Here is a 243793-nt window from a genome sequence, read left to right as displayed (position 1 = left end):
AGAAACCTTTTTATTATATATAAAGAAAGCAACGTTAGTACAAATGTGTGTAATTTGTGAGCAGATAACCTTTTTTTATCAGCAAAGGCTAGCTCACCATTCAAATTAAAATTACAATTTTGTATCTCACTTAATAAACAAAATTATATAGGGTTTACGTAATGGCATAGTATCTAAAATAGCAACTTGCAAACTTAGTCCTCGATCCCTGCAAACCTTCCCTTTCTTTCTCTTCAGAGTTTATTACCATATAATAACTTAGCACATGTTTTACCCGTGTGCATCTGTTCTGTCCTCCTCTGGCCCCTACCCAAATAAGGACAGGGGTTTTTATCTGTTTGGTTCACTCTTGTCTTCATAGTGTCTTGCAGGATCTTTGGCAAATAGTAGGTACCCAATAACTGTTGAGTATTCATTCAACAAATCATTATGACTAATTTAACTGGAACAACTTGAGTGTCTCAAGTGACAAAATTCTTAAACATGGAGAAATTGATTAAGAACTTACCACGTGACAGGTATTAGAATTTTGAGATTGAATTGGTTATCTGCCTCTTCAGACGAGGACACTGAGATAGGCAGAACAGCAGGACCTCCCAAGGTCACTTAGCTCACAGGTGGAGGCAGGATTGGACGTCGGGATAGCTGGGAGTACGTGTTCTAGCTACTTGACTATTTCCCGAAGACAGAGGGTGGGGGCTTTGGCTTTAGTGACGTGTTGTGGGGGGAAGAGAAATAAAGTGTGCTGGAACCTATTACTATGGCTACCACCTCATAAACTCTCCATGCGCATTAAGGGTCAAGACCCATTTCCTGCTGCACCAAGAACCTCTCTTTACCACTGCAATAATTTTTGAAGCAAAGAAATTTTAAAGATTCCCATTCTTCTCTTTCCTCCGTGAGCTCTGATATATTGGGAGGACATTTTTAAGTCTGAAGTTGGTCTTCAAAGCTAACTGGTTTTGTGCTCAGACTACTTAGTCATAAACGGTCAATAATATAAGTGATGTAATTAGCGTTTCTTTTTTCTTCCTCTGTTTATTGTTTTCTCAGTATCTGGAATAAGGTCAATGTTGGAGTTTTTCTCATGTCACTCAGTAATTACAACTATGATCATACATTTCTTAAAATGTGTGACTTCATTAGAAGAAGAAAGTCATAGGACTCGGCTCTCTTGGGTCAGAGTCCCTGCTTCCCACCTCTGCCCCCCTCCCCTGCCCCCATCTCCCATCCATTCCCTGCATCAGTGCCTTCCCTGACCTCTGCCCACCCTCTGTCCTTGGGCAGTTGCTTTCTTTTCTCTGTCCCAAATTTCCTGCCTGGGGTAAGGGTTTGAAACAGCAGCAATTCTAGCCCCAGAGGGTGGTGGGGATGGTGGAGTGTGGGGGGCAATCTGCAGGGTCATTGGTGATGCCTGTGATAAGGGACTCCTGGGCCTCGGTGCCCCAGGGGGTGGAGAAACTGCAGTTAAGACAAAGGTTGCAGAGCTCCTGAGGGAGGAACTGTGAAACCGCTCTATAGACTCTGGCTCCTCTACATCTGGAGGCTGGGAGAAGAGGGACATTTTAGGAGGCTGACTTTGCGTTTGAAAACCTCTGCTCTCTATTACTAAAGCAGTTTCACTCCAGGCCCGGCTTTCGGTAAAATGTCTAAGCGGTCATCCAATATCCGGTCTCAATCACTGAAAATATTGTCCAGGAAGCCCCAATGTCTTTTAACCTACGATCAGATTAAAAGTCTCAAAAATGCAAACATTTGAGAGAATTAAATAAAAAGCAATGCTTTTATTAAGAACAAGGGTTAAGGCCCTGGGTGCCTGGAAGGAGTGGTGGTGGGCTGTCCTTAATCTATATAGACACCAGGGTCAGAACAAACCTGAGGGGTGTCAGCACTCTGAACACAAATGTGAGCCTTGGAGCCTGGTGGCTGGGACGGGAGGACGTTCAGCCAGCAGCGAGTGCATCTTGGGAACCAGGAGTCCAGGAGCACATTCTTTGTGAAGATACAAACCTAGAGATGTCTATCGGAAGTTTATGGAACCCCAGACTCTGGGCAGAAGCTCAGAAGTGGGAAGTGAGTCATAAATTGACGGAGAAATCCAGCAAAAGTTAACTCCATGCAGTCCTCATCTTTGGAATGAGGGTGCCCTAAATTCTAGCCAATGGTAGGACTGAGAGCTCAACTAGGCGACACAGGTGAGTCAGCTATTGAGTGTCACCTGGGAGAAGGTGGGGACCATGGACACAGGGAGGGAGGGGAGCAGATAAGAGAGGATGATGTGAAAGGCATATGAAGAAACGTCTGAAGATCGCGGTGGAAGTAACACACCCGTATTGTAGTGGAAGACTTGCAGGCAATATGCGAAACAGAGCAAGTGTCAAGAAACAGAAGATTTTCTTAAAAAAACAAACAAACAAAAAACCAGAACACCACTCAGAGAAAAATACTTTGGTATTTCTATCCATTTTTGTTTTGTTTTGTTTTTCATAGTTGAGCCAGTCTCCAAATACATAATACAGTTTTATGTACTTCTTTCTGCCTAATATTATGGCGTAAAGTCCCTCAAGCCATTAAAAACTCTTTATTGGGCTGATTTTTAAAATGTTCTTTTCTCTAGGTTACTTTATAGTAAGAATACAATATATAATACCTATAACATGCAAAACATGTGCTAATCAACTGGGTATGTTATTAGTAAGGCTTCTGGTTAACAGTAGGCTATCGGGAATTAAATTTTTGTAGAGTTAAAAGTTATATGCAGATTTTGACTGCAGAGGGCTTGGGGTGCCCCTAACTCTCACGCTGTTCAAGGGCCAACTCTTCTTGCAGAAATCTAGGCTGATTTTGTATTTATTTATTTGAAAGAGAGCACGAGTGAGCACAAGCAGGGGGATCGGCAGGCAGAGGGAGAAGCAGGTCCCCACTGGGCAGGGAGCATGACATGGGGCTCGATCTCAGGACCCTGAGATCATGACCTGAGCAGAAGGCAGACACTCAATGGACTGAGCCTCCCCACTGCCCCTGGGCTGATTTTTAACGACTATAAATAACTCATACAAAGAAAAAGCAACCACTTAACACCGGCCTTCTAGAATTTACGGCTTCTGAAAAAGCTCTAGACAGGCCAGTACCAGGGGAAAGATTGTGAACCAGGATAGTAACAGTAACAACAACAGTAATGAAATCTCCTAAACACTTAGAGGTAAATAAATATTTGAGAAGAGTCAAAAAAAGACCCCAAATTATACCTTAATATTGTGATTTTTTATAATAATTTTTATTATGTTATGTTAATCACCATACAGTATATCCTTAGTTTTTGATGTAGTGTTCCATGATTCATTATTTGCGTATAACACCCAGTGCTCCATGCAATACGTGCCCTCCTTAATCCCCATCACCGGCCTATCCCAATCCCCCACCCCCCTCCCCTCTGAAGTCCTCAGTTTGTTTCCCAGAACATGAGAGACTGTGGACTCTGGGATACATTGTGATTTTTATCTTTCATTATACCAAGCGGGAGGCACACACTGGTGGATCCCATTTCCATCTCAAGCCTCAGGGAAGGAACGCAGAGAACCAGAATGTTACATAGCCCACTTTTGCATTTCAACCACCAAGGTCCCAGGCTAAAATAAAATTTTAATTTCATAATAATGTAGTGAAACCAAATTGCAGACCAGAAACTGAACTTTGCGTGTTTAGCTTCCATTCCTCTAGGCTGGAACCTTGGCCCTTGAAACTCAAAAGCTAATTATTTAATATTTTCCTTCTTTGACTCTGTAGCATCATCCCTTCCCTGAGACATAAAGATGAGAAGCGCTGAGTGCAAGAGACAGAGACAAATGAACGACAATGAGAGAGAGACAAATGCCACCAAATATCCCACCAGAGAAATAATTATGGCCATGGTGATGACCAGTATATATCTTGTGGCCAACTTCAAGGTTCAGCTATGTGCTGTGCTCGACCACGATCAGGTTCCAGTGGGCCCGAGAAGCAGGAAGGGATGATGGGAAAGGTATGTGCATGAGGCAGAATTTGCTTGTATAGCAAATTCTTCAGGCCTCGAAGGTTGCCACAGCCCCTCTCCAGTCTGATAGTATAAAAGGCCATTATTGAAGGCTCCTTTCGATGACTGTACAGTTTCATTTCCCTGGAGTTCTATGATACTGATGGAATACAACTGGGTCTGAGGATGTACATTCTATATTTTCAATAACTATAATTTTAGAACTCAGATATATGTGATCATATCAAATCTAGACTGTTGCTAATGAATTATAAAACTCATTTGAATGAAGAAATAGCAGAGAAGTTCGTTCTTAATGAAATTCCTCACAGTTGAAATATTGTGGTAACTGAAGTTTAGGTGGTTTGAGGACCAGTGTTACTGAACTAAACTGTGGTAACTAAGATTTCTGCCTTTCAGGGGTGCCTGACTGGCTTAGTGGGTAGGGCATGTGACTCTTGATCTTGGGGTCATGAGTTCCAGCCCCATATTAGAGGTAGAGGTTACTTAAAAAAAATAATAATACAATTTCTGCCTCTGAGAACCAGGCGAATGCTAACTGCCTCTTTGCTGGCAGATTGTATTTTCCAAAGGTAGTGCAACAATCTTCCATCCTACCTGTTCCTCTCAAAGCTTGCTGTTTTCACACCAAGAGGTGGGGCCTATTTCCCTCTCCTCTAATCCGGGCAGTTCTGTGACTCTCTGGCAACCCATAAAAATGCAGCAAAAGTAACTACGATTTCTCAAGCTGAATCATAAAAGACAATGCAGCTTAACCCTGAACACTTCCACCAAAGCTCTAAGCCACCACGTAAGCTCTCCAGTTGCCTGTAGACCGTCATGCTGGGAGGAAGTCCAAACAAGCCCATGTGAAGAAATCACCTGGATGAGATACGTGAATTGATTGATCCAGTATTATATTATTGGACTATTAGGTTGTTTCCAATCTTTTGATATAAGTTATTCCATAACAAATATCTTTGAACACAGGCCATTTTCCACGAGTGCAACTATGTGCCAGTTAAATTCCAGAAAACAGAAGAAGCACAAAATCTTGAAATTGGAAGGATATTTCTTTTTCACATTCCACCAATAAAGCTACATCAAGAAAGTATTTAGTGGTCTATTTTGTTAGCGAAGTAAAAGTCATAAACATTATTTGTGCTCATAAGGCAAAAGATATTGATAGCACAGTGAAGGAGAGAAATTTCATTGGAATGAGGAAATTCCTTAGGCAAGGTCATTTGTTTTCTGATTTAAATGTATATTTTGTAGAAAAATGGCCATATTCCTCTGACCAAGAAATCGGACAGTTGTATATTCTTTAATCTACGATCTTAAAAATATAGAAAATGAAAAAGATCTGGTGGACAATGGGGAAGTTTTCCATGAAACCAAGTTTTAGGAGTCAATTCTAGAGTCAGTACCATTTGTCTTTATGTTGTACGCCAGTTTTGTCAACATTTGCTCAAAGATGTTCAGCTTGAAAAAACAAACAGAAAAAACCCTATGCCTGTATTGCTCACAATGAGAACCTCATGCCAATAAGAAAAGCTGAAGTTACATTAGTATAATTTATTTAAGAAGACATGAAGTTTCTTTAATGCTTAAATCATAAAAAAGGACACCAACACAAAACTATCTGGCCTGAAAGAGTTAATCCTCAGCCATCTAAAAAGTAGCTCTCCAGAATGACTCACTTCTGTACCTTGCAGATTTCAAATTCTTAACTTAATCTTGATGCAAGGCTAACTGAAATTTGTACAATATTTCCTTTTCAAGACAGCTACACTTGTACATATCTGAGGTCCGCGGTGGCTAGTTTCAGCTCTGTCTCAATAGACTTGATAAGGCAGTATTTTGGTTAATATGTAGTGAAGTTCTCCAAGTACTCTAACAAACTTCCTTGTCTTTAACTCACCCTCAGAGTATTTGTCTATTAATTTCAGCTTTGTTTGCTTTTTAATTTTGAAATATGTACTGGGTCTCAAAGGGTTCTGTTTTTCCCTTCTGCAGCATCGTTTGACTCTGATTTTCTGATAGTTCTTCATTTTAATGGTGCCACTGTTTGCTGAAGCAGAGATGGTCAAAAACCCAGTTTCCCGCCCAGCTGAACCAAGCTCAGAGGAGTGAAGCGGTGGATGATCCGAAAGGCTCCAGCTCCAGACGGTGCAAGTGTCACATGCTGGCTGAAATGCAGTTTGCATCTTCTACGTTGTTTCCTTCCCATGCGAAGTGCACTGCTAAGATCTAACCTTTGGACAGGGGGTGCCTTTCTTTATGAGAGTAAAAGGAAACTCAATTATGAAATAGCTCTTAGGGGACTATTACATGCTATCTAGGATTCGAAGGTCTCTACTAAATGGTCTAAATATTATTTTAAAAAGGCAAAGAATCTCTAACATGTCAAATCCCCCTCCCAACTCCACCAGCCACTCTTTCAACAGAAACTTAAAGAATTGATATAGTGGGATGGAGAAAATGAGAACAGTCATCTAAAAATCGCTGTCGGTGAAGGGATGAAGAACATTTGCTGGCTGATTCTGAAACTCGTCCGTGTTGCGACTCTTGGCTGCACATGGATTTCTGTGGTACAGTGCACAGTTTTAAACGGCTGCCTAAAGTCATGTGTAACTAACCTGGTAAGTTTGCTGGTCTCGTATTTGTCTTTGTCGGAACTGGAACATGTAGAATTCAGCTTGTTATAAATGAGGGAATGATTTTCTCATGAGGAGTGGTAGCAAGGCAAGAAAGATTTTTTTTTTTTCCAAAAAATGTTAGGAACGTTTTTAATTACAGAAGGTAGGGGAGGGCTGTTTTATTTCTTTATCTGTTCATTGATTGTGTGTGTGTGTGTGTGTGTGTGTGTGTGTGAGGGGGCATAAGAATTGCATTAAAGAAGCTTACATGGGGTAAATTTTACATGCTTTAAAAATGTTTATTTAAACTCATTTATTTCAAAACCATTTATATTTGTCTTGAAGCAAGAAATAGGTTCGGCCACAGGGCAATGCCTACCAGTTGCAGACAGCAGTAGAATTTATATTGTGGATGGATGGTTGTATCGGGAGGTGGATACCCAAGGAAGCAGGTACAGATGCCATATAGAACAGCCATCTATCTGGAAAGCGAGAATTGTTTTTAAGTTCCTTTACTTCTGCCTGTGCATTGGTAATTTTTTCAGTAGTGAGATTTTTTTTTGGATATCCTTCCCATAAAAATTGTTTCATATCTTTCAGTTACTGTGACTTGATTGTGCCTCAAACAGCCACTGAATCAACTGTAAAAACCAAATACATTCTAGCCAGGGAAAGATGCACTCTTCTTATCTAGAGACAAAGGGAATAGCATGATAGCTTACATGTTCCACTACTTACAGTCCTACTTTTTAGAATAATAGAAGTACCAAATACAGTACTCATTGTTACGCTTAAGCATTGGAGGCGGAAGTCTATGGTAGATAAAAAAGATAATTATCTGTGTTACACTCTTCTGGCTTTATTTAAACCAAAGATTAACACACTACCTAAGGTTTCTACAGGTAAAGTGCTTTTCAAAAAAGTTTGGTATTTTCTGTAAATCCCCATTGAAGACCTCATTGCTCTTAATGTGGAATTGTAGGCGTGAGGATTCTACAGTCGTCATCCAAACTTAAACATGGAAAAATAAGACTATTAAATGTATTCCTTATTGAATAATTTAAAAGTTTTCCCTGATTATAGTAAGAACATATATTCACTGTAAAAGATTTATAAGGTAGAGAAGTAGAGAAAAATAAAGAAAAAAGCACTTTCTCTTCAAATATGTATATAATTTTACATACAGTTGTGCACCCGTCTTTTTCACTTAACATGACGTTGTAAGTTTTTCCTCTGCCCTGACGTTTTTATGGAAACAGGATCTTCAGTATATTTAGAATATTTCCATCCTATAAACGCACCACCATAATTTGTTAATTTCCCCCTACTGTCAAAACTGATGTTGGTTGTTTCCTTTACTGTAGTCTCCATTTTATTTGTTTTACTTTGTTTCATTTTTTAGTTGGGTTTAGTCTCCTGTTATCTGTGTGCGGGCTCCCGCGTTTCAGGCAGTAGGAGTACACGGTTTGTTCCTTCGTTGCACCGCCTTCCGCTCGCCACCTACAGATGCGGGCACAGCCGAGGCGGTGGTCACGGCCAGAGACGTGGCCCAGTGCCTGTAATCACTGTTCTCCATCTGGGCCTCCCACGCGGGGTCTGGAGGGACGAGAGCTAGGTGAAGGAACAGTGAACACAGCTGTGGATCAAGGGAAAGGATGCGTAAAGTGCTTAAGTTTATGATGCTGTTTGCATTTTTTGTGTGTGCCGTTCTTTGTAGCCTGGACGTTCGCTGTGAAGGTCATCTTTGATTTCACGGGGTGGTTCTTGATGCTGGGCCATCTTTGCTTTTTAAAAAGAAATACACAGAGTCTGACACAAAGGAATGTTCAGAATTGTTGTCCCAATGTGCACAAATCACGGTTCTCTGCTGAGCACAAGTAGTTTACATCAGTTGAGGGATCTGTAGGTATTAGTTGAAGGCACTAACTGACTTGGTATTTTTGAGTTATATGTGCCGGTGTTGCGGAGAACAAACAATAACGAATGTTCTTCGGGACACTAGTATTGTGGCATCTTTCATGAAAAAGAAACAAAAGCGATTCATGGTCAAATAGTTTATAGAAATGCTTCTTTTTTCTTCCTTTTATGGAACTGCTTCTTGCCAGCTTTGTGTGGAGTCACAGGGCACAACAGCATATTCATGGCTTTGCTTAATCATAATTTTCTGATCTGTTTGGCAACAAAACCTTTTTTTTTTTCGAGTAAGTCCCAACAACTGAGAAACTAGCATTGAGAAATGCTCTGTTAGAAGTATCAATTCAATTCAATGCAAGACTATTAGAAACAAGAGTTCCAGAGGTTATCCTGTTAAGAAAAAGTACAAACCTCAATACCTTTCTTGTATATCAATATATAAGTTTATAGCAAGATGATAGAACAAAACCAGAACCCAAAAATGTCATAAAATATCCGGAAATTAGCACAGTTTGTAGTAGTATAGGAATGGGCACATGAGGGGCGCCCGGCTGGCTCAGTTGGTTAAGCGTCTGCCTTTGGCTCAGGTCATGATCCCTGGGTCCTGGGATGGAGCCCCCGCCAGGCTCCTTGCTCAGCGGGGAGCCTGTTTCTTCCTCTCCTCCCCGCTCATGCTCCCTCTTACTATCTCTGTCTCTCTCTTTCAAATAAATAAATAAATAAAATATTAAAAGAAAAGGAATGGGCACACAGTATAACAGAATGCAGTCTGGGAGTTAAACCATGCACGTAAGGGAATATGGAGTATGATAAAGACGGCAGTTCAAACCGAAGGGGGGCTCTTCATTTAGAATGAAAAGACAACGCCTTCCTTTAGTAGGTGAATGGATAAGTGAATTGTGGCACATCCAGACAATGAAATAGTCAGAGCTGCAAAGAAATGAGCTTTCAGGCTATGAAAAGACATGGCGTGAACCTTAAAGGCATATGCTAAGTGAACGAAGCCAATCTGAAAAGACTGCATACTGGATGATTCCAACCATATGACATTTTAGGAAAGGCAAAACTATGGAGAAAACGAAAAGATCAGTGTTTGCCAGGAGTGGGTTTGTATGTGGTGGGGAGATGAATAGAGAGAGCACAGAGGATTGGTAGAAACAGTGAAAATACTCTGTATGATATCATGATGGGTACATTTGTCCAAACCCATTTGTCCAAACGTACAACTCCGAGAGTGAGCCCTAAGGTAAACTACAGACTTTGGGGATTATTATCGTGTCCATGTTGATTTATCCTTTGTAACAACTACTATTCTGGTGAGTGATGCGGATAATGAGAGAGGCTATGGGTATGTGGGAGACAGAGGTATTTGGGAAATCTCTGTACCTTAATCTCAATTACACTGTAAATCTAAAACTTCTCTAAGAAAATGAAGTCTTTTTTTGTTTTTTTTTTAAAGATTTTATTTATTTATTTGAGAGAGAGAGAGAGAGAGAGCTGAGCATGGAGCCCAGTGCAGAGCTCAATCTCATGACCCTCAGATCATGACCTGAGCCAAAACCAAGACACTTAACCAACTGAGCCACCCAGGCACCCCAAAAATAAAGTCTTTAAAAAAAGTTTAGGCAAATTTTTAAAAACCTATCTCCTTATAATACTACCAGATTCAAATAGATTCCAGGAGTTATTAAAAAATACTGTGATTTAAATAAAAACAGATAACAGAAACAAAACGAAACAAGACTTCACCCCATAAATATATTAGAATAAATTATGGGTGAATATTTCTTTTCTTTTTTAGTTAACATATAATGTATTTTTTTTGTTTCAGGGGTATAAGTCTGTGATTCATCAGTCTTACATAACACACAGAGCTCACCACAACACATACCCTCCCCAATGTTCCTCACCCAACCACCCCATCTCCCCACCCCCCTCCCTCCAGCAACCCTCAGTTTGTTTCCTAAGATTAAGAGTCTCTTATGGTTTGTCTCCCTCTCTGGTTTCATCTTATTTCATTTTTCCCTCTCTTCCCCTAAGATCCTCTGTCTTGTTTCTTAAATTCTGCATATCACGAGATCATATGATAACTGTTTTTCTCTGACTGACTTATTTCGCTTAGCATAATACCTGCTAGTTCTATCCATGTCATTGCAAATGGCAAGATTTCATTTTTTTGATGGCTGTGTAATATTCCATTGTATGTATACACCACATCTTCTTTATGCATTCATCTGTCGATGGTCATTTGGGCTCTTTCCATAGTTTGGCTAATGTGGACATTGCTGCTATAAATATTGGGATGCAGGTGCACCTTCAAATCACTATGTTTGTATCCTTTGGGTAAATACCTAGTAGTGCAATTGCTGGGTCATAGGGTAGCTCTATTTTTAACTTTTTGAGGAAACTCCATGCTTCCAAAATGGCTGCATCAGCTTGCACTCCTACCACCAGTGTAAGAGGATTCCCCTTTCTCTGCATCCTCGCCAACATCTGTCGTTTCCTGACTTGTTAATTTTAGCCATTCTGACCGGTGTGAGGTGGTATCTCATTGTGGTTTTGGTTTGTATTTTCCTGGTGCCGAGTGATGTTGAGCACATTTTCATGTGTCTGTTGGCCATTTGGATGTCTTCTTTGGAGAAATGTCTGTTCATGTCTTCTGCCCATTTCTTGATTGGATTATTTGTTCTTTGGCTGTTGAGTTTGATAAGTTCTTTATAGATTTTGGATACTAGCCCTTAATCTGATAAGACATTTGAAAATATCTTTTTCCATTCTGCCCATTGTCTTTTGGTTTTGTTTCCTTTGCTGTGCAAAAGCTTTTTATCTTGCTGAAGTCCCAATAGTTCATTTTGCAAATTAGGGGTGACTCTTTCTACAGTCTTGGAGTGGCAATGCCTTATGAAGCCTGCTTCAAAATACAGAATCCCTACAAGAAATTACTAATAATTTAACTACTTAGAAGCTTAAACTATTTGACAATAAGCAGAGTACAAGAAAAACAAAGCCAAAAAATGGAAAAAGTATTACATATGATGAACAGAATTTTACCAACACTTATATATAAAAAAATGATTTAAAATAAGTTTAGAACATGAAGACCTACTTCAAAAAAGAAGAAACAGAAATGGCTAACGTGCGTGACCAGGGCACAGCCTCACAGCAAGCACAGGATTGCAGAATGACCCAACTTTTCTCTCATCAAATTGGCAAAGATAAAAACATTCATAGTTGGCAAAGACGGGATAAACCAGCACTCTCATGCACATCAAGAAATGTATCTGAAGAGATTCTTGCATAACTCACCAGAGATATGCCTGGAAAATCTATTTACACATAATATTACTAATAGATTTCCCAGTGCCTGGCACTGCACTATAATAATACATTATTTAACTGAATCCTCACAGAACTTTATGCACTAAATATTATCTTACTTATGTGTCAGATGAGAATACTTAGACAGCACAGCTAACTTGGGAAATGTCACATCAGGAGCAAGTGTCCTAAATGGGACTAACAGGCAGACCATTCTGCTCTATTTCATTTATCAGGGTAGGAAGTAAAGGAATGAAATTCGTTGTGGCTGAGGGGGGCGGGAGAGACAAGCTTGTGCCAAGAGGTAGGTATGGGTTAAGAAGATGTAAGATCCAGGGTTGGGATTGTGTGTTTTCAGCAGATCATTGGAGGAGGCAGAGCTAAGGTAAACTGGCGGGGATCCTAACTGCAAACTGAGGACTGGGGATTTGGTGCAGATTACAGGAGGCATCGTGCTTTGGGTAAGAGCACAGGCTCTGGAGGCAACTCTCAGCCTCCTTTACATTTGAACTTTTGAACAATTCACTAAACCTCCCCGTGCCTCGGCTGTGCAGTCGAGTTAGTAATAATACACACCTACGAGGGCTGTTGAGAGGTTGAATGAGATTTAGAGTAAAACACCTTGTAATGTGGCTGGAACATAGGAACTATTCAATGAACAGTAGCTGTGATAATGATGAGGACAGGGGTTGACAAAATCTGCTTCATCAGAACCCCGTAGACCATGAGGCTGCCTTGCCCAAGGCCACGTGGTGGCTCTCCCTTCAGCCTGTTCAATGTAATCTTGAGAGCTGCCAATGAAAGGACTCAATACTGTTACAATGTGACCTTATGGTCACCAAGGACCATCTCTGCTGGCCTACTGTTTAAAATGGAATGCAGAAACTACCCAGCAACCACCCTTTTGTTTTTATGAGCTAACAGGTTTTTGAAGGGACCTGAAAAAATTTAATTGCAAATTCACTCTTAGACTTGATTATATATGATTGTGGGTCAATCACATAAAGGGGAATCAAAAGCTTCTTTTTGAACGAAATCATGGAAACAAAGCACAGTTATGCCCATGGCTGCAAAATTAATCTAAAAGATAGTTCTTACTCTCTAAGTGCTTATTATCTAAAGACAAAATATATTAAGCATCCTTCTCCTTTCTCTACAAATATAAGTGGGTAGGGAATGGAGGTCGGAGGAATCTTCATTCACACATCAAATGGGAGGGGAAAAGGCAACTCTGATTACTTCTTAAGTGAACCCCCACAATGCCAGGCTACTGGATGAGGCTTCCAAGAGATGAGACTTCTGGACCATTCCTATATAATAGGCCATCTTGAGTTCATGGGTTTATTCTTTCCGTATGTATTTACTGAAGACCTCTTATCCCCTCCGGACTGTTCTAGATACTAAGGATAGAGTGAAGGGCAAAATGAATGGTGCTTACCTGGAAGGGGAGAGAATGCTCAGTGAACTTAGTGATAAACCGATCTTCTCTTCCCTCTGAAAAGCGCGGGCTATTCAGAAGTCCACAAGAGATGCTTAAACCACCTGCGGTGGGGGGTGCCTGGATGTCTCAGTCTGTTGAGAGTCCGGCCCTTGGTTTCGGCTCAGGTCCTGATATTAAGTGTCATGATCTCATGTGTCATGGGATCCAGCCATACGCCCTGTGCTAGGCTCCCCTCTGGGAGGGGAGTGTGTTTCAAGATTCTTTCCCTCTGCCCCTTGCCCCCCTCCCCCCCCCCGCTTGCATGTGCACGCACCCTCTCTCTCAAATAAATAAATAAATCTCAACAAAACAAAACAAAACAAAACAAAACAAAACCAAAAAACACCTCCAGTGTTCCTTTGGATTTTCTATCATCTCCTGGAACACATCTTGCTTATAGCGCTGGGTCAGCCAAGGTCAGATGGCATGCTTCTTGCTGGATTAATCTTCTCTTCAATTCAGTGGTTCAAATCCATCAACTTTTCAGGGGAGATTCTGAGCAGTACCAATTGGAGGTATAGGAGTATTCACTTAGTTATCCACTGCTCATAATTCTAAGTCAAGTGAGGCAGGCTGACGATTAGATCATATCCATGTAACACTATTCAGGCACATGGCTGATCATTGTAGGCCCAATATTGTCATCCTTTATTAGCTTTTCTGTTTATCAAGGACTCTACTCACGTAATGACCAGGGAGAGGATGAACAATTTGTAGATTCCACCCCCCCCCCCCGCCTCCGTCCCGAGCTCCTATTTCTTTTATTTTCTCCCAGCACAAAAAGTTCTTAAAATTTGTGAAAATATGAGAAAGAAACCCAGAGTAATCTGATGTTTTACTATATGTAAAATTCTGAATTTGTATTTTTTTCACTATTCTTAGTAAGACTGCTTAAAAAAAAAACCTGACCATAATTCATCTTTAACCCCCGAGTCCTTTGACTTGATGAATTGACTAAAGTCACAGGCTTATTTCATACTGTGTGAGAATCTGTCTGTTGCCCTTAACCACTCCTTACAGCCCCCCTCTTGCCTTGATCGTTTCTGCAGAATTCTTAGGCATTCCATCTTATAATTTGCATTGGCATTTTACCAGATTTCATGACTGATTTAATGACTTTAAAACATCGTACTACATAGTTAGAAAACACGGAAGAGGCGACACTATTCCAGGAAGCTTTTTTAGAAAAGGTGTGGTAGTCTCTCTGACTGTGGTATCGATAGCTGGCGTTTACGATCTCCTTCTTCACTTCAGGGCCGGCAGCTTGACATTGGCGCGCCATATAACCTGAGTGAACCGGTGAGTAATCACTTCCATTGTCAGGAAGTTTATAGTGTTTGTATTGATAAAAATGGGACAATGGTCAGGTTTTATTACAGTAAGAATAATTCCCAAGTAAAGTCTCATTTATTTGTCCTTGATGGAGGAAGTTCAATGGAAAATAGGGAGAAGTTTGAATTACAGAATATTCAAAAATGAACTCAGGCACCTTGTGCTGAAGTGGAAAGAACACAGGACTAATCCAGCTCCATGATTTTGATTCTACTTGGGGCAAATTACTTAATATTTCTGAGACTTAGTTTTATTACGTGTTATCTGAGAGGGCTGGATAAGATGGTTTCCAGTGTTTCTTCTAACAATGGCGTTTATGGTTTTATTACTTTTCTGCACCTATATCCATTTATTCAACAGGAGTGTAGTGACTCCAAATATAAACATGAACGCACTTCCCAGACTGGGGACCCATTTAGGGTTTGGTACGCTGCCTTCGGTTGAGTCCCCAGGTTTGAGTTTTGCTTGTTGTGTAAGGACATGGCCAGGACCCACGACATGCTCGATGCCACGGTGTGCGGGACCTTACCTGCTGCCAGCCACCTAGGGGATGGGGTGCTCCCCGAAGGTTGGGTGATCTCCTGGTTCTAGGCCTGCCCACCCCGCCTCCACTCAGCAACCCGCTGCCCTGCAGTGAGTCACGCCAAGCCCCGCTCCCTCTGGAGACAGCAGAGCTCTATAGAATTCCCCGGGTCCTGATCCTGCTGGGCCACAGATTCCTGCATAGATACATTTTGGTACTAGGTTGCACTACTCAGGTGGCAAGAAAAATCACCCTTCTCCTGTCACCATTGTCTCTTAATGTCTCTCTTGCAGTGCATCCAAGGATGTCATTTTTGGAACTCTGTAGATCAGGAAAACTGTGCTTTAAAGTGTGTAAGTATTAATTATGTTTCTGTTTTGATACTAATATTTCCTTCAAGAGAAAAGTTATCTAAGAGGATTCCCATTGGAATTTGCACTGACTTTCAAGGAGTTTGCGTGACTCTAAAGGAAAAGTGTGATAGCCTGAGTGGTACATAATAATGCAGAAAAATTGAGATAAATTAATGCAACCGGAGACCCAGGGAGGTTAACGCAAACTGTGGAACCCAGGGGTGCTCAATTGCTCCATCTATAATGGCCTTTGAGTAGAAAGTCAGGTGCTTGTCAAATCTCTGAGTCTTGTACATCTCAAATGTGAAAGTACAATTATCTAAGGATCTTGTTAAAATGCAGATTCTGATTCTGAAAGCCTAGGGCAGGACATGAGATTCTGTACTTGTAACAAGCTCCCAGGTGATGTGATGCTTGTAGTCCCTGGGGACACTTTGGATAGCAAGGCCCTAGATCACGTTCGAAGTGTCTGTGCAGGGAACATGGCAGCAATCTAATCCAGAGGTCACAAACCACTATGTTTACTCCACTCTGTGTAGAAAATACATCCCCAAATACTTCATTTTTAATTTTTAATTAAATGCCACTTAGTGTGTAACTGGTTAAGGTACTTAACTTCTTGGTACTTTACTTTCCTCCCCAATAAATTAGGATAATAATAGAATTTCCCTCTTCAGGATAATGCCTGATACACTGTAATTATCCTGATCTAATGAACAAGAATTTCGTCATCTAAACATGGGTTCCTTTGTTCAGGTTGTTCAGGACCCAGGTTGAATCATGGTGATTTGGGGTAATCCTAATATTGTTTTCTATTAATGAGTGAAACTATATCAGTAAGATTGAAATAAGGACATTAACTTCTCCTTCCAAATGGTGCTCAGAGCTTTGCTTACATGGTCTGTGCTCTGGCCTCTCTGACAGGCTTAGGCTTACTCTTACGTTTGTGGTTATGTGCCCCAGAGACAGAAAACAGTGGAGCAGGAGCTGTCTGCATTTGGGAACCATTACACATTTTTTAAAAATACTTTTCCCTTTCTTTGGTGCCACTTTTTACAAAGTTCAGTGGCAATCATCATTTGTCTAGCCTGTGTTTGCTGTCTTTTGCTCCGATCTGTAAGCCCATCAGCGCGGGTCTCTCTCCCTGTTCACACTGCGTCTATGTCACACAACAGGGGAGAGGCACATAGCAGGTGCTGAGACAGCACTTGCCAAGTGAATGGATGGGAGGTACCGTGTGTTGCCGGCGACAGTTCAGGCCATAGAGTGGGTACCAGAGCAGCCGGTCTGCGCAGGGGAACCTACGGGCCTTTGCTAGCAGAGCTATTGGTGGTTGTCACGTCAGGTTCTGTCTGCACGGGGCACTTGCCCACGCCTCTTCATTCTCTAACCCGGTCCACAGATTACCTCTTAGTTGCCTGGGATTTTCTAGCAGGCATCAAACTGCACCATTTTTCCAGTGAGGCAAACGTAATTTCTTTCTCTCTTTCTTTTTTTTTTTTTTTTTTTTGAGGGAGAGAGAGAGATAGAGAGAGCGAGCACGTGAATGGGGAGGGAGAGAGGGAGAAGTCGAGAGGGAATATTTATGCAGTCTCCAGCTCAGTGCAGAGCCCGACGTGGGGCTCCATCTCACGACCCTGTGATCACGACCTGAGCCGAAATCAAGAGTCTGTGGCTTAACCAATGGAGCCACCCAGGCGCCCTGCAAACATTATTTTTATAGCTGTTCATACAGTGGCGTGCCTGGGCAGAAGGCCCAGCTCTGGGCTCTTTGATTTTGATTGTTTTTATTGGTTATTTGTCAATGGTGGGGCAAGAAGTTAATTTGAAAGAAATATATAACGAAGTGCCATTACAATTATTTACAGCCTTAAGGATTTTAAGTAATTTCACTTTTCTTTTTTCGTATGCAGAACGATACCTATGCCACTGGTTGTGAGGTGAGTTGACAATCACAAACAAGATGTCATCAAACCCCATGTCTTTATCTCTCATATTTAAAAAAACTATTAAAATAAGAATGAAGAAGGCTGACTAATTCTCAGTGTACAAAAATCTTCCTTGTGGGGGTGCTATTAATTCGGGTACAAGAATGACCGTAAGATTCCACTTTTGACACAAATACTTGCTGTTTTATATACCTGTGTGCGTATATATGTGTATATGTATACACACTTATTCATACAGATACGTATAAACCACTCTAATCTGATTGGACAGGTTCTAATTCTGGAAGCCAGGTGGGGAGAGGGTGGGGGGGGAGAGAGGAGGGAACCCATCTAGGGATACACTTACCTCTGCTGACTTCATCTTCTTCCCCATAAATCACAGTGGTCTATCATTAAATATGTATATTAAAAAGAACACTGTAGTTGCAATTTTCTTCCTTATTCAACAAACTTCTTTGACAACATTTTAAAGCACAGCTTTCAAGATATTTTATTTTTTTTCCCCCTGCTATGATAATTAGTGTCTTCACGCTGACTCTGGCTGCTCAGGTCTCTTTTCTCAGCTCCCCATCCCTATACTGGCCCCTCCCTTGCTCTGAATTTTCTCTTCTTTTTCAGAAAGACCTTAAGGATTTTGATTTTTTCCAACTTGTTCTTCTTCAACTGTTCTGGATTCTGTAGCCCTCAGAATTAGTTTTAGGTTGACCATAGAGGTTTATGAAGAAAATTTAAAACCTATGTTGTATTCTCTTTAAGTGTCCTTGAAACCAAAGAACAGAATAATTTTACTCTGCCTGGGAAAGGAATATAACTTACCATCCATTAGTAAAACAGAAAAATTTCTTTTTACTAGAGAGTAAAAATAAACAACAAAAATGTTACATTGGAACATTTTCTGAATAGTCTGTGCTTACTCTGCCCCTGAGTGATTTTCCCTGGGAATAGATGGAGAGGTCAGGGCTGGCTAAGAAGACGTAAAATGGGGTGTTGGGGGGGGGCAGGAAGGATTCACTCCATACGTAAAAAAACAATTACAGGTCTTTCCTGATTGACATTTAAAAAAACAAAAAGTGCCTGAGAAACTTTTTATGTGATTAAAGTAACATCACCCTCTCCTCGTCCCCCACAAAACCATCCCTGGGAAGATTGTGTTAAGAAAGTCAGGGATGGTTCAAGCCTCTTAAGCACCGAGGCAGCCGGAGATTGGATTTCCAATGTGTAGCTCCCTAGCGATCAGAGCGCTGCCCCGAGTCTGTGTCTGTATGACGTGCAGCTTTTCTCTCGGTGTTATAACTTACATAATTATTCTGTTCTTTTCGTTGTATACTTGGCTATTTCACACTTTAAGTAAAGTAGAACTGAACAGCAATGCATGCTACATAGGTGTAGAGACTGCGATAGATACATGGATACATAGCCGTTTGAGCTCAGCTACCCACACCAGCAGGAAATCAAACTCTTCAACCATGAATGCTTCAGCCTAGGAAGCTGGGCACTTCTGCACCTGTTCCTTGGAGGAAAGAGTGTTGGAAGAGGTAGTTTAGCAAACTGTAACTTGGAAAATGATGTTAGCCAGTGAGATGACTCATCCCTGATAATTAAAAATGTAAATTAGAGCATATTGTTCCTAAAACCCTTTCTAGGGCTTTGCGTTGCCATTTGAGAAAGCGTACGAACTACCTTTCGCTGGCTCCCCTGCCTCACCTTACACCCCTTCTCCCTCGTTCTCTGTGCCCGCCACACCTGCCTTGGCCTTTCCCTCTTCGGAGTATAGGAGGCAGGAGTATAGGAGGCACATTCCTGCCTCCTAGCTTTTGTCCTTCATGACCCCAGATTCTCGCAACCGCTCAGGTCCTGCTCCAGGCTCCTCTCTGCATGGTTTTCCTGAGCACTCTGATGAGACGAAGTCTCCTGCCTGCCTGGTCATGCCCTATGCCTTTAACTTGTTTTATTTTCTTCATAGCACTTCTCATCATCTGAATGTACTTTGTTTAATTTTTTTTTTAACTCAGTTGTTGTCTGTCCTCTTCTAAGAGAATGTAAATTCCATGAAGGTGAGGAACTTCACAGTCTTGCTCGCTGCTGGATCCTTAAAGCCGACACCAGGGCTTGGCACACACACAAAATATGTACTCAGTAATTTTCGAATGAATGAATGAGTAGTTTTTGAGGAAAGGAAGCCACAATTCGTATGGAGAGGCTGTACTAGGGGCACCCCAGGAGGGTGGTGGGTACGTCCTCCTTGTGTTACAGGAGTAAGGAAAGGCATTGCTAGCACGTGTGCCCATCTGATAAACACAGGGACGGAGCCAGAGGGATGATGAGAAAGGTGGTTTCACTACTAGGGGAGAAACGGGAGTGTGGACTAAAATGGAGACAGTAGATTGATGTAGTCCTGGGAAGCACGAACTTGGCTTCTGCGTGGGAATGGTAGTTCAGGAGCCTGGCGTACACGGTCTACATGCCTCATTGCGGGGGTCTGGGCTCGGATTCTGTGAATTCCTTAAATCTGACCTCCTTTTGATTCTCTCTAGGCAATTCGAGCACTGGATAATGTCACTCTAAGTCCAATGTTAGATGAGAGAGAGAGAATCTAATTTATCGTGTTGTCTCCACTTGATAGAACATTTAAACTCCTTAGAATACGAACTTCCATTTTAACGTGAAGAAGTTCTGGTGATCTAATGTACAGCATGGTGATTATAGCTAATAATAACTGCATTCTATACCTGAATGTTGCCAAGAAAGCAGATCTTAAATGTCCTTACCACAAAAAAGAAATGGTCATTATGTGACGGGATGGTGACATTAGCTAATGCTATAGTGGTAATCATTTTGCAATATAAAAATGTATCAAGGGGCACCTGGGTGGCTCAGTCAGCTAAGTGTCTGCCTTTGGCTCAGGTCATGATCCCAGGGTCCTGGCATCGAGTCTCCCATAGGGTTCCCTGCTCAGCAGAGAGCCTGCTTCTCCCTCTCCCACTTCCCCTGCTTGTGTGCATTCTCTCTCTCCTCTCTCTCTCTCTGTCAAATAAATAAAATCTTAAAAAAAATATATATCAAATCAACATGTTGTATACCTTAAACTTATACATTTTATATGTCAATTATATCTCAATAAAGCTGAAAAAAATACAAGCTTCACAAAGTAACAAAATATTTAAACTCCTAGATAGATTGGAATTTTATTATCTATTTTCCTCTGAAAAGATTCAGGTAAAATAAACCCACAATGTACTGGTTAGTCAGGACTAACAATATTTCCAAATAAACACTGTTCTATTTCCTTTCTTCTTCCTTGGTTTTAATTCTTGGGAAAAAATTCCGTGTTACATGATAATTTTGTTGCCATTTGGTATATTTATTCTCTGTAGTTAATGAACAGGTTGAATGTATTTTACTGAAACCTGCAAAAAGAATGTGAAAAGCATACTAAGCACTTAAGTTAAATAATCCTGAGCCCAGACTGAGGTATTTAAATTAATCCTTAACTAAGCAAACCGGAGCTTATCAGTCTGCACTTCCCTTGAGTGAATAGGTCAAACATTGTGCAGCTAGTATTTGCAAATTACCTGCAATGTTCAGGGCAAATGTATTGTGTCATGGTTTCCACTATCACCAGGAGAAACAATAGCATGTTGTCCTGGGTATTATAAATGCAAATTGAATGAAAGCAGGAAGATGGATCATGATTGTGTTATAGTCTTAGAATTTGTGCCTTTTTTCTGAAAGTTTTTTTCTTTTTTCTTTTCTTTTTTCTTTTCTTTTCTTTTCTTTTCTTTTCTTTTCTTTTCTTTTCTTTTCTTTTCTTTCTTTTCTTTTCTTTTCTTTCTTTCCTTCCTTCCTTCCTTCCTTCCTTCCTTCCTTCCTTCCTTCCTCCCTTCCTCCCTCCCTCCCTCCCTCCCCTCTCCCCCTCCTTCTTTCTTTCTTTGTAAGGAATGCTAATGCATCTGTTAAGAGTTGCAGTTGTGTCTGGGTCACGAAAATGTTTACCGTTTTAAGTTAATGAAGGAAAATGCTAATCATTGTTAGGTTTTTGTAGAACCTTAAAATTTAATGTTAGTATTAAGATATTCATAAAACGTTCAAGTTACTATAAAATTTAGTCAGGTTTTAATTTCTGAAGGAAAGCATGGATATACAAAATAAATAGGCACCATTTTAGGCTAGAGTTTTAGGTTATTAACTCACTAAAACTTTGACCAAGACGGCAAACATACAATTGCATTGTTGAGCTCAGTGCTTTCTCACACTGTGGGATGTCACTCATTAGAGGATCATGAAATCAACTTAGTGAATAAAGAGTCACAACAAACAAAATGAAAGAATAGACTAGAACAGAACATGTATGATTGCATCACAGGTGTGGGATTTCTTAATGGGACGAACTTGTTCTAAAATTAGATTGTACTGATGACTGCACAATTCCATGAATATATTAAAGACCATTGAATCGTGTAGTTTAAATGGGTGCATTTTATGGCATATGAAATATACCTCAATAAAAAAGGAAACAAAAGTAAGTACTGTTTCAGGATTTCTTTTCCCCAACATGTATGTGTGTACTAGGTTGTTTGGTTAGATGTGTTTTGAAATTTGGGACATGGTAAAAAAGTTTGAAAGGTGCTCGTCTAATCCCACTAGCAAATGGAAACTTAGAGTATTGCAGTTGAAATAATTGATATACAGGAACACTTACATACCAGGCACTTGAAAGTGACAATGTAGTTGAAATGTATCAGCAACAGCAGGAGCGAGGCTGCACTGACTGGGACGCCACCTGTCTCCACAGCGAGAATCCTGTGAGGTCGGCTGCAGCAGCGCGGAAGTTGCCTTCGAGGAGGAAGTGCTAGGTAAGCAGACTTACGTGACGATTATTAAAAATACTCGACATCCACTCTAGGAACCCGTGCTTATGTAAGGAGAATGAGCCATCTCTTAAAATATTTAGACTTCTGTATCTCAGCATTATAAAAATATATATACGTATACAGAAAAAATAATTTCAAATGTGAAAGCCATTGTGATAGAAACTCAGCAAGACTCTTCTTTCAGAGCAAAACAGGGGAAACGCAGCACCTGACTGAGGTTTAGAATTTGAGGTTTTGCCCACGGTTCAGTAAGTGAAATCACTTCTATCTTAATGAAAGAGATGACTATGAATAGCTAAGCAGACTTGATGTCAGGAAATGCCACTATTTTAATGAACCGAAAGCACAGGAATATTTTATTTAATGTGCATTTAATTATTCAGCTGCTAGCTAGCCAATAGAGTACCTATGATGTGCATGGCTCCCTACAAGGCTCTGGGAAATTTACTGAGGGTATAGAAGCTATACGCTTCTTGCTCTTAGATTTTGAGTAAGTGGGGAACTTAGCTGTATGTCTCCAGCTCCCTCTGTCTGATTTCAGAGCAGGTTAGGTATGTCTAAGTGGCTTTGTCCTAGTGCGTTAATTCTCTAGTGGTTTCTGAAGGACCAACTGTTTGATAAGTCACATCCTGGATGTTAGTAGCTTGCTTTTCCAGAATTTCCAGGGTCTTTCTCCCACTAAGAGATGGATAGTTCCTTCCAGACTGGGAATTGGTTGATTCTTCCATAAGTTGTAGTCTTTGTTTCAATGGCTTGCTCCTTGCTCTCAGTGGCTGATGGAAATTGGGAGGATCTTCCCTTGCTGTCCTGATTTGCTTCTGTCCTTTAGACAGAACCCCCTTGACATTTCTGGGGAGAGACAGTGATATTACATTCTTTTCCTACTGCATAGTGGGAGTTAGCTGTGGATAAAATTTATATTCTGTGCACCGAGGTACCCCAGTGCATTATATCGACCTCATAGGAAGGCACGGGGCATTTTGAACATTCAAGGGAAACACAGGATAGCTGACATCTTCCGGACATCATTGGAAGTGCTAGTTGGAGATAGTTCATGGTATAAACAATGAAATGCACTACATTTCTTTCTATAGTATATCTGTGCAATGCTGAGTTTTTTGGTGATTGCTGCGATATAAAGCAAGAAACTCAGTGTGGAATAGGATATGGGGATGGTGGTGCCCAGTGTGATTACAATATTGGAGAAATTGTGCTGTCCCCAGTAGGCACACAGATCCCATTAGTGTGCAATTATTTTTATTTGAGGATTGAATACATATATTGTCTTTTAATTTATGTGTGTTATTTCTTTCAAACATCTACTAAGTTGAAAGGTCGTGCATACTTAAGTTATAATACAATAAATGGTGTTGTTAGGCAAGTCTTTTGGTCCAAGGAGTTATGAAATAATTACTGAGAAACTGAAGATGCCAGAACTGAGAAAGTTTGGAAAACTTTGATTTACATTCTTTTCTTGTATTCCAAAGTTACACTACCAACTTAATTATATATTCTGTTAGAATACAAGTTAATCAATGCTTTATTTAAAATTTCTCATTGACTATGGGTCATTGTCTATAGACTATTAACAAATGAGATGTACCGAGTCTAAATAAAGGCAATTGTGCTTATAGACCATATCTTTAGTTTGTTAGAATGAATCTTTTTGGCCAAACACCTAAGATCATGTTTGTCTCTAACACATTTAGTCCTGGTCCATTTATCTGTGAGTCTGCTACATTATTCTATTTTAGATACCATCCATATCTCTTTTCCACAGTGGAAAAGGTATTGTTAAAAATATATTAAAATAAAAAGAACTATTATTTATTAGACATTAATGAGTCAGGCACTGGTAAAAGTAATTTATAGGTATTAGTCTTTTTCAGCTCAGAGGGATAAATGCTATTATTATCCCCATTTTACAGATGAGAAAAAGGAGGCACAAAGTATATATATTTGCTTGGGGCCACACAGAAGGGGATGAACTTGAAGATGAACTAGAAGGGGAGTAACCTGATTTTAACCTTCTGAGTTGATTTGAGAGCCTTTTCTCGCCCATTCAGCAATGTGTTGAAAGTAGTATACAGCTCAGTTCAGCTTCTCTTTCTCATGTAGTTACTTCTTGTCCTGATATTTTAGAACAAACCTACTTAACCTCTGATTTTCCATACACATCGCCATGGCTTTGAAACACATGTCTCCAGTGAGCTGTGAGGTTTACATTCACTGGCACTTACTCATAGAGCACTGGTCCCTTTTGCCAAGTTCTCAACTTACGTTCTTTCTGATTCTTTTGATCTTCTTCCTTACTCTGCTGACAACTCCACACTGGACCCTTATTTATTTATTTATTTATTTATTTATTTATTTATTTATTATTTTATTTATTTACTTGAAAGAGACAGACAGAGCATAAGCAAGGGGGAAGAGGCAGAGGGAGAAGGAGAAGCAGACTCCCCTCTGAACAGGGAGCCCAATGTCGGACTCAGTCTCAGGACCCTGAGATCATACCTGAGCGGAAGGCAGAAGCTTAACCGACTGAGCTGCCCAGGCGCCCCTGGACCCCTCTTTAAAGTGTCAACCTTCAAAATAAAATAGCCAGTTATCTTACTAGCAAAATGAGTTTATTTGGGAATAGTAAAGGAATTGCAATTCAGGACAAGCAAACTACGGCAAACCATAGGTAAGTCTGGAGAACATAGGGAAGTTCAGCTTTTATAGAGGAAAGGAGGAAACTGGGGAGGGTTGTTCTGAACAAAAGTTCACTGGAGAAAAACAAAAGCTCAAGGTTGTGGCGGTTTCTCATTGGCTGCGAGCGGTGGTTAGTGCATTGTTGCTGGAGCTTGGAGAGATCTTCCTTCTTTTTCTTAAAAAGAAAAGATGAAATTCCCATGTGAAAAATGTCATTCTTGGCAAAATAATTCTTTGCGCTGGTTCTGCAGGCTGCAACGAGTGGTGTGTGTGTGAGAGCTCCCTTTTCAGGGCTTCCTGACTCCATTTTAAACCAGGAGTCCTTTATTTTTTGACAAAGGTTTCCCACAGAATATTCCGATCTCTGCTATTAAGTGTCTCACACCATTAAACGGGGGGAAAATGGAACTGTGCTCTGCTTGTATAGTTATAATGGCTAAAAATGAACCATAAATAGAAGAATCAGGCTGTCTGTGGGCTAGATGACCATGGCTTTCTTTTTTCTGGGTCACAGAGTATTCTGGTGGTGTGGACTACAATTAGTCCAGATTCAGTATCTATAGTGATCCCAGTGGTGTTAGCTTTTAACCAGAAAGAGAGAGGTCATGGAAGTTTGTATTTAGCCATTTTAAGCTTTTTACAAAAACTTATTATGTTTTCTCGACCAGAGTAGTCGTTGTTTTAAAAAAGAAAGCTTATCCTGTAAGGTCCGGAACAAGGCAGGGATGTCTGCTTTTGTCACTTGTATTCATCATAGTACAGGAAGTCCTAGCCAGAGCAATGAGGCAGGAAAAAGAAATAAGCCATTCAAATTGGAAAGGAGGAAGGAAGATTATCCTTGTTTGCAGATAGTATGATTTTATAAGTAAAAAATGCTAAAGACAGCACAAAAAACTGTTGGGACTAATACATTCAGCAAAGTAGCAGTATACGAAGTCAACACGTGAAAATCAGTTGCATTTGTTTGCTAATAATGAACAATCTGTAAAAGAAATTAAGAAAGCAATTCCATTTACAATAGCATCAAAAAGCATAACATACTTAGGAACCAACTTAACCAAGCAGGTGAAGAACTTGTAAAATAAAAACCATAAAACACTTATGAAACAAATTAAAGAAGACATAAGTAGACATCCCATATTCATGGATTGAAAAACAATACAGTTAAGATGTCAATGCTAACCCAAAGCAACCCACAGATCTAATGTAATCCCTATCAAAATCCCAGTATCTTTTGCAGAAATAGAAAGATCCATTTGAAAATTCATATAGAATCTCAAGAGACTCCAAATCTTAAAAAGAAGAACAAAGGTGGACGACCCACACTTCGGATTTTAAACTTATTACAGTAATAAAGACAGACATACAGACAAATGGACCAGAATAAAGAGTCCAGAAATAAATCCTGTATAGATGGTCAAATGATTTCTGACAAGGATGGCAAGACTATTCAATAGGGAAAAGACAATCTTTTCAAGAAATGGTGATGGAAAAACTGGATATCCACATGCAGAAGAATGAAGTTGGACCCTTACATAATATCATGAAAAAATTAACTCAAAATGGATTCATGACCTAAATGTAAGACCTAAAACTATAAAACTCCTGGGAGAAAAAATAGAGCAAAAGCTTTGCGACATTGGATTTGTCAATGACTTCTTAGATATGACACCAAAGGCACAGGCGATGAAAGAAAAAATAGACGAATTGGACTTCATGAAAATTAAAAAAATATATACAACATCAGACACTATCAACAGCGCAAAAAGGCAACAATAGAATGGAAGAAAATATTTGCAAATCATATATCTGCTAAGGGATTAATATCTGGAATATACAGAAACTCGTAAAACTGAACAACCAAACAAACCAAACAATCCAAGACAAAAATGAGCAAAGGACCTGAATAGATATTTCTCCAGAGAATATATACGAATGGTCATAAGCACATGAAGTGATATTCAACATCACTAACTGATTAGGGAAATGCAAATCCAAACTACAGCTAAATACCACCTCGCACTCATTAGAACTGCTACCCTGAAAAAACCCAGAAAAATAAAAGTTCTGATGAGGATGTGAAGCAGTTGGAATGCTTGTGCACTGTTAGTGGGAATGTAAAATGATACAGCCTCTGTAGTAAACAGCAAGATGGTTCCTCAAAAAATTAAAGACAGGATTACCATAGAATCTAGCAATTACGCTTGTGTGTATAGACTCAAAGTAAAGTGGGGTCTTTTTTTTTTTAAAGATTTTATTTATTTATTTGACAGAGATAGAGACAGCCAGCGAGGGAGGGAACACAAGCAGGGGGAGTGGGAGAGGAAGAAGCAGGCTCATAGCAGAGGAGCCTGATGTGGGGCTTGATCCCATAATGCCAGGATCACGCCCTGAGCCAAAGGCAGACGCTTAACCGCTGTGCCACCCAGGCGCCCCTAAAGTGGGGTCTTGGAGTGATATTTATACACCGATGTAACACACTTCTTGTTGAATTCACAATAGCTAACACATGAAAGCCATCCGAGTGTCCATTGACAGATGAATGCGTAAGCAAAATTGATATATACATACGATGGAATGTTATTCAGCCTCAAAAAGGAAGAAAATTGATACATGCTGCCACATGGATGAACCTTGAGGACGTTATGTGAGGTGAAATCAGCCAGTCACAAGAAGACAAATATTGTTTGGTGCCACTTACATGATATATTAGAGTCGTCAAAGTCGTAGAGACAGAAAGTAGAATGGTATTCGCCAGGGGCCGGGGGCGGGGGGAGGCAGAATGGGGAGTTAATGTTTAGTGGGTAGAGTTTCAGTTTTGCAAGTTGAGGAGAGTTCTGGAGATGAATGGTGGTGATGGCTGCACAACTATATGAATGTACTTAATACCCCTGAACACACTTAAAAATGGTTAAGATAGTAAATTTTATGTCATGTGTATTTTACCACAATAAAAAATTGGGGGTGGGGGTGGGGAAAGCAAGCTGAAGCATATCGGTCACAATTTTGGAAGACAGGAAAAGCAAAGTAAACTAACCTCATCCCAGTGGAACATACCAGTCCAAATTCTAGCCCCTTGTACAGGGCCTGAAAGTAGCAACAGTAAATGTGTGTTGCCAGTCGTAATGTTGAGGTAGGAAGAACGTCAGGGTTTGAAGCTGATGGCCAAGAAAGAACTCTTAGGACATCTTTGGTGCGAAAAGGTAGTTTTATTAAAGCATGGGGACAGGACCCATGGGCAGAAAGAGCTGCATTGGGGTTGCGAGGGGTGGCAATTTACATACTTTCAAGGGGGAGGGGGCTAGGGTTAGCGTAAGTCTCTATGGAATTTTGCAAGCAAGGTTTCCAAGACCTTGAGGAGGTTAACTATTGTTGGGAAAAGGTCATTTATTGCTGTCCAATAAAACCTTAGTCATGAGACCCTTCAGATGTATATCAATGGGTCATATGCTTGGGGGATGATTGCCAACATGTATCTTGGGGAATAGAGATAAAGGAAATTTCCAAAGGAATTTTTATATGTTAAAGAAGACTTACAGGATCCTGGGGGTCGGGCTAAGATTGCCTTTTGCCCTTAGCAAAGTATCATCATCAAGGCAATTGAGTCCCTAGAAGAATGTCACTCCGCTTGTTTCCAGGACTTGTCAATGGGCTGTAAGTATTAAGGAAATTTAATAATTTTTCTTCTGCCTTTGTTTCCCACATCAATGTTACTAATATTTAGAAGTCACAAAAATTTTACAGTATAGAACAACTGAATATAGAATCCTTTGGAGTAGAATTACTCGTACGTATAAAACTAATGTATTGACAAGAAAAGCAATAGCAACAGGTTGTAGTGTAAAATTTAAAAAATGTCTTGCGATACATGTTCTGGGAGAGTGGATGGTTCTGTTATGTACCATACATGCTCCCGGCACCCAGCCCCCTCACCTTTAAGGAAGTGGTATGGTAAGAGAAAACTATACAATACTCCACGTTGCTTGCCTGTAAAAAAAAGATAATAGTGAATTCTATGGGGAAAAAAGATGCCAGACTGTCCAGCTGATTTTTAAAAAATAAACTAGTTGAATATGTGCATCATTTATTATTCGGGTAAGTTATCGTGGCAAGATGTAGCTGTAACCAGAGACTCCAGAGAGCCGGTGATGAAACAGACGCCCTTTCTCCTGACTTGACGGACAGAGGTGCAGGGTGAATGAAGTCCTGTTTCCTCCCCCAGAAAATGCAGATTTCCCCACCGCACCCTTTGCTTCTTCCATTGGAAGCCATGCTGTGACCTTACGATGGAAACCTGCCAACATCTCTGGAGTAAAATACATCATTCAGTGGAAATACGCACAACTTCCTGGAAGCTGGACTTATACTGAGGTATGAAAAGCTGCATATGTATGTACACACAGATTTTTTCCAGATTTTAGAAGTGCCAAATTACTAAGTATTATAATTGGTATAAAGACATTCTAGAGAAGATTGAAGTGTAAGGTGAGGGTTGGATTAGCTGAACTTCAATCTCTGCTACTAAGTAACATGTTGATGCTAAATCCTTTATTTTTGAGCAAAACATATTGTTAGACATCTATTTTGTTCCTTCAGCACAGTGTCACCTAACCTACGACTCGTATCATTGGTCATTTTCTGCCCATCCCACCTACCATGATTCCAGCTAGAATGGAGGGCAAGAAAGTCATCTAGGACTGTCTCTTTTAAGAATGCATGAGTAAGCTCAGAGAAAAATAGCCCCAAGACACTAAATATATTAACACAGAAAAATTAAAGCCTTAAGGTAAATGCCAAATAACCGAATCCATAATTTTGCAAATTTGAAGAAGAGACTTTCGGTGTGAATTATGCAGACTGACATCTGGACGGCTCAGCTTCGAGCTCCGTCTCGTTTCGTCTGGTCTGGCGGGCCCTGGGTCACCCCATATCCAAAAAGTCCTGCACCTGTTACAAACTCCTCTGTGCTCTGGAGCCGCACTGTGCGGTGGTGGGTCTGTAAATGCTGATGAATCATCTCTCCCGACGTAGGCCGTGTCCAAGCTCTCCTACGCCGTAGAGCACCTGCACCCCTTCACGGAGTATATCTTCCGAGTGGTCTGGATCTTCACAGCCCAGCTGCAGCTGCGCTCTCTGTCAAGTCCCAGTTACAGGACTCATCCTGATGGAGGTACAGGGTGTCCCTGTTGCTCATGAAATAAGGAGATTATTCCAAAGCTTTAGTTTAGTTTGTTTCTATTTAAAATAATGAAATAAATTACTCCTTTGTTAATTGATCCATTCAGTAACTGGGTACCTAACCACCTGCCACGTAGCCTTCTAGGTACGCAGCACTCTTCTGTGATCAGTACCAAACTCCCTGTTCTCGTGCACCCACCTTTTGGTGGAAGACACATACTCTAAGCAGTAAGCCTAATAAATAAGGAAAGTACATCGTAAGTGGGAAAGTGCTGCGCAGGATGGTAAGAGGGCCATTTTGAACAGGCTTCGTCCGTTAGGGGCTTGCAAATGGCGCGCGGGGGTAAAGGACAGGCAGGTTGCAGTATTAAATAAGGCAGCAGACAAGCCTCAACAAGCAGTTAGCAGTTAAGGACAGTTCTATTTTATTTTTTTTTTAATTTTTAAAAAAGATTTTATTTATTTATTAGACAGCCGGCGAGAGAGGGAACACAAGCAGGGGGAGTGGGAGAGGAAGAAGCAGGCTCCCAGCGGAGGAGCCTGATGTGGGACTCGATCCTAGAACGCCGGGATCACGCCCTGAGCCAAACGCAGATGCTTAACGACTGCGCCACCCAGGCGCCCCCTTCAGGACAATTTTAAAGCAGAGAAGTAATGGTTTCAAGTGCTTCTGAAAAAGATAGTTTTGGCAACGACGCTTAGAAAGAATTGAGGGAATGAGGGAATCAGCTTGGGAAGCACGGAGTGAGAGCAGCTAGCCCGGAGGTTACCGTCATACTTGAGCATTTTATCAGACATGATTTAAAAAAAAAATTGCACCTACTTTGGAGTGTTTTCTGATTTCTTCTTTTGAAGATGTGACTTCCATACCGGGAGGAGGGGCCAGACCTAGAGCATTTTAGGGGCGTGCCTGTCCGGGCAGACACTGAAGGAGAGTTGTCTGGTGCCCTGGCCCTCAGGCTTGGCTGAACGGACCTGCGAGCATGGGCACCAGGCCGGTGTTAAATGTCCCGCCCCTCAGCTCTGCAGTGTGGCCGTGTGCACGAGCCTCACGCTGCACTAGGCTGTGGACCCAAGCAGAGCTGCACGGCTGATGATGCCGCCGACGGCATTTTCCCCTTTCCCTGATTCGTGCTCTCTCACTGCTTGTCAGATTTGAGGCTGTGTGTGGGCCACCTGTGCTGATTACTCCCTGACCACCCTCCGAAGCTCGGGTCAGACACTGGCTAGGGCAATATTTGAAATGTTCCAGACCAGAGTGGAATACATGGATCCTTCTTTGTTCAAAGCAATGCCTCATGTATTCCAACGGTGCTGGGACATTTTCCCATGCTGGAGAGATAATATGATCCAGGGCCCGTGGTTACTCAAATCAAAATAAGAAGGCAAATGTTGCTTTCCAGTTCTGGGCCTTTCTCCTGGATTTGCAAGCCCTCATGCCCACCAGGTATTCCAGACCTACACTGGGTATCCTTTCCACGGATAGCCCCTCATTCCTCAATTCCTTCTCACTTTTCTAGCCACATTGAAGCTTAGAGTTTCCTGCTTTGTGTCCCACGCCTCATGGCCCTCTTCTCCTTTCGTGATGGGAAATGTATGACTTCGGAGGGATTATTACCTTTTAATCGGGGCCCTTATGAAGATCATTTCTTAACCAAGTGGAATGGTTAGTAGGCAAGGAATATCTTGCCCACCCTGACTGGCCTTACAGGGAGGATTTTCGTGGGAGAGGTTTGGGCAATAATCACAGCTCACCGTGTGGGTGGCATCCAACTTGCTTGAAGTGGGGCAGATCATGTCTGCGCCTTGACCCTGATGAATTAGGTTTTTCAACATTCTGATTCTAATCAGTGAAAGATGATTCATGTCCCTCCGTTCACCAAGGTGACTGAGTGCAGGGAACAGAGGAGTCGACACAGTGATGTTTGTGTTTGGCAAAGATGGGTCTGAGAGTAGAGGAGGGATCATATCGGAGAAAGGCTGAGAGATCAATAAACAGGCCTTTAAAAAACTCACCCAAGGCGAAGGCTGCCCTGTCTTATTTCTACCAACTCTCCTGAGTCAGGACTGATGCAGAGCGTGTGCCAAGTGTTCAGAGGGAGGGAAGTCTACCCAAGAACGAAGTGACATCACAGTGTATCTTTCTACAGGAAGAGGAAATGAAAGAGTGTGGCTTCAGGGGGTGGGAGGTCTGAAAAGTAGGTGGAGGCAGGAATGGCAGACTGGCTGTCAGATCATTTGTTTCTCTTTCTGCTCTTTGCCACTCAGGTAGCTTCTCCAGTCTGAGTGAACACGTAATTAATCCATGCGTGTTCCTTTAAGCCTTCGCAAGAGAGAGGGTGGGGCTAAAGCACGGTGAACTTGGATTCCAAGGGACGTTGGGGGCGGTGGGAAGGGACACACAGTCGGGGTCAGCAGAGCTGATGCCAGCAAGAGGGAAGCACGCTCTTCTATTTCAAGCTTATCGGAACCCCTATCTTCAGCTGGAACTGCTCAGGCTGTCGCAAGCACTCGAGTGAGGGAAAAGGCCCAAGATTTACTTCTTTCAACTCCTGTTAATCATTGACTCCTGTTTTGTCACAGATTCTCTTCTTCCTAACCCGGTTCCACCCCACAGTTCCAACGCATTCAGATCTCTGGAGACTTTTGATAACTTCTTGCTAGAACATTTATCCTATTTGCATACCTCCACGTTCATAAATTAGATGCAAGGAAACTAACATTTGGTAGAGCCCCTTAGGAAAGTAGCCAACTGGTCTCATTTAAGGGTCAGGAGTTATGGCTCCTAGATATCTTACCACCTTCTCTCTATCACTCATTTTGAATATTAATAAAAATATCTAATTTACGCCTCAAAAAACAAGGACTTTTCTCCCCATGCTATTTACACGTTTTGCTTGTGCATCTTCCTGCTCACCATGTCACCGTTACCTCTTCTAGTTCCTGAGACTGCTCCTTCCATTAGAAATATCGAGAGCTCCAGTCCCGACACCGTGGAAGTCAGTTGGGCTCCGCCCCAATTCCCAGGAGGACCTATTTTGGGTTACAACTTAAGGCTGATCAGCAAAAATCAACAATTAGATGCAGGAACACAGAGAACCAGTTTCCAGTTTTACTCCACTCTACCAAATACCACCTACAGGTAAGAATTAAGGGGTGCGAGCAAGACACAGCCCGCAAGGCTGCAGAAACAGCTTTACTTCAGAAACATGGCCCCAGAGACGTTTCCAGATATATTTGGAAAACTCCCATTGACTTTGTGTTGTTGGGTTGAAGTTACTGTAGTGTTTCTCAAGTTTGTATGTTTGTTAGACTACAGTGTTCTAAGCAAAAACATTCTCAAGTATTTCTATTATATTCAGAGGATCCTTATAAAGGGCACCAATAAAGACAGCATAAACACCATAAATACCATTTCTTCATTTAACCCAACATGAAAAAAGTAAGAAGGTGAAATTTTGTTAGTGATGCTTTCTTATTAACCATTAGGGGGATTATTTTATTATTGTTAGCTTTTCCAGCATTTACTAAGGCCTCTTTAAATTAGGGGTAGGAATGGGGGTCATGCAGATAGCAGAGTTCAGTTTTTGACCCCTGTGACCCTGAACTGTTCTATGCGGAATGCAAACAAGGATGTGATTGATGGTCATCTCGGTGCCGAGCGGTGGGACTGAGTAACTAGATACATGCATTGCCACATTGTTCTTTAAATAGAAATATTATTGCTCCTTCCCTTTTTGTCTCATGTTCACACCATGCCATGTGAAACACATCTCTCTAAATTGTTTTTGGACTAGGTTTTCCGTTGCAGCAGTAAATGAAGTTGGTGAGGGGCCGGAAGCAGAATCTAGTATTACCACTTTATCCTCAACAGGTACAACCTGGGAATGCCCCTTCTGTTACTCGGGAACTGAGGGGGTGGCCAGGGTGGGTTCAGATCTCAGAGCGCGGGCTCATCTGGTGGACCCAAGAACCCCACCTCTTCTGCCCAAATCAACACTGTCTTTTGGTACTTGGTCAACTCCAGTTTTAGATGAATCCCATCCAGTATTTGACAAATAGAAGTTACTGGACCTGAAGGTTTTAAATTAGAATTTAGGAATTTCAAAATTAGAATGAAAAATTTAGGGATGAGAAAAAAGTGGCCTCATACAAATCCTTAGTTTCAGATGACATCATTAGTGATTGTGACTCACGTGCATACGCTTAGGAAGACGTAATCGTCTTGCCCTCACCCCAGGATATTTTGCTTCTAATATGTTTTATCAGCATAAATAAGTTTAAACAAGTAACACAGAACTGTAAGCTTTTGCTTTGCAACTTGATACATCGCATTTGCTGTTCCCCAAAGAATTTCCTTCCTAATTATGTTTTTGTTCTAGATAACATTAAAGTTCATTGACATTCCCATTTTATATTCTGTATCATCATTTAATACGTATCGGATATCTTTTTCTTCCATTCTCCTTCAGATTTTTAAATATATCTGGACTTAATAATTTACATTTTACCATTTCAAATATTCAATCTACCAAGTTAGCTTTTGTTATTATTTTGCAAGTACTATTTTTTTTTTCACTTTGGCATTTAATGATTGCCTAGGAGATTGAATACTTACTGTATGATGCCTGTGTGGAAAAAATAATAAATGAAAATGCTTTCAAAGAAGCACAGGAAATATTCTGGGGACCCCAGTAGGAGTCTTGAACAACACAGAAAGATTCAGAATTCTAGGAGTCTGCTTTCTATTTTCGCCCCAATCCCATTTGCCGAATGGACTGGCCCTTCCCCTAATCTGCACGCGTCTACACGTATGGAGTGTCGCCGATCCCCAGCCTTTGGTTTTTTGGCTGTTACTGGACTCTAGGAAAGGAGAGGCATTTTTGTTATGCAAGAAGCATCCGAAGGATGAGTTAAATATAGAGCAGGTTTAAGGTTGTTGTGACTGCAATTATTGCATAACTTTTATTAATTGCCCTTCATCGGCGCACCCTGCATCAGTCTCCAGCCGAGTGGGACGTCAAGCAGAGTTCTGCAGTCCTCAGATTTCATTGCTCTAAGGGCTTTTCTCTGGCCTCAAACGGAGAGAAAGTTGAAGACAAAACAGAGACAACCAATGTCTGTCTGGTGTTATGCAACAACCCCGTCTGGCCCGGGCTGGACCCCCTCCCCCGAGCGGTCACATTCTCAGGGCTGCGGATAATGAGCCGAGCTCCTGCTGGCGCAAGGCTGTGGAGAATGGCGATCCCTTCCGTGGTGTTATTTTGGGGGCACTTAGGGGCACATACATATACACCCTACTTGATTGACACCGTACTTCCCACCCCCAATCACGGAATAGTGCAATTTATGCTGCCTTTGAAATGCCCCCGGTGGCTTCAGAGAAAAATCTGACCAGCCTCTTTTGAGCGTTAGTTGCCTTGCTTCGAAGGATGGTAATGATTTTTGTGTGTGTCGATGTGCATGTGGTTGGTCTGCCTATAAATCGTGTTATTGTTTTAGTTCAAGAAGAGGAACAGTGGCTCTTTTTATCCAGGAAAGCTTCTCTAAGAAAGAGATCTTTAAAACATTTAGTAGATGAAGCACGTTGCCTCCAGTCAGACGCTCTGCACCATAACATCACAGGTCAGTACGATCGGAAGAAACGTTTCCTCCGCGTGAAAAAAAAGACCCAGACTGACTTCTATGTTAATCTCCTTATTAAAAATTAAAGAAATAAATTTCCTATCATGTAAGGTTCTTTTTGGTTATGATATCATAACACACATGTATTTGCATGGCTCTTCTAGGAATATCAGTTAATGTCCACGAGCAAGTCGTTTATTTCTCGGAAGGGTCTCTCATATGGATGAAACAGGCTGCCAACGTGTCTGATGTGTCTGACCTGAGAATTTTTTACAGAGGTTCAGGATTCATTTCTTCCATCTCCGTCGACTGGCTTTATCAGAGAATGTATTTCATCATGGATGACCTGGTTAGTCTGAGGACTTAAAGTGAATAATTAGGTATCGACACTCTCATGCATGTCTTGATGTATCTACAAGTAAACGTAATTAGTTCCCTCCATAAGTACTCAGTGAGTATTTACTAAGTTTCAGACATTGGGTTAGCACTGAATCATAGATCTGGTCTGTAGGAAGGTCCAGACTTTACCTAAGACTAGTCCTGACCTACGGTTAAATCATCTTTATTGGTGATTTTTCAAAGCCATGGGTTTATTGTATTAATGGTAATTCATTTTTCATAAGAGAGTGGTGGTGCCTGTGCTATCACTGGGTAAGACTACCAATCATGATTAAAATCAGCTATAAGCGTTTTAAATTATGTAATAACCAAGGGTAACTTCAGTGGTCTCTAAAAATACAGTATTATTGAAATCTTTGAGAAGACGGTCCTGATGTGTTTCAACTTTCCTTCTTTCAAAGGGACAGGCTTATTACAATCACCATGGCTGGAGGCCCATAAACTTGGATACAGCTTAAATTTTAAAAATAGTTGAGGGGTGCCTGGCCAACTCAGTCAGTGGAGCATGTGACTCTTGATCTCAGGGTTTTAAGTTTGGGCCCCATGTTGGGTGTAGAGATTACTTAAAAGAAAAAAAAAGAAAAAAAAGAAAAAAGAAAAAATATCTTAAATTGATTGGTTCCACAAGCCAGGAAAATAGGTATTTGTATTTCATTGATATAAACAGGATGTACATTCATTAGGATATAGGATATAAAACTGACTTTTATTACGAGTTGGTTTTTTTTTTTTTTTTTTTGCAATACTTTGAAAAGTGGTCAGGGACTAGCACAATTCTTTTTTTTTTTTTTAAAGATTTTATTTATTTATTCGACAGGATAGAGACAGCCAGCGAGAGAGGGAACACAAGCAGGGGGAGTGGGAGAGGAAGAAGCAGGCTCATAGCAGAGGAGCCTGATGTGGGGCTCGATCCCATAACGCCGGGATCACGCCCTGAGCCGGAGGCAGACGCTTAACCGCTGTGCCACCCAGGCGGCCCCAGGGACTAGCACAATTCTATGCATAGAACAGATGTTCAGGAAATACTTATTATTAGAAAGGGGTGGGAGGTGGGGGACGCCTTAAAAAATGAAAAAAGAAATAGTTGTTGGCCAAACTGAATACAGACAGACACTGACTACAGATGCATGCTTGATTCTCTAGGTGTATGTCTGTGATTTAGGAAACTGCTCGAACGTTGAGGAAATTACTCCTCCCTCAATTACTGCACCTCAGAAAATTGTGGCTGATTCGTACAATGGGTAAGTGTTAGCCTTATACCTATGAGTTCTCTTCCTTGGCAAGAATCTTTGGGAAACTTGCTAGATAGTGAAACATCATAGAACCAGAGGAGCCAATCTATGTATCTTATTTCAAATGTAATTAAATCTAGGCGAAGTTCGCATTCTATAGAGCCACAAGGAAATTTCTTGCAAACTCGATCCACAACTTCTCAAGTTGAGTGGATTTTTCTCTCCTTTACAGTAAAATATGGATAGATGGGAAAGATCTCTTCTCTGGGTCTGAGGGACCCAGGTTCCAGTCCTGGAGTTGTCATTTTATGGCATGACTCCAGGTCTCATATCCCCCTCAACACTCCCTAGGGGAAGTCTTTCCTGGCTGTGATTCCTCCTTTCATTGTACTGTTTCTTTTGCTGAGCAATTCCGCACCGGTTCGTTTCCCTGGTCCTGTTCTCAGACTTAGCAGAGGCTGGCGTAGCGGCCTCCGGATTAGCATCTTTGGACACAGGTGTTGATGGTTAATAATAAGTAAAAATTTCCCATTTTAAATAACTATCCCCCCCCCCAAATAAAGTGGACACATTTTAGCTCAGCTGTTCTGCTTAAATTGCACTCTGACTTGGAATACGTAACTTTGTACCTGTGACTTTTTTGTCTGTATGTGGAACATACCAATGCTCGCCCATTCGTGTTAGTTTGAGGATGAAATGAGGTATTCCTTGTGAATATATTTTGCGAGACTAACAGGTTAATAGGTAATAAGCAATGCCAAGTTTATAAGATTTGAACTTTTCATTTTGAATGAAAAAAATATATAGCCCATGACACTTTATTTTTCATGAATTGATCTTCTCTTTTTTTTTTAAGATTTTATTTATTTGACAGAGAGAGATACAGCGAGAGAGGGAGAAGCAGGCTTCGCGCTGAGCAAGGAGCCCGATGTGGGGCTCGATCCCGGGACCCTGGGGTCATGACCTGAGTGAAAGGCAGACGCTTAACCAAATGAGCCACCCAGGCGTCCCCTTTTTTTCTTTTTTTAAAGATTTTATTTATTGATTTGAGAGAGAGAGCAAGCGCACAAGCAGGGGCAGGGGCAGAGAGAGAGGGAGAAGCACACTCTCCCTGAGCAGGCAGCCCAAAGCAGGGCTCGATCCCAAGACCTTGGGATCATGACCTGAGCTGAAGGCAGATGCTTAATTGACTGAGCCACCCAGGACCCCCGATGAATTGATCTTCTTAAAAAAAAAAAAGGTTGCTCATTATTGATCTGAAATCAAGTTTTCTATTCACATTCATTCATAATTTACTAGGTACTTATTTTGTCTTGATACTTAAGTTTGAATGAATCACTGATTCAAGAATATGTTTTACAAACACTGTGTTGTAGGGTGAGTCCTTTGGGTCCCTGGATCTTATTTTTCTCATTTGTAAAAGTGTAAGATCCTATGTGATGGAACTTTGCTCCTGGCATTTACCCCAAATGACGCATTTTATGAATAAACTTCACCCACTAAATAAATAATAATAAATATATTTATAATATTATGTATAATAAATATAAGAAGGAAAATAAACCACCCACTAAATCAGTCACTCAAAATCCATCTCAGTGAGGTCTCCGCTGGCTTTTTTTCCCATTAGATAAAATTGATTTGTGCTTAGATTTTGAAATGAGACTAGAAATGATAATGATAATATTAATTGGGCACTTAATATGTGCTTGTAAGTGTATTGCTTCCAAAAATTAATGTAATTCTTGTTCAACCCTATGAAGTACTTGTATTACCTCGGTTTTATGGATAGGAAAGTAAAGCACAGCTTAGTAATTGCCCAAGAGCACACAGCTCTTCTGCAGTGGGGCTAGGACTTGACTTCCGGGGCCTGTCTTCTAATCATCTCCTTACACACTAATAGAGTTTCTGTAAAAATTAGCATGTAATTTTTAGCAACACTTTGTATTATATAGTGTTCCTAAGGAATTGCAGGTGGGTGAAATCATTTATTCTCCATTAGAAGTGGTTTCCTCTTTGCTCTTATTTTGCACCATTGAATTATTCACTCATTAAGTTTGTACTTACTCTAAACCTCCTACCTTCTTCCCCCCCCCCACTGCTTCTTCTCCTTCTCACCTCTGCCCTCTCTGCGCAACACCTCAGCTCCACACACCTTCCCTCTCTTTTCTTTCCCTTCCAAAGTGGCAATGAGGGTTAAAGTCCTGCCCTCTCTCTGCTTCAGTACAAGGATTGTAATCTTCACCCCAAATCTTCTTCCTCTTGTCTGCTCTGAAGTCTATGTTCTCTTAATAGCTTTGAACTTGGGAAACTAAAGCAGGCAGTTAGGAGCCAAGTTGTTTCCGCTTTTTGCCTGCTGCAAACGTCTCTTAAGAAGAACATAAGTTCACATCTCAACATGGAGTTTATACTTCAGGATATTATTTTAGCACAGGGGTCGAGCATATTGATAAAGATTTGGAATAGTCATCAAGGAGAACAAGGGAGGGACTGAATAGGACAAGGAAAATAATTTGACAGTTGTGGTGAGAGGTTAGAATCCCGTCAATCCATGAGGTTGTGATGAGAAAGATTTACTAAGCAGAAGTATACTTTTTTTTTCTTTCTTTCTTTCTTTCTTTCTTTCTTTCTTTCTTTCTTTCTTTCTTTCTGAGAGAGAGTGAGAGGCGTGGGGTGTGGCAAAGGGAGAGGGAGAGAGAGAATCTTAAGCAGTCTTCACGCCCAGTGCAGAGCCCAACTTGGGGCTTGATCTCATGACCTGAGCCAAAATTAAGAGTCAGGTGCTTAACCCACTGAGCCACCCAGGGCCCCAGCAGAAGTGTACATGTGTTAGCATCAGTCTCCATGATCACAAATTCTAAACTAGCTTCATTCAAGTTAATCGTTTTGTGTTTTAGTTAAAATTGTATCTACAGGTTTGGTTTATCAATGAAATATTTTAGTGGTGTTTTCTGTTTCATTATTAAAAATTCATGTGTACTGTTACCATGAGGTTTGGCTCCAAATCAGGTGTTTCTTTTCCCAAAATTCTTCCACTGGCTTCTTCTAAGTGCTAGGAGGTCCATCCTAGCTGTTTTGCTCTCTTGTGGGTATTTCTTCATGAATTGTAAAATGGTGGCTCTATTGCCCCACTCAATGGTAAATATTAAAAAAAAAAAATAACAAAACACTTAGTCCACTGCAAAATGCAAAGTAGTTTTGCTAGATATTTACAGCGTTACAATAACTGGTTTTAGAAAATGGGTTAAAAGTTTTTGCCTTCTTCTATTTTATCCTCCACCATGCATGGGAAAATGTATGGAAAGAATTGGATTTAAAAATACGTGCATTTTGGAGAAAAGTATTTTACAATAAATAACATGTTTAGCCATGTCATTTTTATATACTATGCATTCCTTTAAAAGTAGGCTTCGGTAGAAAATCTTAAAGACCCTTTCTGCTCTTAAATTCTGATTCCTTATAAATTCACATATATAATTGGAAGACAAAGCATTGAAAGCGAGGCTGAAATTTTCCAATGTTCCAGCTTCTAACTTAAATGAATAGTGCATATCTTTAGTAAGTACCTTTACCCTGTGCACCTTGGGACACCCTGTACTTAGGGACTGGTGAGATACATGGTTCTGATTGCAACCCAGGATGAAGCAGGGGGCGGAGGTCACTCACCCCCGCTTGCACTGGGTCACACCAGGCTTCTTTTGATCCCATGTCAGGTATGTCTTTTATCTCCTGAAAGACGGCATCTATAGAGTGGATCTCCCCGTGCCATCTGGTCGGGACTCGGAAGCCCTGCATATTGTGGAGAGTTGCGCGTTAAAGGACTTTGCAGTGAAACCACAGTCCAAACGAATCATTTACTTCAATGACACCGCTCATGTCTTCATGTCAATGTTTCTGGACGGTTCTGCTTCCCATCTTATCCTAGCTCATGTCTCCTTTGCTGATGTGAAGAGCTTTGCTTGTGAAAACAGTGACTTCCTTGTCACAGATGGCAAGGCTGTTTTCCAGCAGGACTCTCTGTCTTTTAATGAGTTCATCGTGGGATGTGACCTGAGTCACATAGAAGAGTTTGGATTTGGTAACCTGGTCATCTTCGGCTCCAACGCCCAGCCGCACCCGCTGCCGGGCCGCCCGCAGCAGCTCTCCGTGCTCTTTGGCTCCCACCAGGCCCTGGCTCAGTGGAAGCCCCCCGCCCTTGCCATAGGAGCCAGTGAGTGCCCCCCACCCCCCGTGTTGCTGGAAGGAGGAAAGTTTGAATTGCTTGACATCACGACTCAATTTTGAGACCCTGTATGTGATTATTCAGTCATCAACCAGAAGTGCTATTTAGCTCCAGAAAAAGTGCTTATACATTTGTTCTGCATTAATTGTTTTACGCTAGAAGGATCTCTATATTTCTCGTGAATATGCTAACACTAGTTGGAACGTTTATTGAATGTCTACCAGGAGCCAGGCACTGACATTTTGGTCTGAGTGAATATGTTAGCCAGAGGGATAGAGCAGGCGGGTTGAGATTTGGGTCCATCCAGACCTTGCATGAATTGGAGCAACTTCCTAAAACTCTTTGAACTTGCACTTTCATCTCCAGACAGGCAGTGTATGTGGAGGGTAAGCAGACAGGCTCTGGAACCAGCCTGCATGGGGTCAAAGGCTGGTCTTGTCCTTTATTGGCAGAATGATTCTGGGCAGATTACTGAACTGCTCCATGCATTGGGTTTCACTACTAGAAAATGGGAGCGTTAATGACATCTTTCACTGGGATTGTCATACAGACAGAACTAAGGTGTGTCAGTAGAACACTTAGCACAGGATCTAGCTTTTTCTGTAAAGGAAGGACTAGATAGTATACATATGTTCAGCTCTGTGGGCCATCTGGTCTCTGTGTAAGTCCTCAAGTCTGTCGTTGCGGTGTGTAAACAGCCCTAGATAATATGTAAATGAGGAACTGTGGCTGTTCCAGTACAATTTTATATACAAAAACAGGCAGTGGGCCAGATTTGGCCTGTGGGCTGTAGTTTGCCAACTCCTGGTCCTAGAGTATTGAGCAAACATGGGCTATTTTTGACTTGAAGGCAAAGCTAATTATGCCAGTCTGCTGTATATTTCAACCACTCGAGAGGCAGTTTTTGTTGTTGTTGTTGTTTGGTTTTGTATAGTTTGGGCTTCTGGGACGAACAAGCTGTACAAACACTGAGCGTTACATTAGAGATTCATCATTAAACATTTCTTTCTTAGGAGCCTGGGTACACCTGGGGGTGTTACTTGACACACCTCTGATAATTTTATGCAGCCACATGTGTAGCTTTGACTGAGCTTTGACTCTGATGTGTTGGAAATGATGTCCCCTTCGAGGGAGCATGGACTATGGCGTGGCTGGAATGGACAGTGTCCTAGTCCTATCGTCAGGGTAACCCTGGCGACTAGCAGGTAGCATGTTTACTGCCCAATTACCCTTCCACTCAAGATGAAGCTGTAGATGAATTCATGGACAGCCTTTTGTTTGCCCTTGGCTCGCTCATCCTGGTGAGTAATATGGTTTAACTCTTCTGATTAGGCCCCTCTGCCTGGCAGAACTGGATTTATGAGGTGAAAGTATCAATGCAAGACTTTCCTGAAACCACTCATGTTTTCTCGAACATCAGTGGGACCATGCTTCATGTGCCCGAGCTGCAGAGTGCTACGAAATACAAAGTTTCCGTGAGAGCCAGTTCTCCCAAGGGGCCGGGCCCTTGGTCAGAGCCGTCGGTGGGTACTACCCTGGTGCCAGGTGAGAACATGCTCTTGATTTAGGAGTAATTTTGACAAAATGGGTTTATTCCCTGTGTCCTTAACTCCGATGTGGTAAAGAAACTGGAATGAGGATGCGTGGATCTGTTGAGTATGTGTTTATTATCTGCATGAGGAAAGCAAATAAAGCATTGTGTGATATTTAATTTATGTTTCTAAATTATTATCTTAACTTTTTCAAGAGATCTTTGAGGAAACAATATAATTTTCTTCTTCTTTATGGTTTTCTTCTTTCTCATGGTTTATGAAGCAATTAATACCCTTTGAACTCTGAAGGTCATGGTGAGAGACGTTGAGGGCTGTAAATTATGCTGAACTCCACCCTCTTGGCTGAAAGAATGTGGAAAGAGAACTATAACACTTATATTGCTGTTGTTATCACCATGACTTCTGGGGGCTCTGCATGGAGCCATGGCAACCAATAGCCAAAGGGGGAGGGGAAATGGTGCCATGACCATGGCATTGCTATGGAGGCAGTATCACCACACATTTCTCTTCACATTCAATTTCAATTATTTATGTAAAAATCAGAAAATTATCTCTTAATACAATATCTATTAATACAATAGATAATTCTGTTAAGCAGATGTAATCACTCATATCCTTCCATAGTATTTTTCAAATGTCAATAGTCTTCTACCTTATAAAGGAAATCTTGGGTATAAGATGTGTACCTTAAAACATGTGCTTTCTGTGATATTTCTTTTAATTTCTTTTTCACCAAACAGCTTCAGAACCACCATTTATCATGGCTGTGAAAGAAGATGGTCTTTGGAGTAAGCCATTGAATAGCTTTGGCCCAGGAGAATTCTTATCCTCTGATATAGGAAATGTGTCAGGTAACCACCAAATCCTTGTCCACTTGGATGTCAGGTTTCCACATATAAGACCTCCTAAGCTCTTCGATACATCCAAAGAATTGAGTGTTTTGGTATAAGGTCAATAACGAAAGGAAAAAACATTGACTGAACTACACTACCAGTGATGCCATTAAGAAAATGCCAGTTCTCCTGTATGGGTGTTATTTATTATTTCAAATGTGAGGCTATTTATTGATTTATGTCCATTTTAGTAAGGCTTTGATATAGTTCTCCTGTATTTGAACCTCTCAATGTTATCTCGAGGTAACAACCTCTCTGGTTCCACGAAAACAGCTACACTTAAGTAATTTACTATAGTCGCTATAAGACTGAAGCAAGGAATGGTTGCGTGAAGTTCTAAGTAAAGTGGAAGAATAATTTCTTGACAAAGACGATTATTAAGTAATAAGTATGCGATTTTGCCTTGAAGACCTTAGGATGAAGGAAAGTCTTCATTGTGGGATGGTGTACCGGTGAGCTTGCCTGCAGACATTTTCTCTAATTACGTGAATTATTTGTTCTATTTGCTGGGCCACTAAAAGTACGGCATTTCTGAGCAATAGAGGGAGGACTTGGACTTAGGAAGCAGTGTGGTCACAGTAGAAAGAATGATGCTTTGGAGTTGTCTTGAATCTGGGCTTCTACTGTTTGAATCTGTGAGGCCTAGGGCAGAGATAATCTCACTGAGTCTCAGGTTTACCAAGTCAAAAATGGGGATAATTCCTTTTTTTTTTTTAAAGATTTTATTTATTTATTCGACAGAGATAGAGACAGCCAGCGAGAGAGGGAACACAAGCAGGGGGAGTGGGAGAGGAAGAAGCAGGCTCATAGAGGAGGAGCCTGATGTGGGGCTCGATCCCATAATGCCAGGATCACGCCCTGAGCCGAAGGCAGACGCTTAACCGCTGTGCCATCCAGGCGCCCCGAAAACGGGGATAATTCCTAACTCATACCTTTGTTTTCAGATGTAAGTGAGGTGTGTTAAGTGTCCAGGACAATGTCTGGCAAAGACGTGGGGCTCAGTGAATATTAATCCCTCTCCGTAGTCCCAGGGGTTGAGATTTTGCAAGAACATTATTGAAACATTCTTGACAGATCCCTGAAGTTCTAATGAATATCATGTTCGTATGCGCTTTACAATTATATGGAGATGCATGTGTGATGGGTGGACTCACCACACTTATGCTGGCGTGCCTGAGAAATAACTGCTACCAATTCACTTTGTTTTGAGACATGGATTGGTATAACAACAGCCTCTACTACAGCGACATGAAAGGGGATGTTTACGTGTGGCTGCTGAACGGGACGGATGTCTCAGAAAACTATCCCATATCCAACATCACAGGAGCAGGGGCTTTAGCCTTTGATTGGCTGGGTCAGTTTCTCTACTGGGCTGGAAAGACATACGTGGTAAGTTAAAGCTCAGCATTCTGGATGCTTTAGAACAATACCCACTTCGGTGACTTCCATGTCATTTTCATGATTTCTTTTTCATCCTTGGATACCACCTATGCTATTATTTATTTAATATTGTCTCCAAACCTACTCACTTTTTAATTAAGAGATATTTATATGGAAAGGAAGCTTTATATCACTATTTGGTATACTAGTTCTCTATTTTCAGTAATATCTTAAATATATGAAAACGTTCACCTGTGGGTCAGTGTCCTGGAGGAAGATGACACACCCCAAGGCATGATTAAAGGAAACCCAGAGAAGCGACTATTTTCAAAGGTGTGGAGAAGGCTAAGGGAAATGAGCAAAGGATGTGGAAGCACGCCCGGGGCTAGGAAGTGGGGGAAGATACAACCACCTTCAGGCAGATGGGGGCCGGGGGGCTGAGGGGAAGAAGCTGGTGAGGGCTGTAGTTATAGGAGCTGCTGACGTGAAACCCAGCCACTGTCAGATCTGAGTGACTAAGGCCACCTGGCCTTCTTTCCTTCTCCCCTCTGATCTTCTGTCAGTGCGTCCATTGGCTGCGGGTCCCTGGAAGCCAGAGGAGTCCAGCTGATGCAGTCTATAGCCCCAGCCTCCGGGGGCGCAGAGTAGGGCGGAGAGGCTGGAAAGTGTAGCTGGATGCAAAAGGAAGCCATCCTGCGCAGCTGCGTAGTGGTAGACTTCGAAGAGAAGGATGGCTAATGATGAGAATAGTGGTCTGACCGGTCAAGAAATATTATCCTGGAGTCATTTTCTAATCAGGAGGGCACTAATTGTCCATTTATTCACTCAACAATCGTGTATCTACTACCAATGTGTTGAAAGCCATGAGGATAGGCGTAGTAGGGAATATAAAGTAAGTAGTAGACATGTATATGCTTTAAAAAATTCAACTTTATGAGATACAATTCACATACAATAAATTTCACCCTTTTATTGTATAAAACACAGTGTTTTTTAGTATGTTCACTGTTGTGCAAACCATCGCTACTCGTCCTTGTACTTTTGACGAGATAAAAAACATATATAAAATAATAGAAGAAGCATGCAAAGCAATGTATTTAGAGACAAAGCAATGTGGTATAGTCTGAATTCATAAGTGCCAACGATATGCAGGTGGAATGGAGTTGAATGGGGTAAATCTGAGAATACTCCCTGAAATGGATTAGTTTAAAAATAGTTTTGAAGGAGGAAGTGGAAGAGTAGATGTAAAAACTGCTTTCAAGTGTTTGCTCTATCTCTTACAAAATTGTTTAACCCCAGGGAAAATTACTTAACTTCTTTGAACCTGGTTAACTTGAGATAGAAATCCTTTATAATGTTAGGGTTACAGAAGCTAATATTTTAAAGATGAAAATATACACTGCCTGACACATAATAGGTATGCAGTAATGGCAGTAATTAATATTAGGGAAATATACCGATAGAGAAGAGAAAGGAGAGACATCATCATTTATCAGGATGTATACATCTTCTCAAGAGTCCAATCAAATGCATTCTTATCTAGCAGTTTTTCAATTGTCTGGTTGTATGATTAGGAAAAGTAAACATTTTAAGTCAAAATCAATTTGCCTCCCTTTTTTCTAGAGTCATGAAAAGAGATGAGCTCCACGAGGGTGTTCCCCGTGACTATTATGTCCCCAAGGGTTTGCGCACTACTGAGCACATAGTGCTAATAAATATTCGGGATTGGGTGAATGGAGCAGTTTACTAATGATTGCAATAAGCTACTCAGAAATAACCATGTCATGTGAAAATTATTAACCCACCGTACACTTATGTTTTCTAGATACAAAGGCAGTCTCTGTTGACAGGGCACACAGACATTGTGACTCATGTGAAGTTGTTGGTGAATGACATGGTGGTGGATGCAGTTGGAGGTTTTCTCTATTGGACCACATTATACTCAGTGGAAAGTACCAGGCTAAATGGAGAAAGTTCCCTTATACTACAGGCACAGCCTTGGATTTCTGGGAAAAAGGTGACGAATTAAAAATAAGATTTGATCACTTAGTAATATTAAATAGTGCTATTATACAGTTATGACTACTGTTTCTGCTTATTGTGAATAGTTCAGGTAGAATCTGAAAGGAAATACTGTCCAGATGTTGGTATAACCAAAATTTCTCTAAGTCTCATTTAATTGTCATAATGATTAAATAAATAAAAATACGATATGGAGAATTTTGTAATTTGCTTTATCTTGAATGGACCCATACTTAAAAGCATCTTAATTTCTGTTTTTATAGTTCTCAGGAATTATATTGGATATTTTAGAGCTTCTTGTTGGGTAATGATTAGATGTTTTCTTATATTCCATCAATTTTGGGTACTGACTGCTCTAAAAACTGCATCACTCCTAGGCAAATTATTTGACTTTTCTTTGTCTGTTTCCTTATCCGAAAAATGGGAATATTAGCAATTGTCCTTCTTCTTAGGGTTGTTGCAAAGATTAAATGAGATAATTAATGGGAAGTACTGAGAATAGTTCCAGGCACATGGTAACCACTTAATAGTTAAGTTCTTATTACCGTAACTAAATCTGAAAAACACACCTGATATAGGAATGCTTCTAAGCACATGTTACTTGCTCAACTTCTAGGAGCAGTACCTATTTTCTTAAAACCCTGTAGCTATTCATCTTAATTTCTAAATTTTGTGTTTCCTGATCATAGCAGTAACATATGTTTGCTGTAGGAATTTAGAAAAGCATGAAAAAGAAAAGTATTCATCCTATTTCAACCTAGAATATTCCTTAAAGTTTTTCTTATTTTTTAATCATTTTTTTCAGCCAATAGAGATAAAATACACATAATATAGATATACCAGATCATTTATAAACAAACGAATTGTGAGTTACATGATCTCCAATTCCAGGATACGTGGACTGTAATTCCTAGGGTATTTCAAAGACCTTATTTGCATATACAGATTATAGCACAGACATTTAAAAGAAATGAAAATTTACACACATATTCAGAGATTAATCATTCCTGTCAGATCATGAAAACATCCCTTAATTCTATTTTGGGGCCACTTCAGTCTGAATACAGGAGAGTATATTTTTTATGCCTCAATAATAAGTGTTGGGGCAAAGCACTTTTATTTTCATAAAAGCTTATTAAAGATAATATTATCTCAGGAGTAACTTTTTATCTATTCCTGGGGCTTTGTCAGTAATTTCCCCTACTGGTCCAATCTGGTCATTTGAGACATGTTCACTCAGGAAAGTTCTACAGTGGCCCTGGGGACTTTTCTGTGAATGAGTGAGAAATTAAATTTCTCAGCATGTTTGGGGAAGCACACCCTTGCTTAAACCCCCAATCCAAGTCCTCTCACTGGCTGGCGAGCCTTGCTGCTTATACAAATCTGTGTTCTGGGTCCATGGTTTGATGTCTTACCCATCTGCTTCCGTTAATGCTAGTGGGTGTTTTGAAGGTAACACATTTTGCACTGAGCAAAACTCTCCATTTCACTGTCATTCCTTCATACGTTACTCATAGACTTATCACGGAGTCAGGAGACACTTTGCTGTCAGCAGGTATAATAAAGTAGTCAGCGATTACTTAGAGGAAGACTTGATATTTGTGTGATTCAAAGGGAGAATGCGACGAGATTCTCATCTAAAGTGAACAGATACCCTTTGCCACATCTGATGGATCGGGCGGGCTCCTAGTACATAGTACATTTTACCACAGGATTAAACCTCAAGCTTTTAGTTTCGATCAAAAGGATCCTTTCCAAGGCATGGGCATTATTAAACATAACAACGGTTACCGAAGATTTATGGAACATCCTCTGGCTCTGTTTAAATATGGGCCCAAACCACAGATGCAAAGGAATGAGGTAATGACTCAACACCTGAATTTTGCTTAGAGCTCGAGTTGCTTGCTGTATTCTAGAACAGGGAGTTGTAGAGTATTCTTTTTTTAAGAGATAAAAGAGACTTTGTAATTCGGAAAACTCGAGTGCATCTCATTATAAATAACCAAACCAGATGAACCCGATTTTACTTTAACTGAGACAATAGTCAGTACATTTCTTTTAGCCTGAGGCAAGGACATGATGCAACTTCCCAAGGGCTGGGGATTGCTAGAATAGGGTTTTTGTTGTTGTTGTTTAATCTTGTGGGAAAGGAGGAGGTTGAGTTTCCTTGAAGACAGAGGCTGTGATATATATGACCCCTGGAGTTTCTCGCAGTGATGGGCCTTTGGAGCAGGCCTTGGGGAACCTGTCAGCAAGAATTTTCAGTTCTTGGATACCTTGCTGTATTCTTTTTTACATTTCTCACTGGCTCATCATTTTTGTTTTTATGCTGCGGTGTCTTGTTAAAGACATAGTCATCAACTTTAATCCTTGATTCCTCTTAGCCTCTAGGTCTGCTCTAGAAACAGTCAACCACTCTGAGGTCAGGCACCTGGCAATCTCAGCTTATTTGAAAAATACCTGTAAAGCCAAAGAAAGCAAATAGTTCCCTTGTGTTGTAACTTCTATCCATGCGGTCTGTTTCATAAGAGAAGCAGTCGTTCCTCAGGCCTTACCTAGACAACTGGACATAAAATTAAGACAGGCACCATTTCAAGAAGACGAGGAAAGATTAGTAAGGAGTGGTTTTCAGATGTTAGCTGGAAATAGAACTTTATATATACCTGACTCTATTTAATTATAACACATAAAAACCCTGTGTGTATTATATTTTTTAAACGTGTCAGGATGTTTTGGTTTAATTAACAGAAAATATAATTTAAAATGGCTTAAGACCTTGGTTCTCAAGCTTGGTGACATATTGGAATTATCTGGAGAATTTGAAAACACACTGGAAACTGGGTTCCAACTCCAGAGATTATAACTTAATAGGAGGCACTCTGGGAATTGAAGGGGTTTAAAGAACTCAGCAGATGATTCTAATGTGCATCCATGTTTGGGAACAACAGATTAAAACAACAATGAAATTCATTGGCTGATGTGGCCAGAGTCCAAATTTCTGGCCAGCTTTAGGCAAGGCTTAACACTGTGGTTCAAAGTTCCTGATTCAGTAGGACCTGAAATGTGTTGAGAATTTGTGATAAGTTTCTAGGTGATGCTGATGCTGTGGGTCCGAGAATCATACTTTGAGAACCACCAGAGCTAAATTTATAGAAGTCCCTGCCTTTTGAGGATTTTTAGAAAACCAGTGTCTACATTCAAATTTCATAACAATAGGCACACTCACATAATTTTGTATTCAGTGGAAGGTAAAAATCACTGAGTTTTTTATTCCAAAGAAGATATTAAAGTCTATTGTGTAGGTGTGACTTATTCACAAAGGTATCCTCCAGACATGTATTTGATTCATTTTCTTACCTTATTTTCTATTTAGGTAGTTGCTCTAACTTTAGACCTTAGCGATGGGCTCCTGTATTGGTTGGTTCAAGACAGTCAATGCATTCATCTGTACGCAGCTGTTCTTCGGGGGCAGAGGTAAGTAATCGCCCTTGAAAACAACTGGTTGAGAATGAGAATGACTTATGGCCTTAGTTATGTGATAATGCATGGGAATTCATTTATTCTTCTAATAAACGTTTACTAATTATCCACTGTTTCTGCAGGCATTGTGCTTGTGGGGAAAGATAGGTTTGTGAACAGCTACTTACAGTGGAATCTGGTGAATCCTGTGATGGGTAGAGAGAAGGTCCAGTGGAGACACTGAGAAGAATGCTTCTCGAGAGCCCAGGAAATGGATGGATATGTTTTTCCCTTTCCTTAACAAAGCAGAGCATACATGATGGAGTTAGGCAGAAATCATCCTGTATGGCACACATAAAAACCAGAGTGGAAAGAAGCACATGCGTTATTCTCTTGATCTGTGTTCTCAAACTTAGCCCCAGTTCTCGTTGGCATCACCACATCTTCTGTAATAGCACTGTCTGTCAGGTTTTATTTTCCCTATTTTTTTTCCTATACTTTTTTTTTTTACATTTTTGCTTTTTAAAAATTTTTATTTCTTTATTTTTTATTTTTGCTTTCATGGATTTCTTTTTTTTTTAAATAATTTTTATTTTGTTATATTAGTCACCATAGAGTACATTCCCAGTTTTTGATGCAGTGTTCCATGATTCCTTATTTGCATATAACACCCAGTGCACCATGCAATATGTGCTCTCCTTAATACCCATCACCGGCTTATCCCAATCTCCCACCCATTTCCCTCTGAAGCCCTCAGTTTGTTTCCCAGAGTCCACAGTCTCTCATGGTTCATTCCCCCTTCTGTTTACCCCCCTCTTCATTCTTCTCTTCCTTCTCCTACCGATCTTCCTATTTCTTATGTTCCATAAATGAGTGAAACCATATGATAATTGTCTTTCTCTGCTTGACTTATTTCACTTAGCATTATCTCCTCCAGTCCCATCCATGTTGCTGCAAATGTTGTGAAATCGTTCTTTCTGATGGCTGACTAATATTCCATTGTGTATCTGGACCAAATCTTCTTAATCCAGTCATCTGTTGAAGGGCATCTCGGCTCCTTCCACAATTTAGCTATTGTGGACAATGCTGCTATGAATATTGGGGTGCATATGGCCTTTCTCTTCACTACGTCTGTATCTTTGGGTTAAATACCCAGTAGTGCAATGACTGGGTAATAGGGTAGCTCAATTTTTAACTTTTTAAGGGACCTCCACACTGTTTTCCAGAGTGGCTGTACCAACTTGCATTCCCACCAACAATGTAGGAGGGATCCCCTTTCTCCACATCCTCTCCAGCAATTGTTGTTTCTTGCCTTATCAATTTTTGCCATTCTAACTGGCGTAAGGTGGTATCTTTGTGTGGTTTTGATTTGAATTTCCCTGATGGCTAATGATTTTGAACATTTTTTCATGTGTCTGTTAGCCATTTGTATGTCATCATTGGAAAAGTGTCTGTTCATATCTTCTGCCCATTTTATGATTTGTTTATTTGTTTCTCGCGTATTGAGTTTGAGAAGTTCTTTGTAGATCTTGGATACCAGTCCTTTATCTGTAGTGTCATTTGCAAATATATTCTCCCATTCCGTGGGCTGCCTCTTAGTTTTTTTTGACTGTTTTCTTGGCTGTGCAGAAGCTTTTTATCTTGATGAAGTCCCATAAATTCATTTTATCTTTTGTTTCTCTTGCCTTTGGAGATGTGTCACGAAAAAGGTTGCTTTGGCCGATGTTGTACAGGTTGCTGCTTATGTTCTCTTCTAGGATTTTGATGGATTCCTGTCTCACATCTAGGTCTTTCATCCATTTGGAGTTTATCTTTGTGTATGGTGTGAGAGAGTGGTCAAGTTTCATTCTTTTGCATGTAGCTGTCCAATTTTCCCAGCACCATTTATTGAAGAGACTGTCTTTTTTCCACCGGATGTTTTTTCCTGCTTTATCAAAGATTAGTTGCTCAAAGAGCTGAGGGTCCATTTCTGTGTTCTCTGTTCTGTTCCATTGGTCTATGTGTCTGTTTTTGTGCCAGTACCATGTTATCTTTGTGATCACAGCTTTGTAGTACAGCTCGAAATCCGGCATTGTGATGCCCCCAATTTTGTTTTTCCTTTTCAACAGTTCCTTGGCGATTCAGGGCCTTTTCTGGTTCCATACAAATTTAAGGACTATTTGTTCCAGTTCTTTGAAAAATGTCATTGGTATTTTGATTGGGATGGCATTGAAAGTGTAGATTGCTCTGGGTAGCATGGACATTTTAACTATGTTAATTCTTCCAATCCATGAGCATGGAATATTTTTCCATCTTTTTGTGTCTTCTTCAATGTCTTTCAAGAGTGATTTATAGTTTCTAGAATATAGATCTTTTAAGTCTCTAGTTAAGTTAATTCCAAAGTAACGTATGGTTTTTGGTGCTATTGTAAATGGGATGGATTCCCTAATTTCTCTTTCTTCAGTCTCATTATTCATGTATAGAAATGCAACTGATTTCTGAGCATTGATTTTGTATCCCGCCACATTACTGAATTGCTCTATAACTTCTAATAGTTTGGGAGTGGATTCTTTTGGGTTTTCCATATAGAGTATCATGTCATCTGCGAAGAGAGACATTTTGACTTCTTCTTTGCTGATTTGGATACCTTTTATCCCTTTTTGTTGTCTGATTGCTGTTGCAAGGACTTCTAGTACTATGTTGAATAATAATGGCGAGAGTGGGCATCCTTGTCGTGTTCCTGATCTTAAGGGAAAGGCTTCCAGCTTTTCCCCATTGAGAATGATATTTGCTGTAGGCTTTTCATAGATGATTTTTATGAGATTGAGGAATGTACCCTCTATCCCTACACTCTGAAGGGTTTTAATCAGGAAAGGATGCTGTATTTTGTCAAATGCTTTTTCTGCATCTATTGAGAGAATCATATGATTTTTGAATTTTTCCTTCTGGATAAAATCTAAGACACTGATCGATTTGTGAATGTTGAACCACCCTTGCATCCCAGGGATGAATCCCACTTGGTCATGTTGGATAATCTTTTAATGTACTGTTGGATTCTATTAGCCAGGATCTTGTTGAGGATTTTGGCGTCCATATTCATTAGGGAAATCGGTCTGTAATTCTCCTTTTTGATGGGGTTTCTGCCTGGTTTGGGGATCAAGGTAATATTGGCCTCATAGAATGAGTTTGGTAGCTTTCCTTCTGTTTCTATTTTTTGAAATAGCTTTAGGAGAATAGGTATTATTTCTTCTTTGAATGTTTGGTAGAATTCCCCAGGAAAACCATCCGGGCCTGGAGTTTTGTTATTTGGAAGGTTGTTTATCACTGACTCAATCTCTTCATAATTAATTGGCCTGTTTAAAAAATCAATTTCTTCCTGTTTCAGTCTTGGTAGTTTATAGGTTTCCAGGAAGGCCTCCATCTCTTCCAGATTGCCTAATTTATTGGCATATAGCTGTTGATAAAAGTTTCTAATAATCCTTCCAATTTCATTGGTATTGGTTGTGACCTCTCCTTTTTCACTCATAATTTTATTAATTTGGGTCCTTTCTCTATTCTTTTGGATAAGTCTTGCCAGTGGTCTGTCAATTTTATTGATTCTCTCGAAGAACCAGCTTCTAGTTCGGTTGATCTGCTCTACTGTACTCCTGGTTTCTAATTCATTGATTTCCCCTCTAATCTTGGTCAACTGCTTCCTCGTGGATGGATTAGGCCTGTCCCTCTGTTGCTGTTCCAGCTTCTTGAGGTGAGAATATAAAAACTACATTTTAGATTTTTCTATTCTTTTGAGTGAGGCTTGGATGGCTATGTATTTCCCCCTTAGGACTGCCTTTGCAGTATCCCATAGGTTTTGGACCGATATGTTTTCATTCTCGTTGGTCTCCATAAATTGTTTAAATTGATTTTTGATTTCCTGGTTTATTGAGTCATTCCTGAGCAGGATGGTTCTTAGTCTCCAAGTGTTTGAGTTTCTTCCAAATTTTTCCTTGTGGTTGAGTTCCAATTTCAGAGTGTTGTGGTCTGAGAATATGCAGGGAATAATTTCAGTCTTTTGGTATTGGTTGAGACCTGTTTTGTGACCCAGAACACGGTCTATTCTTGAGAATGTTCCATGGGCATTAGAATAGAATGAGTATTCTTTGGTTCTGGGGTGTAGTGTTCTATATATATCTATGAGGTCCAACTCATCGAGTATGGCATTCAAAGCTCTTGTTTCTTTGCTGATTTCTTGCTTAGGTGATCTGTCTATTGCTGATAGTGGAGTGCTGAGGTCTCCTACTATTAGTGTATTTTTATCTATATGTCTCTTTATTCTGGTTAAGAGTTGGCTTGTGTATCTTGCTGCTCCCCTGTTGGGGGCATATATATTTATAATTGTGAAATCCACTTCTTGAATACATCCTTTAAGAATAATATAGTGCCCTTCTGTGTCTCTAATTATAGTCTTTAGTTTAAAATCCAATCTGTCTGATATGAGCATTGCTACCCCAACTTTCTTTTGAGGTCCATTGGCATGAACGATGGTTTTCCATCCCTTCACTTTCAGTCTGGATGTATCTTTAGGTTCAAAATGAGTCTCTTGTAGACAGCAAATGGATGGGTCATGTCTTTTTATCCAATCTGCAACCCTGTTTGCGTTTATGGGAGCATTTAGGCCATTCACATTGAGAGTGATTATTGAGAGATATGATTTTAATGATGTCATGTTTCCTATGAAGTCTTTGTTTCTATAGATTGTAAATTTCTGTTCCATATCACTCTTGGGGCCTTTTTACTTTTATAGAACCCCCCCTTAATATCTCATGTAGGGCTGTTTTGGTGGTTATGAATTCCTTCAGTTTCTGCCGATCCTGGAAGGTCCTTATCTCTCCATCAATTCTGAATGACAGCCTTGCTGGATAAAGGATCCTTGGCTGCATGTTCTTCTCAGATAGAGCTTTGAAAATACCCTGCCAACCCTTCCTGGCCTGCCAGGTCTCTGTAGACAGGTCTGATGTTATTCTGATATTTTTCCCTCTGTATGTAAGGATTTTCTTCCCCCTGGCCACTATCAGTACTGTATCCTTGGATCTAATATTTGTGAATTGCACTCTGACGTGATGTGGTGTAGGTCTGTTCTCATTGACCTTGGGAGGGGTCCTCGCTGCCTCTAGGACACGAATGCTTGTTTCCTTTGCCAAATTAGGGAAGTTCTCAGCTACAATTTGTTCAAATATCTCTTTTAGACGTCTCTCTTTCTCCATCCCCTCAGGGATGCCAATAATTCTGACACTGGAACGTTTGATTGAGTCAGTAATCTCCCGTAATCTACATTCTTGAGATCAGATTTTTTTGAGCCAAGTTTCTGTTTTAACTTTCTCTTCTACCATCCCATCCTCCAATTCACTAATTAGTTCTTCTGCCTCATTTACCCTCGCCATCAGAGTGCCTAGTTTAGGCTGCATTTGATTCATAGCATTTTTAATTTCTGCCAGATTTGCTCTCATTTCTGCCCTTAGAGATTCTATATTCTCATTAATATTTTCATTAATATTTTTTTCAAGCCTACACATCATCTTGACCATTGTTACTCTGAACTCCATTTCTGACAATTTGGTTATATCCATATCCATTAGTTCTGTGGCAGAGGCCACAGACTCATTATCTTTTCTTTGCTGGGGGGGATTTCCCCTCATCATTCTGATGAGGAGAGGTTGCGGGGATGCCCAGAGCCCAAATTATTGACCAGGACCCAGGCAGTGTGCACTTGTTTTATAGGGACCTTAGGGATGTGGGCTTCTTGATTTTTCAGCCTGCCTTCTGGGGGAGGGGCCTGCTGTGCTGATACTCAGGCAACCCTATCTGGGTAGAGTCTCCCTGTCACCTGCAAGGGGGGATGGGGATGGGCACAATGTGAGCTTGTATTTCCGGGCTTTTGTTCTCTGGCGGCTTTCTGTGACTCTTCTGAGAATCAGAGCAGCAGTGGCTGTATCCTAGCCTCTGTCTCAGAACAGAGAGATTGCAGTCTGCTCTCTACTGAGCTCTCCTGGCCACTTTAACTCTGTTTCTGTCGGTGCTGCTAAAAACCCTGCAGCATCCCGGGTTGTGCTTCCTGCAGCCGCTCTCCCAGCCCTTCCTTCCAGGGCCCGCACCTCTCTGTCCTTTGTGCTTCTAACACCGCCAGCCAACCCCGGTTCCGACACGCGCTCCCGAGATCCCTGTTTCAGTGAGGTTTGTGCGAGCTCCAGAGCTCCGGTTTTCAGTTTGGATGCGCATGCACTCCTGAGCTCCTGGTTTCAGTCCAGTTCCAGTGAACGCTCCGGAGCTCGGTTTTCAGTCTGGTCGTGCGTGTTCCTGGGCTCACGGTCTCAGTCGCTCTCTCGCAGGTGCTGGTCCACGAGTCTGGCCCGCTCCCCCGTGCAGGTGGCTACCGCTTCCCGGTGCCTGAGCGTGTTGGCTCCCTTCCCTTTCCGGTTATCTTCCAATGTCTGTGCGCAGATTCATGGCTCCCCACTTCGTACCTCACTACTCAGCACTGGAGATGTTCGTTTGTAGAGATCCAGATGTATCTTCCTGCGTCTCAGGCTGATTCCGTGGGTGTTCAGGATGGTCTGGTAGATATCCAGCTCGACTCAGGGGACCAGCTGAGAAAGGGATCCCCTACTCCTCCGCCATCTTTTCTCCTCCTTGCAGAAAGTGGTTGCCTTTCTGTTCATAGAGTTTCTGCTACTCTTTTCTTCATTCTGCAGTTGTGTTCATAGGTATTCAGAATGGTTTCGTAGTTCTCTAGCTGAATTCCTGGGACCAGATGAACTTTAGGTCTCCTGCTCCTTTGCCATCTTGGAACTGGAATCCCATTTTTGCTTTTGAAAATTAGGTGTAATATACATGACATCAAATGCTCAGATCTTCAGTATTCCAGTACATCAGTTTTGGCAAATACATTTTAAGACACAGACATTTCCATCATCACAGAAATTTTTCTGCTCCCCTCCCAATCAATCCCTAACCCTACCCCCTGCCCCTGAAATATGCACTTTTAGTTCCTGCCTTCTTTTACTTGGCATAATATCTTTATGATTCATCCATGTTGTTATGTGTCTTAATCTTCCCTTTTTATGGCTGAGTAGAATTCCATTGCACGAACATATCATAGTTTGCATATCCTTCATGTGCATTTAGATTGCTCCCCAATTTTGGTGATAATGGATAAAACTGTATAAATATTTATAGACAAGGCTTTTTGTGGACATATTCTTGGATAAATACCTATGACTAGAATTGCTGGGTGATAGGGGAGATATATGCTTAACTTTTTAAGTAATTTCCTCATTTTCAAAGGGTTCTTACTACTTTGCATTCCCCCGAGAGTTGTATGAGAGTTCTGGTTCTGCCACATCCTCTCAACAGTTGGCTTTGGCTTTCTTTTTAATTTCACCATTCACTGTTGTGTGTAGCAGTGTATCATTGTGCTTTTAATTTACACTTGACAATGACTAACAGTTTTGACCACTTTTTAATTTGTTATTGACTATTTATATATCCTCTTTTTTGATGTGGCCGTTCAAATATTTTTCTCACTAATTGACTGTATATCTTTCATTTTTGAGATGCAGGAGATCTTTAAGTATTCTGTATATAAGTCCTTTGTTAAATATAGTCATTGTGAATATTTTCTCCCAGTATTTGACTTACCTATATATTTGTTGGTGGTATGTTTTAGTGAGCAGAAGTTTTTAACTTTGACTTATCCAATTTATCAATTATTTTCTTTATGGTTTGTGTTTTCCGTGTCTTCTATAAGAAATCTTCATCTATCCTAGGGTTATGAAGATTTTATATAATGGTTTTTTAATTGTTTTAACTTCTATATTTAAATATATGATCCATCCAAAATTGCTTTTTAGATATGACTTTTAGATACCGGTTTTTAGATGTTTTTTTTTGATATGAATTTCCAATTGTTCTAGTACAATTTGTTTTTCTTTGTTGGAGAGAGGGGGAGCAAGAGTGGGGGAGCGGCAGAGGAAGCGGGAGAAGCAGACTCTCACAGGGAGCTTGACTCAGGGCTCTATCCCAGGACCCTGAGGTACTCTATCATGACCTGAGCCAAAGGCAGATGCTTGACCGTCTGAGCCACCCAGGTGCCCCAGAGAGAGAGAATCTTAAGCAAGCTCCATGCCCAGTGTGGAGCCTGATGCAGGGATCCATCTCACAACCCTAAGGTCATGACCTGAGCCAAAATCAAGTTAGATGTTTAACCAACTGAGCTACCCAGGTGCCCCTGGAGTACCATTTGTTAAAAGGATTTGCCTTTCATTATTTAATTGCTTTGGTGCCCTTGTTCAAAATTATTTGACTGAGCATTTTTGGGTCAATTTTTGGCCTTTGATAATTTGTCTAGTCTCATGCAGATAGTACATTTTCTTGATTACTATAAATTTAAAAAAAGACTTAAAGATAGGTAACATTAAGTCCTCAATTTGTTTTTCTTTTTTAATATTTTTGTTTTGGCTATTCTTCATCCTTTGCCTTTCTAAACAAATTAAAAAATCATCTTACTAATTTCTGGAATAAAGCCTGTAGGGACTTTTTAAAAAGGTTTCATTTATTTATTTATTTATTTAGAACTCATGCAAGAAGGATGAGGGGCAGGAGGAGAGGGAAGGAATCTTAAGCAGACTCTGGGCTGAGTGCAGAGCCTGACGTGGGGCTTGATCTCAAACCCTGAGATCATGACCTGAGCCCAAACCAAGAGTCCATCACTTAACCAACTGAGCCACCCAGATGGCCCTAGCCTGTTGGAATTTTAAATCTCTTATAAGTTTAGGGAGAATGGACATCATAAAATATTGAGTCTTCAAATCAATGAAAATGGTATCATTCACCATTTATTTAGGTTTTCTTTAATTTCTTTTAGCAGTGTTTTATAGTTTTCAGTGTAGAAATGTAGAAGTTTTGCACATCTTTCACTAATTAATCCTTAAGTATCTGATTTTTTTGATGCTTTATAGGTGACGTTTTCAAAAATTCCGTTTTCTAAGTGCTTATTACTAGGATGGAGAAATTCAATTGATTTTTGTATATTGACTTTGTATCTTGATTCATTGCTAAATTCACTGTTCTGGTTTCATGCAGAATGGTTTAGTGAGGGTTATAGTAGTCTTTTAAAATGATCCCTCCTCCTCAATTTTCTGAGTGTTTTTCTAGCATTGATATTAATTCTTCCTTAAGTTTTGATAGCATCCCCCAGTGAATCCATCTGGGCCTGGAGTTTTCTTTGTGGAAAATTGTTTGATTATAAATTTAATATATTTTAAGGATCTAGGGTTATTTAAATTTTTATTTCCTCTTAAATCAATTTTGGTAATTTATGTCTATTAAGGAATTTATCCATTTTGAATGAGCTATCAAATTAAATTTAATGGTAGTCCCACGTTATCACTTTAATGTCTAGAAGGTCTGTAGTGATGTCCTCTTATATCTCTGATATTGGTACTTTTTTCCTTGATCACTCCTGTTAAGGGTTTATCAAATTTATCAATCTTTTTAAAGAACTATCTTCTAGTTTTGTTGATTTTTCTCTGTTTTTCCATTTTTTATTTCACTCCTTTCCAGTATTATTTTTATTATTTCTTCTTTTACTTATTTTAGGTATAACTTCCTCTTCTACTTGTAGCTTTTTAAGATGAAGGGAGAAGTCATCGTGTTCAAATAATTCCACTAATATTTTTATAATATTGACATTTAAAGCTGTAAGTTTCTTTTAAAGACCATGTTAGTTGTATTTCACAAATTTTAGTATGTTGTGTTTCATTATCATTGATTTAAAAATATTTTCCAATTTCCCTTATTAGTTTTCTCTGATCCATATATTTTTAAAATGTATGTTGCTTAGTTTTGAAGTATTTTGGGATTGTTTAGGTATTATTTCTATTAATTTCTAATTTAGTATCATTGTGGTGAAAGAACATACTCCATATAATTTCAATCTTTTGACATTTATTTAGGCTTATTTTATGGCCCTTTGGGTATGTCATGGTCAATGTTCCATGTGCCACTAGAGAAGAATATTTATTCTGCTTTTCTTTCATATAATAGCCTATAACTGTCAAGTACATAAATTGGTTGATAGTGTAGTTAAAATACTTGTGTCTACTTGTATTATCTATCACTAAGAAAGAGGTGTTAGAGTCTTCGACTATGTAGATTTGCCTATAGTTCTCTTTAGTTGATGTGTCTGGGTGCTTTGTATTTATATTGTTATTTATATACTTTATTATATTGCCTTTTATTGCTATAAAATACCCTCATTAGTCTATGGTACTACTCTTCATCTTAGGGATCACTGTCTGATATCAGTATAGCCACAGCAGCTTTCTTAAGCTTAGTGTTTGCATGGTACACCTCAATCCATCCCTTTACTTTCAATCAGTTTTGACTTTATCTCTAAAGTATGTTTCTTATAAACAACATATAGGGTTTTTCTTTTTTAAGCAGTCTGATTTCTGTCTTTTAATTGGATGTTTGGTTCATTTACATTTAGTATAATTATTAATGTATTTGGGTTTAAATCTACCATCTTGGTGTTTGACTTCCATTTGTCTCACCAGTTCTTCGCTCCTCTGTTCTATTTTTTTCCATTTTTGAGGGTGAATAAAATCATTTTTAGTATGCCATCCTCTCATGACGTTTTGATTACATCTACTTATACTTTTTTTTACATTGCTTTAGAGAATATATATTCATTTTTTACTGAAACATCTTCAATTTATTGCAGTAAATATTCAAAATATTTTAATTTCATGAATTAAAAATTTTATGACAAGGGGTACCTGGGTGGCTCAGTTGGTAGAGCATCAGACTCTTGGTCTCAGCTCAGGTCTTGATCCCAAGGTTTTGAGTTCAAGCCCTGCCCTGGACTTCATGCTGGGTGTGGATCCTAACTTAAAAAAAATTTATGACAATATATTGCAATTATTACCCTTTGTGTACTTGTTGTCATATATTTTACTTTTACCTACAGCATAAAATCCATATTTGTTACTATTTTTAGTTTAAACAGCCAACAATGGGGCGCCTAGGTGGCTCATTTGGTTAAGCGTCTGACTTTTGATTTTGTCTTAGTTCATGATCTCAGGTCATGAGATTGAACCCTATGTAGGGTTCTGTGCTGGACATGGAGTCTTCTTGAGATTCTCTCTCTCTCTGTCCCTTCCCCCATCTTCCTGTCTTAAAAAAAAAAAAAAGTTGATAAACAGCTAACATGTTTTTAATTTTAAGGGAGCAGTTATAGATCTCAAATTAAAATATAGGACATTAAATCATTAGAGAACAGGATTTAGAGAGATAATTTAGAGGTCATTTTATTTCATAGATGAGGAAAGAGATCCAGAGATGTGCAGATCTGCATAATGTCACATAGTTAAATAGATGGTCAGTAAAGGGTTAAAGTAAACCAAACTATAGTGCTCTAGGGCAGAGATTTTTTAATAGGAATTACATTTTTGCTTGTTTATTTTTCTTTTTTTCATTTTTATTAAGTTTTTAATTTTAATTTCAGTATGGCTAACATACAATGTTATATTAGTTTCAGATATACAATATAGTGATTCAACAATTTTATACACTGTTATACTGTGCTCATCATGGTAAGTGTACCCTTTAATGCCCGTTACCTATTTCACCCATCCCCCACCACCTCCTGTCTGGTAACTATCGGTTTGTTCTCTATAGTTCGGAGTCTGTTTCTTGGTTTCTCTCTCTCAATCTCTCTCTCTCTTTTTTTCCCCACTTTGTTCATTTGCTTTATTTCTTAAATTCCACATATGAGTGAGATTTTATGGTATTTGTCTTTTTCTGACTGACTTATTTTGCTTGGCATTATACTCTCTAGCTCTATCCATGTTGTTGCAAATGGCAAGATTTAATTCCTTTTATGGCTGAATAATATTACAGGATATACATATATCTTCTTTATCCATTTATCTATTCATGGATGCTTAGACGGCTTTCATAATTTGGCTATTGTAAATAATGCTGCAATAAACACAGGAGTGCACATATCCTTTCAAATTGGTGTTTTTCTATTCTTTGAGTAAATACCCAGTAGTGCGATTACTGGATCTTAGAGTAGTTCTGTTTTTAATTTGAGGAAACTCCATATGCTTTCCATAGTGGCTGCACCAGTTTGCATTTCCACCAACTGTGCATGAGGGTTCCTTTCTTTCTCACATCTTTGTTAACACTTGTTGTTTCTTGTGTTTTTTATTTTAGCCATTCTGATAGGTGTGAGGTGATATCTCGTTGTAGTTTTGATCTGTGTGTCCCTGATAAGAGATGTTGAGCATTGGGGCGCCTGGGTGGCACAGCGGTTAAGCATCTGCCTTCGGCTCAGGGCGTGATCCTGGTGTTATGGGATCGAGCCCCACATCAGGCTCCTCCGCTATGAGCCTGCTTCTTCCTCTCCCACTCCCCCTGCTTGTGTTCCCTCTCTCGCTGGCTGTCTCTATCTCTGTTGAATACATAAATAAAATCTTTAAAAAAAAAAAAAAAAAAGAGATGTTGAGCATCTTTTCTTGTGTCTGTTGGCCATATGTATGTCTTCTTTGGAGAAATGTCTGTTCATATCTTCTGCCTGTTTTTTAACTAGATTATTCACGTTTTGAGTGTTGAGTTGTATCAGCTTCTTATATATTTTGGGTACTAACCCTTTATTAGATATGTCATTTGCAAATATTTTCTCCCATTCATTAGGTTGTCTTTTAGTTTTTTTGATTGTTTCCTTCACCGTGCAGAAGCTTTTTATTTTGATGTAGTCCCAATAGTTTATTTTTGCTTTTATTTCCCTTGCCTCAAGAGACATATCTAGAAAAATGTTGCTATGGCCAATGTCAGAGAAATTACTGCTTGTGCTCTTTTCTAGGATTTTTATGGTTTCAGGTCTCACATTTAGGTCTTTAATCCATTGTGAGTTTATTTTTGTTTATGGTGTAAGAAAGTAGTCCAGTTTCATTCTTTTGCATGTAGCTGTTCTAGCAAAGAGTTTTCTAATACTGAGTTCTTGGACCCCAGAGAGTTCATGGAGGGCTTCAGGATGTGTGTGAGTGCCCTGAAATTGAGGATCTATACTTTTCATCAATTTTCAGGGAGCCTAATCTTACAAAGGCAGAGAATTCCTGCTACATGAAGACAATGACAAAACTACTTTTAGATAAAAAAATTCAGTTTTTTTTTTGGTTGCTGGAAAAACTCTTAATCATAGACTATGGAAAAGGATATACACATCTGAAATATGTATATAAACATATAATGTGTATAAACAAATACACAACAATCTGAGTAACCAATTATTTCCTATCTACTATGGCATACAGCTTTGGCTTGTTTCCCACCTGTGAACCACAGAAAACCAGTTGTTCCTTTCCCTGGAAATGGAAGGTACTGGTAATCTGATTGCCAAAAGAATCTGTCTGAGATAATATGTTTCAAGTGACAGTGTCCTGAAGGATTGTGGTTCATTCTGTGTCTGCACATGCTGGAGGGCTGGTTAGTTGGTGTTCTTTGAGAGCCCAGCTCCTCAAGCATCCAGAGAATTGATATCATTGGATTGAACAGGCAGAGAAAGGAGGTTTCTCCTTTAAAAATACATTTCCTCATCTCAAGGTTAAAAATGTTTCCTTGTATGCTTTCACAGTCGAGTGCAGCAGTGCTTGGCAAGGTTACACAATGGACAGGCACTTTTGCCTTCCAAGTAAGTCTTGCCTCTTTATCATATCAGGAAATAAAAGTTGTACATAAAGACAGAGATTCCAGAGCATCTTACGAGCAGGAATTTTTTCTTCTATACAGCCCAGATTCCTTCTTCTACATTTTAAGTTCCTTTTCTTTAGTCTAGATCAGCACTAATACAAATATAATGTGAACCACATATGTGATTGTAAATTTCCTAGTTGCCTCATTGAAAAAAGTAGAAAGATACAAGTAAATTATTAATTCATATTAGTTCTTGAATATCCAGAGTGTATTTTACGTATATAGCACTTCTCAATTTGTACATTAAGTTTTCATAGGAAATACTTGATTGGTGTTGATATATAAAATTTACATTGAAAAAGTTGGTTTATATGCTTGTTTTCCCAAAATACTTATAATTTTTCTCATAATTCATGCATATGATTCATAATGCATGAGTCAAATATTAGTTTTAAAGCTTAACCTAAATTAATTAAAATGAAATAACATGAAACATTCAGTTCCTCGATCATATTCAAGGCTTCCGTGGTCACACGCTGTTTGTGGCTATTATGTTGGGCGGTATAGCTCTAGCTTGTGGTAAAGATGAGATGAGCTGTTTGTTGCAACTTGGTATATTCTGGACTTGACAGCTGTAGTGGAGCTACTCTTGAAATTGATCTTCGCTCTCCTGTGTCCATCCATTCCCTTCAGTTTAAGAAAGAATGAATCAGTTGCAAGTATAACAATATATCTGACATGGAAGTTGAAGAGGGTGCACCTTTCAAATTTCAGATGTATTTAGTTCTGTCCAGAGTTATTACATTACTCCAAAGGAGCCTAGGTCCTTGCTGTTCCCTCTGCCTGACTCAGTTCCCTTGGTTAACTGGTATTCCGTCTGCACAGCTCAGTTTAAACATTGTTCTCTGAGAGACACTTTTTCTGACCAGACTCCAGTAGGTGTCCTTGTTAAGGAGCCCACTCTACCTTTCTTCTTACAGTGTCATTGTTTGCTCATCTTCTACCAGACTGCTTTTCTGCTAGCCCGTGTACTCTATGAGGGTGGGGAACTGTATTTGTCGTACTCACCACTCTATTCCTGGCGGCTAACACAGAACTAGGCACAGAACATTTGTCGAATGAATGAGTAAATGAATGAAACCTCGGCATAGTAACCTCAGCTGACCTCTATACACAGCTTCATGGCATCATGGAAGAGTTTGTCTTTTTATGACTTTTTTGTTGAGCTTTGGTTGAAATCCAGCTTCACTTATTGCTAAAGACATGGAAGGAAGCCCCATACTGACCTCCTGAAAGTGAAGAGGTTTTGCTGAGGTTGTGCTGTGAACATTGGAGGTCAAGAATTTTCTGGTTAGCTCAGGAGAGTTTTTTACAGGGGAGGAGTCTTTAGCTGGAACTGAGGGGCAATCCAAGCCAGTAGCAACTGAGGGATATCCAGTCTCACCCCCCGGGGAATCCTCTGTCCTGGGGACTATTTGGGGAATGTTGAAACAACCCGGTGAGCAAAACTAACACAAACGTGTTCACTGACAGGGTACAGGCTGCAGCAACGCTGTGGGTGGTCCAGGAGGGCTAGCCTCTTCAGACCACATGCATCCCGCTTGGTGAGGTTCCTTCCATTTGGAATTTGGTTTTATATATTTCACAAGGTTGCTGGAAAGTTCTAACGAGAAGTAGAAATAACAAGGCGTAACATTAGACAAGTGGGTGAAAGTCCAAGAGGTGAATCAGATGTTGTCTTCAGAACTGTGTAGGTATGGGGGCACCTGGGTGGCTCAGTCGTTAAGCGTCTGCCTTCGGCTTAGGGCATGATCCCGGTGTTCTGGGTTCGAGCCCCACATCAGGCTCCACCGCTGGAAGCTTGCTTCTTCCTCTCCCACTCCCCCTGCTTGTGTTCCCTCTCTCGCTGGCTGTCTCTATCTCTGTCAAATAAATAAATAAAATCTTAGAAAAAAAAAAAAAAAGAACCGTGTAGGTATGAATAGAGTATTTACTTAAAAAGGATGATGGGAATAGTCCTCATGAATATACTTCTCTGTAAGGTTCCCAATTTCCAGTTATGGTTCTCTTAGGCAGTTTCAGTTTTGTCAAGGAGGTATTGTGAAATTTACAAATCAAAAGTTTTATGTATTTTGATTTTAAACGCCATACTTCATCCTTTTCTAAAGAGGGGCATGTCAACACTCTAAAAAGCTTTAGAGAAATCATCAAAAAAAAAAAAAAAAAGTGAAACCACTGCTTCAAAAGGCCGAACGTCGTTGAGATAGTTTTTGTTTATTGAGTACTAGGCAACTGGAGTAATTTGAGAAAACACCAAACAGATTTTTAAAGTGAAAGTCATTGTAAAATTCTGTCATTGAGAAAAAAACTGTAACATCAATTTAAGTACTAGTCTGTTAACTTGAATCCCCCAGTCTGAAAAGAAGCATTTTGAATGAGCCGAAGAGGCTAGTAAGTGTCATTGAAGCAACAGAAGTGAATGATACAAAGTGAAGGACCAAACAGGGTAGAATGATGAGTGGCAAATAAGGAAGGTGACTAACCAAGTAGAGGAGGGAGGCGCGGCTCAGTGGGGAGAAAGCAAGAATCGAAAGTATTTGCCAAAGTCTGTGTGTCTCTTGCCATTGCAATATCTCGTTAAGAAGAAAAGTCCTAGAAACTTTGCTTTAGGCATATCTCAACAAAAATGTAAAAAATCAAATTTCTATGGAACTAAAAAGAACAATAATTACTATTGTAAAGTATTTTCTTTTTGTTTTTGTATAATACACACACACACACACACACACTCTCACAAGCACGTATTCTCTCCAGTCCTGGCGTGTACCAGCCCTTCCCCCGAATTCAGGTACACGCGCTAACTGGTGTCATGTCTTCGCAGCTCTGGGGAGCCCCACATCACAGAATTTGCAGCCTGGAGTACTTCGGAAATTTCCCAGAATACACTGATGTACTATAGTGGTCGGCTCTTCTGGATCAACGGCTTTAGGATTATCACAGCTCAGGAAATAGGTCAGAGAGCCAGTGTCTCTGTGTTGGAACCAGCCAGATTTAACCAGTTCACGATTATTCAGCCATCCCTCAAGCCTCTGCCAGGTACAAGATTTTATTCCTTCTTACCCTCTCTCCTCCAAACTTTTTGTGAAATAAATGTTTAGGTTGGGATTTTTTTCTTAAGAATTATGTTCTAAAAAGAAAAAGGCTTTAGTAGTTTCTGTTGGCTTGCTTACAGTGAGTTCACTCTTAACCCAAATTTGTAGTGTGTAACAGTCAGAAAAAGAAAATTTTCAGGATATAGTAAAAGAAAGGGAAATTTTGCTTTGGTACCAATTATTAGTAATTTCTATTAATTTTCCATGCTTTCTATGATGATTGAGAATCTTAAGTTCTTTCCCCCTCTATTCTTTCTTTCATCCCATAGGCAACTTTTCCGTTACCCCCAAGGTTATCCCAGATTCTGTGCCAGAATCTTCATTTAGGATCGAAGGGAACGCTTCCAGTTTTCAGATCCTGTGGAATGCTCCCCCAGCAGTGGATTGGGGTGTGATTTTCTACAGTGTGGAATTCAGTTCTCATTCTAAGGTATGGTGTTGGTTCTAGTAGCTTCCATTTCTCAAAGAGTCTGTACCACCTGCCTGCACTCATTTGTGCCTCCTTCATTTAGCCAAGCCCATCTATTTTCTTTGTTGTTCCCACAGAATTTGGTTATTAAGATTTTTCCTGAGAACCCTTGTTTACAGCCAGTCTCTGACCATTTTGCGGTTAGTGGTAACAACTGGTTTGTTAGATACATTTTTTTAAAAAAGATTTTATTTATTTATTGACAGAGATAGAGATAGCCAGCGAGAGAGGGAACACAAGCAGGGGGAGTGGGAGAGGAAGAAGCAGACTCATAGCAGAGGAGCCCGTTGTGGGGCTCGATCCCAGAACGCCAGGATCACGCCCTGAGCCAAAGGCAGACGCTTAACCACTGTGCCACCCAGGCGCCCCTGTTAGATACATTTTAACTGGTCTATGTGGAACCAATGGAACTTACCAACATTAGCATTTCCGAAATTGCAAGTTTTGACTTCACATGTGAACCAGAGTTTGGGGATTTTAATTAATTAGGATTAAAGGATTTTATGATTCCCTCGCTGAGAAAATAATGTTTTGTTCTTATATTTTAGCTTCTGGCTAGTGAACAACAGCTTTTACCTGTATTTACTGTGGAAGGCCTGGAGCCCTACGCCTTCTTTAATCTCTCTGTCACTCCTTATACGTACTGGGGAAAAGGCCCCAAAACATCTCTGTCACTTCAAGCACCTGAAACAGGTACATGGGTCAAAATCTCTTTTACAAAAGGCAGAACCTCACTTTCCATGATCTAGAATAAACAGCTAATAATTTTTAAAAATAACTGTCAGTTTTATAGATGTGTTAAGATTCAAGACCCTCTCAATGATTTCTCAGAGATTAGAATAGCACCATTAAAATAAATCTGCATAATTTATTCCAAAAGCATATTTCAAAGATTTCTTAGAGACTCTTTCACTTGATTATCATAATATATCTGATGCAGAAACCTGTTTCAGGAAATTTGTGAAACACTTGATAAGGAAAATGGGAATATAACAGCAGAGACAGTTTACGGAAGGCAGGCTTGTCGGGAAATGTTCTCATGGACGGTAGCTCAGAATCTTCCGTAGGTGAATAACTGATGTCTAAATTTAACGTTTCTCTTTGGAACATATTTTAAAAAGGCTACTAGTCATATCTTACATGCATATTGCTATAAGATGGGCAAAGCACATTTATATGTATCACTCCTTTATTAAACATTTATTGCGTACCTATCATGTGTCAGAAACATCATTTCATCCTTTCACTCAACCCTTACCCTGCTCTGAGGAAGGTAGGACAGGTGTTATTATCTCATTTATGCAAATGAGAAAGCAGAAGCCCAGTGGCTGCTCAATGTCGCATAGCCAGTTAAGTGACAGGGCTGGGACTTAATCCAGACTTTGTGCTGTAGTTTGATCAAATCTCCATTTGGTCATTTCTGCAAATGGTGGTCAATGATAGTATCATATTGATTTATTTAGTATCAACTTATTAGCACAGGACCAGGCAGGCGGTAAGAGCTCAGTAAGCATAGACATCCATTCACCACTGTGGTTTTTTAACTGCTAAGATTCTTTCAATGATATCTATCCGTGAGTCTCATGACAGGAACATAGTGGAGCCTGGGCAGGTTCTGGAGCAGTTAGCGTTGGATCCAGGTATGCTCTCTTTGAGGTGGTCTTGGGATGTCAGCTTTGGTCGGATTCTTTCTTGGAAGTGGCTTTGTCTGCGTGTGTCAGGGGATGCACCGGGGGCTAAGGTCATCAGCACTCTGCTGGATGTCGGGGGCAATAAAATAGAAAGAAAAGAAAAGATCTGGCCTTTGCCTTCCAAAATTTATAATATAGTCGGGAAATTATTCAAATTGACAAATATTTCTTAAGCACTTACTGTGTGCCAGTCCTATACTAGACTTGAGGGGATTTAACAAGGAATTCAAGAAAAGGTGCTTTCTCTGGTGGAGCTCATAAAACAGTAGAGATAAACACATGCTTCCAACGACAATAGAAATGAGACTGTGGGAACTGAGTTGCAATGGCATAGAGCGAATAGACAAGACGGAAAGCTTCCTCTGTATCAGGCAGCCCCCGCGCTCTTAGGAGAGCGCAGTGCTCATGGACTGGTATGGCCACCGAAGGCCTTTGGGGAGGGGGAATTCTAGCTGGCTCTGAGGAATGATGTAAGAAAAGGATCCCATGTGAGCACGGCGTAAGCAGGCCTGGAGCCTGCATGAGGATGTGAGTGTTGAACGTTGAGAAGTGATGCGATTGGAGTAGAGAGCGAAAGGGGACTTTGTAGAGGAGTCCGAAGAAAGAAGACAGGCATCTTGGATGAAATGACACAGACCTCAGGCAGAGGAATTTCTCTTGATTAGGAGGAAGATAAATTCACTGAAGGACTGGGAGAGACTAAATTGCTTGGTGAGGCTCTAGGATAAATGGCAACCCTAAACTGTACTCTTGGGAGTACTCCCTGCTGCCGGGGAGGGTTCAAGGTGAGAGCGCCTGATCCCTGATATGCTGCATGTTACATCCTGAACTGGTTGAAGGCTGGACCGAGTTCCTGCCTTCCTTCCTGTGACTGCCATTCCCACCACCAGCGAAATCACTATGTCAGCAGGAGTAAGTGTATTTTATGAGGAGAACCAGCCACTCTCCATTTATACAGGGCACAGATGAGAGAGATGGACCTAAATGCTGGCAAGAGGGATTTGGGTTGAAGATAAGAAAGATTTGCTGAAATATCAGGATAGGTTCCTGAAGAAATCTGTGGAATATTCTCTCCTGAAGATCTTTAAGAACAAGATAGATACACGTCAATGGTCTGGAATGAGAAGTACTTATTGCTAAGTTTCTCCACACCCTCACCATGAATGGTGAAAAGTCAACCCTTTATTCTTGTCTACCCTATCTGTGTCTCTGCTTTGCAGTTCCATCGGCACCACAGAACCCCAGGATATTTGTATTGCCAAGCGGAAAATACCATAACCAGAATGAAGTTGTGGTGGAATTTCGATGGAATAAGCCTAAGCATGAAAACGGTGTGTTAACAAGATTTGAAATTCTCTATCGAATATCCAACCAGACAGACACAAATGAAACATTCGAAGACTGGATCGCTGTCAACGCAGCTCCCTCGGAGATGTCTTGTCAGCTTGAAGGCATGAGTCCCGGGTACACCATCGCCTTCCAGGTATGCGTGAAAGCAGGGAAACGAGGGTCTCAATGGTGCGGACAGAAAGTTGGTTAAAGGACTAGGCTAACAATTCGGCCACTCTGTCAGTAAATTGAGGTCCACTGTGATCACGGAAGTCAAGTGGGTAGTGAGGATACAGAGGGGAGAGGGGATAGCTAGGGTAAAGGACATCTTGACAACTTTCTGACTTTCAGATTCAGAACAGACCATTATTTTTTCTCGTGATCACTCCAGGCCATTGTACCATGGTAGATGCGTTTCTATTCCTTATCTCACTTGATCCTCTTATGGTCTGTGAAGAAAAAGCCATGTGCCTGAGTGTATCAGTGAGTTACTAATGCTCCCTGGGTAGGAAGTGCTGTGCTGTAGTCCAACTTCTAGAGTCCCTTCCACCGGATCACAACACTAGTGCGAAGCCTCTGGATGCCCCAACTTGGAGCTACCAATGGAAATAAAAACTGAGGGTCTAGGTCGCTGACATCTTAGAATTACTGTCTGCCTACTGATAGAGGAGAAAGTCAGAGAGAATGGGAGTCAAGAATAAAAAGCTACTGCTGCCCCATTTGTGCATTTTAACTTTAATATGAAGTAGCTTTCTACTTATGATAGACGGCTTGATGGTTTTCATGTCTTCATTCAATAGCAAGTTGGTGACAATGTTGTACATATTTAGAGCCATTTTCCAATTCTTTTGGGGTAACATAATGCTTTGGGGAATGTTGTAGAGATTTGAGCTTCCTAAGGATCTGTTTTCTTCTTGTAAAATCCTATTTCAATCATTATTTTGTTAATATATTAGGTCTACATATATGAATAAAAAAAGTTGTACATGAAAGTTAGAGATAATACACATTCTTATTTGTTAAGAATTATGTATATTCTGGTTAAATAAATATCCTGATTAAGTGTATCTGTCTATATGTACATAGAGTTTCAGATCTTAGTCACCACATGACCATGCAAGGTGATATGCATGGATATGCATGAGTTTCACTTAACATGGTCTTGTGCAAAAGTGAAGACATTCTTGGTATATGTATATACCATGATACACACACACCATATACGGATAGTAGTATGTATAATATGGCAAAATATATTTAACGCTAGAAGTATAATAAAAATAATGCTTTGTTGATTGAGAGGGCACTTGAGGATCTACCCTTTGGGTCCATCATATGGATGTCAATTTTCTTTATAGGTTATTGTATATATGCAAGGTTTGGAAATGGAAATAATTTATTACACAATAAAAGACATATAATAAAAACTTTCTAAAAAGCTTTGGTACTAGGTTGCAGAGAGGCACCATGGGAAGAAAGTATACGACCCTCAGAAGACTTGGGTTTTATGCAAGTTTCTGCATGTGTCATCGTGGATGAGTTACTTATCTTTAATTGTGATTTTGTCCAGCTTCTGCTCTTAGTAGTTGTGAGGATCAAAAGAGATAATGTATATAAAAGTGGTCTGAGATGCGCAACTTATTTTCAAATATAAGTTTTAATTATTTTCCTTTTCTAAATCTCCTTTTTTAAAAGTTTAGTAAATTTAGCTATTTAAAGCATCTAGTTGTTTATTTCACAGTAAGTGGAAGTTTACCATAGTTTTGTCTCTGTTAAATGTTCTACATAATTTAGTTTTGAAAATAGCTAAAAACCTTTCTTAGAAATTCAAAATTTTTGCAGTGGAGATTTGTGCCATTACTTTGTACTCTTTTAGACAAAAACAATGACAATAAAAAACAAATGACCAGCATGAATGTGAGGCAGTATTTACCTCTTAGTGATTTATTGCTTTATACTCGGAGGGAAGTAAGTATTTGAAACTGTTCAGTCAGAGATAGACAAATACCATGTGATTTCACTCATATGTGGAATTTAAGAACAAAACAGATGAACATAAGGGAAGGGGGAAAAAAAAGAGAGGGAGGCAACCATAAGAGACTCTTAACCATAGAGAACAAACTGAGGGTTGCTGGAGGGGAGGTAGGTGGGGGTGGGCTACGTGGGTGACGGGTACTAAGGAGGACATTTGTGATGAGCACTGGGTGTTGTATGTAAGTGATGGATCACCAAATGCTACTCCTGAATCTAATATTACACTGTATGTTAACTAACTGGAATTTAAATAAAAACTTGAAAAAAAAGAAACTATTCATAATTGGTATCAGAATTATGAAATGAAAGTTTCAATAATTGATCAGTCTCAGAATGTAATTATTATCATTGAGGATGCCATTGAATGCAATTTTTTTGGTATCCTTTTCTTTCTTTAGGTTCGAGTCTTCACATCCAAAGGACCTGGACCATTTTCTGACATAGTAAAGTCCAAAACATCAGGTATTTATTACCTAAAACCTGTGCAAAAAAACAGTGAGTGTTTTAAAAACATTCTTGACTGTTGTTATTCTCAGGGATACGAATGCTATCTCTGAACTGAAGTTAAAGTCAAATAATCAATTTTTATCATCACGGGACATGCTGAAATAAACCTAAGCATAGGGCGCCTGGTCAGTGTTGACTGGGACTGGAGCAGTAGATGAACCCAGAGGAAACCCATGGATTTCAGAATAGCCTTCTAGTGAATCAAGGGATTTTGCCAAACCAAAGGTTTTTTTTTTTCCTTATACATATTGTAAGTGTTTTGTTTCTTGTTTTCAGAAATCAACCCATTTCCATACCTCATAACTCTTTTTGACAACAAGATAGTTTTGTTAGATATGGATCAAAATCAAATTGTATGGACGTTTTCAACAGAAAGAGACATCAATAGCGTGGGCTACACAGCTGATGACGGAATGGGGTACTATGCTCAAGGAGACTCACTCTACCTTCTGAATATGCACAACAGGTCCACTTCCGAGGTATTTCACTATGTAACTATTCTGGAAGGAAGGATGTGAATAATTTGCATATCACACTACCCTGTAATTCAAATGACTGGTCAGTAGTTGAGCCATTACGATTAGAATGGTGGAAAAGGACAGATGGTGTATAATTGTTTAGTCACAAATGAATAGAGATTAGATTTTGGGCAAATGTCATTCAGGATTAATTTAGCAAATGGTTATTTGGTTTAAGGCACTGTGTTAGTTCCTGGGATAGAGGGGGAAAAAAAATCACAGTCCTTGAACAAATCCAGTCTGGTATGAGTCTAACACTAGGAAGACAGTACTATATAGCAACTAAGGTGTGAGCTTTGGGATCTGAAATTTAGAATTTACCTCTGGCTTCACCTCTTACTAGATCTGGCCATCAGCAAGTTATTTAACCACTGATTATGTGGTATCTGGTCATATGACTCCTGCGAAGATTGAATGAGATAATCTATGGGAGGCACTGAGCACAATGGCTGGAATGTGGTGGCATTCACTGATGAGAGCAGGCAGACAGAAGACAGCATCATGCTAGGCTGAGGCCAGGATGAGGTGGTATCACAGAAAATGGGCGATCAACCCAGGCTGGAGTGGTGGTGGTGGTACAATGGTAAGACACATTGGGTACAAAGAAGATGAGCCAGGTGAAGGTGGGAAAAGCTGAGGGGTAGTAAGTGTAAAGACAGGGAAACGAGAGAGCTATGCCACATTTAGGAGTCTATAATAGAGTGAGCTTAGAATGGAGGCGGGGGTGAGGGTGAGTGAAGGACAGGTGGTAAAGCTGGAGATGTAGGCAGAAGCCTCAATATAATGGGCTCCTCTACTGTGCAAAGGTGTGGAATGCCAATCCTGAGGACCACATCAAGCCATTGAAGAAACTCGGTGGGTCATTCACATAATCAAGTTATGTTATAGAAAGACCTCTTCATTAGCGGTTTGAATAATGACTTAGAGAAGATTAAGTCTTAGACACTTAGGAGGCTATCACAGGAACCCAGACAGGAAATGGTAGGCAGGAAATGAGAGGCAGTGATATGAGAAAGGAGAGGACAAATTTGGGACATATTTAACATGGGACTAATTCATGATGGGCAGTCATGATAGGAAGAAGTCAAGGATCACCCACATTTGTCACAATTGCTACTCAGGTGAGTGTTGGAAATCCATAAAAATATAGTATGCAGGAGAAAAGAAGGTTTTGGGGGTGAAGTGATGAATTCTCTTTCCTGGGATCCTTCATATGGAGATGTTCAGTAGTCAGTTTGAATCAGTAACTCAGCGAGGGACCTTGCTACTGTTCTTGTAGCACTGGTCTGTGAATTACAGTTGAAGTCATGGTAGTTGAAATTAACCAAGAGAAAGAATACAATGTGGGAAGAGGACCGATGTTACAATGGTACACAGTCCAGAGCTATTGAAGTTTTGGATTACAAAGAAGTGCAGTAAATAAGTTATGGTAGCTTACAGAAAAATCCTCCAATTTGAAAAAAAAAAAAAATGACGACTATCTCCTTGGCTGTGTTTTCTACTCTAAAGATTTTCCGAGATGCTCTGGTTTTTGATGTCACAGTTATTGCAGTTGAGTGGATTTCAAGGCATCTCTATTTTGTGCGAAAAGCATCACAAAATGGAATGGAAATATTTGATGTTGATCTTGAACACAAGGTGAAATACCCCAGAAAGCTGAAAATTTGCAATAGAAATTCAACAATAGTCTCTTTTGCTGTATATCCTCTTTTAAGGTATGTAAAGTATGAGTATCTGTTTCTGTTGTGATGAAATAGACATTTAATATAATATATTTGGTTTAATGTTGAAAGTCATCGATGGGAAAATAAGATACTCAGGTTTCTTGACTAGCTATATTAATTCACACTAAGTAATTCTACACATAATTTATGAGCCCACAGCCACAAATTTGTAAATTTAATCCATACTGACAACTTGGCTAACCTAAAATTGTGGTAATCACCAACAGGAAACCAAAGCAGATTTTTATACCAGTGGATTTCCTAATATCCTCAGATGATAAAGATGAGAGAGGGACTGAGATGTGGCAAGAGATGAACGGGAGATAGACAGGCTACATGTCATGCACAGCTAAAGCTATTCTGGGCTCATCCATCTTTACTTAATGTCCTTTTTAGATGAGTTTTAAGGCCTCCATTCGGCAACTGAATAGCAGTTTCTCAGGCTGAAAGATATATTTTATTTTGCCATAAGCATCGTTATAGACTTGAAACTAGATGGTTAACCAGTATTAAGAAGAAGAAACAAACTTGCGAGGAGGGAGATGGAGATGAACTTTGACGGAAAGTGTGCAAATATATTTCATATTTACAGCCATTAATGACTCATTGCATCCAGCACCGCAAGGTCATTTTAGTCCAAGGCTTTAGTTATAAATGCAGTTATTGAGAAGTCATGGAAAAATGCTACAAACTAGACTGCTTGTGGCCATCTCCATCTCAGAAGGTTATTGGACATTTGAACATGTTCTCTCCAAAGGCTGTTATTTGTCTCTCCAGTCTTTAGGAATGATTAATCCGCATTGGAACCTAACATTTGCAATGGTACATTTTACTCATTAAGTTGGAGGCTCTTTCTTCCCCCTATAGTCGCCTGTATTGGACAGAAGTTTCCGATCTTGGCTCTCAGATGTTCTACTACAGTATTATCAACGAGACCTTGAGTCACATTCTTCCACCCGTAGCCACAAACCATTCAAATGGAAGGAGGCAGTGTTTTTGTGGTGTTACTCAATTCGAGTTTAATGGAACGATGACGGTTGATACCTCTGACCTGAAGAAACCACAGATATACTTTGTCAAAGGGCAAGAGATCTGGGCCATGGATCTGGAAGGATGTCAGTGTTGGCAAGTTATCATTCTGCCTGGTAAGACAGCCGTGTGCGTATGTGCTCATTTGCAATGGCGGTCCCTCTTGTTCCGTAAGAAAGAATATATTCAAAAGAATATACACATGGTATTTGCTCTGGACCATGCCAAATGTTCCTGCAGAATTTAAGTCTAGTTGTTTCCAGGAAAATTATATATAGACATTCACAAAATTTTCTGGATCCATGGGTTTCTTTGTTGTTGTTTATTTTATAATTAACAGTAGAGCTACAATTTATCGAGCTTAACTGTATATTCTAGGCAAGCTACCAATTGTGCTACCTCATTTAATTTTCAAAGCACCTTGATGAAGTAGATGCTAGTGTCCTCATTTTATGGATGAGGAAACTGAGGCTGAGAAAGGTAAGGTACTTATCCAGAGGGCCATGATTAGTGGGGCAGCTGGAGTTTGAAGCTGGGCCTGACCACAGCATCTGCGATCCTACTACCCTACTTTGCTTCTGTTGTGATGGTCCCATTGACTCCACATTCAGCATGAGTTGGTCAATACTTGACAAGTCTATTTGTTGAAATGCATGTGCTTGTGGAGGAAATACTTAAAGGTCTGAAATGATTTGGAGGTCTTCTAATCAGGAGTAACTGCAATGGGGAAAAAATGCACTCTAAATACCCCCATATATTCTTTTTTTTTTTTTTTTAAGTTTTTATTTATTGATTTGAGAGAGAGAGAATGCATGTGAGGTGGGAAAGGAGGGGTGGAGGGAGAGGGAGAGGGACAAGCAGACTCTGCACTCAGCCTGGAGCCCTACCCCAGGCTGGATCACACGACCTTGAGATCATGACCTGAGCAGAAATCAAGAGTTGGACGCTTAACTGACTGAGCCACCCAGGTGCCCGTACTCTCTTATATTCTTAAGAGTCTACTCTTCACTGTCCAATGTAGTAACCACCAGTCACATGTGATTTAAGTTCAAATTAACTAAAATTTTTAAAAATTAAAAATTTAATTCTCCAGTCACACAAGTCACATTTTAAGTGTTCAAAAACTACATGGTTATTGTGTTGGGCAGCATAGATATAAAATATTTCCATCATCCCAAGTGCTATTGGACATTGCTGGTGTACATAATAAAGTTTTGGAATTGCGAATGGTGTGTACATGTGTCTGTGTTATAACTGCGCCTATGGTTTTGTTGACATGTTACCCAGAGCCCTTTAGAAACAATTCCAGTATGCTTTCTGGGCTTCAGAGTGGAGATAATGTTTGAACTTCTCTTTTTAGAAGAATACTTGTCTCTCTTCAATCTGTGACAAAGACTCTTTCCTCGATCAAACATTAGGCTCCCCTGAGTCCTTTTCTCAACTAGGCCTTGACCTTGGTCTTCCATGTCTGTCATTGCTGAGTCTAGTTTTAGCAAGAATCCTGCTAAATCAGTTTGGAGATAATCCTCCACCCTTGGTATCTGATCAAGTTCTTCATCCCCCACCATTGATGTTCTTGGCTTGCCTTTAGCAAAAATCATAGTAAGCCAGTTTTGCAAGAATCCCTATCCTTAATGTCTCTTCTTAGTAATTTTCTGTCCACTGATCCCCTCATTCTGCTTGTTGGCCCTGCATCTCTGTCTTCATTGTATGTGAAGTCGAGCACATCTCTCTCTCCTACTGCAATATTTCAGTAGTCCTAACTTAAGTCTTCCTTACCATTTAAACAAGTGTCAGAATAATTATTCTTTCTCATCTGATACACAAGAATTATCTAGTGGGCCATTATCCTCTAGGTATAGAACTGGTTCATCTTTCAGGAATCCATAATTGAAATTTATAATCCTAAAATTAGAAAATTCGAATGACTTCAGAGATCCTTTAGCTGGCATGATGTTGGAAGAAATCCCTTCTATGAAAATAGCCTTGCTCAAACACCCACTTAAAAAAAATCTACTTCTTTATAAGGACATTTTTAAATTTTTTGGGAACAATTCTAAATGTTAGATTTTTATTCCCCTGTATTTCCCCATTTTTCCCACTCATTGGTCTGAGTTCGGACCTCTAACTTTATAAAGAATGAATTAATCACCTTCTACATGATAACCATTCACGTATGTTGGGGCTCCTGTCATAGCTCATTCTAAGCACTTCTGTTGGAGGAAAAATTCATGATATCTATAACTACTCCTCACATGATGTGGCTTCTAGATCTTTCTTTGCCCTAGTAAACCTCCTGTGGTTTCACTCCAGCTGCTTGATATCCTCTTACATGTTGCCCCCATAACGACTCCCTGCGCTCTCATTGTGGTCTGGTTAGTGCAGGGAGCCTCTGACTTCCTGTCTTATGTTACTGGAGCTAGAAGTGGCCTTATGTCTTTGGGTTGCCTGCCATTTGAAAAACACGTAGTCTTTTTCATGTTAACTATTATTAAGCCAGATTTCTTTCCTTTGTTACTTATAGAATTGATTTTAAGCTTGAATTTAGGATGTCACATTTATTCCTATTAAATTTGCAATCTATTTCCTGATTTTATTATGATATTTTCAAATTTTTAGTCAATAATTGAACATGCTAGTGTCAGTAAGAATCATGTATTATGTACAAATTTGATAAGTATGTTTACTCTGCATTTATTCCTAATCATTGATAAAAAATATTGAGCAAGACACTGAGCGCCGGGCCTATCGTCTAACACCTCTCTTCCAATAGGCATTGTTTGAGGTGGAGTCACTCAGGTTAAGTTGTCAGTCTTGGCTCCGCCCTTTACTAACTTTGTGACCTTGAGGAGATTACTTAACTGCTCAGTCTCACCTTCCACTTCTACAAAATGAGGCTAATAATAATAGTATTTATCTTACTGGCTTGCCAAAATGAAAAAATATCTATAAAATCCTTAGCTTCATAACAAAATAAAGGTGGTATTTTTTCCACATTGAAATGATAGAAAGATTCAAAATTTAGCAATTCCAATACAAAAAAAGGATTTCAGATATTGTGTAGAGTGGAAATATACATTATGTATTTTGTTCTTTATGTTCTTTATTCTATGTTTTTCATGAGCAGGAAAAACACTTGAAAGCTTAACTGTGGATGGGGAATTTCTGTACTGGATCTCCTCCGCAAAGGACAGCACACAGATTTATCAAGCAAAGAAAAGCAGTGGGGCCATCCTCTCTCAGGTGAAGGCCCAAAGGAGTAGGCGTATCTTGGCTTACAGTTCAGCTCTGCAGCGTTTTCCGGGTAATAACACTGTGCTCTTACTCAGCATGTTCTCCCAGTTTTTAGGGTCAGAAAATCCCAGAATGTCTTCTCCAGGCTGTCGCCCAAAGCATTATATTAATTGTGTTTTTAAAATTAAGTACAGTTACAAAAACTTATGCTAGCTTTAGGGCTTTTATTTTTAAGGATGTACGTGTATATGTGTGTGTTTGATTTCAAACAGATGTTGCACGGACTTACTAAATTTCTTCAAAGTAATTGGTCAACTTGATTTTGCTGCGGCTACGGATATTATTCGGTGTACTTTAGCTCCATCTGCTGGAGATTTTGAGCAATGATCCGTTCCCTTGCTCCCTTTTTCTGAGGTATTTAAGGACTTCAAAATGTATGGGAAAAAAACAAAATACAAAACACAGAAAACAACCTTGGCTTCCTTTCCTGAAAAACAGATCCAACACTTAAGTATAGCATACCTTGTCAGCTAAATAAAAAAAAGACGTTATTATCCTTGATGTTAACTAGATCTGCCATTCCTCCTTTATACATATATGTGTATATTTTTAATCTTTTCTTATTATTTTAGATAAAGCATTACTGCGTCTAGCTTCAGATATAGCAGAGCCAACTATACTTAACACCACTAACACCAGCCTCACAATCAGATTGCCGCCCGCCAGGACAAACCTCTCATGGCCCGGTATCACCAGCCCTACTCCAACATACCTGGTTTATTACAAAGAAGTTAATGCCAGGAAAACCAGCTCTGAGCTGAAATATAAAATGCTGGTAAGATTGGAGCTGGTGGTCTTTGTCTTTTCACAAGATACCTGTTTCTGATATGAAATTCTCATTCGGGACGCCTGGGTGACTCCGTCCATTAAGCATCTGCCTTCTGCTCAGGTCATGACCCCCTGAGTCCTGGGATTGAGCCCCGGCTGCCTGCCGTTGGGGGGGCCTGCTCAGTGGGGAGCCTGCTTCTCCCTCTCTCTCTGCTGCTCCCTCTGCTTGTGCTCTCTCGCTCTCTCTCCCTCTCTCTCTCAAATAACTAAATAAAATCTTAAAAAAAAGCTCACAGTAAAGTGTTCTCTATACTATATTCTGAAACACGCCGCTATGCAAACTTTCACAGCTGATTCATCAAAGCAGATGGTGTTCTAGTCTTGTGTGGGAATTAAGCTTCGGGGAAGTATATTACCTCTGACCAGCGGTGGATTGCCATAGTGACAGTTTCCTGAGTGCCCTGGAAGAACTGGGTTTGTTGCCTTCCCTGACTGTCTAATTATCCCCAGAAAGTGATAGAGATGTGTTTTTGTGGCCTATGTGGCATACTGCAGATTGGAGGATAAGAAATGATTAGCTGGAAAGAACATTACTGGATACCCCCTCCTCCACAGCCCATATTTAATATAAAAATGGCATGTTCTATTTTTGTCCATTATTTCCCATGTGCTGTGGGATGTGCTATGACGTAGGGACTGTGTCTGTTTTTATTCGTCATTGTATTCTTAGCACCTAGCGCAGTAGATGGCTTTGTAGAGGTTTTCTCTGGATAGTTCTTGAATGGATGAATTAACTGTGCAGTTGATCCCCTCACTGGCATCGTGTTTCAGCTGTCCTTGTGATGGAGTCAGATGTATCCAATATTTTGCTCTGTGCTTGTTACTTAACCAAGTCAAAAGGTGAAACTGACCAAGATCTGTTGGAAGTTAAGCACTATATACTTTCCCAGAAAGGATACATGATTCTTGTTAGTTCCTTTGTCTATTTTAACCTTGCTTTGCTTCAATGTATCAGAGACAGCTTGGATCATTTGGCTGATCCAAGACTGGGCTGCTGGCATTTAATAGTTCTGTTACTGCAGCTGGTCCGTCCTACTGTCTCCACACTGATGAATGTGGGTCCAAGGCAGTGGTCCTCCAACCTGACTGCACATTGGAGTTTTAAAAATCTCTGAGCCCACACTTCACCTCGGACCAGTGCCATCAGAATCTCTGGGGGGTGGGACCCGGGCACAAGTGTTTTCTTAAAACTTTCCAGATGATTCCAAAGTACAACCAAAGTTGAGAACCATCGGTCTAAGGAAAGTATTTTTACTTTCTTAAGCGTTACCTCTCAGACTCATGAGATAATCCAACTTCATCTTTCATCATATTCACTTATGTGTCACATCTTTACCAGACCATCTTGCTGAATGTTTGAAGCAGTGCTAGTGAAATAGTAGCCTCTTCTGAGAACGGAGCTTCGTGTGTGAAATGAGCACGTCACAGAATTGACCGAGGGCTGCCCATCATTTAGTATTTATTCTTGGAGGTATTAGGCAACTCAGGACTGGGCAGTTTAGGACAATGAACGTGATCGTTCTCATGATCTGACGTCAAGAAATAAATCAAAATTAAAATCTTTTAATTATTTTCTCTCTTTAGTTAAATAATTTCTTCTCCTTTGTACAAAAAATAAGAATCAGGTACTGATTTTTTTAAATTAATTACAGGAGTTTCAGGACAGTGTAGTCCTTATTGATGGTTTACAACCATTTTCAACATATGTGATACAGACAGCTGTAAAGAATTATTACTCAGACCCTGTGGAACGGTTACCTCTGGGAAAAGAGATTTGGGGAAAAACTAAAACTGGAGGTGAGTTATGGGCTTGGGGGAGGTTTCTAGAGTGACATTTTGTGATATATGTGATGTATATATCTGTATTTTTTAAAATTTGGATGCTAAGTAATCTTGATGATGTGAGCTTTTTAAGCTTAGTAAGAAAAATGTATTGTTGAAAATACCCCGAGGACCTGATTTTTGCTCTAACAACAGGAGATGGATAATATTCCATCGGAATGAAAAGCAACTAGAAGATGAAACATCAGTCAATACTGTTTGACCAAGAAACACATTCTCTGGTCTCACCACAGAGTGTCACCCTCTCCCTGAGTATCCACGGGTCTCTGTCCACGTGGAGACACAGGATTCAGCCTTTTCTCTGTGTGAATTTTACCGGGGCCCCTGAGATTGACAGTAAATAACATCATTGCCTGAAGAAAATGGATCTAGAATCTAAAGAGATGTTCTGAGTGGTGGTGATTATTTTGAGGTGATGCCATTTCTTTCAGATGTCTCTGATGACGTTCCCCAGAAGAATGTGAAACGGTTTATTCATCCTCATTGGCCGTATTATTGAGCTGGAGTCAGAGAATGATTTAGTCATTAGGCAAAAATAATCAAGAGCCTTTCCGGCAGCCTGCTGGTGTTACATGTTACCGTTATACAGCTTTCCTGCGGAACATCGGTCGTTTGCTCTGCTCACATGAGACGATTTACTCCTCAACCAAGACCCCGTTCCTTCCTCCACACCTCAGTGCTGATGCAACAGCCCTTATCTGCTGCTCTTTATTTCAGTGCCGGAGGCAGTGAGGCTCATTAACGCAACCGTGCGTTCAGACACCAGCCTCCTCGTGTCCTGGAGAGAATCTCACAAGCCAAATGGACCTAAAGAGTCCGTCCGCTATCAGTTGGCAATCTCGCATCTGGCTCTCATCCCAGAGACTCCTCTAAGACGAAGTGAATATCCAAATGGAAGACTTGCTCTCCTTGTCACTAGATTGTCTGGTGGAAAACTCTATGTATTAAAGGTACGGCGAGGGTCTTGGGCACTTTTATTGCCATTCTTAAGTGCAAGGTTCTGAAAACGTTAAGCAATTGTTCTTTTTTACAAAAAGGTTCTGGCCTGCCATGCTGAGGAGCTGTGGTGTGCTGAGAGTCACCCTGTCACTGTCCGCATGTTTGACACACCAGAGAGACCGTTTGCCTTGGTCCCAGGGAACACTAGCTTGCAGTTAGATTGGAAGGCTCCGTCTGATGTTCCCCTCATCAGATTTTGGTTTGAACTCCAGAAGGTAGATCTCGCCATACACTTTTCATGCAGATCTGTGTTTTATGCTATGGGATAAATCAGAAGACCTTTCTCATATGTCCAGAGTATTCTCTTGTATAAATCAACAATATATTTGACAACATTCATTGATTTAGTTTTGCCATATACATTCATTGATTTAGGTTTGCCGTATCTAGACTCATTTCTGTTGGAAAGAATTTTCAGAGAGATTAGTTTGCTCTTAAAAACCTCCATGGAAAAGGGTATAAGCTATGGTTTACTGGTTTTCATGATATTTCACTTAGTTTAGATATTATCAGCATGGCTGTCTAGTTTAAAGTCCATAGCAATTTGGTGTTATCTATGAAAAAATTTTAAAAAATGAACAAGCAAACAACATCCAAAACCTTGTTTAGAAATGTTCTGTCCACCATTTAAGGGCTGTGTAGCAGCAGGAGAGAAGTAAAACATAAAATGAATTTATTCTAAACTAGTTTGATCTTGGGTTATAAACTTTAAATGGGTCCTCGTCCAAAAATCTTCATGCTTTACCCAATATAAAAATATCCACTGAATTTGAAAGCATCGATTAATCTAATTAATTCATTGCTGGGGAAAATCTATGTTGATTTTTATATTGGTACACTTAAAATGGATTATTTTTAATAACCACTGCATTTCATTTTCAGTAGTATATATTTTGTGTGTCCACATTTGTAAAGATTGGTTAGGAATCTTTTGTTCAGTTGTAACAAAAACAAAGCAGTATAGTCATAGCCTTGCTTTTTTTTTTTTAAAAAATGGAGTTGCTCCCCGGGATGTTTTTAAATTTTATTATGTAAGATATTTTCTATGATCTTGTGCTTTTTAGATAAAATCTATGAAAACCGTGTAACAACAGTGAATGTTGAGTTGATAAAACCAAAGGCAATGGTTTAGTTGGACTTTTTCCACTGAGCATGTTTATGATGATTTGTTGCCCGTTTAAAAAATGGTCATCTTATAAAAATGCAGTTAAATTGGAGGATCACCTTTTTTTGGACATCTATTAAAGTAAGCTTAAAGCAGTTCAGTTTAAATGGAAGGTGGGGGATGTAAAGTTTATTTTCTATGTCAAAGAAATGAGATGGGGAAGGGCCTTACAGCTGGTGACTCTAAGCCCCTCCTTTTACCGATGAGAAGTCGGAGAGCCAGACAGGTGCCATAGTGAGTCAGATATCACAAGCCAGGCAGGGAAGAGCCCTGGGGGCTGACTCATTCTACAGAAGTCCTACTTGGGTGCTATCCATGGAAGAAATATGAGTCACTAAAGCACCCACCCCACTCCTCAAAGTTTGGGACAAGGACAGCAGACTGGGCCTGCCTGGTTCAGTCCTTGTGACTTTCATGCAGTGCTCTTTGTTGGTTCCAGATACACCACTGAGAAAAATCATGAAGCTGAGGGTGTAGGATACAGTAATTTTCACATGTGTGACCACATGTCAGCACAACTGCTGAGCACAGTAGAAGGCTGTGTTCTGAGAGGGTTGATGAGTCCGTTGAGTCAGAAAGATCTGTATCTTTTGAGTCACTTGAACCTACCCCATAATGATAGGACAGCTAGGAATGATCCTATAATTCCTTACTGAAACTCTGAGGGGTGAGTGGTAAGGGTGCATATTTGTCTTTTTAATTAATAATTTTTAAAAATTATTTTTAGGGAACAAGGAGAAAACTTGTTCCAGCTTTCATCTTTGTTGTTAGAATTTCCTTATATGGAAAATGAAGGAATTAGAGCACAAGACTAAATTTCTATCTAGGTCTTAAATTCCACAGATTTCTTTCTTTCTTTCTTTTTTTTTTATCACAACAGTATATAGAAGAAGAACATATTTAAGTTAAGATTTAGGAGAAACAAGTAGTTTCACTTTGGTAAATTATTTTCATGGAAGCCCATTAAAATTTAGTGTTTCTCAACTGTCCAGGAAAATTCCTACCAGAACCAAACATTTCTGAAGTTCCGGTCTCTGAGACATGATAGGTTACACCATTTCCTCCACACCCCTGCCCAAATAATTTGAAAATCCCTCTGTGGTATTGAAAATCACCCCTGCACTTGTTGGCCTCTGACAAATGGAAGGTCCTGACTCCCTTGTGATTTACTGGGGTAGTCGTGGCACCTCTCCAAGTTGATGGTCTGCCCAGAACATTCATTGCTGTGGTGAGGCCAGTACTCGACAGTTTTCCAGCAGAACCTTGGTCACACATCTGACCTTCCAAGGAGCTTTGATCATTTCTGGATGGTATGGAATGTTGGGCCATCTAGACTCTTCACTTAAGGTAGTTTTTATAGCAGATTATTCAGAAGACAGGACCATAAAGGGCTAAAACTTTTGAGCCAGAAATCAATATTTCTCTCTGCCTCTCTCTCTCTCTCTTTTCCATGGTTCAGAGTAAATATTATGGGCCCAGCACATCTGTTTCTAAAGCCTGTATGTCGTAGTGGGATTGATCCATTTATGAATTTAGCAGGCAATGGCCCAGACATCGGCATTTCTGTATTTTTTCTCATTCCTTCCATCCCCTCTTTGCCTCTTTCTTTTTGTAACAAGGTGGTCTACTTCCTGAAGGTGCTATAGGAATCATTCCTTATTGAATAGAAAACTAATATAAAGTGTCCATCCGATGAAATGATGTGACCTTGTGAGCGCGAAATGAAAAACGAGATGTAAAGTAAGGTTTATTTATGGAAGCTGACCTTCTTAGGAAACTCTACTGGAGAAAATACACTAAGAACCCTTGACAAAATGCCATATCCTCTGTCTTTCCCTACTTGTACATTGAAAAAAAAATCATCACTTTCAAATAAGATATTAAGGGTCCAAATACACAGATTTTTTAAAAGCCATGCACAAAGAAAGTGTAAGATGGCTATAAATAGAGATCCAGTATCTACAGTGGAATGAAAGTAAGATTTCCTATATTTAACTTCTAACCTTGCTACTTGGTGACTGAGTGATGGTGGGCAGAAATTTCCCTCTTTTACAGAGCTAGGCTCTGTATGTATAAAAATAAGGAATGCTGGTTAGGAGTCTGAAAAGGGTTTCGGAGGAAGAAACTAAATGTTTTAATTTATAAGTCACTGTGGACCTCTTTAAAGAATCAAAGTATGTAAAAATATTATTAATTTGAAATTAACAAATACGCAGAATTGAAAATATCATTGTTTTGATCCATCGTGGTCCCTCAGCTGTGAGTGTGCGTTCTCAGCCATCCTAATTTAAAGTAGGTCTCTCCAGTTAGGGATAACAAAAAGCTAAGCTCTGAATCTTCCATAATAAAATATATGTAGTAAGAGGTTCACGTCCCACCTTGAACTTATCCTAAGAACGGTTATTCAAGTCAGTTATAACTTGTCACAAAACACAAAACAAAACATAAAATGGCCATCAGCGGTGGAGGTAATGTTTGGGATCAAACATTCATTCATAAAGAAGCTCTTACTTTTTAACAGAAAATACATTTGATTTAAGTTTTTAATTGATTGCCACGGACTTCTGAATGTCTATGTTTATAAAGAAACAAAAAATGTTACTTGAGACTTCTTTTTCCAGTGGAAGGACAATGAGTTTTCCCGTGTTAACGCTTCGTGCGTCCATGGCCCGGCTTACGCCTGTAACATCACAGACCTGCAGCCTTACACACACTATGCCGTCCGCGTGGTGGTGGCTTATAGGACAGGAGAAAACAGCACCTCACTCCCCGAAAGCTTTAAGACACAAGGTGGGTATTAACATCCTCAGCACTCAAAAAATCCTGTAAGTTTCTCCATGCCTTTCTTATCACTTATTTCACCAATCCTAGAGGTTAACCTTTTTTAAAAAGGTGTAAATTACTATTTCTAGAGCTTGAGTAAAGAAACTGAAAAGAACCAGGAGTCCTTACAGGCATTAATGAGGTAATACTGACCTGGTCTTGCAGAATCCTGAACTGGGCAAGAGTATTTCACCTTTCAGTATCCTCTGCTTTCTTGTCTGGTTGTGATATTTTGCAGTGAGAACTAAATGAAAACAGTGTTACTGAGTATTCAACACATATTTACTTACTGACTACTATATTCCAGATGCTAAAAATAAAAAACATCCAAAAAGAATGTTAATTAGCGATCCCTATAAGAATCAAGGGAAAAATGCTCCAAAATTTACAGTAGTTTTCTTTGCATCACTTATTTTGTGGTGAACTAAGATATATTATCATTCTTATCACTAATCCATCTAATCCATCACTAATAAAAACTTCAGATACTCATTTAATCAGTTTATTGAGTATATTATGTTAATGAGTATTTAAATGAGTTAAATGAGTGTGTAAATACTCATTCAATGAGAATATTTCTTTAACGTATAGGGCTTTCCTTTTCGGAAATGTATTCTATAGAAAGATGGTATGCAGAATATTTGATACTTCTGACATATCAGTCAGTATTTTCTTATGTTTCCAAAGCTGGAGTCCCAAGTAAACCAGGCATTCCAAAAGTATTAGAAGGGAGCAAAGATTCAATACAGTGGGAAAAAGCTGAAGATAACGGAAGCCGGCTTATGTACTATATCCTTGAGATCAGGTATGTCTCTTTGCAAAAGTGCTTTGTAAACTATAAAGAGCTAAGCAGTTCATTGTAAAGTATTATTAGATCAAAATTAACAATATTTATGAACATATATTTGTAAATAAATATGAAGGATCTTTAGCTGAAGGACCTTGAGTTCACCATTATGTTCTCTGCAATTCCCAGCGGTCAGCCTTGGCACTCCAATGATAAAGTAGATCACATCGTGGTTCTCATAAGTTGGCAACTACTTGTCTGAACTTTATGGAAATAATCCAATCATTGGCACGTGCAACTAGTATTTATTTAGTGTCTATTCTGTTCAAGAAGCTGAGCTGATGTTTGATGTTAGATGATGGTACTCATGTAAATTTCTGATGATAATTTGTTTTAGCAAAATGAATAATGTCTAGTGAGAACTGACAGTGAACTTGGTATTTTTTGGAAGGTAAAAGCAGGTCAAGGTCCAAAATGGTTTGACTTCTATAGTTCACATAGGATTCTTTATCCATTGTGAAGATTACAGTATGCTCCCAAGAGGCTGAAAATGTACCTTCATGCAGCCTATGAACATAGGCAACCTCAGAGCCGGCCAGTATGGGGAGCTCTGTAAATGGTAACTGGCTCAGATGGACTGATTTCATGCCAGCTTGAGGGGAGAATTCCAAATTCCACAGACACTCCCCTCACGGGTCCATGAAGCTATCTTTTAAGAAGCTCCAAGGACAAAAGTCACTTCCATAATTATAGTCCTGGCAACTTGATCTTTAGATCTATTTTTGCTTCGTCTTGCTCTGGGACTTCCAGAACCTTAAAAAATTTTGCTGCGAGAATTACATTGGCCGCATTTCTAACTGAAACCTCCTTGAAGTTCCTATTACTGTTTTTCAGGAGTCAAATACATTCTACTCTGCAGAACTTTCTTGGTGGTCTCTGACTGTAATTGTATTCACCAGCCAGCCCACACCACCGTCTTGCTAGGACCCCCTTTAGCATGTTCCCTTTAGCGATGCCTGAAGCGCATAGCTCCATGAATTCTTCGCATTTTCTTGCCTCAAGCCTCTACTGTCAGGACAGGGATGATGGGATGATGGAATGAATTGCTGTACCTTTGGTATCTCAAAGTCATGTCTCCAGTCGGAACACTAGTGTACCCGGGTTCTTGCTAATGGTGCCATGTGAAAGGTAGTGAAAGTGTGTGAGCCTGGGAGCTGAACAGACCGTATTAGTGTCCAAAAACTGCCATGAGAAAGTACCACCACTGGGTGGCTTAACACAACAGACATCTCTCACGGTTCTGGGGACTAGAAGTCTGAAATCGAGGTATCGGTAGGACCATGCTCCTTCTGAAGGTTCTAGGGAAGAATCCTTCCTTGCCCCTTCTTAGCCTCTGGGGATCCAGACTTTCCAGCAATCTTTGGTAGTCGTTGCAGATGCATCACGTCAGTCTCTGGCTCCATCATCACCTGGTGTTCTCTGTGTGTTTCTGTGCCTTAATTTCTCTTTTCTCAAGAAGGCTCTGGTCTTGGCTTTAAGCCTACCCTAATCCAGTATCACCTCGTCCTACTTGATTACATCTAAAAAGACCTCATTTCCAAACAAGGTTACATTCACAAAGTCTGGGTAGGCCTGAGTTTTGGGGGGACATTATTCAACCCAGGGCCATGTTTAAATACTTGCTTTATTCCTTTTTGGAATTTAAGTTTCCCCATCTGTACAATGGGATGATGGCATTTACCTCCTTAGGTGGCTGTGAAAACACAATGAAATGAAACAAAATGAAAAGCGCCAGTGTGGGGGGTTGTAAATAGAAGATGCTCATCCAGGGTCAGAGTCCTTGTCTTCCTCAGCAGCCAGTAACTGTGAAGAGCCATTTTATAAATTTTTAAGGGTCTCTTTCTTTTGGATCAGACTCGTTTGGGTTGAACAGTGAAAGTGCCAGTGCCTAACACAAGACTTCACAAAATGTGCAAACCCATTGTATGAAGAGTCTTATGCAGAATGGTCCCTGGCACACTTAGCTCCCGGTAGCAGTTGTGAGCAACTCTGCTGCCCTCATCCTCCGGATGTTCTTGCCCATTCCCTGTCCCTCAAAGGCTTAGCCTTCCATCTCTTTCAGGATGACCACTCACTTTGCAGGAGCAGAACTAGCTATCCCTAAGCCTACTGTGGGTTGGTACCAAGTCCTAAAACTGTTGTTGTCTGAAAAATCCCAGACTTTGAAAAGTTCTTCCCCATCAGAAAGGAGGAAATTAGAAGGCTTTGAGCTTCCCTTCAGTCTATGATTTTATTAAAAGCTATTCCATTTACATCTTTTGAGCCCTACTCTTGTACTCTTTCCATGTTTCATGTAGAGAATAATGTGGGTTGACTTGGCTAGTGTGCAGGCCAATACCAATGGAAGCAATACACCTTGGAATCTCAGGCATAATGATAATTTTGGTAGTCGAACAATTATACCTTCTTTATCAATTTTGTGTCCTGTAATTTATTTTATCTGGCTGTGGTATACATAAGCTACAGATGGCATAAGAGACTGAGAATTAAGAAAGAATAAAAAAATTCCAGGTTAGAAACTATGGGTTAATTATCTTACCCCTTGTTTGAAATTCTGAAGAAAGTTTACACATACTAATAGTAGGAAAAACCTCTTTAGCTTTCTCTAGGTTATTGATTATTTGTTATTTTCCCAGTGGGCTGAGTTGGTTGGCCCCCATGCATCTCCGGGATGACTCTATGAGATTATGCTGTGTTCTGTAGCCAACCCATGTGACAGGAATGAGATCAAGGGTAAAGTGTGCACTAGGAGATGCTCTGATATGTGACCATCTAGAAATAACACATACATTGTCTCATATTTTCTATATTTACCATTTTGCTCTTTTTTTTTTTAGAAAGGGAATTTCAAATGATTCACAGAACCAGAATTTAATGTGGAAGATGGCATTTAATGGATCTTGCAGTAGTATTTGCACATGGAAGTCCAAAAACCTGAAAGGAACATTTCAGTTCAGAGTAGTAGCTGCAAATAATCTGGGATTTGGTGACTATAGTGGAATCAGTGAGAATATTATATTAGTTGGAGGTATGTTGCCATATCTGTCTATATACTAACTGATTACACAAAGGTTCAGAGATAAAGATAAGTCAGTTCTTAACATTAAAACTAATTGGATGACTGTGTAATTTATCGTCCAGACTATGGAACTATTCATTTCATCTGATGTGATCTTCCTAAAACATCAGCATCCTCATGTCATTTTTCTCCTCCGCAATAATCAGCTACTCCTTAATGCCCAAGGCGTTAAGTCCATGCTCCTGGAGAGGCTTCCCAGGCTGTCCGCAGTCTGGTCTGGATCCAGCCTTATGCTCCTGCTCCCCATACTCTCATCTTCTACACAGCTGGCCTAAAACGATGCTTTCTACATCTTCTACTGTGTATCCCATTTTAGGTTATGATGTATCATCTGTCTAATCGCAGAGGCTAGAAATCTCAATACCATATTTAATTTCTCCCCTCTACTCAGTCACCAAGTTTCGTTGATTTACCATCTTGATTTCTGTCTGTTGAGTGTTCATCTTCCTATTCCCACTTTGGCTTTTCTAATTTATCATTTCTTGCCTGTGCTCTTGGCTTAATCACACTGCTGACAGTTGATCGAGCTGAAGCACAAGCTGGATTACTTGACCCCCCTCTGAAATCCCTGTAATGACTCTCCATCACTACCTTTGGAATCAAGTGCGCACACTCCATGATTTGCCCTCCATTTGTGGCTTGTTGTTCCTACCATCTATCCCTATGCTAGAGCCATACCAGACTGGTAGAAAGCATCTTACGACACGAGGTCTTTAGCCTTTGTTTCCCTCAGCCTAGAACGTGGGCTCCCACCACCTGCCACTCACCCCTTGGCTGGGTTTTCCTTTCTCTTGCTTTCTCAAATAATACTTTAAAAAGTTAAAAATCATTCTTAGCTCATGGGCGGTAGAAATCAGACTGTGGCCAGACCCGGCCCACAGGCCATGGTTTGCTGAGCTCTGCCCTGCATGTTTGTCTCCTCCTCAACTGAAACTACCCAAGAGAAGGTACCACGTTTCCATGTTTAATACCCATAGAATTGAATGTGTATCAAGATGTTATAGAAGAAATAATAATCCTGATATATAATATATGAAGACCGAGACTTCTTGGTTGCAAATTCATTAAAAAGATTATACATGTTTCTGGGGCGCCTGGGTGGCTCAAATGGTTAAGTGTCTGCCTTTGGCTCAGGTCATGATCTCTGGGTCCTGGGATCAGGCCCCACGTCAGGCTCCCTGCTCAGTGGGGAGCCTGCTTCTCCCTCTGCCTCTCCCCCCTGCTTGCGCACGCGCTCTCTCTCTCTTTGTCTCTCTCTCTCAAATGAGTAAATAAAACCTTAAAAAAAAAAAGATTATACATGTTTCCTCAGCTATTTTGAAGTAGAAGCCTGGGTGGGTGTATCACAATGGTATTGGTAAGCCAGATCTTTGGAAAACCAAAACAAACCAAACCAAACCTTGAGTTTGGTTTCCTGTGGTGTTAAGCACTCTTGCTGTGGGGGATTTCAGACTCCCAGTGGTTTAACAACTGGCTTGCAAAAATCTAGTAGGAGCTAGTTCAGGCATATCTGGCATAGGCTTGAAACTACCTAGCTTTATTCTGCAAATTAACTTTTTTTTTTCATTTATTTTATTAGATGGTTTTTGGATACCAGAAACAAGCTTTGTACTTACTATTATAATTGGAATATTTCTGGTTGTTACAATCCCAGTGGTTTTTGGTAAGTATAATAGCTTTAAAAATACAGGTAGTAGGGGCGCCTGGGTGGCACAGCGGTTGGGCATCTGCCTTCGGCTCAGGGCGTGATCCCGGCGTGATGGGATCGAGCCCCACATCAGGCTCCTCCACTATGAGCCTGCTTCTTCCTCTCCCACTCCCCCTGCCTGTGTTCCTTCTCTCGCTGGCTGTCTCTATCTCTGTCGAATAAATAAATAAAATCTTAAAAAAAAAAATACAGGTAGTAACCTGTTTGCTTGGTCATATTAGTTGATTTATCACTTAGTGTATTCAACCTCCCACATGAAATAAATTCATAAATTACACAGTAACCTTTAGCTAGACTCTTAGAAGCACTAACTTCTGTGGATTGTTTTCTGATCCTGGAGTAATCATCTTATGAAAAAATATATCTGCACTTACCCTTCATGGTGTACTTTAAATGAAACTAATTATAAAGGCACCAACTTTGAGCTTTCTTTAAGCCAGTATTTGTTTCAGATCGGCTACATAACAAGTGCTTTGTGGCTTACGGTTTTAAGTAAATAAAAGAAAAACCGCTCTGGATGTAAAAGAAATGTAGGGTTAATAGGAGACCCGTGACAGTCCTTGGTTGGGAGAGTTTGGGTCTCCGGGCAGGCAGGCAGACAGACTGGTTTGGAATGAGCAGCTCCTCTTTTGCAGACCACCCCTCTCCGGCTTGTAGGCTCCACTCTGACTTTTAGATGTCTGCCTTGCTTATTTCAGATCCCTGCTCATTTATAAATGTCCAGGAAAGCAGAAGTAGTTGTTAGGTCGATAGAAAGGTCGCTATTTCCCACTCTTTATTGTATACTAATGTGCTGGTCCTAGGAGTCTTTTTTTTTTTTTTTAAGATTTATTTTAATGATGAGAAAATACAGAGATAACCCCAGAAATATTGGGGCCAAATATTGGGCCTCTAGGGTTATTTTGGTGATCATACATCCTGGTTCGTTCCTGTTGTTTCAGCACAAACATTAATAGGACTTTCAGTGCCCAAAGTGTTCCCGTTTGGATTACAAGGTATTTGGTCATCCTATCACTTACTGATATTATGAGTCCCTGACATGCTGAAGCATTATAAGAAAGACATGATAGGACGCCTGAGTAGCTCAGTCAGTTAAGTGTCTGCCTTCGGCTCAGGTCATGATCCCGGAGTCCCAGGAGTCCCAGGAGTCCGAGGATCGAGTCCCCACACTGGGCTCCCTGCTCAGCGGGGAGTCTGCTTCTCCCTCTGATCCTCCCCTCTCTCATGGTTTCTCTCTCACTCTCTCTCTCAAATAAATGAATACAATTTTTTAAAAAAGGGAAAGAAAGACATGATACTTGCCAGAAAAAATACTCAAGTGTGTATTTGGGAAATTGTGGCCTGCTTTTATCATACAGAAGGGAAAGTTCAAGGAAAAGTTACACACATAAAGCTAAACTCTCTCAGGTTAAAGAAAGCCAGTAGTTTACAAAGTGGTCGAAATCTTTATTCTTTCCCCAAACCGATTGGAGTTGTAAACTATCAGAGAGCACACTGAAATTTGAATTGAGATTTCTTTTCATGGATTCCACTCAGATGATATATGGAACTCCTTTAGCTAACTTGGAAAGCTAAAAATTTCAGCTGACCCTGCCAGGATCTTAACCTGTGGTTCCAGGGAGTCTAAGTATTGCACAGCTGATGCTTGTGCCACTAAGCCAGCCCCTCCAGAATTACACGTATGACTGTAGTATATTTGGCAGTTGGCATATAGGCTTGACTGCTTGTCTGCTTTCCTACTGGGAAGGAGCATTGCACGAAGAATCTTTCATCTGACCTTTGCTTGCCTGCGTGTCCACCACCATTGTTCAAACCCATAACTCTAGTGGATGAGCATGAGATCATTTCAGACAACCTCTTGTGCTTTCAAGACATCCTATGGATATCTGACTTTCTCAGGATTTAAAGGTCTTTATTCTATTTGGAACTTAACGAATTTTTTAGTACAGCTAAGCTAATTTGCTTCTTTGCTTTTAGTAGCAGTGCATGTGGTTTTCCTAGTAGGAGTGGGGGAGTGCATGAGAAAAGATTGAGTTTATTAAAATAAGGAGAAGTAGTAATTGTTTAAACATATTTGTATTGTGCTGGGGCTCTCAGCCGTTGTACTTATAAATGCAAGATTGAAACAACGATTTAAAAATAAACATCGACAGCCTTGGCTTTGGTGACTGGTTGCATCTAACATGCAACATTAGCCTCGTGCTGGGAGCAGAGGGAAATACAAAGCTGTAATATACAATTGCTGACCTTGGCAGCTTGCCATTTAATGAGGGAGGTAAGACGTACCTGTGTGAAAATATAAATAGTGAGATACAAAAGGCAAGAGGACATGATCTGTGCCGGACAGTTGCGATAGAATTGCGGACCGAGAGCTACGCTTGGTCTTAGACTTTGAGAACGGAGAGGTCAGCAGAGTGGCAGGGCCTCAGAAGGCATCACCGGGGATGGGGGCCGGAGATGGGCCTTTAAAAAAATGAAGAGGGGTAGGGACAGCTTTTCAGGTTTGAAAAATTGCATTAGCAAAGGTATTTAAGATCTTTCCCAGCGTGGTCCCTCAGATGGAATTTCATTTTGATAAAATGGTAACCTGTTGGATATAGAATATACTATGAAATAAAATTCAAGTTTTAACGATCATCTTACAAAACATCCTTGCTGTTTTCAACTTTTGAACCAATGTTCTAGTATAGATGGTTGATCTTATGACATAATTGTATTTTAATCTTCCAAAAATCACTTATTTTTATGAGGATGAAAATAGTATTTGCTCATTGTGTGAAAAAGACAATATAAGTCATCCATGATTTCACAACTGGGAGGACCACTACTAACACTTGGTGGGTTTCATTCCAACAGTATTTCTGTATGCTTGAGTATGTGTATACGAACAGTGGTATGAACTCCTGTACTCTGCATTTCAAAAAAAAAAAAAAGCATGCCATTATAATTGAAGACATTCCTCAGATCCTCTATAGGAGTATAACCTGGACATATCTGGACTCAAATAAATTTGTAATTTAATTAGAATGCAAATAATTATTTAATAATTACAATGCCAAATTTGTTTTGGTTTATGTTGACTCTAGTTTAAGAGTGATTTTGAGAAATAAGTTGTAATATTAAGGTACTTCAACTTGTTTATAACAGCAATAAGAAATGTATGAAGCTTTGGTTTGAGTCAAGAAATAAGAAGTGATGTAGTTTGAGCTATGTGTTTTTATAAGTCTTTGTACCTGATTTGTTTTTCTACTATGGACACATTTTTCAATCAAATTCTATTATTCTACCCACGGTGTTCTTATATATAAACATTTAAAATGTTATCATCTCTTGATGAAAAAAGAAAGCAATGTTTTGTTTTGTAAATTATGTCCTTTTTTCTTTATAGTCTGGCACAGAAAATTAAAGAGTCGAAAAACTCCCAAGGAAGGGCTGACGGGTCTCATCAACGAAGACAAAGAGCTGGCTGAGCTTCGCGGTCGGGCCGTGGGAGTAGGGCTGGCTAATGCCTGCTATGCCGTACAGTATGTAACCTGCGCCGTCACTACGGGGCACCTTGATGAAGAGGGGACAACTATAAAGGCAGTGGGGTCTCGTGTTGTCCACGATTGTCCTGGTCGATGCTCATTATTCTGGCATGATTATTAATAACATCCCCTTCCATTTTCAAATGGGACCTGAGATGGATGGCAAATTATGTGGTTATTCTATCCTAAGGAAAATAAGCAAAATTCCATTGTGTTCCAGTGTTTTATCGCAAAATTATAAAGTAAACGAAACAAGGACATAAATACTGTATGGACGAGAACAGACGGTAGCATGCTTTGTTCAACTGGAAGCATCTGGAAGAGAAGAATTCCAAGGGTCCCATGCCGGTGCTGTTAAGTCCACCTGAGTCTGTTTTCAGAAGTTGTATGGTGATTGCCTACAAAAGCTTTTTAGGATAGTTGGGTTTTGAACTTACGTTGTCATCATAATTTTTTGTAATTCAGTTAGCCAACTTATAGTATGTTATTAGTTTTTGATGTAGTCAAAATAATTAAAGAAAATATTTAAATGTCTTTTTATGTAAGACACTTAAGTGCAGTTTAGGCAAGACACTGTATTACGGCCTCTGCCAAAAGGAATTATGTAGTTATAGGCCTTGAAATTTATAATCCAAGATAGAGAAATGGAAGATTTGAAGTAGACGCAGGGTGACCTAATTTAGTGATTCAGAGGTGACTTTTCCTTGAGAAAATACTCAGCACATTTGATATTCAAGATTCTCTTTTAAAAACTCAAAGCATTTTGAATGCAGACAATTTTTTCCCTCTCATAATATTCCAAGTGAGAATTGGCTTCTAAAAGTTACGGAGAGGGAGTTGATTTTTGAAGTCATACTAAATTTTGTTTCACACAAAAGATCGGGTGTGTGAAATAGTTATAGTTTTGGGGCTTATAAACCCAGATATATTTATTACGAATTTGCAATAGCTTTTTACATAAACTGATTACCTGAAGAAATTAGTAACTCATAATTTTAACAAAATAAGCTACAATAAAAACTCTTGAGGCAGGACCTACACAGGCATGTTTCTATCACGATTATGGTGCCTTGAAGTGATATGACATGCTTTGTCTGTGTTTTAGAGTAGGGAAGGGATATTCTGGTTGGTGGGATGGGGGAAATAGAAACGCAAAATTCCATGTCACTATCTTACATAGAACCGTGTGTTGCAAAATCATGAGATTTCTCTTTCTCTTTCTCATACTCTTTCTCAAACACTAACACCAACACCAACATGTAAACCAATGTATTTTGGGACACCAAAAATATTATTTTCCAGTACTCTTCCAACCCAAGAGGAGATTGAAAGACTTCCTGCCTTCCCTCGGGAAAAACTGACTCTGCGCCTCTTGTTGGGAAGTGGGGCCTTTGGAGAAGTGTATGAAGGGACAGCAGTAGACATCTTAGGAGCTGGAAGTGGAGAAACCAAAGTAGCAGTGAAGGTAATGTGGATCTTTTAATTCCTTGACATGTTGGGTCAGCACATTTACATGAGTTTGCATGGATAAAACTATAATGAAATATGAGTGATCTCAATTGAAAAGAGAGCTGAAGGTGGGAATCCATGCATGATAACAGAAATGACAATGTTTCTTCCATTTCTTCCATAAGCTCTGTAATTTGTAGTTACCTCTATGGTTACTGATTGGCTAAGACTCGGCAGGCAGTTTTTCCCTTTGAATATACTCTCAGAGGACCGGGGGTGGGAAGCACATTCTCCATGTCCCCGTATGAGGGCAGGGAGCAGAGAGTTGCTGGCCATTTGGCATCAGTTGAAGCTACACGACTCTGCCGTCACAGTGCGAGAGCGGCCCTAGTCAATATGTGAGCTCAAGAGTGCGGCTACGTTCCAGTAAAACTCTATTTATGAACATGGAAATGGGAATTTCATATCATTTTCACATGTTAAGAAATATCCTCTTTTTGACTTTTTTTCCAGCCATTTGAAAATGTAATGTGTCACTTATACCTCAGTAAAGCTGGAAAAATACAAAATTAAAACTGAACAACTATTTTCAGAGCTCAAGCTGTGCAGAAGTAGGTGACAGGCTGCATTGATCTCCAAGCCATCATTTGCTGACCCCTGCATGACACAGTTATTCACATGGGCTATTGAATATAGTTTTAAGGAAGTGTGGGTAGACTCTCATATTTGTATAAAACCTTTTGATCTAGGGATGATGAATCTTTTATGTAATTGGCCAAAATTCTGACCACTGCTCGTTAGGAATTTGTTGCTTTGAGGGAAGGCTATATAACCAGAAAGGTTGGCAAAATCTTCCCCACTGCCAAATGATGTGATCTAAAAGTGCTTTAAAATACTCTAGCCTCACCTGGTGTAAACAAATATTTATTTTTCTCATGTAATGAGAGGACTGCTGGTTTTTGGTGCAGTACTCTTGACTGTGTACAAGTGTGTTGCCTCATGATCCCAACGTGGTTGCCGAAGATCAGGCATTACATCTTCATTCGGGTCAGGGCAAGGGGGAAAGATGTTAGATGTATATGTTCAAAAAAATAAAAGTTTTCCAGAAGCCTCTCTCCCCTTTAGCAGTTTTCCCCTTACACCTCATTGACCAGAATTGACACAGACGACCACCCTTATTTGTAAGGGAGGCTGGAGAATTACAAAACACAATTTTCCTGATTCATTTAGACCAATTGTCTGGGACTGGGCATCTTGCCTCTAAGAAACAAATTAGGGTATCATTAGCAAGGAAGCAGGAGGAAACAAATATTGAGTAGAAAACTAAAAATTAAGAAACTGGCCTACGTACCAAATTTGTTCTGTTTAAAATTCCTACATTTTTGGAGGGAATTTCTGTAAATGTCACTGGACCTTTTGTCTTTTAGGCTTTCCCACTTGAACACTAGTTCTAACACCGGCTGAGTTTTGAATGAGTTTACAGAGCACACACACGTGTATTAGCCATGATCTATTTCCAGCTTTCAGGGTGAATATTACAAAACAAAACAAAGATTGTCTCCGTTAACCCACTGAGCTCACAGAAATGTCTGCTATACTGATTCCTGGCTTATTTTTATGCTGTCTAGACTTTGAAGAAGGGCTCCACAGACCAGGAGAAGATTGAGTTCCTAAAAGAGGCACATCTGATGAGGTATTGGGGCACTCTGGCTTCATTTTCCCTTCATAGGAGTAGAAAGCTTTTATATCCGATTGGCAAATTGTTAGCATTCAAAACGACCGGACGTCACAGATCACGCCCCAAATAAACATGGCTGAAGTTTGAACAGAAATATGTCTGTGGTGACAAGTGTTCTATAGAAACTGGTCTTCCAACAGGCAGTCCTCAGGCAAAAGTTCTTCCTTCCTTTTACCTTCAACAAGCAGTGTGTTTCGCAAGTGATGTCTGAAGCCATTCAGCTTTCAACATGCTTGTGTTCTTCTAAACGTGTGATCGTGGCTGGAAAATCCAGAGCAAGGGAAAGCTCGAAGGACAGGGATGTCGATGAAAATACCCTCTGTCTCAGTAATGTTGTCTTCGAGGTTAGAGTCCGTTGCTGGTCATGAAAATGGCTCAGAGGCATCTTAAAGGGAGGGCCTGAGGCAGTGGTCCCCGGGGTCCCAGCTGTGGGTTCTAAGCATTGGATCGGGGCTTCCTTGGTTTGATGTCTTGAGAAAATGGTTGAAGCCAAACCTGCGTGTCTGAATTGTCTCTCCAAAAGGAAGAGAATAATGTCACATACTTGTGATGACTGCAAATGGAGTGCCTTCAAATATCTTTTGAAGGGCATAGGTTAAGATTCCTTTCTTTACCAAAACAGAAACTACTTCCTGTGAACGTTTCTTCTAAAGATCAGCTAGTCTCGCCGTGCGCGCTGGCCACTAGGGGTTGCCGTATCATCTCTCTACGCACGTGGACCAGCACTTGGAAAAGGAGACTTGCATTTATGGAGAGAAAAACAAAACAACCCCTCTCCCCAACAGGAGTTTTGAAGGAAACTGGAGATAAAGAATTGCTCCATTTCCTAAAGGCTCTCAGCAGGGCTCCTCTTGCTCTCACGTCATCCTGTCTCTTTCCACCCTGTAGCAGGTTTAACCATCCCAACATTCTGAAGCAGCTTGGAGTTTGTCTGCTGAATGAGCCCCAGTACATTATCCTGGAACTGATGGAAGGAGGAGACCTTCTCACCTATTTGCGTAAAGCCCGGATGACAATGGTAGGTAGGAAATGGGGTCCCTGTATTGGTTTTGTGATGCAAGTGCCGTATAATTTCCCACTAAGTTTCTTTAAATTCAATAGGCTGCAGTTTGGGCTGCTGGTAGGACCTCAGGAGACACCTGTGGAAAGCATTCTTGTATTCTCTTCAGTTGAATTACGACAATTAGAATCCTGGGCTAACTTCTGGCATTTTCTGGTTATTTGAGGCTGTTTTTAGTCTTTAATGGGAAAATAGGTACCTCACTCCTTTAAAATCATGTTTTCTGGAGAACAGATGGTGTGGCTTTGGAAAGGCACATCTTTCTGTGTACTTAATCTGTATGTCTGTCTGTCCCAAACTGATACTTGCAAGCCCTGTGTCTTTATTGAGTACTCTATGTCCCTACCCAGTCGGCATATCTGTTTGGATTTTCGCAGGCATCTCAAACTTGTGTTGGCCAGAACAGAAATCTTGAGTTCATACCTCCTCCTCCATGCCATCTCTCCGCTTCCTTGCTTTCTCTTCCACGACCACACTAACAAGTCCAGCCGGCTTCGCAGTTGCGCCCACGGGAAGCAGGACTCCATCTTGTCTTCCCTGGCCTTCTCTCCTCGGTGCTCCCCTGCAGCTGTACCCGGCTCAGCGCAGACACCGCCGAGACGGTGGAATCAGGGCCAGCTGTGACAGCACCTGTGTGAACCTACCTGCTATCTCAGACGAGAAACACACGAGACAACACGAGACACTAATATTTAAATCTATAGGTTTTTTAAAATTTGGTTTTTATTTCTATCAAAGTACACATTCGATGGCTAAAACACTGAAATATAGAACAAGGTTTATAGTGAAAGACTGTCTCATCCCCACACGCCAGGCGTCTCCACGTTTCTTCTGGTGTTTACCTCTATGTTCCTCCATACTCTGTATGCTGCTACGCATGGAGTTTTTTCAATCTTGGGGGGAATCTCCTGACACCCTACTATGAGAGATGACATTTTTTTTTAAGATTTATTTATTTATTTATTTATTTATTTGACAGAGAGAGACAGCCAGCAAGAGAGGGAACACAAGCAGGGGGAGCGGGAGAGGAAGAAACAGGCTCCTAGCAGAGGAGCCTGATGCGGGGCTGGATCCCAGAACGCTGGGATCACACCCTGAGCCGAAGGCAGACGCTTAACGATTGCGCCACCCAGGAGCCCCTATGAGAGATGACATTTAACACTCTTAGACTGACTCAGTACCAGCCCACACCCCACCAGCTCTACACATTGAAAAGTTTGTTCCCCCATCCTCTGACGGTTATCACAATTTTCAGATACATCAATAGTGCAGACTTACATTACTATGACTATTACTTGCAGCTGAGTTACTCAAATGCTGTGATTATGGGTTTTTTTTCCCCATTGGACAAGAATATTAAATGCCTCTTTTGTTTCCCCCATTTGCTTCATTTTTTATATACCTCAACTCTTTGACAGAATTGTGGCACTTTTATCATTACGGTGAATAGATCAGCTGACCAGCACTTAACAGGTTTTTTTCTTGGACACTCTCCTCCTGGAGCCGATATGGGTCCTTGTCCTCTGGGCTCTCTGCATAGCTGTTATCCTTGCGGTTCCCTTCACATTTACCCTGCTAATTTCCTTGCTGGACCTTAGTTTCCTCTATTCCATGACTTTTTTGTTCTGTGGTAGAAGAGAGAAAGCACGAGAAAGCATGCATGTGAGGCAAAAGTCTCCTCTTTCCCCTCTTTTTGACAAAATGTCTTTTTTTCTTCCATCACACTTGATGCATAAGCTGGCTGGGTTCTAGGCTGAAACCCCCTTTGTCTTAGCATTCTCGTTTGTACAGTCGCCTTTAAGAAGTCGTATGTCATTCTGATTCCTGGACTTAGGATCAGTGACCTGCTTTTGGCCCCTCCTCTCTGGGAAATTTTAGGAACTTCTTATCTGTGGTACTTTTTACCAATCCGGACACCCAGTCTGGAAAATCACCCCCTTTAGTTCTGGGATTTTTTTATATTATTTTTTTGATAATGAATAAAATTCTTAGTCCCCTGTAGTTCCTTGTTCTTGAACCTCTATTAGCCAGATAAGAGAGCACTTTGTTCTATCCTTTTGTTCTATTGGTTTTCTCTTGTTTTCCAATTCTGCATTTGTGCTCCCAATTGTGGTACATTTCTGTAACTTTTAAAAGAGAATTTAAAATTTTAATTTTCCACAGACTCATTCTTATATTTTGATTGCTTCTTAAAATAGTATTGTGTTTTCTTTTTCATATGGGCAAAATCTTCTCTAATCTTTCCTAGGACACTAATTATTGTTTTTTTAAGTATTAATTTGCTTCCTGCATTGTCTTGGTTTCCTTTATCCTCTTTGTTCTGGGATCTGTTTGTAATGTGAGAAGTTTTTTTCTCCAACGTTTGTTGATTTGTGGCTGGTCTTTCTATTTAACAGTGAGGCCCAAGAAGTTGACTGGAACCTGGTGTCTGTGGCAGCTTCCTTTGGTTGTCATGTGGGACCGACCCAACCTTTTTTCATCGGGGGTCCCCGAATCGTCTAATGACAGTATCTGGGTGTCTTCCCTGGCACACCCCACTTTCCGCAGGGGGGAATCTGCTGGTCTCCTGCCTGGGCCATAAATGCCTAAGCCTCAGTTCAGGGAGGTGAGCGGGGAGGGGGTTAGACATCCGAAGGCTGAGTATACGAGCTTTCATTTAATATTCCTCTCCATTTTCAGCACGTTGTCTGAGTGTGACTGGTATCTCTGAACTTGGAGTTGTGCTGGTTCTGTGTGTGTGTGTGTGTGTGCACGTGTGTTCTGCAGTGGAAAGCCTCCTGCTGTGGTGGGAGGACCTGGGATCTACTTAGCTCCTAAAATAAAACTTCTGAACATTCCTCTTGCTTCTAGGCTTGCCGCTCACCCCTGCTTTCAGAGATGCCTGTTGCCTCCAACTGCAGAGCCTTTCGGGGCTTTTCTGGTGAAACACAGCCTAATTCTTGCCTTTCCCCCTGCAGGCAGCCAAGTTGTCTCTCGGCTCTGCTGAAAGACCACCCCTCCATCCGCTTCGTTTCTCCAAAATGTTTCATGCACTAAATTTATTTTCCTGATGTAGTTGTCCTCCTGAGGTTAAAAACAGTTTCCCTATACTGTCATAGTGAGGTCTGGGGAGAAAGTGGGACTAAGAATGCACACCTAGTCCCCCATCTTTAACAAGACCATTTATCTGTAGGTTGTGTTTTGTTTGTTTTGGGGTGGAGAAGAGGGGATGAAATGAAAATCTGGGCCAGCTCTTTCCAAATTATTCCTATTTAGTCAGGATCCTGATGGTTCTACTGATTGGTTCTCAAGTGTTCTTCCACTGCCTTTCCTGAGCAGGACAGCTTCCGTGCCTCACTGTCCTCACTCCAACCGGTGGGCACGATGCTGTTAGGAGCTGAGAGCCAGAACACCACAGGCTCGAAGTCCCCATCATGCTGAGGTCTCTTGGAGCCAGCCGTTTCTCCACAGGGAGTGCTCAGAAGCAACATTCCAGAACAGCCACGCGCGTCCTTCTCCCTATCCCAGCTCCAAGACCGCAGTGTTGAGTGGAATGTATCAGGATTGGCTGTGTCTAGCCCCATACCTTAGTCCAGTCTTTCATTCTCAGGATCTCAGTTTCTTCATCCATAAAATGGGATATTGAATTGAAAATGTTCTCAGGCTCTTTTTTAGCTCTGATATCCTAAGATTCTATTAAGACAGAAGAAAGTAAAAAAAAACAAAATAAAAAAACAACCTATCAAAATAGTATAAATACATAGCCAGATACAATCAATGCATCATTTTTTTGCTGCGTGTTTATTATACAGTGGTGAAGGATGTGGCTCTTGCTTTCAAGGACTTTGTCACATGGTAGGGAGGTAAGTCATATATAAATAACTCATGTAAGGTAGAAGGTAAGAGGACCTATTGGAGCGTAGTAAAGATTGTATCATGGAAGCCCAGAGGAGAGAGGTGATTTCCAACTGAGGAGACTTGGGAAGGCTTCATGGAAGAGTCTTCCATTTGAGACACAGCTGAAGTAGGGGACAGAACAGTCTCTGAAACCACACCTTCCCACATGAGTCATGAAAAGCTATGACTAGGAACAGACCCAGAGGGAGGTTCAGTATGTCTGGGGGGGTTGGCAAGAGATGACAGGTGACAGCCGAGGGCAGCAGCATCTGAAGTCAAGGAGCCCCAACATGGGGTGATGAGGTATCCCAACAGGTTGTCACAGGGGCTTTCAGGAGCAAGGGATAGTTAGACACGTAGGCAGGCAGGCTGCATTAAAATATGTCCGCAGGGACCGTGATGCCAGCCACCAGCCTGAAGTTCAGAAGCAAGATTCCAAGTGAGGAGCGTCTTCAGTCGAGTGGGCTTTGCCAAGAGCGGAGCAGGATTCCACTCACAGAGGGACCAGTGAACCAGTCGGGACACCCAGCAGGGACTCAGACACAGGCCAAGAGACCGGTGTCTGGTGTCTGCTGGACCCGAACAGTGTTGCGGGGGGGACTGATTCCTGGGAGTAAGATCAAGCCTTGCTATCGGACCGAGGTGTGGTCGAGCAGGACCACGGTGATGTTGAATCTGAGAACATGGGGAATCTTCCTGGTTTGGGGACAAGACATGAGCTCGTTGGGGGAGGCAAGGGGCGCAGCACTGGAGAGCACTCATCTATGAGAAACTAAGGGATTTCTAGGTTGGGAATCATGTGAGATACTCAGTGAAGGATGTGGATGGAAACCAAGAATAAGAAGAGCATTCCAGAATGGTAGCAGAAATAAAGAGGAGCGGTTGAGAAATGCAGAGCAGGTATAAAGGACTGCAGGTGGCCCAGTGTGGCTGAAGCATAGATCAGGAGAGGAAACGCTAGGGGACCTCCCGCGGAGGTAAAGACAGGAGGCTGCAGCCTGCGGCCAGCATGGAGGCTGTGCTTAGGAATCTCTAATAGGCTCCCCAGGCAGTGGGGCCCAATGGAGTGGGCTCGTTAAAGCACCAGAGGCTGGAGACAAGTTTGGGATGTGTCAGATAGGGAGGATAATGGCCCGAACCAGGGTAATTGCAGGGAAATGGCGGAAAGACAATTTACGAATGTAACCTCGGGGAAGGAACTTTGAATTTTTTCCATATGGTACCAGTAAAAACTTCCACTGGCTTTTTTAATGTAGAAATCACTGCAGCTGGTATAGGCTCAACTCTAGATGCATGCTGGCTCTCATGGAGAAGAGGAGGCATCTGTGACCTTGAAATAGAGTGCTGGTTTATGTGGGGGCTCATCTGAGGAACAAGCCCATTGTCATGACTGACATTACAGTGTGACAGCTAGTAATTAAACTAGCTAGTACTGTTTAAATTATCGTGATTACTTTTTACGACGGCAGCTATTATTTGTTAAGTGCCTGTTGTATACCAGCCAGATTCCGTATCTTACCTCACTTCCTACCCGGCCGGTATTATTATTATTCCCATTTTACGTATGAGAAAGCTGCTTAGTGAATTCAGCTATGTGAGCAAGTTCACACAACTCGTAAGTAGCAGAACTCGGTTTCAAATCTTGGTCTGTCTGACCTGACACCCTGAGAGCCTTCTTATAAAGATCCCATTTGGCCTCTGTCTACTAAAAATAGGCTTAGTTACATTCATTTCAGTAGAAAGTATGCAAATCTAGCTCTTTTCCTCTTTGAATTCTTGTAACTGTAACTAAATGTACCTTTAACACATCACATATATGTTTTGTACAAACTGGAAAAGTACCTGTAACTTTTCTTTCATGTCTTACAGTTCCACGGTCCTCTACTCACCTTGGCTGACCTTGTAGATGTGTGTGTAGATATTTCAAAAGGTTGTGTCTACTTGGAGCACATGCACTTCATTCACAGGTACAGTGCTATTCTAGATACGAGGTTCCTAACGGGCCTTGACACAATAATCACCTGTGGTTGGGGTAAAACCTACAAGATAATTAAACATTTCATTACTTCAAAATAACAAAAGTTTTTGTAAAATGTCTCTCTTCTCTAAAGACCTACTAGGGCTCCTTGTCTGATCTCTGGAACTTTATGATTAGCATTATTAAACATAGCTTCTGCCGCAGGGATCTGGCAGCTCGGAACTGCCTCGTGTCCGTGAAAGAGTATACTAGTCCATCACGGGTAGTGAAGATTGGGGACTTTGGACTCGCGAGAGACATCTATAAAAATGACTACTATAGAAAGACAGGGGAAGGCCTACTCCCCGTTCGGTGGATGGCTCCAGAAAGTTTGATGGACGGAATCTTCACTACTCAGTCTGACGTATGGTGAGTTTAACAGGACACGGAGGAATTCAGGCAGAACCAGCCAATGTCAGAGACAGAAGGGACTATAAGAGGTCATCTAATCTTGTGAGACCATTCCTGAGTCTCAGTATTTTCACCCCTCACCCTCATCAGTTTTGATCCCTTATCTTACTAGTGTATGTGATACAGATACATTTACTTCAAGTATTCTATCAGTGTCCACAAATGTGGTGGCTATGACTAATAGGAATTGTACATATGACTCGATGTCCAAGTATGTGTCCAAATGCCTACTCTTTTGGGATGTGTGGTCATTGATTTATAGGTAGAGTTTAAATCATGGATCTTAAAAATAATATGACATTGGGGAGGGTTGGACATGTACTTATTATTAGAATAAGGCCACTCATCTTTGCTCGCGGACCCCAAATTTTGATTAGAGCTACTCAAAATGTAAAGATTTGTTCAATAACTTTTAAGCTGGACTGGCCCCAGGCAAAATTGATGATGAGATAAAATTGGACCTCAGTGTTGCCAGTTCACATTCATGCCTTTCCTCTCCACGTCTACTAGCATTCAAACGCAGGGGAAAAAAGGTGAAGTGCTTTCTTGCTTACCTCCGCGTTAGCTGCATGTTGATGCTATGAAAGCCTTAAGTAATGGAGGTCTGCAGTGCAGTTCCAGCTGGGAAGGAGGAGCAAAGGGTGTGTGTGTGTGTGTGTGTGTGTGTGTGTGTGTGTGTGTATGTATGTATGCCCCAAGCCTTCCTATCACCTTTGAAGTGTTGCTAGTAGGCAGTTGCTTTTTCCATTTTTCCTGAGGTCAACTTGCTTTTAAGTCTCCCATTTGCCTTTTATGGGGCCAATAATGCCAATCACAAAGTAGGCCCCGATAGCCCCGGGAATAATTACATTGGACAAACTACTCTAGACATGATGTTCGTAATAAGGATAATTAAAGTAAACTCTTTAACGTCCTTAGGTCTTTTGGAATTCTGATTTGGGAGATTTTAACCCTTGGTCATCAGCCTTATCCAACTCATTCCAACCTTGATGTTTTAAACTATGTGCAAACAGGAGGGAGACTGGAGCCCCCGAGAAATTGCCCTGATGATTTGTAAGTTAATTATGCTAAGATAAGCACCTAAAAACCAAAAACATGTGCCCATGCAATCTTACGCCTCACTGGCATGGTTTTTTAAAATAAAAACTGGAATTTATATATTTGTGTTGTCTACATAAAAAGTCAGTTGATTGTAACATTTAATTTACTAAATGCGCGATGGTCTCTTTTTATATATACATGATATTTCACTTCAGAAACAAAATTTAGAAGAGTAGAATATATTCATACTCTTGATAGATGAATTCTAATGAAGATAAAAGCTTTGTGTGGGTGTATACACACATACTCATTTAATTTGGATGATCTAATTTGGCTAATTAACCTTGATTTGCATATTAGGAGATTGTATTAAATAGGAATATATTGTTTAAAAGTTGGATTGCCTCTGTTGATGCAGCTGATATTGGGACATAGTAATATTAAAAATTACAGAGGTTGTGATCTATTTATGAACTTAAACAAAGTGACCAAGAATTAGTGACTCGATGAAACTGAACCTGACTGCTACTGAAGTCTAATAAATTCGTGATTCTCAGGAGAGTAAGCGTTTTGATCTAATTATAAAGAAAAATAAGCTCAGTTATGTTGCTGAGTAATAATCTGTCTTCTTGCAAAAAACCTCAGCAGAAATAACGAGTTTCGAAACTTTTTCTAAGGGATGTTTGACCCCAGAAGTTTCAAAAGGAACAAGTACTGAACAAGTTTAAAGTCCTCTGTTACGTGCACAAGCAACATATTATATGCAACGTGTAGGTGTTTAAACCATGGCCCCAGCTCTTCGGCATCTCCGAATGTCTTTTGAAAGAAAAGAAATGCACATGGAACAGTTGGATAACAAGCCGACATGTAATCAAGTGCTAAACTGTGTGGTACAGACAAGTGCAGAAGGACTTAGCAGTACGCGGCTACGCACCACGGCCCTGCTGCCTTGACTATGTTGTGGTCTTTTAGAGGATTATTCAGACGGGAGCCAAAGGATGATTAAGAACTGGGCACCTTGGTAGGATGTTCTACTGGTGAATGTTTTTGTGTTATTTAAACCTTCCAGCCAGAAGAAGGAGATTGGAATCACTGCTTGTTTCTGACTGAGCTTTTATAGACTCTGGGACATTTACATGATCGGACGCACACATACGTGATCAAGTCTGGTGACCGTGCTTAAAAAGGATGCATGGTCCTTTTGGAAGAGATGGAAAAAATTCTGGAAATAAGTCAGAAATGATACAGAATTTGAAAACCTTTGGTCTAGCATTTGAGGAAAAAGCCCAGCATACTTAAGCATGAAATACTTTTTTATTGGTTAGCAAACTAATCCCTGCTTTGCCTCTTACCTATCAAACACTCAGAAATTTTCCCCAGAATTTCAGGCACACCACATTTTTATTATCCTGTTAGAATTTTATCTGGCCTATTTCCCCCAGGGGGCACCAGGTACCTCCTCACAATTACACAGTTGTTTTGGATAGGCACTTTAGGAATCCGTCACTGAATTATACATTTTAATCGATGTGTTCATTTATTTTGGAGAGGATGGAGGTGGATAATTACTGGACGGTTGTAGAGCAGAACAATGTAGGTATGTTGAACTTTGCTTTACCAAGATGTATCCAAATATGCAACTAGGAGGAGGAGGAAGAAGGGATGCTAGAAAAGTGCTAGAAAAACATTCCTGTTTATAGGCAAAGATATCCTATATAACATTTATGTTCTATATTTATATAATGTATACTTATGTAACTTCTATCACTATATAGCTTAATATTCTATATAACTTTATGTTGAATAATTCATTGGTTGGATACATTGTTGCCCTAGTTTTATAAAAACACAGTTCCCTTAAAGCCCCAAATTTCCATCGGCGGCTTTGGCGTTCATCTGAACATTGGTCATTAAAAAGTAAACAATGCGCCCCTCCTCCTGAGGGTTGCAGGCTCTCAGAGCCCCGGGAAGGGTTAAGGATGCACTGCCAACCAGGAAAACAAGTGTGCTAGGAAATGGAGCTCGCAGCCATGCCATTCAATCTGGCCACGGCCTTAAGTTGTCATGATAAAGATTAACTACTCTCCTTAGAGTACAGAGGGAGCTGATTTGTATTTGAAGCAGTTCTCTGAGATCACAGGCCCAGCTTAGAGGGTTGAAAGTCTGCGCTGAGCCTCGCTGCACCTTCTATTCACGGCCTAAATGCTCAGCACCTGGATGCACTCTGGGTCAGGTGAGCCCATCGATGGCTACGTGGTGCTCAACTATTAATGGAATGCAGGAGTTCAGAGCATTCCTGCCCTTCTTTCCGAAGCCTGGGATGTATGGTGGAAAGCCCGATCCTCAGTCTTCTCGTCAACTTTCAGTTTGCACGACATCCATGCGACTCTTGAGAAGAGACGGGAGCAAAGGGCAATCTACTTCAAGTGAGGGCTCTTTGGGGTTCTCTGACAGGTGTATCACAGGGGCAACTGAAATTACTGGAGAGAATCTCAAACGTAGGAGGCGGCGATGGGAGGGCACGAAGGTTCACCGTCTTATTTTTACCTCTTAAAAAATATGTACACCTAGATGCTAATTGAGTCTCTTTGGGATTGGGTATAACGAGTAAGGGAGTTCTGGAAAATCTGTATTTTATGTGCTTTGTTTCAATACCTATAGAAACTCATCCCCTTCATACTGAAAGATACTATGAAATTCTCATCTGTTGAATTTCAATTGCTTTATGAACTCAAGGACTTTAATACTCACAGAGACCGATAATGAACATGGCTAATGAATCTCATGCTATTTTAAAAAACACTGAGGCAAAAAAGAGTAAAGGGTTGGCATGGCAAATGGAGGAATTTGAACCTGAACACTTAGCCAAGTGAAATATTTCAAGTATGAGTGAGTATTTTGTAGAGCTAGAAAAACCAGGCTAGGGAAATTTTAACAAAGTGAATGAGCTGTAAGTTTATTTAGAGTACTATGCTTGAATATTTGTAACTGTAACTTAGCACAAGTGCAATATTGAATTGTGACAAGTGCATGATTGTAAGGGAAGACCCAATGCCAAAGGTATAGCTGCTGTTGCTAATTTACCAGAAAGATATGAGAAATGCATTTTTTAGGAGTTGCTAAATTCATAAACGCCTTTTCATCCCATTGCCAGCTCAATGCTGTTTAAGAGTAAACTGCACTCTTTCTTTTTAAATGACTATCGCCTTCTAGCGCTCCTCTTTTCTGGATCTAGGGCAATTCCCTGCTCATTTGCTCCCGGATGGTGGGAGAGAAAGATTTGATATACTATCAGTTCATATATTTTTGCCATCAGAAATTTAAGCTTAATGATTGGGTTCAATGTAAATGAAAACCACTTAGACGAAAGACAATAGGAATGTTGAAATAAGTTACAGGGATTGAACAAGCGGTTGAACTTTTGGAGGGCCATGTGAGTGGGTGAGAAACAGACTAAGGGGCGACTGTAGGGATCATTTCTTCCTCCTTCCACCCTCCTTCCTTCCCCCTTTCTGTCTTCCTTCTCACTTTTTCTTTTCTCTCCTTCTGAATCATCTCTATTAAGTATCTTGAGTCCTTTCTAGAAATGAAGCAGGTTAGGGGTGTCTGGGTGGCTCAGGACATTAGGCGGGGGCCTTCAGCTCAGGTCATAGTCCCCTGTCCTGAGATCCAGCCCTGCTTTGGGCTCCCTGCTCAGTGGGGAGCCTGCTTTTCCCTCTCCCTCTGCCGGCCACTCCCCCTGCTTGTGCTCCCTCTCTCTCAAATAAATAAATAAAATCTTAGAAAAAGGAATGAAGCAGGTTGTAAATAAACAAGCAAAAAACTTCATAATTAACATATGGCAAGTGTTGAGAGATTCTATTTACTTTTTGGTAATCTCTTTGAATTGCGACTGTATTTTCAGAAGGGATATGATTCTTATGACGAAGTATGCTTTCTCCTTGCATCTCTTAGGACAACCCTTGGGTGAATCATCAAGATTCTGCTTTAACTATTGGTTTAAACTGCATGATCGAATATAAGTTATGATATTTTATTTCAGAGTCTAAGCATCCTTCATTCTATCTTTGTATCATTCCTGTTTTTAAATGAGAGGTTATAAAGAAACATGTAAAAGATAGGTTCTCAGCCATGATTCTCATTTTTAAGTAGAACCAAGTTTGGCACTCTTATGCCGAGAGTGTAAATTCCTTGTTATGTATCTGAAGTCATCAGATGAATGCTGGAAAATAGACCAATATTAGGTTTCCCCGTAATACTCTGATATTGAGTCCCAACTCTGACCTGAGGCGCTTGTCAAGAAACGAAAGAAATGACAGCGGGCTTTGCATGCTATCCAATGATGGAACGGAGGTTTTCCATGATAATTTCTAACATAGAGACTAGCTATTTTAAATACAATACCTATAATGATTTCTTGGTCATCATCGCCTGGTGATTGAACACATCCTTACCCTACTTAACCTGATAGTATAATGAAGACTAAAAGCATTAGAATTGGATGTTTCTATCTCAGGTTCTGCCAATAAAGATCTATGTGGCTTGGAGTAATCTTAGATTTTGTTTTAGATGTCAGTGTATGAATGTAAAGTCTTCTTAGTTTTCAGTAATTTTTATAGCTGTAAATTGCCTTATGTGTTGAGTAATTGTTCTCCAACCATCTATTTATCTATTTATTTGGATTAATAACTGTTAAAAATAATAACTTTTCAAAAGAAATAGCTTTTCTTTTTCTTTTAAAGGTTTTATTTATTTATTTGACACAGATAGAGACAGCCAGTGAGAGAGGGAACACAAGCAGGGGGAGAGGGAGAGGGAGAAGCAGGCTTCCCGCCTAGCAGGGAGCCCGATGCAGGGCTCGATCCCAGAACTCGATCCCAGGACTCTGGGATCACGCCCTGAGCCGAAGGCAGACGCTTAATGACTGAGCCACCCAGGCGCCCCAAGATATAGCTTTTCAACAGAAAGTTGTCATGTAGCAAAAGTAGTAATATTGCAAGCTACTATTAAATCAGAAACCAAAGATTTTGTTCTGTTTTATTTATATTAATTATGGAAAACTGGCAAAAAGTCAAATGTGTCGCCTTCTAAAATGACCTTACATGGACTACCAGCACTGGCTGCCTAATGATCTCCAAGCACCGTTTACTTTCCCGTCTTTACCTGTGTATCCAGGTGGAATCTGTTGACCCAGTGCTGGGCTCAAGAACCTGACCAAAGACCCACTTTCCGCAAAATTCAAGACCAGCTGGAGTTATTCAGAAACGTTTCCTTAAACAGTATTTCTCAATGCAGAGAAGCAGCAGACCCCAGTGGAATCATAAATGAAGGCTTTGAAGGTAGGTTTGATTCTTCTTCAGAATTTTCTGGTTTTCTCTCCAGTGTGAATTGAAGAGGTAAAGACGGATATCCATAGAAGACATTTTATGGTGAGTAAGAAGGATAATATACTGACACCACCCTCATAATAACGAAGTGCTCATTGTGCTCTTCTTTGGAAATTATTTTGATTTGTGCACTAAATTAAAGAAAGAAGAATAGTGATATGGCCCCTGGATTTATCATCTAAGGTAGTAAGGAGGAGAATTAACATGTTAGCCTGTTTTTGTGAGATCTGTGTTCCTTCCCCTCCACCCTCGTCCAAGTTTCAACCTCAAGTGCAGAGCTGAGTTAATTATAGACGGTTAGCTGGTGGTACATTATGATCATTGGTCTAGGCAGGGCTTCTCCCTTGTTTGTTTAGTCCCTTTATCTCCACATTCTTCTCCTGTTCTACTTCCTCTTTCCTCTGGCCAGGCAACCATTCGAATGCTTTTAATGTATATCTTTTTATTTGTATGTTTTGCTGCAAAATGCATATTGTTTCGTACACACACATGCTGCTGTGTTTGTAAAGCTGCTTTTCTTATTCACTGAGCACTGTTTTTAAGAGCCATCCATGTTGCTATGTATATATCTAATCATTGCTTCTAACTCCTGAGTAATTTAGCAATGATTATTGGAGTGGCTCACGCCTCGTTAAGGTCTAGTGTGAGTCCGCAACTTCAGTAATTTGTAAATGAGGCAATAATCTTCTGGCACCATTCTACTGTGATGGACAGACTAACCGTTTTTAGTTCAATGAAAAGTACAAAATGGAACTAAAGCCCAGTAGTCACTTAATTCATTTCCAAAATTAGATTTATAATATGTTCGCCTACTTGGCTGTAGAAAAGTGAATTCTAAAATGATCCACTCCACCAGCTCTAAAACTCCTTCCGGCTATTAAAAGTTCACGGGGCGCTTTGTGAATGCAGACATTTTTGCTTAGAGGTAAAGCTGGCAAGAAGGATGAGTCAGAATCTCTCCGAGATCAGGCCCCTTCCTCTTTGCAGCGACTGATAATGGCCTTGGAGGAGTCCAGACCTTTGCCTGGAGCAATGCTCTTGACGAATAGCAGGGAAGAATAGGAAGCGCAGGGTGAACATCTGCTTGTCTTGCAGGCTGTGTTTCTGAATATGTATGGGGGTAACTTAGACGCCATGACAAGCGTGGAAGTAACACGGATCATTTGGCTGCTTTAAATGAGCAGTAAGTGACAGACTGGCGAGGGCTGGAGCACGCATCACAGCCCTCATCAGATAAGCCTTGGTAATAGTCGCACCTGCCTTCTTATCGTGGAGCTCTGCGAATTCTGAGGGCCAGGGGCCAAGCCCCATCCTTCTGGAGGGTTCTGTGCATATACATGCCTGTGTGAAGATCACACGAGATAAGGAAAAACAGACCAGAAGCCATTCTAGATACTATTGAGTCCTTCTCATTTGCTAAGCATTTACTTAACGTAGTTCTCTAAATGGAATTTTGAGAAAATTTTTAAAAAATGATTTCAGCAGTTACACTGACTTGTTGGCAAGGCATAGTGTCAAGCACCTAAATTTAATGTGTTCCATTGGGCTGTTTCAAGAAAAGAAAAAAAAAGGAGACAAGAATATTTCTTTCCCTTGAGCAATTAGCATCAGTTTCTTTAATTTTGTCTATAAAGTTTAATAGCGAGCGCTGCTTCTATTGGCTGTCCCTGTCACAGGTTGCATCTCTGTCCCTGCTGTTCTGCGGAAGCTGTTCGAATCTGCTCCTCTTGGTCTGGTTCTTATTTGTGGTGACCTCACGTACGGAAACTTGAGAGAAACCACAGTCCGAGGTTGTTTACCAATGCGTAAAAAGAAATCTTTTGTTCCTGAGACAGATAAACGGCAGTAACTGAGTAGAGCCCACTGTGTAGACACGTGAACGGCAAGCAGAGAGTGGTTTTACTTACCTGGCGTTGAAAGCACGTTTTTCTTACTAAATCACTGCTCTTATCTCTGTAAGCAACACTTAACTGAGAAGACCCTGATTCAAATTTGCGACGCCTTTTGTAGACCTTATAAAATTCAGCACAATTACCTTTTTAAAGCCTTAAGAAATAATTTCTGTGTTATTTGACATCAATCATAAAAAGGATTCCTGATTCCTTTCCAGTTTTCCTTCGAACTTTTCCAATAATTAATCTCAGTAATTGCTCTCGCTATGTTATTTTATAACTGTATCTACATTTTGAAGATCTGTGTTATGAAAGTAATTTATGTTTATGGTTTGAAAACACATAAAATTATCTAAATAGAATAAAAAGCAAAAGTTTCGTACTTCCTCTCTATCCTTACTCTCCAGTGCTAGCCGTAGTTAGCAACTTGGTTATATGCTTTGAGATATTTTATATGCGTATACAACCACTTACAGAAATATTCATTTATGTGTGTTTGTAAATGTATTGGCTGGATTCAGAGACAAAATTGATGTAATCTAGAGGACTAGGTGGGATATCAATTCTCTAGTCAGTTCTATACTATATTTTTTCTTATAAGTGAGCTGATGTGTAAGGATTTGGGGAGCAGGTGATTTATGCTACATCTTCTTCAGGGAGCGGGAGGCATTTTCTCTTGCCACCAAGAGAATCCATGTTCTGTGGGAGTCCAGAGGAAGGATGCCAAGTCCATATCATGTGTCAGAGAGTCAATAAAAGTCACTGGGAAGAGGTTACTTCCAAGCTGAGTTTTGCAGGGAGGTGAGAAAAGCAGTATTGAAGGATAGAAGGCACAGTCTGTAGAAAGGCAGGGAATGATAGAGAATGGGGCGTACACGGAACTGCATATAGTTTATCACACATGAGGGTGGGAGATGGCGAGGGAGGAAATTGGAGGGAGAGTCTATTCATACATAAAAAATCAGGTAAAAAAAAAGAAAATTACTGGAAGCTGAATTAGTGAATGGTAATGGGTATTGAGAGGAGGACATGAAGCCCAGAGTTAGACGTTGTAGGATCTGGCATCTAATTGAGTGACAGAGAGAGGGGACAAGGATGAACCCTCGTGGTTTTGAAACTAGGTGGAAAGCGGTGCTCTTCCCAGAGATGGTGGGACATAGGAGGAAGAATAGCTTTGCACAGGTTTGGCTTGAACTGGCTATGGGCTAAGTGGAGAAGCCTCATATTCAGTTGAAAGATCTGTCCTATAAATATAGGTAGCTGAAGTCAAGGGTGTAGATGAGGTCATTCAATTAGAGTGTATAGAATAAGAAGAGGAGTGGATGGTGGATGGGGCCTAGAGAACAGCTAAGATATTAGGGACTGGCAAAAAAAGATGGTGGCATGGAGAGAAGCCAGAAAGGGACAGGAAGGTCATAAGAGAGTATTGTCAAAGCCAAAGGAGAGAGAATCATGGAGGAGGGAGTGGTCAAATGCTGCAGAAGTGAAGAGTTCCAGGGGGATGCAAGGATCTTATAGTTGACGTGTATTGTATTTTAAAATCTAACTCTTTGCTCATGGAGTCCTTTCCTTCTAATGTGAGTGGACATTATACAGAAATCACAGAGGCTGCCATATGGGGTTTAAGAGGGCCTGAGAGCTGAGCTTTACCTCAGCCTCTACCAGAAGTCTCTATGAACCCTTACGAAAATCTTTTTACTATGTTGCATTTCTTAGTTCATCTGTGAGGCTGAGATAAGTAACAAACAATGCTCACGTTAAATATAGAGAACAAAACCCTTTTTGTGAATGGCTTTTATTTATTTTTCTTATCTTTTTTAAAATTTAAATTCAATTAGCCAACAAATAGTACATCATTACTTTCAGATGCCCAGTGCTCATCACATCACGCACCCTCCTTAATGCCGATCACCCAGTTAACCCATCCCCCCACCCACCACCCCTCCAGCAACCCTCAGTTTGTTTCCCGTAGTTAAGGGTCTCTCATGGTTTGTCTCCCTCTCTGATGGCTTCCCATTCAGTTTTCCCTCCCTTCCCCCATGATCCTCTGCACTGTTTCTTATATTCCACATGAGTGAAACCATATGATAATTGTCTCTCTCTGATTGACTTATTTCACTCAGCATAATACCCTCCAGTTCAGCTAATCTTACTGTAGCCCTTTTTTATGTGTCATTTACTGTGCTATGTGGGTTAACTACTAAATACTCACAATAGCCCTATGACATGGGCATTATTATATCACCATTTAACAGATGAGAAGCCTGAGATTTAGCAGTTTGCCAAGGGCCATACTGCTGAGGTGGGGCTGGCGTATGGCTTCTGTTCCGGTATGCCTGGGGTATGGCTTCTGCTTTCAGCCTTCACAGAAACATGGTTGTCGTAAGGAAAATACCCACACGCTTTCCCCAATTTGTTATCAGTAGTGTGCTGTGCATCTAGGGATAGGGAAAGAACCTTCTACTTCTTTTTTTTTTTAAGATTTTATTTATTAATTTGACAGAGACAACCAGCAAGAGAGGGAACACAAGCAGGGGGAGTGGGAGAGGAAGCAGCAGGCTCCCAGCGGAGGAGCCTGATGTGGGGCTCGATCCCAGGACTCTGGGATCACGCCCTGAGCCGAAGGCAGACGCTTAACGACTGAGCCACCCAGGCGCCCCAAGAACTTACTACTTCTGGCTTACTAGAAAAGATACCCCAATTTGTCCTGGTCATTTAGGTGCCAAGTTGTTGGCAAACTGAATTAAAATTCTAAATAATTCAAAAAATAGTGAGGCAGACAGACATGCAGAATAATGATGCAGGAGGAGTCTAACAGGGAATATAATCAAACTCGGATCAATTAGATAGAAACAAGCAATGCTGTGCCATGACAGAAATTCAATTTTAGTAAAGGAGAAATTCTCATTCTGTTATTTACGACTGATGTGAATCCTGAAGGTAAGGAATGGAAAGAGATACTGAAGTCACTAAAAATTTTGATTGTTGAGATGTAACTGAACAAAAGGGGCAGAGAGAAGAAATAGACTGGCAGGCAGAGGTTGCATATTTGCAAAGGATAGAAATCACAAAACAGTCCCTTCAAGGGAAGCCTCAACTTCATTACCTTTTTGCTAAGAGAGAATGTGTTTAATAATAGTTTACCGCTCTGCACACTGGTGGCATATTTAGCAAAGCAGTAAGATGTCTGTCTTGACTGTTATTATTGGAGATACATAAGAAGGTAAGAGAGCCAATGGAAGGACTTTTTTTGAAAGAAAAAAAAAAAAAGCTGGGGGGTGGTGGGCATTAGAATTACAGGGAACAATAATACCATGCCTATCCTGTGGTCCTACTGACCTAATGGGGTAGAGAGGGGATAGAGAGAGATTAGTAACATATCTGGACATCTAGTAAAAATATCCCAGTGACTTCATCCAAGCATTTTTGTAAACATCACCTCATCAGTCCCAGAGAGTTCTACAGGAAACAAATCTAAATGCACTTCTGCTGTTCTAAACATAGCCAGTCAGCCGGCATATGTCTCGTCTGTAAATACCCTGTCTTGCTTGGAAGTCTTTATTTTAATATTTCCCTCTTAAAGAAAGGGTTGCTGAGTACATGCTATCTTTGTTCAGGATCTCTGCCTTAAGTCTGACCTGCAGGCTTTCTATTCAGTTTTAAACAAAAATAAACAAACAAAATACCCTCCTCCCCACCATCTCTCATAAGTTCTTTATGCAATAAGAAGAGGTACTGATTGCTGAAAGTTTGCCAGGGTCAAGTTACTAAATATTGCTCTAAGTACTCTAAACAAATGAAGGAGCTAGCTAATGATTTTTCTTTGGCGTACGGTGCCAGAATTTGTAAAAAGAATTTATCTGCCTTATAGAAAAGGTTTTTTCCAAATAACTCAGCAGGAGGCAAAAAAATAAATTAATTAATGAGTTAAAATCGCGTATGGATAGAACATTTCCAAATATGTTATTTAATGGATTAAAGGTATGACAGCCGCTGATAACATGAATAGGTAGAGCTTTATCGTACATTTAAGTTTTGAAATTTTCTCAATTTTCCTTTAACCTAATTTCTTTAAGCCTTTTCAGGAACACCCAAATTTCCTCAATAATCTGGGCCCCCTGGACTATTTAAAGTTAAATATCTTATTTCTTGCTGTCACTTTTTGATATTTTTGATTGCTATCATTATATATAGAAAATTGTTCTTACGAGTGTCTCAATGGCTCTTAGTACATGTTGACCATAATCGTAACAGCAGGATGCATCCAAAGATATTCAGCATTTAGGCATTAACCAAGCTTGGCATCTGATTTCTACGGGGTAGATATTTTGTAACACTATGTGACTATCCATGTGGTTTGCAATGAGCTATAATGATGTTTGAACGATGAAGAGGAACAAGAAATGATGGCCAGGAGTCTGTGACCCTGTCTCTCCACCATCTTGTCCTTCGGCAGTGTGGGAAGGTCGGCACAAGAAATGCACCCCTCGTAAGACAGAGGAGGGCTGGTAATTCACATGCTCTTACAATAAAATAAGCTTGGTAGTTCAGGCAGGTCCATTAAATCCCATTATCAAAAAGTAGCTACAGTGGTACCTCCCTCAGTTCTTTGAAGTCGTTTCTTTTCCCCATATTTCCATTTAAATTCACGCCAAAGAAACCCAACCTGGGTGTACATCAGAGCTAAGGACAGAAGGTTGGCAGCCCGGCCGGCCTCACCTCCTTAGTGACACCCATTTGGAAGCTTCTTGCTGGAAGAATGATGAAGACAAAGCAAAGACCACCATCTGTTGACTGAGATGTGTCTGATTTGTAAAATATGACCCAGTTTGAAAGAGCAGTAATATTTCCAATCATAAATTTTTCATCCAGGGAATAACACTCAGCAGTTGGAATGCATTGACCACCAAAAACAATCCCCATACTATACATTTATATATTTATGTTTATATTGTGTATTTGTCCCTTTTAATTACCAGAATTTTGTGAAATGTTTCAGAAGATCTGCTATTAGGTTTCAGCAAGAATTCTTCTAGTCTTCTATGTAAAAATGTCAGTCTTTAAGTAGAGAAAGATAAAATAATATGAGCGTAATTGTGAAGAAGCCTGATAACCCACTGGCTGCCCATTTTTCTGCTGCCACCCTGACCCCCCCCACGAGCGTCCAGAGTCTGTGCCTTTCAAGGACTCCTGTGGGGCACACCGCTCACCCACTTGGCCCCTCCTCACAGAGCACAGCAGCTCTGCCCTCCCATTGGGGAGGGTGAATATGGGGACACAGTCTGGGTTCAAATTACAGCTGTGTGACCTTGGGCAAATTATTTAACTCCTCTGTGCCTCAGTTTCCCCAACTGTTAAATGAGGATAATACTAGCATCTGCTTACTAGAAGAATGAGCTAATATACGTATATAGTTTAGAATAGTGCCTGGCACATAGTACATTCTCTGTGTTAACAACAACAATAATCACTGTTATATTTCATGTCATCTTCCTTCTCCCTCAACTCAACTCTACATCAAAACTTGCCAGGCCTATCCATTCCTTACCAGCCTTATGAGGTCTTAAGCATGCTGGGGTGTTTATTTGCTTAGTGGTATTAATGCAACTTGTCCCAGGGAGAGAGATAGCTGAGGGGGACCAGCCACACTAATTCAAACTCAATGCGCTCCTGCCTCAGGGCCCTTGTTCTTGCTGTTCTCTTTTCCTTGAACATTCTTCCTCAGATATCCACGTGTTGAATTCTATCAGCTCAGGTCTCTTCCTGAAATTTACCTCATTATAGAGGACTTTGCTGACAATTTATCTAAGGTAGCAACCCCCTTCCACCCCCACTGTTATTTTCTTGCCCCATTTTGCTGCCGCTCGTCACCACCCGGCACAGACTTTGTTGGCTGCTAGTTTATTGTCTGTCCCCCCTCATTAGAATGTAAACCCCAAAGAGGAGCAACTTTGCTTGGTTTATTTTTGTATCTTCAATACTTAGAACACAGCCTGGCATGTGTTAAGCATCCAATAAATATCTTAATGGATGATTAAATTACTCAACCGAAAAGAATATTACCTTTCAAGGTGGATATTTTGGCTGGTGGGACTTTAGACAAAAAGGGCCATTGTAAGGCCACTTACAAGGCTGTGACCTGTCCAGTTATACAGAGTTATCGTCTCTGCACTCTCGCCACATTTTCCATATTCCTTTATTATATACAGCGCACACTGTCTCCTACAGTAAACTGGCTGCTCCCTTACTGGACTACAGTAGCCTCAAAGGCAAGGAGCACGTGTTGCTTATCTTTGTATTCCCTTGGTGGTCCTCATCAATGCTGAACCAATGGATACGGTTGGTATTGTTATAATTCCTGTACAGCCTGTATATTAGAGATACAGAAAGTCAAATAGATACTAGTATAACTTTTACATTTTTTTCACAGATGAAGATGGTGGTGTGATCTGTTTGAATTCAGGTGACATTATGCCAATAGCCTTAACGGAAACCAAGAACCAAGAAGGGTTAAACTATATGGTACTTGCTACAGGATGTAGCCAAGGTGAAGAAAATTCTGAGGGTCCTCTAGGCTCCAAGGAATCTGAATCTTGTGGTCTGAGGAAAGAAGAGAAGGAACCACATGCGGACAAAGATCTCTGCCAAGAAAAACAAGTGGCTTACTGCCCTCCTGGCAAGACTGAAGGCCTGAACTATGCCCGTCTCACTCACAGTGGATATAGAGATGGGTCTGATTAATAGCTCTGTTTGGGAAATGCAGAGTTGAGATAAACACTCCCATTAAGTAGTTACTGAAAGAAAACCCGAGTAGAATGATAGATGTGGTGGTAGTCTATGCCTCCGAATTAACACTGAAAAGTTCCTGAATTCTGAGTTCTTGGTTCCAAGAGCCAATTGATTTCAGTTGTGACAATCCCCATAACAACTGGCTAACCTTCAGCAGAATTCCCAAGTGAACCACTAGACATTTGGAAAGCTTAGGAAGACTCAAGAATCTGGAAGGGAAACTGCCCACCCCCTTGAGGCCCCTTAGTCCGTTGCCCACCCTTCAGTCTGGGCTGCACCAGAAGCACCTTGGTTAGATGGTGAGAGACAAAATAGCTATGTTCAGGGACCTGAAGGAGAGGGGTGAGAAGCATGCTCAGGGGGCCGACTGAGCTAGATTACCCCCAAAGGGATATATATATATATATTGAAATGACAAGATAACTCTACAGATACAGAAGGAACCAGCACTTAGGATGCGAGAAGTCGTTTGGAATGCTATTAGTACAATATTGCTGCAAGAGATCTTGGGGGAAGATCTACATTATTACGACCATAAAATATTGTCTTTAATGACTACTCTCAAGTACTTTGTATTTTGGAGGCTTGGAACAGCAGCTTCAGTCATATTGATAATAAGACCATGAAGAGAGCTCTAAGTCCTAAAGTTCAGCCTTCCACAAACTTTGGGTTACATAAAAATCTCTCCGTGACTTGTGTGCTGCTATGGAAATGAGCTAGTATAAAGATGGCTTGCATTTGCCGTGTCTATCTTACACATAAAATACTTAAGATTACATTTAGTATCAATTCTCCTTAAAACTAAATATAAATGATTATATGATGTTAATTTAAGCCCTGTGATTTTTAGCAACTACATGAAATAATAGATACCTAAATGAGAACTATTAAAAACTTTCCTCAGACAAAGGCTCTGATTTAAAGCCAATCACGTTTTTGCAGTCACCCGTTTAAATCTGAATGCCTCAACTGCTCTAAGGGCAATGCTAATGAAAGCGTTCTGCATGTTGTCAGTTGCAGTACACGGGATGTTTGCTAGATATGGAAAATCCTTTGATTATAAAATTTGCTAAAAACTCCTGAAAGAGGATCACATATCCATTGGCACCGGGGAGAATTTGGTTCATTTTTTAACTTGCTTACTGCCTGAGAAGCTGCACCCGTGGTTGGCTGCATGGTGAGGGACACAGGCAGGTCAGTGTGTGAGTTCTGTGGGGGACAGCCCCTCAGGAAAGGTCCAGGACCTGCGGCCTCTGCTACATCTGTGATTCCACGGAATGAGGCGGGATATTTTCTCTCTCATCTTCTGATGTTCTAATGGGCATTTATCATTCTTTTCAATAGCCCAGCATATGAAGCCCCTGCCATGTTGGGGAATTCCCCCACCTTTATCTTCTGGGTGGGAGCTACATTCCATTTGCTTCCCCCAAGATCTCTTGAAGCAAAAAGGCAGCCATGTGACCCCCACCACTCAGACACGCCTATGACAGGCTTCTAATTGAGAGGTAAGGAAGCTAAGACACAGGGCCCACGGTGAGTCTTCCCAGGTGGTGGTGGCGACTGCAGTTGGTCTGACTCCTGGTCTCCAGTGTCCTGGGCCAAGAGAGTCTGCAGAGCAGATCTGGAGCCTGGTGCCTCTAGCAGTCGGGGTGGCTGGATTAGACTGGTTCTGTGGTCTGCTTTTAGCAAGTGCTCCTGGCTCCAGTCTGGCTCTCGAGCCCTCCCAGGGATTTTGTGAGTTACCCTCGTATCCTTTTAATAAATGCTTTTCTTTTAAATCAGCCGCAGTCCGTTTCTGTTGCTTGCAACCAGGACTTTCGCTCCGCCAATGGCACGGACCTTAATTTTGGAATAGACAAAGAAATGAAAAGTGTGTAGAAGAACCGGATTTTCGGTACATTTGCATTACAATTTGGACAATAGAGAAATTTACAGAATATCTGAGGGGAAGAACCCATAAAATACCATGTTTCAGCTAGGCTATAAATGTAAATTAGTAGTCTTTTTAATAATGCATAATGAATAATATTGGTAGAAATATTTAATGCAAAATAAGATAGTGGTTGAAATCTCATGGGTAAAATTTATTATAGATCAAAGTGATAAAACATAAATGACTGGTAATATTGAAAACTATGTAAGTTAATTTGGAAAAATCAGACCTTATAATCAAGAGGGAAAAATCGGCAATGGCTAAAAATGCTACTTGTTAAAATGTTTTTCACTAAAGGGGCTCCTGGGTGGCTCAGTTGGTTAAGCATCTGCCTTCAGCTCAAGTCCTGACCCTCCTGAGCCCACACTGGACCCTGCTCAGCGGGGAGCCTGCTTCTGCCTCTCCCTCTGCTGCTCCCCCTACTTGCACTCTCACTCTCTAAATAAATAAATAAATAAATAAATAAATAAATAAATAAAATCTTTTAAAAAATGTTTTTCAGTAAAAATCAATGGAAGAATAAAATCTTAGCGATAAATTTTTTATCTGCAAAATATGACTTGGAAAAAAAATGGCTCCTAAAGGCAAAAGTTACAACTGGTAAGAACAAAACACGATGATACAAAAACCAATCAATAAATCTAACCTTCATTTTACTTTATTTTCTTTCTCATTGAAGCACAATTGGCATAAAATATCCTGTTAGATTCAGGGATATGTCATGGTGATTTGATATTTTTATACATTGCAAAATGATTCCCACAATAAGTCTAGTTACCATCTGTTGCCATACAAAGTTATTACAATATTCTTGACTATATTCCCTGTGCTTATGTTCCCTAGGTACAATACGTCCCCATGACTTATTTATTTTATAGCTAGCAATTTGTACCTCTTAATCCCCTTCACCTCTTTCACCTTCACCCTCCCCCTCTGGTAACTAACAGTTTGTTTCCTGTATCTATGAGTCTGTTTCTGTTTTGTTTTGTTTGTTCATTTGTTTTATTTTCTAGATTCCACATGTAAATGAAATCATACGGTATTTGCCTTTCTCTGTCTGACTTATTTCAATAATATAGCAGATATAGCAAAATACCCTCTAGGTCCGTCCATCTAACTTTCATTTTAAATTGTTCAAGGAAAAGAAATAATTCATAAGAAAAAGTAAGTTGCAAATGAAAAATATTGTTTATAAACAACAACAACAACACAGACTATACACATAGAGAACAAACCAGTGGTTGCCAGAGGGGAACGGCTGTAGAGGGACAGGTGAAACAGGCGAAGGGGAAATGAAATGACAATGCTTTACTTAAAATGCCCTTGATAAAAGAGCCTGTCCCTGGGCCCACATGCGCCCTGTTGCTCACCTATACTGGTTTTGTCGGGGGACTCCTTGTGGGACCTCTCATCTATTCTCTGCTTGTTGGAATCACACTCATCCTTTAGGATCAGCTCATATTCCAACTGGAAAAACTTGTCCCTAACTTCCTCTCCTCCCCCTTCTCAGAATTACTGTTGCCCTTCTTGTCCTTACATCTCATTTAGCAGTAACCACATATATCTCCATCTAATTTCTCTGTATCTGACCCACTTGAATAAATAGCAAGCTCTCTGAAGACAAGGTGATAACTTTGAACACTTTGTATCTTCTCTCAGCCAAAATAATATTTAATGGATTAATTGGCTGATTGTCTCATATTTTTACAACACATTTCACAACAAGTCTTCACTTGTAACTCTTAGAAAGGATGCCAGAAAATTGGTCTAATGCCAAGAGGGGCTCAAGAGGATTCTTTTGATCCTGAGTCATCTCCTAAGACCTAGATAGATTATAGAAGTTAGGAGACTGCTTTGAGGTTCAGGCCAGACTTAGGACTGAAATTCTGGAAGCCCTTGAAATGATGGAGAACATATGCTAGAGGAGACAATAATTTATTTTACCATTGTCAGTTTCTTTCCTGTCGCAAATCCACCTTTCATCCTCAAAATGGCCTTTGGGAATGTTTCTAATGGCTACATAAAATCTCGTAGGATGGATATGCTGTGGTTTACTGCTCCCTTATAGATCTACCTATTCGTTTATTCACTCATTCAATAAATATTTTTTGAGTGCTTGCCGTATAGCAAGCATTGTTACAGGCACTAGGAATGGAGTAATAAACAAAGCGGTCTCTGCCTTGCCGGAGGTTACATTCTAGCATTCCAGGTGGGGGAAAAGACATAATGAATAAGCAAAAATATATATGATAATACACTGAAAGTATCTTATACCATGATCAGGTGGAATTTATTCCAGAGATACAAGGATGTTTCAATATCCACAAATCCGTCCATGTGATACATAACATTGACAAAATGGAGGATAAAAATCACATAAGCATCTAGATAGATGCCGAAAAAGTATTTGCCAAAATTCAGCATTCATTTATAATAAAAACAACAAAGTGAGTATGGAGGGAATGCACCTCAACATAATAAAGGTCATTTATACCCAGCCCACAGTTAACATCATACTCAATTATGAAAAGCTGAGAGCTTTCCCTCTAAGATCAGGAGCAAGACAAGGATGTCCATTCTCACCACTTCTGTTCAACACAGTAAAGTCTGTGTTGGATGTCTTAGCCAGAGCAATTAGGCAGGACAAAGGTGTTTAAAAGACACCTAAATTGGAGAGGAATGAGTAAAACTGTCACTGTTTGCAGATGACATGATATTATATTGAGAAAACACGAAATATTCCACCAAAATACTGTTAGAACTAATAAACAAATTCAGCAATGTTGCAGGATACAAAATCAATACACAAAAATCTGTTGTGTTTTTTTACACTAATAGCAAGCTATTAGAGAAATTAAGTAAATCCCATTATAATTTCATCAAGAAGAGTAAAATACCTACGTGTAAATTCAACCAAGGAGGTGAAAGATCTATATATTTAAAACTAAAAGGCATTAATGAAACAAATTGAAGAAGACATAAATAAATGGATTAGAAGAATTAATATTGTTGAAGTATCCATACTACCCAAAGCAATATATAGATTTAATGCAATCCCTATCAAAATTTTAATGGTATTTTTCACAGAAATGGAATAAACAATTCTAAAATTTGCCTGAAATCACAGAACCCCAAATAGGCAAAGAAATCTTGAAAAAGAACAAAGCTGGAGGCCTCATGCTTCTTGATTTCAAACTATATTACAAAGCTACTAAAACAGTATGGTATTTGCATAAAAACAGACGTGTGGATCAACAGAACAGAGCAGAGAGCCACACATCGATGGTTGATTAATTGATGACTAAGAAGTCAAGAACACACAATGGAGAAAGGACAGTCTCTTCAATAACTGGTGTTGGGAAAATTGGACAGTACATACAAAGGAATGGAACTGGACAGCTATCTTACACAGTACACAAAAATGAGCTCAAGATGGAGTAGAGACTTGAACAGAAGACCTGAAACCATAAAACTCCTAGAAGAAAACATGGGCGGTAAGCTCCTTGACGTAAGTCTTGTTGATGATTTTTTTTTAATATGACACCAAAGCAAAAGCAACAAAAGCAAAAATAAACAAATGGAACTATATGAAACTATAAAACTTCTGCACAACAAAGGAAACCATCAACAAAATGCAAAGACAACCTCCTGAATGGGAGAAAATAATTGTAAATCATACATCCGATAAGGGGCTAATATCTAAAATATACAAAGAACTCACAGCTAAAAACAATCCAATTTAAAAAAAAGGGCAGATGGGGCGCCTGGGTGGCACAGCGATTGAGCGTCTGCCTTCGGCTCAGGGCGTGATCCCGGCGTTCTGGGATCGAGCCCCACATCAGGCTCCTCTGCTAAGAGCCTGCTTCTTCCTCTCCCACTCCCCCTGCTTGTGTTCCCTCTCTCGCTGGTTGTCTCTATCTCTGTCGAATAAATAAATAAAATCTTTAAAAAAAAAAAGGCAGAAAAGGGGTGCCTAGGTGGCTCAGTCAGTGAAGCATCCAGCTCTTGATTTCGGCTCAGGTCATGATCTCAGGGTTGTGAGATCAAGCCCCGCCTCGGGCTCCAAGCTCAGCCGGGAGTCTGCTTGGGATTCTCTCTCCCTCCCCCTGCTAATTTTTTTTTTCTCTCTCTCTCAAATAAATAAATAAATCTAAAAATAGGGCAGAAGAATTTGCAACGACATGGTTGGAGCTAGAGGGTATAACGCTAGGCAAAATAAGTCAGAGAAAGACAAATACCATATGATTTCACTCATACATGGAATTTAAGAAACAAAACAAGCGAGCAAAGGGGAAAAAAAAGAGAGAGAGAGACCAATCAAGAAACAGACTCTTAATTATACAGAACAAACTAACTGTTGGTTACCAGAAGGGAGGAGGGTAGGGAGAAGGGTGAAATAGGTGATGGGGATTAGGGTGTGCATTTGTTGTAATGAGAATCTGGTGTTGTATGGAATTTTGAAGCACCATATCGTACACCTGAAACTAATATAATGCTGCATGTTAACTAACTGGAATTAAAATAAAAACTTTTAAAAAATGGGCAGAAGATCTGAATAGACATTTTTCCGAAGAAGACATATACAGATGGCCACTAGGTACATGAAAAGATGGGAAATCATTACTCATCAGGGTAGTGAAACTCCAAACCACAATGGGCTATCACTTCACGCCTATTAGAATGGCCATTATCAAAAGACAAGAACTAACAAGTGTTGGCAGAGACGTGGAAAAAAGGAACCCTTGTGCACTGTTGATGGTAATGTGAATTATTACAACCCCTATGGAAAAGGGCATGGACGTTCCTCAAAAATTAAAAATAGAACTACCATATGATCCAGCAATTTCTCTTGTAGGTATTTATCAGAAGAAAACGAAAACACTAATTAGAAAAGATATATGCACCCCCTTGTTCAATGCAGCATTATTTACAATAGCCAAGATAAGATATAGAAAGAACCTAAATGTCCATCAATGGATGAATAGATAAAAAATTTGTGGTATGTATGTACGATGGGTTATTATTCAGCCATAAAAATAATGAAATTTTGCCGTTCATGACAACATGGACTGACCTTGAGGGCATTATGCTAAGTGAAATAAGTCAGACAGAAAAAGACAAATATTGTATGGCCTCTCTTATATATGAACTCTTAAAAAGAATAATAGCTAGATTGAGAGAGAAAGAGAGAGAGAGAGAGAAAACCCAGGTTCATGGATATGGAGAATAGATCGGTGTTTGCTGTGTGCAAGAGGTCGGGTTGGGGGAGCAGGAGAGATAATGAACTATTCTTTTTTATGGGAGAAGTTTAAAGAAATTGAATAAATGTCTTATTCAAAAAATAATTTTTCAAAAGAAAAAGGTTATGAGAACCAAAAGGAAGCAAGTTTAGCAGTAAGGATTATTTTTTAAGTAAAAGAAAAATCTAAGAGAATGTACACTTGATGATAAAATGGGAATAAGTTTAATTTGAATTGAGATCTTGTACCATATTGAGGAGAGTCAAAAATGTACATTAAAAATACAAAATTACATTTCAAAAGAACATTTTCTTGCAGATATCATAGCTGACTGTATAGTCTACTTTTACCCTTCCTCTGAATGGCAAGGCAACAGAGAGGAATAGAGTGAAGAAGCAGAAAATAACTGGAAGTGAAAGGGAGAGAAGTAACAGTGGGACACTTACTGTTAGGGTCAATAATTATAATTTAATCAATTACTTGATTTACTTTTAAAAATATCCTTTTATGTGGTCAGTATATTCTCTTTGGGCTCTCATATTTGTCAATTTTCTGATGCAGAGAACAGATTCCACTCTAGACAATTTGAGTAAAAGGATTTATTACAGCATGTCAGATGGCTTTACAGAATTATTGAGATGGTTGAATGGAAATCTGTAGGATGAAATTCCAGAATCTATTTTCAAGTCTGTACTGCAGAACCAGGCTGCAAAAGGAGCTGCTTCTCCTGCCATGATTAGGAAGCTGCTTGTCAAATTAGGAGGCTTCCCTTATTATGTATTTAAATACAGGGCTGCCTCAGTTGGAGTGGTTAAATTAGCCACTGTTATTGGACTTGGAACAGCACAACCATGCCCTAGTCGGGAAACCTCATGTGCAAAATCAGGAAGCTTCGGGATCCCACATGATGTCGCCTTTTCTAGTAGCAAGAAGCCATTTCTGCCAAACCAACAAGCCTCAGAGACACAGTTTGGCTGCAGAACTATGCCACATTTCCCATAATACCCATTGATAAAACACAGGCCCAGCATCCCATTATCTCAGTTCAAATTTCAAGTCTCCTGTGATTGCGTCTGATACAGAACCTGAATCAAACTTGCATCACCAGCTGAACATGAATTAGGGAAAAGTTTGGTTTAGCTTTCTGCTCTCCACGGGAGAGGGAAGTCACAACAGAAGAAAATCGGAATAGATATTCTGAGCCAAACCCCCATAACTGCATTAGGCTTCATTCTAACTTCTCCACATTCATCTTTGCAAAGTTCAAACATTCTTTTGTTGTTATGCAGAGAATTACATATTCGGTCCATCTTTGAGCATAGTCCCAAAGTCTAGAACACTCCTCCTGTAAATAAGAGCTTAAAAAAAATCTACTCACTATATATAGATGACAGACACATATATGATGTGTCAGAGGATGTTAAGTGCTAATAGAAATATGAATCAGGGCTTGAGGCATAGCAAGAAAGAAAGGGCAGTTGTTATTTTATGTACAACAGCCAGGGAAGGCCACACTGATAAGGAGATACTTAGTGAAGACCTGAAATGAATTGAAAAAAGTAGTCATATGTCTATGTAGTAGAGGGAAAAACAAGTTCAAAAGCCCTCTCTGAGATGGAAGCATGCCTGGCCTACGGGAGGAACAGCACCAAGGTCAGGAGTCAATCGAAGGAGGGAAGCGTGGTAGTGGTGCTTACATCATACAGGCCACTGTAGGCTATTAGGAGGACTTTGGCCTATTCCCTGTGTGTGATGGGAAAACACCAGAGTTTTGAACAAACAAGAGATATGATGTGACCTAGGTTTCGAAAGGATCATTCCAGATGTGTGGAGAGGAGCCTGAGAGTAGGGTGGGGCTGAGAGGTAGAAGCAGGAAAATCAACTAGAAGTTATTATGATCAACCAGGCAAGAGATAACGGTGTCTTGGCAGTGAAGGTGGTGCAAGAGTGGTGCAAGCGATGAAAGGGTTTGATCTAGAGGGTATGTTGGGGGGAGGTTTTGCTGATGAATTAAGAATGGGGTATGAGAGAAGAAAGAGAAAGATTTTAGTCCAGGCAGTAGGAAGAATGGAAGTTATCACTTGCTCAGATGTGGAAGACAGGAGAGGTGATTCATGTTGACAGGCTGAGTGGCAATGAGAGGTTCCCTTTGGAATTGTTAGTTTTGAGATGGCTATTAGATATCTTTGGGGAGACACTGAGCGTGCAGTTGGAGAGGGATGAAGGAGAGGGATTCAGGCTGAAGAGTTTTCCATATGTACAGAAGGCTGAGACTTGCCATGAGACGGGCTCAGCTCAACCAGGGCTGCCTATAAATAAGAGAGGACATCTAAGCATGAGGCCAGAGTCACTCCATGTTTAGATATTAGGGAGCTAAGGAAAGACTAGCAAAGGCTGAGAAGGAGGGCTCAGAAAAATAGTATGAAGATTAGGAGAGTGGAATCCTGGAAACCAAGCGGACAAAATGTTTGAAGAAGGATGGAATTATGAACTGTGTCAATTATTATTGACAGGCGAGGTAGCCATATGCACCAGTTTGCCCAGGATCATCCCAGCTTATGCTTTTGTCCTGGATTAATTACTAGCAGTGCCCCTTTCACACTTAAAAGTGATCTTGTTCAGACCATAACTTACATGGTCCCCTACAGTGCACACGGAGGTGTGTTGTTCAGATCATCTTCCGGAGAGCCTGCTGTGGGCAGCACGGCTGATTGACACCTCCAGCTGCTGTATTTTCAGATCTACTGTGACATTTATGCCAGGTCGTGCCTCCCTTGAGCCATTTCCTACCAATGACTGAATGCAGAGAAGTACTAGAAATGGGCCATTCCTACCTGATGTGGCTGTTATGGGCTACTAAGAGGCCATGTTGACTTGGGGCTCCCTTTTGGTCTAGCTGAGACTTTCCCAGAATTACACTGTAATCTGAGGCTCTTCCCATCCAATCGTCCCTTCTCTCTCTCTTTAACAGGTGTCAAGCCAAGTGGAAACCTCTGAACCGGCTGCTCTCCTCCTTTCCCTCCCCTAGCCACGTCAAAGCTGAAGCCCAGGGGATAGCAATGGTTCACGCCATCATTAAAGATCTAAAGGTTGCAGGGTTCATGGCTTCTATCATCTCTCCATTTAATTCCCCAGAGCTCCTATGGAGACCACATGGATCCTGGAGAATGACTTGCATACCATGAGTTAAACCAAATAGAGCCCCAATTACAGTTGCTATGCCAGATGTAGTATCTTTACTAGAACATATTGGTAAGGCCACCAGTACCTGGTACATGTCTTGGCATCTGCTTATCAGAGAATCCTACCTGAGGTAGCCCCTATTGATGAGACAGATAAAAGGAATACTTCAGGTTTAGACATACGGAGCTAACTGATGGCCTTGACAAGTGTGTGTGTAGTGGAACCTAAATTAGAGTGGATAAAAGGGAAATGAATATATAAATGGACAGAGCAAGAAGATGACTCATGTGAGGCATTTTGTCATTTAAAGGGAACAGAGAAGCAACCGGCAGGAGAGGGGTCAAGGGAGTTTGTTTTTGTTTTTTGTCTTTAAAGGCAGGAGTATTGCAGCCTGTTTTATGTTAGTGGGAATGACCCAGTAGAGTGGGCAAACTGATGGTGCAGGAAGAAGAGAGGCCAAGTGTTGAAGTGATGTCTTGAGCACAAAGAGTGGGATACAGTGCAGGAACATGGTATTCGACACTCACTGACTCCTATTTAAAGTGGAGAACCTCTCCCCACTTCTCTTAATAAGAGATTTTCTTTACTGAAGCAGGCTTCCAGATAGTTTTCCCTTTTTTAGCTTTTACCCCAAACCTCAACTCAACTCCTATTTTTAGATTTGTTTGCACATAATGAAATAGGAAACACTAATGCAATGTTTTGTGTGTATTTTTCACAATAATTGACAGTACCTGCTCAATGTATTTAGTATCCAGTTAAGGGAGCAAAGAATATTATAAATCAAGGGTGAATGGAATGATCTTTAGGGTGACTGCAACCTCTTACATGCTGAACTTTAGTCCCAAGAGGTTATAAAGTAAATGCCAAGTAAGTGGCACAGACATCAGGTGGTAGGAGTCCCAATAGAGGGGAGACTACGCACTGGCTCTGGTGTGGAGACGAGGCTTCACGGAGGAGGGAGAACTTACGCTAGACTTTGGAGAATAGATAGCATTTGGATAACAGGGTAGTTAGAAGGTTTCCCAATACAGCGGGAGGTAGGAATTCACAAGGAACCTTCGGCAGCATATGAGAAAATCATGGCAGACTGCTCTAACCCGGAAGAATAGTCAACTAGAATTGTGCTGAGGTACTCTGTTAATTTCCAGATTGTGTGCTGTTGAGCCGAAGTCATCTGATGGTGAGTTTGGTGTCCCCCTGAAAACCAAGACAAGATAGCTCTAGCTTCATTCTGAGCATTGATGTGGATATCTGGGACAAGAAAGCACAAGAGCCAGATCAGAAAATGGAAAGACAGGGGCGCCTGGGTGGCACAGTTGTTAAGCATCTGCCTTCGGCTCAGGGCGTGATCCCAGCGTTCTGGGATCGAGCCCCACATCAGGCTCCTCTGCTAGGAGCCTGCTTCTTCCTCTCCCACTCCCCTTGCTTGTGTTCCCTCTCTCGCTGGCTGTCTCTCTCTCTAATAAATAAATAAAATCTTAAAAAAAAAAAAAGAAAATGGAAAGACAGCATACAAAGCATTGTCTATCACATCCCTTTTAGAACTTTTCTGTTTATATTAAGGAGAGAAAGAATAAAGGATGTGTAATTGAGTTCAAATTAGGAATTCCTCTAATGGGGAGGTGACAAAAGTGAAATATGCGTTCTAAAATAGCAGTAAAATACGTAGTCATAAGCTTTTAGGATCTGAAAAATTATATACTATTAAACTGTATACTTTTGTTTTATTTTATCACTTAATTGCTGTTCCGTAACGTAGGGAGATTCAGTGGTACGTATACTTTCTCTTCCTCCCAAGATCTAAAGCCCATATTCACCTGCAGCCTGATACGTGACTGGGAGGCATTGTTTATGTGTCTTTTTCAGTTTCAACACATTTTATATCTCAAGCAAAGAAAGGAAGATGGCAATACCCCAATGGTGGATTTTTAAATTTTTCAGTCTCATTTATAATAACACCGTTCCTTAAAGATCAAATAACCAGACATCTCAAACATCAACGCAAGATGAAGTTGTCAGCATTATCAATTTTTATTTGTTAACTACATGGTTTGGCACTAAGTATAAAATTGTGAATAATTTTCCTTCTCACCAATTCCAAGGAATACACCTTCATTGTCATTTTTCCTCAGGGTATAAGTCTGACATTTCCTTAGACTCTTTTCTTACTCCTTTAAAAAAGTGCAAGCAGGGGCGCCTGGGTGGCTCTGTCCTTAAGCGTCTGCCTTGGGCTCAGGGCGTGATCCCGGCTATGGGATCGAGTCCCACGTCAGGCTCCTCCACTGGAGGCCTGCTTCTCCCTCTCCCACTCCCCCTGCTTGTGTTCCCTCTCTCGCTGCTGTCTCTCTCTCTAATAAATAAATAAATAAATAAATAAATAAATAAATAAATATAATATTTAAAAAATAAAAAATTAAAAAGTGCAAGCAAAAAAAGAGAAAAGAGTATTTTTAGGAATCTTTGAACAAGGAAGAACAAATATTTTAAACTATGTTTGCTGTGTTTCTTACCAAAAGTCTGTCAATACCTTTCTGTCAGTTTCTGGGTATAGAGGAGGAATTGTCTGAAGTAAAAACAGGATTTCACACTCTACCAAACAAGGTGGGATAACACTAATAATACAGAACTTTTCTGATATCAGAAAAGATCCAAAGATATCATAAACTTCCATAAAAAAACAGGTACAATATTAAAAAAAGTCATGTGATACTAGATGAAAAAATATCCAATTATTTTCTGGGATGCATTACACATTGGGTAGAATGTGGCAGATGAAGAAAAGAGAAATAAGATTGTACCTCGTGAAAATAAACAGCAACGACAACAAAATATGTATTTTTGTTTTCTATCCCATTTCTTGATAGTGCTGTTATTGGCACAGGGCAGATTATAGAGTTGCCAAAAATAAGGGCAAGGCTGTAGCAGTGAGAATTAGCCAGAAAAGAAACAAACTTACGACATTGTCATCAATTATAATTGTTGTTTTGAGCCATTGTGTGTGTAGAATTTTAGGATACGTGATTTGCTTTTCCTGAGTGAGAACGATTTTTATTTGAAGTATGTTAAAGAAGTTTCCAAATTATAAGCAGTATTTTACTAGTTGTAAATACACATAGAAACCAAAACATATAGTCTATAAATAAATGCTGGTAAAAATTTCTGCCTAGTAACTCGATCGTGAGAGTCACGCAAATATTGATTAGGAATCAAAAAATGTTAATTTTTTAGTTTTGTTTCCCAAAAATTGGGTTTACCTTTAACCTAAATTTTCTCTTATGTAATAATTACGTATTTATTGATTTATACAGTGTTGACAGGAAATGGAACAGAGGAGGATCGTTTGAGCAAAATCACGTCAGCCATTTGACATAGTGGGAGATAAGTACAACCAGAGGTTACTACGAGTTTATAAGAACAAAACAAAAGAATAAGAAATATGCTGCTGCTGTTTTTCTAGGGGGAGATAAAGGAATTCCAGTAAGGCAATGGAAATTTGGACTCCTTAGTTTTGTTCTAGCGGAGGTTCGTTCCGTGAGAGTAGGTCAGAAAACTCAGAGAGATACTGTAACTTGAGGTAGACATGACGGTATTGTGGAGACCTTTAGATTTTTCTCTCGTTGAGTTAAACTTGTTTAGTAAAGTGAAAAATTCCAAATAAAGGGTAACGTTTTACCAAAGTAATCATTATTCTGGTAAATTCGATTTTATGTATTTCTGTAAACAATATGTTTCTCTGAGACAGTAATTCTTTGGTAAAAATATTCTGCTCTTTCCCCCTAGAAGAGAATCTGTCTCTCTCCTTAAAGTGAGCTTGGACTAGCAGAACACCTCTGCCGCCTCTGTCAGAGGCCAGTCGGCCTGGACTTGATGTTTCTCCTGGAGTGCGGGTCAAGGCTGGAAACAACTGGGAGCTGTTCCTGAAGGCTGCTTTGCCTTTTTAGGGTATGAGGGTCTCTCTGTGTTTAGGAGAACATGATTGACAGCTCCACTCCAGCTCCAATTAGCACCCTATAATTTATTAGCTTCTGCTTTCAGATTATGCGTTAACTTCACAAATATTTCAACCACGGAACCAGCAGCTATCAAGTGTCTCTTTCCTGATCCAGCCTTCTGGGGCTGGAGTGAAATACAAGGAAAGAGCAGTACAGTTGGTCTGTCAAGTGAGAATAATCATTTGTGTCTGTGCCTGTCTGAGGGCACAGAGTCTCTGATTTTCCTGTAGGCCTGCATCAGAGAGAGAGAGAGAGAAAGAGAGAGAGAGAGAAATATCCGTAGACAGATTCTATTGTGAGGGTACCATATTTATATTATTAGTTTCATTTATTCATGAGAGATGAGGGAAAGCTGGTGTTGAGGAAATGTGAAATTTACGTTTGCTTAACCCCGTTGCGTAAATGTCAAAACTTCAGTTATGTACGAACAGCAAATCTAATAATGATACTGCCTTCGGGCCATTTATTCCTTTACTCCAGATTTTAGGAATATGTAATAGATACTGAATAATAATAAATCCTAAAAATCTTGCAAGGAAAATGGAATGTACAGAGTATAGACTTTGAAAAGTATGATCAAAATGTAAATTATTTGCAGGCATATTGTCAACAGAGTGTTAAGGCAATTTTATAAAGGAATCTTATTTTTTTTTGTTTCCTTTAAAGTCTTTTCAAATATCTTTCAAGTTTACTTTCATGCTTTGACACCGTAGGAATTACATTTAAAATGCTATTTATAGAAATAGCATTTATATGAAAAGCAGTTTGCCTAAGTCTTATTTTTTTTCTCCTCCAACTCCAAAGTGATCAATCACTAAGTGTTTAAAAAAAAATCCTGTATATTTTGATAGAAAGGGTATGGGTGACCGCACATAAACCCAGGGTTTATGAATCTGAGCAAACTGGAAGTTAAATTGCTCTTAAGAGTTGTTTCCTCTGATAAAAAGGGCACAGAAAGAGCAGTACTTACCCAGAAAGAGTGCAAGAGAAGCTTCCAGTAAGGGGATGTAAGTCCTAACGTCCACCATTTCTGCCCTCCTTCCTATCCAGGCCCAAATCAATCTTAAGTCATTGCTAGAATTTGCCACACATTGAAATAGAACTTCAAAGGGGAAATGAGACAGGATGGCAACTCCTTTTAAACTAAAGGAGTAGAACAGATAGAGTTCCCTGAAGTTGGGTGACTGAGTTCTCAGCCAGAGGGCAATCGGTAAAAGGATTACTTGGTGGCGGAGAGCTGTCTCTCCCCTTTTCATCACCTCTCCCTCAGCTGAGGCCAAGCGCACAGGGAACGCTGCATGGAGAGGCTGCCAGTGCCAGCGGAGATGAGCAGAGGAGAAGCTTATCTTTCTCTCAGGCCGCCCAACCAGGTAGAACACGTGAAAATGTCATGTTTGCCTTTCCCCGTGTCATCCTTCATGCCCTTGAATGTCCTTTTATCGACGTCCAGGGCCTTCTCTAATCTGCATCCTTTCATGAATATTAACAAGACAGGCATAGGAATTCATATTTTGCATGAATTTGGTGGGCCTAAAGCATGTCTGTTAGGATTTTTAATTCACTCAAGTTCTCTCTGATGACACAGACAGGATCATTATAGTTCTAGGTCGTCTTGCATTTCTACTTGGGGAACGTCTAACACGGAGGGAAATGCTGTCATCTGAGTGTCCTGCGTGCCAGGTCATCAGAGCCCAGCTCAGCAGTCTGGATGGTCTGGTCAGGACTGCCCTGAAGGCCAGTTCCAGTGAATGAGTCTCCTCACCAGCAACCTGATATTCAGGTCAGATGCAACTCAGGGGAGAGTCTTCAGTAATCAGAACCTTGTGGCTGGGCAAATGCTGCCTGTGGGTTCTGAGCAGAGATCTTGTGGGTGCTAACGCCGTGGGGCACGGGCAGCGTCTCTTCCAGTGGGGACTGTTTGCAGACAATGTCCAGCAGAGAATGCACCTCGTGCTTTCTTCTTCAACGGCATACTCAGCGGCAAATTCTAAAAAGCAAGCTGGGACTTAATGAATTTTATTTATGCTTGTATATACTAGTGTTCCGTGCCAATGGAACATGGATTAAAAAAATCCACAGAGATGTCCAGAGTTAATTTTAGTTATTGCTTCAATGTCCAAACCTCAGGCTAACTCTTACACGACTCGGCTTGGGTGTGAAGAGCTTCAGGGCCGTGAAGTCTGGTAAATACTGAAATGAATTAATAAGAGAAGCAAAAATAATTCCCTCCTGGAGAAGAATGGAAATCTGCATCTGACTGAATGGTCTATAGATAGTATCATTTGATGAAGAGGTGTGAAAATGTCCTGTGATAGTTCCTTTGAGACCAGGGATTCCGTAAGGTCTATGGTATGTCAGCCTTTGCTGCCCTGCCTCTCTCCCCTTCCTTCTTCATTTACTGTGGAGGAGAAAGGAAACCCGAAGTTGAGCCACCCGAGGCAAATCAGAAGAGGACAAGCAGCCTGTGTGGTGGGTAACAGGGCGGTCTCTGCATCCAGGTGGCCTGGGTTGGCACCCTGGCTCTGCCACTTACTGGCTGTGTGACTGGGCAAATTATTTTTCCTCTCTGAGCCTCAGTTGTCTTGTCGATGAGAAGGGGATCATCATAATAAATACGACATCGAATGGCTGTGCGACTTCAATGAGTTAACCTGCGTATGAAGTCCTCAGACCAGCGCCTGATAAACACTTAACATCAGTTATTATGAGCGCTATCGCGTCTGATGCAGCATACTCATCGAGTACCTTCCCCAGAAGCAAAACCAGTAACAGGTTCCTGTAATGATTGCCGTCTACTTCACAGCTGCCAAGATGATAGAACGAGGGGATGGGTACCTTTGCTAAGCCGTACTCTGAGTAAGGTCCCTTACGGCCCCCAACTCTTGAGACTATTATGCAAGATAAATTGTATTTGTTTCTCATGTTATCATGAAGGTCAAGATTTGAACTAATATTTTTATGCTTGAATAATCTAGATCTAGAAGGGCGATTTGAACATAACACAAAATATTTCCTTCAGGCACTTTAGTGAATGAACATAACTCTGGCATCAAGAGAAAATTAAGAGAAAGACCACTAATTTCTTAATAATCAATCTCTCTCTCCCTTCTTTTCTTTTCTTTCTTTCTTTCTTTCTTCTTTCTTTTTTTTTTTTTTTTTTTTTTTTGCCTAGTGGTAGGTTTGGTTTCTTAGCCTAGCTTACTAAAATGTAATACAAGCAATAAAAAACACTTTTTTATCCGACTACTGTCTTAAGAGAACAGAAAAAGCAACAATTCCCTTCTGGAGAATAAATGTGTGCCTGACTGAGCGGTGGTGTCCGGGTGGTGCTTTCAGTACCATCTCTACTTTCAACCCAGCGAATGCTGACAGGTAAGCCCTGGGCGTCTGCAGGCCACAATTTTCTCCTTTGTGAAACAGAGGTGGGATACCTAACTTCTCACTCCCAGGGCTGACGTCAAGTGGAAAGGGTTAACAGGTTTCACAGGATGCAAAACACTTTGGGAAAACAAAAAGCACTATATACATAAAGTCACGTTAGTTACCGACATCAGATTGTACTACTATAAATTATTTTATTCTACTCGAGAAAGACTAAGACATTTATTTTCTTTTTATGAAATAACACAGCGACCCTGCAGTAAAGAGACATCTTTACTGTTCGTTTCTTCTTCCTCATCACCTTCAGCTTTGCCCATGCATGGACCCCTTCCCCTGTGCCAAAATGAAAGTGACCAAATCGAGACCACAGAGACTGGGAGGACTTTTCGAGGTATTAGAGACTCTGTGGACATTTCTTCCCCTTGTGGTGATTCCTGGTTCTTCTTCATGGAGACAGTTGGGGTTTCTTGCTGCTTTTCTTTTTTTTCCCATCCAGAGGAGGGCGGAAGGAGAGACGGAATTTGTGGGAGAGAAGGCAGAGAAGGGTTTCTTCTTTCATCGTAAAATGTTCCTCGTAAAAAATATGACACACACACACACACACACACACACACACACACACAAAATAGATCCAGTGCAATTGCAATTGTTGTGCCAAACACTGGGAAGTGCCACCTTGGTCGATGTATTTCTGGAGTTTTCAACAGTTGTCCTACAACAGCTGCATTTCAGTAAGACTTGGGCAGGTGGCTCCAGATAAGCCACTTGCCACTCACATTTAGGCTGAGGCTTCCATATTCACAGTCCAAAGGAGACGAGTGTGTCTTTGTGTCTGGAGTGGGTGTTGCAGAGGGAGTGGGCACGGAGGGAGCTGGAGGCCATGAGGTGAGGAAGAAGGAACTGGCCTCTTTTACTTCTCTACCACAGTCTTCGATGCAAATACAAACACATTTTAAATGTGAGGATACTGACATCAGTAGTGCTACGGTCACACTACTTACTGACATAATTCACATCAGCATAAAAAATATTCACACCAAAAAGTCTCTTTTTTTTCCCTCCTCTTTCCAAGAAAACTTATGACATCATATCATCTAAGGGAGCTCACCACAGATATTTCCAGTGATTTGCCCAAAAGTCATCAAACATGATTCAGAGTCTTTGGATCTGCTCTTTCCGCAGAAGGAATTATTGTTAGACAAAATTTCTGTAGATGTATGTTTTGGTTTTCCCAACACGTGGAGATGTTTGAAGTCTCTGCCTTCCCCCACGTCCTCATCCATGAAGTGAGAGGCCCAGATGCTTGAGCCTTCATGGCTGGTCGGAAGGGAAAGGGAAGGGGAAACCCGGGGTCATCAGATCAGCTCAGGAGGGATGCACCACAGAGGGAATAACGACGAGCTGCAAACCAAGATCAGAAGCCATTACAAACCCACTCGATTTCAGCTCTGAGCGTCAGCAATCGCGCTAGGCAGAGACCTACAGGGAACAAGGTGGGCAGTCTAAAACCAGTACAGATCCTTGCTTTTGTCCTGAGGCTGTAAACCTGAAAACAGAGAGAAAACAAAAGAAAGAGAGAGAGAGAAGGAGAAGAGAAATAGAGAGGGAGAGAAAGGGGGTTGGGGGCGGGAAGGCACAGGTGTTTAAGGAAAGAGAAAGACAAACACCACAGTTTTATTGTGAATGTCACAATTCATTCAAAGGGCATGAATGAAAGTAAAAGCAAAGCAAACAGAAGTGTCAAATCTTCACCTGAAGGGAGGGTGGGTCGGCAAGACTACAAGCCAATGACTGCATTTATAATATAACCATTTTTTGATTATGCCCTAAAAATAAAGGAAGCAGAAGAACGTACCTTTCAAATTCAACTCGTTAAGCCAGAAACTCAATATAGTCATTGAAATCACATTCTCCTTGAATTTTACATTTTAAGAGACCTATTTAATTTGGCAATTAGGTTGATACCAGAAGCACATTTTTCTTGTCACTAGGAGACAATACCGCCCCCCCCCAAGCTGAAGAAGATTTTGAGCTATACTCTTAGCTCTAGGTCCTCTAGGTCAGCGCTGTCCAATAAAAACACAATGGGAGCCACAGGCATCATTCTAAATTTTCTAGCAGCCACATTGGGAAAAAAGTAAAAAGAACCAGGTGAGAATTAATCTTAGTTATATATTTTATTTAGCCCAATATGTTCAATATGCAATGTGTCGAAAGTATTCCAACATGCAATCAACATAAAAATATTAGTGACATGAATTTTACATTTTTTCTTTGCCCACAGTTTTGAAATCCAGTGTGTATTATGCGCCCTACAGCACATCCCAATTCGTCCTAGCCGCATTTCAAGTGCTCAACAGGTACATGCGGCTAGCGGTTACAGAATTGAACAGCGCAGAGCTAGAACCTTTTCAACAAATTTATTTATTTATTTATTTATTTATTTATTTATTTATTTATTTAAAAAAAATCCTCTATTATCTCTACCAGCCAGGTTAGGGCCGTGTCCTTTCTCATTCTGCCCACACCGATGACACTGGGTCACCTGCTGAAGCACAACCCTGCCATGCAGACCTTTGGGCCACAAGGTCACTGGGGTCTCCAAGGAGAACTAAGGGGGATCCGGGGCTCAGCCCAGGGTCGGACACAGGGCAGGAGGGGTCCGGGGAGGCCAAGCTCCCTCTCCCGCTTACCTGAGTCCACGCTGAGTCCCAGACCCTGGGCCACGTCCCCCGCGGGGCTGGCGAAGGGTCCCCCGGGCGCGGCCCACGCGGAGCCGGTCGGCTCGCCCTTGGCGGAGAGCTCGCAGGGCGGGCTGCCCGGGGCGGGCGCCGGGGCGGGCGCGAGGCGGGCCGGGCGCCCCGAGGCTGCGGGCATCAGCAGCGGCCCGTAGCGCGGGTCGAAGTGCGGCGCGTAGACCTCGTGCACGGCGGCTGGCCGCGGGTAGGCGGCTGCCTGGGCGCCCAGGGCGCTGCCCAGCGCGTATGGGTGGTGCGGGTGCGCGTGGTGCGGGTGCGCGTGGTGCCAGGGCTCGGCCGCGCCCTGGTGCAGGTGGCTGTGCAGCGCGGCCGGCGAGTAGGGGTCGGCGGCGGCGAAGGGCAGCTCCGAGTGCGCGGCGGCCAGCGGGCTGCCCAGCGGGGCGGGCACCGGTGCCTGGTACGCGCTGTTCCAGAAGGAGGCGGGGAAGCTGCGCTGGCTCATCGGGAAGGAGCCGTCTGCAGGCCGGCGAGGCGGAGGGGAGGAAAGGAAGAGAGGAGCGCGTCACGGCGGGGGAGGTGGAAGAGCCAACCCCGCACGGCGGGAAAGCTGAACGCGCCGGGCCGGCAAAGGGCGGGAAAGCCGCGGCGGGGAGCGGACCTGCAGCCGGGCCTCGGGGGCGGCGCCTTTCTGAGGGGGCTGCAGCCTGCGAACGCGAGCTGGAGGCGTCGCAAAATGGGGGAAACCCTTTGGGAGGGAGGGCCGCTTCCTCGGAATTTGCAGACGCGTCTCCAGTGCGGAAACCCCAGGACAGACTGGGAGAGGAAGAGAGGAGAGACACCCCCTTCAGTTCCAGTCTTGGGGAGCAGGGAGCTTCCCCCGCCTCGAGGCTGCGCTGCCCGGGCGGCCTCGGGGTAGACGCGGCCTCCGTGTCCCAGCCCGCAGCCTCTCCCCAAGCTAAAGATACCTCTACCCACTCTTGGTCAGCCGCCTAGTGATTTCACTACCCCCTCTCGCGTTTCAGCCACCCCAGCTCCAGAAAATGTGCCCCTCCAAGGCCTCTGATAGACTGGAAGTCCATCGACATATTTCAAAGTCTTGCTATTATTAGCCTCCTTTCTAGAAACCTTCTTTCAAATATTTTTTTCCAAGAACTCACGCAAAAGAGTAAACCGGATATATTAAAAGGGCAGTTGTATTATTTGCAGAGGGACACAAAGGGACAGATCTTTTAAATTTTAATTAGTAGTATTTGTTCCTTAAAGTGGGGACGCCAGGAATAATACTAATTCTTATGGCCAGTAGCACTGTTGACCCCCATGCCGGGGAAACATTTTAACAGAACAACAGCATTTAGATCAAACGTGTTGCCTTTAGTGGGAGGGGAAGGGAAGATACTTAATTCCAGGGGACTTGATGGAGCACCTCTCTAGGGAAGGCATCTGCACCACGTGCCAGAGAATTAAAAATGTGCGCAGAATGCATTCTAAGTCGTGGACAGTCTTCCTGTTAAAAACATTTAGGCATCTGCAGAATAAAAAGAATGTTCTGTATTCCAGACTAATGATTTGGGATTTTGTCTAGGCAAGGCTTGCACAAACTGTCAGACACTCTTAAGAGGAAAAGGGAGGGTGACGGCTGTCCTTCCCCCCCCCAATGTAATATTTGTTTCCCTTTTACTACAAAGTCCTCATTTCTCATCTTGGTACAACACATCAAAAATTAAGTTTAGTAAGAAAGCTTACCAAATAGTTACCCCCACCCTTGCCCTGGGAATAAAAGGAGCTTGAGATTTCATAATAGAAGGGAGATTTAGTTGACTTGACCAGTAAATCATTGTCCCAGGCTAGATAAAGCAGCGCTTTGTGAGAAGGGTGGAACAATAAAGAGGGGATGTGTTTGGGGGAAAACCCTTAGAGATGTTTGGTACTAAAGTACCAAAGTAAAATTGGTACTTGACTTGCTTACTGAAGGACATTTTCTGCTTCAAGATGTCCTCAGGAATTGAAACCCGGCAAAAAGCATACATACATTTTAAGAGACAAACTTCAGCAGGTTTTGCTTCCAGTGGGGTCTAGGACTTTTTCCTCTGGGCAAATTTTCAGGAACTGCTAAGTGCCCTCAAGAGGTTGTAGGTGAAGATCTTCCTCGTGGCTTGGAACCGTGTTGGATACGTCACATTCCCACAGCACTTTTACATACATTTTCCTACTTGTCATACAGCCATCTCCAGGGATAGTTAAGAGGGCGAGTATGATTCTAATTTTAGAGACCAGTAAATAGAGTGACCCCATAGAGGTTAAGAGACTTGCCTAAGGTCATATTGCTAGGAAGTGGTAGGGCCAGTAGGAAGACCCAGGTTTCCCAATTCCAAGACTAGTGTTTTTTCTAGGTCACTCTTCTGCTCTGCTCTGCGTCTTCAAGGAGATATTTTTTTTTTCCATCTTTCCTTTTACTTACCCTCCCCACAAGCTCCTCCTCACTTCCTCTCTGACATTTGCTGCCTTTCCTTGAGCCCCTGTAGGTGGGCCCCAGGCCTAGAGCGCTCTCTATCCGCCCTTAGAAGCGGGCCCTTTACTCACCCCGCCAGGGCCCGGAGCTCCTGGGTGCTTTGCTGCTCATACAGCTTGGGGAATAGCTGCTAGGCTGGCTCAGGGCCCTACTGAAGTGCTCGTCCACCACAGAGCTGATGTCCCCCTGGAAATAGGTGAAGAGCACGCAGCGGGAGTTGATGTACTCGGCCTCTGGTGGGCACTCTTTCTCAGGGCTGCCTTCTTCCTCTTTGATACTGGCTGGAGTTTGGCTGGAAAAGGAGGAGCTGCCGCTGCCAGTGCTGTTGCTGGGGCTGGCGTTGCACTCTTGGGCTTCCTGCATTTTGGAGTAATAGGCTAGTTTCTGCCCAAAGACAGAAAGAACAGAGAGGTCAGTTTCAAAGGAGATGGCAAATTGGGTTCCTGCTTCACTCCCTCAGATCCCTAAGGTACCCAGGGGAAAACTGGCAGCCAGGCCTAATCCCCATGCTCAGTAACACACGTGAGCTCCTTGAGAGGCAGACGGCCCTTCTTGGTGTCTCTGTCTCCCCAAAATTGCTGCCGGACCACAGGGAAAGCTCTCTGAAGATATCAGCGGAAAAGTCCCAGAAGATGCCAGGATATGAGCTGAGTTTGACCGCAGAGCCAGTCTCAGTTATATTTTTAAAATCAGGCTCCAAGGATAAAGGGCATCCATGTCCAGTTATGGCCTGACGGTCCCCTGCCTAAGAATCCAGGGCAGATGCACAAGATGTAAGATTTAAGCATCGTCCTGATAGAGCATGAAAAGACCCAAATCTACCCCTTGCAGCCAGGAATGTAAAGGAAGAACTGCCACAGAGGTAGGAGACAGTTCCATTTAGGAAAGAATCATGCGGGGGTAAAAATGCGGAATCACATCCTGACATGGATCATGTGAATAATGCAAGTTGATATTTGTTTGGTCGCCCACAAACTGGCTACTTAAAAGTCTATCTCAGTTTTTGAAGAGATCGTCTTTTGAGTAAGGAAAAACCAGTGGGCTATGAGCATTTCTACCCTTACCATCTCTGTGCACATTGAGGAAACAAGTAATAATAAGGAACACAGAAGAAGATCTCGGCTGTGAGGATGGATAAATTGTGGCTGTCTGGTAGTGATTTTAAAAACCACGTGTGGCTGCTGAAATGAGCATTTTCTTAGAAATGAGCAATAGACTGCAGTCTTAACGAATTTAGGCAGGCAGAGATGGCCTTGAAGCAGGCGGATCATACAAAAATGAACAGAGAACTTCATGGAAAAGGTTGGGTTGGTCCAGGGTCAGGGAGTAGAAAGGACCCAAAAGACAGAAAACCAACCCGTCTCTCCTCTTTGCAACAGTGCCAGCCTGGGAAGGAGCCATCTCAGACACTGAAGCCAAAAGACTGCCGTTGCTTCCTAGTATCACCACTTCCACCAGATTCCCACTTGGCTTATCATGAGGGATTCTGGTGATTCCCCAAATTAACATTGTGAGACTAAGCAAACTCCTAGATGGACAGTTTAAAAGGGGGGGGGGGAGGTAGAAGGAAAAAAGCAAAAAGCAAAACCTACTCCTTCCATCACTAATTCATCAGGAAATTTTTGAATGGACATTCTGAATTTGCAATCAAAATTGGCAGAAACTTGGATGTGGGGGGGTCCGGATGTATTTCAGTCTCTCTTGAACAGGAGTCCAGGTCCTGGCTTTGGAACCTGCTCCCGACTCCCACGGCCCCTGGGTGTGTGATCTTATTCTTTTACTGGATTACGATCTTCAGTTTCTACAATATCAGCTGAGGATGTGGAAAGAAAAACTGGTCCACCAGACTCAGCCCGGAGAAGAGAGAAATTGGAATAATTAAACGAAACTTAAAGAGTTTGCCGAAACGGGGTTAAGTGGTCTTTTTTACAGGTGCGTTTGTGGACGGCAGGTTAGCCCGATGCAGCTCTAGAAAGGCGAAATATTATCTCTGAAGCTCTCATCCGCCAGGTCAACTGCAGCCCGATAATAATCCCCAGAAGTTTGCAGAGCAAAGATTATACAACCCACGCTTTCACGTTCTCTTTGTAACGAATTTCTGGTTCCGGAATTAATTGGCCTGATCCCTTGAGAATTGAAACGGGAGGGAAAAAAGTTACCCCTCAGATAAGCTTGCAGGGATGAGAACGCAGGTCCTTGTATGTTAGACAGAAAGACAGAGACAGGTCTTTGCTTTTGTTCTCTTGTCACTCTCACCTTTGAGACCAAAGTTTGGTTTTCCCTGCGTGAGCTTTGCTCGCATCTCCCCTCACCCGCACCGAAGAATCTGGAGTCCGACAGATCGCTCGCGCGATCCTCGGGTGATCGTTCCCCGGAAGGACAAGGCACGCATTAGCAGGGCTTAGCTGCCTTCTCGAGAGAGCAAGTGGACAAGCTAAAGGGGTTAGCTCGACCTACCGTGTGGCAGCGCCGGCAAACCCCGCATCCCCGGGGCTTCCGCCGCTAGTAGGACGCCCCGGACCCGAGCAAAGGTGCCCCGGACCTCGGGGTACAGGCGGTGCTCCAGGAAGCGGGGGCGCGCCACCGGTCTCCAAGGTCCCGGCCCGGAGGAGACACTTACCTGGTGGTAGGGGGTGTAGGCGGCTGCAAAGTAAGGCTGGGGAGGACCATAGACTTGGTACATAACATCCAGACAGCTCATGGCTCCCCGCAGCGGAGACGGCTAAGTGTTTTTTCATCAACTCCGGGTCGGTGGAGCGCGGTGATGCTGCATGGGCGGCGCTTGGACCCGAGCTCCCGAGTCATCAGCGGCGGAGCGGTGGGCAGCGCGCTCAGCGGCTCGGGATCCCGCTCGCAGGCTCCCCTCCCACCCCGGCAATTTCAGCCCGGACCGCGCTCCGGGATAGAAGCGCCCGGGCTCCCGCTTGTGGGCATTTAAACCCCACGCCGGACTGGCGTGCTGACGCCACTCCCGGCCGCGGAGAGGGCGGGGACCGGGGGGCCAATGGGGAGCCAGGGACTGGGCCCGAGGGGCTCCCGGCGTGTTTCCCCGGGCTCCCGGCGTGTTTCCCCGGGCTCCCCCGAGGCGAGCTGGTAGCCAAAGGTTCGGCGAACTACGCAGCTCTGAGCCTGAGCCCTGAGCCTTCGCGCCGAGACGAGTAGGATTCCCAGGCGAAAGCTGGAGAAAGAAGCAAACCAAGAGAGAGACAGAAAGGGAGTGAGGAGTGCAGAAGGGGGAAAGCGGGGGTTCTCACACTTGGGGAGAGAAAGAAGTGTTCTCCGTGGTGGCAGTGGTGCTGTGGGAGAGCCCCGGCCTCAAACTGGAGAGTTGAGAGTGTGTGAGTCCGGGGGTGGCCAGGTGGGGCAGATTATCTGCTCCCGGCTTCTGGTGCGTGCCGGGAGGGAAGGCGCGCTCCCCAGGAATCCCCTAGGGGATCCGTGTCACCTCAGACAGGAAGTCGAGGAGTCCGGAGACTCCTGCCGGCCGCGGAGGAGCTCCCTCTGGGGGGGAAACAGCAGTGGCTGAAGCCGGTAATGACTGCCCTGATGCACCTCCTCTGACCCAGCCCGCCTGCCGCCAGCTCCCACATCTCAATTCCGCTCTCTGGGGTCGGTCCCTTTTGCCCCTTTAGAGCTCGATCCCGACACTTTCTCTTTGAAGTCCCCCACCCAAACCCGCTCGGTCGGCGCTGTTCGCGCCCCGCCTCTGGCTCCTCCGGGTGCGAGCTGCTTTCGAGGAGTCCAGGAGGCCCTACCCAGCCCCCCGCAGCCCCGGGGCTCCTCGGCCTGAGTCCTTTAAAGTTGGGGTAAATATTTCGGACGAGGACTTGTTGACTGCAAGAGGAGTCATGCTAGAGAATGCAGGAAGTCAGAGAGGACTTTCGCTGCCTCTTCGACCGGTAAAATGGTAGCTGCGATTTTATGTTTCATTTTGAGTTGAAAGGATGCGTTTCAGTTTTGAAACGTGTAGCGCTGTTCTCTTTCCTGCCCCGAGAGCTCTCCTGGCTCGGACGGGCTTCCTGCGACGCTCTTCATCCATCCCCCAGCACTCCCCATTCCAACACAGCCCCCTGGGGAGGAGGGTGTCACTGCGGAGTCCTCCGTCCCGCAAGTTTAGGCATGAATCGAGACAACACTGTCGTTATGACTGGGTCAGGTGGTGGAAAGGGCTTTACAGGAATAGTGGTGGGCCTGACTTGAGAGGGCAGCGGGGGCAGAGCATGGGAACACTGAGAGCCCAGAACCAAGGAAGAGGCAACGTGCATTACCAAACTGCAATTATTACCCAGCTTAAAAAACAAAAAAAGCCTGACTTCAATTCCCAGGCTTTAAAACTAAGAACAAATGCACCCTTAAAGATATATTTGTCTTCAAAAAGTGAGTATTTAAGCCAAATTATTTTCGGGTTGAGGTTTTGGTTTTGCCCGAATAATAAATGCGTAATGGCTCCAAGTCTCCAGGTCGGTTTTTATAAATGGTGAGCTGTCCCGAGCGATCCAAGAGTTTAAGAACGATGTCTACTTCAAAGAAAATTAAAATAAAATAAAAAATAAAGACACCACTCAGCCCAGTTTTACACAAGCCTTTTTAGGAGCCAGATTGCCGTGTGGCCCAGCTCTGCAGGCTCCTAGAGCCTTTGGCGATCTAGGCGCCCAGGTAGAGCGGAACATCCTTCCCGCCTCCACCCCATCCCTCCCGCCCAGGCTGTTTCGGAGTAGGGCAATCGCCTTTGTTTTCTCTGGAGGCTAAAGAGCGAACCATCATCCTAAGAGCCACAATGTGCCCTCCGGGAGGCAGGCGGAAAGTGGGCGCGTAGGTCCCAGTCTTTCTCGCCGCCTAGGCGCGCGCTAGTTGCTGAGGGCTGCTCCGCCCTGTCCCGCGCCAGGTTCCGCGCTCCCGGAGTCAGAGCTGAACCGAGCGCGAGCCGAGGTGCCCACGCAGCCGCCGCGCCCAGGACAGATCGCGACCAGTAGGCGCGTCCACGGAGGGTCACACTCTGTCCTTCTGCGCAGGTCCTGCTGTCTATTTGTGGACACAGTGGTTCTACTTTGGCTTCCTCCAGCTAGGGCATCTCCGGAACCGAGCGTCCTTCTTCGCAACGCGCTCCTTCCGGCGCTACCCAGGCTCCGCGGCGTGGCAGGCGGCCGGCAACAGTGCGTGGGTAAAGCGCTGGGACGTGAGCGCGGGATCGCGCGCCTAGCGAGGGCTGGGCGGCTCCATTCTCGTCCTCGGTCACCTCCCAGTAGCCACCTTTTATCCCCTGTACCCACTCATTTTGTTATTTTTACGTGACGTTGACCCTGGGACCAGAGGAACTTTGATTTTCCCACAAATTCAGGAGAAAATAACGACAATCTTTCCGCATCCAGCAGGCCCAGCAAAATGGTAGTTACGTTTGAAAAGGACTACAGGGGCGGTGACATCCCACATTTCGAACAAAGACAATGAAGAGAATGTGATGTCAGTTGCCTAAGGCTGCTTTCTTTTCACGTTTCTCAATCTCCTCTACGTGAACCAGTTTTGGAAAAATTTGCTCAAGCTAAGTAAGGGTACTGGCTGCACCGGAGTTCAAAGGAGCACAGGGAATTGGGGCCAGTAGGCACTGATTTGAATTTAGGCAGGAAAACAGTTGCCTCCCCCCAAATTCAAGGTAGAGGAAGAAAAATGAAGAGTCCGAAGTTTTGTAATATGCCCACTGATTGGAGCAAGGTCAGCCTTTTCGTGTATCTGGAAAGCTGTCATTTACACAAAGGTGGTATTTCCCAATCAGATAAGATTGTATCTTGAATATATGCTGAAGTAGAAAGTAAAACAACTAAATTTAATCCCCTCTACCTCCTCTACTCTCTCAGACATTCAAACCACCAAGACATGAACTCATCAAAGAAGTGACAAACCACCAAGGACTTGAACTCATCCAAGAAGTGAGATTTTGATTCAGAGCCTACAGAAAACTGGGGGGAAAGTCTCTCACTTCTTTCCTCTCTCTCGCCTTCCCCCAGTTATTTTAGAAGAGACTACACACCAGACAGAATTTGGCTCCCTTGATAAATGTATCAACATCCCCAGAAAGGTCAACTATTACCATGACAGGTAATCTAATTGCCTTTTAACTTCCTAATTGGGCAGAGAGAATATCAAAACTTCTTTTAGAAATGAATTCCACTTTATGATAGCTTCATGGCAATTTATTGAGCTGCGAGGAGGGAATTTGCCAAATGAAAGTAATTAATTCCACCAAAATTTCTTTTTAATATCCCATTTTGGGGTTCAATTCTCTCCCCCCACAGTGTGCAATTCTAGCAATATCTAGAACTGTGAAATAAAAGGTGCCTTTATTCTTGAAGTTAACAAGTGAAGTTAATTACTTTTGAATGATTACATGTTTCAAGATATCACAGTTAAATACTTTATTTTGTCTTCAGGAGGGTTACTTATCATTTTCCTAAGCTAATTGACTTCCATACCTTCAGAATTTTTCTGTCCACCTGTGTCATTTTATTCCGAAAACTGCAAAGAAGCAACTTTAAAAGAAGGATGTAGGAATAGAACAAATTTGGAGAACTGATCTACAGCCAGCCCAGGCCCTCCCTACCCATGAATTATCTGGATCATTGACTGCTGGCATTTTATGTTGCCTTATGCTGCCAACCAAAGGAGATGAACACAGTGGTAATCTCATAGACTTTTTTAAACCCCTAAACCCATCCTTGCCTCTTTTACAGAGCAGAGTATGTGTGTGGAATTTGAGAGTAGCTGACACAATTTTGTGGATTCCAAATATTAATAATATTAGTTGAAAACATGGCTGCAAAAGTCAGGTTTGTGGGGCAGAGTGTGTTATTTAACAATGGTGCTCTGGTAACTAATGGAGAATCCAAAAGGTGATTTTATTTTTTAAAAAGTAAAGAAAAAGAAATTTCTGTACTCTGAAAGCTCACTAAAAAGCTAAGTAGAGGAATTCCAGTCGAACGCAGTGAAAAACCAAGACCAAGATAATTCAATTTTTCTCTTTCTTTTTTTTCTAAAGAGTCTGAGGTGGGACTTGATCCCAGGATGCTGGGATCATGAGCTGAACTGAAGGCAGATGCTTAACCTCCTGAGCCACCAGGTGCCCCAAATCTAATTATTTTCATACAAACTTAGAATAACTCTTAATGTTTTCAAGTAAAAATCCTCCACGGTCTATCCTAATGAAGAGAAGAGACCACTTTGTAACTACTGACATATATTTAATTACCATAGTATTAAACTTTTCCTCTTTCATATTTTAAAGACTATTTTCCTGTTACATACAGGTCAACTTTAGCTTAGGTGAAATCATCACAACTTTCTGAATTTAGTTTTCTCTTAAGTTCTTATTGATGTCAATGGCCAGTTCTAAGATTGAGAAATATATTTAATACCACATTCATCTTTTAGAGTAAGTTCTTTTAATGAGTCTCTATGAAATGCTTAGGGTAAAGATATCATTACACAAATTTATATGAGTCAAACCTTTCAAAATGATAAGTACAAATGACAAGAAGAGAGGTTTGGAATGGTTGTGTGTGAAATATTTTGGCTTGCTATGTTTTTACAAGGGAGTAAAAGAAGGAAATTTACATTCTCTGCTATTGACTTGGACACAAAGAGTTAAGTCAGAGAGCACGTATCACTTATTTCTTAATGGGCAGAAGTTTTCATCTTTATTTGGCCGGAAAAGCTACTCTAATTGCCTTTAATTTCTGATTTTAGTGAAAAAAAATTCTTTTTTAAAGACACCCAGTCTGGTGATATCCTAGGAGCTAATATAACTGTGAAACTCCTTTTGTGAGATACAGGGACGTAGAGGAATTTGCAGATTCAGAAGGTGGAAGTAGGCTGAAGGATTTAAACTGGTGACTTAGATATTTGACAGTATTGGTGTTGATCCATTCCCAAACTTCTGTTTATAAACTTCATTTCAGCAGGATGCTAAGAGGATTAAAAGGACACCACAGCAATAACAGACAGAAGGTGAGGATATCCATCTGAGTGTGATGTCCTGTCACATGCTTCAAGAGGTCTTGAAACAGCTTCTTAGAAATTCCCTCAAAGGGAGTTTCTCCTGGCATGTGTGGAAGAATTTTTAGCACAGACTGCTAGACTGGCATGGACTGTCTTAATTTCATTGGTTGTTGTGACTCATTTTTTTTTTTAAGATTTTATTTATTTATGTGACAGAGAGACAGCCAGCGAGAGAGGGAACACAGCAGGGGGAGTGGGAGAGGAAGAAGCAGGCTCCCAGCGAAGGAGCCCGATGTGGGACTCGGGACTCGATCCTGGAACGCCAGGATCACGCCCTGAGCCGAAGGCAGACGCTTAACGACTGCGCTACCCGGGCGCCCCAGTTGTGACTCATTTTTAAGCAGATTTTGTGATGACATAAATAAATCAGGGCTAGCTATGCCTCAGGTACAACACACAGTAGGAAGTTTGATGGTGCCTCAAGACGCTTGGCAGACCCCAAAGCTGACTACATTTTTAAAAATTTTTGTTCTTAACTTTATACTATGAATACTCTACATTATATATTAAAGTAAAAGTCCCATTGCTGACTATGAAATTTAAGTTTCAGTGGCTGATATTATTTTTTTTTATGTTTCTTTCCAAGATGCATGAATCAATCAATTTGTAAAATAATCTAGCCTGTAACATTACCTAAGATTTTTCAAGAAGATCTTAAAACCTGAATTGTAGAATTTAACGAATTAGTACATCATTTTATATATTTCACGCAGAATATTGCCACACAGTGAATCAAAGTAGAAATTTGGCTGTTGTCCAGATAATTTGGAACGAAAACCAGCTAAATATGACCATGTAATAACTCAAAGTGAAAAATTCAGGTCTCAGAGTGGGCTTTCACCAAGGAAACTTCTTCCCATATTAGTAAACTCATGCCCATACCCCTAAACATAGCTAATTCTTTCTTCAAACGTATGTGTGCTCAGAATCTGGCCATGACCTTAATAATATCTGTTAATTTTGTAAGTATTTTAAGGCAGTGATTCTGAAATGGTTAAAAATGAACACATATTTTTACCTTGTAGCTTTCTTTTTCTTTGTGGGTACTCAGAGGCAAAATAAACTTGAAGTCCTAATATGCATCAATGTATACGGCTTTGTCCCTGGATATTTGAGGAAGTGGCTATTGCAAGGCACTGCCTGTAATTATTTTTAGTAATGGATGTTTTAAAACAACCTTTCAGTAGGGCAGTGTAATGACTCCATTACTAAACAGTTATTGTATCTAGAAAAATAGGCTGTATCTGTACATTTAAAATAAAATATTAGATTAAAGCAACCATACTTACAAGTTGAAGAGAAACAAAGATCCTTTTTTTTTTTTTTTAAACCTCTGGTAGTAGGCCTGAAAGCTAGGCAGAGTTATTTCATCAAAAGGAAAATCCCAACAGTAGGTGTCTAAAAGAAGATATTTCAAAGTATCTGTTGTCAAATAGTTATCTAGGTAGGTAGCTGGAGAAACTGGAGGCAACCATTAGCTCTTGAAAGAGGAGGGGAAAGGCAGAAGGCCATGCTGCTGATTGCCACCTTTGTAACACATGAGGTGGCATACTTAATTCCTGGGTGCCTTGAGCTCTAAAGGTCACATACTTTGGGAACTCAGCCTACCGACCACATTTCCTGGGACATTGCCCTGCCTTCTCTGTGAAAGCAATACAGCCTCATCCTGAGGACATTATCTTAGTTACTTTCTTAAGAACGGAGAAGGCTGTTGAGTAGCATGGAAGGAGTGATGGGCCGAATATCAAGACACAGGGTTCTGACCCATAACGTGAAATGCTGTCACTCCCCCAGCCCTCAGTTTATTCATTTATACAGAAAAGAAACTGGACTAGATCATCTCTATCTAAACTTGCTTATGGTTTCAAACTCTGTAATCAGAACAAATTCACATTTGATTTGAAAATAGTGCACAATATTTATAAGCATTTCCAAAATGAGTGTTATTTCCAACCTAAGATCCTTCTTGAAAAGTCGCACATTGTAAACTTTACTTGAAAATGAATAATTTTATGTTCCCAAACTCTCACTGAACAGAGGCCTAATCTTAATGGTTGGACAGAATTAGCATGAGATCTTTAGGATTTCAGGGAAGTGTAATATCAGAAGGAGTTGTGTCTTTCGAGCATTGAGTGCATGAAGTTGAGAAGTCTGGTATGAGGGACTGGAAGCAAAACTGCCCTTCTGCTTGCTTTCCGTGGGTCCCAGTGCATGTGTGTACTTCCAATGTCTGTTCCTTGGAATAGGAATAGTTCTAATAAAAGTTCAACTTTTCTGAACTTTCATGAGACCGAGAACAGAAAATAACCATTTTTTAATTTGTAAGTTTGGGGTTTTGAAACCAGAACTTTTTCCTTTTATTTCACATGGCATAATTACTGCATGTTTCAACGTGCACTAATATGTAGCTTATTTCATAGAGGAAATAAACTTACTAGAATTGTTAGTCATAACATATTGTTTGGTGATGAGTACTGCAAATTCTCCTGCCCAGGACAGGTGAATGCTTAAATAGATTTCTGGAAGAAAATGAGCAACATCCCACACTATGTTAGGAATCTTAGCATTGAAAAGAATTTTGATGCTTTGTTTATTCTTAGGAATGTTTGAAAATCACTTCCTGTAGAGATAGACTCAATCTTTTTGTTTCACAACCATAGAAATAATAAAGAAAATGTAGAAAGAGATAGCCAGAAAACATGACTGGACTCCTAAATAGGATGAACATTCTAAGGCAACAAATAAAACAGAAACTCCCAGCCATGAGCAGGGTTGATCGCCATGGGCTTAATGGGCTCTGGACTGGAAGCTGGCAGTCAGGCTTTTGGCTCTTGTGGGGAATGGGACAAAAAGTTCTAAGCCAGACCCATCACCTAAAACCAAGGCTTGTTCTGGGACTCTCATGCCCACAAAGGAAGCTGCAGAAAATGGCATTTGACTTGTTGCCCCGGCTATATCTTTATTAAAGCTCTCATCCTGGCTTGGCAGGTGGACAGCTTCATGACCCAAAACTGAGCTAGATGGCCTTCCGACTCCACGCCTGGATTTGCACCATCCTTGCCATCCCAGTGGAGTAAGAGCTCTGAAATATACACATAAGGACAGGATGTGGACTAAGGGTACAGTGACGGTGGGAAGGGCAGGTGGAGGCAACTGGAAAGTGTTACGGAGGGCAAGGGAGTAAATGCTTATATACTAAAATACATTATTATTATTATTTAGTCAAAACTTGTGTGATAAAACAACCATATATACATATATATGGCATATGTAAGCATATGTGTGTATACATAGTGTATGTATATATATAATATATGTATATAATATAGTATATGTGCATATGTGTATATATACAGTGTATGTATATATATGTGTGTGTGTGAATGTATGTATGTGTGTATATATACCTTATATACTCATATATATATATATCTCAACCTCCAACAAATTCGGGCTCTCTCAGCAAGAAAAAAAGGAAGGATGATATCGGGTAGATACAAGATAAACTAAAAGTATCTTGTATGAAATAAAAAGATATTTAAAAATTGTATTGTTTCAATCAAAAGACAACATATAATATTGTTCTACAGAATTTGAAGACAAGTTTTACCTAATTTTCTGTTTCACAGAGTGTTTGTGAGTGTAGTAAAGGTCTTGATAATGAAGTTGGACTAAGGAACAACAAAAGAATAAAGTCATTGACCAGTATTGCTTGGAAACACTGATGCAAAAATTCTAAAGAAAATACAAGCATTTTGGTCCCAGCAGCAATTAGAAAGATCCATGGGGACCAGGTTGGAGGGTCTTATCCTAGGAATTCAAATGCAGAAAATCTATTAACTGGAACATATCATATTAGCAGCTAAAAAAAAAAGGAGGAGGAGATGGAGAAGGAGGAGGAGATGGAGAAGGAGGAGGAGGAGGAGGAGGGGGAAGAAGAAGAAGAAGAAGGAGGAGGAGGAGAAGGAGGAGAAGAAGAAGAGCAGGAGGAGGAAGTAGAAGAGGAAGAAGAGGAAGAAGGAGAAGAAGAAGAGGAGGAGGAGAAGAGGAAGAAGAAGAAGGAGGAGGAGGAGGAGGAAGAAGAGAACCCATAAAATTATCTCAATGGACATAGAAAAATGCACTCAGTGAGATTTAACCCTCATTCATTATAAAAATTAAATTTTTTAAATTTATAAATTTATAAATTATAAAAATTAGATGGGGGGCACCTGGGTGGCTCATTTGTTAAGTGTCTGCCTTCAGCTCAGGTCATGATCCCTGCCTGGGATTGGGCCACATCGGGCTCCCTACTCAGCCAGAAGCCTGCTTCTCCCTCTCCCACTCCCCCTGCCTGTGTTCCCTCTCTCGCTGTCTCTCTTTCTGTCAAATAAATAAATAAAATCTTTAAAAAAAGACTTCTCTTTAAAAAAAATTAAAATAGATGGGAACTTCCTTAACTTGATTAAGAGTAATCATCAAAAATATACTGCAGAAATTATGCATAATGGATAAATTTTAGAACTTTTCCACTAAAGATTAGAACAAGATAAGGATGTCTGCTATCATTATTTCTAGTCATTATATTGGTCATGCTAGCCAATCTAATAAGACAAGGGGGAAAAACAGTATGAGAATTGGAAAGGAAGAGACCAAATAGCCTTATTTGTAAACAATACAATTGTATACTTAGAAACTTGAAGATATTTACTCTTATTAAAAATGGTAACCAGAGTAATGAAAGGGACCAATATGATGCATTTTACAATCACCTGTTTTGGAAAAAAAAATTATAAAACAATACCGAATCTTGGCAAAGGTCTGGAACAAAGGAAATTTCTAATTCTTTCGATGGGAACATATATTGATGTAGTCAATTTTTAAAGAACTTTGGCAATATGTAGTATATCTTGAAGATTCATATGTCCTTCAATTGAGTACTTTCATTTCTAGATATATACTTCAGGGAATTTCATTCATGTGAGCATACAGAAGTACTTCCAGGAAGTTTCTTTGAAAAATTCACAGGCATATTTTGGAGATTTAGTGGGCTCGGTTGAGGCCACCATGATAAAGTGAATTTTGTAATAAAATGAGTCAAATGAATTTTTTTGGTTTCCGAGTGCATATAAAAGTTATGTTTACACTACAATATAGTCTATTAAAAGCGCAGTAGCATTATGTCTTTAAAATGTACACACCTTAATGAAAAATACTTTATTGTTAAAAAATGCTCATCTGTACATAAAATGTACACACCTTAATGAAAAATACTTTATTGTTAAAAAATGCTCATTACAGTTCAGCGAACTGTAATCTTTTTGCTGGTGGAGGGTCTTGCCTAGGTGTTGATCAGGTGGCTGACTGATTAGCGTGATGGTGGCTGAAGGTTGGGGGGGTGCTGGCAATTTCTTGAAATAAGACAGCAAAGAAGTTTGCCACCTCCATTGACTCTTCCTCTCTCATAAATGGTTTCTCTGTAGCTTGAGATGCTGTTTGATAGCATTTTACCCACAGTAGAACTTCTTTCAAAATTGGAGCCAATCCTCTCAAATCCTGCTGCTGCTTTATCAACTAAGTTCATGTAATATTCTAAATCCTTTATTGTCGTTTCAACGATCTCCACAATACCTTCACCAGGAGTAGATATCATCTCAAGAAATCTCTTTCTTTGCTCAGCCGTTCAAATTTCATCATGAGATGGCAGCAATTTAGTCCCATCTTTAGGTTCCTCTTCTCATTCTGGTCCTTTTGCCATTCCCACTGCATCTGCAGTTCCTTCTTCTACTCCGTCTTGAAATCCTCGACGTCATCCATGAGAACTGGAATCAATTTTTTTTTCAAACTCCTGGGAATGTTGGTAGTTTGACCTCTTCCCATGAATCACAAAATTTCTTAATGGCTTGTTAGAATAGCAAATCCTTTCCAGCGGGTTTTCAATTTGTTTTGCCCAGATCCATCAGAGGAATCACTATCAATGGCAGCTGTAGCTTTGTGAAATGCATTTCTTAAATTATAAGACTTGAAATTTGCTATTACTCTTTGATCCATGGGCTGCAAAATGGATGTTGTATTAGCAGGCATGAAAACAACCTAATCTCATCGTACATCTCCATCAGAGCTCGTGGGCCACCAGATGCATTGTCAATGAGCAGTCATATTTTGAAAGGAATCTTTTTCTTTTGGGAAGTAGGTCTCAACAGTGGGCTTAAACTATTCAGTAAAGTATGTTGTAAACAGATGTGCTGTTATTCAGGCTTTGTTATTCCATTTACAGAGCACAAGCAGAGTAGATTTAGCATAGTTCTTAAGGGCCCTAAGATTTTCAGAAGCGTAAGTGAGCACTGGCTTCAACTTCAAGTCACCAGCTGCATTAACCCCTAACAAGAGAGTCAGCCTGTCCTTTGAAGCTTTGAAGCCAGGCATTGACTTCTCTTCTCTAGCTATGAAAGTCCTAGATGACATCTCCTTTCTGTAGAGAGCTGTGTCATCTACATTGAAAATCTGCTGTTTAGTGCAGCCACCTTCATGAATGATCTTGGCTAGATCTTCTGGAGAACTTGCTGCAGCTTCTCCATCAGGACCTGCTGCTTCACTTTGTACTATCCTATTATGGAGATGGCTTCTTTCCTTAAATCTCAGGAACCAAGCTCTGCTAACTTCAAATTTTTCTTCTGCAGATTCCCCACGTCTCTCAGCCTTCACAGAGCTGAAGAGAGTTAAGGTCTTGCTCTGGAATAGACTGTGACTTAAGGGAATGTGTGGCTGGTTTGATCTTCTATCCAGGTCACTAAAATTTTCTTCACACCAGCAATAAGGTTGTTTGGCTTTCTTATCATCCATGTGTTTACATGGGTAGCACTCTTCATTTCCTTCAAGAACTTTTTGGACTTGCAGTGTGCCTAACTGTTTGGCACAAGAGGTCTGGCTTTTGGCCTGTCTTGGCTTTCGACATGCCTTCTTCACTAAATTTAGTCATTTCTAGCTTTTTTTTTTTTTTAAGATTTTATTTATTTATTCGACAGAGATAGAGACAGCCAGCAAGAGAGGGAACACAAGCAGGGGGAGTGGGAGAGGAAGAAGCAGGCTCATAACGGAGGAGCCTGATGTGGGGCTCGATCCCAGAACGCCAGGATCACGCCCTGAGCCGAAGGCAGATGCTTAACCGCTGTGCCACCCAGGCGCCCCCATTTCTAGCTTTTGATTGAATTTGAGAGATGTATGACTCTTCCTTTCATTTGAACACTCAGAGGCCATTGTAGGGTTATTAGTTGGCCTATTTTCAGTATTGTTGTGTCCCCACGGTATAGGGAGGCCCAAAGAAAGGAGAGAGATGGGAACAACCAGTTGGTGGAGCAGTCAGAACACACACACCATTTATTAAGTTCACCATCTTATATGGGCGTGGTTTGTGGTGCCCCTAAAACAATTACAATAGTCATGTCAAAGGTCACGGATCACAGATCACCATGACAAGTATTATCATAATAATGACAACATTGAAATATTGTGAGAATTACCCAAATATAACACAAGACTTGAAGCGAGGAAGTGCTGCTGGGAAAATGGCACCGATAGACTGGCTTGATGTAGGGTTACCACAGATCTTCAATTTGCAAAAAACGCGGAATCTGTGAAGCACAATAAAGTGAAACTGAATAAAATGAGGTGTGCCTGTATTTGGAAATAGCAAAAACTAAACAAAACATAACCAAAAAACCCCAAAGTAAAATAAAAACCGCACAAACTTACAGAAGTGAAAAGAATAAATGGATTGTGAGATCTTAATCCAATGAAATACTCTACAGCAGATAGAACTGATGACTTATAACCACAGGCATCAACACGGCTAAATCTAACGGTATTGTCAGCAAACAGCAGGTGGTTGTCAAAATAGGGTGATATTGTTTCTATAGAGCTTAAAAGACCTGTGGAACGATGCTGTCTATTTTTATGGGGACATATATAGGTGCTAATAACATGAAAACTGCAAAAGAAATACGTGTCAGTTTTAGGGTAAGACTACCACTGGGACATGGGAGTAAGGAGAGCACACAGGGGCTTTCTATGATTATAAGAATCTGAAGCAGATATGGCAAAATTTGTTAGGGCTGGGGAGTGAGTACAAGAGTGATTTATTATGGTTTTCTCTTTCTCTGTCCTTTGAAATATTTTACAACAAAAAGTATATGCAAAAATAATTGCATATCTTTAGAGGCAAGTTTTGGGTGCTTCTTTAAGATGAAGTAATTTTTTTCTCTTAAGAATTGATTAAGGTTTGAAATGCATCTCTCTTTTTTTAAATTTTTAAAAATTTTTAAAAGATTTTATTTATTTATTTGACACAGAGAGAGAGCACAGGCAGGGGGAGCGGCAGGCAGAGGAAGAGAGAGAAGGAGGCTTCCCACTGAGCAAGGATACCAATGTGGGGCTCGATCCCAGGACCCTGGGATCATGATCGGAGCTGAAGGCACACACTTAATCCACTGAGTCACCCCAGCACCCCAAGGTTTGAAATGCATCTTTCTGAGAGACGGATAAATGGTATGTGTCCCTTGGAGTTTCTGAAAACTTACACTCCACCACTTCAAACTATACCTGCACATACACATTATTTAGGAAGCAAAGGAAATAGTTGAATTTTCCAGTTAATCAATAAATTAATTTGGACCTCTATTTTCTTTGCACAAAGAACTTTTAGGCCAATGAGCTCATGTAAGAAAAACTTTTATAACTCAAACAACAGCAAAAATGTCTTTTGGACATTCTAAATTGTAAGGGCTCCAGATTTAGATGTTGCTATCATAATATCATAATATTTTAATAATTGCATTAATAATATATTTTACTCAGTCTTTCTAACAGCCCTTATTATCTTCATTTTATGTATTAGGGAACTAATGTTTAGGAGTTCAGTAACTTTTCTGAGGTCACAGAGCCAAAAAGTGGGAGAGCCTGTACTCACACGACACTGGTTCTGTGACCTCTTCTTTAAAAGCGGGTTAGCAGAGTTTCTCAGAGTCACAAGAAGGATTTACTGTAGATTTAGGTTTCGTCTAGGGAATTACTATGTAAATGCTCAGTTAAGACCTTAATGGTTGTATAATGTTCCCATATTTATCACTCATCCATGTTGATACGTAAGCTGTAGTCCATTCATTTTCTGCTGTATACACTGCTGTGTAATAGTCTGGGGCAGGGAATAAGATGACAGTTTATTCGTTCTATTGTGAAGGGATATTTGAGTTGCTTCTAATTTTTTGATATTGAAAAATGCAGTTATGAACATGTTTTCTGGTACATAAAATGGACAAGGATTTCTCCGTAGTATACACTTCGGAATGAAGTTGCTAGTCATGGAGTTTATGCAAGCTCCACCTTATCAAGGAAAGCCGAAGTGTTTTTCTAACTGATCGCATCATTTATACTCCCACTAACAGGGGATGAGACAGTTCTTGCCAGCGGATGGTCTTGCTCTTCTGACATTGGCCAATGTGTTATGTGTGTGTTGGAATTTTATATTCATTTTCATTTTCCTGATGACTGCTGACAATGAGCTATTAATGTCTACTCTTCTGTGAAATGTCTGTTCCGTATTTTTCACATTTTTTTCTAGTTGGTTGCTTATCTTCTTATAGATTCACAGAAGTTTCATGTAAATATTGGGTACTAATCCTTTGTTATAGATAATGTAAGTATCTTCTGCCATTTGTGACTTGTATTTCTACTCCTTTATAATTTCTTTTGATGAATAGAAGCCCTTAATTTTAATGTTGAAGAATTGTCATTTTTTTCCTTTATGGTTATGTTTTGCTTACTGAATTCTTTTCTTCCGCGAGATCATAACAATATTGTTGTATGTTATCTACTTAATATTTTGAATTTTTCCTTTCACATTTATTGTCTAATTCACCAGAAATTGATTTTTAATGGTTTTTAGTAGAGTGTGAGGTAGGGATTTTAATTCATATTTTTCTATATGGGTAATCTATTATCCCAGCAATATTTACTGAATAGTCTACTCTTCCCTTAGCTACCTGATATCTGACAAGAATCAAGTTTTTATATATGCATGATTTTATTTCTGGTATTTCTCTTTTGTTAAATTATTTCTTCCTTTGAAAATAGCATAGTATCTTAACAAGTATGCTTTATAGTAAGTCTCCATATACAGTAGGGTGTGTCCCCACATGATTTTCTTTACCTTTAGAGTAGCCTATTTTCAGATTTTTGAATTACCATATAAATTTTTTAATTAACCTGCTAGTTTCCATGAAAAATCTTCTAGATCTATTTGGGGATAGCCTTTGCTATTGGGTCTTTCTGTGAAAGAACATGAAACAGCTCTCTATTCATTTAGGTCTTTGAAAATGTCTTTCAAGATATATTCCGAGGCACTTTACATTTCCTATTGCTCTTGTTAATGGTATTTTTTTTAAAAGAGTTTTTTTTATTTATTTGACAGAGAGAGAGACAGCCAGCAAGACAGGGAACACAAGCAGGGGGAGTGGGAGAGGAAGAAGCAGGCTCCCAGTGGAGCAGGGAGCCTGATGCGGGGCTCGATCCCAGGACCCTGGGATCACGCCCTGAGCTGAAGGCAGACGCTTAACCACTGAGCCACCCAGGCGCCCCGTTAATGGTATTTTTAAAATTACATTTTCTGATTATTTTTGTTAGTGAAGAGAGATACAATTGTATGTTGATTGCTTTTATATTTAAATTTGCTTATTAATACCAATAATTTACTTATAGATTTTTTTGTATATTCTATGTGAACAGTAACATCAGCTGTAAGCTATGCCAACTTTTTTTCTCACATTGAGGTCATTAAGATGACCAGACATATTTTCTTCTTCATCTGTGAATGTGATGAGTTACATTAAATGATCTCGTAATATTAACCCACAATGGTTGTGATGTCTCATCTTTCTCATACTTCTTTGGATTTGGTTGCTAATATCTTCTTTAGGACTTTTCATTTATGCTCATGAGTAAAATTGTATTGCTGTTTTTCTGTCTTGTATTATGCTTAACTGATTTTGTTACCAGGACTATGCTAGCCCCACATAAAGAAATCACTAAGTTTTTTCTTTTTTATCCTAGCAAATGCTGCTTGGAGATGCCAATACCAAAGCAGCCAAACCTGTTCCTAAAATCATTTAGAAAGACATCGCATGTGTCTGTTTAAAGGAAATTGAAATCTTTTCATCTTTAAAAGATTCGAGTCTTGAGCAATTATAGCAGTAAAGAAACTATATCCATTGGTTGGATCTAGTATTATTTATTTTTTCCTTTTTTTTTTTTTGTTATCTGGATTCTTCTTTATGATGGAACTAATTCACATCTGTGCTATAGGGTAATTCACATTTGTATAAAGAATCTAACAAAAGTCACATACAGGGAAAATAGAAAGATAATAATTGTATATGGTGTCTAGTAAAAGTTAGATACAGGCGGAAAGGGGAGATACTAATTCACCATCTCTTAACTGGTCAGTCATCTTGGAACGTATCCAGTAATTTGAGAAAAAAAGTCTGCTTGTTAAAATTCAGGGATTTCCTTCCTGGGGAGGGTGAGTAGACTTGCAAGTTCTTTGGGAAAGAGGCTTGGGGAAATAACTGCACCTCAACTCTTATGACCCTCAGCTGTTGGAGAAGGAAGGAAATCTACTTTACCATAGGTAATCAAATACCTTTTCCTCTGAAAGTCTGAAGTTTTCTCTGAAAATAATTGTCTTCTTCAGGAACAAGTGTTCTTTGTTTAACTATTACACGGTTGAAGCCCGCAGTTGGTAAATTGGGTCACCCTACCGATGTATTCCAATGGATTATTATGGCAACCAATTCCGGACACGTTTCCCATAAAACCTTTATTATAAAAGTTCAGCTCCTTTACAACTGCCGGATGATTAGGTTACTGCTGGTAGTAATTGTTCATTTATGTTCTTCAGTCTCATAACAAGGACTACCAAACATTTTACTTCACACACTCCATTTCTACACCAACAAGATGGTCTTCAAGTGAGATGCCTTGCTAGTCTGGGTTATCTCTGAGACATTGGTGCATGTCAGAACTCAAATGGAGTCGAATAAACAATTGAACCACCTAAGGGTGACCTAGCTTGCATTTGCATTTCCCTTCTACCTGCTAAGGTTTGTCAAGAGAGTCTGAAGATAACAATTTACACTTACTCTTAACTTCCAACTTGCAGTTATGATCTCACTAAATTGCACAGGCTGTGAGTGGTGTCTCCAAAATTGAAGATGCTACCAGTTGGAGAAAAATCACCAACCAAGCTGCGGCATCACAAGATTTCTTTATATTTCCTTTCTTTCCCTATTTTTTTGGGGCATACTAAAACAAAAATGTTAAATTAAAGTATAACTTGTGTACAGAAAAGTTTGCCTTTGCAATGTATAGTTATATGCATTTTGATGAATGCAGATAAGAATATAAACTCCACCGTAGTCAAAACACAGAACAGTTTTATCACTTAAAAAAAAAATCAACCTTCTTTGTAGTCACCTCCTGACCCCTCTTACTCCCAGACTCTGGGAACTAATGATATCTTTTCTGTCCCTGTAGTTTTCTCATTCCAAAACAGCATGTAAATGGAATCATGCAGTTTGTAGCCTTTCTTCGTGTGGCTTCTTTGACTTAGCTTCACACATATAAGTTATTACGTGACTTAATAGTTCACTCCTTTTTACGGCTGAGTGGTACCCCATTGTGGTGATGTACCACAATGTGCTTGCTCATTCACCTGTTGAACAGCATTTGGGTTTTTTTCTGGTTTTTGAATTTTTCCTTTTTCCTTTCGATTTTTTGAAGATCAAGAAATAAGGCACAATTTATACACAAGAATAAAACCATCTAACGGGTGATTTCCCAGTCACATAGTGGGTCTCCTTTAGGCCTGAGTTGTGAGCGCCTTTGGATATGGTGCTGAGCCTTACTCTCTCCTGTGCTTTTCTTTGGTTCTCTACTAGGTTTAATAGTTTCCGTATTGTGCTGCACTTGAGACTGCCTTTTCAAACCTTTCCATATGTTCTCGAATTCACTAATCTTTTCATGGAAGCATGACTTTATCTCAGAACTCAAGTTGAAGTAATATACACTGCGGTATGAATATTTGATCAATTTCTATGCTTCCTTCTAGTTTAGACTCCATAAGAGAGGGACCATGGCTCCTTTGGCTGGCCACTATGACCCCAGGACTTAACACAATATGGAGCCCACAGTAGGCTCTCACTAGGTACTGTGGAATCTGTTAATACTTGCACTGTTACTCTAAGTAGATGATTTCCCTTTATGAATTTCTGAGAAAATTGAGTTAGTCTCTTCCACATCTCAAAATTACTTATCTATCTATCATCTATCTATCTATCATCTATCTATCTATCTATCTATCATCTATCTATCTATCTATCATCTATCTATCTATCTATCTATCTATCTATCTATCTATCTATCTATCTATCATCTATCTATCTATCTATCATCTATCTATCTATCTATCTATCTATCTATCTATCTATCTATCTATCTATCATCTATCTATCTATCATCAATCATCTATTTTCTCTCTCTCTCTATCATCTATCTTTTTCTCAGAGAAAGAAATACCTATCATTCCCCCTATAACTAATCCCTTCTCTCATTTGCTCCTTTACCATTCTCACCACTGTCCCTCACTCCTTCAGTACCTTTTTTAAAAAATAATCTCAGTTTTCTCTTTATCTCCCCCCCCCCATTACAGCTTTCCTTCACCCTGGAAGTGTACAATGTCACATCAACCAGGAGTCATCACTCCCACTACGATCCTCCTTGCACTCTCAGGTGGCCAGGAGTGAGCCCCAGAGCCTTGAGATAAGTGGGAGTGTGGGTGGGAACCTAGAGGTGCGGGCGGGGCACGAAATCGGGTGATCTGAAAAGCACTATCTGAAGGATAAATAGGTGAAAAAAAATTGGGGAGATTATTGATGTGCTTCCTCAAAGTCTAAAGCAGCAGCAAGAATGGAAAGAGCGAAACCTACATCTCACCCCTTCTTTGGATAAAATTATGTCTGTTCTCAACATTTGTGGGGGCCAGGGCTAGAGCACGAATGGAAGCCCACATACCATTTGTCTAAATATTTAAGAGTTTAAAATCAAGCTGACATAAAAGCTATCATCTGACCTAGAAAATATACTTTATGACGGATTAAAATATGTGAAGTCATTTATTTATAGGACTTAAATTAGGCAAAAAATAAATGACAACTGGATAGAATTATTATTGTACATGTTTATTTTCCTGCATTTATTCTGGGGTTCTGTTGATGGGTTGGTGATGTTTGGGTGAGTAACAACGTAACAAAATATGACAAAACATATATCTTTCTTGCTTTCATTCAGCAAAATTACTAATTATGTTGTTATCATGAAGATTTGAACATAATTTATTTTCTGTTAACAATAATGTCAAGCTAAGCAGATTTCCTTAAGTTCTTGTAGTTCCCTGATAGGTTTTATTAATTTTGATATGGAGAAAAATTGTTCTACCAAGGCAGTATCTGCTGGGATTGTCAATAAGTTTCTTCAAGGAATAATTAGATTTGAAAATGAACCATGGATTTTGTAAATCAGCTTCAGGCATTGTTTTGGGTTAGCATATGAGAAATTATTGTTTATGGAAAATATTAAAATATTTTAATTTCATATAAGTCACTATCATTTATATCATGATTGTCCGTCAGCTTTCAAAGCAATATCTAGGTCAAACACAATATTTATTAAGTTCTTTTCTTTCAAAAAATTTTAATATTGATATATTCCAAAGGAAAAAAAAAGCAGTATATTGAACTATAACCTGACCTACAAGGGCCAGAAAATAGTATAAATGGAAATTCTTTTCAGAATTATTTGTATGTGGATCATCAGCTTCGTAGTCATGGGAACTTTTTGTTCATGTTTTAATTTCCTTATAATTTGTGGGAATATTACTTTTGTAGCATATTACATATGTATATTTAATTATCTTTAAATTTTTAAAAAGTTAAAACATCCTTTACAAAGTGAAACTGCTAAAATTATATCTTTGGTTTTTTGTGGGGGGTTTTTTGGTAAATTTTGCTAACATTATTAATAGCAAGCAAGAGTTCATACCAATCACTGTGGCTACTGCAAGTTCAAAATTAATTTCATTTCCTGCCAACGTCCATGATTCACTGTTTGAGGATCTTCTGTGGTTTGGCTTAACTCTCAGTCTGCATCTCATATCTCGACTAAATTAAATTTAATTGCTTTGACAACATTTAGTCAGGATTCCTGTCGTGTGTCCAAGAGTAGTTTTAAAGTCACATTTGGTATGTTTCATCAAGATGTTCTATTTTGAGTGGATCCAGAATATGTTGTTTATAATTGTTCAATTGTTCCGCAAAAGTCATTACTATTTGCATAGTTGAGGCCATGTCGCTTAGGAACAAATTCAAAGTATGCATTGTAACTTGGCAGAAAGAATCTTTTCTGGTTTTCAGCTGAAACTGTGGCTTGTACACCTTTTTCTTGACTGACATTAGTGTCATTATCGTAGGCTTCCCCCTCCAACTTTTAAAATTAATGTCTGAAATTTACAAAAAAGGAAAACTTTACATTGGGTATAAAACCAAGGGAACACGGATTAATTGTGGTAGCCTTGTTTTTTTCTCTAACAGCTCAGCAATACATAAAATCAATGTTAATTTTTCAACGTGGCTTTGTTTTTGAAACAATGTAGTTTAAATGCATAACACTTGCTTTTTCAGATTTTATCTATAACTGTTTTTTCATTTTATTATTCATTAAATTAATCCCACTCTGAAATCTTCACACTAGACAGTAATCTCTTGCTTTATTACTTTCACCCATCTTAAATGTTTAGCCATTCTAGCATCAAATTTTGAAATCCTTTCTATTCAATCTAGAAAATTTCCTCTGATTTCTGTATACATCATACCAACAGCTCTAGCATTTGGCTAAATAATGTTCATATGACATTTTTCTTTTAATAACATTGCACTAATATTCTACATTGACATTTAATTTCTTTGTTGAATGGAGATTGGTTGTGAAGCACATAGCAGTAGCAAAACACACTGTATTTGGACGTTGTTATTCCTCTGCCTAGAATAAGCCTGCAGTTTTCCTGGTCATAGCTTCTTTCCTCTCTTAATTCAAGCCTTTGCACAAAGAGGCTCTTCCCAAACACCAGGTCTAATAGTACCCCATCTCCATCATTTTTGCCCACTTTTTCCACTTCATTTTTAATTTTTTAAAAGGATTTATTTATTTATTTGAGAGAGAGAGAACGAGAGAGCAGGAACTCGAGCTCCTAGAGGGAGGGGCAGAGGGAGAAAATCTCAAGCAGACTCCCTGCTGAGTGCAGAGCCCCCATAGGGCTTGAGGTGGGGCTCGATCCCATGATCCATGAGATCAGGATCTGCACCAAAACCAAAAGTTGGATGCTCAACCGACTAAGCCACCCAGGAACCCTTCATTTTTCTTTGTACCACTCTTGACTACCCACTTACCATGCATCTCCCCCATTAGGATGTAAGCCCCATGAGGACAGGGATCCTGCCTGTTTTGTTCACCATTGTATCTTCAGGATCTAGAACAGTTACCGGCATATAGCGAGAACTTAAATGTTTGTTGAATGAATATACCATCTATTCTGAAACTTCTTCCTTTAGTTCATCAGTAATTTCTTTGGCCCAAAGCCAAAGGCCCTTTACTATTTCCTGTTTTTCTAATTCCTCTATATCAATGAAACTCAATGATACTCAATGGTCCCCAGACTAGCAGCATCAACAGCATCTGGTAATATTTTGTAAAGGCAAATTCTCAGACCCGCTGAATCAAACGTGATTCAGACCTGGTGATCTGTTTTCATAAGCCCTCTAGGTGATTCAGATGCATGATAAAGTTTGAGAACCAATCCCGTATATAATATAGGAGTTGGTGTTGTGAATTACTTTTTAAATTTTACAGTCCTGCTATGATTTGCATTAAAGACGTAATGAATGCTAGAATGCTTTTTCTTCTGTTTTTAGTATGGGCAAATTGGATGGTACTGATCGTACATTACTATAGAACTCCTACTTAATTTTATTCAAAAATCAAACATGAAGACAGTCTTGGATTATACTTCCAGGAACAGATTAGAATTATAGCCTTCATCCTGCTCCTCGATAAGAGTAAATGATATAATTGGTTCAATACATTTTATAATTAATTTGTGCTTGTAGGAGGTGATGGTCTGCTTTTCCCTACTTTTTCCTATTCCTCCCTTCTTTATTTCAGCTCCTACAACTTGAGAGGAAAAAGGATTTGAGGGTGGAAAAAAAGTTTGTCCTGGGAGCAAGTTAGAGAAAGATCAGAGCTTTCATTGCTTTTCTAGTAGGAAGAATAGTTCAGATCTTAGTGGAATTTCCATTTTTATGCACTCTTAATCGTCTCATCCCATATTGCTACTATTTATGACAGCTCTCTAAAAAAGATCAAGAATTCTTCTTCTTCTTTGTTAACTGATGTGCTTTGTGAATCGTTTTTGTGGGGTGTCATGCACTCTGGGGGTTATGAATCAAAGTTTACTAAGAGTTACTCTGAGGGCTTGTGAAAGTCTGCCCAAGCTTCAGTGTCTAATCCAAATCTCTTAATTAGTGTGGAAAGTCAAAACAGCAAAAAGATTGTCCTCAAAATGAGATACTGGTTGGTCATGCTGTTTCACTTTATTTAGTTCAAACCAGAAACAGAGTTTTTTTTTTTTTCTTACATATTTTTCGAGGGCCTGGGAGAAAAGATTTTATTGTCATATATTCTGTTTTAATGAAAAGAGGTAAAGGACAAAGAAAAGAACATTTAAAAGTATGGATCCTGAAGAAGGGAAACTGACACATCATTTACTGGAAGTTGGCCATAGTTTGAGGACAGCTAACTTTCTGCTCTGTGTATGCTCTGCCATATCTCAATGTTTTTCTGCATGAGTTCTATTCTTAAATGTTAGGGACTGTTTTCTAGTGAATCATATTGCTTTTTAAAGTATATATGTACACACACACACACACACACACACACACACGAGCATACAGAACTCTACCTTTCAGATTTCAGTATAAATCAACTGACTGACTTTGTCAGCTACTTTGTCCCTTTTCCATTTCTAAGGATTTGAGAAAATGATGCTGAATCTCAGATAAGAGGTGATGTTCTTCATCAAAGCTCTGACACTACTTAATGACTCCATTGCAGGAGTCATTGATCCGGAGAGTGAGGACATTACAATGTTATTACGTGGGCATGCGCCCACGCCCATACCCCCCTCCCCCAACGGGTGGCATGAGTGTGGCTTCCTTTATGGAAATGACGTCATGACAGAAACGCACCCCAGACAAACTTCTAGGTGCTATGTAGTTCACCTTGCCCCTGCTTCTGGATCACAGCTGGCTGCCGTTACTTGAGTTGCAGACAGGGCTGAGGTAATGTGAGCCATGAGTGTGGAAAGGGCCCTGGACTTGGAAACATAACATCTGAGGTCAAGTTCCATCTTGGCCTCTTCTCAGGTCTGTTACCTGGGGCTGCTCTCACCTTTTTCATCTTTTAGGGATTCGTCTCTACAATGTGTGATAGGACGCACTTCCCTTATTTCTTAGGGCTTCAGGTGAAGTCACGAATGTGAAAAATCTTTGTAAAGGCTGTGCATGGCTCAGAAGGGAGATATTATTAGTATTTTTATCACTAATAATAACCGTAAGGCTTTTGAGAAACAGGACATGAAAACAGTGATGAAAGGCAACCACGAGAGACACACACGGAGCCACGGCTCCTCGTGAACTTCCTGAATCAGCCTCAAAACAAGGAGGAAACGTCGAATCTGTTCTTGGGCTGCCACCTTGCTTTCTCCTCCTGAAGACCTCCCTATCACTCTCCCGAATGCTACAGTGCACAAGGATGCTGAGACCTTGAACTCCCCCAGAGAAGGGATGGGGAAAGCGGCTGCACGCTGAAAAATGCGAGGCATCTGGCAAGAGTGCCCAGAGGCTGTAATGTGCCCCAGTGACCAACTGGCCGACTGTATCCTGTTCTCGCATTCTTTTATTCCCTCCAGGCATCCTTGGTTTCTTTTCCAGCCCCGAGTAGTAATGACTTCTTCATCTGGCACAGCCACTGGAGAGGGAGCCCGACGGTCTTCCCAGGCCACAGGGACCAGGCCCTGTTTCTATTGGCCGGAAGAGATGACGGACGAGCAGCAGATGCTGCTGTCAGCCTCGCCCTGTCACTCGGAGATTATTGATACTCAATAGAGGCCGGTCAGCTGTTCAGTGGAAGAGCCCTAGGCTCAATATGGGTCCCAGGTTCAGAATATTGGAGCTCTCAGAATGCAGTAGAAGTGCAGCCCTAGGCACAGAATATTAGTATCCAGACAGTCATCACTTCAAAACTTGAGGCTAAGTATACCCCCGGAAAATCTGCACTCTCAGAAAAGCAGTGGTAAAATTCACTGAGCTCTTCATTCCAGGGTCCCTGAGCGGTCCTAGCACCCGGGATGGTGCCTGTTTCTTGTCCCACCTCCTCCTGGTCATCTACTTCCAGCTGTCGTGACTGTGAGCTCCTAAGACACACCTGGCAAGTGTCACAAACACCTGTTTGTGAAACACCGTCTACAGGTTAGTGCCAACCCAGCTCCAGAAGGCTTGGCCAAACCCTTTCCTTCTTGCCTGCTCTCAGGCTGGCCTACTAATTGCCAGTTTGCACACAAACTTCTGAAGCGCCTGCAGCACGAGGCCCTCCTTCGTGCTCTGTGTTTGTAGTGGGGGGAAGTGGGGGTAGGGCTGGATACCTTTTTTTCTATGAACCAGACCTCCTCGAGCCAGTTCCCGTGTAAGTGCACAAGATGCTGGCCCTCTCCGTGGGCTCCCTCCTGAACAGCTGAGCGGTCTCTGATGCATTTCAGTGATGTCCGCAGGCTGAAGTGGAACCTGGGCGGGCCAGAGGCCGCAGCTGCGGCCGTCCATCACTCTCTCCCTGGCCAATGGGAAGAGGCAGGACCTGCCTGTGGCAGGAGAGGCTGACGGCTGACTGACAGCTGAAGAAATCATTGCTTAGGCTTGCAAGAGAAACCCGGCGATGTCATGATGGAGCATAGGAATACGACAGAGCTCCTTCAACGGGTCAGACCCTCTTCACATTCAGAAATAGGATGTCTGTTTACAGTGCGCCGTTGCACAGTCATTCCTTATTATCTGACTGCATGGTTTAGGGCCAGGGTGTTATTTTGGGAAAAATGACATAGCTACACAGCTGCCTAAATATATCCTTAATGTTAAGGATTTGAGACAGGAAACAGATTGTTACAAAATATACCTGACTGGTAAAAACAGTACGGAATTAATTTACCCTTCATTGGATTATAAATCTGCTAAGAAGTGGATATTTTTAAAAATGGCACAGCAATAAACATTTTTTTTTCTAGCCCTGACCTCTCTGAAATGTGCGGGTGAATAGAAAAATGCAATGCTATGAATTTCGCAGCTTGTCTTCCTCTCCTAGTTTTCCTACAAGTTTGACAATTATGAGCTCATACCTGTATGGGAGGGGGCGCCAGGGTGGCTCAGTTGGTTGAATGTCCAGCTCTTGGTTTCAGCTCAGGTCTGATCTCAGGGTCCTGGGATCTGGCCCTGGGGCAAGGGAGGGGGGGGGCTCACACTCAGCGGGGAGTCTGCTTCCCCTTTCCCTCTCTTTCTGCCTCTCCCTCTGATTGTGCATTCTCTCTCTCACATAAATAAAGAAATCTTAAAAAAATAAATGTATAAAAAAAGTTTGATGCAAATTAAATGATAATATAATATTTTACGTATAAAACTGGCGAACATTTAAAAGTCAGTAATACTTGTGCTTTCAAGAGTATGGTAAAATGGTGGGAATAAATTGGCAAGAGTTTAGCAGTAAGTAGCAAAATCCGTAAAAACATTCTGGACTCCCCTACACATGGATAGTGACTAGTAGCAACACTCTTTACTCCCAGGATAAAAACAGAAGACTATTCTTTAAAGAATTCTAACTCCCTACATGGGCAAATTTAGGGTTTTGGGTGGGAATTAGTGTTCCAGGGTAGACCTGAACTTGTTTTGACATTTGTAATGAAAGCACCCAGACTGCTCATGTGGACCCCTCCAGAACACCTAAAGGGAAACCTCCCAGTTAATATCACCACTGGTTTGTGGTCAACACTCCCAATTAGGAGACAGACATGCTGGCTGGGGAAACAGACATAAAAGAGCAGTAGACTCCCATGCCAATCAACATAATCTTTCTTTCTTTCTTTCTTTCTTTCTTTCTTTCTTTCTTTCTTTCTTTCTTTCTTTCTTTCTTTCTTTTTTTTCTTTCTTTCTTTACAAAGTAAACTCTACTCCCAGTGTGGGGCTGGAGCTCACAACGCCTGAGATCAAGAGGCCTAAGCTCTACCGACTAAGCCAGCCAGGCACCCCCATGGCTCTTTCATTCTTAAATAAACAAGAAACACTATAATTACTGGAAAACCAGTAATACCAAAGAAAAAAAAGACAAAACCAAAATGGACCATTAGGGTCACTGAACTTAAAGGAAACAGTTAATTTAAGGAATAGAAAGAATATTTTTTAAAATTTTAATTAGCATTCTATGAGAAAGTCAACATATATTGGAACATAAAATAACAGTGGTCTTCTATGAAAAGGAAATAATCGGAGAACATAAAGGTAGTAGATACTGTTGGTGTACTGCCTAGATTCCTTCTCCTAGAACGGAAACATTCATTCCCCAAGCTTCTAGAATATTGTTGATAGCCAATAGCTCTTAGATGTGTGCTCTGAGCCTCACTTCAGCTGAAGAGAGTCCCTCGGTCCAGGATCGCAATGGGGTCCTCTGTGCTAGTCAACAGCTGTTGGTTCAGTGCCAAGATCTCATTTTAGGGTCTGCATTCTCAGTTGCTGGAAAGAAACTTTTGAAGCAAAGGTTTGCATTCAGGAAATTACTAGGGAGTGCTCATAGGGTCAGTGCCTGTAGGGAAGTGAAGTGAAGAAAGCAGAATTAAACAGAGGGAAAAGGTAGAGTGATGAAGTTGTTAACAAAGACGTCAGTGAATCCTAGAGGGAGCTCTGGGGCTAGGATGGCCCTTGAAAATCGTCCATGAGGGAGGAAGCGGAGTCTTGTACACTGCTTTCTGGACCATTCTAGATGCAGGCTGCTGCCAAAGCTGTAGGGTCTGCTGCACTGGTGGGAGGGTCCACTGGCATCAAAGAGAAGCTCAGTTATGACTGTCCTCTGTAGGCCAAGATGAATGGTGGAAGATGTGATATCAGAACTCTGCTCACTGATGGCAATGGAAATGACAGGATACCAAAATAGTAGAGGTCAGGTGGTGGCACTTGACCATCAGCTGCAAGGTGGGTGCTCTTCATGCAATGAGCACCGAGTTCAAGCCGGCAGCCAGAGGAGGCTGACCTATAGAGAGCTACGAAGATGCTTCACAGAGCACAGTGTTCCGAGGAGCGAGATATTTGGGCAGCCACCAAGGCTATTGCTCAATCGATACAACAAAAATAAATCAAGGATAGATGATCAGGTAGTAGAAGGAACTGGCCCTTAAAAATTATAAACCCCTGCCCGGTTGCTAGCCATGAGCTAGTTTCAGTCCTGGAATGCATTAGGGTGAAGGAGCTGTCAGGTCTCCAGGTGGAAAGACCACAACATTACAGCATATAGTTCCTCAACCCTTCCTCAAAGGGGCCTATGGCTATTCAGGCACATAATCAGACAGCAGGGAAAGGGAAATATGTTCATTTCCCAAAAATTGTTGGACAGGGGTTCCTAAATGACATTGATCCCGGGGGACCAGAAGCATCGAGATGGATCCTCTGTTAGGGTGGAGGTTGGATATAAACCCCTGTCCCATGATGTACAATCGGAATGTATTTATAGTTGTGAAATTGTTCCTTGGCGCGTGGGGTAAAAGTATCATGGTGAAACAGGACAAAAATAAACCTCTGGTCAAGAGAGTAAATTAAAACGAATATTCAATCCGGGGGGAATGGCAGAGGTCACTGCCATCCTTACAAAGCTGATGGATCAAGGGATGGTGGGTCTCATCACACCTTCATTTAATTCGCCCGTTTGGTTTCTACAAAAATCAGGTGGATTCTGGAAGGTAACAGTGAACTTCACCAATTAATGGTCCCGATTGCAGCAGCTGTATCAGATGTAATATCTGTGCCCACTACAGATAAACAGCCCCAGATACATGGTACGTAGTCACTGATCTGATGAGTGTGATCTTTTCTATGCCTCTCAGAAAGGATAAGGAAGGACAATAGGACATATTTAAGTTTAGCCCCAGTCTATGTGATTCTCTGCTTTCTGTAGTCTGAGGGGATCTGAGCCATCTAGAAACCCCCAGAACATTACATGGTTCACTGCATTGATAATAGTAGTTTAATCAGACCAGATCAGCAAGAAGCAGCCAATACAACTGTGCTCCAGAGGGTGGGCAGTGATGGACACTGTGAAGATGCAGGCACATGCCACAGCCCCGTATGGGCTTGCTGGGGCGACCTCTCCAAGAAAGAGAAAAAGAAATACTGCATTTTGTGCCTCCTACCACTAAGGACGAAGGACGTTGTCTTGAAAGCCTTTTAGATTCTGGAGATAGCGAGTTCCTCACTGTGAATACTGCTCTGAGTGACAGATCGATAGCACAAAAAGCTGCCAAATTCAAGGGGGGCCCAGAGCAGAAGAGGGCTTCTAGCAGGTTCAGACTATATTGCAAGCAGCTCTACCTCTTGGCCATACCACGTGGCGGACTCTAGGAGATGCATCTGTGGTAAGAAATACACCATGCGCAGTTCATGGCCAGTGTCAACAGGGAAATCACAGTGCAGACACCTGACATGCTGGCATTTTTCAGAGATCACTTCTGATACGCTGCCGAGCCCTGGGAGACGTGGAGCGCCCGACCGTTAAATGGCCCCTCGTGAACTGCATCTTGTCAACTGCACCAAACTCTAAGGCAAGGAATGCTTAGCAGAATTCATGGTAAAATGAAGCTGGTACATCTGGGATTGGCATGAGCAGGGTTGGAGGGCACACAGGAGCCACAGTTAGATGGCCCTGACCTGCATGTCATCCACCACTGCGGAAGAAAAGAGAGAAAACAGGAGAAGTAATAAAAAAAAAAAAAATAGAAAAAAAAATTCCTTGGAGGATGCAAATCTTTAGATTGACAACATTCCACTGAATACTTAGCTGGATGGATGGGAAAAAAAAAGGTTTGCCTTTGGACATATCATCATTCAATTTTAGAACACTGAAAATAAAGAGATCATAGAAGCTTTAAAAATAAAAAGGGGTTGTCAAAGCAGAATGTGAATCAGACCAGCATCCGTTGCTTTCCTCTGTCAAGCTGCATAGATATAAGAAGTGAAAATCCTTTTGCCTGTAGTATTTGTATCAATTCTCCTCTAAGCAACACAGATCTATGGAGATAGAAATGCCATTTCCTTCTTTATGGGTCCAACCATACTCTTGTTTTTACTGCTAATACTTACAGACTCTTAGTGCTTATTTTCCCCTCAATTTTTAGAATCATTTTATAACAATACACTTATGAGTTAAGTATAGTTGCAGATTGGAAAACAAATATTAGAAACGAAGACATGGTGAAAATACTAATATAGCTTTCAGAGGCTGGGACGTGGAGGTGGGGAGAAATATGGAGGTAATGAGAAGGGTATGAATTTGCTCATCTGACAGATTCTGGTGTCAAGATATACTCTGTAAAATTAATGAAACAAGGAATAGAAATTCAGGTGTTACAAAGGAAAATAGCAGAAGAATTGAAATAATATTAGTAGCAAAAGCGGGGAGGGAGGGAGGTGAGACGAAACATGATGAGAAAAATCCCATACTCATGTGTGGAATAAATATATATTATTGTTATGGATGGAATTATGTCCCCAAATTCATATGTTGAAGATCTAACCCCCAAAGGGCCTGTATTTGGAGACAGGGCCTTTGGGAATGTAATTAAGACTAAATGAGGCCATAAGGGTGGGGCCCTCAGCCAGTGGAACCGGTGTTCTTACAGGAAGAGGAAAGGGCACCAAAAGTTCTACAGAGATCTTTCCATGCCGGCTTTAGAGGAGAGGCCATGTGAGAACACAGCCAGAAGGCAGCTGTCTGCAAGCCAGGACGAGAGGTCTCACCAAAAGCCAAACCTGACTGCACTTTGATCTTGGACTTCCAGCCTCCAGAAGTGGGAGAAATTTCTATTGTTTAAACCACCCTGTCTGCGGTTTTTAAATTTATTTTTATTTATATTATTTTATTTTTTTATTTTAATTAATTAACTATTTAATTAATTAATTTTTTCTGTTTGTGGTTTTTGTCATGGCAGCCCTAGCAGACTAATACTAGACTATTATATAAATTCATAGTATGGAGTACATACCGTCACCATGTAACTTAATTAAATTTCAAGTAAACTTCTAAAATATGTGTGAGATAAGAGGTGTTTTGTCTGAAAAGTCAGTTGAATACATTGAAAATGCTTTGTTGACTGTTTGTGAAAGGCAAGTCACTACAAATACCGGTGTTGCAATAGGTAGGAGAAGGCAGTATTCAAAGACTGGCAGAAAATGAAAAGCACTGAGTCTGCACAGAGTTGCTTTATAAGTGGCTTTAACTCTTCACGTTGCTTTAAAGAAAGGAAGGCTAGAAATCATAGACAAGGCATTCCAGTTGTGATCGACATAGGACACCATATGACAGGCCACGTGACTTCAAATTGGCAGCTTTGCCTCCAATAGAAGACAAGACCTTGGGCGCACATCGGTGGTCTGTACATGTCATTTATAATTCCCTGTGCTAACTGACTTTGCAATTAAATGATCAACTACTTGTCCAAAAGCTTTTACTTTATTGAAAATCATAGTGGTAATCATCAAAATAACAACAAAAAGAAGGGGTTGGGGGAGGAGGAGGAAGGAGGAAGGTTTGACGACCACTTCTAGGGAGTAGGACTTGGGAGGAGAGTGTGGAAGTCCTTTATTTTCCATTGAACACCTCTGTGCAGTTTGGACTATTCCTCTACTACTTGCAGGAATTACTCTTATGTAGCAAACACACAAATAAAACCTCCATAGCCTTTGATTCCATGTAATGCCATTGTCTTTGAAGTTACAGCAGACTTTGGAGTACATCTGTTTGCATTTGACCCCTGACTCCTCTGTTTCCTTCTTGTATGAGCTTGGACCGTTTACTTAACTTCTCTATGCCACTCATCATCTGGAAAATGGAGGTAATAATAGAACCTACCTCAGAGACTTTTGAGAAGATTAAACGAGATAATATGCATATAAAGCTTTTAGCTCAGGGTCACCTAGAGAATAAGAAACTGGCAAATGTTAGCTCTTATTATTTCATGAAAATAAACATAAATGCACAGCTAAATTTATATACAAAATATTTCTTATGGTATTATTTTGATAAAAACCTGAAACAACTCAAATGTCTAGCAATAAGAAAAGCCTTAAATCAGTCATGTTACATTTATGAGATGACATGTCAATCAGCTGTTTAAAAAAATCTTGTTTCCTAAGGATATTCATTGATGTGAGAAAATGGTGATTATATAATCTTAAATGAAAAAAGACATAGAACTATCTAGAGCTATAAATATGTAGATATAGCTGTAGCCACATATAATATACATATATATGTATGTAATCATATATATATATGATTTTTATATATATATTTTTAATATTTTTTTTCCCATAAAAATGTCTGGAAGAAAAATCACTGAAATGTTAATGCTGGTTGTCTGTAGGTGATGGGCTTACAAGCAATGTTTACTGCCTTCACAGGGCTCCCGCTTCAGTGGGAGGAGGTCATTTTTGCAGGCTCTCATTTGAAGAGAGTTCCTGCCTAAAATGGAGGGTCCCACACCACAGCCCAAGGTCACCAATCAGACCTCGGATGCCTGCTGTGGCAACCATGCCCGTATCACTGAGGGAAGCACCTGGGAGGAGACAGAGGAGGAGGAGACGGGTAGAGTGGGCAGGGTGATGAGGGACACTCTTGGAGGCCATGACAGATCAGCAGGAGTAGTTATGACACAATGAGACCCGGGATCCAATATGTATGAAAATGCTCTTCTAGACGTTCCACAGGGGTTGGTGAGAAATGAGGAGTTAGGAGTAGTGAATAGAGGGTATGTACCTGGATATGTGGCTCAGGGGTCAGATACTTCCCACAACTCTAGTCCATCTTTCAAAAGATCAACCAGGTATTTTTTGGCTCTACTTGGGCCTTCTTTTTTTTTTTTTTTTTTAAGATTCATTTATTTATTTGCTAGAGAGAGACAGCACGAGTGGGAGGAGCAGAAGAAGAGGGAGAGAGAATCTCAAGCAGAGTCCTCACTGAGCAGGGAGGTCTACTCAGGGCTCAATCCCAGGACCCTGAGATCATGACCTGAGCCAAAACCAAGAGTGGGACCCTTAACCGACTGCACCACCCCAGCGCCCCTGTACTTGGTCCTTCTGATCCTTCCGTGTGGTCCACTCTCCTCCCTGCACAGGACACACACATGTCTTTCAGTGCCGTCCTCTCCTTCCAGCCCATGCTTGCCAGCCCTCCTAATCTCCTGCCTTCCAGCGCCCTGCACGTCCAGCGCTCCACGCATTCCACTGGGTCGGAACTCAGCGCCCAGGGCTCTTTCATCATTGGAAGACCAGGCGGTTGTTGCTAAGCAGAATATACAGGGCTCAACTGTAGCCGACTGCTTGGCTCAAACTAATTTGCAGTATTTCTCAGTTTGCCTGGATTATCAGTGGGGGAGACAACGATTTCCCAGTTTACGACAAAAGCTGATGTACCTTGATGACCTCTTATGAAATGATAGTTATGTTCTGTGACTACTTTTACTCAAACCCCAGGGAGTAACCATTTATTTGGTTTATATTGTTTGCAGCATAGTGATGAGCTCAGCAGGGGAATACGAAGTCACAAAAGAAATACATGGCTAGGTTCGAGGGATTTGTGTAGAAATGGGGAATGACTGCTAATGGTTATTGGGTTTCTTTTTAGGGTGATGAAAATGTTCTAACACTGATTGTGTGATGGATGTATAACTGTGAGCATACTAAAAACCATTGAGCTGTACAGTTTAAATTGGCAAATTGTGTAGTATGTATATTATGGCACAATAAAGCTATTACAAAAGATAGAAATAGATGGCATTAAGCCTGTCTTAGATAATAAGACCACATATTTGGATTGGGACAGATTTATGTTTATATGCTAGTTTTTTGTTCTACTTAATCAAGTGACTTGAAGTAGATTGTGTATGCCTGTACAACTTTTTATTTATTTATTTGAGAGAGAGAGAGAGCACCAGTGGGAGGGGCAGAGGGAGAGGGAGAGAGAATCTCAAACAGACTCCACACTGAGCACGGAGCCTGACACGGGGCTCATCTCAAGACACTGAGATCGTGATTGGAGCCAAAACTGAGAGTCAGAAGCTTAACTGAGTGCACCACCCAGGCACTCCTGCTTGTACAGCTTCTGACCTCTGATGCGTGGAGAGCACTTGAAAATAAATAGAACTAGAATCAAATTCTGGCTCAACTTTGTACTAATGCTGTGATAGGTGGTCAATTACTTCACTTCTCTGAGTCTCAATTTCCTCTTCTGTAAAAGGGAGATAATTATAGTCATCGTGAAATTAAACGAGGATGTGTGTGAAGGGGCTTCTCAGTGTATGCTACAAGGTTATTGCTTGGCAAATGGGAAAGCCCCTCCCCCACCAATAAATGCCTGTTATATGGACTTGAATGTATAGTCGAATTTTGTTTTAATCTTGGAAAATGACAAACTGGTCAATATTCATTTCTTAAGGAATAATACCACAAGGAATGGTACTATGGGAAATAGAATGGTCATTTGAATAATGTTTAAAATAATTTCTGTTCTAAAACAATTTCTGACTTACTCAAATTGCTAGTAACTGAATGTCATGAGTTGTGGAGAGCTGGCCCAAGACCTGATGAAATAATTCAATGGGTCTCATTCTCTTAGTTTTTACATATATGACCAAATACAATATATTCCAACATCATCAGTTTCCAAGACCTTGATGGTTAAATGGTTGGGAAATATCAAGCATGGTGTCTTTGTCATAGTGGACATTCCATATGTTTTTTTGTTGACTGATGAGTGCATAGTAACTTTCAGAACGAGGCTGTGACTCTGTTTCCCTGTGTGAAGCCTGGGGATGTTCATTATGCAAGAACGCTCAACTGCTCTGTAATAGGCAATAGAAGAGCTCTTTAAAGATCCTTCTCTCGTGGCTGACAGGCTGTTGACACTTACTGGATGATGCCTGGGTGCTAATCACCTCACTCATTTACATCCTTATCTCTTTCATTTCTCCCAACCATGTCCCCTCCTTTTCATGGGCTATTCCTGAACGGAATGATGGTAATGTTTCCAAAGCTTGGAAAATAACACCCATTTTCCATGGCCTTTTGGGCAAATTTGCAATCATTGGAGCTTGATGGGGTTAGGTAGCATACAAGCATAATAGGAAAAGAAAAGGAAAAACCTAATCTAACCAAATCAAACTTGAGCACTGTGGGACCATTACTAGAGAAGTAGTAAGAAAAGGAAAGGAGTATTTATAGAATGTCTGCTATGTATTAGGCACTATGCACACATGACCTGGAAAGAATCTATCACAAAGTCTCACTATTTAGACCTTAGTCCTCTTTATTTCATAGGACCTTTTGAAATACACATGAAATAAACACGGGTAGCTGGAGGACTTCGGAGGGTGTAGGATGGACAGGGGAAATTTTTAATGGAATCTCTGACCCTTTTCTCTCCCTGAAGCTTTGCATAGATCTGTCACCACATTCTGGGGCATTCTCCCTGAGCTCAGAAGAGATCTGTTGCCCAGTGAGGGGACGGTGTGCTCAGGGCTTAATGCTGGCTTTGCTCTACTTACTGCATGACCTAAATTAACTAGACCCCAATGGTTTCAGCTGCTTCAGGTGCAAAATCGGGTTAATATGCACCTTAGAGCATTATCCTCCAAATCCAGTGTCTCAAAGCTGCTTGCCTAGATTATATAAATTTTTTAGTTGATCTGCTGGTCTTGTTATCTGATTAGACACCAGAGTGATTATTCTAAAATACAAATTTAATGTTCTTTCCCACTTCAAAATCTTTAGTGCCTAAATCTTTAGTGCTCTTTCTTACAGCATTAAAAGAGCTTTAAAACTTATCCTGACTATTTTATTTTGCTTTATTTTAAAAAAGCTTTTATTGGGGTGCCTGTGTGGCTCAGTCGTTGAGCGTCTGCCTTCAGCTCAGGGCGTGATCCCAGAGTTCTGGGATCGAGCCCCACATCAGGCTCTTCCGCTGGGAGCCTGCTTCTTTCTCTCCCACTCCCCCTGCTTGTGTTCCCTCTCTCGCTGGCTGTCTCTCTGTCAAATGAATAAATAAAAAATCTTAAAAAAAAATAAAATAAAAAAAGCTTTTATTTATTTATTTGACAGAGATAGAGAGAGAGAGAGAGAGAGAGAGAGTGCACCAACAGGGGGAGTGGCAGGCAGAGGGAGAGTCAGGCAGAGGAAGAGGGAGAAGCAGGCTCCCCAGCTGAGAAGGGGCCCAATGCAGGGCTCGATCCCAGGACCCTGGCGTGGGATCATGACCTGAGCCATAGGCAGACGCTTAACGGACTGAGCCACCCAGGTGCCCTGTACCCACTACTTTAAAAGACTTCCTTTTCTACTTTGCATTTTTCATCCCCTAGGAAGGCTTCCTAGGCAAGCAGCATCTATGCAGTCACCCCCGGCCCTACTCTCCAAAGGGACCCCTTTGGTTTAATGCTCTGCTATGAACTTGAAAGCTTCCATGATTTTATCTTTGAACTTACATTTTCTAAGTGAGGTCACATGGAACAATAGAGTGAGGGTCTGAGCAGTGAGGTGGCGGCTGGCAGGTGCGTGGCCTCAGATCCACTGTAGCGAATGGCTGAGCAGTGGGTCTGGCCTCCTGGCACTCACATACCTGGGACAGTCTGGGATGTTCTGAGTCCCCAAGGGGGCCTTCAGGGTTAGAACCTGGGCCCCGATTTGCAGTGGCAAAGGAGGCAGTAGAAGTCTAGGCAAAGCATGACAGCAGTGGTAGCTTTGAGACAAAGAGGGGACTTCACATGGGGTCAATGCCTGCGCTTTGGTGGGAGGTGGGCTTCCTGCTCATCCCCTGGGTGCATCCCTGTGCATCTGCTGAAATATGAGCAACTCGGGAGATGGGGCAGGAAACTTTGTCAGTAAATTATTACAAAGTCAAACAGATATTGCATTAAGGCATATCAAGAATTTATTAGCATTCTTCAAGGAGATTGGAATTTCTGGTTTTGAAAACTGCTACAACATTGCAAAGCAAATATCCACGGGATTAGCGATAGGAGTTATATTTAAAGACAATCTCATTTGATAGAAAAAAATGCTATTTTCAAATAACACTGCCCATGAACCATTAAAAAGACAAATTTTGAATCAAATTTTCCTCGTAATTAAAGACATAGAGGTGGAGTGCAGAAACAGGTATTTTGAATTACATGCAAATCATGAAGCTACTTTTAGTTTCTTGTACAACCTACACAACTTTCAGGAAATGTCAGAGGAAACATTAAAATGCATTGTATACATTTACATTTAAAATTAAATTCAAAATGGGGCACCTAGGTGGCTTAGTCTGGCAAGCCACAGACTCTTGGTTTCTGTTTGGTCATGATCTCAGGGTTGTGAGATTCGAGTCCCGCCTCCAGCTCCATGCTCGAGGAAGAGTCAGCTTGAGGTTCTCTTTCATGCTCTCCCTCTGCCCCTCCTCCTGCTCATGCTTTCTCACTCTCTCTCAAATAATTAAACCTTTTTTAAAAAAATTGTACTGCAAGAGTCATCACCTCTAGATGTGCTAAAATTTATATTTTATAATAATCCATCAGAAATGGATCCCAATGTTGTCATAGCCTAGCAAATGTCCTTAACAACCAATAGATTTGCATCAGCAGAAAGATCCTTCTGAAAATTAAAAATTGTCAAAAATTATTTGTGATCTTGCCTTAGCTAGGAGTGACTGACATTACTTTTAGTTATATAATTGAAAATTAAGTTCCTAAAAATACAAATTCTTTTTTTCCTTGCAAAGGAATTTGTAGACAAATGGGCCAGAAACCAAGATATCACATTAACAAACTATTATTCAATGTATTATGTAAAATTATGACACAAACAATATAATTTTCTTTGCAACTCATAGGTTTATGCTATCATATATCACTATTACTCCATTACTTTCTTTTTTAAAGAAAAATGCTTTGTATTTAAATACCTTCAACTGTACTTTTCCCCCTCCCTTTTAACCAAGGGCCTTACAGTTTCATTTTTTTCAGGGCTCCACAAAATATATAGCTGGCCCTGCCCATCCACTCTACCACAACTCACCTCCTATTAGGCACCTAACACACTTCTGTCCAATATCTGAATCCACAGTGTCCTTCTATCTTGCCATTCCTTTGGTTATGCTGTTTTTCCTGCTTAGAATGAAATTGAGCTACCCTATGACCCAGCCATTGCACTACTGGGTGTTTACCCCAAAGATACAAACGTAGTGAAGAGAAGGGCCATATGCACCCCAATGTTCATAGCAGCGTTGTCCACAATAGCCAAAGCATGGAAGGAGCCGAGATGCCCTTCAACAGATGACTGGATTAAGAAGTTGTTGTCCATATATACAATGGAATATTACTCAGCTATCAGAAAGAACGAATTCTCAACATTTGCTGCAACATGGACGGCACTGGAGGAGATAATGCTAAGTGAAATAAGTCAAGCAGAGAAAGACAATTATCATATGATTTCTCTCATCTATGGAACATAAGAACTAGGAAGATCAGTAGGGGAAGAAAGGGGTAAAGAAAGGGAGGGTAATCAAAAGGGGGAACGAAACATGAGAGACTATGGACTATGAGAAACAAACTGAGGGCCTCAGAGGGGAAGGGGGTGGGGGAATGGGATAGGCCAGTGATGGGTAGTAAGGAGGGCATGTATTGCATGGTGCACTGGGTGTTATATGCAACTAATGAATCATCGAACTTTACATCGGAAACTGGGGATGTACTGTATGGTGACTAACATAATATAATAAAAAAACATTAAAAAAAAAGAATGACCTTCTTGCCCTCTCACCAATTAAAATTCTACTCACCCTTTCATATTTAGCTCCACCTATAAAAATACTACATTCCTGCAGTACAGTGCATATACATTGGTTATATAACTTTGCTACTTTGTGCTGTCAGTAGCTATTTGTTTGTTTCTTGCTTTTGCTAGACTCTGATCTCCTTGAGAGCAAAGATACTCCTTCTCTAACCAATACCATTTCTTAGTACCTAGTACTGTACTTTTCATATTTTAGATGTTAATGAATATGCTTAAACAGAGTATTGAGGAGAACACTTGTCAACAAAATGAATAATAAAAAGATGCTTATAATTAAGCTGAAGCATCAGAGTTTTTTCCATTTGATCAGTGAGGGTCCTTGCCCTTTCATTGCTTTATTCCTGGAGAAGTGACACAGAATCTAAGATCTCAGGATTAATAGAAGTTAGCCAGACAAAAGAGAAGGAGCACGGGGGTGGGGGTGGGAGGTGGGAAATGGGGGGAGACAAGAGCACAGAATCAAAAGCAGTAGGGAAGCCAGGTGCAAAGGCCCAGAAGCAGGAGAGAACAAGCTGAGTCCCAGGAACTGAAGAGGATTTCCTCATCCAGATACGTCCCTGTGACATAGAAACAAACAGAACAGTAGAACAGTTCAATGAAACTAAGAGCTGGTTCTATGAAAGAATTAAGAAAATTGACAAATCTCTAGCCAGACTCATCAAAAAGAAAACAGAAAGGACTCAAATAAAATCATGAATGAAAAAGGAGACATCACAACCAACACCACAGAAATACAATCATAAAAGAATATTATGAAAAATCATAAGGTAACAAACTGGTCAATCTGGAAGAAATGGACACATTCCTAGAATCATACAAACTACCAAAACTGAAAGAGGAAGAAATAGAAAATTTGAACAGACCCATAAGCAGCAAAGAAATTGTATCAGTAATTAAAAATCTCCCAACAAACAAAAGTCCAGGGCCAGATGACTTCCCAGGGGAGTTCTACCAGACATTTAAAGCATAGTTAATACTTATTCTTCTCAAATTGTTTCAAAAAATAGAAGTGGAAGGAAAACTTCCAAACTCCTTCTATGAGGCTTTCATTACCCTGATTCCAAAACCAGACAAAGACCCCACGAAAAAGGAGAATTACAGGCCAATATTCCTGATGAACATGGATGTAAAAATTCTCCCCCAAATACTAGCTAATTGAATCCAACAGTACATTAAAAGAATTATTCACCATGATCAAGTGGAATTTATTCCTAGGCTGAAGGGCTCAATATTGCACACCAATCAACATGATATACCACATTAATAAAAAAAAGGATAAGAACCACATGATCCTCTCAATAGATGCAGAAAAAGCATTTGTCAAAATACAGCATCCATTCTTGATAAAAATCCTCAACAAAGTAGGGATAGATGAAACATACCTCAACATCATAAAGGCTATATATGAAAGACCCACAGCTAATATCATCCTCAATGGGGAAAAACAGAGCTTTTCCTCTAAGGTCAGGAACACAACAGGGATGTCCGCTCTCACCATTACTATTTAATATAGTACTGGAAGTCCTAGCCTTAGCAAGCCACAACAAAAAGAAATAAAAGGCATCCAAATCAGCAAGGAAGAAGTCCAACTTTCACTATTTGTAGATGACATGATACTCTATGTAGAAAACCTGAAAGACTCTGCCAAAAAATTGCTAGAACTAATACATGAATTCAGCAAAATCACAAGATATAAAATCAACATACAGAAAACTGTCACATTTCTATGCACCAATAATGAAGCATCAGAAAAAGAAATCAAGGAATCAATCCCATTTACAATTGCACCCAAAACCATAAGATACCTAGGAATAAATCTAACCAAAGAGGTAAAAGATCTGTGCTCTGGAAACTATAGAACACTTATGAAGGAAATTGAAGAGGACACCAAGAAATGGAAAAATATTCCACGCTCATTGATTGGAAGAACAAACATTGTTAAAATATCTATACTACCCAAAGCAATCTACACATTTAATGCAATCCCTTTTTTTTCACAGAGCTAGAACAAACAATCTTAAAATTTGTATGGAACCACAAAAGACCCCGAATAACCAAAGCAATCCTGAAAAAGAAAAGCAAAACTGGAGGTATCATGATTCTGGACGTTAAGTTATATTATAAAGCCAGTATGGTACGGGCACAAAAAGAGACACACAGATCAATGGAACAGAACAGAAAACCCAGAAATGGACCCACAACTATATTGTCAACTGATCTTTGACAAAGCAGGAAAGACTATCCAATGGAGAAGAGACAGTCTTTTCAAGAAATGGTGTTGGTAAGACGGGACAGCAACATGCAGAAGAATGAAACTGGACCATTTTCTTACATCATAAACAAAAATAAATTCAAAATGGATGAAAGACCCAAATGTGAGACAGAAGCCATCAAAATCCTAGAGAAGAACACAGGCAGCGACCTCTTTAATCTCGGCCAGAGCAACTTCTTACTAGACACATCTCCAGAGGCAAGGGAAACAAAAGCAAAAATGAACTATTGGGACTTCATCAAGATAAAAAGCTTTAGCACAGTGAAGGAAACAATCAACAAAACCAAAAGGCAGCCTATGGAATGGGACAAGATATTTGCAAATAACATAACTGATAAAGGGTTAGTATCCAAAAATCTATAAAGAACTTATCAAATTCAACACCCCAAAACAAATAATCCAGTTAAGAAATGTGCATTAGAGATGAATACACACTTTTCTAAAGAAGACATCCAGATGGCTAACAGACACATGAAAAGATGCTCAACATCACTCATCATTAGGGAACTAGAAATGAAAACCACAATAAGATACCACCTCACACCTGTCAGGATGGCTAAAATTAACAGCACAGGAAACAGATGTTGGTGAGAATACAGAGAAAGGGAAAGCCTCTTACACTGTTGGTGGGAATGCAAACTGGTGCAGCCACTCTGGAAAATGGTATGGAGGTTCTTCAAAAAGTTAAACATAGAGCTACCCTATGATCCAGCAATTGTACTACTAGGTATTTACCCAAAGAATACAAAAATACAGATTCGAAGGGTCACATGCACCCCAATGTTTATAACAACATTATCAACAACAGCCAAACTATGGAAAGAGCCCAAGTGTCCATCAACTGATGAATGGATAAAAAAAGGATGGTATATATATAATAGAATATTATTCGGCCCATCAAAAAGAATGGTATCTTGCCATTTGCAATGACATGGATGGAGCTAGAGTATATTATGTACTAAGCAAAATAAGACAGTTAGAGAAAGACAAATTACATATGATTTCACACATATGTGGAATTTAAGAAATAAAACAGATGATCGTATGGGAGAGGGGAAAAAAAGAAAGAGAAAGGGAAACAAACCGTAAGAGTCTCTTAAAGATAGAGAACAAACTGGGGGTTGATGGAGGGAAGTGGGTAGGGGATGGGCTGGATGGGGGATGGGTATCAGGAGGGTACTTGTTATGATGAGCACCAGGTATTGTATGTAAGTGATGAATCACTGAATTCTACTCCAGAAACCAATATTGCATTGTATGTTAACTAACTGTAATTAAATAAAAATTTGAAAAGAAAAAAAGATGCATCCCTGTTCTGAGAGGATGGCCTTCATAGAGGGATAGGAATGTTTTTTTTTTAAAGATTTTATTTATTTACTGAAGAGAGAGTGAGATTGAGAGAGAGAGAGCACAGAGGGAGAGGGAGAAGCAGACTCCCCATTGAGCAGGGAGCCTGACACAGGACTCCATCCCAGCACCCCGAGATCATGACCTGAGCTGAAAGCAGGTGCTCAAATGACTGAGCCACCCAGGCTCCTCGGAAGGAGGAGAATTATAGAATTATAGAATTCTATAATTATAGAATTCTATAGAAGAATTATAGTAACATTTTTCTCCCCTTCCAGGATCTCCAAATAAGCTTTTAGGATTTATCTCAAGGACACAAATAATGATAGTCAAATATTTAACAAAGTATTTAATGTAACCCATAGAATTTTCCTTATCACTAAATTTGGATCATTAGATACGTTCCTGGATCCTCCCCATCCACCAGCTCATTAGCTAATTAGTGATTTTATTGGTCTAATTGTATGGTTCACTGCATGAATTAGCTTGTATCACAGAGGTTCATTTCTGGGTATGGAGCAGGTGAGGACGGCAGGTCTGTAGTGAGATATGGTGTCCCTGCCTTCTGTGTGTAGTTCACAATGGGAAACAGGTAAGAAGGAAGGATGATGGCAAATCCATTTTTACCAACACAGGAAAACATTTCTTAAAGTCCATTGCCTTTGCATACAAAGGAGAACCCAAGGCTGTTTTTCTAAATCCACTGTGAAGGTCATCTATCCCCCCGGGTGGGACACAGTTAACCTGCCTTAAGAGTTTCCCTAGAGTAAAATGTTTCATTAGAGTTCAGGACTTTAATTATACCTTAAATTTGGTAGTTGGTTGTATTATGTGTCAATTCTTTGATTTTAGCAACTATCAGTAACTCATAACTCCAAAAAATTCTTCTGAAAATAGCCTAAGGATTTTATGCTGAGTGAGGTCAAGGCCTTCTCTGTCTTTTCTGATCCTTGAAACTGTTTTGTTCTTATACGTTCTTTCTTAAGTCTTCTAAGGAAAAAAAACCCCCAAATTTATAAATATGCTATTTCTACTTTCACTCCATAGATGACTTAACATACAGCAAATTTTCTATGAAAGAGTATGAAAGCCCCAGAAATAAACATACAGCCAAACTTAGATATCCTTAAAGTACACGTTATGTTTACCAGCTTCTAAATAATTTTCTTTGTCAATATGCTTAATCTACCTCTTGTAATCAAGAGAAGGAAAGAGAGATGCAAATATGAGGGTTCATACTTGACATACATACAAAAAAGTCCACATGAAACAGAGTGAGTGAAAGAGGAAGAATAAGGAGTTCATTTCCTACAGTAAAAAATGTACTATGTATTATATCTGAAGATGTCTAAGGACTTTAAAGATGTATCCTGTGAAATTTTAGAAATCACCGATGAAATAGTCCACCTAGGTAAACCATTCAAAATACTTTTTTCAACCATTCCAGAAATCTTAGTCTAAGTTGGCATGTCGAGGCTGGTAGGTCACGCACTTTTGACCGTAGCTCAGATTGCTGAAAGACACATCTTCCTCATTAGTTTCAGGTGACAGCTCAGCTCACTGTACAGAAGAGATCCACTCGTAGAGAAAGAGAGTTGAGAGAGAGAGAGAGAGAGAGAGAGAGAGGGAGGAAGATTTAGCACTGCATTTTCACAGGGCAAGAAATTCCACCCTAGCTCCAATGTGTGTTGGCCTGATGCCTGGGATCTTGTTAAACACATGACCATCCCTCTTCTGCCTATTTCTGGCCCGGATTTGGAGCTTGGTGGCTAAGCAAACCCTAGTTGGAGCTAAAATTAGGCAGCCAAATTGTGACAAGACATACTTGTCTCCAACAAAGAAGAGATGTCTATTTAAGAAAGATTGGATCTATCCATGGGTTAACGTTAGTCACGTGCATCTTAGCAGTCTCTTTCTAGCCTACAAAATTTGAACTAAAATAGACCAACTAACTAGATGCATTCTGGCTTCCAACCCTCTAGTATCACCACAACTAGATGTAAATGGTCTGGTGTAAAAGGTCTCGTTTAGCTGAGGAGAGTTTAAGGAGGAGCAACACGCTATTGACATGACTGGCGAAAAGCAAGAGCGAACAGATCTGGCCGTATCTACTGGATTAACGTAGTTTTATGATTTCAAAGAGGTCAAAGTTTGGAAGTCTTTTGCATCATGAGAGGAATATGTTTGGAATCTGAGAGTTACAGGATTCTCTCTCACTTGACAAGTATCTGCTAGAAGGGGAAGGGAGGGAAAAGTGAATGGGAAGAAATCAGAGAGAGAGACAAACCATGAGAGACTCTGGACTCTGGGAAACAAACTGAGGGTTACAGAAGGGAGGAGGGTGGAGGGACGGGGTAGCTGGGTGATGGGTATTAAGGAGGGCATGTGATGTGATGAGCACTGGGTGTTACACACAACTAATGAATCATTGAACACTACATCAAAAACTAATGATATGCTATATGTTGGCTAACTGAACATTAAGCAAAAAATTGGGAGTGTCATCAAAACTAAAGCAAAGGCGAGTAACAATAACCCCTTACATTTAAAAAATATTTTCACACATACTTTTCCAAACATCTCAGTCAATATCTTTTGACCACACACTTTATGGGTGTGGTATTGTGGGGAATTCAGAGATGAATCAGAGATTTTTTTTTTTCTCCCATCAGGGGGCATAGGTTCTATTTAGGGGCAAGAAAAAAAAATGCAGGGAAAATGAAACAACGAAAAAGAACTCCATAACAGTTTGAGATAATCATAGAAGAGATATTTACAAGATAGTGAGTGATTAACTGTCATATGCCTTCTATTAAGGAATTAAGAGGGAAATAATCACTTCTGGTTTCAGTGATGATGGAGATGAGATTTTCAAGAATTTATGAATGGTAATGGTGGAGAGAGTGACGTGAGGGAAATACAGAGTCCACAGGTGCAGGAAAGGTTGGAGCGGGTGCTTGGAAGCTCGGGGATTATATAGGGCAGTAGCTGTTTTGGCATAGGACGTGCATAACTGAGCACTTACTGAGAGATGAAGCCGTTGTCAGTCCAGAGGAAACCTGAAGACTCAGAGCTCTTTATCTGGACTCTGGCCCAGGCAACCAAGGAGGCTGTTGCTCTTTTCCTCACACAATACTTAACACCAGGGCCAAAACACAAACAAAAGATAAAAAACCAAACCTAATCAACCAAATAGCATCTCTCTTCCCCTCCACATATAATCACTTTATAGTTAAGGAAACCATTCTCCCTGGTAATCCTAGCTTGATTCTTCCCTCTCAGACATGGCTGTGATCCGCCAGCTCAAGTACTTTCTGTGGCTAGTTTTCTACAATGGGCACTTATGGGAAAGTGTCCAACACTTCCGTTCCACAGCAACTTTCAGGCCGAAGATACCGTCTACCTGCAAGAAAGTACTTCAGGACTTTCTTATTTAGAGGACTTAATTCGTATTCAGCAGTGAATAACAAAGAAAGACAACATTTAAATATTTGGGCTCAAAACAACATGTTTAAAAGCCCCTTTGTATTCCTAGTTGCATGAGGAAATAATGGATAAGAAATTGAGAAAGGTTTTGCCAGTCATCTTTCATTAATCAAAATTTTATAGCTTTATTACATACTAGTCTGAAAGAAAAAGATTTTTATTCCACCAAACTGCTTATGACAAGGCTCAGGGACCTTGTTGCTAAAACCAAAGGACACATTTCCATCCTTATTTTATTTGATGTCTCAGCAGCACCCAACTAATGTCACTCCCTTCTTTTTGAAATGTTCTTATCCAACGGCTTCTATAACACCACACTCTCAGTTTCCTCTTTTCAGAAACTTCCAACACTTTTTTGTTTAGCCTACAAGACAATTCCCTCTATCTTTACTTCATTAACTCCAACTCATCTGCTAGGTGTATTCCTGAAACTACCTTTAAGGCTTTCTTTCCTAATGCCTCCCATCCTGTGCTCCACATTAAATTAGATGTCTCTGTTTCCATAGTAACTGGTTCCACCCCCCCCCACTGACACAGCACCACCCATAATTGTTTTCAGATTAATTTTGAAGGTAGTCTTCCCCAGTAGCTTATAAACTCTATGAAGTCAGTTTCCTCTTATCTCTGTTTCCTTTCCAGGGTCCTCTTCTGCTACCTGTCTCTTAAATGTTTGGATCACTTGGGATTGTGTTTTCTCTTATAATCCTACATATTTCCTTGGACAAGCCCATCTTTTTGCATGGTTAAATTAACTTCTATATGCCCACAACTCCTTATATTTATCATTAATTCACCCATTTGTCCAACATTCCTCTGGAAGTCTCTGTTTACCTTATCATGGCCATCTTCCCATTTCGGCTCTCCCAGAGTTCCTTAGCCCTGTGAATTGTATTACCATGTAGCCAGTCACCTAAGCCCCTCTGTCAGGATGGAGTTTTTGTCCTGTTGGTTTCTTGTCACTTTCAGTCCTTGTATCTGGGGGCAGAAAGAGATCCAGCACAATAACACCAAAGTTATAATCCGAAGGGGGTCAATATTAGGAAGAAAGAGATGTGCCTGCAATGTGAACGCAATACTCTGAGAAATACTGGGATCCAGGACTGGTCCCCCAGGGTGGAGCCAGAACTGGGTTTTGACAGCTTCTGACAAAGAGGTTGGAATCTCACTGGCCTTTGCCGCAGGAGCAAATGCAAGATGGATCCTGAACTGTCGGAAGAGGAAGATAAAGGAAAGAGGTTCTGAGCAGCTATCTGAGCATCTAACTTTAACTTGAAACAGAAAAAAAATGTTTTTCACCCTGTTTTGGACTTCAATCAAAAGACTAACTCAGTGAGGCTAGTTTCTTTTCGGTAATGGAGTAAACCTGCTTAACTTCCCAAATACTAGGGAACGTATCAGAGCAGGGTTATACCAGAAATCTCTGGGTCACTGTTGATCCTTCCTTCTTCCTCATTTCAGCATCCAATCCATCTCTTAAAGATTTTTGAAACAGTCCAACTCTTTGCAATACACACTAACAATCTCTTAGTCTAAGGCAGCATCAGCTCCCTTGTGGATTCCTGTCATAACCTCTTAACTGGCTTCACTGCCTTTAGCTTTGATCCCTTTGAGACTATCCTCCGTGGGACAGCCACCACCACCTCTGATCAGGCCATTCCCCTGCTTGAAATTCTTCTGTAACTTCCTGCCACCCTCTAGATCAAGTACGTCCTGACCTCCTTTTACTTTTATTTTTTATTTTATTTTTTAAGATTTTATTTACTTATTTGATAGAGAGAGAGACAGCGAGAGAGGGAACGCAAGCAGGAGGAGTGGGAGAGGGAGAAACAGGCTTCCCGTTGAGCAGGGATCCCGATGCGGGGCTCGATCCCAGAACGCTGGGATCATGACCTGAGCCGAAGGCAGACACTTAATGACTGAGCCACCCAGGTGCCCCTCTGACCTCCTTTTAGGTTGTCAAAAGTGCTCTGCCTCTTCTCAGAGACTTTCAGTATTTTCCTTTTTAGCCCAGAAGACAATTCCCTGTTTTTACTCCACCAACTGCAACTCATCTATCAGGTAGATTCCTGAAACTACCTTTGAGAGACTTTCCTAATACCTCCCACTCCCTGCCCCATATTAGATTAGATGCCGTTGTTTCTACAGCAACTTGTACTCAACCCTTCCCCCATAGATTTCATCCATACTTGGTTTTAAATTAATTTTTAAAATAGTCTTCCCGACTAGCCTATAATCTTTGTGAAGTCAGATTTCATGACATTTGGCTCGCTAAGCACAATTCCTGACTTATAATCAAGAATGAACACTTATTCTACTAAATCCAAGGGAGATCTCACTAGTTACACTGTCAAGAAAATGTAGACCTTATTAGACGAGCTTTGACATGACCTTATAATGACTTCTATACAGTATTTTAAACAACATAATAATTAAAATACTCCTACCAAAGCACCAAATAAGGTGTTAACGCCTTCTGATCTTGCATATTTGATGCCACCCTGAACAATAGTATTCATTTATTCGACTCTTTAGTGAGGACCGGCACATGCCAGGTTCTATACCAGGTACTGGGGAACAAAAGTGAACTCAATAAGATTTTTCAGGTAACTATTATCTGTGCTTTCATGGGGCTTCCATTCTAGTTGGGGTACACAGGTAATAAAGTAATAAATATAAATGAGAAAATTTTATTAAATAGGTGTAATGAATAAAAAACAATAGGGCACCGTAGTAGAGAATGGGGTTACAGTGTTATTAACTGAGAAGATAGTGTAGGAGTAGGGATCTGAAAGACAAGAAGACATTAGGGAAGATCAGGCAGAGGCAAGAGCAAGGCCTCTTCCCAAAGAGGAAGGTACTATTTTTAAATCTCCATTTATAGATGAGGAAACAGAGACTTAGAGAATGTTAAGTAATTTGTTCAAGATCATGTAGTTAACAAATGTCACAGCCAGGCTAGAGAGCCTTTGATTTCACCACCAGCCTGTGCTGCTTCCACTGGCTTTGGCACTTCCATATCCTTATGACCAGGGTCCTTGGATGGCCTTTGGCTGCTCTCTGTCACACTGAAGTGTCCTGTGACATAAAATTGCCTCTGATTTCCTACCATGTTTCCTCTGCCCTTGGAACTCCCATTCCTTTATTATGCTGGAATTCAGCTAGGAATCTTCGAGAAAAACAATCTGATTACTTAAATTCTTACAAAGTTGTGAGCGAAAGCTCTTATTAAAAAACAAAACAAAACAAAACAAACAAACAAACATGTGTTTTTATTTTAAATGGGGGAATTTTATTCAGGGTACGTCCAGGGTTTTAGAGTTTTCCCAGAGGTCTTCTGGTATCAATTGTCTCATTTAAACCTCCCTCTCTGCAGTAAATTTATATCCATTATTTAGCTCAGGGAACTGATATTGGTAATCCCAATAAGCCTCTTATTAGTGGAAATTCAAATGGGCAGAATGAAGAGGATATCATCCCCAGCATGGGGAAGTGGATTTTAGGAATATGGCCTGTTCTGCCTGTGCATATACCAACTTCGTTAGCGCCATCCTGGTTTCTCCTCTTCCTTGCCAGTATGTGCTTTCCCTCTGGTGAGGACTGTTTCCTCGCTAATCCCCACGTGCTCTGTGTTGACTGTTCCCGGATGCTGTTGTTCATGCTGCTTCTCCATCACAGGAACTTCCCCATCTTTACCACAGTCTCAAAACCAGGTTTTCCCACAAAGCCCTGCTCAAACACAATGCCGTTCTGAGCCTTCCCAACCATGGCTAATAAACTAGAGTTCACCAGAACAGTCAGGGCCCATGACAAACTGGTTAGTAAATCATTTTCAATATAATCTTTCCTCCCAATTATTTTTTGCCACTTCCTTCCCATCCTCCTTTTCTATCAAACTCTTCACTTGGAGTTGATAGCACACTGCCCAGCACTTGGTCACATGGCATTAAATTATTTTCTTGTTTCATATATTTTTGGCTCATTCTCCCAGTTCAGCTGTAAGTTATAGTATTTGCCTTATACTGGTGGTCCTCTAGCTTTTTTATTTCAGGACTCCTTTACATACTTTTTAAAAAAAGACTTTATTTATGTATTTGACAGAGAGAGAGCACAAGCAGGGGCAATGGCAGAGGGTGAAGGAGAAGCAGGCTACCCGCTGAGCAGGGAGCCCAATGTGGGGCTTGATCCCAGGACCCTGGGATCATGACCTGAGCCGCAGGCAGACACTTAACTGACTGAACGACCTAGATACTCCAATTCCTTAACATTCTTATATGCAATTAAGAACCGAATGATTCTGATCACCAATTCAAGTGTGTGGAGCGGGGTTTCGCAACATCACCAGGTAATTCTCTGACACCAGTTGGGTGTCCTGCAGTTCAACTTAATTCTGGCACTACCTGGAGATGGCATCAGATCACACAGGTTAAGAGCTCAGTCCTGTAAGACTCCCTCCCCTACCCTCAGATGCCAATTTCAAGTTATCACCTGTGCTTCTGACTGACCAGCTATAGGTTGGACGTTCAATTAATTTGCTAGCATGGCTCACAGAACTCAGGAAAACATTTTACTTACTAGATTACTGGTTTATTATAAAAGGATATAACTCAGGAACAGCCAGCTGGAAGAGAAGCATACAAATTATGGGGAAAGGATGTGGAGCTTTTATGCTCTCTCTCAGCACCGCCTCTTCCCAAATCTCCATGTGTTCACCAGTCCAGAAGCTCTACGAACCCCGTCCTTTTGGGTTCTTATGGAAGCTCCATTACATAGGCGTGAGTCATGAAATCATTGGCCATTGGTGATTGAATTCAACCTCCAGTCCCTCTCTTCTTTTCAGAGATCAGGGGGAAGGACTGAAAGTTCCAACCCTCTAATGATGATTGGTTCCCTCATCCTTAGGTGAGGTCCAAAAATCACCTCATTAATATAACGAAAGACATCTTTATCACTCTTATCACTTAAGAAATTACAAGGGTTTTAGAAGTTCTGTGCCAAAAGTGAAGACAAAGATCAAAAATATATATTTGTCATAAATCACAATATCATGAAGCCTCAAGAGGTTTGTTTATGTAGTTATATCTGTTGATATTTATCATGCTAGAAATTAAAACTGATAAATTAAATAATGCTCATTTATTAATTTACTAAAAATGAATCCATTACATGTTAACATAAATAACATATTTTTATAAAACACAACTGTATTTTCCAAAACAAAATTATTTCAGTGAGAAGAGTGCATTGTTCTATAGTTTTTCAAGTCCCTTGAATATCTGGCTTAACAAAAGACAGCTGGATTCTCATAGCTGTTTCTGGTTTCAATCTATTGCAATGTCATGTGTTTATACCCTCCGGAAAACTCCACTGTTTGCTTTTACAAGAGTAAAAGTAAAAAGGCAAATAGTATCTTAGTAATATTACGAAAATAGTTTTAACTTAATGATCTCTCCCTAAAATGGTTTGAGAGCCCTAGGGTTTTCTGAAACACATTTTGAAACTATTTTCTGATACGTCTCTTATTTCTCCCAGAGTACGGGAAACAAAGTAAATGTTCAATATATACTTATTAGTTATTGAAATTGAAATGTGGTTTAACTTCTTTTCTGCTTGTAGTTTTGTCTATTTAGTTATCCTTGCACATGAAAATATACAGAAATCCACCAGTCATGATCTCAGGATTGTGAGATCAAGCCCTGTGTCAGTTTCACACTCAGCTTGGAGTCTGCTTGGGATTCTCTCTCCTTCTCCCTCTGCCCCTCAGACTCCCCACCCCTACCCTTGCTCACTCTCTTGCTCTCTGTCTCAAAAATAAATACACAAATCTTTAAAGAAAATTGAATATAAGACCCGAGACTCTAAAACTCCTAGAAGAAAACGTAAGCTCCTTGACACAGGCCTTAGTGATGATTTTTTTTAATCTGACACCAAAAACAAAAGCAACAAAAGCAAAACAAACAAGTGGAATACAACAAACTAAAAACTTCTGCACAGCAAAGGAAACCATCAACAAAAGGAAAAGACAACTTACTGGATGGAAGAAAAATAATGGCAAATCATATATCTGATAAGGGGCTAATATCCAAAATATACAGAGAACTCATAACTCAATAGCTAAAAACACAAACAATCGAATAAAAAATGGGCAGAAGATCTAAATAGACATTTTTCCAAAGAAGATTTACAGATGGCCACCAGGTACATGAAAGGATGCGCAACGTCATTAGTCATCAGGGAAATGCAAATCAAAACCACAATGAGGTATCACCTCACACCTGTTAGAGTGGCTGTTCTCAAAAAGACAAGAACTAACAAGTGTTGACGACGATGTGGAGAAGAGGAAACCCTTGTGCACTGTTGGTGGAAATACAAGTTGGTACAACTACCATGGGAAAGACAGTGGAAGTTCCTCAAAAAATTAAAAATAGAAGTACCATATGATCCAGCAATGCCACTTTTGGGTATTTATCCCCCCAAAATGAAAACACTAATTAGAAAAAGTATATACGCCCTTATGTTTATCACAACATTATTTAGAAGAGCCAAGATATGGAAACAACTGTGTCCATCAATAGATGAATGGATAACAAGTTTGTGAGATTATAGGTAAATATATACATATTTATATATACAAATTAGATGTATAATTTATATATATGTGAGATTATATATAAATATCTATGTGTATAATCTCACAATCTCACCAAGTTTTATCCATATATATGCATATATACAATATATCCTGGAATGTTACCTAGCATAAAAAAGAATGAAAGCTTGCCATTTGTGACAACATGGGTTGACCTTGAGGGATTATGCTAAGTGAAATAAGTCAGACAGAGAAAGACAAATATTGTATGATCTCTCTTAAATGTGGAATAAAACAGTAGCAACAACAGCAACCAAGCACATAGATAAAGAGAACAGGGTTGGCAGCTGTGAGAGGTGGGGGTCTGGGTGGCTGGGAGAAATAGATAATCTGTTTTTGTTTTCGATTTGGTTTTGGTTTAAATAAATTGAATAAAATTTAAAAAGAAAAAAGAAAAGCTCCATCACATTTTATGGAGTTTGTGATAACTCCAAGTGATGGAGGTTTTAATTACACTCTTTATAGGGAGGACACGTGAAAGTAAGGGCCCTCCTTAAGCTTTAAAAATGTGTGTGAAAGTGTGCCAGTTGACACCCTAGCACACCAGGACTGTTACTTTAGAAAAATATCAGAAAAGACAAGGGAGGAAAACTGAGGCACCAACGACATTTATAAGGGAAATTGGTGGCCAGCCCTTGTGCCGGGTCACAGGAATGGCAATAATATTTTGGTCAAAATTCCGACATCGATAATGGGAAAGGAAGGAATGTCAGATACTAATGGAAACTCTTAAGGATCAAGGACTCTTCCTGATAAGGGTGCACATTTGGCCTTTTGTAAAGAAGCTGGAATGCAGGTGAGCTGCTCTCCTGATGCGCACGCGCGTAGCGCTCAATTCGGACGTGGCCTTGATATCGAGAAGCCAAACTGTTCTGCTGCTTTTCTGAAGCCAGCTGTTAACACCACAAGTGTCTTGACAGAGAGCAAATGAGATTGAAGGCAGGCCAAGATGGAGTAAAAGGGAAAAGATTTCTTTGAACATCTTATGACTTCATCTGACATCACTTTTTCTTGGACTAGGAGGTAACTGGAAAATAAGGGGCATTTAATTGACTCCAAGACACTGTTGAAAAGTGCAAAATTTATGAATCATGAGGTTATTCTAATGTGACTGACTTTCCATTTTGACCATTCTCCTTCCTTCATTGCGTTAACCTAATCACGTGTTGGTATTAGCTGGATATAACCTTAGGGTATTAAGTATCCCTAGCTGATTGCGGCAGAAATTCTGGAATGAATTTAAATCCAGTAGCAGGATGAAGACCAATATTTTCTTAGACTATGCAAAATAGAAATTTCACTGTTGTTCTTTAGAGAAATGACAGAGAAGACTCTTTTCTGGCTGGGGGTCTCAAGGAATTTCTGAAATGTGTTCTTTGAGTCATTAACAAATTGAAATATAGAAAATGTCTGTAGAAAATGAAACAACATTCCCTCCCAAACCGAACAATGAAGGACAGCTGCTGACAGGGAGATTGGATTAACAAAGAAGCAAGTGCATGAAACACAGAGCTATTTGCCCAGACACTGGGTTTCTTTCAGCCTCCCAGGCTGGCGGTGGTGACAGAGCCATCTGTCCTATCGTTTTGCCCTCTGTAGTCAGCCATTAATTTTCCACAAGGGCTCTCAGTGACAGCTCTCTCATAGTGACCATACTTGGACACGGGGTGTATGACACGCTTTAAGAGAGTAACTTCAAGGATTCAGGCTTATGACGCAGAGTCTGTGGAGAAAGAGAAACAGAAGACTTTGTAGCTAAGCTAAAGGTAGATGAAAAGTTAGACGTTACCTTACTTGAGGAAACTGCTCTATTTACTCGTGTTACATTTTGTCTTGAAATCCTATGTTGTATGGGCGTAACTCTTGATCCACATATATTGGGGCTTGTAAACAATGGAACAGTTATCTGAGTAAGTAGAAAGATGTTAATAGGTTGTTTCTGAAAGCTTGACAAAGGACAAAAACACAAACTCTCCTGAGCCTTACTTTGAGATGATTTTCTTTTTTTATAACAAGATCCACAGGATTCTCTTCTATTTCCCAGTGTTTTCCCTCCTTTTCTCTCTCTTTCTCCCCCTTCTCTCTCCCTCTCTCTCCTGCAGCTGTTCTACCCTCACTAGAAATAATATGCATAAAAAGAGTATTCTACAAATATGCATCAGAATTGTCATGCTATTTTCCTTCTGCTCGCACTGATGCTAGAGGGTACTCAAGTTTGGTTTTTAGAGATCTAGGTTTCATGAGGTAAGATTTCAAAGATACATTTAAAATAATCTCCTCGAAATGTTATTCTGAAATAAGAGCATGAGGTCATTGCGAATATTCCTGGAAAACTAACATTACATTTTAGGGAGAATTCAATAACCTGTTTGGAATTGTCTTTGGTTATTCTGGAAATTTATCATCTCCAATGCTGCTCATAATAAGTGATCTACTTTTTCTGGGGGGAAAAAAAGGTCTTTGTGTGATTTTGGAGGAGGCAAATGTAGAAACTTGGACTAGGAATTCAGTGTGTGTGTGTGTGTGTGTGTGTGTACACGCGCGAGCACGTGCGCACGCTGTAGAAGATGAAACTTTCTGTTTCTAGATCACTTGCAAAATGTCTTCTTAAGATTCAGGTTAGAAATTGGGCTAAACTCCAACCTGGGAAAGAAGTTTACTAATCAGTATGCTTGATTCGAGCTGTCGATAAAACAATTCTCAGAACAAAGAGTTTTATATGACTGTTTAGTTTATCAGCAAATCACAGAGAAGCAGGTCATAGCAAAAAGTTGAAAGAAAGATGAAAATTTAAAAGTTATAAAAACAAAAGGCAGGTTAGAAGAAAATACAGTGTGGCAGAAATAAAAACCATTCTCAGATAATAAGGAGCTCCTACGAAAACGTAAGATGAAGCAAACGTGAAAATGAGCAAAGAAAATGGTCAGGCGATTCACAAAATAGTAAAAGGCAAATAAGTATATGAAAATATGTTTAACCTCATTAGTAAGTGGGGAAATTCCAATAAAAAGTAAAAGGATAATTTTTCCCATTGTTTGGAATGTATTAAGCCTACACCCAGTGTTGGTTAGGGTGTGGAAAAAGAACAAAATGTATTATGAAGACCTTCTTTGGTCTAACTTTAAAAAGACACACCACCTGGAAAAGAAAGTTTTCGAGACAGGGAAATTTTAAACATGGGCTGGTTATTAGAAGGCACTCAGGGATTGCTGTTAATTTTGTTAGGCATGGTGTAGCTTACAGATATGTAGAAAGTTCTTCAGAGAGTTGCAAAATGAGGTAGTCATACGTGAAATGACGAAGTGGTCTAAGATTTGCTTTAAAAACACTCCAGGATAAAAAATCTGTGGGTATGGGTGGATGATACCAGACGACAAAGTGTTAGTAACTGTGGGAGGTGGGTATGTTAGTTTGCTAGAGCTGCCGTAACAAATACCATGGACTGGGTGGTTTAAACAATAGAAATTTATTCTCCTATTGTTTGGAGCCTAGAAGTCCAAGATCTCCCCAGCTTGCCGAAGGCCATCTTAATGCTGTGTCCTCATGTGTCTGCACATTTCCTGTGTGTGCGATCCCTGGTGTCTCTTTGGGGTGTCCAAATGCCCTCTTCTTACAAGTGCAGCCATCGGATTGGATTAGGGCCGACCCTAATGACCCCATTTTAACAAAATCATCTTTAAAAACCCTATCTCCCAATACAGTCACATTCTGAAATCCTGGGGGGTTAGGTCTTTAACATATGAATTCTGGGAGATACAATTCAGCCCATAACCACAGTGAACAATGGGTATATAGGATTTATTACAGTATTCTCCCTACTTTTGGTAAAGAAAGGGTGAACATTTCCATAACAAATATTTTTAATTGTGCTGTTTAGAAAAATAGGAAAATTTTAAAAAAGGATGAAAAACCTATTTATTATCTATTTACTTGTTTACCATCTAATATACCTATGTAATTGCATAAAGAACGGGTAGAAGCACACAGACCAAACTGTGAACAGCTAATGCCTCTGGAGAGGACAGTAGCATAACGAGAGGTAAAGGGGTCTTTTAGGGTTACTTGATATTCAACCGGATGTTTACCATTTGTTTTTTTGTTTTCTCTCTATGTTGGATTGATAGTTTTCTTTGCTTTTCAAACACAAAATGAAAAATTTTATCTTTTATTATAATTTGGTGGTTTGAAGGTGATTTTTAGAAAGTACATACCCATTTTAGCTAAATATATCAAAATCTTCCAAACAATATTGGATCTATTATTTTTATCATTTTATTTACTACTACAAAATTTTAAAAATATTCTTTACTTTTTAGAGTAGTCTCAGGTTCACAGCAAAATTGAGCAGAAGGTAGAAAGATTTCCCATATACTACCTGCCCCACATGCATACACAGTCACCCCAATATCAAAATCCCTCACCACAGGGGCAGGTGGGGGGCTCAGTCTGTTAAGCATCTGACTCATGGTTTCAACTCAGGTCATGGTCTCAGGGTCACGAGCTTGAGCCCTGCCCAGTACAGTCCGTTTGAGATTCTCTCTCCCTCTCCCTCAGCCCCCTGCCCCAATCTCTCTCTCTCTCTCTCAAATAAATAAATAAATAAAATCTTAAAAAAAAAAATCCTGCATCACAGTGGTATATTTGTTACAACTTATGAACTTACACTGACGTGTCATTATCACCCAAAGTCCCTAGTTTACAGTAGGGTTTACATTCTATGGGTTTTGGCAAATGTATAATAACACATATCCACCATTACAGTATCACACAGAGCAGTTTTTCTGCCCTAAAAATCCTCTGTGCTCTACGTATTCATCCTTCCTCCCCCATCAATCCCAGACAACCACTGAATGTCTTATAGTTGGAATTATACAGTGTGTAGCCTTTTCAGATTGGGTTCTTTTACTTTATAATATGCATTTAAATTTCCTCCATGTTATTTCCTGGTTAGATAGTTCACTTCTTTTCAGTGCTGGATTATATTCCTTTGTTTGAAAGTACCACCGTTCATCCATTCACCTATTGAAGGACATCCTGGTTTCTTCCAAGTTTTATTACTTATAAATAACACTGCTATAAACATTCATGTGCAGGTTTCTGTGTGGAAATAGATTTTCAGCTCCTTTGGGTAAATACCAACAAGGGCAATTGCTGGATCCTATGGTGACAGTATGTTTAGTTTTGTAAGAAACTGCCAACTGTCTTCCAAAGTGGCTTCTATGGTGTGATGTCTGTTTGAGTGTTTTGTCCATTTTTTAATTGAATCGTTCATTTCCTTATTGTTGAGTTTTATCTTTGCTTCTTTCTTTCTCTAGTGTTTTGGATCTTGCGATCTCTGATTTTAGATCTTATTTTCATTCTTCTGATAATTACCCTCAATATTTTAATACATATTTTAAAAGTTGATGTCTAATATTAATCTATATCTACATTTTTTTCTACTAACAAACAAAATATATTAGCATAGTTTTAGTTATCTATCCACATCACCATTCCTGTCTCACACCTTGCAGCCACGGGGATTTTTAGATTCAGCTTGTGTATCATTTTATTAAATAGTGTTTATCAACCATTATTTAGACTTGATAGTGTGATTGATTCATGTCTTTGTTCACTACAGTTTCTTCTTTGGAGTTTTTCCAAGAAAAGGTTTGTAATGAATAAAAATTCCCAATTCTTACATATCAAAATGATTTCTGTCCTTACACCTGATGCTAGTTTTGCTGGGTATAGAATTGTAGATTAAAACCGATTTTTCTTTGGGTCTTCAAAATATTACTCTATTATATTCTAACATCCATCATTGCTTGTTAAGATGTCTCATACCAATTGGAATATTTTACTTTTCAAGTAATCTTCCCTCTCTTTCTGGAAACAGAATTTTCTCTTTATCTTTGGTATTTTGAAATTTCACAATGCTATGTTTAGTTATAAATCTTTATTATTTATTATTTATTTATTTTTTCTGGCTGGTATTGAGGGAAGCTTTCAAACTGAAATACTTTTCTATAGTTCTTACACATTTACTTTGAGTAATTCTGTATTTTCTTTCTTTTCTTTATGAAACATCTATCAATACAGGTATAGACAATAGAACTTCCGGATCTATCTTTGAAACTTTTAATTTTTTTTTCTATTTTTATACACCTTTGTACTTTGCATAATATTCTGGAATAATTACCCAATTTGATGGGTCAGCTTACTGATTTACTTTTAATCTGATTTTAGATTTTAGATTCTGCTAGTTAACTCGTGTTGAGCATTTTAAAAGACAAAAATTAAATTTTCATTTCCAAAGTCTTTAGTAGTTTCTTTCTCAGGGGTGTCCTGTCCTTTCAAACCTCCGAGGATGTCAATAATACTTACTTCAAATTATTTTTGTTTGTCCTGCTTTTTAAAAAGTATATTTATTATAATATCTTTCCCTTAGATTATTAGACTTTCTGGTTTTTTTCCAAACACCTTGTGCTTTCTGGTTGTGTACTCAACTTTATTTGATAATTCTCATTCATGTGTTCATAGATCCTCATTCTGTGTATTAAAAAAAAAAAAAGTTTTGTAGGTGTGGGTAGATGTGGTATCAGATGTTTATATCTTCCCTGAGTGACAGCTGCCTGTTCTTCTGAGTATAACTGCTAGTTGGAGCTTCACCCTACCTGTTGGACCTAAGTTCCTAAACTTACTCTTATTTGAAAACAGGTTTATACTACGTTGACGTTAAAAACAGTAAAAATAGGGAGCTTGGGTAGCTCAGTCGGTTAAGCATCTGCCTGTGGCTCAGGTCGTGATCCCAGGGTCCTGGGGTTGAGCCCCAAGTCGGGCTCCCTGCTCAGCGGGGAGCCTGCTTCTCCCTCTCCCTCTGTCTGCCACTCCCCCTGCTTGTGCTCTCTGTCAATAAATAAAATCTTAAAAAAACAAAAACAAAAAATAAAAAACAGTAAAAATAAATTTTAAAGGATTAAAAATATTAAGTAAATTTTAAAGCATTAAAATACGATGTCAGGGTTTGATTGCAATGACTGACTTCTTACTGTCAGTATCTGGCAAATGTACCTTTATGTTTATACTTCCAAAGTGATCAGAATGTGAACCTCTTAGAAAACAGTGTTTAAATTGGGAATGGTCATCTGCTAGCAAAATCCTTTAGTGAGAATTATGTATTTACTTGTATATACATATTTATTTACATTATATATTATATATTACCATATATATGTCTATATAAAACAAAATATGAACATTTACATATGCAGAAAAAAGAAGATAGGTTTTTCAGATGGTATTAATATTTATTTCTTATTGTTCTTTGGTGTTGTCTAGGGAAAGTTTTTACTAAATCAAGTTTTATTCATCAAGATGGGAACTAAATCTACTGTAATATTTGTACAAGCACTTCTCTGAAAGGTCAACTCACTCAAGGGTTCTTAACAGTAAGACATTCAGAGAACATTTGAAAGCATGATTTGGGGAAGGACATGACAAGACTAAGATGACACTAATTATTTTCTTTCCCCCAAATCAGTAACAGATGTGTAATCATTTCTATATGATTTATGTGATGGTGATTTTAAACTAAGACAGTCAGAAACAACTATAAATGCTCAGTCATAGTATACATGTTTCCCTTAAATCATTTATTCTGGTTAATTTGAAGAAGATCTGAAATATATTGCTAGTGATATGCTTAACTGATAACCACTATGGCAGACATGAGCAAAGTCATTTTAGAGTTAGAGGACTTGGGGCTCAGACTGAAATAGCCTTCTTATCAAAACCACATACAATCAGTTAGAAATGGCATCAGAAAAGTAACTTGGATTCTAGATGAATAGTTTTTTTATTCTCTGCACTAGATTGATTGATTCATTCTTTTATTCATTTAACCACAGTCCACTCAACGGACTACCTGACATTTAACTTTAAATACCCACTAAACAACACTGTTCTATAATTGTATGATGGCTGTCACAATGCAAGTGGTTATTAATTTCTTGAATAAGTAAAAAAAAAATTACTAGAATTTAAAGCTTTGCTTCAGCATGCCTTAAAATGAATCATGTCAAACAGTACTTTCACAGAACTTTCCTTTTAAAGAGTAGTGATAAGTGAAACAGAGTTAACCAGATTCATGACTACAGGACTTTTCAGAGCCTTTACTGAACTAATATTCATTGTTAATACCCTAGTGGAGGTAGTATGCCAAATTTCTCAAACTTATTTCATCAATAAGTACTTTTTTTTACCCTAAGGGAGAGAAATGTTCATTAATGCTCCCCTGCAGAACATACTTGGCATTGATGGTTTGAGGATTACTTTCTTCTTGTTTCTGTCTTGTGTAACATGCTTTGTTTTTTTGTCTTAGACACTTCAGTAATAGACTGTGAGGAGAATCAAGAACTTTCATGTTAGTTTATTTCTGCAAATATGCTGTTCTCTAACTTACCAAATAAGTACAAGTGATCTATGGGAATCCCAGTGTAGACATTGTTACGAAGGTAACGTGGGGTGTCTCTAATTAGAAAGAATCCTTGCTCTTTTCTCTGGTGGCCACATGAGGGAGCTAAAAAGAACTAAAGATTTCTTTTTTTCCTTTAATAGGGAAATTTATACACTTTTGAATAGCCATCAATGTGAATGATTTAATGGCAGTTGCTATTATTTACTAGTTCATTTACAAAAATCCTATTAACAGTATTATTTAATGGATAGGAAAAGCATCCACAGAGCATCAACACTAATTGCCACAAAAATTTAGGTAGTGTGTGTGTGTGTGTGTGTGTGTGTGTGTGTGTGTGTGTGTGATTCTCTTCTAGTGGACCAGAGGTTATAAACTTTCAGAAGGAAGCCTGTATATTTATTTATCTGAGAATTGTTAGGATTGTGTGTGTATGTGTGTATATATATATTTTTTCTGGAATAATAATAAAATTAGCTTTTTTTAATTGTAATTCCTAATGTATGGACCAAAACATTACCAGGACCCTTGAATGTGCAAGTGTGCCTTTTCCAAACACCCTTTCCCTGTCTCCTCTTCATAAGCCAGAAATAAACAAAATCCTGGATTTTGTGTAAATCACATCTTCCATAATAGTTTTTAACACATATGTATACTTTCCTAAAGATATATTTTAAAAAACTTTTTCTTGTTATTGAACTTTATAAAATTGTTACAATTAGTCTTCTAAGCCTTTTTTTTCCCCATACAGCATTGTTTCTGAAATTCATTGAAATTGTTCATGGAACTGTAGTTCACTTATTTTCACTGCTATGTAACATTCCTTTTATGGTGGGGGAGCTGTGCCACAAATTATTCATTCATTCTGTTTATGTATAGTTGGGTTTTCTTTTCATTTTTGTTCTTATGTACATTTTTATATTGTGTCTCATGGTATAAATTCAAAGGAGTTTCTTTAGGATAGTCTGAATTTCTTGGAATAGAGCGTACACATGTTTGTATTGAAAAGATAATCTCAATTTTATTTCAAAGTTTGTACCAGGAGTGAATAAATACACAGCAACTGCACTACTAGGTATTTACCCAAAGGATACAAACATAGTGACTCGAACGGGCACCCGCACCCAGTGTTTATAGCAGCAAGGTCCACAATAGCCAAAATATAGCCCAGATATCCATCAACAGATGAATGGATAAAGAAGATGTGGTGTGTGTGTGTGTATATATATATATATGGTATATATATGTGGTATATGTGCATGTGTGTATATATTATATATATACAGTGGAATATTACTCAGCCATCAAAAAAATGAAATCTTGCCATTTATAACAATGTGGATTCAACTAAAGGTTATTATGCTAGGCAAAATAAGTCAGTCAAAGAAAGACAAATACCACCTGATTTCACTCATATGTGAAATTTAAGAAACAAAACAGATGAACACAGGGGAAGGGAAGGAAAAATAAAAATAAAAAAATGAAATAAGATGAAAATTGAGAGGAAGGCAACCCATAAGAGATGTTGAACTCCAGGAAACAAACTGAGAATAGCTAGAGGGGAGGTGGGTGAAGAAAGGGATAATTGGGTGATGGGCATTAAGGAGGGCACCTGATAAAATGTAAACTAGGTGTTATGTGCAACCAATGAATCACTAAACTTTACCCCTGAAATAAATAAATAAATAAATAAATAAATAAATAAATAAATAAATAAATAAATAAAAATTCCTGTTGCTCTATACCCTTGCCAACACTTGTGTTTGGTTTTTTTTTTCATTGTTTTTAATTTTTACCAGTTGAGTGGGTTTTAAGTGTTATATTATTTAGTCTTATGTACATTTCCTTAATTTCCATTGAGATTGAAAATATTTTATATGCTTAATGGGTATTTGTGTTCTATGTGTGTGGGCGTGTGTGTGTGTGTGTGTGTGTGTGAAATGCCAGTTTATGACCTTTGCCCATTTTTCTTTCAGAGTGCTTATGTTCTTCTTATTGAATTTTAAAGGCAGGTTTTATAGTCTAGATATGAATTTTTATCGGTCATATGTGTATCTTGCCTTCTCATTTTTTTATAGTAAGCTTCGTTAAAAGGATCTTAATTTTAATTTTGAATTGATCAGTTTTTCTTGATGGTTTGTACTTTTGGGCCCTGTTTAAAAATCATTCTTTATATGGAGCTCATTAAGGGAAGATAGTCTTCCATATATTCTTCTAAATGTTTAAGTATTTTGACTTTCATATTTTTTATTATTTTTTTAAATCTGGAATTGATTTCTGTGTAGAAAACAAGGAAGGGATCCCCTTTGAATTTTCTATTGTTAATCAATTGTAACAGCCTCACTGGTTGAATAGCCTACTCTTTATAATAACCAGCTCCCTTTGTTAAATTCTCTTATTAATTCTGATAATTCCTTGGGTATTTTGGAGTTTTCTGTATTGTTAATCTGAATGTTATGGTATTTCTGTTTCTTCTTTTCCAATAATATTGCTTTTTTGTTCTTCCTATCTTTACATATGTCACACGTTATCTATGGTCCCATATTAAATACAAATGATAATGTCAATTTTCTTTCATCATTCCTTATTTTAAAGACAATGTTTCCAGTATTTCACCATTAAAATAATTTGCTTTTTTGAGGTTAACTTTTTGCCAGGTTAAAGTATTTCCTTCCTCTTCCTGTCTGGTTAGAATTTTTACCAAGAATGGGTACTGAATTTTTTTTTTTTTTTTAAAGATTTTATTTATTTGACAGAGATAGAGACAGCCAGCGAGAGAGGGAACACAAGCAGGGGGAGTGGGAGAGGAAGAAGCAGGCTCATAGCAGAGGAGCCCGATATGGGGCTCGATCCCATAACGCCGGGATCACGCCCTGAGCCGAAGGCAGACGCCCAACCGCTGTGCCACCCAGGCGCCCCCTGAATTTTTTGATATCTGTTTTATGTATCTATTTAGATGATCATAGGTTTCCCCCTTTAGTCAGTCAATTAATATAATAAATTACATTAATGCATTTGCTAGATTTTCATACTAATATTTGTATTCATGTTTATGAACGACCTGGGAAAGTATTTTTTTTTTCCTTGTGCTTTTCTTGTCTGTTTTTTGTTTTTGTTTTTGCTTTTGTTTTTGTTTTTTGATACCAAGTTATGCTGGTCACTTGGAATGAATAGGGGCATATTTTCTCTTCTGCTGTTTTCTGGAAGAAGTTGAATAAAGTTGGAATGGTTCATTCCTTGAAATTTTTGATAAAACTTGCCTGTAAGTTACTTAAACATTTGATAGAATTTGATGTTTTCTTTGTAGAATAGCTTTCAAGTATGATAAAATTTCCTGAATAGGGCTTTCTTTTAAAGTCTATACAGATTTACTATTTCTCTTAGAGTTGATTTTGATTTTAAAATAGGTATGTAACCATTTTATCTTAGTTTTCAAATTTACAGGAATGAATTTGTTTGTAGTGGTTTCTTATCTTTTAATCTCTACTGTATCTGTGGCTATGTCTTGTTTTTTAACTTATATTTTTGATACTAGTAATTTTGGTTTCTCTCTCTCAGTCATGCTTGCCAGAAATTTGTCAATTTTATTAGTGTTTTCAAACACCCAACATTTGGCTTTATTTGTCCTTTCTTGTATTTTTGTTTCCTTTCTTGAAAATAAAATTTTATTTTATCAAAATTTCTGAGCACACAACTTAAAGAGTAAAACAGTTTAAAATTTGAATTTTTTTTGTTAAAGATTTTATTTATTTATTTATTTGACAGAGAGCAAGGCAGAGAGAGAGGGAACACAAGCAGGGGGAGTGGGAGAGGGAGAAACAGCCTTCCCGCTGAGCAGGGAGCCCGATGCGGGGCTCAATCCCAGAATGCTGGGATCATGACCTGAGCTGAAGGCAGACGCTCAATGACTGAGCCATCCAGGCGCCCTAAAATTTTAATTTTTATAAAATGGCAGTGTCCTGCCTCCTTGTTCTCATTTCCTCCTTCCCAGATTCAATTACTTCCATTTCTTTTAACTGATTATTTTGATACTGCCAAGACTCCAAATGACATGTTTTAACTGCTACTTCCTAACTTTTCAATTTTAATCATTGTTTTTTGAACTCCATATCAGATTTAACTTCTTCTTTCCTATCACCATATATCTTCTTTCATAGCAAAAATCAAAATCACAGTTTTACATTTCTTTATGTAATTATTTTATTAATATTTGTTTTCCCTTTTAGAAGCTTCATGTGGTCACGAACCTCGCTTCCTTTTGGTTTCCACAGATTCTCCAATATCTTTGAACAAGGTGGACGCTCAATTATTTTTTGAATGAGTGAATGAATAAATGAATGACAGACGTGGAAAGAAGAACTATAAGGAATTGAAAGAGATGGGCTTCTTTGGGGGAAAACTTGAATAGGGTGAGGCAAATCACTTTCAGTTATACTAGCTCATCTGTGGCCAGACCTAAGAATGTGAATATCTGCTTCATGCAAGCTAGTGTTGGTTCTTTTTCCGTGTTGCTTTTATTTCCTTTTTGTTTGTCTTAGGTTCATAGTAAAAACAATTAGAAAATGTTCTGTTTCTACTGAACTAAAGATAAAGAAATATGGAGATGAATTTCAGCCTATAGGAGTGGATGATGGTGGTGATGGGGATTTGTCCTGGAAGGCTGGGTTACCATTTAAGTGTGAGGGAAGCAAATAAGTAGAGAAGCATGGTGCATGAGTGATGGCAGTCCCTTGTGGTTTTTAGTTTTGTTTTATTGCAGTTATTTTTTCTTTTAATGTACTCATTTAAATTTGTGAAGTTATATAAATTTTTCAACAGGCACACAATAGTAAACAGAATAGTATAATGGACCCCTTCTCTGTATCAAAATTTTCATTTTTCCAGTCTTGTTTTAATTATTCTCATTGCATTATTCAAAGTTCTCCAGAGAAGCAGAACTAACAGGAAATTATTTATTTTATTTTTATTTATTTATAAATATATTTATTTATTATATATTCGATTTATTATAAGGAATTGGCTCATGTATTTATTGGGGCTGAGAAATCCCAAGATCTGCAATCCACAAGGTGGAGACCTAGAAAGGTTGGTGTAGTTCTAGTCCAAGTGCAAAGCCCTAAGCACCAGGAGAACTGATGGTATGTTGGCAGGCCTGAGAATGCAAGAGGGTTGGTGTCTCAGGGTCCAAAGGCAGGAAAAAGTGATGTTCAGGCTCTAGCAGTCAGGCAGGAGGAGTTCCCTCTAACTCAGCTTTTTGTTCTATTCAGGTCTTCAGTTGATTGGCCGAAGCCCACCCATACATTAGGAAGGACAACCTGCTTTACTCAGTCTGCTGACTCAAATGTTAAGCTCATCCAAAACTCCTTCAGAGATACACACCCAGGATAACATTCGACCGAATGTTTGGGCACCCCATGGCCCAGTGCAGCTGATACATACAATTAACCATCACATTTACCCACTTTTAAAAAATTGAATATATTTTTAGCAAATCTAAGACATCATGTTATTTCACATGTAAATGCTTCAGTATTTACGGTTACACCATAAGAATTTTTATAAAAATAAATTTTAGTTTTTAGAGCAGTTTTAGATTTACAGGAAAAAAATACAAAATAGTACATAGAGTCTTTATGTAGCTCCACCCAGTTTCTCCTACTATTAATGTCTTACACTAGTATGATGCCTTTGTTATAAGTAATGAGCTAGTATTGATACATTACAGTGGACCAAGGTTCATAATTTATTTAGATCTTCTTAGTTTTTACCTAATGTCCTTTTTCTGTTCCAGAATCGCATCCAAGATACGATGTTACATTAGTAGTTATGTCTCCTAACACTTCTCTTGTCTGTGACAGTTTCTTAGACTTCTCTTATTTCATGACCTTGACACTTTTGAGGAATACGGGCCAGGTCATGTGTAGGATGTTCCTATATTGGAATTTGTTTGATGTTTTTCTCGTGATTACTGGAGTTCTAAGTGTTTGGGTGGAAGACCATAGTGAAGTATCATTCTCATCACATCATAACAAGTACTACCAACACGATTTATCACTGTTCATGTTGAACTCGATCACCTGGCTGAGACAGAGTTTGTCAGGTTTCTCTATTGTAAGGTTACTCTTTTTCTCTCTTTCCCATACTGTAGTCTTTAGAAGAAAGCCACTATGTGAAACCCACACTCAGAAGTGGGGTGTCGTGCTCCCCTACTTGCGTGCCGAGATTCTACGTATATTATTTAGGATTCTTCTTCATGGGAGGTGTTTCTCTTATTATTTATTAGTTTATTTGCTTTTCTTTTTCACAATTTGCATTATAATACAATGTTACTTTTTTTTCTCAAAATTTTTTCATCTTCAGTCATTTGGAGCTTGACTACTTGGAGTTCTTTTAAGTTGTCTCTGGTGTGCCTTTAGCCCCCATCAATGTAGGTTTATAATTTTCTAATTAAGTTTTAAAATTTCTGAGCACTTCCTTACTTTCTGGTACCATAACCTTCTCCATGCTTATCTCATATATTTTATGCCACAGTCCTAGCCTCAGTCATTTCCCCAAGAAGCCCTGTTTCCTTTCATTGGAAAATGGATCTGTGGACTACGTGTGCTCATTGCTACCAGTTTGTCATTACTTCCAGGTGTTTTCATCTTATAGAACAAGGAAATATATGTGTGTATGCAAATCCATGCATATACATGTATCTACAAATATTTGTGCATGTAACCATCTGTATCTATATTAAATTAATTATGAGTTTAGGCTGGAGTTTCCAATTCTAATCCACTATAAAATGGATCATTCTGGCCTTCTACCCTTGCTTATCTGTAAATTAGAAGTCCAAGACTAAGAAATCATACCATTTGCCATATTTATTTAATTCTAATATACATACCCAGTAGTTTCAGAGCTGTTCATTTGTGTCTTCATGGGAAACCAGGTTATCAACTAGAGTATAATACTTATGTGCTATTCCTTTTGCCTTTAGTTTTACACACTCCGCTCACTTCTTTTCTTTTTCTTTTTAATTTTTGAAAAGTTTTTATTTATATTTCGGTTAGTTAACATAGAGTGTGATATTAGTTTCAGGTGTACAATGTAGTGATTCAACACTTCCATACATCACCCAGTGCTCATCACAACTCGTTTCTAAAGCTACTGAGGCAGCACCTCTCCTCCCAGCCCCCCGGCTTCAGTGAGGTTATTTCATACATTTGCAATAGATTGTTTTGTCACATCATGCATTCTCTTGTGATTCCTCTCCACCTTCTAAATTAAATAATTTCTAAAAACTGCATATATTAAGGTTCACTCTCTGTGCTATAAATTTCTGTGGGTTTTAACAAATGCATACTGTCATGTATCTATAATTATGGTATCGTATAGAATAGTTTTACTACCTAGAAGTCACCTGTGCTTCTCATGGTCAACCTGACCTCCTGACCACCAAACCTCTGGCAACCACTAATGTTTTCACTTTTGCCTTCAGAAGATCATGTAGTTGGAATCATACAGTAGGTAGCCTTTCCCCTGCTTTCTTCAACTTATCGACATGCATTTAAAGTTCATGTATGTCTTTTTGTTTGTTTGTTGATAGCTATGTCTTTTGTAACACTGAATAATGTTCCGTTATGTAAATGTAACATAGTGTGTTTATCCATTCACCCACTGAAGGACATGTTGGTTGCCTACAGTTTTTGGAGAATATGAATAAAGCTATTATAAATATCTATGTGCAGGATGTTGTGAGGAGATTCATTTTCAAATTAAGTGGGCAAATATCCAGGAATATAACTGCTGGATTGCATGGGAAGACTATGTTTATCTTTGTAAAATTACCAAACTGCCTTCCAAAATGGCTGTACTGTAATTTTGCATTCACAATAGCACTGAATAAGAATATCTGTTGCTTTCTATCCTTCCACCATTTGGTAGTGTCAGGTTTTTTTAGCCATTCTAATAAGTGTGTAATGGTATCTCATTATTTCCTAAAATAATTTTAAAATGGTGAACTAAATCAAATAACCATTTGTATTAGTTGATTAGCTGATTAACTGATTAACATTTAATTGTTTTTAAAATAACTAGATTGAATTTTTAAAAATATCCGACTTATATTATTTTGAAGATCTATACATATTTAATGAAGTATAAACAGTTATGATAATTATAGTAGGGAAAGAACATCATTCTTCTATATAAATGTATTTAGATTATTTGCCTCTTATAAAATGCACAATTATTGCAAAGATTGATTTTCAGTTTTCTTACATGGTATGTTGATAGTTTGTTTAAGAGAGGTTAAATAATTATTTTTCATTTTTATATGAAAAAGTTTAATTTCTTTTCAAAGATCAAACTCATGATAGAAGAAGCCAATATATTTATATGCGCTCCCAAAAAAGAAAATCTTGTGGAAGTGAAATGGCACAATAATTAGGGAATAGAAGAATGCTGATGAATGGAAGAGCCTGTGTACCACATTATTTATTAAATGTTTTCTGAATGATGACTAGACTCATTAATTCAATCCGACAAATATTTTTTGAGTTACTCCTATGTAGTAAACAGCTGGGAACACAGCAGTGAATAAAAACAGACAAGATCCCTGCTCTTATGGAGCCCCTAGGCTAGTAGATGAAGTTGGATGATGAATGAATGAGTAAATACTATAACATTCTTTTATGCTCATGTCACAAACTCTCGTGGTCTTAAATTATTTGAATGAAATATTTGAAATTTCATTTCACCAGATGCTACTTGTGGTTGGACTGCTGATTTTTGTCCCTTTGTAGATTGATTTTGCCCTAGAAATCCCCATGCTTGGTCATGTGTGCGGCCGCTATCTGTGCGGTAACACCCAGACAGCTTACTACTTCCATACGCTGGGGAAATGGGGAACATATTTTGGGATGAGTGAATGATTTTTCACTTCTGTCAGAGAGATCAAATTATCAGCGGGGCTGCTAATCTGCCTATCTGCAAAAATAGCCAGAAATATGCACAAATGTAAACATAAAAGGAGACGCTCATAATTTGCATAGCTCTCGTGTTTGTCCATCAGTCACCCTAAATGCCTGGGAGCTGTTAGGCTGGACACAAATGTGCTCTAGCTTGAGGAATTGTCATTTTATCTTCCAATGAGACACTTTATTATCACCATTAATTGATTAAACATTTTCAACACTTCTCTGAGTACACCCGTCATGCCATCTATTTCTACCTTGGGCTTCTGTGTATGGTCTGAGTGTGCCAAACATCCAGACTAAATGAAAATATACCCTCCAGGAATCACGCGTGGCATCTCTCATAACAAGCTGCAGCGCCTCTCTGAAGCACGGCTGCTATGTTGTGGGGAATCCAGGGAATCTTTAGCTTAACTCGCTGTGCCCTGCAGCCTCTAGGAGGAATGGAAAAGTGAGTGGTGCTGGAGGAATCATGTGTGCAGATGATTGTCATACTTACATCTCTCATTTTGAGGGAAAAGAAGCGGTGTCAAGGAACAGACTGGGTATCCCTTGGATAACTGGATTTGTGGGAGTGATCTGGGCAGTGTGAGTCCCAGCCAGATCTCGAAGGCTGTCCCAGTATTGAGCTTCTGTGGTTTTGTGGATCAGGGGAGGGTGCTGGGTCCCAGTTGCTTGTACCTTACTCATTTGAGGTTCTCTATCAAATCCAAATAAAAAGAGAAGTGATCCCTGTTTGCCTCTCCACTTCAAAGATAGCTCTAAAGGCTGAGAAGGACAGTGGTGGTGGGGGAAGGGGAAGAGCTTGGCTAAATGGACAGTGTTGAGATGATTCAAAGAGCTCCTGCTGACAGAGCAGGGGTGGCTTGACCTTCTCTGGGGGCCACTAGGCAGCCTCCTACTGGTGGTTATTTTTGGTGCTGGAAAGCCTGCCTGCCCCAAAATATCTCTCCCTGCCATCTTGCCAGGCTTTGTAATTCCCACTCCAAGAGCCATCCTCCAGTTAAAAGCATTGTGTCTCTAGAAGGCCCGGGCTACAGTGCAGCCACCCATAGGCAACGCCGCCACACATTTAACCTGTAATCGCCCATAAACCCGGAACCTGATTGCAGAGAACAGCTACCAGCTGTTGGTAACCCAACACTGCCTTGCTAAGAGAAGCTTTTTGACAGCCTCTTCACATAAGTGGGGGAAATGGGCGCCGCAAAGCTCTGGATCAGGAGTGTAATGGCTTCCATGGGAGCAGCCAAATTGCTGCAGTAATGGCGTCTCCACTCCCTCCTCCCAGGGCATGGGAAGGTTAGACTTTGGATACTAAGAGGAATGTGGAAATGCAAATGGTATCAAGAGAGTGCACATTAGTTCATGGATGATGGATCCAACGTGGAATCAGGGAACGCTTGGATTACACCCTTAACCAGGGAAGAAGACAACTCTTTAGCTTGATTTGATGCCCCCTGCCCTAATATCCTGTCACTAGTCAGTCAGGATGTCTGAAGGTTTCACCATAACTACTTCTTTAGGTTAAATGGCAAACATGTTCTCAGGGAAGGATAACCAGGCATTTTTCAGAATTGAGAACATTCATGAGAATTAGACCTTCTTATCTGATAGTGTAAGGGAAAGCACGGAAGTTTGGTATGCTGCAGCTGTGTGTGAGAAAAAAGCATTCTTCTCACAGGGCTGGAACTACTGTCCATACCCACAGCCTGTTCTGGAGAGTGAGTCAGCCTCCTACTAAGTGTGGTTACGGGGTCACATGCTTTCTTCATAAAGCTAAGTTCTTAGGATGGTATTTGGGATTGCCTTTCTTCTCTTCCAGCCTTGCCTTTATTCTTTCTTGGTCTTGGTCTCTCCCTTTGCATTCCCTGCAGGGTGTGGAAGGCTGATGCACATATCCCTCTCTGCTTTCCTCACTTTCTTTTAGGGATTCATTGCCCTGCTCAGAGCCTGGCTGAACAGAAGAGTGCCATTGCAGATGCAGGCAGCCTTCCCTCCCTTAGAACAGGCTCCTAGGAGATGGCCATATCCTTGTGCCTCATAGACAACCCATCAGTGATGTGGCAACTTAAGAGCAGACTCCCTGAAACTTTTTCTGCTGGTGGATCTGCCCTGAAGTCAACAATTATGGGTCTCCAACAGAGAAGGAGTAGAGGCCAGGCTCCCCCAGTGTGACAAACAGGAGCCTACAAAAAAGCCAAGAAAAGGGAATAGGGACTCTAAAGTCATGGGATATCTGGAGAAAAGTGAGAAGAACTAGATGTGAAAACAAGTCAGATAGATGTGGCTCAGTAGCTGTGCCACCTTCAAGTTACTTAATGTCTTTGATCCTAAATTTTCTTTTACAAATTATAGCTTAATAATAATATTTTCTTTCCAATGTATGACTAAAAACAGAGAATGATCAGCACTGTGATTCTGGCTTATAATAGGCATTTCAAGATGTTAATTATCATTATTGTTATTAAGAGCATTTTCAGTAATGGATAGAGTTTGAATGGGAAGTGGGAAGTAGAAATCTATGTGGGAAGGGAGATAGAATTACATACAGTGTTAACTTTTGGCTTAAGTGGGGTTGAATCAAGGATTTTTTAGGACGAAAGATGAACATGAGTGTAGATTCAAAGAGAAGTTAAAGACATGCTAGTCAAGAAAAAAAGAGTAATTTATAAATTACTTTCTCTTATTTCTCCCTTTCTACTGCCACAACCAGAGTGGCGGCCCTCCCGATTTTGCTACGCAAGCATTCTCTGGTAGAACTTTCTGCTATGATAGAAATATTCCGTAATCTATACTTTCCAATATGGCAGCCACTAGCTTTGCATGCTAAATGAATACTTGAAATGTTGGCTGGTACAACTAAGGAAATGATTGTTTAATTTTATGTAATTTTAATTATTTTAAAATTTAATTCAAATAGCCACATGTGGCTAGTGGTTACCATGTTGGACAACATGATCTATTGGCATTTCTGTTCTAATTATTCCAATCTATTTTTTTCCAGTCCATCTTCCACATTGCTGTCTGAGTTAGCTTCCTTTTTTTTTTTTTTGCTGATAAATTGTACTTTTACTTTTATTTTATTTTTTTTATAAAAATTTTTATTATGTTATGTTAGTCACCTGTATGAGTTAGCTTCCTGAAGTATGACTCTTGTCATGTGATTCATCTCAAATATCTTTTTTTTTTTTAAGATTTTATTTATTTATTTGTCAGAGAGAAAGAGAGAGAGAGAAAGCACAACCAGGAGGAGCAGGAGGCAGAGGGAAAAGAAGGTTCCCTTCTGAGCAAGGAGCCCCGATGTGGGACTCGATCCCAGGACCCTGAGATCATTACCTGAGCTGAAGGCAGACACTTAACTGACTGAGCCACCCAGGTGTCCCATCATCTGAACCACTTGTAATAGTTCTGTTTTCTACCAAACAAAGTGAAGTATGATGTGAGCGAGGGAGGAAGAAGCCAAGAGAAGAAAAGTACATGGAATTAACATGTGTTTTAAATATCTATACCCAGAAGTATTATTAGGGTTCTCCAGAGAAACAGAACAGGAGACAGATATAGCTGATATAGATATAGATATAGATAGATGTTGAGAGAGAGAGAGAGAGAGGGAGAGAGTTTTACTGATTTTAGAGAATTAGCTCATATGATTGTGGAGGATATCAAGTCCAAAATCTGAAGTGTAGGCTAGCAGGCTGGAGACCCAGGAGAGAGTTGATCTTGCAGAATTCATCTGCTTGCAGAATTCCCTCTTCTCGGTAGGTTAATCTTTCTATTAAGGCCTTTGGCTGATTAGATGAGGCCTACACACATTACAGAGGATAATTTGTTTTTTTCAAAGTCTACTGATTTAAATGTCAATCTTACCTAAACCAAAACCAAAACAAAACAAAACAAGCCCTCACAGCAACCTTTAGAATAATGCCTGACCAAATATCTGAGTATCTGGCTTAGCCAAGTTGACACATAACCATTACACCTGTTAATACCTATGTTTAGATGCTTATCACCAACTCTTGGTGTCAAAGAAGAAACAAATAGGACTTTGCGTTGAGAGGATAGCCTTCTTTTTTTTTTTTTTTTTTTTGCCATGCCATAGGGTGGGCATTTTAAAGCTTTCTTTTCCTTCAAATCCTTTATTCCTGGCTCTTTGACAATCTCTATTGACCACACCCAACTCTTTGGACCTGTACTTGTTTATGAAGACGTAACAGTTGGCCTTGCTGTCTCCACGGTTCTGCTGATGTGGATTTTTATCAGGCTGATTCTGAGAATGAGCCCCGGCACCAGACCTGCAAGGTCTTGGGCAGCACTGTGAGCAGCTCTGGTCTCTCCTGTGCTGGATCTGGCCTGATTAAAAGCATGGACCTGGAGATGAAAAGCTTTGTATCTTGGTATCAGTTCATTGAGGCACATTGTCTTTGCCTAACTCAATAGGTATGACAGTGTTACAGCTTGAGCCCAATTTGATTCATTGGTGAAATTAAATTCTGTACTTCCAGAATGATGTCAGTACTTCCTGGGTCTTAAAAAAATAAATTAATAAATAAAAATCAAGACGAGCAGCAACTGTCAGCTTAACTGGTTAGTCCATAAGTTGTCCAGTCCAGTTGCTCTCTAGATGTCAGGAGAGCAGTGTACTGCCCATTCTGCTCGGGTGAACATAAAGAGAAACCTCTCCCTAAAACTTCCAGTACAGTCAAGATGTTAAAATAAAATACTAAATACTGTCTCAAATACTTTTGGGGAAGATTGTGATTTGCATTTCTGAGTGTCTTTTAATGACAGGGTTATTATTAAAGCAAGTTTTCTTCCCTACAGCACGTGACAAAATTTTTATTTTATTTTATTTTTTAAATTTACTTTTAAGGATTTTATTTATTTATTTGAGAGAGCAGAGCACGAGCAGTGATGGGGAGAGGCAGGGGCAGAGAGAGAAGCAGACGCCCCGCTGAGCAGTGGTCCGACTTGGGGCTCTATCCCAGGACCCTGGGATCATGACCTGAGCCAAAAGTAGATGCTTAACCAACTGAGCCACCCCAGTGCCCCAGAATGCGACACGATTTTTGAACAAAGAGGTAAGTATTGGAAGCACAATTTATTATTATTATTACTATTATTGATATTAAGCTGGCAAATTTGGTCTGCGTAACAGTATCAAGGTAATATGCTACCACTGTGAAGATCAATAAATTATTATGTGAACATTTCTATACTCTGTAAAATCATTTCTGTCATTCTTACCCTCTACTTTAGGAAAACTCAGCTGGGGGAAGAGCCATTATGCAATTAAATAAAACACAATTAATATAATGGCAACTTTCATCTCAAAAATATTGACATTGAGGAAGGACTCGAATAGTCCATTTTAGTGGGTGACACAACCCACCTGGAGATAAGTGGAATTAATAGGGAAAGACAGGACTGTCTTTGGAAATCTGAGCTTCCATTGTCTCCAGAAAACTTCGGTTTTTACTCGTGAAAGTAAAATGGGACCTAAACAAGTAAGCCTTCATGTAAATTTGTTATTTCTTTGTGTATACTTAGAGTGTGACCCTCTTAGCCTCCTTTCTTGCTTGTTTGTTTGTTTGTTTTAGACTGAAATTGAGCAGCCTGATAAATAGACAAGGCAAGAAACAACAATTGTTGGAGAGGATGTGGAGAAAGGGGATCCCTCCTACATTGTTGGTGGGAATGCAAGTTGGTACAGTCACTCTGGAAAACAGTGTGGAGGTCCCTTAAAAAGTTAAAAATTGAGCTACCCTATGATCCAGCCATTGCACTACTGGGTGTTTACCCCAAAGATACAGACGTAGTGAAGAGAAGGGCCATATGCACCCCAATGTTCATAGCAGCAATGTCCACAATAGCTAAATCGTGGAAGGAGCCGAGATGCCCTTCAACAGATGACTGGATTAAGAAGTTGTGGTCCATATATACAATGGAATATTACTCAGCTATCAGAAAGAACGAGTTCTCAACATTTGCTACAACATGGACGGCACTGGAGGAGATAATGCTAAGTGAAATAAGTCAAGCAGAGAAAGACAACTATCATATGATTTCTCTCATCTATGGAACATAAGAACTAGAATGATCGGTAGGGGAAGAAAGGGATAAAGAAAGGGGGGTAATCAGAAGGGGGAATGAAACATGAGAGACTATGGACTATGAGAAACAAACTGAGGGCTACAGAGGGGAGGGGGGTGGGGGAATGGGATAGGCCGGTGATGGGTAGTAAGGAGGGCACGTATTACATGGTGCACTGGGTGTTATACACAACTAATGAATCATCAAGCCTTACATCGAAAACCGGGGATGTACTGTATGGTGACTAACATAATATAATAAAAAATCATTATAAAAAAAAAAAAAGAAATTGAGCAGCCTGTTTGGATCAAGGGCCTTTAGGGAGTCCTAGGAGATTGGGGTAAATTGACTTCAACCTAGTATAGGTACCACTGTTGAGATGTAATCTCAGTAACATAAAATAATTTTGTAAAAAGTGTCCAGTTGCAATTTGGAAAAGATTTTGTGGACCATGGGCACAGAATAAAGAAGCACAAATTAAATCGCACATATATGATATTGCTTCTGATTGAGAGCTGAATACCTACCGGGATCCGACTGCCAGTTACTCAGATCTCCAGAGGCATCTGAAACACATGTAGATGTTTCAGTCCCTCAGTGGTTGGGCTGAGATGTTGTCAGCCTTCTAGCCACATCGAACAGGCTCTTTGATCCCTGGAAACGAGAATTATGACCAAGTGATTTAAATCACCAGCGCCTTATGATGCAAAGGAAGCCCATTCTTTGGGAATCTGATGGGAAGATAGTCAATGGGAGAGTGCAGAAGTGAGGCAGAAGTTGAAGCCAGAGTAAATGGAGTAAAATAGTGGATTGGATTCAGATGTGCATTTGTTTTTGAGGAAATCTGTTTTGCTCCAGGTGGACTGGACCCAGATTTTCTCACTGTCTTTCAAAGTCAATTTCTTACTTTGCTTTCATGATACACTCATGAATGTATCCTTGGAAAGAAAACTATTCCTGAGTTGTTACACTGCTGAACAGGATGGCCTCTGTGTGTGCTGTTTAGAGCTTGTTCTGGGCTTGATTTGGGGGAATCTCCAATATGAGATAGTATTTGAATTAAAATTTGAAACTGGAAGTTTAGCATTTCAGGAAAGAAATAAGGAAAATATGAGATACACATCCCTGCAAAACCAGAGAAAAAGAGGCCACACATCATACACGAGCTCTCTGTATATATATGTATATCACTGAGCACCAGTTTACATTGTATAGTGTAGCTATTCTGGAATCTGGGTGTGAGTATATAGATTTTCTCAAGTTGCCTCTGTTGGGCTACTTCAAATAGAGACATAAATTTAGGGAACGTGGGATAACTTCTTTTTTATTTTATTTACTTACATGTTAAAATTACCTATAGCTAGAATTTAAACTCCTTCATTTGAAAGGCAGCCCCAATTCTCTTTTTATAATTGAGGTACAATTTACATCTAATAAAGTGTACAAATTAAAGCGAACATCTAATGTGTTTTGACATGTATACATCCATGAAACGATCACTGCAATCTATATGGGGAACATTTCTGTAACCTCCAAGAGATTCCTTAGGATTCTTTGCGATCTCTCCCTCAGCCACCAGCCCCAGGCAACTACTGATCAGATTCTGTCACTCTATATTAGTTTGCATTTTCTAGAATTTATAGAATCATACAGTATGCTCTTTCTTGGGTCCAGCTTTTTTCACTTCATCATGATTTTGAGATTCTTCAAATGTTGTTTGTGTCCATTTTTTTATTGTTAGGTGGGAGTTTCATTATATAGATATATCACATCATTTTACTTAACCGGTTGTTGGAAATTTCTCCCCCAGTGATGTGGGTTAAATTGTGTTCTTTAAAAAGATATGTTCAAATCCAAACCTCCAGTATCTGAGACTATTTAGAAATATTTGGAAATAAGGTCTTGCAGGTATATAATTAGTTAACATGAGGTCCTACTGGATTATGATGAGCCCTAAATCTGTCCACTGGTGTCCTTTTAAGAAAAGGACAGACGCACAGAGATGCAAAGGGGAGAAGGTCTGTGATAACAACAGCAGAGATTACAGCGACATAGCTATAATCCAAGGGAGGACTAAGCACTGCCCAGCAATCCCCAGAAGCTAGTAGAGAGTCATGCAACGGATTGTCCCCTAGTGCCTCCAAAGGGAGCCAACCTGGTGGCACCTTGATTTCAGACGCTGTCTTCCGGAACAGTGAGAGAAAAAACATTCTGTTGTTGAAGCCACCAGCTGGTAGTAATTTGTTACAGCAGCTCCACGAACCTAATACATCCAGTTTTTGATTATTTAAATAAAGGTGTTATGAGTGTTCACATATCTCCATGTGGACATACAGTCTTATCTTTTTGGGATAAATATCTAGGAGTGGAATGGCTGAGACATATGTTTAACTTTTAAAAAAATTGCCAAAGAGCTTTCCAAAGTGATTGTACCATTTTCCATTCCCACCAGGAGGATATGAAAGTTTGAGCTGCCCCATCTCTTTGCTGGAATGTAGTAATGTCAGTATTTTTAATTTTAGCCATTTTAATATGTATGTGGTGGTAACTTATTGTGATTTTAATTTGCATTTCCCTAATGTTTATTAACCTTTTGTATATCTTCTTTTCTTTACTCAAACCTCTTAGGAGTTTTGTCTTATTATTCTAGATAAAAGTCCTTCTGAGATCTATCTATCTATCTATCTATCTATCTATCTATCTATCTATCATCTATCTATTTATCTGAGAGAATTTTATCAAAAGTAACACACACACACACATCTATATATTTCAAATGTCTTCTCTCACCCTATCACTCGCCTTCTTATTTTTTGATGGTGTCTTTTGAAGAGAAAAAAATTTTAACTTTTTATAAAGTCCAACATCATTTTTTCTTTTGTTTTCTATCTTTAGTGGCCTTCTGAGAAAAGGTGATGTTCCCTTGTACCCACATACATATTTTCCATCACTCTACTTCTGTGCTTTAGAATGCATAGTACTTTTCATTTCAGTGTTGCATCACATTGTAATATTTTAAAGATATTTTAAGCATAGTAAGATCCAGATTTGAGTTAAATTCAAATAACTCAATCCAAGTGGCAAATGAACTGACTCATTTGGCAAATCCACCACTAAACTCACACGTGACTTGCATTCTCCTCCTGATGGGTGCTGCTGTGCGAGTGCGGGCATTCATTCATCCACCCATTCACATCCATTCACTGCTGATATGTACCCACACCGCAGCCCCAGTCCCTGCCTGGAGAAGGAGAGAGGAAGGCAGGGATAAGGAAGATGGGTAAGGAGTAGCAGTGAGTAGTGAAGGACTTTTTGCCCAAGCCACAACCCTCATGAAAGCCAGCTGTAATTTTAATATACTTTTGTCTGCCCTAGTCAGGACAAAGCACTTTCCATTTAAAGAATCTTCTTTTGACTGTAACAGTTGCTATTCTAGACTATTAAAAATTGGGGTAAGGAAAACATTTTTTTTAAAAAACTCAGTTATGGGGGCGCCTGGGTGGCACAGCGGTTGGGCGTCCGCCTTCAGCTTGGGGCGTGATCCCGGCGTTGTGGGATCGAGCCCCACATCAGGCTCCTCTGCTATGGGCCTGCTTCTTCCTCTCCCACTCCCCCTGCTTGTGTTCCCTCTCTCGCTGGCTGTCTCTATCTCTGTCAAATAAATAAATAAAATCTTTAAAAAAAAAAAACAACTCAGTTATGTGCTTATTGGTGTGAGGATAGAGGGAGGGTTTAATCTCAAACTATGAGAGAGTAGAAATTATTTGATCATTTCTACAAGAATGATCAAATCTAAAATGACCATAAGGCTAAATTAAGGATGTACGATATAACCATATTCTTCTAGAATAGGTTATTTAAGTTTGTATCTCAAGCAAGAACATTTTCAAAAATTAGTATTACAGTTTTGTTTCAATCTTTTCAACTCTTTCCTCTCTCCTTCTCAAAGTTCCTGGCACCTCTCGGACCTGGATTGAAGGACTGAGTGACTGAATGGGAAGAGGTGCTAAAGAATTTACATTTTGCAGCCATCCAAGACAGCAAATATGGTAGAGCTGGGAGTTAGGAAAATTGCTGTCTTACGGAATTCCAGAAGGATTTAGTCAATTTGATTTTGTGTTTGACTCCCAGTAATGGGAGACATTCCAAACCCACTGCTTTTTGTGGATCAAATGTATTGTTTTTTGGCCACCCAGCTGGGTGGCTGGAACTCGGCAAGAGTGAGAAATTGTCTCCCAAAGAGTTTTGAGTGCTTGGAGGAGGGTTGAGCGCTCCCACTGGAGCTTGAGCTATAAAGGCATTGCAGAGAAATGTTAGAGGAGAGCAAAGACACCTGCTCTGACGTTCTCTGCAAGAATGTCATGCTCCGAGTAAGAGGATGCCTTATGTGACTTGGGATTTGAAAGGTCCTAAGCAACCGAAAGGGAAATCAAATGGGGAACAAGGAGTCGACTTGTGCATCAGCAGCACCGTAACTCACAATCTACAAATGCAGCAGCAACAACCAAGGAAAAGTCTGCAGATCCTTGATTGCTAGACTTTCATGGCACCCACTCTCATGTATCTATCGATTCTATCCATTCATTCAACAAATATTCACTGAAAACACACAGGTGCTGTTGTAGACACCAGGGTGCAGCTGCGAACCAAACAAAATGCCTCCTCTTGAGGCTCTAACATCCTAGGTGGTGGAGATGGACCATAAACCAACCAATCAATCAGCCAACCAGCCAACAAGTATTCAATGACAAGTAGGGATAAATACTATGGAGAAAAAATAATACAGTGTTAAAGGAATAGAGAGGCAGTTTTGGAGTAATACATTTTGAAATGTAAACACATTTTTCTATTCACCTGATTTAACCGCTCACAATGTATTAAGGCAAACCAAGATGCACGAGACAGACACGTTCCTTTGATGTCATATTTATTGAGCAATATCTATGGACATTGTGTTTGCACTGGTATTTCCTTAGTCAGCCATCATGACTTCCTTTCATCGGAAGCAGGACAGGTATGTTGCCCCGGGAATACTGAGGCTCAGCGAGGTTAGTGATCTGCTCAGTGATATGCAGCTGGTTAGAAGCAGACTTTATATTTAAATAATATCTTATGCCATGTTTGTACCACACTATGTTTTTTTCATTCACTCAGCAAATATTTATTTCGTGCCTAGAACGTGTTGGGTCTGGGTATGGCTTTAATGTTAATGACAAGGTGAGAGTAGTGTCAACTATCCCAGACTCATGAAGATTAGAGTGTAACGAGGGAGACAGATATTAAATAAATGATTACAGGTGAGGTAAATGTTAGGAAGGAGTGTTTTGTGCAAGGGGACCTAACTTTGGTCTAAGAAATACAAAAAAATGAGTCTGCTACAATCCAGATATGGTTGAGCAAATACAATGTAACACCCTTGCATTAGAAATTCCTAAATATGGCAGATTTAAAGTTAATTGGTGACTCAGTATTGTAACTTCTACGTGCACCATTTTGAAGATAGACCTTCTGTTCTGTGTTTGTGTGTGTATGCCGTTCTTCCTTAGCCAGGTCTTGTGTCGGTGTGTGCTGAGGAAAGGACCACTGTTTATGCATCAAATTTTTTAGCCATATCTGTGATAATTACCCATGGTGTACAGTTCTAAAATGATGGAAGAAAATTCTATTCATATTTTATCATTTTACTGCGTTATGCACAATTTTAAGGACCTGAAATGTACACATTGGAGAGGCAAGAATGAGCTAGACAGGCCATAGCCCACGAGATAATACAGAAAGAGGATTGTGAATCCTATACAACCTGGGAGAGACCTTTCCAGCATGGCCCAAGGCAGCATAAAAGGAAAGGTAGTCAGAGTTTCTCCAAAAACAAAGGGTTCTAAGTGGTAAGACAACATTATGGTGAAATGTGAAAGGAAGTAATAGTGATAAAAATAGAAAAACAGGTAGTGAATTTGGAGCCAGAACACCAAGAGCAGGACAAAAAAGCCATTCAAGACAGAGTTCACCAACGGGGAAGAAGCTTGTTTCTATATTGTGGGGCCAAGCATGGCAAATTATGGGACCTTAAAATAGTCATTCTTTTAAGATAAAAAAGTAAAGAGTTTAGACAATTTGGTAATTTTGTTTCATATCCAGGTGGGCCCGTTAGCATGTACTCTGGACAATTTTGATGCTCAAAATGTTGATTGATCTGAATTATTTAAACTTGTCTAATTTTCTTTAATTCCTTCACCTATTGAGTGGGATTTCACTTCCCAAATTCTCAATACTGTCCTCAGGAGCTACATACAATAAGTTCATTTTTCCTTTGAATTATATATCTTCAAATTTTGGAAAATAGTTCATATGTTCTTTCCAAGTTAATTCTTTCTTCAACATCAGGAGAAGCATGCTCTGGGGTACCTGGGTGCTTCAGTTAGTTAAGCGTCTGCCTTTGGCTCTGGTCATGATCTCAGCGTCCTGGGATCGAACTCCGCATCAGGCTCCCTGGTCAGCGGGGAGCCTGCTTCTCCCTCTTCCTCTGCCCCTCCCCCCTGCTTGTGCGCTCTCTCTCTCTCTCTCTCTTTCTCAAATAAATAAATAAACTCTTAAAGAAAAAAAGAGAGAGAGAGAAGCATGCTGTTCCTTCAATCCTTCCTCAGATCATCTAGTTACCAAGTCTTGCTAACTCTGTTGTCTTCTAGACACTATCTAGTGCTTCATTGTGCCTCTTAAAAGGTGATCACAATGGGGCACCAGGGTGACTCAGTCGGTTAAGTGTCTGCCTTCAGCTCAGGTCCTGATCTCAAGGTCCTGGGATTAAGCCCCACATCGGGCTCCCTGCTCAGCGGGGTGTCTGCTTCTCCCTCTCCCTCTGCCTGTCTCCCCAGCTTGTGCTCTCTCTCTCTGAAATAAATAAATAAATACAATTTTTTTTTAAATGTGCTCACAAACTACGTGTGGTCTGTCTGACAAGTAGAAGATGAAAATAATCTTTTAAACTAAGCTTACAGTCACAAAAAAAGGTCTTTTTGCACTAAAAGATTACTTAAAATCTCTAGAAGACTATGTGTGGGTAATAAATAAATATAAACAAATATTTATTGAGCACTTATGTGTTCAGATCTATTGTAGTTGCTGGAGATAGAAGATTGAACAAGATTGTCAAGTTCCCTGTTGCCATTGAGTTGACATAACAGAGGGTCTGGGTGATAAATACACTAATGACTCTCCTCCAGTTCTGACAGCAGCAAGTATTTTAAAGACAACAAAATAGGATGATGTGATAGGAGCATGACAACACAGTGCAGGGAATAGGATATCAGGAAAAGTCTCGCAGGGGTGATACAAGGATGGAGATGTGATTGGAAAGAATTAGCCATGGCAAGATCTAGGTGACGAGCATTCCAGGGGAAGGGCAGATCAGCTCATTCTTCCTCGGTGACCCACTCCATTCCCTCTTCCCTCTTCCCTCTCGGCTGAGTCATTTGGGACTTTTCCCTCCTCTTATTACCTCCCTATTTTATCCTTCGAGGTCCAATGAAGAGAAAGTTTCATGAAGATAATTTGTGCTACTTTTCTGAGTTTTGTTGTTGTTTGTTTGAGAATTAGCATTGAAAGGAGATGAATGAAAACTCTTTTACTAATACTGCTTTGCTCTTCTCATATATCAAATAATAATAGCTGACTTCAGCAGAGCCCTTTACTATGAGCTGGTCACTGAACCAGGCTGTATTCATGCATTACTTATGAGGTAGGCTCTACTACTACTAGTATTATTATTCTATTGTCTTAATTTCAAATTTTTATTTAAATTCCAATTAGTTAACATACAGTGTTATATTAGTTTCAGGTATAGAATTTAGTGATTAATCAGTTACAACACCCAGCGCTCAACACAAGTGCCCTCCTTAATCCCCATCACCCATTTAACCTACCAGTGCCCACCTCCCTCCCGTCCAGCAACCCTTATTACCTCCCCTTTACGTATAGTAAAATGGAGGCACTGAACAGTTAATTAAGTCGCTCAAGGTCATACAGCTTGTAAGAGGGGGAGCTAGTAGGTGGGAGAATTTGAATTCTTAACTCTTATGCTCTTACAAATGAGTAAAAGCAAAAGGTATAAGCATAAGTAAAGTTTTGACAGTGACCAAGCTGTTTATATAGAAGGAGATCCCAACGAATCTGTGCTCACAGTAGGACTGAACGTATATTAAGTTCATAGGCATATCTGGACATGGCATTGAGTCACTGACCTGGCAGTGGGGGAAGTCACCCAAAGGGAAGAAAGCTTCAAGGAACAGCAGTTTGGGTCAGGGACAGTGATCAGCATTGGGAGGACATGTAACCCTAACCAGCTTCATGGCTTTCCTCTGAGCGTTCTCCAGCCCTCCAGCCTAATCCTGTACTTTCCTGCATGGATTCTGAGGTTGTAGTGAGGATGCTGGGGAAGATCCAGGGTGGCAGAATAGAAGTGTAAGAACTCTAGAACGTCTGTAGGAAGCGTAGGTTGCAGCAGGAGCATTGGCATCGGTGGAATTAGGGATGAAGAATGACATTTGGTGCCAGGAAGAACAGTCAAACACTGATAATGGTAATGTGTGGAGAGATGTTTCTTGGCTTATCCAACCCAAATTCTCGGCTCATCTTCAATCCCACCCATGAGGCTGAGAGATGGGATACGGAGCCTTCTCTTTTATATCATAAACTTTGATGTATCAAACTATATATCAAACTTCGAATGATGTATTCGTGTATTACACATAATTATTATAAATGGGCAGCTTAGTGAAATTTTGCAAAGTAGACACCATATGGAGTTCAAGAGGCACAACTTAAATGCATCCCAGAAGTCCCCCTCATCTTCTTCCACCTCACTCTTTTGTCTTTTTTAAAGATTCATTATTTATCTGAGAGAGAGAGAGAGAAAGAAAGAGAGAAAGCATGAGCGGGAGGGACCTAGAGAGGAAGAATGTCCAGGAGATTCCATGCTAAGTGTGGAGCCTAAAACAGGGCTCAGTCTCAAGACCTTCAGATCACAACCTGAGCCGAAGTCAAGAGTCAGACGCGTAACCGACTGCACCGCCCAGGCACCCTTCACTGTCTTGACTGCTAACAGCGTATGTTAGGGGAAGATATTACATTTTTTATATCGTTAACAAATTGGTTCAAAAACCAATGAAACTTTTCCACTGTAATCCTTTTAACCTGGTTTTTCTAAGTGATAAAATAATTTTCAGTAAGTAATTTTAGTGAAGGAAACATTTCCAAAAATTGAATTCCAAAATGTTCTTTTGGGATCGTGAATTTCTTTCCCAATGTAATTACTTTCTCCTTCATCTCCCTCAAGAGAAACTCATTCCTAAGTTTCTGACTGAGGAAGTCTGGGGTGGGGCCTAGAATTTGTATTTCTAACAAGTCCTGAGGTGCTGCTGGTGCACTTTGAGAACTTGGAGAACCACGACTTGAAAGTAAGAGATAATGTGCAAAAGACGAATAGGTTTGCAAGGCTCCAGGCTGGAAGCCAGACTTTATTTTAGCTGATGGGTAAGGAGTCACCTTGACTTTTCTGGGTGAGGAATATGGAGGACTGCCTATGCCAAAGGTAGCTACATTTGGCAGGCTTTTTTAGATGCTTAAAGTGTCTATGAAGATTGTCACAATCACACTTCCCTTTGAGACTGACAGTCATATCACATCCATACATCTTAGGAAATTGTTTAGAGGATCTCTCTTATTGACTGTGTCCTAGGCATAGATGATACAGTTTATGCTGAATCGTTATATTGTTCTTACTTTATATCTGTTCTTACACACATACGCGCACTCACACACACACACACACACACACACACCCTTTTAATTTCTTCCTGTTTGTTATAAATTTCATTAGGAGACATGATGTTTATGATTGAATTTTAAAAACTATACTGCCATAACCACCTAGTACTCTAGAACTCTTATTGTTTAACTCTCCTGAGTACTCATTTGCAAGATGGTGCTGATTGTTTAAATATTGTAGGGTCAGCTATTTGCTTATGTTACAGCCACACTGAGGATACAAGTTGTAGGTCAGTGATTAGAGGGAGCAGACATCTGAAATGTGACACCAGTATTGATAAAAGCATTATATAATGTTAATAAGATTGTCTGTATGCCACATTTACTAGTCGGGTTCACTCAGAACTAGGGTCAGCCTCATCTATCCTAACTTCGCTAGCTAAATGACTTGCCATCCAGAAGATTCTACCTCTCAAATGTTACCCGAAATTGACTCACTGGAAATAAACTATGAGCAATTAGAACTCAATCTAATTTCTTTTTTTCTTTCTTTTTTTTTTTTTTTTTTTTTTTGGCTTAAACAACAGAAATCTATTTTCTCACAGTTCTGGAGGCTAGAAACATAAGATTAAGGGATTGATAGGGAGGGTTAGGTTCTTCTGAAGGCGTCTCTTCTTGGCTTACAAATGTCTCTCATCTCCTTGTCTTCATGTGGTCCTCCCTACGTGCCTGTTTGTGTCCTAATCTCCTCTCCTTATGAAGATGTCAGGCATATTGGATTAAGGCCCACCTGTATTACCTTAGTTTACCTTGATCAACTCTTTTAAAGGCACTATCTCCACATATATTCATACTCTGAGATATCAGGGGCTAGGACTTCACCACATGAATTTTGTAGTAGGAGGTGAGGAGAAACACAATTAAGCCTCATAACAATGAGTAAATGGGTCTGAAGTTACAGCACAGAAAAAAAGAGACTAATTTGGCTCCTCTGAGGTGAAAGAAACCAAAACACCCTGCATATGAGGGAGGATCAAAACTAGATCATTGGTTGAAGCTGAATCTGGGAGAGGCCCTTGCTCTTAGAAAGGAGGATATAAAAAAACGATACCTGGTACCCACCGAAGAATACTTGAGCTTCAAGTAATAGCAAAGATAACAGGAGGTGGACATTCAATGGTTTGTTGAACATTCGAAGACCTTTCTCTTGCATTATAGGAAGCTGAGGATATTGAATGACTTTAGAATTTAGTAGAAAAACTGTATAAGTTACTGTGGGTGCTAAAAATATAAAAATAACCATCAGAAATATAGACATAGAAGCTATAGTTTCTAAAACAGAATAAAAATAAAAGTGAAGGAAAAAGCTTTATCCTCCAAAATAATTAAGAAAAGTAGAAAAAATTAAATAAGTACAGTAAACTAAATAAAATAAGACCATATAAATAAGTCCAAGAATACAAAAATAATGACAATGAATGTTGATTAAACTCACCTGGCAAGAAAGATAATTATATTAGAATCTAAAAGTCCAGCTATTAACTGCTTATAAGAAATGTACGTAGAAGCAAAACAGAAAGCAACAAACAGGTTGAAATAATTAGTGATATAAAAAGAAATGCTAGGCAAATACTAACCAAATCAAACTGATATACCAATATTAATATCAGAATATATTGAATTTAAAGCATAAAAGATTGACAGGTATAAAGATGTACACTTCAACATGGTAAAAATGGTAATATTTCCATTTGAACTTCCATAATTCGGATTGCAGATTTTCCTCAAGCTTTGCCTCCAACATTACCATTCTGATAAAATATGAGAGACTTCTTCAAGTCCTGAAATAAGATGCACTAGAAATGGCTAGTACTCTTGGGAAAATCTTAACACATACTGTTCCGAGAAAACTAAAAGTTTGTCATAGTTTTAGAGAGCTATGGTGAATAAATACCGAGCATTTAAAACTGTATTGTCTGGTTTGGGCACCTAGGCATATGCCGCCTTTTCCACATTGCCTTTACGGATGTATCTTACCTACCCATTTAATCATTCCACTAGTGTATTCCCAAAATGTCTTGGATGGAGCCAGAAATTCTCCTGAGGTCTTTCTCTAATGTCAGATTTCTTTTCTTTTTCTTTTTTAGGGGGAAGGGGGAGCTTATTTTAAAGGATGCCTAACCTATAGCAGATAGGAAATAAATATTTGTTAAATCGATACACCTAGCCATGCTAGAGGACAGTCTCCACCAGCAATAAGTGAATCTATGTAATAAACATGGATTGTCATTGTGCTAGGTACCTCACATATACTATCTATACTCTACTATTATAAGACCAAAAGCTTAGAGTTGTTTGTCTCTAGCTCCTTTCCTTGACAAATCAAAATATCTGAGCTATTTTCTTATCACCATATCTGTACAAGAGAAGAATGTGATAGGCTGTAAAATTTGGTTTTTAATGTGCCCTTTTACTGCTTAATCTAAAACAGACATTGCAGATGGACCCCAGAGACTTTAGGTCTGAGTCAAAGCTCATGACTGTTTCCATCATCTTCTATTCTTTCTTCATTCCCATGAGCTAAAACTTCTTGATTTTTGCTCACAAACATGCATTCTGATGAAACTCTCTAAAACACTTACTTGCCGGTAGATCTTTCAAGATTTTCCAACAGCTGGGTGCTGGGGACTAACCTCCCTCCCTTCGGTCCCCACTTAGCATGTCACACTTCCGGGTTTAGCCCAGTCTGTGGGATGGTGCACATGGGTGGGAGAGAAGAGCAACAATGGAGGAATCTGATTTCAGAGGACCTGACAACAGAGATCAAGTTGGTGGGCACAGTTGCTGAGCTGAGATTGGATGTGAAGTATTTGATTATCTCCAGCTATTTTAGTGAGCTCATCCTTGAACTTCTGCACCTTTTGTCTTTCCGTCAGACTCTTTCTTGTGATGTGGCTGAAGGGCCAAGCAAGAACTGGGAACTTGGTGATGGGAAACTCATACTAATACACAGATTAATGGTTGCTTGGATTCTTGTCAAGAAATGAAAGGACAGCCCAGAGAGATCCCTCAATTTCCACCAAGACTCAATTTCCCCTTGTTAGAAAGAGCCAAATGAAATGTTTGGTATGAAACCACCAAACAAAAATCAAGAAGAGAATGCTGTGTCCATGTTTTTATACCTGCATTGCAATCACCCAACAAGCCAATAATAATAATTTTCTAAAGTTGCCTTTGGCCAGGTATAGCCTTTTTGCCTTGTAGCATGTTTCCCTCTTGATGTCATGGTGCCTCCTCTTTGGCATTTTACTAGATCTTGTGGGTCTCTGCCAAGGGCACCAGACAAGCTTTCTGTCAGGAGTTTTTCCAGGCTACATGCCAACAAAGTGGCTTAGGGTTGTCCAGAACCTCCTTAACTGTTCTTTTCAGCCTGATCATTTATTACAGAGGTGGGAGGGTGCAGGACACAATGGCTTATGTCATTTAGTGGTTTGCTGACTGTTTATTAATAGACAACATACAGAAATCTATAAGCAGAATGTGGGCTGTGAATGCCAGCATGCAACTTCTATCTAGAAGGGAGATTTTAAGAATGTGGTAATGGGAAATCCCTGCCAACTTGATCTGTCCTCACCAAAGGAAGGGAAAAAATCCTCTAGTTTTGCCAGTGTGAAAGCTCCAATTGCAACCAGTAATCAGCCTGATATTTGAGTCTCTATGTTCATTGTGGTTTTTGCATGGTGAGAAGTTGCTGGACTTGCATTGTAACACAGACATCCCCCTGGAACGCTCAGACTTGAGATGGAAAGTTGAGCTGCCTATCAGTAAGCAATATTTTTAAAATCTTGGAGCCTTTTCACCATGACGTTATTTGGTTTCGCAGCTCATATTGCTTCCTAGCTGATATTCTTTCCATCCAGAGTGGCAACGTGCGCCTTGTGGCGCTTTGGAAATGCCTTGAGACTCTCACTCCATTTTTACTTATAAATAGACTTCTACTACCATCTATATCAGTTTAAGATTAGGTCACTCTGTATTAGTCTCTGAAAAATTACCAGAAATCGGAATGTGAAACAAGCTGCAATGAGACCAAACTCAGCTGGCACAAAAATATTAAGCAGCCAACACATTGATACAGTTTATTCAATTTCAAAATATTAGTTGGCTGGGTGAACATATTTTTTTTTTTTTTTGCAATTCCTTTGCATCTAACTTTTGAGTTCAATTGTTTTGGTTTCCATTTTGTGTCATTTCTTTTAGGGACGTTGGAAGATTTTTATTCATTGCATCCTGTTGGGATTATTTAGATTGAAGTTTGATCTGCCCGTTTATCTGTAGGATTTCTGAAATTGGTAGTTTAAATTGCACAGCACAGTTCAAAAGCATACACTGAGCCTCAGAATGAATACTACAACTAACTTTTTTCATAGATTACTTAAATCCTGTTTTATTCAACTGCGTAGAGACAGACAGAGAGCCTTCGGCAAGATGAGCCATCGCTTTATTTTTAAAGCTCGCTTATGTCAACGCTTTCTATCCATGACTAGGTTAGCCGCCATTATTCAGGGGTGAGATCAGAGTCCTTTTCTTTCCTCGAGCTGCTTGCCATTTTCTCAACACCTGCCTTGCAAGTGACAGCTCTGCGGGTGTCCTCATAAATTACAAATCATGTGCCTTGGTCCTGATGCCGTGGGACAGGCACAAAGTTAGAAACTGTCCTGTAACTTTAGAACTGTAGCTGCAGGGCGGGACAGCTGAGTAGAGACCAGAGATGCACATCGCCGGGGGTTCTGGTAAGACGCTGTGAGGCCACCTACCTGATGCTGGAGGACAATTTGTCCAATTTGTCCCGCAAACTGAGTAGGGGTTGTGAAGTGGGAAGCAATAGCCTGCTGGCAGAGAGAACGGAAGGGGGCATCTGAAATGGAAGGTTCCCTTTCGTCTTTAGGGTAATCTCTAGGACCGCGATCATGTTGGTAAAATAAACCCCCATTCAGCACCCTCACTTTGTTTTAAAAAGTATTGGATAAAGAAAGGGGGGGTAATCAGAAGGGGGAATGAAGCATGAGAGACTATGGACTCTGAGAAACAAACTGAGGGCTTCAGAGGGGAGGGGAGTGGGGGAATGGGATAGGCTGGTGATGGGTAGTAAGGAGGGCACGTATTGCGTGGTGCACTGGGTGTTATACGCAACTAATGAATCATCGAACTTTACATCAGAAACCAGGGATGTACTGTATGGTGACTAACATAATATAATAAAAAAAACATTTAAATAAATAAATAAATAAATAAATAAATAAGTATTGGATTTGCTAAGACTGGTGATGCCTTTCTGACATGGAATAAGGATTTTTAATTTCCTTCTTCCTTAAAATTTATTCTCCAATAAATTCCATGATGAAAGCTTGACGTAAATGTAAGAACAGCCAAACAATGTAAATGTATACAACGAGTAACTTCCTTTCCACATCATCTATCCTAGATATATTACATCACTGTCACCGGAATAAGGAAGCATGGGGTATTAGGTAACTTTATGAAACAAATCACCCCAAAAACTTATCATCATAATACAGGCAGTTATTATTTCTCATGGGTCTATATGTCGGATTGGCAGTTCTGATAGTCCATGCAGCCAGTTCAACTCACTTCAGAATCTATAGTCAATAGCAGGTCTACCAGGCAGCACTGCTAATCTTGGCTGAATTCTCTCAGTATTTAGGTCCACAGCTGGGGAAATCAGGCAGACTTGACTCTGTTCCACATGTCACACCTGTAGCAAACTGCCCTGAGCATATAATCATCATGAAAGCATAGGAATAGGAAGAGAATTGGAAATGTGCAAAAGTCTCTGCTGATGTCAACTTTGTTACTGTCCCATTGGCTGAAGCAACTCATGGCGAATTCCAGACTCAGTGTGGGAAGAGAATGCCGATGAGTGTGGATACATGGAGACACGAAACATTGGGAATATACGTGCAATCAGCCTCCCACACATGGCAAGGGCATAAATTCTCCATCTGAATTATTGACACAATATAGTGTTATGATTATGGTGTATTTTAAAGTATTTTATTATAGTCTGTTTCCTTGAAAATGAGTCATCCAAAATGGATGAAAAAATCAATTTTCAGGTGAAAAGAGTACCAATAATGCACTCTAGATAATAAGGTAAAGAAAACACTTTGCTTCTGTTAACACTGAGAAAACTTCAAGGAAGTAAACTATTGTACTGATCAAGAAATATGGAGGCAGTCCGAAAGACCCTTCCCCCCATGCCCCCAATCTGTCGGGTGTTATTCTTCCACTCAGAATAAGTCCATTTATAATATTAGGACTAAGACACAAAGGTCATGTCTTTGAAATTCCTTGGATGTATTACAAGAGCAGACCCCACTATTTCTGCTTTTTTTGAATGAGAAAAGAGGATAGAAGGAGAATAAGGATCCTCTTTTTTTCCCCCTGTCCTGAAATATGTGTTTTCCAGGGATGAAGACTGCAGTTGACGTACACTGATATTTAACAGTACATTCCTAGGACAAATTAGGCGCTTTGCTGATGCTACGCCTTGCAAGAAAAAAAACTAATCAAATTTCCTGACATATGGGTTCTGCCAGGTGTCTAGTTTGGTCATGATGGTATAGGATTTTCTTTTTTGCCCCCTGCTGGAGTGGAACTAAGACTCAGGGCCACACAAGCAGTCATGCACTATGTTCTGATTTAAAAATAAACCTCATCCTTTCCAAGAAAGAGCAAAAATGTTCATGGCCATTCTCTCTCTCTCTCTCTCTCTCTCTGTGTGTGTGTGTGTGTGTGTGTGTGTGTTTAAAACAGTAATTATATAGGTGTCAGTGATTCTCTCTCTAGGACCACACTCTGTCTTGGGAAACTAAAAGTTGGGTGACAGTTTAGTGGTTCTCAGTGTGTGGGCCAGCATCATCAGAATCACCCGAGAGCTTGTTTTAAGTGCAAATTCTGGAATCTTCACACCATACCCACTGAATTTGAAGTGCTGGGGAGGCCCGATGATCTGTGTTTTAACAAGTTCTCCAGATGATTCTGATGCATGTTTAAGTTTGAAGACCATTCATTTGGAGCTTCTATTGCTGTGCTGTCTAATATGGTAGCCAAGAGTCATATGTGGCTATTTACTTTTAAATTACTTAAAATAAGGTGAAATTTAAAATTCAGTTCCTTAGCCACACTAGCTATAATAACCACACGTAGCTAGTGGCTACCATATTAGCACAAATATGGAGAACTGCATTCATTATTTCGAAAAGTTCTACTGGACAACTCTTCTGTAGCTTTTCAAGTCACTGCCTAAACTTCTGGGACTCTAGGTCCTCCAGAGTGCCTCACTTTCCCATGGGGCAGGGTCTTGGCTTTCATAAACTCAGGGGTCTTTAATTATCTTGGATATCTTGAACATAAATAGGGCTTCCTCTCCTCCTTGTGTATCTCCTATTTGTCATCTGTCCCTTGAGGGGAAAGGTGGAAATCAGGCAGTCCTTTGGTCACATCTCACTCACAGATGTTTTAATTGGCACATTACATTTAATAATGGAATTAACCTCCAACATTAAAAACTAGACTATTTTACATAAAAATGCAAAACTTCCCATTTCTCCAACAACCCCCCCACCTCCCAAATTGGAATATCTGGCGATCTATATTCCTGCCCAGCTATTATCTGTCAGGCTGGGGAGCAGGCTCTTCCTTTGATTGGGTGTGCACACTAAAGTTTGCTCTTGGCCTTACCCGCTCAATTTCACACATTTATATTCACTGCCTCACTCCCCGTTTAAATTTGAATTGGCTGCTATAGGTTTCCCATCTTATCTTCTCTAGATCCTCTTTCTAGGAGCCATTGGGATCCTCACAATCTCTAAAGAACAGTACCTGATGAGTCCTCCGATGACAGTATTGTTTATAGTTTCCTGATGCGATAGTTTAAGAGAATTTTACCAGGCCCTCTAAAGTAACAGAAAGAAGCTGACCAGTACAACGAAAGGCAATATGTTCACGCATGCCCTCTCACTTCTGAGGCAGGATTCTGGGCCACTAACTTCCTCTTGGCTGAAGACAATGCTTCCCTGGTTGTATTGCAGAGCCTTTTAAACTTTTCCAGCATAGCCTGCCTCAGAAATCAAGAGCACTTTACAAAAACACCAGAGAATTCTTCTTGAGTCACTGTAGAGAGCAGAGAAACCTGACAGAAATGCTTATAATGCCAATGGAAATCTTAGAATTACAAGAAAGGGAGAATCTGGGGCTGTTTTTCTTAAAATACTACTGTACTTTACTCAAATAACTTTTATGAATTTCAGAACTCTCTTCCTTCCTTCCTTCTTCCCTTCCTTCCTTCCTTCCTTCCTTCCTTCCTTCCTTCCTTCCTTCCTTCCTCCCTCCCCCTCCTTTCCTCTTTCTTTCTTTCTTTCTTTCTTTCTTTCTTTCTTTCTTTCTTTCTTTCTTTCTTTCTTCTTTCTTATTTTTCTCATAATCTCTTTCTAGTTAGTCTTTATTCCAGGTCAACTACATCAACACTGATATGGGAATGCTTAAACTTTGCCGTGATTTTATTCTCTTTTCTGAGGTTAGAGAAAGCATTTCACAGCAGACAAAGTATTACAGGAGGAAAGATAACAGAGTGTAAATTAGTGAATGAGGTGTAAAAAAGCAGAGATGCGATCAGTATGGCAGAGGTTTATTTGCCCGCATTCACAAGCCAAGGTTGACTACCTAACATCATTGGTTTCAGGCCAACTAAGTCTTGCAGTGCTTCTTATATCATCCTTTTATGGTAAGTCTAAGGTTAAATAGCACACTGAATTGAGTACAAGAAAGAAAACAATCCTTAAAGTATAAAGCTATTCAAGAATGTTTTCTTAGAAAGATGACTTTTTTTTTAAAGATTTTATTTATTTACTTGACAGAGAGAGAGACAGCCAGCGAGAGAGGCAACACAAGCAGGGGGAGTGGGAGAGGAAGAAGCAGGATCCCAGCAGAGGAGCCTGAGGCGGGGCTTGATCCCAGAACTCGGGGATCAAGCCCTGAGCTGAAGGCAGACACTTAACAACTGAGCCACCCAGGCACCCCATAGAGAGATGACTTCTGAACCCAGTCTTTGATGACCTAGTTTTGGGGAAAAGGAGTGGGGAACATTCAGTCTCTCCAATGTAATTTCTTTCTAAAATCTAGGTCTGATCATGTCACCTACCCCACTCCAAACCATTGAATGACTCCTGCTGGGATAAAGTTCAAACTCTAGTCTCTTCCAGTCTGGTCTTGACTTACCTTTCCAGTTTCATTCATTACCGCTTTTTCTGACATATTAGACCCCTAACTCCACTGGCATACTCGTTTCTTTCCAAACCCTCTCATCATTATGTACTTTAGTGTGTACTATTTGTTCTGTCTGGAATGTTCATTTCCATTTTTCTCTCAAACTTCTATTCATCCTTCAGTGTCTGTCTC

General features: G+C 40.2%; 2 protein-coding genes across 6 annotated transcripts; one reads left to right on the top strand and one right to left on the bottom strand.

Annotated features, from left to right (window-relative positions):
* The first annotated feature begins 5890 nt into the window (after positions 1-5890).
* On the top strand, positions 5891-124769 carry ROS1 (ROS proto-oncogene 1, receptor tyrosine kinase). Of its 3 annotated transcripts, none has more exons than XM_087865416.1 (44): positions 5891-6654; positions 14618-14662; positions 15512-15571; positions 17485-17511; positions 22313-22373; positions 29308-29456; positions 30117-30255; positions 33204-33405; positions 34061-34137; positions 35766-35888; positions 36053-36237; positions 37431-37528; positions 41233-41729; positions 43074-43286; positions 44035-44145; positions 45398-45576; positions 47393-47584; positions 50963-51063; positions 67643-67857; positions 68183-68343; positions 68931-69075; positions 71294-71556; positions 73835-73898; positions 74220-74422; positions 75971-76176; positions 77053-77330; positions 80342-80518; positions 81081-81283; positions 82989-83133; positions 83896-84128; positions 84216-84392; positions 87964-88132; positions 88853-88970; positions 91850-92040; positions 93671-93754; positions 97188-97323; positions 98629-98791; positions 100404-100468; positions 101402-101531; positions 107319-107416; positions 107632-107835; positions 108796-108930; positions 114094-114257; positions 115982-122619. In XM_087865416.1, exons 1-44 carry the CDS (start codon positions 6532-6534, stop codon positions 116152-116154), a joined length of 6882 nt encoding a protein of 2293 aa, XP_087721542.1. In that variant the 5' UTR covers positions 5891-6531; the 3' UTR covers positions 116155-122619. The 3 variants fall into 3 exon arrangements, with proteins under 3 accessions (XP_087721542.1, XP_087721541.1, XP_087721540.1); XM_087865415.1 differs by lacking the exon at positions 115982-122619 and adding an exon at positions 122628-124769 and having other exon boundaries at positions 5895-6654; positions 101405-101531; XM_087865414.1 differs by lacking the exon at positions 115982-122619 and adding an exon at positions 122628-124769 and having other exon boundaries at positions 5897-6654.
* A 16123-nt stretch (positions 124770-140892) lies between these two features.
* On the bottom strand, positions 140893-148927 carry VGLL2 (vestigial like family member 2). 3 transcript variants are annotated; one of them, XR_015726092.1, is made up of 4 exons: positions 148547-148927; positions 145998-146310; positions 142471-143933; positions 140893-142264 (listed from the first exon to the last, which is right to left on the bottom strand). XR_015726092.1 is itself a non-coding variant. In XM_045798540.2 (4 exons), exons 1-4 carry the CDS (start codon positions 148625-148627, stop codon positions 142221-142223), a joined length of 960 nt encoding a protein of 319 aa, XP_045654496.2. In that variant the 5' UTR covers positions 148628-148922; the 3' UTR covers positions 140893-142220. The 3 variants fall into 3 exon arrangements, 2 of the variants coding, with proteins under 2 accessions (XP_045654496.2, XP_045654497.2); XM_045798540.2 differs by having other exon boundaries at positions 143412-143933; positions 148547-148922; XM_045798541.2 differs by having other exon boundaries at positions 140893-142119; positions 143412-143933; positions 148547-148909.
* Positions 148928-243793: the final 94866 nt, after the last annotated feature.

The sequence above is a fragment of the Ursus americanus genome, chromosome 11 (genome assembly GCF_024610735.1).
Source record: "Ursus americanus isolate L20-20 chromosome 11, mUrsAme1.1.p, whole genome shotgun sequence".
Lineage (NCBI taxonomy): Eukaryota > Metazoa > Chordata > Mammalia > Carnivora > Ursidae > Ursus > Ursus americanus.
Note: the sequence above shows the minus strand (reverse complement) of the source record. Positions and strands in the feature narration are given on the sequence as shown.

What these genes read in the sequence shown, in the direction of transcription:
- ROS1 (XM_087865414.1), top strand. Translation starts at nt 6,532, where the DNA reads ATGAAGAACATTTGCTGGCTGATTCTGAAACTCGTCCGTGTTGCGACT. An exon ending in GGGAAAAACTAAAACTGGAG is followed by an intron (nt 83,134 to 83,895) that starts GTGAGTTATGGG and finishes TCTTTATTTCAG; the next exon opens with TGCCGGAGGCAGTGAGGCTC. An exon ending in TTTGGTTTGAACTCCAGAAG is followed by an intron (nt 84,393 to 87,963) that starts GTAGATCTCGCC and finishes TTCTTTTTCCAG; the next exon opens with TGGAAGGACAATGAGTTTTC.
- VGLL2 (XM_045798540.2), bottom strand. Translation starts at nt 148,627, where the DNA reads ATGAGCTGTCTGGATGTTATGTACCAAGTCTATGGTCCTCCCCAGCCT. An exon ending in CCTACACCCCCTACCACCAG is followed by an intron (nt 146,311 to 148,546) that starts GTAAGTGTCTCC and finishes GTCTTTGGGCAG; the next exon opens with AAACTAGCCTATTACTCCAA. An exon ending in GGGACTCAGCGTGGACTCAG is followed by an intron (nt 142,265 to 143,411) that starts GTAAGCGGGAGA and finishes CTCTGTTTTCAG; the next exon opens with GTTTACAGCCTCAGGACAAA.